General features: G+C 38.9%; 2 protein-coding genes and 1 long non-coding RNA gene across 3 annotated transcripts; all 3 read right to left on the bottom strand.

The window, feature by feature from the left end:
* Positions 1-50856: 50856 nt before the first annotated feature.
* On the bottom strand, positions 50857-255881 carry LOC143123953 (interferon-induced protein with tetratricopeptide repeats 5-like). Its single transcript, XM_076285213.1, has 5 exons — positions 255877-255881; positions 253111-253475; positions 140925-140953; positions 51329-51670; positions 50857-51030 (listed from the first exon to the last, which is right to left on the bottom strand). Exons 1-5 carry the CDS (start codon positions 255879-255881, stop codon positions 50857-50859), a joined length of 915 nt encoding a protein of 304 aa, XP_076141328.1.
* Positions 54226-56096, bottom strand: LOC143124578 (uncharacterized). Its single transcript, XR_012987050.1, has 3 exons — positions 55980-56096; positions 55691-55787; positions 54226-54309 (listed from the first exon to the last, which is right to left on the bottom strand). It is a non-coding gene; the product is annotated as an uncharacterized LOC143124578 (long non-coding RNA).
* Positions 255882-260925: 5044 nt separating the features above from the next.
* On the bottom strand, positions 260926-263169 carry LOC143123853 (antiviral innate immune response effector IFIT1-like). The gene is made up of 2 exons (XM_076285135.1): positions 263117-263169; positions 260926-262749 (listed from the first exon to the last, which is right to left on the bottom strand). Exons 1-2 carry the CDS (start codon positions 263119-263121, stop codon positions 261423-261425), a joined length of 1332 nt encoding a protein of 443 aa, XP_076141250.1. The 5' UTR covers positions 263122-263169; the 3' UTR covers positions 260926-261422.
* Between the last annotated feature and the right edge of the window lie 25189 nt (positions 263170-288358).

Here is a 288358-nt window from a genome sequence, read left to right as displayed (position 1 = left end):
GATCTAGTTGGGGTCAGTGAAGTTGAGTCAAGCTGGATGTTAATCTGTTGGGGAATAGCTGTTTTAGCTGGAAACACCAAAAACTCTGTTTTTGAGAGATTAAGCTGAAGGTGCCGATCTTTCATCCAGGCTGAAATATCCTTAAGGCATGCAGAAATCCGGTGGGAAACACTAGAGTCATCAGGTGGGAAAGACAGGTAAAGTTGAGTGTCGTCTGCATAACAGTGATAGTCAAATCCATGGGAGCGAATGGTATCACCTAAGGAAGTGGTGTAAATAGAGAAAAGCAAGGGTCCTAATACTGATCCCTGAGGCACACCTGTGGTGAGGTCATGAGACTTAGATACCTGTCCCTGCCAAGACACGTTGAAAGAACGCCCTTTAAGGTAAGATTCAAACCAGTCAAGAGCTATTCCAGAAATTCCCAGTTCAGATAGTATAGATAGGAGAATGTCATGGTTAACAGTATCAAAGGCTGCAGATAAATCTAGTAGAATTAATACTGATGACTGAGCAGAGGACTTAGCTACTCTCAATGCTTCAGTCACAGACAGAAGAGCAGTTTCAGTAGAATGACCACTCTTGAAACCAGACTGCATAGGGTCTAGTAGATTATTCTGATGAAGAAAGTCACAAACTTGCTTGAAGACCACTTTCTCCAAAACCTTTGACAAGCAAGGAAGAAGGGAGACAGGTCTGTAGTTCTTCACCTCAGTTGGATTAAGTGTACTTTTCTTTAGCAGAGGTGTAACCCTAGCCTGTTTAAAAGAATAAGGAACTATTCCAGAACTGAGTGAAGCATTAAATACATGTGTGACTGCTGGTAGAACAGCGGGTGAGATAGACTGTAGAAGAGTGGACGGGACAGGATCTAATGGGCATGTTGTTGGACGACATCGCTGAAGCAATTGAGAGACTGCCTCCTCATCAAGAGGAGAGAAAGAGTCAAATGATGCGGTCATACTAACACAAGGCAAAGCCCTCCTTATAGGAGCATCAAACTGAGCACTTATTTTAGCAACTTTTTCAGTAAAAAATGTTGCAAAGTCATCTGCTGACAGTGAAGTAGTTGATGGTGGTGGTGGAGGATTGAGAAGAGATTTGAAAGTAGAAAAAGTTTTCTACTGTCAGTGGCGCTCTCAATCTTGCTTTGATAGAATGCCTTTTTTGCAAGTGTAACAGTGGATGAAAAGGATGACAGCAAAGACTGGTAGTTACTAAGATCATTTACATCTCTGGATTTACGCCATTTCCTCTCAGCAGCTCTAAGTTCCTTTCGTACTGAGACTATACTGTTCGTCAGCCATGGATGACGAGGTTTAGAACGAGTAGGTCTTAAGGAAAGAGGACATGCTGCATTCAGACAAGATGCCAGTGTAGAGCAGAGAGTCTCTGTAGCGTCATTAACCTCCAGTGCCAAGAATGAGCTAGGAGTAGGTAAAGCAGATGTTACTAATGTTGCAAAATGGTCGCTTGAGAGGCTTCTGTATCAGATATGTTGTAGGACAGGACATGACTTACCCCAATGACCCTCAAGTAGCAAATGAAAATAAGCTAAAATTAAAATATAAATTGAAATAATATCTAAACTTCAGTATGACATTCCTTAATAATAAGTTGATAGAATAGTAGGTGACTGCTCATTTTTCTGTAGAAAGTACTTTGTCACTAACTATTATGAACAGTTGTCAGTCTTTAAAGAGGATTTACACTGTATTTTTTTTTTACTGTAAAGGCGACTGTGCTTGCCTAGTTAAAACATCTCACTGGTGCTCTTTCCTATCATTCAAATTCCAGCCATGCAAAAAATGGAGATTGCTTTATTTGCAAAAAATGTAGACAAGATATACTTTATAGTGCAACAAAAAGAAACATTCTCCAGTGCATCATTACTGCATATGATGACCAAATTTCCCTCACAGGATCAAAAGAGTATATATACTTATATACATACTTACTACTGTAGCTATTGCAGATAGTGATGGTTATTTGTGAAGTGGAAATAAGTCTATCCTCACTCAAGTGCTGTCTAGCAATGTGGAATGTCCAGTAGTGATCACTGCAAAAACTGCTCATTCAACACTGGTAATAGATACTCAAGATCCACCCATCTGACTGCAGCACATTTAAGAAGTATGCAGGAAAGTTTGTAAGAAACTTTTGTATTGTTATTTGTTATGTGGTAGCAAATTATGTTGACTATCAAAGAAATAGACCTAATATAGGAATGCACACAGATATTGCAACAGATACGCTCAGGCCAATCCAAACTTTTCTCATCTGTTGTTCCTCGTTGGTGGAACACACTACCAGTTCCTACAAGGGCAGGGTCATCCCTCTCCATTTTCAAAACACTTCTGAAGACCCAGCTCTTTAGAGAACATCTCCTTTCATAGCACCACTTACAACAAGTCTTGCTGATCCTAGCACTTACCACCCGTCTTGAACTGACACTCAACTGTTTAAAAACAGCACTCACTGATGCACTTATTCTTACTGTACTCTACCGTTTTTAAATTGTCCTAAAATTGTTGAGAGAATTGCTTTAAAACTTAGCTGTTACCATGTTGTTAGTCGCTTTGGGTAAAAATGTGTCAGCCAAATGTAATGTAATGTAATAATGGTGTAGGCCTATCTGATTAAGACCCATAGAGTGGTTGAAACATACTTATTAAATAACACTGGGAGTAAAGAAGACTATCTTCACTTTTTTCCCTTTGCAACTGTCAAAGAAATCCCATAAACACAGCAAGGCCAAGGGTATCCTACATCAGATGGCCTAAAGATTAGGTTCTTCTGCATAGCATTAAGTGATTTGCATGCAGTAATTTGAACACTGACCTTGATCTAGCCTACTTTGGCTATTTAAAGGTAATTTATTGCCAAAACATCACACAATATAAATGAGCTATAACAAACAATAAAGGACTTAATCACACACAAACTTCTATTTTACTGACTACAAAAATAACTAGATGTACCGCATAGCGGTACAAAATATGACCGCCGCTCAGTCCTGTACATCCATTCCGCGAAAATAAATCATATTAATGAATTTGTCTCCATCTTCTACTCCATCCCCCACTCTTGAAACTTTTGTGTATGCTTGTTTGGAATGTGTGTTTGCACACATTCCGCACACAAAGTAGCCTACTGGCGCTGCAAAGGTGAATAGATTTGTTTCTGGGCCAAAAAATTTGTAGCATTGTTATAAAACCTTTAAAATCTCTAAACAATCACAAGTAGGACAGTTCATCACAGTCCATCCATTGCAACTGGACTGATGAAAGGTACACCTGTAGGCTACATTGTATTTGGGAAAAGCAGAAGGTAGCAACATAATGTATTTATTTATTTATTATTAAACAAAACAATCCGTCAGTTCCATGCAGTTTTCAACAGCTATCAAGAAGAGAGGTCATGTCGTGGATTTTTGTGAATGTTTCTTCTTCTACATATGCATAAGTTTAGTCATCTAGTTCAAATGATATTCAGCTTTATTGTCAATGCACAAATTAAATACCAGTAGTCTAAAACAAAATGCCGTTTTACCCAGTGGTGCAAATGTCCAAAAGGGCCTTCATGAAATGCGTTGCGAGACTGTTCATACACATTTTAACGGGCAAAGTTGAAGAGCTACTGTCCATTATTGTTTGTGCAAATAATATGCTGATTCATGTTCCCTTGCATTTTGCAACTATGAGGTCCATGGTTAAGCTCAATCTTTTTACGCAATCTTTTGATTTTCACCCAGCCTAGTCCATGGTAGGCGCCCGATAGAAATATTGTTTAATTTTGCGATTGAGATATCCACGCACTGGCGCCCCACCCCCCCCCCCCCTGCGACGTGTTCGCCCCCCGGTTTTAGAGCTATTCTAAATGCAAAAATGCATAGAGGGAGTTATGACAAAACCGTGACTGTTAACAAACTATAAGCTATATAAGGTAGGCCCTATGCTAGGCCTATTACACAACACAAATTGTCACTAGGCTATGCTGGCGACCCAAATAAAATCTCCTTTGGGACCAATGGCTTACACCTTACAGTATCAAGCTGCCACTTCTTGGCGAAAAGTTAATAGTTTTGCATATCAGTAGTAATACATTTCACGTCTGTGTGAATCACGGAAAGGGCGAATGAAGTAGACACTTCTAAATGGAACCCAACCCACTGTACAGTAGCTCAAGGTCTGTGGCTAAAGCAGCCATAATGAAAGCGTTATCATTGTTTGGATACTTCACACACACGTGTTTTTTAATCTCATAGACTACAACTACCAAGCTGGAATCAAAGCACATCGACTCCCCTCTTACACCCTAAACACGCACTTCGAACAAACAAAAAGCGCCTCAGTCTCACGGAATAGCCATAGGCAAAACTGTATCTGACCGGTGTAACGTTGGTACTAAATCATCCATCGCAAAGAATGATTTTTGTAGCACGTGCAACAAATATATGTAGGTACAGCCCTGCCCTGAATACATCTCAACGTGCGCTCTAAAACATCTGGTTTAAATGGAGATGTAGATCATCACGGGTGCGTTAATAAATCTACATTGCGGCGAGTTGACACAAATTATTCACTTTGACGAATTTATGTAGTTTCAGTTACTTTACTTTGAGCCATGCTCTTCCTTACTTGAATCACCTTTGAAAATAGAGGATTTAAGTAGCCTATATGGGTGTTTGGGAATGAACGTTGACTCAGATGCTTTTTGAGACCTTAAGCAGAAATGTCCCAGCCCGGTGTTTAGGGTGCATCATAGACAGGTTATCTTTCAGGTAGCCTATATATTTTCCATTAAAAAAACATCACGTAGCGAACGTGTTGTGGCTAACTCACTTAGCTCCTGTTAGTAGCCTAGGTTGTGGTCATAAGCAAATGAGATGACAGTCGAAAGATACAATTAGTGCTGTTATCGATTTGCTTGGTAGCCTATAAAGGCATTTATGGTTTTCTACAAATACATCAATAATCAAATTGGCCTCCATCACTCAACCATGCTAACGGTAACATTATTTTACCTACGTTCTGCTATTGATAGGATTAATGTAGCCTACCTGCAGTAAAAAACAAGCATGTCCGATAAACATTCTCAGATTTATTTCGGCTTCAAGAGGAAATGGGAATTACATGTCATGCAGAAATCATCCTACCCTTAGACGTTCTCTGCGGTAAACTACTGTAGCCTACAGTCTTGTCCTTGTAGGAAGCGTAGTGTCTTTCCAACCCACTTTAGATTAACTTCCAACAAAATTACGTCTCACTGCAACGATGCACCATCTAGTGGACAAACGACTACTTATCGCCAATACTGGAAATGCAGCCATGATGATGATGAATATTTATTTTGGCTTTCTTTTAATCCTACTGAATTTGTAATTATGTATCGGCCGTTCTAATACCGATAGTATGTGGGTGCCTGTGTGTGTGTGTGCATGTGTATATGTGTGCACCACCATCTACAGGCCAATGAGTGTACAGTCACTAAATGTACACATAACTTAATTTTTTAGACCCCCCCCATGGATGAAATTCTACGAAACTTGGCATACCCCCAGAGAATGTCAGGTTAATCATACACATAAAATTTGGTGCAGTTCTGAACGTCTTTACTGAAGAGAGGGGCGATTAAAGCAGAATGATATTGCATTTTCATTTTTTACCGGGGGGGTGCAAATCACAAATGAGTGATTATGGGCTAGGTTGATGTGGGCCCTTGAGACCAACATACCATAACAATTTATTCATCCTCGGTGCCACGGTTCAGGTAGTTATTTAGGAAAAACTGCATTTTTTGGGTTTCGGGGGGCCCAGCGCGGAGGGGGAGTGGCCCCCGGGGACCAAACGAAAATTTTCCGTAAAAGTCTAGTGGGGCTACATACCCACCAAATTTCATGTGCCCCGGTGTTTCGGTGCCCCGGGTATCGTTGACCAAAATTTCAGGAAGTAATAAGTCAAAATAATTATGTATGAAGTTTAGAAGTTTAAAACCCAGAATTGACCAAAAGTGCACCAAATTCAACACAAATGACTCAATACACCTGGAGGAGGCCTGCATCCTTTCTTTTCCAGATATTTTAGGATTTGGATATCGTTTCAGTATATCAAGATATTTATGGCAGGTATTGTATGGAAGTCATAATTTTGGTATTGTGACAACACTATGACAGAGCCACTGTTTTCTAGATGTCGAAGATTGGAGGCTCTACCACCAACAAGTGATGCTGCTCAATGGCATATTAGAAGAGCACATTATCAAGCTCTAGTATGGAGGCAAGCACACATACCAAATCCAGTGTTACTAGAAGTAAAATGTTTTTTACTTCTCGGTGAAATTGCTCACGGTAGATGCAGTTCTGCATTAGGCTTATTCCCGCTATTTAAGTTAATATGTACTGTAGGATATATTCTGAGTTGAAGGTTATCTGTGCAATTTGTTATTGTGATGAAATGCATTAAACACCACGAGTGACTCACTATGTTAGCAATAAAAATATGGTCGTGTTTTGATTAGAATTTCCGAGTTTATTACATGTTAACTGTAATCATGTTCCCATTACATATGTTAATAAACTATATTATGGCTTCTTTAATGCTCAAACATGTAATTAGAGAACACTTTTATTTGTTTTTAGTGATTACTTTTGAAATCAACCCAATTTAAGGAAAAATAAGCAAAAATAATCGCTATTCTATGTTAAAATGCTGATTATGCGGCTTAGAACTCAGAATTGAGCTTGGTAAACAAAATATTCAGAATCAGCACCCTCAAATTAGGTAAGACGGGTGGTTTACCAACTTTTCCTCAAATTTGCCGTCAGAAGTTCTCTTCTGTGAATCTGCTCTCCCTCTAATATGACCGCCGCTTCGCCGCATGTAGATTTATTAACGCACCCGTGATGATCTACATCTCTATTTAAACCAAATGTTTTAGAGCGCACTTTGAGAGATGTATCCAGGGCAGGGCTGTACCTACACATATTTGTTGCAATTGCTAAAAAAATAATTCTGTGCGATGATATACCAACATTACACCGGTCCGATTTTGCCTATGGCTATACCGTGAAACTTTTTGTTTGTTTGAAGTGCGTGTTTAGGGTGTGACAGGGGAATCAATGTGCTTTGATTCCAGCTTGGTAGTTGTAGTCTATGCCAGTGGTTTTCAACCTTTTTTCAGTGATGTACCCCCTGTGAAATATTTTTTCAGCCAAGTACCCCCTAACCAGCGCATAAGAATTACCGCTACACTTCAACCACGACTCCATCATTTGAGTTTTTAGGATAATGAAATAGAATAGCCTACTGAAATATAAAATTCATTTTATGAACTTATATTTTCCTGAAATATTTATTAAATAATTGTTTTTAAAGTATTTTTGCATGTATTCTACTTTTTAAATATATGTATATTTTAAAATCTCACGTACCCCCTGGAGTGCTTTCACGTACCCCCAGGGGTACGCGTATCCCCATTTGAGAACCTCTGGTCTATGCGATTAAAAAGCATGTGTGTGTGAAGTATCCAAACAATGATAACACTTTCATTATGGCTGCTTTAGCCACAATATGTGGCACAGACAAACGCGACCTTCGCAGGTTGCAAATTGTCATCAACTGCCGAGAATTAGGGAGATCTCCGGGCGTTTATGGGGATGAAAATCACACTTTTCACGCACCTACTGTACAGTGGGTCCCATTTAGAAGTGGCCACTTCATTCGCGCTTTCCGTGATTCAGGCAGCTATGTGAAATGTATTACTATTCACCAACAGGTGGCCGCTTGATACTGTAAGCCATTGGTTCCCAAAGGAGATTTTATTTGGGTCGCCAGCATAGCCTAGTGACAATTTATGCTGTGTAATAGGCCTAGCTTAGGCCTATACCTTATATAGCTTAGGAAAGCTAACAGCTTTCTATTAGGATCTAGTTTGTTAACGGTCACGGTTTTGTCATAACTCCCTCTATGCATTTTTGCATTTAGAATAGCTCTGAAACTGGGGGGCGAACACGTCGCAGAGGGGACGCCAGTGTGTGGATATCTCAATTGTGTAAGCTTGAGTAATTACTACAATTCCTGAATATGTATAAAGAATTAATATCTTAAGGAATAAGTTAGAAAATATAAGGATTTTATAATGTTAGTAAATGGGGAAGTTCATGTCTGTGAGTAAATGTTTACATCACGTGAGGGAACTAGGAAGTGACAGGCTGTGTGGAAGGAGACACGTGTAAAAGACTGAGTCGGAATTAAACGGAACTGTTCTTGAGCATATCCATCTCTTTCTTGTGTCTATAAAGTGAGGAATCCACCTGTAGACGAACCCAGGAGTCAGGATTTAGTTTACATTTTGGTGGTAGCGGCGGTGCTTGTGGTGGATTTTTCTTTTTTCATGTAGCCCACTGGATTTTGTCAACCGTCAAGGGGGCTCACGTTAATTCATGCATAGGCTACCAATGTTTTTTCCCTCCCCTCGTTCCAGACGACTGGTAGGCTTGGAAGTTGACATCTTCTGTTTGCTGCCTTGCTGGAGACAACGGACACTTGGATATCTGCAGTTCACTAGCTCATTCGCTGTTTTTGGTGAGTTTTTTTTCCTGACCAGTCACTAAACATGTCTGAGGACGAAAGTAGCCCAAACGTGCTACTTGTCCACCAGCCCCTCGGAAAGGTGGCTATGGTCTGTTCTCACGCCATTGAGGACAGACTTCTGCAAGCTGTGGAACAGCTCACACTGACAGGGAGTAGCCTGAAGAGTGATGTGCAACAACTACATGAGAAGAACACTTATCTAACGTAACGCATAGATTCCTGGCATGACAAATCCTCTGTCAGTGATGGTCCACAAACCAGGGGACGTAGTCCCTCTCCTCACTTTTACCGTGTGCAGCGACATGCCACTGCCCACCACTCACCTGATCGGCATGCACGCGCCTTTGAATCTTATCCTGTGCATCGCCCCATCTCCCCTGATCAAGCCAACCTACGCGAAGATACAGCCCATCTACAGACACAGACAGGTGGCGTCGCAGTCCCAGTCCCTCTGCACGACAGTCTAGAGACATAAGCCCTCATTACAGACGCACTGTTCGTTTCCAGTCCCCTGAGCATAAGTACTTGGGATCTAGCCAGCAGGGAAACTACAATTCTATCAGAAAGACTCAGGAAGGTACAATGAAAGATAACACACGTTTTAATCCATCAAAGGATATACAAAAGGCATAAGCAACAATAAGACAGTCTTTGGCATAGGCCCCATCCTCGGTCCAGGTCACCGAGTGTGCAGACCCTTGCAGATCCTGCCGGTATGAGACGGCAGGGGCGGAGCCTACCCCCAAAGAATAAGAAATGAAAATACCCACCAGAATGCTTAGATGGTCATCCTCTCTGAAATAGAGCATAACAATATTAAACAGGGCATTTTGTATTATCCGGTTGAACTCGGGAGATGAATCAGAAAAAGCAAGACAGACAGCAGAGACACATGAAGAATATACCACTAATAAATAAACTGATGATTTGATGAGGATGATTATAATGATGGATTCAATCACCTGTGACTTAGTGCTGGGCGGTATACCGGTTCACACCGCATACCGGTGTATATTTTCGTTATGATATGAATTTTTAATATACCGCCATACCGGTGTATTTGATTACACAACGTTTGAAACGCTGCGCCGCGACACAGTGTTTCAGACGGGACTTTTCAGACGCACTCATGGTGGTACCACTGCGAGGCATAGTGAGGGTAAACAAAACACCATACTGTAACGTCGGCGCATAAAGACTGTGTTAGCGTTCTCCAGCGAAAGGCATGCTGGGACACGAGGGTGAACATTTGGGGGGTTTATGTCGTTATTCTCCTAAGTTATAAGTGTAATGTTAGCGTCTTTATTGTGACATGTTTCCCTTTTAGTTCTCCCTCGTGTGTGATCCTTTTTGTGTGGGAGGCTGCGTCCTCCCCTGTATGTGTAGTGTGTGTGCGTGCTTGACCTGCCCTGTTTGAATTGTGTTCTGTGTCTTGGTCTTGGTCTATCTGTGTCCCGGCTCTCGTTCCCAGTGAATAAACCTTTTGATTGGACAACTGTGTGGATCGCTATCAAATCGTTACATTGGTGTCAGAAGCGACTTTCGAACATGGCCTCCACTCAGCGGGAGCAGCTGGGAGCGGGAGACCTCATCACTGGGTGGAGGCCCACGCAAGAGGATGCAGAGAGAGCCCTTGTAAGGGCTACTAAAAAGCTCCGGGCCTGCTATCGCTACTGCCGACGGAGGGGAGGAGCTTTCGGTTGGAGCTGCCTGCGGCCATGGGAGAAGTTCTTGCCGGAAGAGGAGCCTGAAGAAGCGTTCGCGGAGAGGACGGCGATGGCCTGGGCGCTGACTCCACGGCGAGCCGCGACGCGTGAGCAGAGAGGGAGTGCGGCGAGGAAGAGGTTCCTAGACGATGGACGGTTGGCGGAGCCGCTGAGGGCAGCGAACTCACGACGGTGGGGCAGCTTCGACGGAAGGACTCTCTAGTGTGTGACTGTTTTGGTGTGTGCTAACTTTTGGGTGCGTGTGAGGGGCACCGTGCAGTGCTAGGCGCTAGTTCTAGTTGGCCTGTTGGCCGGCGCCTTTTAAAAAAGAAAAAAGTTTGTTGTGTGGAGTTCGATAGCACGACCATCTCGGGGGTCGTGCCTTCGCCGAGGCCGCGAAGGAGTGGAACGGGCCGGGAACAGAGCAGTACGGCTCTGCGAGATGGCAACACGAGGAGGGACGCCGAGGACGGTAGCTGCAGCGGGAGAGCTCAGCGCGGTCCGGTGGCTGTGGAGTCGGTGCCTGTCTGTCCCGGTCGGCGACTCGACGGAGCGGAGTGGCGTTGGTGCAGCTTCATCTGGCCCCCCTCGAACCCCGGTGCTTGGTACAGTGTCGACGGTTGTAAGGCCACCTAGGGCCCCGTCTGGAGAGGAGGAGTGCCGTGGTGACACGCCGCGGAAAGTGCAGCCTGAGGGCGGCTGCTGAGAGGGAGTTGGTGACGAGCGGGTCGGCCACGTGGCTGCTAGCACGCCCGAACTGGATTGCTAGCAGCGTGGCGCCCCGTTGAGTGAGCTCCTGCGGCGCGTGCACCCCACGTGAGTTGGCGGAACTGTCGCACTGAACTGAGTGGCGGGCGACGCGCGCCGACGTTAGCATGTGGCTACCTCGTGGGCATTGCCGAGGACGGCAATGGCTTGTTGGGGGAGCTGTGTAACGTCGGCGCATAAAGACTGTGTTAGCGTTCTCCAGCGAAAGGCATGCTGGGACACGAGGGTGAACATTTGGGGGGTTTATGTCGTTATTCTCCTAAGTTATAAGTGTAATGTTAGCGTCTTTATTGTGACATGTTTCCCTTTTAGTTCTCCCTCGTGTGTGATCCTTTTTGTGTGGGAGGCTGCGTCCTCCCCTGTATGTGTAGTGTGTGTGCGTGCTTGACCTGCCCTGTTTGAATTGTGTTCTGTGTCTTGGTCTTGGTCTATCTGTGTCCCGGCTCTCGTTCCCAGTGAATAAACCTTTTGATTGGACAACTGTGTGGATCGCTATCAAATCGTTACATTATACGTTTTTCCCCTGAAGTATGACCCTTAAGGCTTAATTTCACCTTAGGTAAGGGGTTTATTTAAGGGTGTTGCACAGAATACCTTAAATTGTTTCTTTAGTTAAGGAAAAACGTTAAGGGATACTGCATTGAAAGGGATTTACCAAAGATCCTTGATTACAAGCTCCGCTTTAACCCTCTCTGGATTTACCGTCACGAAAATTCTATTGAGATTGTTTAACAGCTGTAACTAGCTGGCTAGTAGGTGATGTCGTTAGTTAGCAACCCACCGAACACAGTGAAGTTTAATATTCATATCATTCATCTCACCTTAAGAATATTCGCTGAAATTATCCAGGTAGCAAGTAAAGCATGTTATAGACATGCACTGAGCAATACTAGCTGGCTAGTTAGAAATTATCCTGACTGTCATCAGTGCACCAAAAAACGAACTTTTTTGTTAATGTTTTGCCTAGCGAACCGAAGCTCATGGCAGGCTAACAAGACATCCACATCCACATGAAGTTAACGTTAGCCTACCACTAACGTCATGTAAACCACACAATAACAATAAGGCATGTTTCTGATAGGCATATTTGTCAGAGTAAGCATATTAGCAGAGAGGTTTTATTTTAAATTGTATAATTTTCAAAAAAGTATAATTATTGCAAGTTGCACTACTTGTATTGGTTTTAAACAAGATGTTTGTGAAATTTTCACAGTAAAAGTTCTATATTTTGACTGCAATTGTCTTTGCATTCTGATTAGATTTATTGAGAGGAGTTATTCTACATCATGACAGTAAAATAGACCATCCTTAGTCAGTGTACTGCAGCAATTCCTCTCTCAACTGTGAACATCTAATTATGCATGGGAAAAAAAATACCGTCATATACCGTGAAACCGTAAGAATTTTGAAAAATACCGTGATATACATTTTTGGTCATACCGCCCAGCACTACTGTGACTCAAATTCTATGATTGATTTAAAGTTATGGAAGGGAATCGAGCTTGCAGATGTTCAACCCATTGAACACGACTGCTTGAGTGACTAGTGCTTGCAGAAGCTTAGCTCAAGGGTTAACTAACAACGTGCAGGGTGAACAGATGCTCAGTCAGTGCAGGGGATAGAGCCTGCAGTTGCAGATGCTCAGGGTCAGTGCAGCAGAATAGAGCTCGCAGTTGCAGATGCTCAGGGTTAGTGCAGCGGGATAGAGCTTGCAGTTGCAAATGCTCGGGGAACAATGAGCTTGCAGTTGCAGAAGCTCAGGTTAGTGCAGAAGAAATAGCGCTTGCAGTTAAAGAAGATTATGACCACAAATGCGACCAAGCCAGTACGGGCACCAGAAACGAAGAGATGAGTAATATGATTAAATTTAGATAACCACCACCCGACATTTGCAAGAGGAAGTACATTGATTACAAAATGCTCATTACTGCTGAGTGAGTCTTTAGTAATTAAGAACTCAGTAACCATACAGTCCATAGATTCTTGTGAGCCTTGTGACTAGCAAATGGAGTAGCTAGCTCTTAATTGATAAGCAAGTTGATGTAAAATATTACAGTTTGTGAACTCCATTTGTTACGGTTCAATGGTGAACAGAAGCTGCAAGGACAAGATGTACAGCAGATGAAATTAACAGACTATTGTCCATCCGGCAGAGGTAAAGCCATGTTAAAGAAAGCTAAATAGCACAACGTATAGGCCTACTATTAGGATAGAAATGTAAACAAAGCAAGGTTTAGATTAATGAATTAATTATGTTGACTTACCCAAAATAACAGCACGGTGTAGTGTCCATGACAGATTATATCCGATTTAAGTACGACCCCTATGTGATGACTGTTTCCGTGAGCAAGCCGCATCCTGCAACGGAATGGAGCTAAAGCAGATCCAAGGGCAAGATGAAAAGAGTGAGCCATGCTTTTGCACCTTGCTCTTGGAAAGGCCCCCCAAAATAAAATGAGCAGCATAGGTAACGTTAGCTAAACGAGACAGGAAAACATGAAATAGACATTGTCCATGGGTAATAAGTTCAGAGAGAAAAGGTATAGAGAAACAGATAGAAAGCTTGAGCACTCTCTGGTGAAAAGAAGAAAATGACCAGCATGGTCTGCAGCGATTGCAGCGAAGTCGAGGAGCTTGCACAAGCTCAGAGCTTTCGTAAGCTCGGTTCTTGCACGGCAAGAATGTAATGCAATGTGGTGCAAATCCCCGTGGAAAGTGCTTAATGATCGTTCGGTTCGATAACGATTGATGATTGCGATTTGATGATTGCGATTCGAGTCGACTGCCGAGTCGAGTTGCGTATGTATATGATGAGTGAAGTGGGGTGGATAAAAAAATGGTAGGATAAAAGAAATTAACTGTTGTGACGTGAGATTACCCGAGGTTTTGCTTGCAGAAGCTAGACCAAGGGCGGTGGTGCTTAGTGACTAGAATGTATTAACACTTTATTCTGTGCCTAAAGTGCCGGCTGTGCGTAGTGACTGGAGAAGAGTGGCTCGGGTCCATCTTAATTAATATAATGCTTTAGCTGAGCCGAATAACCACCACCAGACCTTTGAAAGGTAGCTTACCTTATTTGACGCTTGCGAGAGCTATTTGCACTAGAGGTCTGCGCGGGACTGATTCTTCAGTCCCGCTCCCGCCCGCTCCCGCAATATTCTGTCCCGCTCCTGCCCGATCCCGCAGTAATGTGTCATTTTTAGTCCCGCTCCCGCCCGCATCTGTAACATGATGTCCCGCTCCCGCCCGCTAAAGCCCGCATGCAGGAGGGATAGCCTATTCAGTTTTTCTTTCTGTCTCACGAAAGGAGCACAAACACCTGAGAAAGACTCCAGATGTCAGTTTCTTGGTTCTGAATGTAGGCTAACAACTGAAGGCCTAGTCTGGTGCCCTCTTCCTCTGTCATGCTTTCGATTTTTGAGTTTTGACAATGAGCAGCAGGAACAAATTGAACCCACGTAAACGGCAATATAGGCTATAGGCCTGCTATCCGTCAGTTATGCTTAAACCCCGTTTTTTAATGCTGCCTAACAGAACATCCAGCTGAACTATAGTTATGAACAGTACTTTAATCATTTCCATATTTAATTTTACGCACATATTTAATTTGCGGGAGTGCAGTGAATCATCGGTTTGTCCCGCACCCGCGAACGCACCTCTCTCATCCCGCCCGCTCCCGCAAAGAGCTTTCAAAAGTTGTCCCGCGCCGCACTCTTTTGCGTCGGGACCCGCGGGTCCCGCGGGTCTACCACGGGAGAGCAGACCTCTAATTTGCACATCTAGAAGGGCTTGACCCTGAGGTCTTATATAGGACTCGTAAGCCGACGAAGACCATCTTCCGAGCAACTTGATGGATGCAGGTAATCCTAGAGCGGCTGCTGGCGTTGCAGCGCCGATGCGAAAGGAATGGCCAGTATATTGGGAGGTTGAGAGCCCGCAGCTACCAACCGCTGTCGACAAGTGGATTCTGAACCATTGTTTAAACATAGATAACCCAGTGGGTAGAAGAAAGAGAGGTGCATTAGGAGAAGTGTGTGGGCGAAGTTTAAGATAGTTGATCATAGAAGTATAGGGACAGAAGAGTTATTTACTTTAGAATCTCTGATAATGACAAAGACCTGAAGTGTCCATTTTAGAATGTTTCAGAATTACACTATAGAAGTGGGAGGAGAAGATGATGGCTGAGCAAGCCAGATCCTGAGAAGGGTTAAAAACCTGGCTGTCAGAACAAAATTCCCCAGAGCGCATGAACCCATAGAAAGCCATGAGGAACACATTCAAGGAGTGAATTGATAGGGAGTGAAAAGAGAGCCAGGGTAAACTAACCAGCAGCAGACCTAAGGACACAACAGGACAAGACAAAATACAATCAACAGATACATAGCTGGAGTACACTAGCACTTATGGATGGTCGCTGAGGATGGTTTAGCATATAACTAAAATAAAGACAAGAGATGGAAGAGTAATCCTCATCATGCTGACTGGGTGAAATAAGATTAAATGTGAACAAATCACTGCTACAGAGCCAGGAGTAAGTGGGTGTTTAGAATGTGTGAACCAGCATCACAGACCTTGTAAATTAAATAGTTAGAGTGAATTGGTGATGTAGCCTAGTAATTGCTGATTGATTTGATTATATGACGATTGAGAATTATGTGATTGAGATCTGAGGACATATGGATATTCGATAGTGAATAGCAAAATCTAATGATTTAACAGTGCAAGTTCACTAATGCTGCTGCTCCTACTGTGGTGGGATAAAGACATGAAGGGTTAGCGTATAGCTTAGATGAGGAGGTAAATAAGTTGACATCACATGACCTGGATGAAGTAAGATTAAATATGAACCAAAGCACTGTTCCTCGATGAACGTTTTGGCTATAGGCCTACGTGAACCAGCCCCGCATCCCTGCATGAAGTAGATAGTTACGGTGAGGGTCAGTACTCCACTGCCGACAGATGCATACCCAGGGCTGCCAACTTTTCAAAAAACCTTGGAGTGAGATTTGGTGGGGCCAACCAAAATTTTGCTGCGTACATTTTAGTTTGGCTCATTCAGCATTATACCGTACAGTAAAAAAAACGCACATCAGTGGTTCTCAGGTGTAGGGACCAGGCATGGACGGATTATGAGCTTTCGGGCCCTTGGGCCCAGATGTATTAAGGGCTCCCCACTAATTGTCGTATATGTGGAAGGGGGGTTTGGGGGTACTCCCCCAGAATTTTTTTAATTAGTTTAATGTGATTTCCTGTATTCTGGTGCATTTTGGGGATGGGCAATACTAAATTCAATCAGATTAGCCTACATCCTGATGTGTTGATATTGAAGCAATGATTCCATGCAAAGGCTTGGGCTTCAGGGCCCCCTGACACCTTGGGCCCCTGGGTCTGGGCCCGGAAGGCCCGTGCAGTAATCCATCCCTGGGACCAGGGTCCCAGAGTTATATGAACATTGGTATCAAAGGGATCTAGCCTACTACTGAGACCATGGGCGTTGGAGGCATTGTGAAAGTGGGTGGGACATTTCAGCGGGGGGTATGGGGGTCCTCCCCCAGAAATTTTTTTTTGGACTAGATGCAATTTCCTGAATTCTGGTACATTTTAACAGGTTATTTAGATACTTCTATATAACAAAATAAAGCCAGCCTACGAAATTAATAAAAAGTAAATCATGCATAATTTAAAAATAACTCAATAGGCTACTTGGCTACGCAATAAGGTTTCCATTACAGCACCGCGGACGTTCATCAATGAACGTATGAAAGCGGATGGTTTGTTTGAAATCCCGACACATGGAACGTAATAGTGATCATCAAATACCTCCCCAGATTTCAGTGCCCATCAGTCCCAACATTTAACAATATAATCAAACAGTCCAAAAGTAAATTAAATATCAAACTAAACCGAAAATGTCATGCTTTAGAAGGCCTACCAGTATGCCGCTCCAAGAAACGCATGTCTCAAAATAAAACTCGCATAAGAAATAAAGGGCTGTCTCGAATACAATCCTGCCCCTAAAGGCCTGTACTTTGTCTTAAGACCCCGGCCATAATTTGAGGATTTACAGTATCTAAGTAGACAAACTGGCTTCAGATATCCAACAGAGTGAATAGAGATTGTGCAGTCTTAGCTGTGGTTAGTGACATGATGCTGTTAATGGGGAGTTTTACATAGCCTAGCGTAAACCTATAGGTTATTATTTATTTGGCATACCTATAAGGCTTTTTACCTTATCAAAAGTGAGGGGGACGACTGATCTCTTCAACACTGCGGGGGATTTGGCGCTTGTCACTGTGTGTGTGACAGAAGCGGAATGGGAGAATGCGTGTAACAAAAAAAAAAAGTTTATGAGCGATTTACGCGAAAATGGAAGAATCCAATGAAAATGACAATGAAGCACTAAACAGATGCTGAAAACAGCACTGGTATTTCACATGGCAAAAGTGGGGGTGGGGGGTCCAAACTAACAATTTTAAAGAGTGGGTGGGTGTTTTGTAAGAATTTAAGAAATGTTTGTATATTTTGCATCAATCAGATGCACTTTCAAAATAAATTCAGAGGTCAGACTTGCTTATTTTTATGGAAATATTTGTGCTGTAGCCTAAGCTATTTTGCACTTCAGAATTATAACCATGCACACGCAGGTGGAATAGTTATGGTGATATTGCAATAAGTTCACAACCACAAAAACATATGCTACATTTCACAGTTCAGAAATGTGTGTACATTTCAGCACTCTATGAAATTATGCAGAAGTGGTCACCTGTGTTATTCAGCTAGTTTATTTAAGATAATATATTGGTCATTGTAATGGCCATAGCCTATAGCCTACATGCTATTCCTTTTTCAGGATGTACCCATATCTGCATGATGGGAATGTTTGCATATGGCTTATGCCAGGCTTTATATCAATATTTGTGTCTCGTTATTTGATTTTCTTCATATTTTTGCATTAATGTCACTAGGAAGCATGCCAATATAAATATATTCATTTATCTGTAATGGGATTGGCTGGAACCTGACAATATAAGAACCATGATAGTGGGATAATCTATGGCTGAGCAATTTACAAAAATGTATGTAGGCCTACTGACAAATAGTTAACATTAGAATACATTATAATTTCGCCCCAATGAGGCTATGTAGAAATGTGTTGCAATTTCAAAACCGGATTACTCAGGAACCACTTATTGCACAGAGGCATGCTTTATATCCTCGTATTCGGTAGGTTTGCTGTTTATTGTGAAATAGGGTTTTCCACGTGTTGTGTGAAGGGTTAGTGAAATATTAAACCGAGAGTAATGGGTAAATGCAAATATGATTAGCCTAAATTGCACGTCGGTTCAATGTTAATTCTCTCGCGAACCATTTATCACAGCAACTTGGCGCTAATATCATTGGAAAGCTTAGATTCCGCACGTTCACACGATGTGTGATATCATATGTATAGGTTTAGTTTAGTTGAACCTCATCTGCCAGGTATTTGACCTACCAGGTTGACACTTCAGCGTGAAAAATACTCAATAATACTCAAAGCATACCTGAAGCCGGGGAAATGCAGGGGGGGATGCGCCTGGGATGGCTTCTGAAGTAGCATCGCAAATGAGAGAAAATTTAGAAAATTCCACAGACAGGGGGTGCTCTTGAACCCTCTCACCGTCTCTGAAAGCATAATAGTGGCTCAACAGGTAGATCTATAGATAGGCTAAACTCATTTTTCAGGCATCTGACCGACCGGGTTGACACTTCAGCGTGAGAAATCGGGGGTTTGGCGTGTGAGCGTGTGAAACTAATCAAATGCGTGTGTCTCACGGCCAATGCGTGAGAGTTGGCACCTATGGCCAGAGGCGCAGCTTGTCAATAGGCAAACCAAGCAACTGCTTGGAGCCCCGAGCCGCTAGGGGGCCCCCGACCTGGTCTCAGTGCGTTTGCCGGTGGGTCAAGCGAGAATTTCGTCCATAGTGATTGAATGATGGATTTTGCGTGCTCCTACCCTATTGTACAAACAGTGCGTGCATATGTAGGCCCTATGCTATGGCCTTATGAACAGCGGATCTGTGTTCAAAAAAGTTCAAAGAATCCGCACATATTTAGGCAACTGTGGTAAACGTCAATCGAGGGTGCAGTGATGACGGATCATCGGATTTTGGCATTTAGCCTACTCAATGAAGTTATAGTAGGCTAATGTTAATTGGCAGAAAGATTGAACATGGTTTGCTAAATCTATACGACAGTAGGCCTAAACTTCAGCTAGCTAGCGGCAGTTACAACTAGTCAAGCAAGGAGCCGATTGACAAAGTGCGTCAAAAACACACACCCTTTCTTCTTTGTTACATTGCTCCGGAACTGTTCATTGCAGCGAGATAAATGTGCATTGCGTGACAGAGCAGAAGTGGGGCTTTCCAACAAGACTACGCACTTGTCTGTACGACCAAGTATGAAAAGAAAATCATGAAATTAAATCAAATAGCATCATATTTACAGTCTATACTTCTCTTCTACGTTCACCTGCTCACCCTACTCTCGTTTGAATTACTCGCAAACCCGTGATCGCATAGATATGGCAAGCATATCAGATGAAAGAGGAGACACAGGGCTATCCATTGGTACCATCCTCGATCCTTGGTATCGATCCTTTTGGCTTATAAAAACAGATGAAGTGACTGCAAAATAATAACGTCATGTACACAAACCAACGCTGCACACCCATTAGGCTACTCTCGTTTGAATTACTCGCGGACCCGTGATCGGATAGATATGCCACGCACGTCAGATGAAAGAGGAGACACAGAGCTATCATTTGATATCAAGTAGGCCTACATCCTTCTGGGTTATAAAACAGACGAAGTTACAGCAAAATAATAACTTCATATAGCTGGACTTACCCCACGTTTACGATTTTTTGTCTGTTTTTGTGGCAAAGCATGTTTATAATCCAACGCTTTCGTGTGTTTCTCTATGGCAAAGCATGTTCATAATCCGGTTTTGAGATCCTAGCAAATTCTTGCATGGCATCCAATTCAAGGCTCACATTGCATCCCAATTTGTTCAACAAAGAAACCCCTTTTTTGCCTCTACTTTGTTCATGGCAATGCAGTAAAAATATGTTGTAGAGAATCATTATGAGTGCATACACCATGCACTTAAAAAAATATTTTAGAGATACATGTCAAAATATAAGAATTTTTATAATACGCTTTTTGTATTTTTATTATTTAACATAATAACCTAATGGTGATATAACATAATGGTGATAACACTTGTCGGTAGGGCCCCCTTGGAATTTTTGCTTGGGGCCCCCACAGACTCTAGAATCGCCTCTGCCTATGGCATACCCTTAAATTAAAGAGAGAGGCATTTACATTAAACGAAGAGGAGCTGCTCCTGAAATTGAAAGATTATTAAGATGTTAAATAATGAAGAAATGGGAAGAATGCCATCCCTGTGCTTGCGGCTGCCGTGACGTAAATGGCGTTTTACAAACGGAAGTTCGGGAGGAGCGTGACGGAATTTGCCACGCCTCCTTCTTCAATCAGTCAGGTTATTTATTCGCAGTCTACCTGCCGAAGTTGCAGCATCGGTGTTACTCCGCTCGCAGTGACTACCGGTTTGCTCGCTTGTCTCAAGCAGAACTTGCTGCCCACTACAGACTTTCATGGTCTAGGTTGCGTGGGAAACTACTGCAGGGAGGTAGTTCTTATCTTGTTGCTTCGTATTAGAGCTGTTTGTAAAGCCCACTCGTTCCTGCTGAATGTTGAGATACATGTCACAAACATGTAGGCTAGCCTACTAGATGAAGGCACTTGTTTAGCTATTTGCCTTACTTGTTTTAGCTAACAACTTTTCGGTCACATTGGCTGTGTTAATAGTTACAGGCTCACGGAGTGCTTGTCTAGAGGCATAGGGTGAACTGAAGTCAGTGTAGGCTAAATATCCCGTGAATCACACTTGAACATTGCAAGCGGCCATGTTATATAGACGTGACATTTCTGATAAATCAGGCTTCCAGTCCTTCGTGGTTCTTTGGTAAAGTTTGCTTGGAATTGTGTTAACCAACGTGTTGTCTATCCTAAGTTGTTTGTCACTGAAATTTGCTTCAGTAGCCAATGTGCCCGTATTCCGTGATTTGCATGGGTCCCAGCTTGTAACTTCTAACACGTTACATCTCTTGCCACTTTGTTTGTTTTAGCAAGCAACTAGCTTCCCTCATTGCAGATGGCTAATGGTTAGCCTACACATGAAGTTGGTACTAGGCTACAAACTGCTGCCGTTTGCCAAGGGTAATTGTATAACGTTAGCTAAAATTACCTAGCCTACTGTTTTGATTTAGTAGGCTACTGACTAGCCTACTCCTGCTAGTCAGTGTGTGTCACCGTGGGCTATGCAGTGGGTTCTAGCTTAGCTTGTAGGCTAATTCCTGCTACATTATTTCAATAATAACTTTAAAGTCTCAATTGCTGTGACGAGTTTCTATCTCATTAAAGATCAGTAGTAGACCTACATAACAAACAGCTAACAAACTCAGCTGCGTTCTACAGCTAACACATCTACATGTTGCTGCTACCACTTTGCCTGTTTAAAGAGTCTTATCTCGGCATTTGATTTGTGATAAGAACAGTTTAACATGCATTAGTATTGAACGCATTGCGCTGCGGTGTTCATGATGCTAACCTTTAATGAACACCAAGCTGAACTGTCATTCGGCCAGATTCTGTGCCGCAACAATCTGGTATCATTCTGATCCAGACATGCACAAATATGGAGTCCCAGTGTGTGTGAGATGCGGATTTGAGGTCAGTTTTGCCGCTTTTACCCCCACCTCAATGCCGGCTTTGGCCGTAAGGCAGCTGATACACAGGAGCTGTTGCTCTGTCGCTCATTGTTAAGAGGGCAAGGAAGGAATTTTTTCTCCTTTAAAGTGTTTGGGAGTTTTTTCGCCTTCCTCTGTGTTGAGAGTGCCAGCATATTAAAGGGGTGGTTCAGGATTTTGGACATAAGACCTCATTTCCAAGTAAGCAAGTGTGATATTTATCAGTGGAGACCGTTTTCAACACGTTTCATCCAGTCCTTCTAATTGCAGAGTTCGCAGGTGCTAGGCTAGCGCAAGTCAACGGTATGTGCTAGCCTGCCACTAAAAACAGTCTTACCCACTCCACAGTACACCCAAGGCAAATAAATTGTAACGCCAGACTATCGATGTAAATGTCTGTTTTGATACTGTTATTTCTAACGTTATTCTATCCTTGCATTTCAACGATCGCATTACATTTTGAGGGACTAGTTTCTACCACGACGGAATTATACTTGCTCCGGTTAGTAGTACTGCGCCGAAAAGTAAACAGTAAAGCGCACTCCAATGGGGATACTTAGTAGTAGCCTTGGTAATATCAGTCCGCTGCTGAGATGCAAAATGACTATTACCAACTTCAGGGACCAAAGTATAACTATTGCAACGCGATGCGAGGGTAGTTGTATTTCTTACACTATTCTATCAACACAGAGATTTACATCGATTGTCTGGAATTTGCCTCGGGTGTACTTTGGAGTGGGTAAGACTGTCTTTAGTGGCAGGCTAGCACATACCGTTGACTTGCGCTAGCCTAGCACCTGCGAACTCTGCAATTACAAGGACTGGATGAAACGTGTTGAAAACGGTCTCCACTGATAAATATCACACTTGCTTACTTGGAAATGAGGTCTTATGTCCAAAATCCTGAACCACCCCTTTAAAGCCTTCCCTAGCTGACCATGGGAGCACAGGTACACCAGCGTGTAGCTTTGCTCTGTTACACTCCTAGCTGACCATGGGAGCACCTACACCAGCGTGTAGCTCTGCTGTTCCGTGGAATCCTCTCTAATAATGTGCTGCTCACCACTTTTCTTGCTGTTAGCTACAGTATTTTAATTGGTTTCCATAGCACCTCATATTGCTAAATTGGCGCTATTGCTATCCCTGGATTACTCAAACTCAATTATCACAACTCTATGTAATTATATGCACTATCCTGGGGTGTTAGGCCTGTATCATCAAGCATGTTGTAAGCAACAGCCTACAACTACTAGACTACTATCGTCTCCATTGTACTTTGTGGCTAAATGTAATTTGCTCATTTTGAATTGCTTGATAGGTGTTGGCTAAAATGTTTAAGAATGTATGTTTCAATTTCAAATCAAGGCCAACACTTTCCCGATTTTCTCCTGAAACTTGTCCTCAGTCAGAGTGTTGAGCTCAATCCTTTTTCTTTCCCTCCCGCTAGCCAATCAGCCAAGCACCTGCGCCGTAGTGTGGAGCTCCGTTCCTCCGGCGTCTCTCCCTTTGTGCAACATGCTTTGTCAACCCAGCAAGTTATGGGTGCCCGCGTGCAGCCCTCCACCTTGCCTTCCACTACTGCGGTCTCTTTTCTCTATTCCAGCTAATCAAGCCTCTTCTCTTTGCAGACCCAGGGTGCTGTGCAACCTCCTCCCCCTCCCCTGTAGCGACCGCGTCGCTACCTTTTCCCTTTCCCCATCATCTCCCACCGGCGTGAACCGCGTTCGTGCCCGTGTCTCTTCCCCAGCCAGGGACCGCGTCCCTGGTTCTCCCTCACCCCTCTTTCCCTGGATTGGTGCCACCACCCATGGGGTCACCCAGTGTTTCCCATACATTGACTTATTTGTAGCGGCCTACCACAATATCAACATTGACCACCACACAATGATTTTCCAGGTTGTATTAAATTGTGCTTAAATCTGGTTAGCATCATAACCACGCTGTGCTAATTTGATAAACTGTTCCATTCAAGTTAATTCTGCAAACCAACCACCACAATTGGAATTCAATTCTGTGGGAAACACTGGTCACCGCATCCTTCTAACAATGTTTTCCAGATCACACCCAGGTCAATCTTCTCTTTCCGCTCTTCATGTTTGCTCTTTACAAACCCTTTTGCTTCATTTTTTTTTAAGGTGCCTTAGTTGCCCTCATCTTTGGGCTGTATACACGGATCCTGCTGACTCCTGCCTGCACATTGACTCCTGCACGATCCCCCCAGAGCAATTTGGCTGAGCCATAGACTCTGCCAAGCATGGGTTTCTTAACATCCATTAATCAGTTTTAGCTTCAAGATGGCTCTTCAGGCTCTTCACTTGTACTAATCTATGTGTCAATGCCTAACCTACTCCAGCCTAGCCGCTTGCTCTCATTCTCTAAATTTCTTCTCATGCTCTTGAATGCAAACTGCCTCTATTAAAGTGTTTGCTACAGGTTCATATTTACTCTCTAGATTGGCTACCATAATGCTAGGTAGCTCAGTGTTCTCTACAAACTTAATACAGCAAAGTAGAAACCTGTAAACCCTCATTGGTTTTAAGGGCAACTCGGATATCTACCAACGCATATTGGTATTGGCACAGACCGTTTAGGTTTCATTCAGGCAAATAACGGTCTACCCGAGTAGTAGAATACTCTAGGCGCCTTAGATACCTTTCATATCACCTTATCTATAGCCTACACGGTCCTAGCCAGGGTCTCTTCAATTGGGTTGCATTTTTTGGGGTGATCACATGACATGGATCCTGCTTGATTCCTGCCAGCGCAGTATACTCCTGCAAGATCCCTGCAAAGCACTCCATGACCCTGGCTAGGGATCTTGCCAAACAGCAGAATTGTAGTTTGTAATTTGGAATGTTAACTTTATGAATCACTCACAAATCTTCGAATCACATGCCATGAGCATCAGCAACTACATCAGTCCTCTATTCCCACTGCACTGGTCCCGAGCTCTGCTACTGCAAGCTGTACTCCCCTGCACTGACCCCGAGCTCTGCAACTGCAAGCTGTACTCCCCTGCACTGACCCCGAGCTCTGCAACTGCAAGCTGTACTCCCCTGCACTGACCCCGAGCTCTGCAACTGCTAGCTCATTGCCTTGCATGTCATGTTAAGTGCATGTTATGTGTGCAAGTGCATGCCTGTTAAGATAACTCTCAAGCTTCCCATTACTTCAGGATTGGTACAGCCACCACCGCGGCTGGTGGTCTGACCAATCCGCTGAGCACTCCTTTACCCTGGTTAGGGATCTTGCCAAACAAGTTTGCTGTTTTGCGTGTCAACTCATAGATTGGTATTTGCATCATCATTAGACCTCCATCTGCCATAGATGACAGGCGCCCCTGGCTGTCTTAATTCAAGTCGTTCCTCTATCGCATCCCCATTAGATCCCCCATTTGATACAGATGACGGACGCTCCGTCACTTGCTTCTGTTTTCAAATGCAGCTCAAAGCTGTTCTAACGCAAGTCGGAATCCCAGCAGACCGTTACTCAACTTATTCTTTAGGATTGGTGCAGCCACCACTGCGGCAAATAACGGTCTGTCCGATCAAGCCCTCAAAACTCTCGGCCGGTGGTCCTCCGACGACTATCACTCATATATCAGATCAAATCTCTGATCTGAGGAAGCGCACCTCGCGCACTCCCATTGAATTTGCTCAGCGTGGTTCTTGCCATAGGGTCCTTCATCTTCAAATGCAATTTTTGGGGTGTATGGCGGAATCCTGCCCGACTCCTGCCTGCGCAGTCGACTCCGGCACGATTCCGCGAAGCCCTTCAGGACCATGGCCAGAGACCTCGCCAAACATGCTTTTCTATTATGCTTTTATGTATTATGCTTTTATGTCTTTATGCAAATTCAGGAATGTGAACTAGTGAATGGGAGATTACGAATGACGACAAGCAAAGTGCATTGTGCTTGGAAAAAGTATTAGGGTGAGTGCAGTATTGGCCTGAAGGAGAGTTTGTGCCTGCTAGAGGTGTTGCTCTTTTGGCAGAGAAGAGTTTGAGGAAAGATCTTGTTCTAGTCCCTACAGCCTGAAGACCTGCAAGGAATGGAGTGGTTAGAGAGGAGACATAGCATTTTCAAAGGACCTAGCACGCAGGCAAATAAACAGCCATGATACATTATGTTGCCATTACGTTGCCATTAGTTAAATCAACGAACACAATGTATGGGCCTACATATTATGTAGACACATAACCAATGACAGTAACAGACAATGACAGACAATAATGATCAGCCAGACATGAGATAATGAAAATTAGATTAATATGGCCTTCAGGTGCATCGGAAATATTATGGGTTAATGACATTAGTAGCCTACCGCCCTGCAGACAATACCAACAGCATCTCTGCGACTAACACTGCAGCCAAGAAGGAAGAGTAGCCTACTTTTGTCCCTGTTGGCCTTCCATACACGACAGCCTGACCAGCAAGACAATTTGCCTAGGATGTGGACCTAGCAAAGCTGTATCATGGCAACTTTGGCAAGGAAACCATCGCGAGTGTCGATAACTGGAGTAGCCTAACTGAGTTTTTTTTTTTTTTTTTTTTTTTTTTTTTTTTTTAAAGTCCCGTATACATGTATGTTAACAGCGTAGCCTGATAAGACTGACGGTTTTCGTCAGAAAGTTTAGCAACCATATTTGCGTTGATAGCGATACGACGTTAACCTCATTAAGCAACTAGGATCTAACACGAGACTAGGGTGAAAGACCTTCAAGCCGCGGAACTTGTCTCTTTCCGTTGATAAGACCGGGCGGACAACCCGAACAGTGGCAACAATTTGGCCTACCTTTTTACAAGCTACTATGCAACATTAATGGAAACCCCCGAGACTTTGGTGAGATGCATCCAACTCAGTTGAAGCAAACGTAAGGTAGGCTAAGCTACTGGTCTGTGACTGCATCACATGTTAAAGTTGTGGCGAAGTGAATGACTATACCCGTGCATGGATACGGACACTGGCGCCTTAATGCAGGGGCTTACCTGGGCTTCAGCCCAGGGGCCTCGACCAATGAGGGACCTCCTAATAATAATAATAATGATAATCAATAATATTAAACGGCCGTGTCCGTATTCGCGGCGTCAGTCATAGCCTACTCTGGAGCTAGCCTAATTGAACACATCGCACTGCTCTACAATGACATCCATGCAGAGGCCCCCTTTGTCATCTCTTCTAAAGTGTAACAAAATGTAACAAAACTTAATAAATACCAATGGGTGTGTAGAGGAGCTAGAGGAGAGGCGGAAACTGAATGACAAACTACAAACTCTGGAGATAACGTGGGTTGGATTGAAGCAACGATAAACGAATGACGTGGATTCCTGTAACTGTCCATGAAAACAGAAGGCATAGCAGGTAAATATCGTAGCAAATAGCCTGGCAAATTTCACTTGTCTCACTGGAGTGAACGCAGAACATGGGCTGTTGCGCAAAGAAATGAATTAGTGATCAGCATCTCCCTTCACCAAAAGCTAAGTTTGTGCTAACCCATTCGCACAAATAATAGCCTATGTTATGTTTTCTCCATTGTTAACGTGAGATATGTCTCCATGTAGGGTAGTATAGTGATAATGCATAAGGTAGCCAATGTTCACGTCACATGAGCCAGCTGCTTGTTCTGTAGGCTAAAAGTATTTATGTCCCTCCCAAGCTGCGTTAAAATGGTGTGTTAAGTGGACAGAATTTCAAAAAACCTCCTGGGGAACACCCCGACACGACAAACACATGCACTTTTGAAAAGCTTGAAACGTCCATATGTGTAGCCTAACGCAACTTAGCCAGCCAGTGTTAGTTCAACGCTTGTTTTCGTGCAGTAGGCTAGCCTTTTTGATAAGCGATGTCAGGGGTAGGCTGACGTGATTAAGGAGGGCTTTCTGTTCCTGTTTATGTAAAGGTTTTACATAGGCTCAATAATGATAGGCTACTTCATCATGTTATAGGCTATATTAACCAAAAACGCACGTTAAATAGGCGGGTCAGATCACGGGCCGGGGTATCATTTAATCATAATTAATTTTTGCTGTTTGGGGGGTCCTTAAAAACATAAAGCCCAGGGGCCTCAGGTGGTATTAAGGCGCCCCTGGATACGGAACATCGAAAATCGGCACCTGAAAGCAACAGGCAGGTGCAAAGTAAAGTGATTATAAAGGCTGATGCAGACTGGTGATTGATCGGAAGTGAATGAAAAACAAAAACAATACAAAATTTCTCTTTACCACAATCTCCCGCCTGACGAAGAGCCACACCGAAGTAACCGAATCTATCCCTATTTGCCTAAACAGTAATGACTTCATGAACTTTTTCAATGACAAAATTGAAACAATTAGAAATAAGATTAATATCCAGTCAGTCTCACCAAATATTTATACTCCATTGCTGAACGGTAGCGAAAACATAATTGAATCACAGATGAGACGAACAACGTTGAATTCATTTACACCTATTGACATATTAGACCTCACTTCCACAATCTCTTCATCAAAATCTACAACTAGTCTACTAGATCCTATTCCTACTCATCTTCTGAAGACTGCTCTTCCTTTCTTGGATAATGCTTTGCTCCAGATTATAAATAACTCACTGCTATCAGGCCATGTACCACAGTCGTTTAAGTTATCTGTCATTAAGCCATCCCTCAAAAAGCCTACCCTTGACCCTAACAACCTGGCCAACTATAGGCCTATATCTAATCTCCCTTTTTTGTCAAAAATACTAGAAAAAATAGTGTCGAAACAAATTGGTGCCTTCTTGCATATGAATAAAATCCAAGAATTATATCAGTCTGGTTTCAGAGCTCACCACAGTACTGAATCAGCCTTAGTTAAAGTTTTTAATGACCTCCTCATCGCTGCCGATAATGGACATATATCAATATTGGTCCTACTGGACCTCAGTGCTGCCTTTGACACCATAGACCACAACATACTACTCCACAGGCTTGAACATTCGATAGGCATTAAAGACTCAGCACTCGCTTGGTTTAGATCATACCTTTCCAACCGCAGACAATTTGTACAGGTTCACAATTAACCATCTACCCAGACTATGGTAAAATATGGGGTGCCTCAAGGCTCAGTACTAGGGCCCCTGTTATTTTCTCTCTATATGCTTCCTCTAGGCTCAGAAATTAGGAAACATGGCATTAAATTTCATTCTTATGCAGACGATACACAACTATACCTTTCCATAAAACCTGACGAATTGACTCCGTTAGCCAAACTTGACACATGTATACGAGACATAAAGACATGGATGACAAACAATTTCCTGCTTTTGAACTCCGATAAAACAGAAGTCATGGTTTTAGGTCCTAAAAAGATGAGGGATGTCCTATCCTCATCACAGGCTACATTTACTGATCTCCGACTATCCTCATCCACATGTGTTAAAAATCTAGGAGTTACAATTGACCAAGACCTATCACTAAGTAATCACATAAAACAGATTACCAAAGTTTCATTCTATCATTTAAGGAACATTTCAAAGATAAGGAAGTCTTTATCCCTACCAGACGCTGAAAAATTAATCCATGCTTTTGTCACCTCAAGGATTGATTATTGCAATGCTCTATACGCTGGCTGCAATAACACCTGTCTAAAGAGCTTACAGCTTATACAAAATGCAGCTGCTCGCACACTCACTAGAACTAAAAAATATGAACATATTTCCCCTATCCTGGCATCTCTACACTGGCTGCCTGTTAGAAGTCGCATTGACTTCAAAATATTACTTCTAACATACAAAGCCATTAATGGCCAGGCACCAGAATATATTAAAGATCTCCTAGTCCCATATAACCCACCCAGACCGCTACGATCACAGAATACTGGCCTTCTTGTAATTCCAAGAATCTCAAAAACTACAGTAGGAGGCAGAGCTTTCAGCTATCGCGCACCCCTCCTCTGGAATAATCTTCCTACCTCAATTCGACTAGCAGACACCCTCCCTATTTTTAAGTCTAGACTTAAAACATACCTCTTTACTGCCTCCCATAGTTAGGTATGGTGCGTGGAAATTCACCCACCTCAGGGTTTTTTGGAATGGACCACCCTGCTGAGTCCTCGTGTGACTGGCACCCCAGTCGCGCGTGCGATGGTGGTCACTGACCATACCTGCGCTGGTGTCGACTACCCCTCACCATGCCTTAGTTATGCTGCTATAGCATAGTGCTGTCATGGACTTTTCATGTGTCACGCCGCACAACCCCCCCCCCCCCCTCTCCTCTCCCCCCTTCTCTCTCTCTCTCTCTCTCAACTCTCCCTCTCTTGCCTATTCCCACCATGGTATACTGTAACAATATATAGTACTACTGATTACTTATTGACATTAACCATTTTGATTTTCAGTAATACTAACCCATTCTACATCTCTCTTTCTTCCCCCTTACTGTACCTCACTTGTGAGGTATATCATCACCAGTCATCAACCATCCGTGTGTTGGCCCTCCTCTCACCCATCTCACCTGAAGTCCCATCCTCGACTGCCCTATTACTGCCCCCTATCTGGACTCCTGGCCCGTACAGCCTAGCGACCCACCACCAGCCTATGACAACTCTGCCCGGATTACTGGCCCATCCGCCAACCCACCACATGCCCCTCGAAAACTCCCTTTCCCTGGACAATCCCAACGCTGGACTATTGAACTTTCTGTCACTAAATCAGGAATAACGAATTACCATAACGGATACGTAATCATCCCACCTCTTGTAACTTTCAGCTCAAGTGCTTAACACCATGTCTTATTCTCTACACACGACTATCATATGCATTTGTCATGTATACAGACCTTACTGTCATGTACTGACCCTAGGCAGATGGGTCAGGCCCTTGAGTCGTGGATCTGCTCGAGGTTTCTTCCTATATATATCTCCAATTCTAGGGAGTTTTTCCTCGCCCCTGTTACCCATGGGCCTCTCTCTTGCTTTTCTTTTCTTCCTTTCTTTCCTTCTTTCTCTGATTGCCTACATTCTGTAAAGCGCCATGATACATGTGTTATGTTTTGGCGCTCTATAAGCACAATAAATTGAAATTGAATTGAATGAATGAGTGACGTAGCATTGAGTCTTCCTGGCAGAATTTAACGCTAACGCTTCCATTTAGCTGCTGTTGAGGGGCAAACATCAGCTACCACTCCTAAGCCCCTTTCCCCTCTAGCTGTAGGTACTCCCCCATCTACAGACAATGTGTCTGCTCATATCCTTGTTATCATAGAAGGCATTGAAGTACCGGTGTTGATTGACACAGGCTCCACTATTTCTATTGTGAGTGAGGACTTTAGGAATTCCCATCCAGCGCTGACAAGACCTCTTTTGTACTTGCTCACACAGTCAATGGGCAGTGTTTGGATCTTTTGGGAACCTTAACGCTCGGAATTGGAAAGGAACCGTTGCAGCATGACTTTAATGTTGTGAGAGGAGCTTTTCATCCAGTGATACTTGGGTGGGATTTCTTACAACAACACCATGCTCTTCTTGACCTCAGTAACAACATTCTGCAGTTATGGAACATGCATCTCTCTCTTTTACCAAACTCTCATGCAGCGGCCTGCTGCAATGTTACTGTGCTAGTGCCCACTAAGCTTCCAGCTATGAGTGAAACAATAATCACAGCATGTGGTCAGGGTTCCTACATATTTTGCATTTCAAAATTCCATACTTTTTCCATACTCAAATTTCCAAACTTCTCGGTAGATTTTTCTGACCATATTCTCGACATTGCGGCCACTTCTGGTTTGGGATAACTCGGTGAAAACAAAGGTATGGACAACTGAAGTGAATTAAAAAATGACACTTAATATTCGTCCATTTAGCTGGGTCATTTTTAGTTGTCTCTTAGTTGTATCATAGTTGTATCTTGACAATGGGGACTGACAGTTAAGCTACACAACAGTAGGAATGGTTCATTATGACCTGAGTGAAGTGATTAGTACTGCAAATGCAATAGTCTGGAAACACAAATATTTCTCCATACCCTTGTTTCTTTTTTCCATACTTATCCAGACCTGGAAATTACTAAAATCAAATTCCATACTTTTCCAGGTTTTCCATACTGCGTAGGAACCCTGTGTGGTGCAGGAACAACGGCTGCTTCACCTGTGCCATCCAACTATGTGGGAGTGCTCATACCAAATCCTACCAGTGATGTTGTGGTGGCACACTCAGTCAGTGAGGTGCAGAATGGCTTAATTGTTGCTCGAGTCTTAAACACTTCTAATGATGACATTGAACTCCGACCAGGCCAGCATTTGGTTGAGTTTATTTCTGTGTCTTCCTCTGAACCCATTGTTAAGGAGGAGAGATGTTGTGCAGCCTCTCCCATAACTGACACAGTTTTACCCCCGGTTAAAATAGACGAAGCAAACTTATCCAGCTCTCAGGCACAGTCTTTGAGACTACTATTGGAGAAATACTCTACAGTATTTAGTGAAAATTCAGAAGATAGAGGCCGCACAGGAGTGATCAAGCACCACATCCGGACAGGGGATGCCACACCAATTAAGCAAAGAGCATATAGAGTAACACCAGACCAGAGGGCTGAAATACAAACTCAGGTTGACACCCTTTTAAAAGCTGATATAATTGAGGAAAGCTACAGCCCATGGGCAGCCCCAGTAGTTCTAGTGCGCAAAAAGGATGGGGCATGGCGCTTTTGTCTAGATTATAGGAAGTTGAACGCTGTCACTATTAAGGACTCACACCCTTTACCAAGGGTTGATGATGCATTGGATGCCCTGACTGGCGCTGCATGGTTCTCAACCATTGATCTCCAGCATGGCTACTGGCAGGTAGAACTTGAGGAACAGGATCGCGAGAAAACGGCCTTTACCACCGGCACTGGACTTTATCACTTCAAAGTTATGCCCATGGGACTTACTAATGCGCCAGCCACGTTCCAACGGTTAATGGAGATGGTGTTGAGGGGATTACCGTGGAAAATATGCCTGGTGTACTTAGATGATGTCCTAATTTTCAGTCGTACCTTTGGTGAACACCTTAAACATCTGGAGGAGATCTTCACTAGATTCCAAGCTAGTGGCCTCAAATTAAACCCAGCAAAGTGCGAGAGATCATGTTCAATTTTTAGGCCATTTTGTGTCCAAAAACAGTATTCAGCCAGACCCTAAAAATGTGCAGAGTGTGGTAAACTGGCCAATTCCACGTACTCCCACTGAAGTCAGAGCATTTTTGGGCCTTTGCTCTTATTATCGAAAATTCATCAGGAATTTTGGACATCATGCTCCCCTGCATGCACTCACTGAAAATAATGTACAATTCCAGTGGACATCGCAGTGTTAGGACGCATTCACTTACCTACAGCATGCCCTGTCCAACCCACCAGTAGTTGCCTTCCCTGTTTTTTCCCTACCATTCCTTCTCCATACCGATGCATCTTGCTCTGCAATTGGAGCTGTACTGACCCAAAAAGATGGCAGTCATGAGACTGAGGTAGCATTCGCTAGCCATGTCCTGACAAAAGCTGAGAGGAGGTGGTCAACATATGATCGTGAGCTCTGGGCTATTGTTTGGGCAGTAAGACATTTTAGGCATTTTTTGTACAAACAGCCTTTTTTGATTATCACTGACCATAAACCTCTTGTGGGTCTCCGCAAAATACCCATTGACAATGACAGAACAGGGAGACGTGCACGGTGGGCTCTTGAGCTTGACCCTTTTGAATGGACAGTAATACAAAGGGAGAGACACAATCATGGCAATGCAGATGCTTTGTCACATCGTCCAGATGATGGCATAACACAGCAGATGTCATCTTCAATCAGTCCTGAAAGCACACCTGAAGGATGCTGTTCCGCTATTCAGCTGAATGCTGTTAGGGGATCACCCCCCACTTATGTCAACCAGTCCATCCCCAAGCCTGATTTCAATTCACAACAGTTTACCTTATCCACTTTGATCTTGCCATTCTCCGAGGAGGACCTGAAGGGGGAACAACGGCAAGATTGTATCCTGGCTGAGGTCATTGGCTGGAAAACCGCAGGCCGCCGGCCGCCATACTGGTGTATGAAGAAGCGTTCGCCAGTAGAGAGAGCATTTTGGCAGGATTTTGACAGACTTACCTTTCACAATGATGTGCTTTGCCGTCAAATCAACAAGCCCTCCCAGTCAGTAGTATATCAGATAATTGTGCCTCAGGCATTACAAGAAAGTGTGCTCAGAATGCTTCATGGAAACCATGTGGCTGGTCATTTGTCTGCAGAAAAAGTCTTGAAGCGGGCACAACAAATATGCTACTGGCCTTTTATGGCCCGTGACATCCGTGAATGGTGTCAGAGGTGCATTCCATGTGATGCTAGACGCAGCCCATCACCTCAGCATAGGGCACCAATGAGAACAATAGTTGCTTCTGAGCCACTACAAAGAGTAGCAGCTGACATACTTGAATTGCCCATGACAAGCCGTGGTAGCAGATATGTCCTCGTGGTCCAACATTACTTCTCCAAGTATTTCAACCTCTATGCTATTCCAGATCAGCGCGCCACAACTGTGGCCGAATGTCTATTCAATAAATACATCTGTGAACATGGCATTCCTGAAAGTTTACACACTGATCAAGGGCGTCAATTTGAGTCTGATCTTGTCCACCACCTCTGCAAGCTGCTTGAGATTCAAAAAACCCGCACTAGTCCGTACCATCCTCAGTGTGATGGTATGGTGGAGAGATTTAACAGAACTCTCATCGATCAGTTAGCCAAGGCACTTCTTCAACAACCAGGTGAATGGGACGACAGCCTTAGTCAAGTGGCTCTAGCCTACAACACTAGCCCTCATTCAACAACAGGCTACACCCCATTGTTCATTATAATCGTCTCAGGCCTTATACGTCACCTATACCCAATCAGGCATGTAAGTCACTTGAACAGCATGATGTGTCCTCGCAGTCCCCGCATCCATCTTTGACTGCTTTGTCAGGGGCCCTGCCTTTCCCTCAGAGAACGTCAGCACAGACCAACAGTCCTACTCCAACTGCTGGAAATCAGGCGCCCTTAATCAGGACTCACACTCCGCCCGCCTCAATGTCCCAGCCCCAGTCATCCATGGCCCAGGTTCCAAGGGGACCTCAGACCCAGTACCGACCGATCGATCATCTGCCCCAGTTCCGGTCCTGCTGTGGCTCGTAGGCAGCGGCAGGTCAAACCACCCAGCTACTTGTTGGACTTTATACTGAAGTGAGACTGTTCCATTCTCATACCTTCACACTGGACGTAAAAAAAAAAAAATGAATTGCAATGTACAATGCAGATATGGCAACTGTTTGTTCCCCAGCCATGTGTTTGTTATGGTTATAGACCCTTTCAAGAGAGTTCCATTATCAGCATCATAGTTGGCCCCACAAGGCTTCCGTTTTAACATTCCATATGTTATCTTAATGCAGAGGAAGTAGATTGGGAACCAAATAGAACGTTCAAGCATTGTTGTTGTTTTTATTGTTGAAAGGGTCTGGTTATAGTTTCTTATGTGAAACGAGGACGTTTCTTTTGTTGGGTGGGGGAAAAAATGTAAGCTTGAGTAATTACTACAATTCCTGAATATGTATAAAGAATTAATATCTTAAGGAATAAGTTAGAAACTATAAGGATTTTATAATGTTAGTAAATGGGGAAGTTCATGTCTGTGAGTAAATGTTTACATCACGTGAGGGAACTAGGAAGTGACAGGCTGTGTGGAAGGAGACACGTGTAAAAAACTGAGTCGGAATTAAACGGAACTGTTCTTGAGCATATCCATCTCTTTCTTGTGTCTATAAAGTGAGGAATCCACCTGTAGACGAACCCAGGAGTCAGGATTTAGTTTACAATCGCAATGGACTAGGCTGGGTGAACCCAGCCTGATCAGCCGGCGATTTCTTTTTCGATTTCTTAAAATTTCTTGAGCTTGGTCTGGTGAAAGCCAGACTAACCATGGAGCTCACAGTTGCAAAATGCAAGGGAACATGAATCAGCCTATATTTGCACGAACAATAACGGACAACAGCTCTTCAACTTGGCCCGTTAAAATGTGTATGAACAGTCTATCGACGCATTTCCTGAAGGCCCTTTTGGACATGTCAGTTATTTGCACCACTGGTTAAGCCCTCCTTACACTGACAGACTTTGGAAAGATTTGCAAAGATTTGGAAACGATTTTAAGACTACAGTCTCAGACCCTCTCACATCTAAAGACCAGGCATGCAAACTCCTCACCTTTCGGCGAAATTCGCCGTTTTGAATCCAAAATGACTGACTTACGTGGTTTGTGCAGAACCGATGAGAAAATATTTGGGGGGGGAGGGGGGGTCAACGTGAGCTGAGTTTACTATTGTGCAGACGCAAACACATCTTGGTGTTGCCAGAGCGCCATTAAAATTGCAGCAACGAATGTTAGGCTGTGTGTTTACTAAACATCAGTGGAAGCTTGTTGCTGCAGAGGCAACGTGAACAGAACGCTCGCGCAGTAGTCTGAGCGAATAAGGGTTGAAGGTGGAAGTAAATACAGCAAAAGGATATTTGGTATCAATCGAACCGTAATTTCATGTAGATTAAGAATTTCAGGTGCCTACAGTGCAGATTTGTACCAGAAAAAAGATATACAGCTTTGAATGGACCATGGTATAATGATTATTGGGCCAAAATCGTATATTATCACATATAGATATTAGCTGATATCTCCCATACTGGTAAAAGGATCTTTACCAAACTTGGTGTACTTACTCACCATAAGTTCTTGATGAAATTAGTAGGTGTTTAATGTCTTGGGGTCAAAGGTCAAGGTCACGTGAGGTCATAGTTGACATGCAATGTTTGTTTTATACCTCTCAAGCAGATTGAAGGATCCTCATTAAACCCAACACAGTTAATTAAGCCTAAATTAACTAATAAGGCATTAAAGATCATGGGGTCACAGGTAGAGGTTAAAGGTCATGAGGCTATAGCTGGCTGAGGCATATAATCAACTATCTGAATTGACATTAAAAAAGATTAAGACATTTATTAAAGCAAAACAAACTTTATTTTCTGTATAAAAACAGATGTTTCAACCGCCACATCTTATTTTAGTATTGTAGTAGTAGCCTCTCTGAAACCAGGGGAAATCTAAATAATTTGCTGTTTTAAAAATGCAAACATCTGTGTGAATACCCGTTTTAAAATAACTGTTTTAGTTCAGAGTTTTAGATTAAAACCAAACCATTTCTGTCAAACATCTGATAAACATTGTCATCTACAGCTATTTCCTTCAACTTAAATTATAACGCCAGACAATTGATGTAAATGTCTATGTTGATAGAATACTGTTAGAAATAAAAAACTACCCTTGCATCGCATTGCAATAGTTATACTTTGTTCCCTGAAGTTGGTAGTAGGCATATAAGCAACGGCAGCAGCGGACTGATATTACCTAGGATTCTACTAGGTATTATGGTGGGTTTTCAGGATGTGAAGGGATGTAATCATGGGTTTCATAAAGTACTGGGGGTACCAGGATGAGAGGATCTCCTCCTTACATGGTTAACCCATTTACTCCTAAAATGCCTGCTAAAAACGCCTATAGAATCCTATGGCATTCTAGACTAAATAACCTTATTTCCTGAGGGTTTTCTGAAAACATACTAAAAATTGTCAACGTCTACCAAAATGTAATATCTAAGCCTCTGTAGCACCTAGAAACATGAAATAAAAAGCATGCTGCGCTACTCAGCATGCAGCGGGAGATTCAATGTTGCGCTATGCAGCATCAGGTGGGAGATAGAATGTTGCGTCATGCAGCATCCAGCGCGAATGGGTTAAGGGAGAGGGGGTGTTATCAAGCTGGTGAGGACTGGACAGGACAGGGATGAGGAGGCCACTGTGCCTTACGAGTTAGGGCCTGTCTAGCTAGGAAGAGAACAAGATAAGAAGGCCTTATTTCACCAAACTGGAAGGAACCAGAAAAACTTAGGGTTACACTATTTTACATATGTTACCTATGCATTACATAGGTTTGCATATAGTTTTATGCATGATGGGAAGATGGTTTCCACCAATATAAGCGACCCTGCTTGGTACTGATTGGTGAAGGGTGTTGATGGAGATGGCGTGAGAGGGTGGCACTTCTCAAGGGCTGAGGAGTATAAAATATAGTGTACAGTATAGCCATCCGTATGGGAGATCTTGTCGGGGGCCCCAGCTGATGACATCTCCTCCCTATTGCTTTGATGGTTGGTCTGGACTTTGGTTAGGCTGTACTATCATTGCAATACGGTGAATAAAGATCAACAGTCTTCGGAAAATCTTCTATCTACATTGTCTCCTTCGGACGCCTTGTTCCAGAGTGCTAAATTACTAAATAGTCAAGTGGTAATTGTTAATTGGACAATTGGATTTGGAAGTGGACATTTTTCTAGCCTGGAAAATCCAGACCCTGGTAATCTAGAAAGATTAAGGGTCTGGCCACGAACAATGTAATGGCCCAACTCGAGGGGCGGCACCAAGCGTGCATTTGAAAATCTCACTGCACGCAATTGGATAACACTAGACCAATGTTTACTCCACTCACATCCATCTGGAATCACTTCCGTTAAGAGTGATTTCCTAGGCACCAGATTTTATGGTAGAGCCAATCAGGACACAGGGCGGGAGTTTCATAGATGTGACGTAGCGTAGAAGCGACTGTGAGACTGTTCTCAGCGTCACGGGTTGGCTTCAATGTGAGTGGTTGAAGTAGCATGTTAATAGAGGACGGACAAGTGTCTTATCCAATCATATGCAAGGATTTTTGATAAGGCCCAGCCTTCTGAAACACCACTCCAATGGATCGATCCCAGATGGATTAGTGGAGCTAGGCGGAATGAAATTCATCTGGCGAGAGTCAGGTAAGTCTCATCATCCATTGTAGTGAAATGGAAAATAATGAATCAAGACAGTACTGAGCACAACTAAATACTGATATTCATCCCAGGGGAAAATATTGCTTCTTACAACAGTCTCATCTTTCAGAAACAAAATTTAGAAAATGAACTGCTATCCTAATACTTTGTGTCCCTTAATGTGCTTTGTAAGAAATTATAAGGTGGCTTGTAACAAATTCATATTTAATTATATTATTGATATCTACCGTCAAAATCTTCCAAAATATTTAGATATTATTTTTTGCCCACCCCTAACTTCAACTGAACAGATAACAACGGACATGCCACATTACTAACATCAAAACTGGAAGACAATGCTAGTCTTCAGGGTCACAGAAATTGCCAGGAGAAAGTGGACAACACCTTGTCCATGAAGGGAAAAATAGCAAGGGCCACAGTTAACAGTCATAATAACTTATGGAAAGTCACAACAGCAGAGAAAGCTATAATTTACAGCTGGAAGTAGCACTGCTTGTACCGTGGAAAGGACTGCATGGGCAATATTGAAAGAGATATTGGTCAGGTCATGACTATGCTAGTGGAAGTATTTCACTGTTATGTAACTGCTAAGCACATTTGCATACAGTAATTGCAATCAGATTCTTGATTCTTATATACAAAGGAGGGGTATTAAACTCATTGTGCTGTAGATAGGGACTCCCCATGTCAAAAACAACCAAGTCTATGTTGTGCAACATAAAAAAAGTGCACTATATTTACAGTAATTGAATTGAACATGGTATGTTGATTAGCATGTCTCCACCGTCTATAACCTTGTATGTCAGGGGATGAAACTGACCTTAACCTTTGACCCCATGGCCCTGAGTCCCTAAGTTCATCTAACTTGTATAGACAATAAATGTACTAGAGTTAATGAAGATCCATCAGTCTGCTTTGGAGATATGAACCAAATACTGCATGTGAGTTATTTGTGTGACCCCTTGTAACCTTGACCTTTGACCTCAAGACCTAAATTGTCTTGCCAGCTCTTTGACAACTTGTAGTGGGTAAGTAGACCAAGTTTGATGAATATCTTTCAATTGGCTTAATAGATATCAGCTAATATCAAGATGTACTAACATACGTTTTTGGCCCAAAAATCATTGTGCCATGCTCCATTCAAAGCCCTATATATTTTTTTCGGTACAAATCTGCGCTGTAGGCACCACAAATTCTTAATCTACAGAAAATTACGATTCAAATGATACCAAATATGCTTTTGCTGTATTTACTTCCACCTTTGACCCTTTTCTAGGCTAATTCGCTCAGACTACAGGTATAGCCTCCTTTGTGAGCGCAGATAGGCCTAGATGCGTCTGAAATGTCAGCTGGAATGTGAGCACGGCGAGAAGAGATGCCTAGAGATGTCACAGGTGCGCTAGTTGAAACTTTCAACTTCTGTTAGCAAAAGACGTTGAGATTAGTATAGCAACGTAGCATTGGCGGTTTTGTTTTAATGTTGTTAAAGTTAGCGATATGAGACAGAAATATAGACACAACGAGTTAATTTGATGAATAGGTTTGCTGTACTTGGTCTAGATCGGCAAAAGGTGAAGCAAATACACAGACCTTATCAGTATAGCAAATGCTAATGTGAATGACCTAAAGAGTTAAATGTCTCCTAAACTGGGCTGTGCAAAACGTTTAACTCTTTAATTATTCACATTTAACTCTTTAATTATTCACATTAGCCTTTGCTATACTGATCTTTGCTATACTGATCTTGCTCAGAGACAAAATCAGTGTTGATTGACATGTCTTTAAGAAACGTTCAGTGACCTGATCTGAAGTACCCTGTGCCTATAGGGTAGGCTACAGTTTAACATGTAGTGTGAACACTATTCACACAACACAACTGTATTGGTTGGTTAAACAAACTAACTAGCACAATGCCACAATCTGTAATTAACCTACAGTAGGCTGCAGGATAACACTTGTTATGAAACAGTGTGCCCTCCACAACACACCCACCCCCCTCTCCCCCAACATTATAAATCAATTGCACCATATTGCTGTGTAGCATAGTAATGTTATACACCATTTGAAAGCTTGGACACTTGGGAATCCATATATGACAACCTTTTTCATGTACAATCTGTATAGTGCTTTACATTGTCAGATTAATCTTACTATGTCTCAATTAAATTGTATCAAATTGCCCTCCTCCCCCTCCGGTGCTTCCCTACCTTCTAGCTGCAGTGTGTATCCTTATCAATAAGATAGATGCAGCAAATTGGGTATTGAAATAGTCACAGGAATCCATATTTTTATCCATTGTTTTATCCAATATTTGTTGTGCAGATGTATAATCCATCTTATCCACACCAATTGAACCAACAAAGAAAATGCAAAGACATTTCTGTAATTATTCTATAGTGTAGTCATTCCATCAGAACCTCTGACAAACAATCCAAATAGTCCAGAAACCACACAGTAAGACTTTTATTGTCAGTATGCATTTTGGGTAACCAAAAGTCCTATGGGAAGTTTCCATTGGGCATTTTACAAAAATGTGAAATGTCATTTTTCATTTTATTTTGATCTACTTTTGCACACGGCTTCACAATACCTGGTCTAAACACAAAAATGCCCATTCCATAGGAAGTTAAAACATTTCAAATCGATTTTACAAATTAGTCTAGTCTACCCTATTTTATATAATATAGTCTGAAATAGTGTGTGTCTCAAGCAAGTTTCACCTGGTTTGGTTCAACAAATATTCAAACTTATCATCTTTATTCTAATACTATGCCTACTATGTCTTCATGTCCAATGGGCCTGAAATCTTCAGAAATGTTTGAACTTCAGGCACAGAGAAAAAAGAAAGAAAGAAAACTCATGTAGATTGCTTAGGAGGAGAGGAGGGCCATGCTGAAGCATGCTGCCTAACAGTGCAATGGGCCCCTCACACTTAAGGAGAAATAGGAGAAGAAGACACTTTTTTATATTCACTTATTTTTATCATACATATGATATTTTTGGCCACAACAAGTTTTTTTTTAGTGATTTTATAGTTTGTTTTCTTTGTAAATCTCTGGTTTTGGGCCATTTCATACTCCGTGGAAGCTATGTACTATTGTCACTTCGCGTGTCCTTCTCACCTTTTTCACCCCTGACCAGTTTGCATGCCTGAAAGACAAGTAATAGAGTTTTAAGTCACAGACTATAATTTTGCAATGACTAGGGATCTTGCAGGGTCACTATTTACAAGACTGCAACTAGATTCCTTTAAATTATGACTCATTGTGCAATAGATATCAACAGGAACTGAAATGATAGCCTACTAAACTAAAGTCATATTTTCGTGTTTTTGCAGCATTGTTTCATGCGTGACATCCCTAACCGATATAGAGTTGTTCTGTCGCGTGAAAGAGCCGACTAAAGATGTATAAGAAACAAAATAACAAATGATCATATTCATGGGTTTCATCAGGTCCCTTGCTACATCTGTCGCCTACTTTGTCCCTTCCTGTTTCGTGTTGGAGAGAATTGGTTTTATATTGTTCACGTCACTATTTGCATGAGCCACGACTAGAAAGACTTGCGATAATATCAAACATGTTTGATATTGTCGTAACGGCAAAACAAGAAAAAGACTGACTCCGACTGACTTTAAACCGCTAAGATTGGCACCTTACGCTTAACAATCTAGTTGACGGGAGCGCGCCGCAATTCCAGTGCAACTCCCATGACTTCTGTCCGACTTTGGAAATTTAGTTGCCGACTGTGAAAATAGACCAAAATCGCACAATGTAAGGCCGCCAGATGTAAAACTGCATTTCGTTTTAGACTACTGGTATTTAATTTGTGCATTGACAATAAAGTTGAATTTCATATGAACTAAAGATGACTAAAATCTTGCATATGCAGAAGAAGAAACATTCACAAAAATCCATGGCATGACCTCTCTTCTTGTTAGCTGTTGAGAACTGCATGGAACTGACAGGGATTGTTTTGTTTAATAAATAAATAAATAAATAAACACACACACACACACACACACACACACACACACACATACATACATAATGCTGCTATCTTCTGCTTTTCCCAAATACAATGTAGCCTACAGGTGTACATGACCTTTCATCAGTCCAGTTGCAATGGATGAACTGTGATGAACTGCCCTACTTGTGATTGTTTAGAGATTTTAAAGGTTTTATAACAACACATTTTTTGGCTAGTACACATCTATTCACCTTTGCAGCACCAGGCTATTTTCTGTGTGGCCCGCACACACACACATGGCAAACAAGCATACACAAAAGTTTCAAGAGTGGGGGATGGAGTAGAAGATGGAGACAAATTGATTAAAATTAGTAGTGGTAAAACTAGACGTACCGCAGAGCGGTACAAAATATGACCGCCGCCCAGTCCAGCACATTTTTTCCACAAAAAGAAATAACGCTGAAAGGCCTATATGATTCTAACTGTCTCACTAAATTGCATTATCCACACTCAATTCTCACTGGTATCTGCTAGACAACAAGTACCAAAACATGATTAGTTCATAGATTTCACATGTAAAATTCATTTTATACAATCCCACCTCCATCTTGCCTGTTCATAATTCTGAGAAATTCTTGATTGTTTGTGTTATGTTTATGTTATGTGTGTGGGTGTGTGTGTGTGTGCTTGTGTGTGTGCCTGCGTATGTGCCTGTGCATGCAAGCATACATATGTCTACTGTGTGAGTATGTGTCATACGTATGATTACTGTGAATGTATTGTGTGTGTGTGTGTATCTGTTTGTGCACATGTGTGCACATGAAATGGGTTAACATGACCCCTGGAGGCAAACATACGGAAAAAAATGGTCATCCTAGGCCCTACAGTTCTCAAGATATTCACAGAGAACTGTGTCTGCCCTACCTTCCTTTCGGGGGGTCCAGTCCAGCGGGGGGGCTACAGATCAAAACGAAAAATGACGGTTCCATGCTATCCATGTGGGGGTACATGCCAACTAAGTTTTGTGTACCCCGGTCTTTCAGTGTCCCGGGAATCCTTGTTGGTGTACGTCACTAAATGTACACATAAATTATTTTATTGTAAGGCCCCCCATGAACGAAAGTACACAAAACTTGGCATGCATTCGGAGGGTGTCATAATGATCCTACACTTTTAATTTCGTGCAGTTTTGACCTTGTCAGCCAGAGATATTGTGATGAAAACACCTAATTTTTTGCTTTTTAATTTTTAACTAGGTGGCGCTATACATGAAATAAGTGGTAATGGGATGGGTTGACATGCCCCCTTCAGACCAACATACATAAAAAAGGTGGACCTCCTAGGCCCTACGGTTCTCGAGATATTCACAGAAAACTGTCTCCGGCCACCTACAGGCCAGTTGGTGTATAGTAACATAAATTAATTTATTGTGTGGCCCCCCATAAACGGAATTCCACGAAACTTCGCGTGCATACAGAGGGTGTCATAATGATCCTACACTTCCAATTTCGTGCAGTTTTGACTATGTTAGGTCACAGATACCTTCGATTACAACACCTCATTTTTACTTTTTTGTGTTTAACTAGGTGGCGCTATACATGAAATGAGTGGTTATGGAATGGGTTGACATGGCCCCTTGAGATCAACATACAAAAAAAAAATGGTCCTCCTAAACCCTACGGTTTTCGAGATATTCACAGAAAACTGTGTCTGCCCTACCCTCCTTTCGGGGGGTCCAGTCCAGCGGGGGGGCTACAGATCAAAACGAAAAACGATGGTTCCATGCTATCCATGTGGGGTTACATGCCCACAAAGTTTCGTGTGCCCCGGTCTTTCAGTGTCCCGGGAATCATTGACAGAAATTTGGGCATGCGAAAAAAAAAAAGAAAAAAAAAATCTGACTAAACCTATATGACGCTTCGCTGCGCAGCGGTCATAATAAGAGGTGGGTAGACTATGAATTCTATGATCACTGTTACGACCCGGCTCTAAGCCGCAACATAAAGAGGGAGTCGGGACAACAGAGATAACTTTAATCAATAAAGTATTTATTTAAAAGTAACCAAACGCAATAAATAAGCATTACCAAAAGATGTCTAGGGGAAAGTAAAAGCATGTATGCAAGTGTGTTCATGTGGGTGTGTGTATGCCAAAGTCAGTATGATGTTCCAAGATAGAAAGAAAGTGCTAGTGGGAGAGAGATAACCCAGAGGTGCCTGCAACAGAATGTGCCTAACAGAAAAGTGCCCCCGAATCAAGAGAGAGAACAACCCCTTAAATACCCACACACCTTCACCAGGTGTGTATGATTAGCTAATTTGGGCAAGCTAGGGCTGCATTGCCCATGCAATGGCCATTTCAGGCCTGAAGGGGCACAGGGGGTCGTAACACCTCCCTCCCTAAAGAAGATTTCTTCCAGGAAATCTGAAAACAAAAACAAATCCTACCTCCTGTGATCCCAATATCAACATCTCCATATCCTGGGCCCTAGGACATGAGACAGAAAAGATCAAGTACTGTAGAACACACATAGGCAAAATCACCCACATCGCTAGGAGATCAGATTTACAGATTTACAAAACCATTCAATTACATATAATATGAATAAAACCAAACACATCTCACTAGCCTGGGTGCCATTCCGAACTTAGCCACAACGTTCTGACTAGAATTGAGTATGACTACGTCAGGCTAACATCTCACATGACTTAAAATACAATCCCACAAGGGATAACTGACATCATTGTGAAAAGTATAGTCTATACCTGACCTGCGTCAAACGCAGCAACCCATGGGCCACCAGACTACACTACAGTAACTTGGAAGACTAACAACCTGACAAGTGGGCGGCACCAACCCAATTGCCAATTAGACGCTGCAAGGGGACTGTGAGGCAAAATGCAGGCAAACCTGCATCAATAACTGCATGGAGCTTTAACCTCCTGAAGCACCCCTCGGCAGCTGAAAAACAAAGGCATTTTAGAATTCCCATAAAATCTGCACAAATGTGAATTCTCTGAACAACACTGTATCAACCTGAGCCTTGGTCTCTACCCTTAAAAGTTTCAGTAGCACAAGCAACTCTTCTGAGCACATGATCGGGGCCACGTTAACCCAATCAGGATCCAATGCTCTCGTTGAGCAGGTGCATCATTAACACCTTGTTACAGGCACTCAAATCTTCACAGCAACAACCTTAATCTCACCCACAGTGAATGTTTTATTAACTAAAGCAAGTTTACTGACAAGACCAAATATAAGCATATCAAAACACATGACACAGACAGTAAACAATAAACAGTAAGAGACTACATACAAGCAAACCAATAATAGCAAAACATGAGCAGAATACCACATTCCCTCATAAAGTGCTTGTTCCAGCACAAATATGCACAATTTTTCCAGTTGATCCAGTTGGGTCCAGTTGATTATAAACCGTGCGAAATACACTAGAGAAGTAGTTCACTCAGTATTCCCAGACAAACTCCACGCATGTTTTTTTATTTTTTGTGGGGGGTGGGGGGGGGGGGGGGGGTTGGTTCCAGTTGAAGTGTTGTTTCCGGTGGAGTGTCAGCTGTGTTGTAATTGCATCTTCTGTTATATTCTGCTCCTTACATGTTCACTCCAACAATGAAAATATTGTTTTCCCATTAATAACAATTTTAACACATGCTTACGATCCTTTTACATCGTACCGTGGTGATTCACTACATGCAACAAGCAACCGGGTGCGTTTAGACACTAATTACATTAACAATAGTGGCAGGTTCAAACACACCTTGCTCCACTGGAAACAAAGGAGCTACCTGAAGAGCCTTTTGTGCATAAGGCCTATTATCTTAGTGTAATTCCTGAACCCTCCCTTTTCGATAGACACCACCAGTGGCACATCTGGACAAAGATGGTAAGTCTGTTAAAGTTAGTCATTTCCCAAGGGTATTGATATTGATGTTGAATTGTATATTTGGGGGGGGGGGGGGGGGGTTATCGTTCACTGGACCATTCATACATCTATACATCTCTCCTCGTATGCCATGCAATTGTTTGGTGGATTCAGTCTTGATTCTTTCCTTTTTTTAATTGAATCCCAATTTGCAGAGGTCTCTGGTGCTTCTGGCTGATGCTCTTTGTGGTTTGCTACTTTGTTATGACTGTCCTGAATGGTGGCGTATGATATTATACAATATTTTCTATTGGCACAAATATAAGGGGTAAAAGTAAAAAGTCGCCTCGAAAATAAATAGTAAAGTAAAAATATCTGAGAAATCTACTTGAGTACAATAACAAAGTATTTGTACTTGTGTTTTGTGACATTTGACTGGTCTTGTTTGGCAACCTTTGACTGGTCTTGTTTGGCAGGTAAAACAAGTCATGTGTACATCTCTGGCATATCTTTCTGTTTCTACAGAAACAAAACTAGAAGAGCTGAAGAAACAGAAAAAAATATTTCCCTTGAAATAAAGAGAGATCTCAACAGTAACATAATGAGGCAAGGGCTAATGACTACAATTAAGTATTTTTATGACTACAATTAGCATCAGTGCCCTCTGACTCTGATTGCACTGTACATGTTACAAGTCCTGCTAAGAGGAGATGGGGTCCAGTTGATTATAAACCGTCCGAAACACACTAGAGAAGTAGTTCACTCAGTATTCCCAGACAAACTCCACGCATGTTTTTTTTTTTTTTGGGGGGGGGGGGTTGGTTCCAGTTGAAGTGTTGTTTCCGGTGGAGTGTCAGCTGTGTTGTAATTGCATCTTCTGTTATATTCTGCTCCTTACATGTTCACTCCAACAATGAAAATATTGTTTTCCCATTAATAACAATTTTAACACATGCTTACGATCCTTTTACATCGTACCGTGGTGATTCACTACATGCAACAAGCAACCGGGTGCGTTTAGACACTAATTACATTAACAATAGTAGCAGGTTCAAACACACCTTGCTCCACTGGAAACAAAGGAGCTACCTGAAGAGCCTTTTGTGCATAAGGCCTATTATCTTAGTGTAATCCCTGAACCCTCCCTTTTCGATAGACACCACCAGTGGCACATCTGGACAAAGATGGTAAGTCTGTTAAAGTTAGTCATTTCCCAAGGGTATTGATATTGATGTTGAATTGTATATTTGGGGGGGGGGGGGGGGGGTTATCGTTCACTGGACCATTCATACATCTATACATCTCTCCTCGTATGCCATGCAATTGTTTGGTGGATTCAGTCTTGATTCTTTCCTTTTTTTAATTGAATCCCAATTTGCAGAGGTCTCTGGTGCTTCTGGCTGATGCTCTTTGTGGTTTGCTACTTTGTTATGACTGTCCTGAATGGTGGCGTATGATATTATACAATATTTTCTATTGGCACAAATATAAGGGGTAAAAGTAAAAAGTCGCCTCGAAAATAAATAGTAAAGTAAAAATATCTGAGAAATCTACTTGAGTACAATAACAAAGTATTTGTACTTGTGTTTTGTGACATTTGACTGGTCTTGTTTGGCAACCTTTGACTGGTCTTGTTTGGCAGGTAAAACAAGTCATGTGTACATCTCTGGCATGTCTTTCTGTTTCTACAGAAACAAAACTAGAAGAGCTGAAGAAACAGAAAAAAAAAATATTTCCCTTGAAATAAAGAGAGATCTCAACAGTAACATGATGAGGCAAGGGCTAATGACTACAATTAAGTACTTTTATGACTACAATTAGCATCAGTGCCCTCTGACTCTGATCACTGTACATGTTACAAGTCCTGCTAAGAGGAGATGGGGTCCAGTTGATTATAAACCGTGCGAAACACACTAGAGAAGTAGTTCACTCAGTATTCCCAGACAAACTCCACACATGTTTTTTGTTTTTTTTTGTGGGGGGGGGGGGGGTTGGTTCCAGTTGAAGTGTTGTTTCCGGTGGAGTGTCAGCTGTGTTGTAATTGCATCTTCTGTTATATTCTGCTCCTTACATGTTCACTCCAACAATGAAAATATTGTTTTCCCATTAATAACAATTTTAACACATGCTTACGATCCTTTTACATCGTACCGTGGTGATTCACTCCATGCAACAAGCAACCGGGTGCGTTTAGACACTAATTACATTAACAATAGTAGCAGGTTCAAACACACCTTGCTCCACTGGAAACAAAGGAGCTACCTGAAGAGCCTTTTGTGCATAAGGCCTATTATCTTAGTGTAATCCCTGAACCCTCCCTTTTCGATAGACACCACCAGTGGCACATCTGGACAAAGATGGTAAGTCTGTTAAAGTTAGTCATTTCCCAATTTGCAGAGGTCTCTGGTGCTTCTGGCTGATGCTCTTTGTGGTTTGCTACTTTGTTATGACTGTCCTGAATGGTGGCGTATGATATTATACAATATTTTCTATTGGCACAAATATAAGGGGTAAAAGTAAAAAGTCGCCTCGAAAATAAATAGTAAAGTAAAAATATCTGAGAAATCTACTTGAGTACAATAACAAAGTATTTGTACTTGTGTTTTGTGACATTTGACTGGTCTTGTTTGGCAACCTTTGACTGGTCTTGTTTGGCAGGTAAAACAAGTCATGTGTACATCTCTGGCATATCTTTCTGTTTCTACAGAAACAAAACTAGAAGAGCTGAAGAAACAGAAAAAAATATACAATATTTTCTATTGACACAGGCTGACAAATGATAATATGGGAAACACAAGTGCTTAATAAAACCAGCTGTTTTGTGACCTTTGACTGGTCTTATCAAACAAGTCGTCTGATACATCTCTGGCATGTCTTTCTGTTTCTACAGAAACTGAACTCGAAAAGCTGTAGAAACTGGGTGGGTGTTCCAGTTTCCAGTTTTCAATTTTTTTAGGCCTACTCATGGAATGGGCAGCTGGAGGTTGTGAGAAAATGATTGCTGAATCAATCATAACAATAAATGTTATGGGCTTGCAATCGAGTACAATCACTGACTGCACCTTTAATATGTTTTCTACCATGATGTCGGTGGTTGAAATTGGGCTTGGTAACTAGTTTAGGAGTTGGTTCTCAGCACCATTGGGCTTGGTAACTAGTTTAGGAGTTGGTTCTAAGCACCATTTCCACTTTGGTCTGTCAATTATGTAAGGGATAATGTACTGTCCGCCGGTAATTATCGGAAAATAAGTCCCCACAGGGCGAACAGAACCCCAACAGGCAGTGGAAGAAGATGCTGTGTGAAATTGTACCAAGTGTTATATTTGTTATCACCATGTCTTTGCCTTTTGATTTTGAATTAAAGAAGTCTTGAGCGCCTACATCCACAAGTTCATGTTCCTGGTTTCCTTGTGTGACAGGAATGGGTTAATGGAGAATATGCATACCTTAATATAAGGTTTACCTATTGATATTAATAACAATTTGAATGCCATGTTTGCATGTGGTAAAATAATGTTCTTGTTCAGACATGATTTTCTTTTCTTTTGACTTTATTTGTCTTTCATAAATAACACAAGAATAAATATTGTTATTATAATGTAGTAAGCAAAATAATACTGGAATTTGACAGTTATAATAAAGCAGTGTGGTGAAAAGTTTTCCATGCATTAAATAAAAACTATTTTTATAAAATATATCACCAGAGAGCCAGCACTGTGAGAAAGACAGGGTTTGTGGAAACAAAGTAGGCTACACATTTGGGTTTGATGGCCCACTGGCCCATACAGTAGATGTAGCCGGCCACTGGCATTTGTCCCTGTATTCCTGATGGCCAATATACCACTGCTGGGTGGAGAGGAGCAGAGTGCCCTGTCAGATATCATCAGCTCACTCTTACAGTACGGCCAATAGATTTACAGACACAACACAGCATACAGACAGCAGCACTGACTGGATTGATATTACAGTGAGCAGTATGACTCCAACACAAGATCAATGTTACAGTGATTATTACAGCAGGTCCAGGATGCCCTGCCACAGTTTACACACTAAATTCTGAATCCAATTATTTTCCTGTGTGAATTTCTAATTTTTGTGCATATTTTCCATTAAGTGGGTGTGTAAAGAATGACTTTATTTTCAGTCAGGTTTACATCCTTTATTCACTCATTTCAGGAAGTATCTAAATATTACATCATTACAACTATCGATACGAAAAGATCAACAGCAATCAGTTCAGTTCAATGTATGACAGAAAGTCTCAGATTTCACTGCATCTTTGATGGGTGCCACGATTAACAATTGTCCTGAGAATTTTAACACTCTTCTCTCTTTCCCGAGATTGTTTAGGGATTTCTGCAGCCTTTTTGTGGTAAACAATGGATTCAGAGGAGGAGGATCTTTTTAACCAGTTAAGATGGCATCCATAGCCTACCTATTGTATAACAACTGTCGAGCTCCAGGCTCCAGATCTTCTGTGTTATTGAGAAGATCCATGTAGATTTGATCTGCTTTCCCCACATTCCCTGATTTGGCATATATTCCTGCAAGATCCATTTTCCCTCTAAGATAATATGGGAGCCTGGTGACCTCTTCATATATATCGATGCCTCTTTTCATCAGCTCACTTAGATCGGAGCTGTTTTGCATTTCAAAAATCTTCCATTTATAACAAAGAGCCAGCTGTTTTTTGGCTTCTCTTTCAAAGGGATGTTTCCGCACTATCTCCTCACCAACTTGTAAGGCTGAATCCAGAGAATCGTGGGAACGTAAGAAGTGAAGAATGTCTCCAGGCCATCAAGATCTGTGTTCAGCTGCTGAGCTAGTTCATGAACCTCTCTCACAGTCTCTGTCTTTCTGCCAACATCCGCCAATGCATTCCAGTAGATAGCTAACATATGTAGGTTATCTGGATCTTTAGCCTTTGCAATATTAATTTGCTCAATGATTTCTCCTCTCAACTCTTTATTCCCTTCATGAAAATAAACTTTACACTTAGCCAGTGCGAGGCCTACGTGCCACTCTTTCCTATATGGGTCTCCTTTCAGAGCCATTTCAAAGTTAGCTACAGCTTTCTTCTGCAAATCATACTCAAACTTCACCTGAGTCCAGCCCAGTGGCGGTTTTAGGTACGGGCGAACCGGGCGGTCGCCCGGGGCGGCATCTTGTAGGGGGCGGCACGAGCGCTTAAAAAAAAAAAAAAAAGAATAATAATAACTAGAAAAGCATTTCCTGAAGGAAATACAGTGCATGAAATTGCAAAAAATATGATGTAAAATATCATACAGAGTAAAAACAAACTATACTGGTTGCTAAGTAGATGAGGTTTAATATAGTTGGAATGACTGAACAGTTAAATAGGTGGATAGTTTAAATGGTTAAATTATTTAGGTAGATAGTTGACGATAACTGACAGTTGGAATGGCTCTAATGTTTGCTAGTAGTTATGTTAACTATGTTATCAAAGATAATAATGTTAACCAAGTTACTATGCTAACTAGCATGCTAACAATGTTAAAATGCTAATTATGTTAACCATGTGACTTAGCTAACCTAGCTAATCATTTTTAGTAGTTATGCTAACTATGCTAACTAACATGTTAACTATGCTAACCATGTTACTTAGCTAACTTAGCTAATCATTTTTAACAGTTTTGCTAAAAATGCTAACTAGCATGCTAACATGTTAGCATGCTAACTATGCTAACCATGTTACTTAGCTAACTTAGCTAATCAATTTGAGCAGTTTTGCTAAAAATGCTAACTAGCATGTTAACTATGCTAACCATACTAACTAGCTACAGTGGGTAAGAGTCATAGTTGATGACAAGTAACAGTTACAATGGCTGAACAGTTAAAAAGTTCAGTAGTTTAAAGGGTTAAATTGTTTAACAGTGAAATATTGTAGGGAGGACTTTTATTTTGAAAGAGTTTTTGGCAGAGGAAGCAGTTGGACAGGATGTGTAGTCTTAATAGGGCCAGTTTGTATGCTTAAAGCCTGAGACTGGCAGTTGAGATCCAGGTGGCCCGAACACCTGCCATAGGATTCTAATTGCTTAACGGCTCTATTGTGATGTCATCAGCCCATGTTAAGTCTATGGGGACATTTTGAACAGTTTTTAATTAATAGTTTAAAAAGTATAAAAGTTACAAAGATGAAAAATACAAAGCCCACATGTCCTAAGTAAGACCTACGCAACGCAGTTTGAATGAAGTTTCTACGTTAAACGGTTGAAGCTGCATTAACTGCGTTAGAAGAAGAAGAATAACTAGAAAAGCATTTCCTGAAGGAAATATAGTGCATGAAAATGCAAAAATATGATGAGTTCATATGGTTAAATTATTTGCTTGGTAAATAAGGTTTACTATAGTTGGAATGACTGAACAGTTAAATAGGTTGATAATTGAAATGGTTAAATTATTTAGGCAGATAGTTGACGATAACTAACAGTTGGAATAGCTCCAATGTTTGCTAGCAGTTATGCTAACTATGTTAACAAAGATAATAATGCTAACCAAGTAACCATGCTAACTAGCATGCTAACAATGTTAAAATGTTAACTATGCTAACCATATGACTTAGCTAACCTAGCTAATTATTGTTATTAGTTATGATAACTATGCTAATTAACATGCTAACATGCTAATTATGTTAACCATATGACTCAGCTAACTTCGCTAAACATTTTTAATAGTTATGTTAACTATGCTAACTAGCATGCTAACATGCTAACTATGCTAACCATGTGACTTAGCTAACTTAGCTAATTATTTTTAGCAATTTTGATAATAATGTTAACCAAGTTACTATGCTAACTAGCATGCTAACAATGTTAAAATGCTAATTATGTTAACCATGTGACTTAGCTAACCTAGCTAATCATTTTTAGTAGTTATGCTAACTATGCTAACTAACATGCTAACTATGCTAACTTAGCTAATCATTTTCAGCAGTTTTGCTAAAAATGCTAACTAGCATGCTAACATGTTAGCATGCTAACTATGCTAACCATGTGACTTAGCTAACTTAGCTAATCATTTTTAACAGTTTTGCTAAAAATGCTAACTAGCATGTTAACATGCTAACTATGCTAACCATGTGACTTAGCTAACTTACCCAGCTAACACAGTTACGTCGCCGTTACGTGGCGGTTATGTAACTTTATTACCAAACATACGTTGCCGCCACGTAAGTTCTAACGTTGCCGACACGTGCGGGTGAAAGACGCGATTACGTTGCCGCAACATATCTTGGCAACGTTTCTCGCACGTAACCTCCACGTAACCGCCACGTCGCGGCAACCAAAAGACATACTGGCGACATTGTAGCAACCTTCCTGAGAAAGGTTGCCATAATGTCGCCAGCACGTTAGGGCGGATCTGCATGTGCAGTCCTCATTTGCCCATAGAATCCACAAAATCTCGTCACATTCATATACCTGCATTCTGGCTGGTGGCTGTTGCTAATGTTGACCCCAAGCCTATTCAAGACAGCTGCACTAACAAGTATCAATTCATGACTGCCACGCACAAAATCTAGTTGAGATAGCCTAGACAAGCCACATTCATATTTTACCTGCATTTTGACTGGCTGTTGCTAATGTTGAGCCTATTCAAAAGAAAAGACAACTGTACACTAACAAATTATATTTTATTTAAAATAATGTGGAAATTCAATTTTGCGATGGTCTTCCACCTGCTGTTCCATCCGACCCTGTGAAGAACAAATAAAAGAGAACAGGTGAGTGCATTTATATTAATTTTACATTCAGTCAACAGTCATTTTACATTTAGGCAAAACTTAAATAGGATATGCTAATAGCTGGTTACGCTAGACTTTTTTGCTGCTGCTGGGTCATTCCTTCGCCCCTTGCACTTGTAGCCTAGATCAAGTGTGAGGATGCCGGCGCCGACGGTAGGCTACCAAGTCGCGGGAATAACGGAGCAGTGCACTGGAGATGCGGATGGTGTTTCTGTATTAATATTATTATTATAACTGTGCGTTCAGATAGCCTACCCGGCCGTAAGTATTGATACTGCTCCTTTGTTAAGTTTAGTTCATACTGTTATCAGTCTGTGCTCGTTAGAAGCATTGAGGATTGTAAATGCGTTGATATAACGCGAGTGTGAGAGTGAAATGGTCGCGGTATGATCCGGTATATGGTATGCACATTTAATGTACGACGTCTGACAGTTACTTTATAAACATGGAGATAATCTTGTGTTGATTCACCAGCATATTGCAGCTAAACTGTAGGCCTACAGTTTACATTGCTGCTATAGCTGTAATGTTAGTGAACCATGATTTCATGCGTTTTTGGCTATAAGCTTAATTGTTTTGGAGTTTTGTAGCTTGTTGCACTAAGATGTCTCGCCTAGAATTGGGCTATGTCTACACAAAACCATCGGGTGTATTTCCTCTTACCGCTTTTAACGATTGGCCTACCGGTAAGGAAAAAACAGCTAAAAGTACTGTAGTGCATATGCCAGACCAGTCGATGGCGCCGCGGGCCGTGCAGAGGCTTCACATTTAGGCCTAATTCGCGTAGAAGACAAAACATTGTTGAAACAGTTTGTTGTCGCATGAAATAAGGAGACTACATGCAATTCGGTTTTCAATTCAGCTGTTAAAGTACTAAAGTTAATTTTCAAGGTATGTGACTTATGTGGAATTTCAAATGCTTAGGCCTACGTATTGCATTAGGTCTGAGCACTATTGGAGAAAACATTAGCATGCGTCAGTCAGTCATAGGTTGTAGTAAGCTTAGCTAATGTTTAACTAAGTTAAGCTAATGGTGTGCTTCAGTAACTTGGCCACAAAAGGCTGATACATTGTGCACATAAATCATGACAGGGGAAAGTAATAACCGGTTTAAAAAAAACAAAACAGCGTTGTGTAGATGGTGTCGAGCCGCCAAGGTTATTGCTTGAAGATGAAGACGAGTAACCACGTTTGTGAACAAGCTTAAAAAGTAGGGCATGGATCTGCATATCATTTTGAGGTGGTGTACAAAAATATGATAATTGTTCCCTAATAGTCGGCATATTCGTATAATTGATTTAGAGGGATATTTGCCTCTCTCGTTTCAACTCACCTTAAACTTTTGGTGTGGGCTGCAGGGGCATGTTTTAAGACCTCAGCTATCAGGAGCTCCACCTCTTCCAGCTCTGGCTTCCATTTCATGATCGCTTCTGTAATAAGATTGAATTTGTGATCAAATTTCAGGCAAACGCTTACAGATATTAGACACTTTATTTTTCTGAAAGCATACGAGTCCATGAACCACAGGACAGGCCCAAAAATGGGCGTGTTACCAACACTCAGGGAGAGATGAAGTGCACAGCTAACTGTCTGTATCATAGAAAGAAAACTGATAAACTCACCTGCACAACAGGCCATAAAAGTAAATAAAACACTCAGTAAATAACGTTAGTACATGCCATTTCCCTCGCCACTGACTGTATCGCCATGGCAACACCAAACGGTCTCACAAAACGCTAAGTTAATATAACGTTATTTAACCGTAAAATAATCCACGAAATGTCAAAAGATAGGGAATAATCTTAAACACATTTCCCTTTCTAACATAAACACATCAGAAAACAATAAAAACACTTACAGAACTGAGCTGTATTTGGGTAATGGTGATGGTTTTATACAGTTAGCAGCTAGCATGTTCTGTAATATCTTCATTGAACTCAGTATTACAGATAGCCTACACTTTAGGAAATAAAGTGAAACTCACCAAAACAGTCTTCAATACTATTGAAAGCACCACGAAATTGTCGCTTAGATGTGATAGAACAGACTCGGTTTGGTGATAGAAAAGACGTGAAAGGTGTTTAATAGTTCGGTGCTGTATGTTGTCCCATGATGAATGATTTTGCGTCTTTTCATTTTTTTCCGTTAGGTGAACTTGCTCGCGTCTAACTCATACTAGCTCGTGGCTAGGAAGGCGTCTTAAAGGGGCAGTAACATTAATTTAAAAGTGGTGATCAAATAAAGTTGAAGGCTTTTGGTAACAAGTGTATTTATTAAGAAATGTCGTATATATTTATTACTATATATTAATTTGTATGTTAATTTAGTCTGTTTATTATTCTATTTTGAACCATTCAGTTGTGACCAAGCATGGAGATTACTTGGTCACACTTATCTGTGAGCTACAGGCATAAAAACAAGACCAATTTGTCAAACCCAGCTAGTTAGACACAATTGTTCTTTTATAGCTGCCCTCGCACACTTTTTCATTTCGCTGGATATTTTATTCAACTGTTTCTCAGCATAATGTATGTATGTGAACAGAAAGTAAGACACTTACCTTTTTTTTTCCTTTTCCAGGAACCGAACTGAAGATGCTGGGATCCACCATTTTAAAGACGACTTGAGGCAAAAGGACATCTTGACAACCCTCAGCTGCAACAGCAGAACCAGCCCCTCTGCGGCTTAAGGACAACGTCAGCTTGATAGAAAACTGGGGGGCAGTTACCTTTGGGGTCTAGTGTTTCCCTGTCCCTTATATGCCTTGTGAATCACTGTTTTAAATCGGAGATGCTGACCACAGTCTTTGTTTGTTGTTTCCGATAGTATTTTGAAATAGCCTCTTATATAGTTCTGTTAATTGGGCAAAATGTCCTGCGTGAGAGTGTTCCTAGTCTACCTGTTCAAGTGGAAGCATTTGATGGGTTTACTTTCTTTCTATGTAGTGCTACTCTGTGTGCTACTTTGTGTGTTTTGTTGGAAGGTCTGTGGAAAATTGTGTTTATAAGGCTTAGCTTGACCTAGGACCTTGGACCATGGCGAGTTTTAGGGTGTGCAAGTGAGTTTATGCTGTGTAGCCATCTTTTTTTGGTGGTCTTGGTCCTTTGTAAAATAGAAACGTTTTTTTTATTTTGCCCTCTGTGTGGGGTTGTTGAGGTGCCAGTAGCTGTCCTCTGAAATGGAAAACAAAAACAAACAAAAAACCCTCACAACAGCATTGGTGTTTTGCAGAACTTGCATAGAATTTGTGACATGATTGACATAAAGGTTTTTAGCATGTATTCAACATTAGTCGGAGTACTAAAATTCAAGATCAATGACTGTTTTGAGGTGACTGAAACAAAGTACAATCAAGATTCCTGTTAGGGAAAAATAATCTTCATGGCCATTCTTCATGACATTGCAGTATGTTGTCATTTGTGCCCTCATCAGAGTATTATCATTGCAATTTTTCATACAGATACAATATTTTTTACTGTAATTTCTCTGTGTTTGATTACAAAATGAGTATTGTGGAGTTTTGGGGAGAAAAGACTGTTATTGTGGCCAGTAATTGGATAACAAGAGGGAGATCTAGACAGCATTAACATTAGGATTGGATTCTGATTAGCAGTCACTGTTTTAGCTACTCTCCACCTCAGCCGCTCCAAGGCCTTCATGCTCTGTACTGGTTGACTAATGCCTACCCTGCAATGTGGTTTGTTAGTACATCACTTCAATCTTTGAAACGCATGAATTTGACTTCAAATGTTGTTTTAATAGAAATAATTGTCGTGATTTATTTATGTGGTCCTTGTATATGCATTTAAAATAAATGCTTCATCAATTCAGTATTTGAATATATGTCATTGCTATTTTTTCAACTGGGTCAGAGTTTGTGGAACTGAGAATTGTTATGTAGTTCTGGATTAATCCTAGTTGAGCACAAATAGTTTCTGTGGGAATTGAGTCATCCCTAGGTAGTGAATAAACAATACAAACCAGTGGTTAATTTTTCCAGCTCGAAAATAGTTTGACTTAGATGAAAAAATCTGTTATTTTATAGCATGTTAGCCTATGGGTTTTGCTTTGCTGTCTGAAGGTGAGCCCTTTATTGTCACTATAAAATGGAAATACAAATTCTAAACTAGAAATTGTCATACATATCCAGCATAGCATTCAAACCTAATCTTTGTGCTGGACATGGAAACAACCTTTAATACTCGTATGGTGTAATTCTGAACTTTGACGTATCACGGTAAGTAAATGACCACAACACTATGTCGCCGCAACATTACTTGCGTTACCAAGTGGCAAAGTTAGCAAAATTACCAAGCCACTACGTTGCGGCAACGTAATTTGTTTACTTAATGGCAACTTCCTGTAGGCAACGTTGTGGCAACGTAATTTGTTTACTTAATGGCAACTTCCTGTAGGCAACGTTGTGGCAACGTCACTTACACTACCAAGAGGCAACGTTATCAAAATTACCAAGCCACTACGTTGTGGCAACGTCATTTGTTTACTTAATGGCAACTTCCTGTAGGCAACGTTGTGGCAACGTAATTTGTTTACTTAATGGCAACTTCCTGTAGGCAACGTTGTGGCAACGTCACTTACACTACCAAGAGGCAACGTTATCAAAATTACCAAGCCACTACGTTGTGGCAACGTCATTTGTTTACTTAATGGCAACTTCCTGTAGGCAACGTTGTGGCAACGTCACTTACACTACCAAGAGGCAACGTTATCAAAATTACCAAGCCACTACGTCGTGGCAACGTAATTTGTTTACTTAATGGCAACTTCCTGCAGGCAACGTTGTGGCAATGTTGCCACAACGTTGCCAGAAAGTAATGTCGCCATGACCAAATGGCAACTTATAGGCAACGTTGCCATTTGGTTGTGTGTTAGCTGGGTAGCTAATCATTTTTAGTAGTTTTGCTAAAAATGCTAACTAGCATGCTAACATGCTAGTATGCTAATATGTTAGCATGCTAACTATGCTAACCATGCTAACTAGCTACAGTGGGTAGGAGTCATAGTTGATGACAAGTAACAGTTACAATGGCTGAACAGTTAAAAAGTTCAGTAGTTTAAAGGGTTAAATTGTTTAACAGTGAAATATTGTAGTAAGGACTTTTATTTTGAAACAGTTTTTGGCAGAGGAAGCAGTTGAACAGGATGTGTAGTCTTAATAGGGCCAGTTTGTATGCTTAAAGCCTGAGACTGGCAGTTGATGCAGGTGGCCCGAACACCTGCCATAGGATTCTAATTGCTTAACGGCCGTATTGTGATGTCATAATCATAATGTTAAGTCAATGGGGAAATTTTGATTCGTTTTTAATTAATAGTTTAAAAAGTATAAAAGTTACAAAGATGAAAAATACATTGCCCGGGTGTCCTAAGTAAGATCTACGCGACAAAGTTTGAATGAAGTTTCCACGTTAAACGGTTGAAGCTGCATTAAGTGCGTTAGAAGAAGAAGAAGAAGAAGAACTAGAAAAGCATTTCCTAAAGGAAATACAGTGCATGAAAATGCAAAAATATGATGAGTTCATATGGTTAAATTATTTGCTTGGTAGATAAGGTTTAATATAGTTGGAATGACTGAACAGTTAAATAGGTTGATAATTGAAATGGTTAAATTATTTAGGCAGATAGTTGACGATAACTAACAGTTGGAATGGCTCCAATGTTTGCTAGTAGTTATGCTAACTATGTTAACAAAGATTATAATGCTAACCAAGTTACTATGCTAACTAGCATGCTAACAATGTTAAAATGTTAACTATGCTAACCATATAACTTAGTTAACCTAGCTAATCATTTTTATTAGTTATGCTAAATATGATAACTAGCATGCTAACATGCTAATTATGTTAACCATGTGACTTAGCTAACTTCGCTAATCATTTTTAGCAGTTTTGCTAAAAATGCTAACTAGCATGCTAGCATGCTAACTATGCTAACCATGTCACTTAGCTAACTTAGCTAATCATTTTTAGTAGTTTTGCTAAAAATGCTAACTAGCATGTTAACATGCTAGCATGCTAACTATGCTAACCATGTGACTTAGCTAACTTAGCTAATCGTTTTTAGCAGTTTTGCTAAAAATGCTAACTAGCATGCTAGCATGCTAACTATGTTAACCATGTGACTTAGCTAACTTAGCTAATCATTTTTAGCAGTTTTGCTAAAAATGCTAACTAGCATGCTAACATGTTAGCATGCTAACCATGCTAACTAGCTACAGTGGGTAGGAGTCATAGTTGATGACAAGTAACAGTTACAATGGCTGAACAGTTAAAAAGTTCAGTAGTTTAAAGGGTTAAATTGTTTAACAGTGAAATATTGTTGTGAGGACTTTTATTTTGAAACGGTTTTTGGCAGAGGAAGCAGTTGAACAGGATGTGTAGTCTTAATAGGGCCAGTTTGTATGCTTAAAGCCTGAGAATGGCAGTTGAAACAGGTGGCCAGAACACCTGCCACAGGATTCTAATTGCTGTGATGTCATAGAGGGCAATGTTAAGTCAATGGGGAAATTTTGAGTAGGAATGACTGAACTAGGTAGATGAGGTTTAATATAGTTGGAATGACTGAACGGTTAAATAGGTGGATAGTGTAAAAGGTTAAATTATTTGCTAGGTAGATGAGGTTTAATATAGTTGGAATGACTGAACTAGGTAGATGAGGTTTAATATAGTTGGACTGACTGAACAGTCAAATAGGTGGATAGTGTAAAAGGTTAGCCTGAGAAACTGATAGGGTGCAGGTGACCTGGCCACCTGGCCTAGGATTCTAATTGCTTAACGGCAGTCTTAATAGAGCCATATTGTATGCTTAAAGCCTGAGACAGAGTATATAGTTTAAAAGTTAAATGTAGATAGTGTAATGGATGTTGATAGACAGAAAGTTGAATGGATGTTGATAGGCAGATTGTTTAATGGATGTTGATGGATAGTTCAATGGGTGGATGAGTGAATGGTTTGAAGAGGATGAATGGATAGAAAGTTGGAGGAAATGTGTCTTATATCCTTGTAGAATGGAGAGACAGAGAGAGTTGGTCTAGTTCAGTAGAAAGCAGTTGATACAGGTGCAATCAGTTGAACTGATTCTTTGATGGGGCCTAGATGAGCAGCTGGAAGATGATACCAGGTGCAAATCAAGTTAATTAGTCCATTGTGATGTCATCAGCCCATGTTAAGTCTATGGGGAAATTTTGAGCAGTTTTTAATTAATAGTTTAAAAAGTATAAAAGTTACAAAGATGAAAAATACAAAGCCCACATGTCATAAGTGAGACCTACGCAACGCAGTTTGAATGAAGTTTCTACGTTAAACGGTTGAAGCTGCATTAACTGCGTTAGAAGAAGAAGAATAACTAGAAAAGCATTTCCTGAAGGAAATACAGTGCATGAAAATGCAAAAAATATGATGTAAAATATCATACAGAGTAAAAACAAACTATATTGGTTGCTAGGTAGATGAGGTTTAATATAGTTGGAGTGACTGAACAGTTAAATAGGTGGATAGTTTATATGGTTAAATGATTTGCTTGGTAGATAAGGTTTAATATAGTTGGAATGATTGAACGGTTAAATAGGTGGATAATACTTAACTTAGTTAACTTAGCTAATGTTTTCATTTTTAGTAGTTATGCTAACTACATGCTAACTATGTTAACCATGTTACTTAGCTAATCATTTTTACTTAACTTAGTTAACTTACTTAACTTAGCTAATCATTTTTAATAGTTTTACTAAAAATGCTAACTAGCATGCTAACATGTTAGCATGCTAACTATGCTAACCATGTGACTTAGCTAACTTAGCTAATCATTTTTAGCAGTTTTGCTAAAAATGCTAACTAGCATGCTAGCATGCTAACTATGCTAACCATGTGACTTAGTGAACTTAGCTGATCATTTTTAGCAGTTTTGCTAAAAATGCTAACTAGCATGCTAACATGTTAGCATGCTAACTATGCTAACCATGTGACTTAGCTAACTTAGCTAATCATTTTTAGCAGTTTGGCTAAAAATGCTAATTAGTATGCTAACTAGCATGCTAACTTGCTAGCATGCTAACTATGCTAACCATGTGACTTAGCTAACTTAGCTAATCATTTTTAGCAGTTTTGCTAAAAATGCTAACTAGCATGCTAACATGCTAGCATGCTAACTATGCTAACCAAGTTACTTAGCTAACTTAGCTAACTAGCTACAGTGGGTAGGAGTCATAGTTGATGACAAGTAACAGTTACAATGGCTGAACAGTTAAAAAGTTCAGTAGTTTAAAGGGTTAAATTGTTTAACAGTGAAATATTGTAGTGAGGACTTTTATTTTGAAACAGTTTTTGGCAGAGGAAGCAGTTGAACAGGATGTGTAGTCTTAATAGGGCCAGTTTGTATGCTTAAAGCCTGAGACTGGCAGTTGATGCAGCTGGCCCGAACACCTGCCATAGGATTCTAATTGCTTAACGGCCGTATTGTGATGTCATAATCATAATGTTAAGTCAATGGGGAAATTTTGATAGTTTTTAATTAATAGTTTAAAAAGTATAAAAGTTACAAAGTTGAAAAATACATAGCACCCATGTCCTAAGTAAGACCTACGTAACATAGTTTGAATGAAGTTTCTACGTTAAACGGTTGAAGCTGCATTAAACGCGTTAGAAGAAGAATAAGAACTAGAAAAGCATTTCCTGAAGGAAATACAGTGCATGAAAATGCAAAAATATGAGTTCATATGGTTAAATTATTTGCTTGGTAGATAAGGTTTAATATAGTTGGAATGACTGAACAGTTAAATAGGTTGATAATTGAAATGGTTAAATTATTTAGGCAGATAGTTGACGATAACTAACAGTTGGAATGGCTCCAATTTTTGCTAGCAGTTATGCTAATGTTAACAAAGATAATAATGTTAACCAAGTTACTATGCTAACTAGCATGCTAACAATGTTAAAATGTTAACTATGCTAACCATATGACTTAGCTAACTTCACTAATCATTTTTAGCAGTTATGCTAACATGCTAGCATGCTAACTATGCTAACTATGTGACTTAGCTAACTTAGCTAATCATTTTTAGCAGTTATGTAAAAAATGCTAGCTAGCATGCTAACTATGCTAACCATATTACTTAGCTAACATAGCTAATCATTTTTAGCAGTTTTGCTAAAAATGCTAACTAGCATGCTAACATGTTAGCATGCTAACTATGCTAACCATGTGACTTAGCTAACTTAGCTAATCATTTTTAGCAGTTTTGTTAAAAATGCTAACTAGCATGCTAACATGCTAACTATGCTAACCATGTGACTTAGCTAACTTAGCTAATCGTTTTTAGCAGTTTTGCTAAAAATGCTAACTAGCATGCTAACATGCTAGCATGCTAACTATGCTAACCAAGTTACTTAGCTAACTTAGCTAACTAGCTACAGTGGGTAGGAGTCATAGTTGATGACAAGTAACAGTTACAATGGCTGAACAGTTAAAAAGTTCAGTAGTTTAAAGGGTTAAATTGTTTAACAGTGAAATATTGTAGTGAGGACTTTTATTTTGAAACAGTTTTTGGCAGAGGAAGCAGTTGAACAGGATGTGTAGTCTTAATAGGGCCAGTTTGTATGCTTAAAGCCTGAGACTGGCAGTTGATGCAGCTGGCCCGAACACCTGCCATAGGATTCTAATTGCTTAACGGCCGTATTGTGATGTCATAATCATAATGTTAAGTCAATGGGGAAATTTTGATAGTTTTTAATTAATAGTTTAAAAAGTATAAAAGTTACAAAGTTGAAAAATACATAGCACCCATGTCCTAAGTAAGACCTACGTAACATAGTTTGAATGAAGTTTCTACGTTAAACGGTTGAAGCTGCATTAAACGCGTTAGAAGAAGAATAAGAACTAGAAAAGCATTTCCTGAAGGAAATACAGTGCATGAAAATGCAAAAATATGAGTTCATATGGTTAAATTATTTGCTTGGTAGATAAGGTTTAATATAGTTGGAATGACTGAACAGTTAAATAGGTTGATAATTGAAATGGTTAAATTATTTAGGCAGATAGTTGACGATAACTAACAGTTGGAATGGCTCCAATTTTTGCTAGCAGTTATGCTAATGTTAACAAAGATAATAATGTTAACCAAGTTACTATGCTAACTAGCATGCTAACAATGTTAAAATGTTAACTATGCTAACCATATGACTTAGCTAACTTCACTAATCATTTTTAGCAGTTATGCTAACATGCTAGCATGCTAACTATGCTAACTATGTGACTTAGCTAACTTAGCTAATCATTTTTAGCAGTTATGTAAAAAATGCTAGCTAGCATGCTAACTATGCTAACCATATTACTTAGCTAACATAGCTAATCATTTTTAGCAGTTTTGCTAAAAATGCTAACTAGCATGCTAACATGTTAGCATGCTAACTATGCTAACCATGTGACTTAGCTAACTTAGCTAATCATTTTTAGCAGTTTTGTTAAAAATGCTAACTAGCATGCTAACATGCTAACTATGCTAACCATGTGACTTAGCTAACTTAGCTAATCGTTTTTAGCAGTTTTGCTAAAAATGCTAACTAGCATGCTAACATGCTAGCATGCTAACTATGCTAACCAAGTTACTTAGCTAACTTAGCTAACTAGCTACAGTGGGTAGGAGTCATAGTTGATGACAAGTAACAGTTACAATGGCTGAACAGTTAAAAAGTTCAGTAGTTTAAAGGGTTAAATTGTTTAACAGTGAAATATTGTAGTGAGGACTTTTATTTTGAAACAGTTTTTGGCAGAGGAAGCAGTTGAACAGGATGTGTAGTCTTAATAGGGCCAGTTTGTATGCTTAAAGCCTGAGACTGGCAGTTGATGCAGCTGGCCCGAACACCTGCCATAGGATTCTAATTGCTTAACGGCCGTATTGTGATGTCATAATCATAATGTTAAGTCAATGGGGAAATTTTGATAGTTTTTAATTAATAGTTTAAAAAGTATAAAAGTTACAAAGTTGAAAAATACATAGCACCCATGTCCTAAGTAAGACCTACGTAACATAGTTTGAATGAAGTTTCTACGTTAAACGGTTGAAGCTGCATTAAACGCGTTAGAAGAAGAATAAGAACTAGAAAAGCATTTCCTGAAGGAAATACAGTGCATGAAAATGCAAAAATATGAGTTCATATGGTTAAATTATTTGCTTGGTAGATAAGGTTTAATATAGTTGGAATGACTGAACAGTTAAATAGGTTGATAATTGAAATGGTTAAATTATTTAGGCAGATAGTTGACGATAACTAACAGTTGGAATGGCTCCAATTTTTGCTAGCAGTTATGCTAATGTTAACAAAGATAATAATGTTAACCAAGTTACTATGCTAACTAGCATGCTAACAATGTTAAAATGTTAACTATGCTAACCATATGACTTAGCTAACTTCACTAATCATTTTTAGCAGTTATGCTAACATGCTAGCATGCTAACTATGCTAACTATGTGACTTAGCTAACTTAGCTAATCATTTTTAGCAGTTATGTAAAAAATGCTAGCTAGCATGCTAACTATGCTAACCATATTACTTAGCTAACATAGCTAATCATTTTTAGCAGTTTTGCTAAAAATGCTAACTAGCATGCTAACATGTTAGCATGCTAACTATGCTAACCATGTGACTTAGCTAACTTAGCTAATCATTTTTAGCAGTTTTGTTAAAAATGCTAACTAGCATGCTAACATGCTAACTATGCTAACCATGTGACTTAGCTAACTTAGCTAATCGTTTTTAGCAGTTTTGCTAAAAATGCTAACTAGCATGCTAACATGCTAGCATGCTAACTATGCTAACCAAGTTACTTAGCTAACTTAGCTAACTAGCTACAGTGGGTAGGAGTCATAGTTGATGACAAGTAACAGTTACAATGGCTGAACAGTTAAAAAGTTCAGTAGTTTAAAGGGTTAAATTGTTTAACAGTGAAATATTGTAGTGAGGACTTTTATTTTGAAACAGTTTTTGGCAGAGGAAGCAGTTGAACAGGATGTGTAGTCTTAATAGGGCCAGTTTGTATGCTTAAAGCCTGAGAATGGCAGTTGGGCCAGCTGGCCTGAACACCTGCCATAAGATTCTAATTGCTGTGATGTCATAAAGGGCAATGTTAAGTCAATGGGAAAATTTTGATAGTTTTTAATTAATAGTTTAAAAAGTATAAAAGTTACAAAGTTGAAAAATACAAAGCCCACATGTCCTAATTAAGACCTACGCGTCAATGTTTGAATGAAGTTTCTACGTTAAACGGTTGAAGCTGCATTAACTGCGTTAGAAGAAGAGGAATAATAAGAACTAGAAAAGCATTTCCTGAAGGAAATACAGTGCATGAAAATGCAAAAAATATGATGTAAAATATCATACAGAGTAAAAACAAACTATATTGGTTGCTAGGTAGATGAGGTTTAATATAGTTGGAGTGACTGAACAGTTAAATAGGTGGATAGTTTATATGGTTAAATGATTTGCTTGGAAGATAAGGTTTAATATAGTTGGAATGATTGAACGGTTAAATAGGTGGACAATACTTAACTTAGTTAACTTAGCTAATGCATTTTTAGTAGTTAGCAATGCTAACATGCTAACTATGTTAACCATGTGACTTAGCTAATCTAGCTTATCATTTTTAGCAGTTTTGCTAACTATGCTAACTAGCATGCTAACATGTTAACATGCTAACTATGCTAACCATGTGACTTAGCTAACTTAGCTAATCATTTTTAGCAGTTTTGCTAAAAATGCTAACTAGCATGCTAACATTTTAGCATGCTAACTATGCTAACCATGTGACTTAGCTAACTTAGCTAATCATTTTTAGCAGTTTTATAAAAAATGCTAACTAGCATGCTAACATGCTAGCATGCTAACTATGCTAACCATGTGACTTAGCTAACTTAGCTAATCATTTTTAGCAGTTTTGCTAAAAATGCTAACTAGCATGCTAGCATGCTAACTATGCTAACCATGTGACTTAGCTAACTTAGCTAATCATTTTTAGCAGTTTTGCTAAAAATGCTAACTAGCATGCTAACATGCTAGCATGCTAACTATGCTAACCAAGTTACTTATCTAACTTAGCTAACTAGCTACAGTGGGTAGGAGTCATAGTTGATGACAAGTAACAGTTACAATGGCTGAACAGTTAAAAAGTTCAGTAGTTTAAAGGGTTAAATTGTTGAACAGTGAAATATTATAGTGAGGACTTTTATTTTGAAACAGTTTTTGGCAGAGGAAGCAGTTGAACAGGATGTGTAGTCTTAATAGGGCCAGTTTGTATGCTTAAAGCCTGAGAATGGCAGTTGGGCCAGCTGGCCTGGCCACCTGCCACAAGATTCTAATTGCGATGATGTCATAAAGGGCAATGTTAAGTCAATGGGGATTTTTTAAAAGTTAATAATTAATAGTTTAAAAAGTATAAAAGTTACAAAGTTGAAAAATACATAGCCCCTATGACACAAGTAAGACCTACGTAACAAAGTTTGAATGAAGTTTCTACGTTAAACGGTTGAAGCTGCATTAACTGCGTTAGAAGAAGAGGAATAATAAGAACTAGAAAAGCATTTCCTGAAGGAAATACAGTGCATGAAAATGCAAAAAATATGATGTAAAATATCATACAGAGTAAAAACAAACTATATTGGTTGCTAGGTAGATGAGGTTTAATATAGTTGGAGTGACTGAACAGTTAAATATGTGGATAGTTTATATGGTTAAATGATTTGCTTGGTAGATAAGGTTTAATATAGTTGGAATGATTGAACGGTTAAATAGGTGGATAATACTTAACTTAGTTAACTTAGCTAATGTTTTCATTTTTAGTAGTTATGCTAACTAGCACTATGTTAACCATGTGACTTAGCTAACCTAGCTAATCATTTTTAGCAGTTTTGTTAACTATGCTAACTAGCATGCTAACATGCTAGCATGCTAAGTATGCTAACCATGTGACTTAGCTAACCTAGCTAATCATTTTTAACAGTTTTGCTAAAAATGCTAACTAGCATGCTAACATGCTAGCATGCTAACTATGTTAACCATGTGACTTAGCTAACTTAGCTAATCGTTTTTAGCAGTTTTGCAAAAAATGCTAACTAGCATGCTAACATGTTAGCATGCTAACTATGCTAACCATGTGACTTAGCTAACTTAGCTAATCATTTTTAGCAGTTTTGCAAAAAATGCTAACTAGCATGCTAACATGCTAGCATGCTAACTATGTTAACCATGCTAACTAGCGACAGTGGGTAGGAGTCATAGTTGATGACAAGTAACAGTTACAATGGCTGAACAGTTAAAAAGTTCAGTAGTTTAAAGGGTTAAATTGTTTAACAGTGAAATATTGTAGTGAGGACTTTTATTTTGAAACAGTTTTTGGCAGAGGAAGCAGTTGAACAGGATGTGTAGTCTTAATAGGGCCAGTTTGTATGCTTAAAGCCTGAGACTGGCAGTTGATGCTGGTGGCCTGGCCACCTGGCCTAGGATTCTAATTGCTTAACGGCAGTCTTAATAGAGCCATATTTATTGTATGCTTAAAGCCTCAGACAGAGTATATAGTTTAAAAGTTAAATGTAGATGGTGTAATGGATGTTGATAGACAGAAAGTTGAATGGATGTTGATAGGCAGATTGTTTAATGGATGTTGATGGATAGTTTAATGGGTGGATGAGTGAATGGTTTGAAGAGGATGAATGGATAGAAAGTTGGATGAAATGTGTCTTATATCCTTGTAGAATGGAGAGACAAAGAGAGTTTGTCTAGTTCAGTAGAAAGCAGTTGATACAGGTGCAATCAGTTGAACTGATTCTTTGATGGGGCCTAGATGAGCAGCTGGAAGATGATACCAGGTGCAAATCAAGTTAATTAGTCCATTGTGATGTCATCAGCCCATGTTAAGTCTATGGGGAAATTTTGAGTAGTTTTTAATTAATAGTTTAAAAAGTATAAAAGTTACAAAGATGAAAAATACAAAGCCCACATGTCATAAGTAAGACCTACGCAACGCAGTTTGAATGAAGTTTCTACGTTAAACGGTTGAAGCTGCATTAACTGCGTTAGAAGAAGAAGAATAATAAGAAGAAGAAGAAGAAGCCTAGGAAGAACAGTAGAGTGCATTTTCATGCACTCTAATAAGAAGCCTAGGAAGAACAGTACAGTGCATTTTCATGCACTGTAATAACTAGAAAAGCATTTCCTGAAGGAAATACAGTGCATGAAAATGCAAAAATATGATGAGTTCATATGGTTAAATTATTTGCTTGGTAGATAAGGTTTAATATAGTTGGAATGACTGAACAGTTAAATAGGTTGATAATTGAAATGGTTAAATTATTTAGGCAGATAGTTGACGATAACTAACAGTTGGAATGGCTCCAATTTTTGCTAGCAGTTATGCTATCTATGTTAACAAAGATAATAATGTTAACCAAGTTACTATGCTAACTAACATGCTAACAATGTTAAAATGTTAACTATGCTAACCATATGACTTAGCTAACTTCGCTAATCATTTTTAGTAGTTATGCTAACATGTTAGCATGCTAACTATGCTAACCACATGACTTAGCTAACTTAGCTAATCATTTTTAGCAGTTTTACTAAAAATGCTAACTAGCATGCTAACATGCTAGCATGCTAACTATGCTAACCATATGACTTAGCTAACTTAGCTAATCATTTTTTGCAGTTTTACTAAAAATGCTAACTAGCATGCTAACATGCTAGCATGCTAACTATGCTAACCATGTGACTTAGCTAACTTAGCTAATCATTTTTAGCAGTTTTGCAAAAAATGCTAACTAGCATGCTAACATGCTAACTATGCTAACCATGTGACTTAGCTAACTTAGCTAATCATTTTTAACAGTTTTGCAAAAAATGCTAACTAGCATGCTAACTAGCATGCTAACATGCTAGCATGCTAACTATGCTAACCAAGTTACTTAGCTAACTTAGCTAACTAGCTACAGTGGGTAGGAGTCATAGTTGATGACAAGTAACAGTTACAATGGCTGAACAGTTAAAAAGTTCAGCAGTTTAAAGGGTTAAATTGTTTAACAGTGAAATATTGTAGTGAGGACTTTTATTTTGAAACAGTTTTTGGCAGAGGAAGCAGTTGAATAGGGTGTGTAGTCTTAATAGGGCCAGTTTGTATGCTTAAAGCCTGAGAATGGCAGTTGGGCCAGCTGGCCTGGCCACCTGCCACAAGATTCTAATTGCGATGATGTCATAAAGGGCAATGTTAAGTCAATGGGGATTTTTTAAAAGTTAATAATTAATAGTTTAAAAAGTATAAAAGTTACAAAGTTGAAAAATACATAGCCCCTATGACACAAGTAAGACCTACGTAATAAAGTTTGAATGAAGTTTCTACGTTAAACGGTTGAAGCTGCATTAAACGCGTTAGAAGAAGAAGTATAATAAGAACTAGAAAAGCATTTCCTGAAGGAAATATAGTGCATGAAAATGCAAAAAATATGATGTAAAATATCATACAGAGTAAAAACAAACTATATTGGTTGCTAGGTAGATGAGGTTTAATATAGTTGGAGTGACTGAACAGTTAAATAGGTGGATAGTTTATATGGTTAAATGATTTGCTTGGTACATAAGGTTTAATATAGTTGGAATGATAGAACGGTTAAATAGGTGGATAATACTTAACTTAGTTAACTTAGCTAATGTTTTCAGCAATGCTAATGTTTGTTAGCAATGCTAACATGCTAACTATGTAAACCATGTGACTTAGCTAACTTAGCTAATCATTTTTAACAGTTTTGCTAAAAATGTTAACTAGCATGCTAACTAGCATGCTAACATGCTAACTATGCTAACTATGTGACTTAGCTAACTTAGCTAATCATTTTTGTAGTTTTGCAAAAAATGCTAACTAGCATGCTAACATGCTAGCATGCTAACTATGCTAACCATGTGACTTAGCTAACTTAGCTAATCATTTTTAGCAGTTTTATAAAAAATGCTAACTAGCATGCTAACATGTTAGCATGCTAACTATGCTAACCATGTGACTTAGCTAACCTAGCTAATCATTTTTAGCAATTTTGCAAAAAATGCTAACTAGCATGCTAACATGTTAGCATGCTAACTATGCTAACCATGTGACTTAGCTAACTTAGCTAATCATTTTTAGCAGTTTTATAAAAAATGCTAACTAGCATGCTAACATGTTAGCATGCTAACTATGCTAACCATGTGACTTAGCTAACTTAGCTAATCATTTTTAGCAGTTTTACAAAAAATGCTAACTAGCATGCTAACATGCTAGCATGCTAACTATGCTAACCATGTGACTTAGCTAACTTAGCTAATCATTTTTAGCAGTTTTGCTAAAAATGCTAACTAGCATGCTAACATGCTAGCATGCTAACATGCTAACTATGCTAACCATGCTAACTAGCTACAGTGGGTAGGAGTCATAGTTGATGACAAGTAACAGTTACAATGGCTGAACAGTTAAAAAGTTCAGTAGTTTTAAGGGTTAAATTGTTTAACAGTGAAATATTGTAGTGAGGACTTTTATTTTGAAACAGTTTTTGGCAGAGGAAGCAGTTGAACAGGATGTGTAGTCTTAATAGGGCCAGTTTGTATGCTTAAAGCCTGAAACTGGCAGTTGATCCAGGTGGCCCGAACACCTGCCATAGGATTCTAATTGCTTAACGGCTGTATTGTGATGTCATAATCATAATGTTAAGTCAATGGGGAAATTTTGATTAGTTTTTAATTAATAGTTTAAAAAGTATAAAAGTTACAAAGATGAAAAATACATAGCACCCATGTCATAAGTAAGACCTACGCAACGCAGTTTGAATGAAGTTTCTACGTTAAACGGTTGAAGCTGTATTAAGCGCGTTAGAAGAAGAAGAAGAAGAAGAATAAGAAGCCTAGGAAGAACAGTACAGTGCATTTTCATGCACTGTAATAAAATGCCTAGGAAGAACAGTACAGTGCATTTTCATGCACTGTAACTAGAAAAGCATTTCCTGAAGGAAATATAGTGCATGAAAATGCAAAAATATGATGCGTTCATATGGTTAAATTATTTGCTTGGTAGATAAGGTTTAATATAGTTAGAATGACTGAACAGTTAAATAGGTTGATAATTGAAATGGTTAAATTATTTAGGCAGATAGTTGACGATAACTAACAGTTGGAATGGCTCTAATGTTTGCTAGTAGTTATGCTAACTATGTTAATAAAGATAATAATGTTAACCAAGTTACTATGCTAACTAGCATGTTAACAATGTTAAAATGTTAACTATGCTAACCATATGACTTAGCTAACCTAGCTAATCATTTTTATTAGTTATGATAACTATGCTAATTAACATGCTAACTATGCTAACCATGTGACTTAGCTAACTTAGCTAATCATTTTTTGTAGTTTTACTAAAAATGCTAACTAGCATGCTAACTATGCTAACCATGTGACTTAGCTAACTTAGCTAATCATTTTTAGCAGTTTTGCAAAAAATGCTAACTAGCATGTTAACATGCTAGCATGCTAACTATGCTAACCATGTTACTTAGCTAACTTAGCTAATCATTTTTAGCAGTTTTGTAAAAAATGCTAACTAGCATGTTAACTATGCTAACCATATTACTTAGCTAACTTAGCTAATCATTTTTAGCAGTTTTGTAAAAAATGCTAACTAGCATGTTAACATGTTAGCATGCTAACTATGCTAACCATGTGACTTAGCTAATCATTTTTAGCAGTTTTGCTAAAAATGCTAACTAGCATGCTAACATGTTAGCATGCTAGCATGCTAGTATGCTAAACTATGCTAACCATGCTAACTAGCTACAGTGGGTAGGAGTCATAGTTGATGACAAGTAACAGTTACATTGGCTAAACGGTTAAAAAGTTAAGTAGTTTAAAGTAGTGTTTCCCAAACTTTTTTTCTGGCGACCCACTTTTTAAAAATGACAGACCATCGCGACCCATTTCACTTCAAATCTACCCTGCAACCACCAATATTGTTTTTTTTCCACAGTTTCTCCAACTTTTCTATGCCTCCCCCAACCAAACATTGCTATAGGATCCCTGCTTTGAACACGGTTGTGTTGCATTTTGAGCACCGATCAGCGTGAAAAGTTGGAAATGACTACTGAAAAGATACGTTTTAATGCACATCCGAGAGTAGGGGAAATTTTCGCATGTTGTGCAGTCGTCATTCGTCAGCATAGTAAGCTGTTCCTGTATTTCTAAAAAAAAAATGTTGTAGGCTACGTTGCGTTGTAGACAAATGGGTCCATACACTGTGGACGTCAATTCCAATGTAAACAGCAAATAACTCAAGTCGTTATATTGTATTGTTGTATTATATTATATTGTATAGTCGTTATATCAGAACAAGAGGCGTTTGCGCAATAGCCGGAAGAATGCGCCTTGGAGTTAGCGAGGTAGAAAACGAGAGGAATATTGTTTAAAATGCCCATTTAAATTGTAGACTATAATGCACTGTTGTGCATTTTAAATCAGAAATAAGAATGTGAGGAGGTTGCTATTAACTTTAAAGATTGCATCTGCAATCGAAACTGTATGCAAATTGAATGGCCTTATGTCCGGTCTATGGATGTCTGCTTTAGTTGACAGCGCGGTCACTAGATTTGAATAGGTAAAGTTGAGGAGCTGATCTATTAATGTTCGTGCAAATAGGCGGATTCGTGTCCCTTGCAGTTTGCAACTTCGAGGTACATGGCAGGCGCCCCACAGAACGGTTTCATTTTGAGAGGTAGATATCCATGCTGGCATCCCCTCTGCGATGCGTTCGTCCCCCAGTTTCATGCGCCAGTTTCATGAGCTTTTATGACAAAACCGTGACTGTGGTAGTTAACAATCTACATCCTAATAGAAAACTGTTAGCTTTCTTGGTATCAAATGACAAATGGTATCAGTTAGGCCTATAACACAACATAAATTGTGCTGGCGACCCAAATAAAATCTCCTGCGACCCACCCTTTGGGAAACACTGGTTTAAAGGGTTAAATTGTTTAACAGTGAAATATTGTAGTGAGGACTTTTATTTTGAAACAGTTTTTGGCAGAGGAAGCAGTTGAATAGGGTGTGTAGTCTTAATAGGGCCAGTTTGTATGCTTAAAGCCTGAGAATGGCAGTTGATGCAGCTGGCCCGAACACCTGCCATAGGATTCTAATTGCTGTGATGTCATAAAGGGCCAATGTTAAGTCAATGGGGAAAATTTGACTAGTTTTTAATTAATAGTTTAAAAAGTATAAAAGTTACAAAGTTAAAAAATACATAGCACTCTTATCCTAAGTAAGACCTACGTAACAAAGTTTGAATGAAGTTTCTACGTTAAACGGTTGAAGCTGCGTTAAACGCGTTAGAAGAAGAACTAGAAAAGCATTTCCTGAAGGAAATACAGTGCATGAAAACGCAAAAATATGATGAGTTCATATGGTTAAATTATTTGCTTGGTAGATAAGGTTTACTATAGTTGGAATGACTGAACAGTTAAATAGGTTGATAATTGAAATGGTTAAATTATTTAGGCAGATAGTTGACGATAACTAACAGTTGGAATGGCTCCAATGTTTGCTAGTAGTTATGCTAACTATGTTAACAAAGATAATAATGTTAACCAAGTAACCATGCTAACTAGCATGCTAACAATGTTAAAATGTTAACTATGCTAACCATATGACTTAGCTAACCTAGCTAATCATTGTTATTAGTTATGATAACTATGTTAATTAGCATGCTAACATGCTAATTATATTAACCATGTGACTTAGCTAACTTCACTAAACATTTTTAACAGTTATGCTAACTAGCATGCTAACATGCTAACTATGCTAACCATGTGACTTAGCTAACTTAGCTAATTATTTTTAGCAGTTTTGCAAAAAATGCTAACTAGCATGCTAAAATGTTAGCATGCTAACTATGCTAACCATGTGACTTAGCTAACTTAGCTAATCATTTCTAGCAGTTTTGCAAAACATGCTAACTAACATGCTAACATGTTAGCATGCTAATTATGTTAACCATGTGACTTAGCTAACTTAGCTAATCATTTTTAGCAGTTTTGCAAAAAATGCTAACTAGCATGCTAACATGTTAGCATGCTAACTATGCTAACCATGTGACTTAGCTAACTTAGCTAATCATTTTTAGCAGTTTTACTAAAAATGCTAACTAGCATGCTAACTAGCATGCTAACATGCTAACTATGCTAACCATGTTACTTAGCTAACTTAGCTAACTAGCTACAGTGGGTAGGAGTCATAGTTGATGACAAGTAACAGTTACAATGGCTGAACAGTTAAAAAGTTCAGTAGTTTAAAGGGTTAAATTGTTTAACAGTGAAATATTGTAGTGAGGACTTTTATTTTGAAACAGTTTTTGGCAGAGGAAGCAGTTGAACAGGATGTGTAGTCTTAATAGGGCCAGTTTGTATGCTTTAAAGCCTGAGACTGGCAGTTGATGCAGGTGGCCCGAACACCTGCCATAGGATTCTAATTGCTTAACGGCTCTATTGTGATGTCATCAGCCCATGTTAAGTCTATGGGGAAATTTTGATTAGTTTTTAATTAATAGTTTAAAAAGTATAAAAGTTACAAAGATGAAAAATACATAGCACCCATGTCCTAAGTAAGACCTACGTAACATAGTTTGAATGAAGTTTCTACGTTAAACGGTTGAAGCTGCATTAAGTGCGTTAGAAGAAGAATAATAACTAGAAAAGCATTTCCTGAAGGAAATACAGTGCATGAAAATGCAAAAAATATGATGTAAAATATCATACAGAGTAAAAACAAACTATATTGGTTGCTAGGTAGATGAGGTTTAATATAGTTGGACTGACTGAACAGTTAAATAGGTGGATAGTTTATATGGTTAAATGATTTGCTTGGTAGATAAGGTTTAATATAGTTGGAATGATTGAACGGTTAAATAGGTGGATAATACTTAACTTAGTTAACTTAGCTAATGTTTTCATTTTTAGTAGTTATGCAATGCTAACATGCTAACTATATTAACCACGTGACTTAGCTAACCTAGCTAATAATTTTTAGCAGTTTTGCTAACTATGCTAACTAGCATGTTAATATGCTAGCATGCTAACTATGCTAACCATGTTACTTAGCTAACTTAGCTAATCATTTTTAGCAGTTCTGCTAAAATTGTTAACTAGCATGCTAACATGTTAGCATGCTAATTATGTTAACCATGTGACTTAGCTAACTTAGCTAATCGTTTTTAGTAGTTTTGCTAAAAATGCTAACTAGCATGCTAACATGCTAGCATGCTAACTATGCTAACCATGTGACTTAGCTAACTTAGCTAATCATTTTTAGCAGTTTTGCTAAAAATGCTAACTAGCATGCTAACATGTTAGCATGCTAACTATGCTAGCATGCTAACTATGCTAACCATGAGACTTAGCTAACTTAGCAAATCATTTTTAGCAGTTTTGTAAAAAATGCTAACTAGCATGCTAACATGTTAGCATGCTAACTATGCTAACCATGTGACTTAGCTAACTTAGCTAATCATTTTTAGCAGTTTTGTTAAAAATGCTAATTAGCATGCTAACATGCTAGCATGCTAACTATGCTAACAATATGACTTAGCTAACTTAGCTAATCATTTTTAGCAGTTTTGCAAAAAATGCTAACTAGCATGCTAACATGCTAACTATGCTAACCATGTGACTTAGCTAACTTAGCTAATCGTTTTTAGCAGTTTTGCAAAAAATGCTAACTAGCATGCTAACATGCTAGCATGCTAACTATGCTAAACAAGTTACTTAGCTAACTTAGCTAACTAGCTACAGTGAGTATGAGTCATAGTTGATGACAAGTAACAGTTACAATGGCTGAACAGTTAAAAAGTTCAGTAGTTTAAAGGGTTAAATTGTTTAACAGTGAAATATTGTAGTGAGGACTTTTATTTTGAAACAGTTTTTGGCAGAGGAAGCAGTTGAACAGGATGTGTAGTCTTAATAGGGCCAGTTTGTATGCTTAAAGCCTGAGACTGGCAGTTGATGCAGCTGGCCCGAACACCTGCCATAGGATTCTAATTGCTTAACGGCTCTATTGTGATGTCATCAGCCCATGTTAAGTCTATGGGGAAATTTTGAACAGTTTTTAATTAATAGTTTAAAAAGTATAAAAGTTACAAAGCTGAAAAATACAAAGCACCCATGTCCTAAGTAAGACCTACGTAACATAGTTTGAATGAAGTTTCTACGTTAAGCGGTTGAAGCTGCATTAATTGCGTTAGAAGAAGAATAAGAAGCCTAGGAAGAACAGTACAGTGCATTTTCATGCACTGTAATAAAATGCCTTGGAATAACAGTACAGTGCATTTTCATGCACTGTAATAAGAAGCCTAGGAAGAACAGTACAGTACATTTTCATGCACTGTAATAAGAAGAAGCCTAGGAAGAACAGTACAGTGCATTTTCATGCACTGTAACTAGAAAAGCATTTCCTGAAGGAAATACAGTGCATGAAAATGCAAAAAATATGATGTAAAATATCATACAGAGTAAAAACAAACTATATTGGTTGCTAGGTAGATGAGGTTTAATATAGTTGGAGTGACTGAACAGTTAAATAGGTGGATAGTTTATATGGTTAAATGATTTGCTTGGTACATAAGGTTTAATATAGTTGGAATGATAGAACGGTTAACCCTTAGAACCCTAAGCTGTTTTTAGGGCATTTTCACTACCTTTATTCATAAGGATTTATTCTGGTCATTGTAAGTGCCACACACATATATTATATATTGTTTTTTTCAGGAGAGTTTAGGCTATTCAGATCTGCCATCATTTCATGTATTAATACTAGCATTGATTTTATTTTGATTTTTAAAGAATTAAAATATAAAAAGTGTATTATAAAAATTCTTATATTTCGACATGTATCCCACCACTGCAAGCTCACAGCTCTACATGCATTTCATGTGTGTGTAGGGCAGACTGTCCTGAATCGGGCAATATAATTGCCATGTTGGAGGGATACTCTGGGGCTGAGTAATTTACAGAAATATTTGCTGTGTGATTTACGGAAATAAATGCCATTTTTTATTTAGTGATGAAAAATGACCTTTCTGCGCTCCATATCTGTGACACGAACTGATCTGACCTGACTTGACCCGAGGTTGCGTGTTAGCCTGCGTGCCTGTGTGTATGCAGTCATAATAATTCTCAACTCTTTACTGCATTGCCATGAACAAAGTAAAGGCAAAAAAGGTGTTTATTTGTTGAACAAATTGGGATGCAATGTGAGCCTTGAATTGGATGCAATGCAGGAATTTGCTAGGATCTCAAAACCGGAATATGAACATGCTTTGCCATAGAGAAACACATGATAGCATTGGATTATAAACATGCTTTGCCACAAGAACAGACACAAACATGGGGTAAGTCCAGCTATATGAAGTTATTATTTTGCTGTCACTTCATCTGTTTTATAACCCAGAAGGATGTACTTGGTATCAAATGATAGCTCTGAGTCTCCTCTTTCATCTGACATGCGTGGCATATCTATGCGATCACGGGTCTGCGAGTAATTCAAACGAGAGTAATGAGTGTGCAGCGTTGGTTTGTGTACATGACGTTATTATTTTGCAGTCACTTCGTCTGGTTTTATAAGCCAGAAGGATCGATAAACATGGTACCAATGGATAGCCCTGTGCCCCCTTTTTCATCTGATATGCTTGCCATATCGATGCGATCACGGGTTCGCGAGTAATTCAAACTAGAGTAATGTGTGTGCAGGTGAATGCAGAGAAGTATAGACTGTAAATATGATGCAATTTGATTTAATTTCATGATTTTTTTAAATTTTCATACTTGATCGTACGGACAAGTGTGTAGTCTCGTTGGAAAGCCCCACTTCTGCTCTGTCGTGCAATAAAGGTTTCATCTCGCTGCGATGAACCGTTCCGGAGCAATGTAACAGAGAAGAAAGGGTGTGTTTTTTGACGCACTTTGCGTCAATCGGGTTCTAAGGGTTAATCCAACACTGGATCCTATCACTCTGCGGCGCAATGCTAAGATAGCTGATGTGTTCCCGTGTCTGGCAATGGAGGACTTGAACATTGCACAAGGACTGTGTCAAACCCAGGATGTTGCCACTAACCCAGTATTGTCCAGTAGTGTGCACACTGATCTAGTTCAGGCAATGAAGGATGCTGGTTTGACTGATATTGACTTAGAGGGCTGTGAAGTTTCCCCTGCTGACAAAGCCAAGCTAGCCACCCTGCTCTTGGAGTACAGTGACATCTTCTCAAAGAACTCGCTTGACTGTGGGATGGTTAAAGACTTTGTTCACAAGATCCACCTTTCAGATGACCGTCCTTTCCGGCTTCCCTATCGGAGAGTCCCACCAGCACACTACCACAAACTGAGGCAGGTGCTGAACGAGATGGAGGAGCGGGAGATCATCAAGAAGTCTGTGAGTGACTATGCCTCCCCTTTAGTCATGGTCTGGAAGAAAAATGGGGACCTACGTATCTGCACAGACTTCAGGTGGTTGAACGCTAGGACCATCAAAGATGCCCACCCTCTGCCCCATCAGTCTGACTGCCTAGCTGCGCTTGGGGGCAATGCTGTTTTCAGCACTATGGACTTGACGTCTGGATTTTACAATGTCCCCCTATGTGAAGCTGATAGGAAATTCACAGCTTTTACCACTCCGCTAGGGTTGTACGAATATAACCGTTTGCCACAAGGCCTATGCAACAGTCCTGGATCCTTTATGAGGATGATGCTCAGCATCTTTGGTGACTTGAATTTTTCCACACTTTTATGTTACCTTGATGATTTGCTATCTTTTGCTCCATCTGTCAGTGAGGGATTAGAGCGTCTGAGAACTGTATTCGACCGGCTGAGAGCCAACAACCTCAAGCTTTCTCAAAAGAAGTGCCACTTCCTGAGACAGTCAGTTAAGTTTTTGGGCCACATAGTGGACAGTAATGGGGTTTCAGTAGATCAGGATAAAGTTGCGGTGATTTCATCCTTTGAGAAGACTGACCTGATGGAGTCAGATGGCTGCACCCCGTCCCAGAAAAGGATACGGTCGTTCTTGGGCATGGTCCTATACTACCAGCATTTCATTCCAAACTGTTCCTCCATTGCAAAGCCTCTGTTTTGTTTGACTGCAGGCTCTAAGCGTAGAGGCAGAACAGCGAAAGGTGGGAGAGGTGGCACTTTTCGCCAGTTGACTCCGCAAGACTGGACGGCAGGTTGTGATAGGGGTTTTGCAGAGCTGAAGGCTGCTTTGGTCAACTGTGTGGTCCTTGCCCATCCAGACTTTAATAAGCCTTTCATTCTCTCCACTGATGCGTCTCTTGATGGCCTGGGAGCTGTTCTCTCACAAGTCCAGGATGGTGATGACAGAGCGAGGCCAGTGGCGTTTGCAAGTAAGTCACTCAGCCGAAGCCAAGCCAACTACCCAGCACACAGACTAGAGTTTTTGGCGCTTAAGTGGGCGGTGTGTGATAAGTTCAGCCATTGGCTGAAGGGCAGCCAGTTCACGGTGTGGACTGATAACAATCCACTCACATACATCATGACAAAGCCCAAGCTGGACGCCTGTGAACAGCGCTGGGTTGCCAAGTTGGCTCCATATAACTTCAAGATCAAGCATATTCCGGGAAAGTTGAACATTGTTGCCGATGCTCTGAGCAGAGACCCCTTTGTCAAGCCTTTGAGCCAGCGGCTGCTTTCAGAACCATACAGAGACCTGCTTGGGTGTGTGAAGGATGTTGGAGATGTTCTCGTCCAGGATGTTTTCCGCTTCATCAGCCAGCCACAAGCACTTACCTGTATGAATGGGTCTTCAGCCAGCTCCCATGCATCTCTCTCGGAAGATGAGGTTTCAACGCTGCTTGACAGCCACAGTGACTGGGAGTCTGCCTCACAGCTCAGAGCGATGTCAGTAGTGGAACACCTGTCTGATGTGGTTCCTGTTGGCCAGCCTGCTTTGCCTGCTATGTCTTTGCAGGACCTGCAGTCCCACCAGCGTCGAGACACTTCCATCGCAGCCGTTATACCTTATGTGGAAAGGAAACGAAGACCATCTTTCCGTGAGCGTTGCCGTGAAAGCCAGACTACTCTACAGCTGCTGAGGCACTGGGACAAACTGGTCCTCCAGAATAGTGTCCTGTATAGAGTCTGTAAGGACCCTCTGACAAACCACAAAAGATTTCAGTATGTCTTACCTGCAGCGCTGAAGTCTGAAGCTCTGACGGGGGTCCATGACCTCGCTGGCCATCAGGGTCAGGCGCGCACACTCCACCTGGCCCGCCAAAGGTTCTTCTGGCATGACATGGAGAGGGAGGTCCGTGACTATGTTAAGAAGTGTGGGAGGTGTGTGTTGAGTAAGACACCTGAGCCAGCTGCCAGAGCTCCATTGGAGAGCATAAAGACCACTGCTCCACTGGAACTTGTCTGCATTGACTTCTGGTCTGCAGAGGATCACAACAACAAGTCTGTGGATGTTCTTGTAATTACAGACCATTTCACAAAGCTCGCCCAAGCGTTTCCCTGTCGAGACCAGACAGCAAGAAAAGTGGCAAAGACACTGTGGGACAAGTTTTTTTGTGTCTACGGTTTCCCTGAGCGTATCCATTCTGATCAGGGAACAAGCTTTGAAAGCGAGCTGATTGCGGAGCTTCTTCGCCTTGCTGGTGTTTCAAAGTCTCACACCACTCCCTATCATCCTATGGGGAATGGTGGGACTGAAAGGTTCAACAGGACTCTGGGTGGCATGCTCCGCTCCTTGCCTCCTAGACAGAAGCACAAGTGGCATCAGATGGTCCAGACGATGACGTTTGTTTACAACTGCACGGCTCATGAGACTACTGGTTTTCCTCCTTTTTATCTCATGTTTGGCCGTGTTCCAAGGCTGCCGGTGGACTTGATGTTCCGTAGTGTTTTGTTGGACAACACAGTGTGTGACTATGACTCCTTTGTGGACTCTCTACTAAAAGATCTCAAGTCTGCCATGTCAGTTGCCCAGAAACACACAGAGTCAGAACAGAAACACCAGTCAAGTCAGTACAACAAGAAGGCCAAAGGTCAGCCATTGTCGATAGGAGACCGAGTGCTGGTGGCGAACAAGGGCTGCCGCGGAAAGCGTAAGCTAGCAGACAGGTGGGGAGACACCATGTACACAGTCATTGCTGCCAAGCCAGTGCTCCACGTTTACAGGATTCGTGATGACCTTGGAAATGAGAAAGTGGTGCATCGTAACCTGCTGCTGGAGGTCAATTTTCTCCCTCTGAGTGAGAGGCTAGATGGAAGCTCCACGGAAGGTGGCGAGGCGGATGCTGATTCTGTTGAGAATGAGCCTCACTCTGTGCCTGCAGTTCTCAGTGATACAGTGTCTGTCCATGCCTTCGATGAAGCTATCTCTTCTCTGGATGCAGATAGTGGAGCCCGTACTTCATCGTGGGTCTCACAGCATCACTCAGATGTCACTGCAGGGTCTACAGAAGACCTGACTGATGATCCTGGCTTGGTCCAGTCTCCCTCTGACTCCCCTCCTGAGCATGGTCTGACTGATGCTTCTAGTCACATTCACATTAGTTCATCTACACAGCCACACATTCCTATTTCACACACCACACATGCACCACACTCACCTCACACTTCTAGATTTGGTCGGGTTATAAGACCTGTGTGTAGGTTGATTGAATCTATGGTTCAGCTTCAATCTGTTCTTAGCGATGTTGTCCCTGAGAGACATGTCATCCATGTTTGAGTATTGTTTTCTAACCCTGTTTATTGACCTGGTTTAATGGGTTGTTATGGGTTTCACTAGAGTGTGCTTTACTTTTGTCCTCCGTTATGGTATAGTCTGTAGGCCTTAGTCTAAGGGGTGTAAACGGCATCCCTGTTTCCTATACAGAATTCTGAGACTTGATCAACCTCTGTATTCTTTTAGCCTGATGGGGTAGGCAGCTTTTTATGCTGGGAGGTTTTAATTCTAATGGCCTGTATACCTGATGTTTGCAGATCTTTGTGCAATTCTGAAGGGGTGAGACATTTGTTTTTATCAGGTACAGTTGTCTATTTTTGTGATTCATACTTTTGTTCATGTCTTGTGTAAATACTGTTAACTAGTCTGCAGTAGCCTGTTCTCGTGCTGGAGCTCTCTATGGCAAATGTGTGTGACTGTGAGACATTTGTTTTTATCAGAATAAACGGCTGTGGTAGCCAGAGAGAGCATAGTTAGCATGCTAGCATGTTAGCATGCTAGTTAGCATGCTAGTTAGCATTTTCAGCAAAACTACTAAAAATTATTAGCTAAGTTAGCTAAGTAACATGGTTAACATAGTTAGCATGTTAGCATTGCTAACATGCTAGTTAGCATAACTACTAAAAATGAAAACATTAGCTAAGTTAACTAAGTTAAGTATTATCCACCTATTTAACCCTTAGAACCCGATTGACGCAAAGTGCGTCAAAAAACACACCCTTTCTTCTCTGTTACATTGCTCCAGAACGGTTCATCGCAGCGAGATGAAACCTTTATTGCACGACAGAGCAGAAGTGGGGCTTTCCAACGAGACTACACACTTGTCTGTACGATCAAGTATGAAAATTAAAAAAAATCATGAAATTAAATCAAATTGCATCATATTTACAGTCTATACTTCTCTGCATTCACCTGCACACACATTACTCTAGTTTGAATTACTCGCGAACCCGTGATCGCATCGATATGGCAAGCATATCAGATGAAAGAGGGGGCACAGGGCTATCCATTGGTACCATGTTTATCGATCCTTCTGGCTTATAAAACCAGACGAAATGACTGCAAAATAATAACGTCATGTACACAAACCAACGCTGCACACTCAATACTCTCGTTTGAATTACTCGCGGACCCGTGATCACATAGATATGCCACGCATGTCAGATGAAAGAGGAGACTCAGAGCTATCATTTGATACCAAGTACATCCTTCTGGGTTATAAAACAGACAAAGTGACAGCAAAATAATAACTTCATATAGCTGGACTTACCCCATGTTTGTGTCTGTTCTTGTGGCAAAGCATGTTTATAATCCAATGCTATCATGTGTTTCTCTATGGCAAAGCATGTTCATATTCCGGTTTTGAGATCCTAGCAAATTCCTGCATGGCATCCAATTCAAGGCTGACATTGCATCCCAATTTATTCAACAAATAAACACCTTTTTTGCCTTTACTTTGTTCATGGCAATGCAGTAAAGAGTTGAGAATTATTATGACTGCATACACACAGGCACGCAGGCTTACACGCAACCTCGGGTCAAGTCAGGTCAGATCAGTTCGTGTCACAGATATGGAGCGCAGAAAGGTCATTTTTCATCACTAAATAAAAAATGACATTTATTTCCGTAAATCACACAGCAAATATTTCTGTAAATTGCTCAGCCCCAGAGTATCCCTCCAACATGGCAATTATATTGCCCGATTCAGGACAGTCTGCCCTACACACACATGAAATGCATGTAGAGCTGTGAGCTTGCAGTGGTGGGATACATGTCGAAATATAAGAATTTTTATAATACACTTTTTATATTTTAATTCTTTTAAAAATCAAAATAAAATCAATGCTAGTATTAATACATGAAATGATGGCAGATCTGAATAGCCTAAACTCTCCTGAAAAAAACAATATATAATATATGTGTGTGGCACTTACAATGACCAGAATAAATCCTTATGAATAAAGGTAGTGAAAATGCCCTAAAAACAGCTTAGGGTTCTAAGGGTTAACCGTTCTATCATTCCAACTATATTAAACCTTATGTACCAAGCAAATCATTTAACCATATAAACTATCCACCTATTTAACTGTTCAGTCACTCCAACTATATTAAACCTCATCTACCTAGCAACCAATATAGTTTGTTTTTACTCTGTATGATATTTTACATCATATTTTTTGCATTTTCATGCACTGTATTTCCTTCAGGAAATGCTTTTCTAGTTACAGTGCATGAAAATGCACTGTACTGTTCTTCCTAGGCTTCTTCTTATTACAGTGCATGAAAATGTACTGTACTGTTCTTCCTAGGCTTCTTATTACAGTGCATGAAAATGCACTGTACTGTTATTCCAAGGCATTTTATTACAGTGCATGAAAATGCACTGTACTGTTCTTCCTAGGCTTCTTATTCTTCTTCTAACGCAATTAATGCAGCTTCAACCACTCTCTCCCTCTCCCTTACTCTCTCTGTCCCATTCTCTCTCTGTCCCTCTCTCTCTTTTTCAATTTTCAATTCAATTTTCAATTCAATGAGCTTTATTGGCATGACTGTAAGTGTTACAATGTTGCCAAAGCAAGAGTTACATCAAACAAATTAGCAATTAATAATAATAATAATAATAATAATAACAATGACTATGGAGAATAATAAAAATAATAGAACATTAGAGCACACACACTCACACACCCACACCGCACACTCCACCCCCTCCCCCAAACACACACACACTAGCACACAATGGAGAAAAAAAAAAAAAGAAGATAAATATATATTAGCTTGCCTAGTGGCTGTCTCGTTCTTTATAGCATTCTGTGACATATTGTGCCGCTAGTGGTAATAAGGTTGGGTACTATCCTAATAAGTATTTGATTTGAGTGTCATTTTGTAAATTTCTAAAATTTGGGATTATTTTTTCAAATTTTGTAAAATATATTGATCTGATGTTTTCAAATTTTTTACAATGTAAAAGGAAATGTTTTTCATTTTCGATTTCTTGTGTGCAGCATGTGCATACCCTCTCCTCTTTTGGTTGCCATGTTTGTTTGTGGCGGCCTCTCTCTATGGCCAATGTGTGGTCACTGAGTCTGTACCTAGTGACTAATTTTCGGATCTGGGGGTCTTTTATGATGCATAAATATTCAGCCATTTTATAATCTCTTTCTAGTGATTGATACACTTCCATTTTACTTTGAGTTTTAATTGAATTTTCCCAATAATGTATGTAATTTTCTTTTTGTTGTGTCATGATTTTCTTGGGGTGTATTACATTGGTGTTAGAATTTAAATTCAAGACTAATTGGCTGAGGGCACTCTGCAATATTTTTCTCTTGTCACCAAAGGGCTTGGTACTTATAGAATTTTGGGTCACTAGACTTCAGATGGTTATAAAATTTAACTGCTCTTTTTTGAATTTTTAATAGTAATGGGAATTGACCTAATTCTGCTCTTGCTCCATTATTTGGTGTTGATCTGTGTAATTTTAGTATGCTTTTACAAATTTGTGTATGAAGTGATTCTATGATTTCTTTTTCCCAATTCTGAAAATCTTGATTTCTTAATGGTCCCCATATCTCACTCCCATATAGCGTGATTGGTTCGATTATATTATTTATTATTTTTAGCCAGATTGGAATTGGTATTTCATATTTTATTGTTCTTTTGATTGTGTAGAAAACTTTCATTGCTTTATCTTTTAATTCTTTTATAGCTGGATTGAAATTTCCTGTTGACGTGATTTTTAGAATAATAATATGAATTTGTGTGTTGAATTATGATATTGTTAAGTTTAAATGTTGATTTTGTTCCCTGCCCCCTGGATCTGTTTTGGAATGTCATGATTTTTGTTTTTGCTATATTTATTTTTAATGCCCATGTCTGGCAGAATGTATTTACTAGGTTTAGTAATTGTTGTAACCCCTCTTCAGTTTTTGACATAATTACCAGATCATCTGCAAATAATAGACATTTTACCTCTGATTCTTTAAGTTTGAACCCTGGGGCAGATGAATTATTAAGTTATTTTGCCAATTCATTTATATAAATATTAAAGAGTGTGGGACTTAATGGACAACCTTGTCTAACACCTCTTTGCTGATGAAAGAAGTCTGTTCGTGAGTTACCGATTTTTACTGCGCATTTGTTATGTTTATACATGGATTTTATAGTGTCAAATGTTTTCCCTCCGATTCCATTTTGAAGTAGCTGTAGAAAAAGGCCTTCATGCCATACCGAATCAAATGCCTTTTCAAAATCTATAAAACATGAATACATTTTTGATTTGTTTTGGTGTGCGTGCTGCTGGACAATTGTTTGAAGAGTGAACAGGTGATCTGATGTTCTTTGTTTTGGTATAAATCCAATTTGGCTGTTTTCTAAGGTGTTGTGATGTTTTATAAAGTTTTGGATTCTTTTGTTTAGGATTGAGCAGAATCATTTCCCAAGATTACTATTAACACATATGCCTCTATAATTGTTGGGATCAAATTTATTTCCACATATTTATTTTCACTGCTTTTTCTCTCTCTAGTTCATTTCAGACTGATCTGAGGAGACGGCTGGAGAGTCTTTAGTGTCATTTCACCTGGAACCTCAGTCGCAACATTAGCATTCTACACCGGCAGCAGGAGCATTTGGAGGACCGCAGTCGACATGGCTGTGCTGGGGAGGGTCACCTGTACAGCCTGCTGGGTTACGTCATCTACCACATCAAAGACTCTGCAGAGGAGGCACTGATACACCTGCGACAGGCTGAGGTGGCTCTCAAACAGCAAGAACCAGAGGGCAGAGGACCCCATCTGCTGGTCAACCAGGCTAACCTGGCCTGGGTGCACTTCCATTTGGGGGAGTTGCCAGAGTGCCAGGCTTATCTGGAGGAAGTGGTCCGGCTCCAGGAGGATTTCCCTGCACCTCCCGGGTGTGAACTGCATCCAGAGGTTTATGGGGAGAAAGGCTGGACCAGTGGCGGTTCTAGACTCAATTACTCCCCGGACGAGATCCCCCCAGAGATATATGTAAACACACTTGTCACGCTACATTTATATGTGTATGTATGTAATGTGTGTGTATGTATGTATGTATGTATGTATGTATGTATGTATATATATATATATACAGAGAGGGCAATACAGAAGTTTTTGCTGTATGTAAACACACTTGTCATGCTACATTTATATGTGTATGTATGTAATGTGTGTGTGTGTGTGTGTATGTATATATATTTATTTTAATGTGTCACAGTATACCTACCTAATTAGGTATGGTGGTATAACCTGTGTAACAACATATACTATCAGGTACTATCATTGTACTTGCATTATGTATTTGTGGGTACCTACATATAAGCTTAGTTGTTACATTGTAATACTGAGTGCTTTTACAAAACTTTGCCAATTGGCCTACATTTTCATCAGAGGCAAAGAGCTGACCTGAGACCTGCTGGATGGGGTAAATCTGGTCATGATAGATTTGATATACAAGCCATTCTTAGCTCCAGTCAAGGCCTCATTGTCTTCAGTGTACATGTTTTTTTGCTCTTGGGTGCTTCTTGTTGGTGCCCCCCCCCCAATCCCAATCCTCCCCCACCTTTCTTATGCAGCCCTTGCCACTTAATCTACTAAACCCCTCTTCTACTGCACTTCCCCCCCCGCCCCCGCATAAATGCACAAATAGGCTGACACCAGACATAATTTCACTGCATTTCTTACTTCCAGTAACTATATGCATGTGACAATAAACTTCCTTGTATCCTTGTAACAGCTGTGCTGCTACAACCTTGTTACTCTTTGATACAGTGGAATAAACCTATTAAGTGTACCAGTTAATTACTTACATGTACATATGACATGTATGTTGTGTCTTCGATGTCTTGGAACAGGTCTACTAATTCACTACATCAACTGTGTTGGTACACACTTATTGCTCTTTGATACAGTGGCATAAGTACTAAGTACTTGGGCAATTCCATGGAAAATTAAGTTTTTTCTAACATCCATAACGCCAATAAAATGTGATGGTATGGTATGATGTGAATGATTACATGAAATTTGAGCATTTGCTATTTCTGGCTGAAGAATGCACATGAGAAAAATGCACAAAAAATGAATAGTAACATTCACATCATACAAATGCCAAGGCATTTCACTGGCGTTATGGATGTGACAAAAAGTCAATTTTCCGTGGAATTGCCCACTTACAATTACATATTACATTACATGTTGTGTCATTGGTGTCTTGGAACATGTCTGCCATTACCCTACATACATGTATCAACTGTGTTATTTATTACTCTTTTGATACAGTGGAATGAACCCATTCAAATAAAGTGTACCAGTTAAGTACTTGTACATATACATGTACATATTATATACATCCTGTCAATGATGTCATGCATCCTGTAATTGATGTGTTGAAACGTGCTTGCTGTTACACCACACAGTACAATTAGTAGACCTGTTCCAAGACATCGAAGACACAACATACATGTCATATGTGCATGTAAGTAATTAACTGGTACACTTAATAGGTTTATTCCACTGTATCAAAGAGTAACAAGGTTGTAGCAGCACAGCTGTTACATGTACACTGAAGACAATGAGGCCTTGACTGGAGCTAAGAATGGTTTGTTTATCAAATCTATCATGACCAGATTTACCCCATCCAGCAGGTCTCAGGTCAGCTCTTTGCCTCTGATGAAAATGTAGGCAAATTGGCAAAGTTTGGTAAAAGCAGCTCAGTATTACAATGTAACAACTATAGCCTATGTAGGTACCCACAAATACATAATGCAAGTACAATGATAGTACAGTACCTGATACATGTTATTACACAGGTTGTACCACTGTACCTTAATTAGGTACATGTAGGTACACTGTAACAGCGACACATTAAAATAAAGTGTTGCCGATGAATTTCCCCAGTAGTGGACAATAAAGACTTCTATTCTAGCCTACGCGTCACATGTAGCCTACTAGAAGTGATGTTTCAGCTAGAAGTGATGGTTCATAAATTAACCCTCCAACTTTGCTGATGCACAGAACAGGTGTGCTGAGCTTTGTTTTTGGCTCTTCAAAGTGTTGTAAGTAAGGTGGTGTAAGTAGCCTACAGTATAGGCAGGTGGTGAGACAGGTCAAGAAATATGGTGCAGTGAAACAGTACTATACAGTTGATTTTCAGAAGGTGGTTTAGAGTAGTATAAATGAAATATAAATATGTGCACTGTATTACCTTATAAGAGCAGAATAAATATGGCTATGAATAACAATGTCAGTTGATATTATTTTAAATGTTGGTGACACTACATTAATAAGGAGAATAGCAATAATAAACAATAATGTGAATGCAATATCAATGGGCAATAAATGGAAATCAACAAATACTATAACACACAAACAATGACTCAGAACAGCCTAAGTGCATGGTGAACAAATATGTCTTTACACCCCTGTAGACAGGTGCATGCAAAAACACAGAAAGCAGACAAGGATTTTGTTTTTATAACACATGTAATAAGCAATGAACATTTGAAGATGTATTGTTTTGTTCTTCTAACATCAATAGTAGTTGTGCAGAGGTTGTAACATAATGATAAATACATGCTGCCTGTCACATTATGAATATACCCTGTTTTGTCTTGCACATCAGAAGCAGCAGCACTATGCTATTACATCATCCACCGTAGGGACTAATATGAGGGAGACTGAGCTGCCAATCTCTCTTAACAGGTCCTGCATCATATCTACAAATATCTGTTCTGCTCTGCACAAACATAAGCAGGGTCTGATTTAGCGTGGCAGAGTGCTGATTGACAATAACATGGTTCCCTGCAGTGTTTGGTTGATTCGCATTGATGTTTGTGGGTTCTGTTTGACTGTACATTTTATGTGTGGCATCTCATTCCTCAGTTGTTTAACATGTTTTCTGACGGCCACTGATTGCATTAGCAGCTGAAAGACCAACTTGTAACAAGGTCCCAATTGTGGATACACCCATTAACAGTCCTTGCGACCAATGACATCCGGATCAACTACAAACTTTTGATTGATTTTCAACAATGAACAGTTAGTTCAGTGTAGCCTAATATGTCCTGCTCTCTCCCCCATCTTAATAAGTCAACATTATATGATATGACCCTATTTTTACATTATAGCCTACATATGTTATAGCCTAACCCTTATCTATAGGTGACTGATGAGATTCATGTTAGCATATATTTATTGGCGACACAATTAATATTGGAGCTATTTCACTGTCGCAGACCCAGACGTGCTTGGTAGCCTAGGCTACGTAGTCATAGGCCAACATGAGACTTAAGCCCTCGTGTCATCATGACTTAGGTTAGCCTATGTTCTTACTGTTGTTATTATCTGTAGGACATATTGTCTGTGGAACACAATTGTAGGCTAGGCCTTTATTTGATTTTCAGTAAGCTTATATATCAATGATAAAGCTTCTTTACTTTCTTGGTGTAATTATTTAGTTTTTTTTTTTATCTATGTAGGCTATTTCTTTAATGTTACATTATTATTTTATTAATACATGGAATAAATCACCCCAAACACACGCGACTGTAGCCTATGGGCTTCTCCTGTAGCCTACCAGGCTTGCGCAGCGTGGCTAACAACGCCCCTAAAACAAGTGTAACCGTCGGCTCCTCGAGGCTTATTACTTAAACGAAGTTACAGCAGCTATTAGGCCCGAGGTGCAGTGAAATGGCGTCATCTGGTGGTCATACAATTCATCCGCTATTAGACCCGAAGTGCAGGAGAAGTGGATATTCAACCACGCCATCCTTCAGGTCGCAGCGACACGTAGGTGTACTTTATGTGCTGTGTCATGCTGCCATCTAGTGGTTGTGGAATATTTAACACCCATTATAGTTCTGGGAATAGATGTGCCCTCGAATAAATGTGGTACTTTGTTACAAATTATTTTGGTAATCCATCTGATAAATTGTGTTTTTCTTTTTATACTTCGTACCTTTATAAATTAAAGTGTATCATTAAGGTACCTTTTTCAATGTCATTACTCTGACATTCGACATTAGTCGACCATACATTTGGGCAATGGGCACATTGTTAGGGGTTGACACTTTGCATAAGATTTCTCCACATTACTTGATCCAAATTCTGTGATTTTTGTTGTATAAGTGTTGTACAATTATGTAGTTTCGTATCAAAGTGGAATGGTGGTTTTCATAAGTCAGCGGCGTTAGTTTGAGCACATAATTGACGTTTTGTTTACATGTGTTCAATGGAAGTCAATGGGAGCCGGAAATTCATAAATAGCGGCGTCCAAAGAATCTTTTGCCGGTGTTACCGGATATACGGTTTCTGAGATTCTGAGTTTCCAGGGCGGAGTTTAGCGTGAATATTTATGAACGGGGGATGTCGTGCGCGAGTGCCTAGACGCCCATTGCTGAAGCGTGAATGAAATGGAACTGAAAATGTTGTCAAAGAAAGTAGAAGACCACGGCGTTTTAACACGTTTTTGGATGTTGTCATGTGTTATTAATGTAAAGTATGACTATGTCGTGTTCGAGTTTAGGTGCAATTTGGCGTCAATGTTGTTATCTTGTGTCGCAGCCAGTCAAACAAAACTTTGTGTCAGATTCAGTGGGTCGCTTACCATTAAGAATATTGGCGATTTATACACAGTAGGCCTTGGTGGTAGTCCTAGACCGCCGTCATGCTATCCGGCAAAAGATTCTTTGGACGCCGCCATTGGCCGAATACCGGCGCCCATTGACTTACATTGAACACATGTAAACAAAACGTCATTTATGTGCTCAAACTAACGCCGCTGACTTATGACAAAAAACATTCCACTTTGATACGAAACTACATTTTTGTACAACATTTATCCAGCAAAAATTACAGAATTTGGATTAAGTAATGTGGAGAAATATCGATATTAAGAAAATTGCCGCTGCGTGACGCCGAGTTAATGGCATTTCCCCTTGTCCATGAGTCACGTATAACAGGTCACGTCGGTGGCCGTTATCCCTCATATGTCAGAGTAATGACATTCAAAAACGTACCTTTATATTACATTACAATTTATAAAGGAACGAAATGTCAAAAGAATTAAGCAATGTGTTGGATGACACGATATATAATGAGGCCTTGACTGGAGCTAAGAATGGTTTGTATATCAAATCTATCATGACCAGATTTACCCCATCCAGCAGGTCTCAGGTCAGCTCTTTGCCTCTGATGAAAATGTAGGCAAATTGGCAAAGTTTGGTAAAAGCACTCAGTATTACAATGTAACAACTATAGCCTATGTAGGTACCCCCACAAATACATAATGCAAGTACAATGATAGTACAGTACCTGATAGTACATGTTATTACACAGGTTGTACCACTGTACCTAATTAGGTACATGTAGGTACACTGTAACAGCGACACATTAAAATAAAGTGTTGCCGATGAATTTCCCCAGTAGTGGACAATAAAGACTTCTATTCTAGCCTACACGTCACATGTAGCCTACTAGAAGTGACGTTTCAGCTAGAAGTGATGGTTCATAAATTAACCCTCCAACTTTGCTGATGCACAGAACAGGTGTGCTGAGCTTTGTTATTGGCTCATCAAAGTGTTGTAAGTAAGGTGGTGTAAGTAGCCTACAGTATAGGCAGGTGGTGAGACAGGTCAAGAAATATGGTGCAGTGAAACAGTACTATACAGTTGATTTTCAGAAGGTGGTTTAGAGTAGTATAAATGAAATATAAATATGTGCACTGTATTACCTTATAAGAGCAGAATAAATATGGCTATGAATAACAATGTCAGTTGATATTATTTTAAATGTTGGTGACACTACATTAATAAGGAGAATAGCAATAATAAACAATAATGTGAATGCAATATCAATGGGCAAAAAATGGAAATCAACAAATACTATAACGTACAAACAATGACTCAGAACAGCCTAAGTGCATGGTGAACAAATATGTCTTTACACCCCTGTAGACAGGTGCATGCAAAAACACAGAAAGCAGACAAGGATTTTGTTTTTATAACACATGTAATAAGCAATGAACATTTGAAGATGTATTGTTTTGTTCTTCTAACATCAATAGTAGTTGTGCAGAGGTTGTAACATAATGATAAATACATGCTGCCTGTCACATTATGAATATATACCCTGTCTTGTCTTGCACATCAGAAGCAGCAGCACTATGCTATTACATCGTTCACCGTAGGGACTAATATGAGGGAGACTGAGCTGCCAATCTCTCTTAACAGGTCCTGCATCATATCTACAAATATCTGTTCTGCTCTGCACAAACATAAGCAGGGTCTGATTTAGCGTGGCAGAGTGCTGATTGACAATAACATGGTTCCCTGCAGTGTTTGGTTGATTCCCATTGATGTTTGTGGGTTCTGTTTGACTGTACATTTTATGTGTGGAATCTCATTCCTCAGTTGTCTAACATGTTTTCTGATGGCCACTGATTGCATAGCAGCTGAAAGACCAACTTGTAACAAGGTCCCAATTGTGGATACACCCATTAACAGTCCTTGCGACCAATGACATCCGGATCAACTACAAACTTTTGATTGATTTTCAACAATGAACAGTTAGTTCAGTGTAATATGTCCAGCTCTCTCCCCCATCTTAATAAGTCAACATTATATGATATGACCCTATTTTTACATTATAGCCTACATATGTTATAGCCTAACCCTTATCTATAGGTGACGGATGAGATTCATGTTAGCATATATTTATTGGCGACACAATTAATATTGGAGCTATTTCACTGTCGCAGACACAGACGTGCTTGGTAGCCTAGGCTACGTAGTCATAGGCCAACATGAGACTTAAGCCCTCGTGTCGTCATGACTTAGGTTAGCCTATGTTCTTACTGTTGTTATTATCTGTAGGACATATTGTCTGTGGAACACAATTGTAGGCTAGGCCTATATTTGATTTTCAGTAAGCTTATATATCAATGATAAAGCTTCTTTACTTTTTTGGTGTAATTATTATTTTTATTTTTTTTATCTATGTAGGCTATTTCTTTAATGTTACATTATTATTTTGTTAATACATGGAATAAATCACCACAAACACACGCGACTGTAGCCTATGGGCTTCTCCTGTAGCCTACCAGGCTGGCGCAGCGTGCCTAACAACGCCCCTAAAACAAGTGTAACCGTCGGCTCCTCGAGGCTTATTACTTAAACGAAGTTACAGCAGCTATTAGGCCCGAGGTGCAGTGAAATGGCGTCATCTGGTGGTCATACAATTCACCCGCTATTAGACCGGTGCAGGAGAAGTGGATATTCAACCACGCCATCCTTCAGGTCGCAGCGACACGTAGGTGTACTTTATGTGCTGTGTCATGCTGCCATCTAGTGGTTGTGGAATATTTAACACCCATTATAGTTCGGGGAATAGATGTGCCCTCGAATAAATGTTCTACTTTGTTACAAATTATATGGGTAATCCATCTGATAAATTGTGTTTTTCTTTTTATACTTCGTACCTTTATGAATTGAAGTGTATCATTAGGGTACCTTTTTCAATGTCATCACTCTGACATTCGACATTAGTCGACCATACATTTGGGCAATGGGCACATTGTTAGGGATTGACACTTTGCATAAGATTTCTCCACATTACTTGATCCAAATTCTGTGATTTTTGTTGTATAAATGTTGTACAATTATGTAGTTTCGTATCAAAGTGGAATGGTGGTTTTCATAAGTCAGCGGCGTTAGTTTGAGCACATAATTGACGTTTTGTTTACATGTGTTCAATGTAAGTCAATGGGAGCCGGAAATCCATAAATAGCGGCGTCCAAAGAATCTTTTGCCGGATAGCATGACGGCGGTTAGTCCTAGCCTTGCTAGGCTATTATGTTTTTATCGTTTTGATTGTAGCCTAGCCTCTGTGCATCTGTAGTGACATGTTAGCCCAGGCAGCAACATCAGATTGACCCACTGTATAGCCTACAATACAAATGTCTGTGCAATAAATAGCCCATGTTACACGCCTGTGTATGTCCTAACTCTGAACAAATTGTCATTGTCATTGCCCTCATGCACATGTGATATGTTATTCTGAGACATAATCTATAGGAATTGCTACACATAACTAAACACAAAAAGTTGTGAACACAATTTATTGTATTAGTTATTTACAGCCAGGGCAAATAAACTGTCCTTCAGTGTCAGGCCAGTTTACACGTTCAGTGGTAGGCCTACCAGCCCTGGCAGCAATCACATTTTATCTTCAAGACAAAAAACATTGGCTTGACATCAGTATTAACTCAAAGTTGAAAAAAATGTTGTGCATTTGAGTATTGTGTGCAAGGATAAAACTATACAAAATAAAGTTTGGGTAATCAGCCTTCAAAGGGCAGAAATGGGGTGCCCTGTCTATCTATTGTACAGCAGTTAATTCTTTTCAATTTTAATTTTACATTGTAAGAGGGAGTCTGGCCAAGTTAGCCTAATATTCTTAGGGAATAGAACATAACAGCAGATTTGGTCGAAAATGTAAATTCATAGGCATGCATATAGAACAGCATGATATGAGCCTGTCTGGCATCAAATACACGAGTGGAGTGGTGTGTTTTGGTGAGTGCTGGTGAACATATTTTCATCACAGCAGGTGTAACAGGTTAGACATTATACTTACTGTATGAATCACATAATTGCACAATAGATCTAGGTTATCTAGTTACAGTTTAAATCTATTCAATTTATTACACAGTGGTATTGAGGGTCTCTAGTAGCCCCTCCTCTCCCCCTTGGTCTTGACCCCCCTGTCTCCCCCCTTCCTCTTTCCTGTCTAATATCTTTATGGAGAGAGGTAGGTTGACTGATTGCAGCCTCATAAGCAATCTTATAAATATTTCTATTAAATATTGTCATCCATAAGATTGCTTCACTTTATATTGTTTGTATTCAGTTAATGTATATTATTTGTGAGTTATTTTTGTGAATTTACTTTTTAAATGCATTGTTTACATGTATACCTCCGTCTAGCCACATGCCAAAAATAGCCCTACAGTGATGTACAGTAGTTTAGCTAGGTAGTTGGGATAGCACATTAGCACCTGCAATATAGTTATACGTGTGAACTTTTTCAGGAGCTATTGGCGAACTCACCCTGTACTGTATGCTTTGCTGTGCGTGTGTGCAGGTATGTTTTGTTATTATTCTTCACTTTACATGCATTTTTGTTTTTGCCCTGTCTAATATCTTTATGGAGAGAGGAGCTATTGGCGAACTCACCCTGTACTGTATGCTTTGCTGTGCGTGTGTGCAGAATAAAACTCCAGCAGTATCCCGTGCTCGTTTTGGGTCATCTTTATTAATAATCAACACAACGCAGAAGTCTACCCAGTTACAATGGTGCCGTGACCCTTGGTTCATCTGATCTGCGCTCGCTAGATCACCGTGGGCTGCTGCTGTTGAAGTTACTACTACCGCCGTTAGCGACAGCCGCTTGCTACCTTCTGCATGGAAGCCTCCTCCGACGCGACTCCTGTTCAGTGACGTGTGTAGCCGAATTTATACGCTGGTCTGCGTAAGTCATTGACGTAAGATTAGATTAGTATTGTGCTTTCTAGACATTGCTCAGCCTGCACTAGTATTTTCTTTTTGAGAAATTACTTATATTTTACTATTGAAATTAACTAACTGATTTTATTTTGCCTGGTTTTCTACTGCATTTTCATTTGAAATAATAGGCCAATGCTTCTCAGTTAGTGATATTACATCACAAGTTACATGTGGTTTTGAAATTATTCAGCAGTATTTGGTATTATTTGATATATTGGTATAGTCACTACTGTTGAAATGTCATTTTCAAAATTGAATGGTGTTTACGTATCTAATGGGCTTGGGAGGGGTTACTCTATGGAATCAGATGGAGAGGCCAGTTATCAGAGAGTAGGCCAGTCAGTTCTGAATCCAGTAGCATGTTCCACCCCCATTACCCGCGTCATTAGAAGCTCACCGGAACGGGTGGTAAATGCAGTTGGCTATCCTACCAATAGACATGCAGAGCAAGCACATGACATTAATAATACAATGCATCACTCTACACCTAACACTCATTCAGACCCAGCACATACTCCACAAACCTGTTCAGGGGGCTGCCTGGATGCTTCAAGGCTGAACGTGGTTGTCCAATCAGATATTAAACCACCCCCATTCTTCAGAGGTGACCGTACTGACACATGCACTGTCCATGAATGGGAAGATTTGATGCAGGCTTACATTCGCCGACGCAAATATGGTACTGCTGAAATGTATGATGTGATAGCAAGCAGACTGATGGGAAAAGCCAGGGACATTGTGAAGGTTTCACTACGTAGCAACCCAGAAATTAACCCCTGTAGTCATCCTGCAGCTGTTTTTGATATACTGAAGCAGAACTTTAGTGAACTCCCATACTCTGGCATGCCCATGGCGGATTTTTATAGCACACTTCCAAAAAAAGGTGAGAGTGCACTAGACTACTGGGTGCGTCTGAACAAGGCTATAGATGTTGCCGATGAATGTCTCCGCAGGCGGGGTAGATGTGTTGAGGACGTGAGTGCTGAAGTTGTGATGATGTTTGTCACTCACTGCCCAGACCCTCACCTGGCTATGTCTTTCAAATATAAACCAGCTGGGAGATGGACAGCCCCTGAAGTGCAGGAGCGCTTAGATGATCATCAGCGAGATCTGAGACGCGGAGCTTCAATGAGTCAGCACTCTCCTCCTGTTCACAGTCCGGGCCCTGTGGCAGTCACTCAGTCCACTGCACAGTTCAACCGCTCATTCAGCAGCACGCAGGTAGAGATGAGCCATCCTGTACAGTCACCCGCAACTGTGCCGTTGACTGCAGTCCGTTCAGAGGAAGAGCCAGGTATGCGTGAGGTGGTAAGCATGCTGAATAAAGTCATCACACTGTGCTCTGCTCCCCAGTCACTCTCACGTCATGTTCAGCCTCAACAGCGCCAACGGTCCCCTCAGCCTTTAATGTCTTCTGCATGCAGAGTATGCAGCAGCACTGACCATTCCACCTTTAGCCATTGCAGGCTACTGAAACTCTGTCGTCACTGCTTTCAACCTGGCCATTTCAAACATGATTGCCCGAGTGCCTCTCATCCAGCGGCAGCATCTGCACAGGCCAGCCGCACTCCGTTAAACTAGATGCCCCACGCTGTGAGAGGGCAAGCGTGGGTGGTGGTACAGAAGCCCTCATGAGAGAACCAGATCGGCTTTCCATCTACAGTAACAACAGTCGACTTTTGCAAGCGGGACAGGTGCAGATTCTCATTGGCTCGCAGAGACTTGAAGGGTCAAGTGAGCTGTTTTATGCACCTGTGTTGGTGAGTGGCAAGGTCACTTTGAGAGGAATGTTAGATTCTGGCTCCATGTCTTGTACACTTAGTGAAGAGGCAGAGAAGAGACTTCAGGCTGCTGGTGTGCTGCCCAATGCTCAGTTAATCCCTGGGAATGTGGTGATTGTGGGTTGTGGTGGCTTAAAAACGTATCCGAAGTGCTTCTATGACCTTGAAATTGAAGTGTATGAGACTAAGTTTATTGTACCCACTCTAGTTGTTGCTGGCCAGAGAGATGATTTCATAATTGGTACTAATGTGATCAAGTCTGTTTTACAAAACATGAGACATAAGAAAGAGTACTGGGAGCTAATTTCCTCCAAAAGCAGTGACCCTGAATGTGAGCGCTTCCTGGAGCTACTGAGCTGTGTGTCACGGTGGGAGGGCCCAGGTGAGCAAGACAAAGTTGGAACAGTGAAGCTGGTGCATAGTGTTACACTTCTCCCAAAGCAAGAACACCTGGTGTGGGGTAGGCTACCCAGTGATGTCCATGTGTGCCCTGGTAGCACCATTATTGTTGAGCCTACTTCTGCCCGCTCAGCTCCAAAGCACATTCTTGTGGGAAAGCTTGTTACAGCTATGTGGGGAGATCGCTGGGTCCCAATGAAGGTTCTTAACCCTTAGAACCCTAAGCTGTTTTTAGGGCATTTTCACTACCTTTATTCATAAGGATTTATTCTGGTCATTGTAAGTGCCACACACATATATTATATATTGTTTTTTTCAGGAGAGTTTAGGCTATTCAGATCTGCCATCATTTCATGTATTAATACTAGCATTGATTTTATTTTGATTTTTAAAGAATTAAAATATAAAAAGTGTATTATAAAAATTCTTATATTTCGACATGTATCTCACCACTGCAAGCTCACAGCTCTACATGCATTTCATGTGTGTGTAGGGCAGACTGTCCTGAATCGGGCAATATAATTGCCATGTTGGAGGGATACTCTGGGGCTGAGCAATTTACAGAAATATTTGCTGTGTGATTTACGGAAATAAATGTCATTTTTTATTTAGTGATGAAAAATGACCTTTCTGCGCTCCATATCTGTGACACGAACTGATCTGACCTGACTTGACCCGAGGTTGCGTGTAAGCCTGCGTGCCTGTGTGTATGCAGTCATAATAATTCTCAACTCTTTACTGCATTGCCATGAACAAAGTAAAGGCAAAAAAGGTGTTTATTTGTTGAATAAATTGGGATGCAATGTCAGCCTTGAATTGGATGCCATGCAGGAATTTGCTAGGATCTCAAAACCGGAATATGAACATGCTTTGCCATAGAGAAACACATGATAGCATTGGATTATAAACATGCTTTGCCACAAGAACAGACACAAACATGGGGTAAGTCCAGCTATATGAAGTTATTATTTTGCTGTCACTTTGTCTGTTTTATAACCCAGAAGGATGTACTTGGTATCAAATGATAGCTCTGAGTCTCCTCTTTCATCTGACATGCGTGGCATATCTATGTGATCACGGGTCCGCGAGTAATTCAAACGAGAGTATTGAGTGTGCAGCGTTGGTTTGTGTACATGACGTTATTATTTTGCAGTCATTTCGTCTGGTTTTATAAGCCAGAAGGATCGATAAACATGGTACCAATGGATAGCCCTGTGCCCCCTCTTTCATCTGATATGCTTGCCATATCGATGCGATCACGGGTTCGCGAGTAATTCAAACTAGAGTAATGTGTGTGCAGGTGAATGCAGAGAAGTATAGACTGTAAATATGATGCAATTTGATTTAATTTCATGATTTTTTTTAATTTTCATACTTGATCGTACAGACAAGTGTGTAGTCTCGTTGGAAAGCCCCACTTCTGCTCTGTCGTGCAATAAAGGTTTCATCTCGCTGCGATGAACCGTTCTGGAGCAATGTAACAGAGAAGAAAGGGTGTGTTTTTTGACGCACTTTGCGTCAATCGGGTTCTAAGGGTTAAATAGGTGGATAATACTTAACTTAGTTAACTTAGCTAATGTTTTCATTTTTAGTAGTTATGCTAACTAGCATGTTAGCAATGCTAACATGCTAACTATGTTAACCATGTTACTTAGCTAACTTAGCTAATAATTTTTAGTAGTTTTGCTGAAAATGCTAACTAGCATGCTAACTAGCATGCTAACATGCTAGCATGCTAACTATGCTAACCATGTGACTTAGCTAACTTAGCTAATCATTTTTAGTAGTTTTGCAAAAAATGCTAACTAGCATGCTAACATGCTAGCATGCTAACTATGCTAACCATGTGACTTAGCTAACTTAGCTAATCATTTTTAGCAGTTTTATAAAAAATGCTAACTAGCATGCTAACATGTTAGCATGCTAACTATGCTAACCATGTGACTTAGCTAACTTAGCTAATCATTTTTAGCAGTTTTGCAAAAAATGCTAACTAGCATGCTAACATGCTAGCATGCTAACTATGTTAGCCATGTGACTTAGCTAACTTAGCTAATCATTTTTAGCAGTTTTACTAAAAATGCTAACTAGCATGCTAACATGCTAGCATGCTAACATGCTAGCATGCTAACCATGCTAACTAGCTACAGTGGGTAGGAGTCATAGTTGATGACAAGTAACAGTTACAATGGCTGAACAGTTAAAAAGTTCAGTAGTTTAAAGGGTTAAATTGTTTAACAGTGAAATATTGTAGTGAGGACTTTTATTTTGAAACAGTTTTTGGCAGAGGAAGCAGTTGAACAGGATGTGTAGTCTTAATAGGGCCAGTTTGTATGCTTAAAGCCTGAGACTGGCAGTTGAAACAGGTGGCCCGAACACCTGCCATAGGATTCTAATTGCTTAACGGCCGTATTGTGATGTCATAATCATAATGTTAAGTCAATGGGGAAATTTTGATTAGTTTTTAATTAATAGTTTAAAAAGTATAAAGGTTACAAAGTTGAAAAATACAAAGCTCACATGTCCTAAGTAAGACCTACGTAACATAGTTTGAATGAAGTTTCTACGTTAAACGGTTGAAGCTGCATTAAGTGCGTTAGAAGAAGAATAATAATAACTAGAAAAGCATTTCCTGAAGGAAATACAGTGCATGAAAATGCAAAAATATGATGAGTTCATATGGTTAAATTATTTGCTTGGTAGATAAGGTTTAACATAGTTGGAATGACTGAACAGTTAAATAGGTTGATAATTGAAATGGTTAAATTATTTAGGCAGATAGTTGACGATAACTAACAGTTGGAATGGCTCCAATGTTTGCTAGTAGTTATGCTAACTATGTTAATTAAGATAATAATGTTAACCAAGTTACTATGCTAACTAGCATGCTAACAATGTTAAAATGTTAACTATGCTAACCATATGACTTAGCTAACCTAGCTAATCATTTTTATTAGTTATGATAACTATGCTAATTAGCATGTTAACATGCTAACTATGCTAACCATGTGACTTAGCTAATCATTTTTAGCAGTTTTGTAAAAAATGCTAACTAGCATGCTAACATGTTAGCATGCTAACTATGCTAACCATGTGACTTAGCTAAATTAGCTAATCATTTTTAGCAGTTTTGCAAAAAAATGCTAACTAGCATGCTAACATGCTAGCATGCTAACTATGCTAACCATGTGACTTAGCTAACTTAGCTAATCATTTTTAGCAGTTTTGCAAAAAATGCTAACTAGCATGCTAACTAGCATGCTAACATGCTAACTATGCTAACCAAGTTACTTAGCTAACTTAGCTAACTAGCTACAGTGGGTAGGAGTCATAGTTGATGACAAGTAACAGTTACAATGGCTGAACAGTTAAAAAGTTCAGTAGTTTAAAGGGTTAAATTGTTTAACAGTGAAATATTGTAGTGAGGACTTTTATTTTGAAACAGTTTTTGGCAGAGGAAGCAGTTGAACAGGATGTGTAGTCTTCATAGGGCCAGTTTGTATGCTTAAAGCCTGAGACTGGCAGTTGATGCAGGTGGCCCGAACACCTGCCATAGGATTCAAATGGTTAAATGATTTGCTAGGTAGATGAGGTTTAATATAGTTGGAATGACTGAACTAGGTAGATGAGGTTTAATATAGGAATGACTGAACTAGGTAGATGAGGTTTAATATAGTTGGAATGACTGAACGGTTAAATAGGTGGATAGTGTAAAATGTTAAATTATTAGCTAGGTAGATGAGGTTTAATATAGTTGGAATGACTGAACTAGGTAGATGAGGTTTAATATAGTTGGACTGACTGAACAGTCAAATAGGTGGATAGTGTAAAAGGTTAGCCTGAGAAACTGATAGGGTGCAGGTGGCCTGGCCACCTGGCCTAGGATTCTAATTGCTTAACGGCAGTCTTAATAGAGCCATATTGTATGCTTAAAGCCTGAGACAGAGTATATAGTTTAAAAGTTAAATGTAGATAGTGTAATGGATGTTGATAGACAGAAAGTTGAATGGATGTTGATAGGCAGATTGTTTAATGGATGTTGATGGATAGTTTAATGGGTGGATGAGTGAATGGTTTGAAGAGGATGAATGGATAGAAAGTTGGAGGAAATGTGTCTTATATCCTTGTAGAATGGAGAGACAGAGAGAGTTGGTCTAGTTCAGTAGAAAGCAGTTGATACAGGTGCAATCAGTTGAACAGATTCTTTGATGGGGCCTAGATGAGCAGCTGGAAGATGATACCAGGTGCAAATCAAGTTAATTAGTCCATTGTGATGTCATCAGCCCATGTTAAGTCTATGGGGAAATTTTGAGTAGTTTTTAATTAATAGTTTAAAAAGTATAAAAGTTACAAAGATGAAAAATACAAAGCCCACATGTCATAAGTAAGACCTACGCAACGCAGTTTGAATGAAGTTTCTACGTTAAACGGTTGAAGCTGCATTAACTGCGTTAGAAGAAGAAGAATAATAACTAGAAAAGCATTTCCTGAAGGAAATACAGTGCATGAAAATGCAAAAAATATGATGTAAAATATCATACAGAGTAAAAACAAACTATATTGGTTGCTAGGTAGATGAGGTTTAATATAGTTGGAGTGACTGAACAGTTAAATAGGTGGATAGTTTATATGGTTAAATGATTTGCTTGGTAGATAAGGTTTAATATAGTTGGAATGATTGAACGGTTAAATAGGTGGATAATACTTAACTTAGTTAACTTAGCTAATGTTTTCATTTTTAGTAGTTATGCTAACTAGCATGTTAGCAATGCTAACATACTAACTATGTTAACCATGTTACTTAGCTAATCATTTTTACTTAACTTAGTTAACTTACTTAACTTAGCTAATCATTTTTAATAGTTTTGCTAAAAATGCTAACTAGCATGCTAACTATGCTAACCATGTGACTTAGCTAACTTAGCTAATCATTTTTAGCAGTTTTGCTAAAAATGCTAATTAGCATGCTAACTAGCATGCTAACATGCTAGCATGCTAACTATGCTAACCATGTGACTTAGCTAACTTAGCTAATCATTTTTAGCAGTTTTGCTAAAAATGCTAACTAGCATGCTAACATGCTAACATGCTAGCATGCTAACTATGCTAACCATGTGACTTAGCTAACTTAGCTAATCATTTTTAGCAGTTTTGTTAAAAATGCTAACTAGCATGCTAACATGCTAGCATGCTTACTATGCTAACCATGTGACTTAGCTAACTTAGCTAATCGTTTTTAGCAGTTTTGCTAAAAATGCTAACTAGCATGCTAACTAGCATGCTAACATGCTAGCATGCTAACTATGCTAAACAAGTTACTTAGCTAACTTAGCTAACTAGCTACAGTGAGTAGGAGTCATAGTTGATGACAAGTAACAGTTACAATGGCTGAACAGTTAAAAAGTTCAGTAGTTTAAAGGGTTAAATTGTTTAACAGTGAAATATTGTAGTGAGGACTTTTATTATGAAACAGTTTTTGGCAGAGGAAGCAGTTGAACAGGATGTGTAGTCTTAATAGGGCCAGTTTGTATGCTTAAAGCCTGAGAATGGCAGTTGGACCAGGTGGCCCGAACACCTGCCATAGGATTCTAATTGCTGTGATGTCATAAAGGGCAATGTTAAGTCAATGGGGAAATTTTGATAGTTTTTAATTAATAGTTTAAAAAGTATAAAAGTTACAAAAATGAAAAATACATAGCACCCATGTCATAAGTAAGACCTACGTAACATAGTTTGAATGAAGTTTCTACGTTAAACGGTTGAAGCTGCATTAAACGCGTTAGAAGAAGAATAAGAATAAGAAGAAGCCTAGGAAGAACAGTACAGTGCATTTTCATGCACTGTAACTAGAAAAGCATTTCCTGAAGGAAATACAGTGCATGAAAATGCAAAAATATGATGTAAAATATCATACAGAGTAAAAACAAACTATATTGGTTGCTAGGTAGATGAGGTTTAATATAGTTGGAGTGACTGAACAGTTAAATAGGTGGATAGTTTATATGGTTAAATGATTTGCTTGGTAGATAAGGTTTAATATAGTTGGAATGATTGAACGGTTAAATAGGTGGATAATACTTAACTTAGTTAACTTAGCTAATGTTTTCATTTTTAGTAGTTATGCTAACTAGCATGTTAGCAATGCTAACATGCTAACTATATTAACCATGTTACTTAGCTAATCATTTTTACTTAACTTAGTTAACTTACTTAACTTAGCTAATCATTTTTAATAGTTTTGCTAAAAATGCTAACTAGCATGCTAACGTGTTAGCATGCTAACTATGCTAACCATGTGACTTAGCTAACTTAGCTAATCATTTTTAGCAGTTTTGCTAAAATGCTAACTAACATGCTAACATGCTAGCATGCTAACTATGCTAACCATGTGACTTAGTGAACTTAGCTGATCATTTTTATCAGTTTTGCTAAAAATGTTAACTAGCATGCTAACATATTAGCATGCTAACTATGCTAACCATGTGACTTAGCTAACTTAGCTAATCATTTTTAGCAGTTTTGCTAAAAATGCTAATTAGCATGCTAACTAGCATGCTAACATGCTAACTATGCTAACTATGCTAACCATGTGACTTAGCTAACTTAGCTAATCATTTTTAACAGTTTTGCTAAAAATGCTAACTAGCATGCTAACATGCTAGCATGCTAACTATGCTAACCAAGTTACTTAGCTAACTTAGCTAACTAGCTACAGAGGGTAGGAGTCATAGTTGATGACAAGTAACAGTCACAATGGCTGAACAGTTAAAAAGTTCAGTAGTTTAAAGGGTTAAATGGTTTAACAGTGAAATATTGTAGTGAGGACTTTTATTTTGAAACAGTTTTCGGCAGAGGAAGCAGTTGAACAGGATGTGTAGTCTTAATAGGGCCAGTTTGTATGCTTAAAGCCTGAGACTGGCAGTTGATGCTGGTGGCCTGGCCACCTGGCCTAGGATTCTAATTGCTTAACGGCAGTCTTAATAGAGCCATATTTATTGTATGCTTAAAGCCTCAGACAGAGTATATAGTTTAAAAGTTAAATGTAGATAGTGTAATGGATGTTGATAGACAGAAAGTTGAATGGATGTTGATAGGCAGATTGTTTAATGGATGTTGATGGATAGTTTAATGGGTGGATGAGTGAATGGTTTGAAGAGGATGAATGGATAGAAAGTTGGATGAAATGTGTTTTATATCCTTGTAGAATGTAGAGACACAGAGAGAGTTGGTCTAGTTCAGTAGAAAGCAGTTGATACAGGTGCAATCAGTTGAACTGATTCTTTGATGGGGCCTAGATGAGCAGCTGGAAGAAGATACAGGTGCAAATCAAGTTAATTAGTCCATTGTGATGTCATCAGCCCATGTTAAGTCTATGGGGATTTTATAAAAGTTAATAATTAATAGTTTAAAAAGTATAAAAGTTACAAAGATGAAAAATACAAAGCCTACATGTCCTAAGTAAGACCTACGTAACATAGTTTGAATGAAGTTTCTACGTTAAATGGTTGAAGCTGCATTAGCTACGTTAGAAGAAGAATAATAAGAATAAGAAGACTTGGAAGAACAATATAGTGCATTTTCATGCACTATAATAAGAAGAAGAAGAAGAAGCCTAGGAAGAACAGTAGAGTGCATTTTCATGCACTCTAACTAGAAAAGCATTTCCTGAAGGAAATACAGTGCATGAAAATGCAAAAAATATATACTATATAAACTATATTGGTTGCTAGGTAGATGAGGTTTAATATAGTTGGAATGACTGAACAGTTAAATAGGTGGATAGTTTATACAGTTAAATGATTTGCTTGGTAGATAAGGTTTAATATAGTTGGAATGATTGAACGGTTAAATAGGTGGATAATACTTAACTTAGTTAACTTAGCTAATGTTTTCATTTTTAGTAGTTATGCTAACTAGCATGTTAGCAATGCTAGCATGCTAACTATGCTAACCATGTGACTTAGCTAACTTAGCTAATCATTTTTAGCAGTTTTGTAAAAAATGCTAACTAGCATGCTAACATGCTAGCATGCTAACTATGCTAACCATGTGACTTAGCTAACTGAGCTAATCATTTTTAGCAGTTTTGTAAAAAATGCTAACTAGCATGCTAACATGTTAGCATGCTAACTATGCTAACCATGTGACTTAGCTAACTTAGCTAATCATTTTTAGCAGTTTTGCTAAAAATGCTAACTAGCATGCTAACATGCTAGCATGCTAACTATGCTAACCATGTGACTTAGCTAACTTAGCTAATCATTTTAGCAGTTTTGCTAAAAATGCTAACTAGCATGCTAACATGCTAGCATGCTAACTATGCTAACCAAGTTACTTAGCTAACTTAGCTAACTAGCTACAGTGGGTAGGAGTCATAGTTGATGACAAGTAACAGTTACAATGGCTGAACAGTTAAAAAGTTCAGTAGTTTAAAGGGTTAAATTGTTTAACAGTGAAATATTGTAGTGAGGACTTTTATTTTGAAACAGTTTTTGGCAGAGGAAGCAGTTGAACAGGATGTGTAGTCTTAATAGGGCCAGTTTGTATGCTTAAAGCCTGAGACTGGCAGTTGATGCAGGTGGCCCGAACATCTGCCATAGGATTCTAATTGTTTAACGGCCGTATTGTGATGTCATAATCATAATGTTAAGTCTATGGGGAAATTTTGATAGTTTTTAATTAATAGTTTAAAAAGTATAAAAGTTACAAAGATGAAAAATACATAGCACTCTTATCCTAAGTAAGACCTACGTAACAAAGTTTGAATGAAGTTTCTACGTTAAACGGTTGAAGCTGCATTAAATGCGTTAGAAGAAGAAGAATAAGAAGAAGCCTAGGAAGAACAGTACAGTGCATTTTCATGCACTGTAATTACACAAGATAGTTCAAGTTGAAGTAGTTTATTGTCATGTACTCATAAAAGGAATTATAAGTAATGCAATAATTGTGCTCAAGAACCAGCTGAACTTTAATATAAAGAATAAATTAAAAATAGTAATTAAAAAAGTATATTGTGTGTGTATGGGGGGGGGGGGTATTGTGTATGTGTGTGTGGGGCGGGGGTTGGGGGGGTGATGAAATGGTGTGTGAGTGGGTGTGTGTGTTGGAGGGGGGGGGGGTGTAATGGTGTGTGAGTGTGTGTGTGTGTGTGGAGGGGGGTATGCTGTGTGTTTGGGTAGGGCAGCGTTTCTCAAACTGTGGGTCGCGACCCACTACTGGGTCGCGGAGACATGCCAGGTGGGGCGCGAGCTGACGTGAAAAACAGGAGTTTTTTAATTTATTTTTTTATCTGTAGCCTGGGCCCAGGTAGCACCCGATGCGCAATGGACACACTGTGTTATTCACAGGGAAGCGCTCGTGTCAAGGCAGCTTAGTTAGTCCCGACCTACATAAGATTTTGAACGTTGTTGTGAGAGTGGTGAATTTCATCAAAACCCGGCCCTTAAAAGCGTGTCTATTCTCTGCATTCTACCTCACCTAGCAAATAAGATTACTGCATTTACCAAAAAAACTTGAGTATGGGACAGGCGCCTCGATCGCGACAGTATTATGCCGAAATCGCTGAAACGTCTGATTGGGAGGCACTCTTGTGATCCCATGTATTAAACAGTAGGCCTACATCACATCCCTGCAAAGTTTATTTCAAAAATATTTCCCAACCAGCAGTGCTCAGTATGACTGGATTATGGATCCATTTAATGCAGCATGTTGGTATTTCATAGATGTACAATGCTGTAAAATGGCCTATGCTTCCTAATATGTTGCTGGAAAACAGAAATATGTGTGTTATGTATTTATTTATTACTATATCTGCAGCACCAGCTGATTTAAACTCTGTTGAAGAGGATATATTTAGAACTTGTCATTATTTCAGTAAATTTGACAATTTTAAGGCTACCACTTTCTTAGAGCGAAGTCACCAGTCACGAGTTGGGTCGCAATAGTCTGTCGTTTTTAAAAAGTGTGTCCCCAGAAAAAAAGCTTGAGAAACACTGGGGTAGGGGGGGATGATGAAATGGTGTGTGTGTATGGGGGGGGGGATGATGAAATGGTGTGTGTGTATGGGGGGGGCGATGATGAAATGGTGTGTGTGTTTGGGGGGGGGATGATGAAATGGTGTGTGTGTATGGGGGGGGGTGATATGGTGTGTGTGTTTGGGGGGGGGGATGATGAAATGGTGTGTGTGTTTGGGGGGGGGTGTAATGGTGTGTGATAAATGAAAGATAGCATGAGGGAATGGAAATAAAAAAGAAATTCAAAACAAATACTTGTCTCAACAGATTCCAATTGAGAGGAGAAGGAATGAGAGGGGGCACTGTGAACATTATGTTAGAGGGACCCACATGAGTATAGATCATCTGAAGAGATTCCACCGTAACCAGTACACTAAAAATGTGGCTGAACCCACTCAAGAAATGTGGGGTATGTGCACAGTCCCACATTACCCTCGACCTGTAGAGTTCCACGTGTCCAGGATAGCTCACGTGACCACTGAACCAGGGGCCTCATTTATAAAGCGTTCTTACGCACAGATTTGATCTTAGACCGTGCGTACGCTCAAATCCATGCCAACGCTCAGATTTATAAAAACCGTCTTTGACGTGGAAAAGTGCTTATCTCCACGTCAGGTTCAAACTTGACGTACGACCATTTCCTTGTGGTAATGCCGGGGTACTGCAAGTAATCTGAGGTCCAAGTGCGATGCATTTTCAAAATTCCAAGACCAACGATCTCATGTCTTTCTTTGCCATATGCATGATCAATATCAGAAGATTTCTAAAGACGTTTTTGGACGCAGCTTAATGTTTCATGGTTTGGCATAAAACTGCTATTTCACAATATCTAAAAAAAACACCAAGACCTACGATAGAATAATTGAAACATTCTTACAGGTGATCTATATTTAGTGTTCTCACCAATCTAATATTGACCATCAAATGTCCAATTGCCCTCGTTTAGGAGAGGAAGGCATTCAAAAAGGCATTCGAACAGTTTGATAATGTTGGAGGTTATTGTGCAGTATTGGGAATATAGGATAGTATTTGATCATACAGTTTTGAATGTTAAAAGTGAATAAACTTTTTTGAGAGGTGGATAAACTCTAATAAGAGGTGGGTAGGCCTAAACTCTATTTCTGAAATTTCAGAGGTGGATAAACTGCGTTTACTCACGTTTAGCCTTCACTACATCCTAATTTGCGCTCATAGGCCTATTCCCAGCTTCGTAACAGAAAGGTAATATTTGACTGTAAGCTATACAATGTAGGCTATAGATATTTTATATCATATATAGCCTACACAACCAAGGGACGGAAGTTATCCTCTGAAAGCAGGGCATCTTCATATGTAGTGTTGCGTCGGAGTTGCGTAAAGAGGTGCAGAGCGCGCACCTGTTTGTTTTTTTGACTGGCAGTGCCCAAGATCAGATGACAATACGTGAGTTGAATAATGTAGGCTAAAATATAAAGGTAGCCCTTTACAACAATAAAGGACAATGTTTAAGCCATTGGACATTATTGAAAGAAAACGATAGCAGATATGCAGAATGAATGAATAATGACCGGCGAACTAGGCTACTATTTCAGCAAAACATAGCCTATCCTAAAAGAAACGTTAAGCCTACATGACATATCACGCTTATAATTTATACTCTGTTTTGTAGGCTAAATCAGAGTAGGCCTAAACATACTAAATGCTGATTATTCACATTACTGCAAGCAAAAGGAATGAAAGTGAGCAGAGGGCAATGGACATGGATGCGATCTCTTTCCAGAAAGCTTTGCTGGAAAAAACATAATTAGTTAAGATATTCGAACTGACGCATATTGGCTAGTTAACATCAGATGGCATAGGCTAGGCCTATACATTCTACCTTACCTCCCTGCTCCATTATAATGAAGACTCCTAATATAGACTTTTGTCCCATTCAATACCCCTCAAAGATTACAAGTGGTACCCAAAGAAAAGAATATGAACAAAAGTTTCTTCAAGAGAATCCGGAATCTCTATTTTCAGACCTATATAAAAATGGTGACATTTGTAATTTGATTTTCTATACCAAATCTCCCAGTACATGGTATGACACCATGATAGATTATTACCCTTCTGCAAAGCGAGGTGGAATATGCAATGGCTGGCAACTTAAAATAAGAGACCCACAGGAACAGGACAATTTTATGACAACCATTAACATATATAAGAGTGGCTCGGTCACAATACAGGGGAATCTCAGAGACTTTATTGAAACATTCCCCACCCTTAAAATCCAGGCCACAAAGAAAGATTCAATCCCAGAAGAAATTGACTTGGACGACCTTACAGGAAATAATACAGTGCCAGACGAAAACTACCCTAGACCAGCAGGTGATGTTACAATTGACTCCTTACAACAATCTGTACACATAATGAAAGAACTTTTTTCTAAGGTAGAGATTGAGGTAGTTCAACTAAGAGAAATGATCACAAAACAAGAAGCAGATGACACCTATTCAAGAGAAATTGCCACCTTAAAAGGACTGATCAAGGATCTGCAACAAGAAAGGGACTTCTCCAGAAAAGAATTAGCCACACAGAGAGACCTGCTGAAACACCTAGAGGAGGAAAGGAACAGCTACAAGAAAGAGGTAGCTGTAGTCAGGGAGGAGCTGACAGAGACCAACATGATCTTACAGAATCTACAAGAACAGCTATCCTCACTCAAAGATCTACATAACCAAAGCGCTGAGCCTGTCTCTCAAATCAATCAAATCCCCTCAGTGCCATCAAACCTTCTCTCACCACCACATACTGGAGGTACGCCAGAACAACACACAAGGGGACATGTGGCTGAAACAGACAAAGACTCTGAAATAGAAGATAATAGGAAAGCAAACATTGTGTTATTAATGGACTCAAATGGTAAATTCATCAATGAGAACAAGCTTTTTCCAAGACACAAAGTATCCAAGCTCTGGTGCCCTACAACACAAAAGGCATTAGAACTTCTCACAACATCCAGTCTGGGCTCACCAAGCCATATCATCATCCACACAGGAACCAACGAACTGAGGACACAACAGGAGAGAGTAGCTGACTCCTTGAATACAGTCATTGAAAAGGCATGTAGCACTTTCCCCAACAGCAAGATCGTCATCTCATCTATTCTGCCTCGCACAGACACATATCATTCAGAGGGTTAATTCGGCTATCTCCATGGCCAGTACTTTACACCCTAATGTTCATCTGGCACACCACCCTAATATTGAAATAGACTGCCTGTTCGACCATGTACACCTTCTCAAAGAGACTATTCCTATGTTTGCAAGAAATCTAAAAAATGCTGCTTTCAATCGGAATCGATGACAGAAGGACAACACAGACATCAAGCCAGCACTTTACTCAAAGGAGAAACCATCAAACAACTCCACAGAGATCTTCAAACATCCCATTAGATCCTCCTCACCAAGAACATCCAGGATGTCATGGAGTCCAGGCTTGCTCATCACCCACAACTATCTCATCTGCAGCCCCACATCAGGTGCCTTATGAACAACTGACTATGGCTGGACATTCTTCATCAAAATTGGAACCATCAACTTATGCCCAGGCCTAGAACCTCTGCTGATGAATCAAATAGTCTCAATGGCATACATAGTATGCTAAAAACTTTGTGTAATCATCTACTTAACCACAACAGGTGGTAAGATATTTCTCTTTATCTATAGCAGGGGTTCTCAAAGTTTTTATTGGTGAGGGCCAATTCAGGAACCCTACATTGAACTGAGGGCCGCCAAAGGGTCGGGGGAGAAAAAAAAAAAAACCTGGAAAAAAAATCCCATTTGTAATCATTTTAATGACCAGGTTGCATCTCTACAACATCAATTCATCTCTACACATTTTAATTTATAACTGAGGCTAAACCTGGCAAAACTTGTGAAAATCTTAAGAAAAATTGCAATGCACACACAATCCATGGGGTTCTCTACCCTCAACAGACAAATTTGGGATATAACAGTTCTGGTTACAGTCCATTTCAAGTACAAACTTGTACAAACAAACAGTCAGTGTGCCTTGCTTCTTATCAGCATAGGCCTTATTCAGGACCAATTCCAGCTACCAAAGCACCACAGGAAAACCTGACGGCCACGAAACACCACTAAACGGAGATTCATTCTTTTCAAAGCACACAGTACAGTTGTACACACTGTAAAAAATAACATTACATCTTACTGCAGTAACACAAGTATACTTTACTTACTATAGGCTGACCTAGTGTTCTTACTAGAGTAACATTAGTAATGTGCCGAACTTGCATCAATGGGGTCTAAAACTTGAGATACACGAGTAAGCTTCACAACTCAGACCTGAGTAAACTGGACTCACGCAGTGCACACGCGCACAGTCAGCAGAGGGAGCATTCTGGATTCCACAGCCAACGGTCGGCAGTGTTACGGTGTGGCTGACTTTTGGGATGGGAGTGTAACGCAGCTTCACCAGTGACTTGCTCTGTCCGGTAAGTTTACAGTATGTATTAATGTGTCAAATGTTTACAGTATAGGTTGAACTAACAGCATTTGTGCAAAACTGTACATTCGGTTTCATTAACAGCTGGGGTAATGTTAAGTTCAACTTGCTAAGTGGCCAATATATGCGCTAGCTGCTAACAGTTTGCCGCTAACTGATAGCAGCTATGCGAGTTAACATTGCCTCAGACCATGCAGAGCAGAAAACAAATATTCTAGGTATTCAAGCCCTTTTATATTTTTTGTTATCGAAGTTATGAGGAAGTGGTGGCGCCTGGGGTCTAGAACTAGGCTGTATACATTTGCCAATAGCAGTTGTCTTCATGAGCTCTTAATGAAGTTTAGCTGCTAGTTCTAACGTTTCTCATGAGAAACGCTTGCTAGCATGCTAAGTTGATTCAAAACGTGTAAAGATTAAACTGTGTATGGTTTACGTCGATAATACTACTGTATTGATAAAACAATTAGGATAATTGGATTCATAACCTTACTGACTGAGAAAGCCATGGTCTTTTATCTAGCTAAAATCTTTCGTTGTGATTTAGCAAGAGGACTTAGGTTGCAGTGTGTGGAATTTAAACAAATGTGCCGTTATTGAGGTGCAAAATGGCGTCATGTAATTCCAACGTATGATTGACATTTTAAATTCTATTGTGATAAATGTACTAGGCCTGAAGCAATAGAGACAATTCAGTTGCCAAATCATAATATTTTTAGCTTAACAGTATTAATTAGGTCTCTGGAGAAATAATTTAAATGAACATTTAATGTGATAAACTTAATCAGCTGTTTTAGTTAAACATGGCCAATAGATGCATATTGATAATAATTTTGCCCTCTTTTTCTTTTTGCAGTTGGAAAACTGAAAATGCAGAGCAATGAACTGGACATGTAAGTTGTGCTTGTTTGGATGTGAAGTCAGAGGTCAGTTGCTCAAACACTACAGATTGAAACATGGAGGTTACACCAGAATACGACCGAAAAAAATTGCAGAGGGTGGTGAAAACTGGCCAACGCATCACCGGTTCCTCACTCCCCTCCATCAAGGCCATCCAGGGCAAGTGATGCTTGCGTAAGGCGCGCAGCATCATCAAAGACTGTTCTCACCTCAACCACAGACTGTTCACCCCACTCCCCTCTGGGAGGCGTTACAGGTCTCTCTGCACCCGAACCAGCAGGTTCAGAGGAAGCTTCTTCCCTGCGGCTGTCACCCTACTGAACTCTAGCTCTGCATCCCGGTGACAACCAACCAACTAAGCCCCCGCCCGATGCCTCCTTGCCTGTGCCTGTTGAGGGGTCCACCATGACCATGGAAACCTTGACGGGGGACACCCACCCCCGCGGACAATTGCACTATTCTATCCCACCCATAGTGTTCTATTTATTTACAAATGTACATACTGTAATTACACTTATACATGGCATTTTCTACTGCTCTTCATACTATTCATCCTGCAGATACACATATTTTTACTACTGTTATAATGTTACTGTTTCTGCACTACAGTACTGTTACCACACAGCACATAGTTGTATACTGTACATATATGTCTATATGGTTCATACCGAATATCCATATTTATTCTGCTAATACACTGCACATATTTATACCTAATTTATATTACTCTAAACCACCTTGTGTAAACCAACTGTATACTACTGTTTACACAGCATATTTCTTATCCTGTCTATGCACCACCTGTCTTTGTATATCACATTGCATTTTTCTGCTTTGTTTGCACTTCTAGTTAGACGCAAACTGCATTTTGTTGTCTTTGTACTTGTACTCTGCAAAATGACAATAAAGTTATCTAATCTAATAGTGCCAACTATTTGTGTACATTCTGCAAGTAAACTTTACTATCCAACATAAAGTACCCTTTACAACTCAAAGTAAGGGTAACTCATTTAACAGTAGTAAATACAACTTTGTTTTTAAGTACGCTTTACTCGAGGGCATGAAGTAAACTTTACTAGTTGGAAGTAAGTAACCAGAACTTTAAAGTCTTAAGTAAGGATAACTTCTTCTAAGTAAGCATTACTTGTAGACATCAAGTAAACATAACTTGGAAGAGAAAAGTTTTGTTTACTTAACTTATTTAAGGCAACGAGTTTCCACCCTTTTTTCAAGTAACCATTACTTATTATTTTTTACAGTGCAGTTTTAACAGTTTTACAGATGTTATCAGATGTTATCGCGGGCCGCCATTGGCCCCCGGGCCGCACTTTGAGAACCTATGATCTATAGTATTTCACAAATTATTTTTGTTTTCTCACTTCTTCTTTACGTTACTTTCTCACAGATACAAACATATTTTCTTTTCATCTTCCATAGTCACACACAAACACACACTCACGCACACAAACTCTCACACACGCACACATGAACAATACTCTTTCACACTTCCACCTCTCCATACATGCATATTCATAATTGACACCCACACCATCAACATACTCACTAGCTAACAAACTCAAACAGAAGCACACACACACACACACACTTTCTCTTTCTACTCCAAAAATCTATCAATATAATCTCAATTCAGTGGTGTTTATTTACCACTAGTATTATTATGTATGCTGCTGTGCAGGGACCTTGAGCCTACTCTAGTATCTTAGTGCTCTGTTGGGGATGTGGGAGTATGGGTGCAGTGGTCCACTGTGGCGGGTACCGGCGCGCTTGCTGCTATGGTATGTAGGATGAAGGGGGCCTGTCTGGTTCTGGCAGGTTTGGGAGTCGATGTTTGGTATGACCGATATTACTCTTCCCCACAGTGATGGATGGTATATCCCAACCATTCACTTGAACTGGATGCATGTGGTTGAAAGATACCATTTTGCATTATCAGCGAGACAAGACTCCAGACACTGCCAGTGGAATCAAGGTATACCTTGACAGATATGACACAGTGGAACACTGTTGGTCTTCGAGTGGTCTCCCCTACACAATGTTCTCAACTTTGTTGGGACAGTTGGGAGTGTGAAAACAATGGCTTCCAATGCCCAAGGAAGTGCTTTGGAGCTAGTCTCAGAAAGTCCGGGTTGAGAGGGGGTGTTGAGAGGGGGTGTTGGTCGTGCTGAGGGTTGACTTTGGGACTTGTGGGGTCTAGGCGGGTTCTCTTTGTGTTCTGTGCTGTGGCTGGTTGGTGCTGCATGGTGCCTGTCGGGGTGGATAGCTGTGGCTGTTGCCTCATTTTCCTAGCTGAGTGCAAAGGTTTGGGGTGTGGTGAGGGGTGTATTGCACAGTAGTGTACAGAACTATATATAAAATAATAATAATAATAATAATAATAACAAAAAAAAAATCATCAATACACACACCTCCCCATATACACACTGCCCACATAAACACACACCTCCCTCATATACACTTATACTCACTCAACTATACACACACACACACAATTGTCTCTATATAATTATTTTCCTCATTTCTTTCTTCTTCCCCTTCCTTTTTATGTACAAAATATTTATTCATTGTAGTCGAATTTATGATTATTTGGGGAGAAAGACAAAAAAAAAAAAAAAAAAAAACCATATAATTCTTGTATGCTTTCTCCAATGTTTATAGGCTATGTAACCAATGTTTGGGATTTATTTAGATACCAAATGTCTTTTCGTATATGCACTTGGAACATTCAGGGTTTAAACTCTGCTTTATTTGGTCTTAAAAGCCAAAATCCAGAATTTATAAAAGCAATTAAAGATATAGATATTATAATACTGCAAGAAACCTGGCACAGAGGGGGTGAAATCACTGGCTGTCCACCAGGTTACAGAGAAATAATAGTTCCATCAATAAAATTAAAATCATCTAAACAGGGCAGGGATTCAGGAGGTCTTTTAATATGGAGCAGAGCCGAAATTAACTGTGAGTTAATTAGAAAGGGGAAATATAATGTATGGCTAAAAATTGGAAAAAATATCACAACCACCCCAAAAGACTTGTTTCTATGTACTATTTATATTCCCCCATCAGATTCACCGTATTATGACGAAAACACATATACAGAACTAGGAAATGAGATTGGCTACTATCAATCGATTGGACATGTAATGATATGTGGTGATCTAAATGCCAGAACCGGCGAAGGCCTAGATACAGTTAATACATTAGGCGACAAATTCATAATTGGACAAAATATACATTTTCCTACTCATCTAACCAGAAACAACTATGACAAAACAATAAATACACATGGTAGAGCTTTGTTAGAGCTTTGTCAGTGCCAGGGTCTGTACATTGTCAATGGGAGGCTAAGAGGAGACTCACTAGGACAATACACTTACAGTTCAGTCCTTGGATGCAGTACAGTCGATTACTTTATAACAGACCTTCATGAAGATCATTTAAGGGCTTTCACAGTAAATCCTTTGGCACCTTTTTCTGACCATTCACAGATAACTCTCTATCTAAACAGAACTAATGGAAAGCCCAACTTTTCTCAATCATCTATAATGCATAGGATGAGTAAGACCTACAGATGGCGTAAAAATAGCAAAGATCAATATGTTAAAACAATCAGAAAAGATGACACAAAGGCAATGATAAATATGTTTCTGAACAACCCCTATTCAATGAACAAAGAAGGAGTAAACAGTGCGGTTAATGATTTAAATAAAATATTTGACCATATAGCCAAATCATCTGGGTTGTTATCTCACAGAGGTAAAACAAAAACTATAAACAAGAAACCAACTTGGTATGATACAGAATGTAAGACATTGCGGAAAGAATTAAGGAAATTATCAAACCAAAAACACAGACAGCCCAACAATGAGGCCATTCGTTTACAACATGCTGAGTCGTTGAGAAAGTACAAACATAAACTTAAGACTAACAAATCTAGTTTCCTGTCAAAACAAATTGATAAACTAGAGGAATCAATTGACTCCAATAATTTCTGGGATCACTGGAAAACATTAAAAAACAGAAACTCAGAGGAGTTAGCGATCCAAAAGGGAGATATATGGACAGATCATTTCAAATCCCTATATGAAAACAACCCATTAAATAATCATCAAAAACAAATACTTCAAAAATTGGACAAATTGGAACAAATTATAAAACCTTATCAGAATCCCTTAGATATGCCAATTACTGAAAAAGAATTGGAGGAAAAAATAAGAACTCTACATCCCAAAAAAGCCTGTGGGTTTGACAACATATGGAATGAAATGATCATTAACACAGACCCCACCTTCCAAAGAGCCATTCTTAAACTCTTTAATTTAATTCTTAATGTAGGGCATTTTCCTGAATTATGGAGCAAGGGTCTCATTTCTCCTATATTTAAGAGTGGTGATAGGTTAGATCCGAGTAACTACAGGGGTATATGCATCTGCAGCAACATGGGCAAATTACTCTGTTCCATAATAAATTCTAGACTGACAGATTTTATCAATCAACACAACATACTAAACAAAGCACAAATTGGTTTCCTCCCAAATCATAGGACCTCAGATCACATTTTTACACTACACACTATAATTGATAAACACGTTAAACAAGACAAATCCAAATTATTCACTTGCTTTGTTGATTTCGAGAAAGCCTTTGATTCTGTATGGCACAAAGGTCTACTCTACAAATTATTAGAATATGGGGTTGGCGGGCAAACATATGATATAATAAAATCAATGTATTCCTCAAGTAAATGTGCTGTTAAAATTGGAAATATGCAAACAGATTTTTTCCCCCACACCGTGGTGTCCGTCAAGGCTGTGCAATGAGCCCAATGTTATTTAATTTATATATAAATGAATTGGCTACTAAAATCCAACAATCTACTGATCCTGGCATAACATTATTAGACACTGAGGTAAAATGTCTTCTTTATGCAGATGACTTAGTTCTCATAGCCCCAGACGAAGTAAGCCTGCAAAATAGCCTGAATATTCTGGAGAGATTTGCAGAAAATTGGTCACTAAAGGTGAACTTAAAAAAGACAAAAGTTGTAGTTTTCCAAAGAAAAAACAAAAATAACAAAATTATGAAATTTTCAATTGGCAAAGAACTAATCGAACAAACACAAGATTACACTTATTTAGGGATCTCCATCAACTCAACAGGAAAATTTTATTTGGCAGTAAAAACCCTGAAAGAAAAAGCACAACGATGTTTATATGCTATCAAAAAGTCAATTCAAGCCAATATCCCCATAAGAATATGGTTAAAAATGTTCAAGCAAGTCATTGAACCTATTGCCCTCTATGAGTGCGAAATATGGGGACCACTTTCAAAGTATGAATTTGCGGATTGGGAGAAACACCCAATTGAAGCCCTGCACACGGATTTCTGCAAAAACATTCTTAAAGCCCACAGAAATACTCCGCATAATGGCTGCAGGGCTGAACTGGGCCAGTTCCCATTAATTATCAAAATCAAAAAAAGAATTCTAAAATTTTGGAAGCACATACAATTTAGCGACCCCAATTCAATACATTATTAGTTTAGTTTAGTTTAGTTAGTTTATTTATTTAGCACACATTAACATTAAATGGTGCAAGGAGGGAGCGAAGCCCAATGGGCTTGTACAGAGCTCCACCCCTTTCAATAATCACACTTAAACATGTGCGGCTGACAAATAAACCATGACAAGATAAAGTACAAATATAATCAATGACAATAAGGGAAAAGAAAAAAAAACAGGAGACAAAATACAAAAATCATCCAAAATGGATGGAAGAAGATGTGGCAGATCTATGGATTTGAAGGATGCATTAGAGATGTTAGATAGTATAATGACAAGAATTGAAGCAGGCAGGAATTAAGTAGATGATTCATGACAGGAGAAGATGTTTTTTAAGCTGTTTTTTAAAGAGAGAGTGGGAAGCTATGGCTCTTAATGGGGGAGGTAATCCATTCCATAGTATGGGGCCTCTGTATGGCATATTAAATTGGTGATGAGAGGAGCGACTGAAGGGTACAAATAAATTATTATTGTGGCTGTGTCTAGTGCGATGAGAATGTATGTCTAATGACCGGGTAAAGAAAGATTGGAGGGAGGCTGGAAGATCTTGAGTACTGTAAATGAACTTGTGGATGAACAAACAAATCTGGTAAGTATTCAGTTTGTGAATAGGTAGAATAGAGAAGTTAATAAAAAGTGGTGCTGATGGAGCATATCTGTTTGAATGTGAAATAAATCTTAGGAACCTTTTTTGAATAATGCATAATTTCTTGAGATGGTTTGGATATGAAGCTGCCCAGACCATGTTACAGTAGTTTAAATATGGCAACAAAAAGCTGTAGTAAAGAGTTAAGTGAGCAGAGGGATGAATAAGAGGACAGACTTTTCTTAATATACCCATCATCTTTGTGGACCTTTTGCAGACGAGGTCTATATGGTTTGTCCAGTTAAGTCTTTCATCTACTAGTACTCCCAAGAATTGTGTTGCTTTTACTTGCATATTTTAGCTAACTCTTTGGGGTACGACTTATTTGTACTGCAAAAGATCACAAAGTTACATTTCTTCACATTTAACGTTAACTTATTAAGTTGAAACCATTTAGAAATAACAGATAATTCATAATTTACACTGTCAATCAAATACTTAAAATCATTATGAGTTGCTATAAGATTAGTATCATCAGCAAATAATACAGGAAGAAGGTGTTCACAGGTCATGGGTAGGTCATTTATATAGATCAAAAATAATAACGGGCCCAGAATAGATCCCTGTGGCACCCCATGAATAATTCTGGACTTGGTAGAATTATACCCATTCACTGATACATATTGTTCTCTATTTTTTAAGTAATTTGAGAACCAGCTCAGGGCAATATCCTTAATGCCATATCTATTTAATTTGTCAATCAAAACACTGTGATTGACAGTGTCAAATGCTTTGCTTAAGTCGAGGAAGATCCCAATGGCATACTTCCTGTTATCCATGGCAGATGAGATGATATTGGTAAGCTGGAGTAATGCATGTTCTGTCGAGTGTTTCTTACGAAATCCATACTGGTGCTCATATGGAATGTTGTTCTCATTTAAGTGCTTGGATAGCCTTGTGTAAACTAATTTCTCTAATAACTTAGAAATGCAAGGCAGGATGGATATAGGTTGATAATTTCCAAAGTCGTCCGCCACACCTGTCTTAAAGATGGGAACGACTTTGGCGATTTTTAAATCATGGGGAATAACCCCAGAGTTAAGTGAAAGAGTAAGAATATGGGTTATGGGCTTAACTAAATAATCAGCAGTTTCTTTAATCAAAAGGCTCTTAATACCATCATGCCCCGGCGCAGAATTGTTTAGTCCCCTGATGGTATCAAGAACTTCCTTTACAGTTGGATGACTAAAGTTATTAAGAGAAGGATATTGCCCCCTTATGAAGTGACAAGGGTTCTCATCAATATGCAATATACTGGAAGCCAGATCAGAGCTAATATTAACGAAAAAATTGTTAAAACCATCAGCAATTTCGTTGAGGTTTGAGAAAAGCCTCTCTTTCCCACGAATCTCTGCAGGTACAGATGCTGCTGATTTTTTCCTATTCAATATATTATTAATGAGGTTCCACGTAGTTTTGATATCATTTGAGGCATGTGAGAATTTCTCTGCATAGTACTTTTTTTTCTCTTTCCTTAGATCAGCTGTAAATTTGTTTTTGTATTTCTTATAGGTTTCTATGTTAGAAGGGGTTGAGTTAACAATAGCTTTCTTATAGAGTTTATTTTTTTTACGAGAGCGTTTCTTAAGATCATCAGTTATCCAAGGTTTCCCTTTAGAGAATTTCATTTTAGATTTAAGGCTGATCAAAGGAAAGGATGCTTCTAAAGCAGTATTAATGTGTACTAAAAATAAACAATAAGCTGCACTAACATCATCAAGCCCAAGGACCTCATCCCAGGAGACGTGGCTGATAGCTGTTTTAAATACTTCAAGATTGTTTCTGGAAAACTTGCGGAATTTAACTGGATTAGATACAGAATTAATGGCTTTGGAGTAAGAATCAATAGCATGGACAATTTGAAACACTGGGAGATGATCGGAGATATCACACATTAATAGACCAGAGGTGATTTGGAAATTCAAAGAATTAAATAGGATGTTATCAATTAGAGAGAGTGATGATCTAGTAATACGAGAGGGCTTAGTAATTAAAGGGAAGAAACTGACGGAGTAAAGTGTGTTAAGAAAGTCTCTTGAGGGAATCTGATCGTCCTTGAGCAAGTTGATGTTGAAGTCGCCCAGTAGTGCGCACAGTTTGTGTTCCTTGTTTATAGTTTCTAAAGTAGAGTACAGTGCATCATTAAATGTATTTATATCGGAGTCGGGTGGTCTATAGATACATCCGACTATAATGTTTTTACTGCCCAGAGGAATATCAATAAATACAGATTCTGCAAGTGTCGTGTTGAAATCAGAACTTAAATCTTTCCTCGTAATAAAGTTGTAGGCATTGGAGACGTACAATGAAACTCCTCCGCCTAATCTGTTAACTCTGCAAGAGTGAGCAGCATTATAATTCGTTAAATGATAATTTAAATATAAATTTAAATAATTTAAAATAAAGCCCTAAAAAGCACTGAATTAAATATAGAGAAGAGCCCCCTAAATCAATTCATTATAAAGCACAGCAATCTCACTCCAATTAATTTGACAATGTCCAAAACTAAAAAAGATTCTATTCAATTAGCAAATAAAATCCATCCAAATTGTATCATAGAAAAAGAAAAAGAAAAATATATATCATATTGGACCGAAATCACGAAAACCCAACACAAACTTGAATTTTGCAATTAATCACAAATATGAATTGGCCCCATATCTAAAAACTCTCAAAGACACAAAATTGTCCAAAATATTGACTATGTACAGACTCAGCGAGCACAATCTGAACATTGAAACAGACCTGGTTATCAAGAGAGGCCAGGCTATGCCACTACTGCCAGGAAAGTAAAATAGAAACAGAGCTACATTTTCTAACAGAATGTCAATTTTACAAAGACCTCAGAGAAACCTTCCTTACAAAAGCAAGTAACATACGCCCTGAAATTTTAAATGAAAATAATGAGGGTAAGCTAAAATATATCCTGGGCGAAATTCCAGAAATCGCACTGGTAGCTGGAAGATATGTACGAGCCTGTCACGAAAGACGAAATGCAACCGTAAGCCAGTGATTACACCCCACTGTTGTTTATCTCTTTTTTTCCCAACCAATCTAACTATTCTATTAACCTACTTTTTCTTCCCTCTATTATTTACATTATCATCTTATTATTGTTTTTTTATTAGTATAATTATCATTATTGTCTCCTGTTTTGATTATTCCATGTGTTTTTTTTTATTTTTTTATTTATGCTTTGGCAATATTGTAACTTGAACAGTCATGCCAATAAAGCACATTGAATTGAATTAAATTGAGAGAGAGAGAGCAGCTTTATCAGGTAGTAAAGAGAGAGAGAGAGAGAGAGAGAGCAGCTTTATCAGGTAGTAAAGAGAGAGAGAGAGAGAGAGAGAACAGCTTTATCAGGTAGTAAAGAGAGAGAGAGAGAGAGAGAGAGAGCAGCTTTATCAGGTAGTAAAGAGATAGAGAGAGAGAGAGCAGCTTTATCAGGTATAGTAAAGAGAGAGAGAGAGAGAGCAGCTTTATCAGGTATAGTAAAGAGAGAGAGAGAGAGAGAGCAGCTTTATCAGGTATAGTAAAGAGAGAGAGATCTCACCATATGAGGGTTTTATGGCATTCTATGGGATGAGTCACTCTATCTCATAACCACCAACGTCATCAAAATCTGCATATTTTAAACCCACCAACATAGTAACTTTCCACCAATGTAATAATTTCCCACCAACGTAATAACCCAATAATTATTACATTTGCAGGAAGTTGTGTGTATATGTATTATGTTAGTGGGTGTTACAAGCGGAACCTTATGGAACCTGTTCTGCAGGTGTGTTTGCATATTAAGCACCTGTTTGAGGGCTTTATGAATGGGATGAGTCACTCTAACAAATGATACCACAGCCAGGTAAACTTCTGCCATGTTATTACCTTATTACCTGGCAACTGATCCCCATACAGGCGGAACAACCTGTGTGTGTGTATTTAAGTGTGCCACACACACACTGACCCCTGGTCACACTCCACTGTAAAGACAGAGAGATCTCACGCCATACACACTCTGCTTTGAAGACCGAGAGATTTCAACAGCTGTGTGGGTAGAATCCTAAAGATGGCAGCTCAATCAGCAATCCAGGTAGGAAATCTCATTGTATTACAGAGCAACAGCATGAAGTTAATCTTTATTACATATTATTACACGGTAGAGATGCGCGGTTCGCGGTTACAGCCGCGGACTCCGCGGTTAAACCGCTGATCGGGCGGATGACGTGAAGAAATATAATATTTTAATTAAATTCGGGCGGGTGGCGGTTGAACCAATCAAATGAAAAAAATATAGCCTATACATTGTTTAATTGTGTTACCTACATCCGAAAAAAAAACGAGCACACTTTGAAATAGTCAAATTTTCATCAGGCAGTTTGGCCTAGTTGCTTCTATGCATGCTGCTTTGTTTTTATCAGAGACGGTGTTGCGGAATTGGTGTATTCCGATGTTTCACTGAGCAACCCCTCACGCACGCACACACACACACACACTAAAGGTAACAAAGTTTAAATTAAGTAGCCTATCGTAGCCTACCAGCATGTTTTTCTCTCCAGTGTGCAATAAGAAAGTAGAATAGGCTACAGTGCAAGTTGACCGATGATTCATCTCCCATGTCGCGTCTCGTTGCAGAGCCTTGGTAGGCCACTAAGCAAATCTGCAACCTATGAGCCCAGCTGCCAGTATTGGAGGAGGCCTAAACATCTCGTAGATGAGACTGACTGGGTTATTTTGTTTCGATATTATATATAAAACACATAGTCATTTTAGCCTACCATTCAGGGAATAGGCATTTAAAAGGGAGACAGATTCTGGTGTGATATGACTCAGAACTGACATCGGGCAATGGCAGTAGGCTACGAGATGTTCAGAACGTAAGAGCTAAAACTTCTACAAGCTCAGTAACATCCACAGCGGAAAAAAGAAGGTAATAAAAATAGTCGGAAAACTTAGATGTGTAGGCTAAGGCAAGCAAGCAAGTTGTTACTAAAAATGTAAACATGCACGTTGCACTGCTGTGCGGTGGGTTACAGTGCGTAAAGTAGCCTATAATGTGAATGACTTGTTATTTTATTAATAAGGATTTCTTTCTTTTTGCAAAAAATAAAGTACAATAGGCATTAATTAGTAGGCTAAATAGCAACATGTTGACATGATGTGCTAAATTGCGTTTTTTATTACAATTGTAGGCTACAGGCTGCGTTTTATTTGGAGACTTTTGCGAGACAGAGACTGAGTTTGCTGCTGATATTCTGGGGATAGGCTACAACATAGCCAATGTAGGACTTTAGCCTTTTAATATATTTGCTGCATTGGATCAGTCTTTCTAGAACAGGCAAGAGCTTTCTAGCCTCACGTCAGCAGCACCGCATCACCCATATACATTAAAACAACCAGCGGATGGCGGGCGGGTGCGGATTTGAAAATTGGTCAAAAAACGTTGGTGCGGATGGATGGCGGATGGATGATAAGTTTTGCTATGCGGTTACGGTTGAAATAATAGCCCATCCGCGCATCTCTATTACACGGCTCTTCATAGTGCTGCAGAATGCTCCATTCACTTGAATGGGCCTTCCCAACGTTCGACGGTCTGCTAATTCTGAATAACAGACCGTTGCTAAGTATAGACCTGTTTCAGGTCCCTAACAACCGTCGTTAAGGACGAACTCGGAGGACAAGCAAACCCAGAGCCGTATAGCAATACATTGAGAGAAAGACGCAAGGAGGTTGAAAATTGTTAACTTTTGGCAGAGAAAAGCAGACGGAAATTCCTCTGTGTGGTACAGGAGACATTTCATTTTTTGTGATGTGTCCGTTCAAAGCTAAAAAATGTTAAAACGCCAATAAAGTAGGCAGGCCTAGGTGCTAGACATTTGGATACGAAGCATGCATTATGAAGCTACTAAGTTATGCCACAAATGTTATCTTCATGCTCAAGAGGAAAAACTCAAGTCATGTAGGCTAAATAACATAGGGTAGTGACGTTAACAAAGTTTTTTTTTTTTTTTATCATATTCCTCAGCATATCATTTTAATGAGAGACTTATGATCCATGAGAACGGAGGCTAACGTTAGCCTACATTTCACGCAAATGACAAGGGTGCATCAAATTTGAATGGGAAATTTTAATTTCAAAATATCAATTTGGCTGGCATTGCATTTTGTTCCAATTAACATAAAAATAACTTTTGCACAGTTTCGAGTAATTTCATTGAGATTTAGGGGTGCCACCTAACACATGAACTTTGCCGAAATTTCGAAAAATGTGCAATTTTTAGTCTAATTGTCAAAAGTTGACCTGGAAATGTTGAGTACAGTGAACTTTTATACATTAACAAGTTCTATAGGGTTATCAAAGTAAAAGTTGTTTGTTTGCCTTTTGGGCAACTTGGGCATTTCTCAGAATTCAACTTTTAAGATTCTCCATTTACGGTCCTATATACAAAATGAATGGAGGTCAATGGGACATGTTCACGTGGCCTTACCCTGAATTCAGTGCAACAGTGATGGATGTCGGACATACATATAACATTTAATTGACTTTATTGTTAAACACAAAGGGCGATACTGACAAACTTAAAAGAACAAACCCTCTCTAGTGGCTAACTCACTGACTAACAGGGCCTAATGGTAAGAGCTGACACTAACTAAACTCCGAACTTAACTGCTCAGTCTGTGCCAGAGTCTGCTCCACTGAGCAACATCACCAGGGAGAAAGAGAGAGGGAATGGAACCTGAACTCTGAACCTAGACAGTGTGTCTCCCCCCAGATATGTCTCCCCCACCCGCCACCCAAGAGTAACCGTCCTATTCAGGGATTAGCTTGGGTTTGCAGCGGCAAAGGTTTGGCTGTTGGTTGCGGTTCAACTCACACACACACACACACATACAGACACAGACAGACACACACACACACACAGAGACATACACACAAAGACACACACACACACACACACACACACACACTCACACACAGACACACATACACACAGACACACACAGAGAGAGAGACATACACACAAAGACACAGACACACACACAAACACACACACACACAGACACACACACACACACAGACACACACACACACACAAACACACACACACACACACACACACATGTTCTCCACAGCCAAAGAGGTAAATAGAGAGAGAGAGAATAAGGGATACAAAGGAGAGAAGTAAGACACACCCAGAGAAAGTGAATGAAAAAAAGAGAGACAGGGCCAGATGTATGTTTTTGTGCCCACATCAGGCATATTTCATTCGCAAAGTGCACGTAAAAGCATGGCGAGGTATGTACAAACAGGCCGCACTGAACACACAAGCGTATACTGCCTGTCGTGGGAGCTGCAAATGGCTATTTGCGCTTTTCCGTGTCATGCATATGCATTCATAGGAGGGTCAGGGGAAAGTGGGAGTATCGGTCAAACACAGGAGACGAAAAGTGCTAATAGCATTGATTAGGTATTCCGCCATATGTATGAAAACAGCGCATGTCTGTTTTGCGGTGAAAAACTTGCGCCTGTTAAAAGCAGGTGTAATCAAAATCGCGGTTGAATGCGTCAATTAGAGAAACTTTTAGAGACAGCTGAATAAGTATTCAGAGCATCAGTTTTCTTCATTGTGCAATAAATAGTTCAAGTATTTTTAAGTAGATTAGTAGAACTACTAGGCCTACTCTGTATGTCGCTGCTCGTTGACATCTTATTATCATGTATGATCGCTAAAGTTTGTTTCTTTTTAATGTCGCAATTGGTTAACTATTCAACTGCGCTTGTGGTTCAGCTGTGGGCAATTAGCTTTGCAGAGGGGGCGGGGAAACAACTACAGATATGATAGTAATATGTAATAACATATCCAACACAGATCAAGATCACCTCAAACAGAAAGATCACCTCAGTTTTCTTGAGCTGTAGTATTGTTTACCTCAGATCTCCATGGCGACCATTGAGCACTGTTAACCACTTTATCCAACAAAAACAGATGTGCGGTGGCACCCCTAAATCATAATGTACTGGAAAAATATTTTGCATGTGTCGTTTCTACATACAGCGGGGAAAATAAGTATTGAACACGTCAACATTTTTTTCAGTAAGTATACTTCCAATGAGGCTACTTGCATGAAATTTTCATCAGACATTACTATTAACTCAGATAAGCCACCCATATAAAAAAATCCAAACATTAAAGTCCATAGGTAGAGTTATGTGTAATAAAGTGGAATGACACAGGAAAAAAGTATTGAACACGCCTGCTGAAATTTCTTGTGGAAAAGCCTTTATTCGTAATGACAGCTTCAAGGCATTTCCTGTATGACGAAACTAACCAGTTACAGTATTCTGGTGTGATTTTGGCCCATTCTTTTCAACAGATAGTCCTTTAATATTGAAGATTCCAGGGGTCCCTCTTGTGAATCCTGATCTTTAGTTAACTTCCAAAACTGTTCAATTGGATTGAAGTCAGGGCCTTGATTTCCTTTCTCTGAAACCAATTGAGAGTTTCCTTTGCTGAATGGTTTGGATCGATCATTGTCCTGCTGGAAGGTCTAGCCATGTCTCATCCTCATCATCCTGGTGGATGGTCAAGATTCTCCCAGACCAAAATGACTCAATTCATCAGTCCTTCAACTGTATGAAGTCTGCTAGTACCATGAGATGAAAAACAGCCCATACCATGATGCCACCACCTCCAAACCTCACTGTTGGTAGGGTATTTTTAGGGTGATGCACAGTGCCATTTCTCCTCCAAATATGGTGTGTATTATGACATCCAAAAAGTTCAATTTTGCTCTCGCCTGACCAGAATACATTCTCTCAGTATTTCATAGGATTGTCCAAATGTTGTGTAGCAAACTTTCAACGAGCTTTGACATGTTTTTCTTCAGCAATAGAGTCATGCGGGATGAGCGTGCATAGAGGCCATGGCGGTGGAGTGCATTACCTATGATTTTCTCTATAACAACTGTACCAAGTCTTTCTGGAGCTTTCTCCGAGTGGTCCTTGGCTCTTGGGCTACTCTTCTGACTATCCTTCTGACTTCCTGGTCAGAAATCTTGCAAGGAGATCCTGTGCATGGCCAGTGATGATGCAGTGATGTTCCTTTCACTTGCAGATAATGGCTCTAATACTGCTTGCTGGATGCTTCGGAGGTTTTGATGTGCATCTGTAACCAGTTCCATTGATATGTTTTGCAACAATAAGGTTGCAAAGGTCTTGGGAGAGCTCTTTGCTTTTACCCATTATGAAATGTTTCTTGTTTGACACCTTGGTTACAAAAAACCTTTTTATAGCCCACCAGTGTGTACTAACCCAGCTTATATCAATTTGCACAGATAGGAGGGATAATTTCTCTAACTACTTATAGATTCCAGTTTGTTCCTTGCCATTTCTTGCCTTTGAGTACTGCTTTTTCTTAGCGTGTTCAATACTTTTTCCCTGTGCCATTCCACTTTTTTAATCATAACTCTACTTTTAGACATTAATGTTTGGGGTTATATATATGTGTGGTTTACCTAAGTTAATACTAATGTCCAGTGAAAATTTCATGCGAATAGCCTCACTGGAAGTATACTTACTGAAAAAAATATTGACGTGTTCAATACTTATTTTCCCCGCTGTATATTGGAACACTTTTAGCACCCAGCCATATCAAAATTCAAGAATTGTGTTTTTTGATGCACCCTAATATGCAGGGTAGCCTAAAGTTAAAGTTGACACTCCATTTGAGTTGTTTGTTTTAGAAAAGAAGATGGGCTTCTGCAGTCGAAGCCCTAACGTTAACATTAGCTTAAGCCTAACCTAACTTTACAGTGACTGGCCACATGTTTAGCCTACCTTCCGTAAAATCCGTTGCTTTTTCATAGGTAAATCCGCTACACCTCTAGATGAAAAGAATCCAGACTCGGCTACACCGAAATATTTCGGCAATATGTTTTTATTCTTCATCTTATATCAAGTTCAGCCAGCTTGTTTTCTATGCGCTGTCAGTGTAAACAACTAGTGCTTGTCCTCCGAGTTCGTTCTTGACTACGGTTGTTAGGGACCTGAAACCGGTCTATTACAGACCGCTGTCAAGGAAAATGGGCTTTGTGCTTCTAAGTCAATTATTTCATATCACTACGCAAGGATTGGAACTTCATTCAAAAGTGAAAGCAGACAGTTGATCAGCTGTGTTCTAAAGAATGTTTGATTCAAGTTCAGCGTGTGTTGTTGCGAACTATTTGTTTCTCAGCAAAAGCCATGATGAAACGGTAACAAATAGGCTATAGCCTAGGCTATGTAAGCTAAAGAGTCATATCGTGGGGAGTTTATTGTGTCGTTTTGGTAAGTAGCCGTGTAATAAGCGGGATAATGTATAGAACGCCGGTCATTGTCGGGAGATAGGTCCCTTCAGGGCGGAACAAGACCCCTCCGCTGCGCGTCGGGGTCCGGTTCGCCCTGTCGGGACCTATCTCCCGACAATGACCGGCGTTCTATACATTATCCCTTACATGAAGAAGAATAATGAATTACACAAGATAGTTCTTAATTAGAGATGTCCGATATTGGCTTTTTTGCCGATATCCGATATGCCGATATTGTCCAACTCTCAAATTTCGATTCCGATATCAGCCGATACCGATGTCGATATGTGGGTTATTTTTCCTCAAAACTAATTTAGGTAACATCACATATCTCCTGTTGTGGAATTAACACAACATGCTTAATGTTATTGTGATGCCCCACTGGATGCATTTTTGAATGCAACAAGGCTTTCCAAATGTTAACATTGTCTGTGCAAAATAAGAAAAATACTTCAACTTAATTTAGGGAAAAAGTGCCATGTTTATTTTTTATTTTTTTAATTGTCTCAAACAACAGTTTGGATTACACTCTCCCTGAGATAATCTTGACAATGCCCACAACAAATAGGGCAAATTTGACTTCTTCACAAATGATAAAACATTGTACCTGAACAACTATGTGCAACATAGCAGAATGTAAAGCCAACTAAAATTACAGGCATAGTGTATGACAGGCTACCCTTTTTCTGTGTGAAATGAGCCTGCATTTGTAGGATGCTTCATGAACTGTTTCTTTAACTAAAACTCAATCACCTTAATTGAATGAATGCACAAATATGAGTCAATTACAATGTGGCAAGCAACTATACTGCACAATTTTGAAAACATTTGTTTGAGCTACAAAAAATACTTCAGGCTTGAGGTGAAGTACATAACGGGCCATACCCACAATCAGGCTTGGAATTTCACCATTTTAGGGGCAAGGCCACTTGGCCTTCAGTTGGGCATATTTGGTGGGGGGCACAAAGGCCACATGTCAGGGCACCAAGGCCAAAGTTAACTATACAGTAGTAGGCTATAAAAATGATCAAAGTTGTATTCACTGACCTGCATCACTGTATACAAAAACATAAAACATGACATATTACATATAACTGTAAATCATCTGATCATCTAATATTTTCAGATATCTAGGCTATATTTAACATTTATTTTATATTTGGCCTGTTATGAAATCATGTATTGAACAATTTAAGCACAGCTCAGCTTTAAGAAACTCAAATAGCCTAGATGCATGCTTAGCATTTTGTGATCATTAAGGCTACTTTCACAAACTCTTACAGTCAGCTGTCCTCTGATTTACCGATATCTAGGCGACATTTGCAATATTTGTTTTGTATTTGGCCCGTTATGAAATAATGTGGAACCATTTAAACACACTGTAAAACTTAAATCCCAAGTTTGGAGACATCCATGTATGTTGAAATTTACTGCAAATTCAAAACGGGATTAGTCTGGAACGGCTAACTGTACAGGGGACTGATTTACACCTTTCTGTTCGGTAAGGTCTGCTGTTTATTCTGATATATGGTTTGTCATATGTTAAACGAAGGGTTCTGAAGTATTCCACCGAGATGAATGGGTAGGGAGATGGACGCAAAACCTTCAGTAGAATATATGATTGAATGATATTATTTACTTTTCTCGCGAACCGTTCACCACAGCAATTAGCGGCTAACATCGTTTAAAAGCTGAGAAAAAGCTCTTTCATGTGATACTTGTGATGTCTGTGTGATGAGTAGGCTACTTCGCGAGTAGTTCAACTGAGAAGCATGGGTTAATTTGGACGCACTTTCTTGCGCTGTCACTTTCTCCACTGCGTAATTTGGCCATAGGCTAAATATATATCGCTATTAGTAGGACGCAAAGCAGAATATTTAAAGAAGGGGGCACCAAGGCCACCGTGGCCTGTAAACCTCTGATTTTCAAAGGGGCGTCACGGCCAACTCAAGGGGCTACGACGGCCATGGCCAATTCCATACCACAGACATAATGTTGAAACAGAGCCAGCAAGTTTGTTACTGCAGCCATCCACGCTTGTTTGTATGCTTCAAGACGCAGCTTGATGAGGTCATCATCTGTGCGCCGGTAAACGCTTCAGGAGCGCATAGGCACTATAGACCTCTGAAGTTCGCCTACAAAAAAGATCCAAAACGGCCATCTTTGCCCATATAAGGAGATCCGGTTGTTAATTGAAGCTAACTACCTATGGCAAATTGCATTGCAAGTTAGCTCTGGAGTAGCAAAAATCTAAGTGTGCCGCCTTCACTTACCGGAGATCACAGTATCCACTCGAAGGCAGAGGACAAAAGTGTGTTCAGGAAAACGTCTGCATTTCAGACTTTTTCATCCCCACGAGACTTTAACAGGTGCGATTATTCAAAATCCCCATGTTATTTTCCCATAGGAAAAATCGCCAGATACCGGATGTCAAAGATGGCAGCTTTTTTGTAGGCGAACTTCAGAGGTCTATTTGGGTGTAACGCAAGCATTATTTTATCGGTTTTAAGGCAAAAAAAATCCGATAACGATATTAACAGATATTACATTTTTATGCTAATATCGGGCCGATAATATCGGTGGGCCGATATTATCGGACATCTCTATTCTTAATCTTTATTACATAATGAAGAAGAATAATGAATTACACAAGATAGTTCTTAATCTTTATTACATAATGAAGAAGAATAATGAATTACACAAGATAGTTCAAGTTCAAGTAGTTTATTGTCATGTACTCATAAAAGTAATGCAATTATTGTGCTCAAGAACCAGCTGAACTTTAATATAAAGAATAAATTAAAAATAGTAATTAAAAAAGTATATTGTGTGTGTGTATGGGGGGGGTATGGTGTATGTGTGTGTGGGGCGGGGGTTGGGGGTGGGGGGGTGATGAAATGGTGTGTGAGTGGGTGTGTGTGTTGGGGGGGGGGTGTAATGGTGTGTGAGTGTGTGTGTGGAGGGGGGTATGCTGTGTGTTTGGGGGGGGGGGATGATGAAATGGTGTGTGTGTATGGGGGGGGGGGGGTGATATGGTGTGTGTGTTTGGGGGGGGGGGGATGATGAAATGGTGTGTGTGTTTGGGGGGGGGGGTGTAATGGTGTGTGATAAATGAAAGATAGCATGAGGGAATGGAAATAAAAAAGAAATTCTTGTCTCAACAGAGTCCAATCGAGACACGATGGAATGAGAGGGGGCACTGTGAACATTATGTTAGAGGGACCCACATGAGTATAGATCATCTGAAGAGGTTCCACCCTAACCATTACACTAAAAATGTGGCTGAACCCACTCAAGAAATGTGGGGTATGGGCACAGTCCCACATTACCCTCGACCTGTAGAGTTCCACGTGTCCAGGATAGCTCACGTGACCACTGAACCAGGTCTGGATGGCATTCTGGACAGTGGTGAGTTTAGGGGAGGGGAGAGGAGTGGCTTCCTGTGGTGGGGGCTTGTGATTGGTCCAGAGGAGATCTCTGCAGCGGAGCAGAGGTACCTGGAGAAACTCTTCCCTGATCAGAGTCCAGAAGAGAGAGAGAGACAGGAGCCTTTCCTGGACAAATTCACCACCTCTCCTCCGCTCAAAGATAAGTCTCGCTATGGAAACTTCCGGTTCACTTTCTCACTGGCTGATGTTCTGCAGACGTACAGCACACAGTTCTGTGGAGGACAGGAGCCCGTCCTTAGGGTTCATGAGACTATAATCTACAAGCAGGAGGTCATGTACACCGTGCTGATTCATAGCCCTGATGTTCATGATTATGATGATTACCCCGAGCTGGGGGATAATGATGAGGGGGTGTGTGCTTACAGGGATGGTGAGATCATCTGGCGTGCTCAAGCCATCTCTGAAACACACTGGTACAGGCTGATTGAGAACAGAGTGGAGAAACAAGTTAATGTAGTTAAAGTAGGAGATCGCCAGATGGAATTCTATGTGTGGGACCATGTGACTCTTGCTTTTTATATGCCCGAGGGAAATCATCTGAGATTTTCACTGGAGAACCTCAAAGAGGCTCTCACTACATGTGATAATGGAGATATAGAACTGAATCCCCTAATTGGGAAAGAGTCTGCAGACAAGATACTGTCAGAGAAGCTATAATCTAAGCTTTTGCTAAGATTTTGTTTTGATCTATACATGCAGGGATCACCAAGGCTATCAATCACTCTTTATTATCTGTCCTTGCTTAGCCTCATGGTTATTACACAGTAAATGATTTACATGCTTAAAGCTGCAATATGCGCTCTTACAATATAAACGTATAAATGTCATGGGAAATATGGGAATTTAGAAATCTGTAGGTAATACAAACATGACCGCAAAGCTCTGCGGAGGGTGGTCAGGTCAGCACAGCGCATTAGAAGGACTGAGCTACTGTACCAACTATCCAGACAGGACATCTACAGCCAGCACCGCAGGAGGAGCGCAGATCAGATCCACCCCAACCACACACTGCTCACCCTCTTGCCGTCACTATGGGAGCATTCAGACCCGTAGCAGCAGATTCAGAGACAGCTTCTATCCACAAGCCATCAGGGTACTGAACTCATGAACTTCAAAAAGCTCCTGAAGACCCAGCTCTTTAGAGAATATCTCCTCTCATAGCACCACTTACAACAAGTCTTGCTGATCCTAGCACTTACCAGCCGTCTTGAACTGACACTCTACTGTTTAAAAACAGCACTCACTGATGCACTTATTCTTACTAATAAAGTATCTATCTATCTACTGTACTCTACCGTTTTTAAATTGTCCTAAAATTGTTAGGAGAATTGCTTTAAAACTTAACTGTTACCATGTTGTTAGTCGCTTTGGTTAAAAATGCGTCAGCCAAATGTAATGTAATGTCATGACACTTTGTATTTGATTAGTTAAGAGTCCTTGTTATTATCACTATTAAACTTATTCTGTACATTTGTGCTGGGTCTTATAGTTTCAGAATGTATCAGCATCCTTGATGTTGCATCTTGAGATCAAATACATACCAATAAACATGAAACTTGAAAGATGTGTATCTGAGTAACCTGTCCCTTTGAAGTGCATGATTATAGTAAATGTCACTCACAATTACGTATTGACTGGACTCAACCCAGAAACAGGGGACACTCTATAGAGCTGCACTCTGTCACAATCTGGCTCAAGACCATGGCAAATATGGAGACAACTCGAGGGGTTAGCGTAAATAAGACAATAATTTATTTACAAAAAAGATATTTACAAAAAAGAAAGTAACAACACAAAAGCAGAAGACGCCTCAGCCATCACTTGGGCCTGCTGCAGTCAAGCCACCCAGACAGCTCTCACTGGCGAAGTGAGCAGGGAAGAGGGAAGACACTCCCACAGGCTAGCCTATAAAGGTACACCCGGGCCCAGTTGTAACAATCAGGAAGCCTGTAAGACACAAGACAAGAGAGGGACACCTAGTGCCCCGGTGGATCCCTGCAGTAAAGCAGGGCAATGGCCATGGCACAGGCACCCATGGTAGAGGGGCCGTGACAACTCTGTGATGCCCTTCCCTGCAGTAGGCTCTGGAGCAGAGATAATTATGAAGTCATGTGCTGGCCTATCAAGCTCCAGCAATATGAAACTCCACCCAATGTGCTATCATACCTGTCTGTCCTCCTGAAGTAATAACCCATAAAGTCATCAACTCTTTATCTGAATACAACAGCATTTCATTGGATCTATTCACTCATTAGTTATCAAGTAATGATAGCTTGATATTGAGTGCTGATACTAAGCATGTTTGGCTTGATAGCTTGATAGACAAATGCCTGTGGAGTGTTGTAACGTACAAGTAACTTTTTGGTTGTGAAAGAGCAAGCAGAGCAGCGGGTACTTCACCAGACACTTGTGGTTAGGATCTAATGGCAAGCCCGTTTCAATCAGGTGCTTTATGGAATAGGAGCGTCATTTGGGCTATCGTCTGGATAATTAATAAAGCAGTTTAATTTATTGTGTGAATAGGCTTTGTCCCCTCTGATGGGGTATTTAGTATCTAATCATTGATGGAGACCCTGCAGAATGTGATGTGTGTTTGAGACAGAGAGAGGAAGAGAGGGAAGAACATGGATATTTAAATCAGAACACTGCTAACTAAATCAGAACACTGCTAACTCAGAACACTGCTATCTCAGAACACTGCTAACTCAGAACACTCAAGGGTCATGAATATTGTTCTCGTTAATATGAATGACTACGTTCACACATAAACTATAACGATAACGACATGAAGAACGATATAGTTGGGTATCACTTTCAGAGCGATTCTGAGAATGATAAAAAGCTAAAAGCCAATCAGAACCCATCAAATTTTAGCCGTCACATTCATTAACACAAGGAGAGACTTTGTTTATTGTTGTTCAGTGTCGACGCTTTTATCGTTATGGTTATCCCTAAAATTAGAACACTGCTAACACTGCTAACTCAGAACACTGCTATCTCAGAACACTGTTAACTCAGAACACTGCTAACTCAGAACACTGCTAAAAATAGCTCTGGGTCATTCCGTGTCAAATCACCCAGTGGCTGGCAGGTCACCCTCCCAAAAAATCTGAAAAAAATCACAGGTGTTTGTAGACCAAACCTATGCATAAATCTTAAATAGTATATCTGTATCACTAATGGTTCCAAAACTACAGCCCTTTGAAGTTTCAAGTCATTTTAAGCATTGTGGTGAACAATCCTTTTTGTTCAACCTCCAACATTATTGGCTCTTTTGGTATTTCACACACATTAGTGAAACTATGTGAATAGAAGTACATTTTCCTGTTGAATTAAAAAATCCAATCGGATCAGACGTATCTTGTATACTTTCCCCTCTGCAAAGCTCTGAAAATGGCTATAAATTCATAATGTACAACTCCTCTCATTCAGGTCTTGCTTTAAAGCAGAGATTTCACAGAAGTCATCTATTTTTCAACTTGCCAAAATGCTGGTGGTAGATTATGACAGTGTAACATCCACATTCGGGTAAGTGTGTACTGCTCTCATGTTGTTTCTGACATTGCCTGTGACTGTGGCAACAGATGAGCGATCTTTTTCCAAACTCAAACTTATTAAGGAGCAGCATGGGGCAGGAGAGGCTCAGTGGGTTAGCTATCCTGTCCATTGAAAATACGAGAGCAAGAGCATTAAATATTGGGAACATCGTTAACGATTCAATGAAAGGCTCGTAAGATGGCCTAATTCACGCATATTGGGGATTGTATGCATATGAATGATTTTATTTGGTTTCTGCACGGTTAAATAAGTTAGGCTACATTAAGTTTTGTTTCTGTGCAGTGCGAGTTTTTAAGCAAGCAATGCTTGCAGTTTCAGCAGAGGGTTGAAGAAGCGCATTGAGTGTTCCCATAATTCCATGCGAGTTGATGTTAATGCAGTAATATTAGATTACCATGGCCTGCAGGCTGTTAATAAAATAATTTTTAATGTTTTCACATGTAATGCATCCTATGTAGTTGTGTGTTTTTATTTGCCTCAGGCCCTTTGTATAAACAATTGAAGTCACCCTTAATATGTATTGCATGTATCAGAGCTAATTCATCCTGGGCTAAATTATGCCGACATGGGCCCGTTCAGTGCTCTCGCACCTGGGCCTACCATTGGATTACCATGGTGATTTGATATGAGATGATTGCACTCGTAACTTCGTCATATGCACTGAGCGATGCACTCTCTGATGCAGGAGACCGGGGTTCAATTCCTGCTCACTGCAACAATTTTGAAGGTGTATTTCTCATAGCTAAATCAAGCTAGATTGAGAGATATAGTATAGAGAGATAGAAGGTTGGGCTTGTGGAACTATAGGCTACATGGTCCTCGCTTTAGATTGGGGGGCTGCAAAATGTACTACAAATAGGTAAGAAAGGTCTTATAAGCGTATTAGTTATCCACCTTTTTGTCTTATACACCATTAACAAGCATTAACAAGCTGCTTGTTAACACTTACAACTGTTAACAAATATGCTTGTAAGTAACCTAAAAGGCTGCTTATTAACACTTACAAGCTGCATGTTAACAGTTAGTTAATGTTATTAAAGGATAACAACAGTTAACTAACTGTTAGTAATGAATTGTTAACTGCTTATTATGCACTGTTAATACCTAATAAGCACATGTTATTCTAAAGCGTTACCAACATTTTCCTTATTGTTAAATATCATGATGGGAGAGTATTATTAAAAATGTTACAAGTATGCAAATTCATATGTTTACGGGAAATTAGGTTTTACTGGGTTGTTTTGTTGTAAAGACATGCAAGGCATTCTGGGCCATGTAATAGACAAACAGTGGTCGGCAGCGTTAACTTGATTTCCATACGTATTAATATGAATAGGTGTTTCTGTAAACCTAGGGACAATAAACAGCCATCTCTGTTACAAAAACGACCAGGTAATCGCTCACTGAAGAGGAAACTATGATAAAAACATTGTTTTCCTCAAAGCATGGATTTGACAACAGTAGGAAGCCGGACATGTCACGTTAATGTTAAATACATACGCTAGGTGGCAACGTTGTATTACATTTCACATACATACGGTGACATCATTAAAATTATGTGAGCTTCACAAGGAAGGAAGGTGCAAATATTATGTAATTTATCATGGGAAATTATTGGAAATGTTATTTCTTGTTTTTTCTATTTGCAAACCACACACATCCATTCGTAATCACAAGTAGGCCTACACATTTAATACTGAAAGACTCTCATTGGGTGAGGGTGCAGCCTACAGTAGTCCAGTTTCAGAGTGACGAGTTCGTGGCCAAACAAGTGCCCAAAATATCGGTTTCCATGTGTAGAACTGTGCTGGATGGTGTGCGTCCTTTATGAAAGTAAGTGTTTTATAGAGTTACAGACATGAGTCATGTTGTAGTGGTCAACATAAATGTGCCCCTTCTGTTATTAGAATGCTAAGCGGAGAAGCATGCTAAGCAGAGATTAAGTATCATTAATTTCTTGTGTGGCTAGCTATAGGGAGGAGATGTATGTTGCTAATTGGGATGTTTAGCGTAATGTCATGGTCATTTAATATGAGATGCTTGCACTCGTAACTTCGTCACTTGCAACTTTAGGACTGCTATTTTTTTTACTAACAGTAATTCACGAAGCACGTTAGCCCTAAAAGTAGCACCTAAGTCTGTGACAGCTTAAAAGAAGTGGCGAGGACTCCTAACGCGATGTTTTGAAATGCGTCTACTATTGTCTACAGGAGCTTCCAATCGCGAAGGAACTTGCATTGTAGGCATAACTAAGGGATGCAATAACACCACCAACAACCAAAACTAGCCTACTCATTGTCAACATGTACATTAAATGTAACGTTTCATGTGAATCAAATTAAAATGTTTTCTTTGCAAACGTAGCTATGGTGACAGATTCATTTAATAATGCTGCTGTGTGAATCACGGTAAGCACGAATGAAGTGGCCACTTCTTAATGGGACTCACTGTATGGAAGTAGGCTAAATAAAATAGAGATTTTTCAAATAAGGTTAGGATATGCCCGCTTGACAACGGCAGAGATAACTGGCCTTTGGCCATAGCAACCATGCATTTAGAACGACTGGCCTTCATAGCAACCAAGGATCTTAGCTGTGATTCATGTAGCTACAGTATGCATACAATGTGATGCAAAGTATAGAAAGGTGATGAAATATACAGAGACAGGTCAAGAAATATAGTGCAATATAGACAGTAGTATACAGTTGATTTACAGAAGGTGGTTTAGAGTAATATAAATTAAATATAAGTATGTGCAGTGTATTAGCATATTATCTCATACAATAAGTAGAATAATGTATGTAGTAGTAACATTATAATAGTAGAAATAATAATATAGATATATGCAGTGTATAAGTAAGTATAAGTATATATACTTTTTTGATCCCGTGAGGGAAATTTGGTCTCTGCATTTAACCCAATCGTGAATTAGTGAAACACAAACAGCACACAGTGAACACACAGTGAGGTGAAGCACACACTAATCCCGGCGCAGTGAGCTGCCTGCTACAGTGGTGGCGCTCGGGGAGCAGTGAGGGGTTAGGTGCCTTGCTCAAGGGCACTTCAGCCGCGGCCCACTGGTCGGGGCTCGAACCGGCAACCCTCCGGTTACAAGTCCAGAGTGCTAACCAGTGGGCCACGGCTGCCCCCTATTCTGTATTAGCAGAATATAATAAAACAGAATAAATATGGATATTCAATATGACAAATATATAACAGATATGTACATAACATACAGCTATGTGCAGTGTGGAAACAGTGTCATTGTAGTGCAGAAACAACATTATAAGAGTAGTAAGAATAAGTTTATGTGCAGGATGAATAGTATAAAGATCAGTAGAATAACTGTATAAATGTAATTACAGTAGGCCTATGTACATTTGTAAATAAATAGATAACTATGGGTGAGAGGGATAAATTAATTTTATTTAATCGTAAAAGTAAATTGCATTCAATTAAATTGCAATTAAAAATCTTTCCAGTAGGCTTTAATGTCACGCAAAAAGTACAACCAAAGCTGAGCTTGATCAACTACAACGTCTAAAGAACCAGAACTTGAGTGTAGTTTTTTGCTGGGTCCCAGGCCATGTTGGTCTGAGGGGAAATGAGAAAGCGGACAGTGCTGCTAAGCAAGCCCTCAATGAAGAAGTCACAGAATGTCAAATCCCTGCCCCAGACCTTAAACCTATACTGAACTCTTACATCTCAGATAAGTGGCAATCTGAATGGGATTAATGTACCAACAACAAGCAAGGAATGTGATCCACTGGGTTGTTATGGGCCACACAAAATACGGTGTTGCTAAAATTACTCCTATTGTGGCTATTAGAGACATGCGTTCATGAGTATCCAGCTACATTCAATGAGTTAAGTAAAATACATTCACACACAAAAAAAAACCCATCACTAATGTTGTGGACATTCCTTTATTCTGAGATACATCAATAGGCTCTCAAAACAATCCCAAACAGACATAAGGTCTTTATAGAGCAAATCCATATAGATTATTTGTCAAATAAACCAGTAAAACAGAATTAGGGGATGGAATATATAACATTCACACTCAAAGCTCATATTTCTAAAATAAATCAGTGAAAAAGTATCCTGACAAACAAGCAGCATTTTAATGCCTTAGTCATATTTCATAATTTCAAATTTTTCTCTAGGTTACCTGATAGCCCAGTTTGAGAGGTCCAAGACGCGTGACATTATTTATTTTTGCAGCCAATCACTGCTGTTGTTTTATTTTATTGATTTGATTTTAGTCATAGAAGCTAAATTCGAAGGCAGGCCACAGGTAAAAACCAACGAACCGCATTCACCCCGCAAGGCAATAGTTGAATAGAGTTTTGAGGTATTGCCACTGCTCCAACACTGAAAGGCACTGTTAGAATGCTTGGATCAAGCCAGGTTCAGCATAGCGTATGTCACTGTCTGCTCACGTTGGTGACCGGACCAGGGCAAGCACACTTTCGCAGTTCCCGCCGGAAATGCAGTCTAGTTCTAGCTGTTGGTCATTTCCCACGGCCATGGAAAGAAAATCAAATCGTACCAATCTACAAAAACAGAGATAAACTAGATCCAAACAACTACAGAGGCATTGCTGTAAGCAGCAACATAGGAAAGCTTTTCTGTAGCATCATAAATAACAGAATGGTAGAATTCTTACAGGAAAATAGGGTTCTAAGTAACTCCCAGATCGGGTTCATGCCAAAACACAGAACAACTGACCACATATATACATTACAGACATTAATTGAAAAATATGTACAGAACACCAACAGAGGAAAACTTTTTGGATGCTTTGTAGACTTCAAGAAGGCCTTCGATTCAGTCTGGCATGATGGACTCTTACTTAAACTGATAGAAAATGGGATAGGGGGAAGAATCTATGACCTTATAAAAGATATATACAAAAACAACAGATATTGTGTCAAAATCGATGATAAAAGAACATCATACTTTAAACAAGCCAAAGGTGTTCGGCAAGGTTGTAGTCTTAGTCCTATACTCTTCAATCTATACATCAATGATCTAACATCAGACATAGCAAAATCCAAACTATCAGGAGTCACAATTGGGGGTAGAGACATTAAATGTCTCCTGTTTGCAGATGACCTCCTACTTCTGTCCCCAACTGAGGAGGGGTTAAAAGAGAGTCTGTCAATCCTGGAAAATTACTCTGAAATTTGGAACCTCCCCATAAATAAAGAAAAAACGAAAATAATGATATTTCAAAAAAAGACACGTTCAACAGACAATAAATATAATTTCACCCTTGGTGAAAGCAGACTTTCCCAAGTGACAAGCTATAACTATTTGGGCCTAAATATTTCCTCCACGGGCAATTTTAATCTGGCTATTAAAGACCTGGTTGACAAAGCACGGAGAACATATTATTGCATAAGAAAATCACTATACCAATACAACACCCCTATCAAATTGTGGCAAAAGATTTTTGATTCGGTTATCAAGCCCATTATCTTATATGGCAGTGAAATTTGGGGCATAAAACATCAAGATAATTATGAGCTATAGGACAAAAGCCCAACAGAAACACTACACCTGGAATTCTGTAAGAACATCTTGGGGGTACACAGGAATGCAACAAATATTGCATGCAGAGCAGAACTTGGAAGATATCCACTATTAGTTGATATTCAAAAAAGAGCATGCACATTTTATCACCATGTACTGTCCTCAAAACCAGAGGAATATAATCACAGTGCCCTTCTACAGAGGAGAACCCACCCAGAGAGAGATCCTTTTGATTATCTTATTTCAAAACACAATTTGAATTGGAATACACCTGACATGTCTCAGGCAAAGTTAAAACATATCGAAAAATTAACAAAAGAAGAATATTACAAATATTGGCTAAACAATATTGAACAATCCAACAAATTGAAATGTTTCCAAAAAATCAAAACCAATTATGAATTTGCATCTTATCTAAAAGAAATTACCGAGTAACATCCTATAGATTAAGTGAACACTCTCACACAAACCTGGCTTCCTAGGGAGGAAAGGTTGTGTCTGCAGTGCAGTGAGGGAGTAGTAGAAGATGAAAAACACTTCCTCACTGAATGCAGTAAATTCAACACAGTCAGGAACCAATATTTCCTTCAATTCAGCCAAATTATACCTCAGTTTGAACTATTAGAAAATGAAGACAAGCTCCCATACTTGTTGGGAGAGCATACAAGTTGTGTAAAACTCGCTGCGCAGTACCTGTTAACATGTCATAAATCGAGGAAGTGAGTGACCCATAATATTATTGTGACATGCTTTGCTTTATATCAATAACCAATACCCATGATAGCACATTGATAAATATACAGTATATAGTAATACTGTATCATTATACATTTAATTTATTATTCTCTCTTTTTAATTATTATAGTGGATGGAATCCACTATCTTGAAATCTCCTGGCTTCTTCTTATTATTATTAGAGTGCATGAAAATGCACTCTACTGTTCTTCCTAGGCTTCTTCTTCTTCTTCTTCTTCTTATTACAGTGCATGAAAATGCACTGTACTGTTCTTCCTAGGCTTCTTCTTATTAGAGTGCATGAAAATGCACTCTATTGTTATCCGATTTATTATAGTGCATGAAAATGCACTATATTGTTCTTCCAAGTCTTCTTATTACAGTGCATGAAAATGCACTGTACTGTTCTTCCTAGGCTTCTTCTTCTTCTTCTTCTTCTTCTTCTTCTTCTTATTATAGTGCATGAAAATGCACTATACTGTTCTTCCAAGTCTTCTTATTCTTACGATTATTAGAGTGCATGAAAATGCACTCTACTGTTATCCGAATTCTTCTTATTATAGTGCATGAAAATGCACTATATTGTTCTTCCAAGTCTTCTTATTAGAGTGCATGAAAATGCACTCTACTGTTCTTCCTAGGCTTCTTCTTCTTCTTCTTCTTCTTCTTCTTATTAGAGTGCATGAAAATGCACTCTACTGTTCTTCCTAGGCTTCTTCTTCTTCTTCTTCTTCTTCTTCTTCTTATTACAGTGCATGAAAATGCACTGTACTGTTCTTCCTAGGCTTCTTCTTCTTCTTCTTCTTCTTCTTCTTATTAGAGTGCATGAAAATGCACTCTACTGTTCTTCCTAGGCTTCTTCTTCTTCTTCTTCTTCTTCTTCTTATTACAGTGCATGAAAATGCACTGTACTGTTATTCCAAGGCATTTTATTATTACAGTGCATGAAAATGCACTGTACTGTTATTCCAAGGCATTTTATTATTACAGTGCATGAAAATGCACTGTACTGTTATTCCAAGGCATTTTATTATTACAGTGCATGAAAATGCACTGTACTGTTATTCCAAGGCATTTTATTACAGTGCATGAAAATGCACTGTACTGTTATTCCAAGGCATTTTATTATTATTACAGTGCATGAAAATGCACTGTACTGTTCTTCCTAGGCTTCTTATTACAGTGCATGAAAATGCACTGTACTGTTATTCCAAGGCATTTTATTATTATTATTACAGTGCATGAAAATGCACTGTACTGTTATTCCAAGGCATTTTATTATTACAGTGCATGAAAATGCACTGTACTGTTATTCCAAGGCATTTTATTATTATTCTTCTTCTAACGCACTTAATGCAGCTTCAACCGTTTAACGTAGAAACTTCATTCAAACTATGTTACGTAGGTCTTACTTAGGACATGGGTGCTATGTATTTTTCATCTTTGTAACTTTTATACTTTTTAAACTATTAATTAAAAACTAATCAAAATTTCCCCATAGACTTAACATGGGCTGATGACATCACAATAGAGCCGTTAAGCAATTAGAATCCTATGGCAGGTGTTCGGGCCACCTGCATCAACTGCCAGTCTCAGGCTTTAAAGCATACAAACTGGCCCTATTAAGACTACACATCCTGTTCAACTGCTTCCTCTGCCAAAAACTGTTTCAAAATAAAAGTCCTCACTACAATATTTCACTGTTAAACAATTTAACCCTTTAAACTACTGAACTTTTTAACTGTTCAGCCATTGTAACTGTTACTTGTCATCAACTATGACTCCTACCCACTGTAGCTAGTTAGCTAAGTTAGCTAAGTAACATGGTTAGCATAGTTAGCATGCTAGCATGTTAGCATGCTAGTTAGCATGCTAGTTAGCATTTTTAGCAAAACTGCTAAAAATGATTAGCTAAGTTAGCTAAGTCACATGGTTAGCATAGTTAGCATGCTAACATGTTAGCATGCTAGTTAGCATTTTTTACAAAACTGGTAAAAATGATTAGCTAAGTTAGCTAAGTCACATGGTTAGCATAGTTAGCATGCTAACATGTTAGCATGCTAGTTAGCATGTTTTCCAAAACTGCTAGAAATGATTAGCTAAGTTAGCTAAGTCACATGGTTAGCATAGTTAGCATGCTAACATTTTAGCATGCTAGTTAGCATTTTTTGCAAAACTGCTAAAAATAATTAGCTAAGTTAGCTAAGTCACATGGTTAGCATAGTTAGCATGTTAGCATGCTAATTAGCATAACTTAAAAATGTTTAGTGAAGTTAGCTAAGTCACATGGTTAATATAATTAGCATGTTAGCATGCTAATTAACATAGTTATCATAACTAATAACAATGATTAGCTAGGTTAGCTAAGTTATATGGTTAGCATAGTTAACATTTTAACATTGTTAGCATGCTAGTTAGCATGGTTACTTGGTTAACATTATTATCTTTGTTAACATAGTTAGCATAACTACTAGCAAACATTGGAGCCATTCCAACTGTTAGTTATCGTCAACTATCTGCCTAAATAATTTAACCATTTCAATTATCAACCTATTTAACTGTTCAGTCATTCTAACTATATTAAACCTTATCTACCAAGCAAATAATTTAACCATATGAACGCATCATATTTTTGCATTTTCATGCACTGTATTTCCTTCAGGAAATGCTTTTCTAGTTATTATTATTATTCTTCTTCTAACGCACTTAATGCAGCTTCAACCGTTTAACGTAGAAACTTCATTCAAACTATGTTACGTAGGTCTTACTTAGGACATGTGAGCTTTGTATTTTTCAACTTTGTAACTTTTATACTTTTTAAACTATTAATTAAAAACTAATCAAAATTTCCCCATTGACTTAACATTATGATTATGACATCACAATACGGCCGTTAAGCAATTAGAATCCTATGGCAGGTGTTCGGGCCACCTGTTTCAACTGCCAGTCTCAGGCTTTAAGCATACAAACTGGCCCTATTAAGACTACACATCCTGTTCAACTGCTTCCTCTGCCAAAAACTGTTTCAAAATAAAAGTCCTCACTACAATATTTCACTGTTAAACAATTTAACCCTTTAAACTACTGAACTTTTTAACTGTTCAGCCATTGTAACTGTTACTTGTCATCAACTATGACTCCTACCCACTGTAGCTAGTTAGCATGGTTAGCATAGTTAGCATGTTAGCATGCTAGCATGTTAGCATGCTAGTTAGCATTTTTTGCAAAACTGCTAAAAATGATTAGCTAAGTTAGCTAAGTCACATGGTTAGCATAGTTAGCATGCTAACATGTTAGCATGCTAGTTAGCATTTTTTACAAAACTGCTAAAAATGATTAGCTAAGTTAGCTAAGTCACATGGTTAGCATAGTTAGCATGTTAGCATGTTAGCATGCTAGTTAGCATTTTTTGCAAAATTGCTAAAAATGATTAGCTAGGTTAGCTAAGTCACATGGTTAGCATAGTTAGCATGCTAACATGTTAGCATGCTAGTTAGCATTTTTTACAAAACTGCTAAAAATGATTAGCTAAGTTAGCTAAGTCACATGGTTAGCATAGTTAGCATGCTAGCATGTTAGCATGCTAGTTAGCATTTTTTACAAAACTGCTAAAAATGATTAGCTAAGTCACATGGTTAGCATAGTTAGCATGTTAGCATTTTAATTAGCATAGTTATCATAACTAATAAAAATGATTAGCTAGGTTAGCTAAGTCATATGGTTAGCATAGTTAACATTTTAACATTGTTAGCATGCTAGTTAGCATAGTAACTTGGTTAACATTATTATCTTTATTAACATAGTTAGCATAACTACTAGCAAACATTGGAGCCATTCCAACTGTTAGTTATCGTCAACTATCTGCCTAAATAATTTAACCATTTCAATTATCAACCTATTTAACTGTTCAATCATTCCAACTATATTAAACCTTATCTACCAAGCAAATCATTTAACCATATAAACTATCCACCTATTTAACTGTTCAGTCACTCCAACTATATTAAACCTCATCTACCTAGCAACCAATAGATTGTTTTTACTCTGTATGATATTTTACATCATATTTTTTGCATTTTCATGCACTGTATTTCCTTCAGGAAATGCTTTTCTAGTTACAGTGCATGAAAATGCACTGTACTGTTATTCCAAGGCATTTTATTATTATTATTATTATTCTTCTTCTAACGCACTTAATGCAGCTTCAACCGTTTAACGTAGAAACTTCATTCAAACTATGTTACGTAGGTCTTACTTAGGACATGTGAGCTTTGTATTTTTCAACTTTGTAACTTTTATACTTTTTAAACTATTAATTAAAAACTAATCAAAATTTCCCCATTGACTTAACATTATGATTATGACATCACAATACGGCCGTTAAGCAATTAGAATCCTATGGCAGGTGTTCGGGCCACCTGTTTCAACTGCCAGTCTCAGGCTTTAAGCATACAAACTGGCCCTATTAAGACTACACATCCTGTTCAACTGCTTCCTCTGCCAAAAACTGTTTCAAAATAAAAGTCCTCACTACAATATTTCACTGTTAAACAATTTAACCCTTTAAACTACTGAACTTTTTAACTGTTCAGCCATTGTAACTGTTACTTGTCATCAACTATGACTCCTACCCACTGTAGCTAGTTAGCATGGTTAGCATAGTTAGCATGTTAGCATGCTAGCATGTTAGCATGCTAGTTAGCATTTTTTGCAAAACTGCTAAAAATGATTAGCTAAGTTAGCTAAGTCACATGGTTAGCATAGTTAGCATGCTAGCATGTTAGCATGCTAGTTAGCATTTTTTACAAAATTGCTAAAAATGATTAGCTAAGTTAGCTAAGTCACATGGTTAGCATAGTTAGCATGCTAGCATGTTAACATGCTAGTTAGCATTTTTTACAAAACTGCTAAAAATGATTAGCTAAGTAAGCTAAGTCACATGGTTAGCATAGTTAGCATGCTAGCATGTTAGCATGCTAGTTAGCATTTTTTTCAAAACTGCTAAAAATGATTAGATAAGTTAGCTAAGTCACATGGTTAGCATAGTTAACATGCTAGCATGTTAGCATGCTAGTTAGCATTTTTTGCAAAACTGTTAAAAATGATTAGCTAAGTTAGCTAAGTCACATAGTTAGCATGCTAGCATGTTAGCATGCTAGTTAGCATTTTTTGCAAAACTACTAAAAATGATTAGCTAGGTAAGCTAAGTCTCATGGTTAACATTGTTAGCATTTTAACATTATTAGCATGCTATTTTTGCATTTTCATGCACTGTATTTCCTTCAGGAAATGCTTTTCTAGTTATTATTATTCTTCTTCTAACGCACTTAATGCAGCTTCAACCGTTTAACGTAGAAACTTCATTCAAACTATGTTACGTAGGTCTTACTTAGGACATGTGAGCTTTGTATTTTTCAACTTTGTAACTTTTATACTTTTTAAACTATTAATTAAAAACTAATCAAAATTTCCCCATTGACTTAACATTATGATTATGATATCACAATACGGCCGTTAAGCAATTAGAATCCTATGGCAGGTGTTCGGGCCACCTGTTTCAACTGCCAGTCTCAGGCTTTAAGCATACAAACTGGCCCTATTAAGACTACACATCCTGTTCAACTGCTTCCTCTGCCAAAAACTGTTTCAAAATAAAAGTCCTCACTACAATATTTCACTGTTAAACAATTTAACCCTTTAAACTACTGAACTTTTTAACTGTTCAGCCATTGTAACTGTTACTTGTCATCAACTATGACTCCTACCCACTGTAGCTAGTTAGCATGGTTAGCATAGTTAGCATGTTAGCATGCTAGCATGTTAGCATGCTAGTTAGCATTTTTTGCAAAACTGCTAAAAATGATTAGCTAAGTAAGCTAAGTCACATGGTTAGCATAGTTAGCATGCTAGCATGTTAGCATGCTAGTTAGCATTTTTTACAAAACTGCTAAAAATGATTAGCTAAGTAAGCTAAGTCACATGGTTAGCATAGTTAGCATGCTAGCATGTTAGCATGCTAGTTAGCATTTTTTGCAAAACTGCTAAAAATGATTAGCTAAGTAAGCTAAGTCACATGGTTAGCATAGTTAGCATGCTAGCATGTTAGCATGCTAGTTAGCATTTTTTGCAAAACTGCTAAAAATGATTAGCTAAGTAAGCTAAGTCACATGGTTAGCATAGTTAACATGCTAGCATGTTAGCATGCTAGTTAGCATTTTTTGCAAAACTGTTAAAAATGATTAGCTAAGTTAGCTAAGTCACATGGTTAGCATAGTTAGCATGCTAGCATGTTAGCATGCTAGTTAGCATTTTTTGCAAAACTACTAAAAATGATTAGCTAGGTAAGCTAAGTCTCATGGTTAACATTGTTAGCATTTTAACATTATTAGCATGCTATTTTTGCATTTTCATGCACTGTATTTCCTTCAGGAAATGCTTTTCTAGTTACAGTGCATGAAAATGCACTGTACTGTTCTTCCTAGGCATTTTATTCTTATTATACTTCTTCTTCTAACGCGTTTAATGCAGCTTCAACCGTTTAACGTAGAAACTTCATTCAAACTTTGTTACGTAGGTCTTACTTGTGTCATAGGGGCTATGTATTTTTCAACTTTGTAACTTTTATACTTTTTAAACTATTAATTATTAACTTTTAAAAAATCCCCATTGACTTAACATTGCCCTTTATGACATCATCGCAATTAGAATCTTGTGGCAGGTGGCCAGGCCAGCTGGCCCAACTGCCATTCTCAGGCTTTAAGCATACAAACTGGCCCTATTAAGACTACACACCCTATTCAACTGCTTCCTCTGCCAAAAACTGTTTCAAAATAAAAGTCCTCACTACAATATTTCACTGTTAAACAATTTAACCCTTTAAACTGCTGAACTTTTTAACTGTTCAGCCATTGTAACTGTTACTTGTCATCAACTATGACTCCTACCCACTGTAGCTAGTTAGCTAAGTTAGCTAAGTAACTTGGTTAGCATAGTTAGCATGCTAGCATGTTAGCATGCTAGTTAGCATGCTAGTTAGCATTTTTTGCAAAACTGTTAAAAATGATTAGCTAAGTTAGCTAAGTCACATGGTTAGCATAGTTAGCATGCTAGCATGTTAGCATGCTAGTTAGCATTTTTTGCAAAACTGCTAAAAATGATTAGCTAAGTTAGCTAAGTCACATGGTTAGCATAGTTAGCATGCTAGCATGTTAGCATGCTAGTTAGCATTTTTAGTAAAACTGCAAAAAATGATTAGCTAAGCTAAGTCATATGGTTAGCATAGTTAGCATGCTAGCATGTTAGCATGCTAGTTAGCATTTTTAGTAAAACTGCTAAAAATGATTAGCTAAGTTAGCTAAGTCATGTGGTTAGCATAGTTAGCATGCTAACATGTTAGCATGCTAGTTAGCATTTTTTACAAAACTGCTAAAAATGATCAGCTAAGTTAGCTAAGTCACATGGTTAGCATAGTTAGCATGCTAACATGTTAGCATAACTACTAAAAATGATTAGCGAAGTTAGCTAAGTCATATGGTTAGCATAGTTAACATTTTAACATTGTTAGCATGTTAGTTAGCATAGTAACTTGGTTAACATTATTATCTTTGTTAACATAGATAGCATAACTGCTAGCAAAAATTGGAGCCATTCCAACTGTTAGTTATCGTCAACTATCTGCCTAAATAAGTTAACCATTTCAATTATCAACCTATTTAACTGTTCAGTCATTCCAACTATATTAAACCTTATCTACCAAGCAAATAATTTAACCATATGAACTCATCATATTTTTGCATTTTCATGCACTGTATTTCCTTCAGGAAATGCTTTTCTAGTTACAGTGCATGAAAATGCACTGTACTGTTATTCCAAGGCTTTTTCTTCTTATTCTTCTGATTATTCTTCTTCTTCTAACGCAGTTAATGCAGCTTCAACCGTTTAACGTAGAAACTTCATTCAAACATTGCCGCGTAGGTCTTAATTAGGACATGTGGGCTTTGTATTTTTCATCTTTGTAACTTTTATACTTTTTAAACTATTAATTAAAAACTATCAAAATTTCCCCATTGACTTAACATTAGATTATGACATCACAATACGGCCGTTAAGCAATTAGAATCCTATGGCAGGTGTTCGGGCCACCTGCATCAACTGCCATTCTCAGGCTTTAAGCATACAAACTGGCCCTATTAAGACTACACATCCTGTTCAACTGCTTCCTCTGCCGAAAACTGTTTCAAAATAAAAGTCCTCACTACAATATTTCACTGTTAAACAATTTAACCCTTTAAACTACTGAACTTTTTAACTGTTCAGCCATTGTAACTGTTACTTGTCATCAACTATGACTCTTACCCACTGTAGCTAGTTAGCATGGTTAGCATAGTTAGCATGTTAGCATGCTAACATGCTAGTTACCATTTTTAGCAAAACTGCTAAAAATGATTAGCTAAGTTAGCTAAGTCACATGGTTAGCATAGTTAGCATGCTAACATGTTAGCATGCTAGTTAACATTTTTTACAAAACTGCTAAAAATGATTAGCTAAGTTAGCTAAGTAACATGGTTAGCATAGTTAGCATGCTAACATGTTAGCATGCTAGTTAGCATTTTTTATAAAACTGCTAAAAATGATTAGCAATGTTAGCTAAGTCACATGGTTAACATAATTAGCATGTTAGCATGCTAATTAGCATAGTTATCATAACTAATATAAATTATTAGCTAGGTTAGCTAAGTCATATGGTTAGCATAGTTAACATTTTAATATTGTTAGCATGCTAGTTAGCGTAGTTACTTGGTTAGCATTATTATCTTTAACATAGTTAGCATAACTACTAGCAAACATTGGAGCCATTCCAACTGTTAGTTATCATCAACTATGCCTAAATAATTTAACCATTTCAATTATCAACCTATTTAACTGTTCAGTCATTCCAACTATAGTAAACCTTATCTACCAAGCAAATAATTTAACCATATGAACTCATCATATTTTTGCATTTTCATGCACTGTATTTCCTTCAGGAAATGCTTTTCTAGTATTATTATTCTTCTTCTAACGCTTTTTGTGCGTTTAATACAGCTTCAACCGTTTAACTTAGAAACTTCATTTAAACTGCGTTGCGTAGGTCTTACTTATGTGACTTCAGCTATGTATTTTTCAACTTTGTAACTTTTATACTTTTTAAACTATTAATTAAAAACTACTCAAATTTCCCCATTGACTTAACATTAGATTATGACATCACAATACGGCCGTTAAGCAATTAGAATCCTATGGCAGGTGTTCGGGCCACCTGCATCAACTGCCAGTCTCAGGCTTTAAGCATACAAACTGGCCCTATTAAGACTACATATCCTGTTCAACTGCTTCCTCTGCCAAAAACTGTTTCAAAATAAAAGTCCTCACTACAATATTTCACTGTTAAACAATTTAACCCTTTAAACTACTGAACTTTTTAACTGTTCAGCCATTATAACTGTTACTTGTCATCAACTATGACTCCTACCCACTGTAGCTAGTTAGCTAAGTTAGCTAAGTAACTTGGTTAGCATAGTTAGCATGCTAGCATGTTATCATGCTAGTTAGCATGCTAGTTAGCATTTTTAGCAAAACTGCTAAAAATGATTAGCTAAGTTAGCTAAGTCCCATGGGTAGCATAGTTAGCATGCTAGCATGTTAGCATGCTAGTTAGCATGCTAGTTAGCATTTTTAACAAAACTGTTAAAAATGATTAGCTAAGTTAGCTAAGTCCCATGGTTAGCATAGTTAGCATGCTAGTTAGCATTTTTTGCAAAACTGCTAAAAATGATTAGCTAAGTTAGCTAAGTAACGTGGTTAATATAGTTAGCATGCTAACGTGTTAGCATGCTAGTTAGCATTTTTAGCAAAACTGCTAAAAATGATTAGCTAAGTTAGCTAAGTAACGTGGTTTATATAGTTAGCATGCTAGCGTGTTAGCATGCTAGTTAGCATTTTTAGCAAAACTGCTAAAATGATTAGCTAAGTTAGCTAAGTAACATGGTTAATATAGTTAGCATGCTAACATGCTAGTTAACATTTTTAGCAAAACGGCTAAAAATGATTAGCTAAGTTAGCTAAGTCACGTGGTTAGCATAGTTAGCATGCTAATTAGTATAGTTAGCATAACTGCTAAAAATGATTAGCTAGGTTAGCTAAGTCACATGGTTAACATTGTTAGCATTTTAGCATTGTTAGCATGCTATTTTTGCATCTTCATGCACTGTATTTCCTTCAGGAAATGCTTTTCTAATATGTTATTATTATTCCGCTGACGTCACATGGTTAGCATGTTAGCATTTTTCCAAAACTGCTAGAAAACATGAGCTAAGTTGGTCAGAATAATTAGCTTTGTTAGCATAACTGCTAGTAAACATTAGGGTCATTCAAACTGTTAGTTATCGTCAACTCTCTACCTATATAGAGCCCTTAAACTATTTGTCTATCAACACGCATTAAACTATCTATATATAACTTTTAAACTTTCAACTTTAATTAAACTATCTGTCTATTAAACTATCTGTCTATTAACAACTGTTAAACTATCTACATTCAACTTTTAAACTGTCTACCTATATAGAGCCCTTAAACTATTTGTCTATCAACACGCATTAAACTATTAGTCTGTCAACAACTTTTAAACTATCTATATATAACTTTTAAACTTTCAACATTCATTAAACTATCTGTCTATTAAACTATCTGTCTATTAAACTATCTGTCTATTAACAACTGTTAAACTATCTACATTCAACTTTTAAACTGTCTACGTCTAAACTATCAACTTTTTATTAAGCTATGCTATATCTGTCCTAGCTTAATTTTCATGCACTCGTAATTCCCTGGAATTACATTCTCTAGTTATTCTTCTTCTTCTAACACAGTTAATGCAGCTTCAACCGTTTAACGTAGAAACTTCATTTAAACTATGTTGCGTAGGTCTTACTTAGGACATGTGGGCTATGTATTTTTCAGCTTTGTAACTTTTATACTTTTTAAACTATTAATTAAAAACTACTCAAAATTTCCCCATAGACTTAACATGGGCTGATGACATCACAATGGACTAATTAACTTGATTTGCACCTGGTATCATCTTCCAGCTGCTCATCTAGGCCCCATCAAAGAATCAGTTCAACTGATTGCACCTGTATCAACTGCTTTCTACTGAACTAGACCAACTCTCTCTGTCTCTCCATTGTACAAGGATATAAGACACATTTCCTCCAACTTTCTATCCATTCATCCTCTTCAAACCATTCACTCATCCACCCATTAAACTATCCATCAACATCCATTAAACAATCTGCCTATCAACATCCATTCAACTTTCTGTCTATCAACATCCATTACACTATCTACATTTAACTTTTAAACTATATACTCTGTCTCAGGCTTTAAGCATACAATATGGCTCTATTAAGACTGCCGTTAAGCAATTAGAATCCTATGGCAGGTGTTCGGGCCAGCTGCATCAACTGCCAGTCTCAGGCTTTAAGCATACAAACTGGCCCTATTAAGACTACACATCCTGTCCAACTGCTTCCTCTGCCAAAAACTGTTTCAAAATAAAAGTCCTCACTACAATATTTCACTGTTAAACAATTTAACCCTTTAAACTACTGAACTTTTTAACTGTTCAGCCATTGTAACTGTTACTTGTCATCAACTATGACTCCTACCCACTGTAGCTAGTTAGCTAAGTTAGCTAAGTAACATGGTTAGCATAGTTAGCATGCTAGCATGTTAGCATGTTAGTTAGCATTTTTAGCAAAACTGCTAAAAATGATTAGCTAAGTTAGCTAAGTCACATGGTTAGCATAGTTAGCATGCTAGCATGTTAGCATGCTAGTTAGCATTTTTTACAAAACTGCTAAACATGATTAGCTAAGTTAGCTAAGTCACATGGTTAGCATAGTTAGCATGTTAGCATTGCTAACTACTAAAAATGCATTAGCTAAGTTATCTAAGTTAAGTATTGTCCACCTATTTAACCGTTCAATCATTCCAACTATATTAAACCTTATCTTCCAAGCAAATCATTTAACCATATAAACTATCCACCTATTTAACTGTTCAGTCACTCCAACTATATTAAACCTCATCTACCTAGCAACCAATATAGTTTGTTTTTACTCTGTATGATATTTTACATCATATTTTTTGCATTTTCATGCACTGTATTTCCTTCAGGAAATGCTTTTCTAGTTATTATTATTCTTCTTCTAACGCACTTAATGCAGCTTCAACCGTTTAACGTAGAAACTTCATTCAAACTATGTTACGTAGGTCTTAATTAGGACATGTGAGCTTTGTATTTTTCAACTTTGTAACTTTTATACTTTTTAAACTATTAATTAAAAACTAATCAAAATTTCCCCATTGACTTAACATTATGATTATGACATCACAATACGGCCGTTAAGCAATTAGAATCCTATGGCAGGTGTTCGGGCCACCTGTTTCAACTGCCAGTCTCAGGCTTTAAGCATACAAACTGGCCCTATTAAGACTACACATCCTGTTCAACTGCTTCCTCTGCCAAAAACTGTTTCAAAATAAAAGTCCTCACTACAATATTTCACTGTTAAACAATTTAACCCTTTAAACTACTGAACTTTTTAACTGTTCAGCCATTGTAACTGTTACTTGTCATCAACTATGACTCCTACCCACTGTAGCTAGTTAGCATGGTTAGCATAGTTAGCATGTTAGCATGCTAGCATGTTAGCATGCTAGTTAGCATTTTTTGCAAAACTGCTAAAAATGATTAGCTAAGTTAGCTAAGTCACATGGTTAGCATAGTTAGCATGCTAACATGTTAGCATGCTAGTTAGCATTTTTTACAAAACTGCTAAAAATGATTAGCTAAGTTAGCTAAGTCACATGGTTAGCATAGTTAGCATGTTAGCATGTTAGCATGCTAGTTAGCATTTTTTGCAAAATTGCTAAAAATGATTAGCTAGGTTAGCTAAGTCACATGGTTAGCATAGTTAGCATGCTAACATGTTAGCATGCTAGTTAGCATTTTTTGCAAAATTGCTAAAAATGATTAGCTAGGTTAGCTAAGTCACATGGTTAGCATAGTTAGCATGCTAACATGTTAGCATGCTAGTTAGCATTTTTTACAAAACTGCTAAAAATGATTAGCTAAGTTAGCTAAGTCACATGGTTAGCATAGTTAGCATGTTAGCATGTTAGCATGCTAGTTAGCATTTTTTGCAAAATTGCTAAAAATGATTAGCTAGGTTAGCTAAGTCACATGGTTAGCATAGTTAGCATGCTAACATGTTAGCATGCTAGTTAGCATTTTTTACAAAACTGCTAAAAATGATTAGCTAAGTTAGCTAAGTCACATGGTTAGCATAGTTAGCATGCTAACATGTTAGCATGCTAGTTAGCATTTTTTGCAAAACTGCTAAAAATGATTAGCTAAGTTAGCTAAGTCACATGGTTAGCATAGTTAGCATGCTAGCATGTTAGCATGCTAGTTAGCTTTTTTTACAAAACTGCTAAAAATGATTAGCTAAGTTAGCTAAGTCACATGGTTAGCATAGTTAGCATGCTAGCATAGTTAGCATGCTAACATGTTAGCATGCTAGTTAGCATAGTTAGCAAAACTGCTAAAAATGATTAGCTAGATTAGCTAAGTCACATGGTTAACATAGTTAGCATGTTAGCATTGCTAACTACTAAAAATGCATTAGCTAAGTTAACTAAGTTAAGTATTGTCCACCTATTTAACCGTTCAATCATTCCAACTTTATTAAACCTTATCTTCCAAGCAAATCATTTAACCATATAAACTATCCACCTATTTAACTGTTCAGTCACTCCAACTATATTAAACCTCATCTACCTAGCAACCAATATAGTTTGTTTTTACTCTGTATGATATTTTACATCATATTTTTTGCATTTTCATGCACTGTATTTCCTTCAGGAAATGCTTTTCTAGTTATTACAGTGCATGAAAATGCACTGTACTGTTCTTCCTAGGCTTCTTCTTATTCTTCTTCTTCTTCTAACGCATTTAATGCAGCTTCAACCATTTAACGTAGAAACTTCATTCAAACTTTGTTACGTAGGTCTTACTTGGGATAAGAGTGCTATGTATTTTTCATCTTTGTAACTTTTATACTTTTTAAACTATTAATTAAAAACTATCAAAATTTCCCCATTGACTTAACATTGCCCTTTATGACATCACAGCAATTAGAATCCTGTGGCAGGTGTTCGGGCCACCTGGATCAACTGCCACTTTCAGGCTTTAAGCATACAAACTGGCCCTATTAAGACTACACATCCTGTTCAACTGCTTCCTCTGCCAAAAACTGTTTCAAAATAAAAGTCCTCACTACAATATTTCACTGTTAAACAATTTAACCCTTTAAACTACTGAACTTTTTAACTGTTCAGCCATTGTAACTGTTACTTGTCATCAACTATGACTCCTACCCACTGTAGCTAGTTAGCATGGTTAACATAGTTAGCATGTTAGCATGCTAGTTAGCATTTTTTACAAAACTGCTAAAAATGATTAACTAAGTTAGCTAAGTCACATGGTTAGCATAGTTAGCATGCTAACATGTTAGCATGCTAGTTAGCATTTTTTGCAAAACTACTAAAAATGATTAGCTAAGTTAGCTAAGTCACATGGTTAGCATAGTTAGCATGCTAACATGTTAGCATGCTAGTTAGCATTTTTTGCAAAACTGCTAAAAATGATTAGCTAAGTTAGCTAAGTCACATGGTTAGCATAGTTAGAATGCTAGCATGTTAGCATGCTAGTTAGCATTTTTTGCAAAACTGCTAAAAATGATTAGCTAAGTTAGCTAAGTCACATGGTTAGCATAGTTAGCATGCTAGCATGTTAGCATGCTAGTTAGCATTTTTTGCAAAACTGCTAAAAATGATTAGCTAAGTTAGCTAAGTCACATGGTTAGCATAGTTAGCATGCTAACATGTTAGCATGCTAGTTAGCATTTTTTGCAAAACTACTAAAAATGATTAGCTAAGTTAGCTAAGTCACATGGTTAGCATAGTTAGAATGCTAGCATGTTAGCATGCTAGTTAGCATTTTTTGCAAAACTGCTAAAAATGATTAGCTAAGTTAGCTAAGTCACATGGTTAGCATAGTTAGAATGCTAGCATGTTAGCATGCTAGTTAGCATTTTTTGCAAAACTGCTAAAAATGATTAGCTAAGTTAGCTAAGTCTCATGGTTAGCATAGTTAGCATGCTAGCATGTTAGCATGCTAGTTAGCATTTTTTGCAAAACTGCTAAAAATGATTAGCTAAGTTAGCTAAGTCACATGGTTAGCATAGTTAGCATGCTAGCATGTTAGCATGCTAGTTAGCATTTTGATTAAAACTGCAAAAAATTATTAACTAAGTTAGCTAAGTCACATGGTTAGCATAGTTAGCATGTTAATTAGCATAGTTATCATTACTAATAAAAATGATTAGCTAGGTTAGCTAAGTCATATGGTTAGCATAGTTAACATTTTAACATTGTTAGCATGCTAGTTAGCATAGTAACTTGGTTAATATTATTATCTTTATTAACATAGTTAGCATAACTACTAGCAAACATTGGAGCCATTCCAACTGTTAGTTATCGTCAACTATCTGCCTAAATAATTTAACCATTTCAATTATCAACCTATTTAACTGTTCAGTCATTCTAACTATATTAAACCTTATCTACCAAGCAAATAATTTAACCATATGAACGCATCATATTTTTGCATTTTCATGCACTGTATTTCCTTCAGGAAATGCTTTTCTAGTTATTATTATTCTTCTTCTAACGCACTTAATGCAGCTTCAACCGTTTAACGTAGAAACTTCATTCAAACTATGTTACGTAGGTCTTAATTAGGACATGTGAGCTTTGTATTTTTCAACTTTGTAACTTTTATACTTTTTAAACTATTAATTAAAAACTAATCAAAATTTCCCCATTGACTTAACATTATGATTATGACATCACAATACGGCCGTTAAGCAATTAGAATCCTATGGCAGGTGTTCGGGCCACCTGTTTCAACTGCCAGTCTCAGGCTTTAAGCATACAAACTGGCCCTATTAAGACTACACATCCTGTTCAACTGCTTCCTCTGCCAAAAACTGTTTCAAAATAAAAGTCCTCACTACAATATTTCACTGTTAAACAATTTAACCCTTTAAACTACTGAACTTTTTAACTGTTCAGCCATTGTAACTGTTACTTGTCATCAACTATGACTCCTACCCACTGTAGCTAGTTAGCATGGTTAGCATAGTTAGCATGCTAACATGTTAGCATGCTAGTTAGCATTTTTTACAAAACTGCTAAAAATGATTAGCTAAGTTAGCTAAGTCACATGGTTAGCATAGTTAGCATGCTAACATGTTAGCATGCTAGTTAGCATTTTTTACAAAACTGCTAAAAATGATTAGCTAAGTTAGCTAAGTCACATGGTTAGCATAGTTAGCATGCTAACATGTTAGCATGCTAGTTAGCATTTTTTACAAAACTGCTAAAAATGATTAGCTAAGTTAGCTAAGTCACATGGTTAGCATAGTTAGCATGCTAGCATGTTAGCATGCTAGTTAGCATTTTTTGCAAAACTGCTAAAAATGATTAGCTAAGTTAGCTAAGTCACATGGTTAGCATAGTTAGCATGCTAGCATGTTACCATGCTAGTTAGCATTTTTGCAAAACTGCTAAAAATGATTAGCTAAGTTAGCTAAGTCACATGGTTAGCATAGTTAGCATGCTAGCATGTTACCATGCTAGTTAGCATTTTTGCAAAACTGCTAAAAATGATTAGCTAAGTTAGCTAAGTAACATGGTTACCATAGTTAACATGCTAGTTAGCATAACTGCTAAATATGAAAACATTAGCTAAGTTAACTAAGTTAAGTAACTTGGTTAACATTATTATCTTTGTTAACATAGTTAGCATAACTACTAGCAAACATTAGAGCCATTCCAACTGTCAGTTATCGTCAACTATCTACCTAAATAATTTAACCATTTAAACTATCCACCTATTGAACTGTTCAGTCATTCCAACTATATTAAACCTCATCTACTTAGCAACCAATATAGTTTGTTTTTACTCTGTATGATATTTTACATCATATTTTTTGCATTTTCATGCACTGTATTTCCTTCAGGAAATGCTTTTCTAGTTCTTATTATTCCTCTTCTTCTAACGCAGTTAATGCAGCTTCAACCGCTTAACGTAGAAACTTCATTCAAACATTGACGCGTAGGTCTTAATTAGGACATGTGGGCTTTGTATTTTTCAACTTTGTAACTTTTATACTTTTTAAACTATTAATTAAAAACTATCAAAATTTTCCCATTGACTTAACATTGCCCTTTATGACATCACAGCAATTAGAATCTTATGGCAGGTGTTCAGGCCAGCTGGCCCAACTGCCATTCTCAGGCTTTAAGCATACAAACTGGCCCTATTAAGACTACACATCCTGTTCAACTGCTTCCTCTGCCAAAAACTGTTTCAAAATAAAAGTCCTCACTACAATACTTCACTGTTAAACAATTTAACCCTTTAAACTACTGAACTTTTTAACTGTTCAGCCATTGTAACTGTTACTTGTCATCAACTATGACTCCTACCCACTGTAGCTAGTTAGCTAAGTTAGCTAAGTAACTTGGTTAGCATAGTTAGCATGCTAGCATGTTAGCATGCTAGTTAGCATTTTTAGCAAAACTGCTAAAAACGATTAGCTAAGTTAGCTAAGTCACATGGTTAGCATAGTTAGCATGTTAGCATGCTAGTTAGCATTTTTTACAAAACTGCTAAAAATGATTAGCTCAGTTAGCTAAGTCACATGGTTAGCATAGTTAGCATGCTAGCATGTTAGCATGCTAGTTAGCATTTTTTACAAAACTGCTAAAAATGATTAGCTAAGTTAGCTAAGTCACATGGTTAGCATATTTAGCATGCTAGCATGTTAGCATGCTAGTTAGCATTTTTTGCAAAACTGCTAAAAATGATTAGCTAAGTTAGCTAAGTCACATGGTTAGCATAGTTAGCATGTTAGCATGCTAGTTAGCATTTTTTGCAAAACTATTAAAAATGATTAGCTAAGTTAGCTAAATAAAATGGTTAGCATGCTAGCATGTTAGTATGCTAGTTAGCAAAACTGCTAAAAATGAAAACATTAGCTAAGTTAACTAAGTTAAGTATTATCCACCTATTTAACCGTTCAATCATTCCAACTATATTAAACCTTATCTACCAAGCAAATCATTTAACCATATAAACTATCCACCTATTTAACTGTTCAGTCACTCCAACTATATTAAACCTCATCTACCTAGCAACCAATATAGTTTGTTTTTAAGCTGTATGATATTTTACATCATATTTTTTGCATTTTCATGCACTGTATTTCCTTCAGGAAATGCTTTTCTAGTTCTTATTCTTCTTCTTCTTCTAACGCGCTTAATACAGCTTCAACCGTTTAACGTAGAAACTTCATTCAAACTGTGTTGCGTAGGTCTTACTTATGACATGGGTGCTATGTATTTTTCATCTTTGTAACTTTTATACTTTTTAAACTATTAATTAAAAACTAATCAAAATTTCCCCATTGACTTAACATTATGATTATGACATCACAATACAGCCGTTAAGCAATTAGAATCCTATGGCAGGTGTTCGGGCCACCTGGATCAACTGCCAGTTTCAGGCTTTAAGCATACAAACTGGCCCTATTAAGACTACACATCCTGTTCAACTGCTTCCTCTGCCAAAAACTGTTTCAAAATAAAAGTCCTCACTACAATATTTCACTGTTAAACAATTTAACCCTTTAAACTACTGAACTTTTTAACTGTTCAGCCATTGTAACTGTTACTTGTCATCAACTATGACTCCTACCCACTGTAGCTAGTTAGCATGGTTAGCATAGTTAGCATGTTAGCATGCTAGTTAGCATTTTTAGCAAAACTGCTAAAAATGATTAGCTAAGTTAGCTAAGTCACATGGTTAGCATAGTTAGCATGCTAACATGTTAGCATGCTAGTTAGCATTTTTTATAAAACTGCTAAAAATGATTAGCTAAGTTAGCTAAGTCACATGGTTAGCATAGTTAGCATGCTAACATGTTAGCATGCTAGTTAGCATTTTTAGCAAAACTACTAAAAATGATTAGCTAAGTTAGCTAAGTCACATGGTTAGCATAATTGGCATGTTAGCATGCTAATTAGCATAGTTATCATAACTAATAAAAATTATTAGCTAGGTTAGCTAAGTCATATGGTTAACATAGTTAACATTTTAATATTGTTAGCATGCTAATTAGCATAGTTACTTGGTTAACATTATTATCTTTAACATAGTTAGCATAACTACTAGCAAAAATTGGAGCCATTCCAACTGTTAGTTATCGTCAACTATCTGCCTAAATAATTTAACCATTTCAATTATCAACCTATTTAACTGTTCAGTCATTCCAACTATAGTAAACCTTATCTACCAAGCAAATAATTTAACCATATGAACTCATCATATTTTTGCATTTTCATGCACTATATTTCCTTCAGGAAATGCTTTTCTAGTTATTCTTCTTCTTCTAACGCAGTTAATGCAGCTTCAACCGTTTAACGTAGAAACTTCATTCAAACTGCGTTGCGTAGGTCTTACTTATGACATGTGGGCTTTTTATTTTTCATCTTTGTAACTTTTATACTTTTTAAACTATTAATTAAAAACTGCTCAAAATTTCCCCATAGACTTAACATGGGCTGATGACATCACAATGGACTAATTAACTTGATTTGCACCTGGTATCATCTTCCAGCTGCTCATCTAGGCCCCATCAAAGAATCAGTTCAACTGATTACACCTGTATCAACTGCTTTCTACTGAACTAGACCAACTCTCTCTGTCTCTCCATTCTACAAGGATATAAGACACATTTCCTCCAACTTTCTATCCATTCATCCTCTTCAAACCATTCACCCATTAAACTATCCATCAACATCCATTAAACAATCTGCCTATCAACATCCAGTCTATCAACATCCATTACACTATCTACATTTAACTTTTAAACTATATACTCTGTCTCAGGCTTTAAGCATACAATATGGCTCTATTAAGACTGCCGTTAAGCAATTAGAATCCTAGGCCAGGTGGCCAGGCCACCTGCACCCTATCAGTTTCTCAGGCTAACCTTTTACACTATCCACCTATTTGACTGTTCAGTCAGTCCAACTATATTAAACCTCATCTACCTAGTTCAGTCATTCCAACTATATTAAACCTCATCTACCTAGCAAATAATTTAACCTTTTACACTATCCACCTATTTAACCGTTCAGTCATTCCAACTATATTAAACCTCATCTACCTAGTTCAGTCATTCCTATATTAAACCTCATCTACCTAGTTCAGTCATTCCAACTATATTAAACCTCATCTACCTAGCAAATAATTTAACCATTTGAATCCTATGGCAGGTGTTCGGGCCAGCTGCATCAACTGCCAGTCTCAGGCTTTAAGCATACAAACTGGCCCTATTAAGACTACACATCCTGTCCAACTGCTTCCTCTGCCAAAAACTGTTTCAAAATAAAAGTCCTCACTACAATATTTCACTGTTAAACAATTTAACCCTTTAAACTACTGAACTTTTTAACTGTTCAGCCATTGTAACTGTTACTTGTCATCAACTATGACTCCTACCCACTGTAGCTAGTTAGCATGGTTAGCATAGTTAGCATGCTAGCATGTTAGCATGCTAGTTAACATTTTTAGCAAAACTGCTAAAAATGATTAGCTAAGTTAGCTAAGTCACATGGTTAGCATAGTTAGCATGCTAATGTGTTAGCATGCTAGTTAGCATTTTTTATAAAAGTGCTAAAAATGATTAGCTAAGTTAGCTAAGACACATGGTTAGCATGCTAGCATGTTAGCATGCTAGTTAGCATTTTTTACAAAACTGCTAAAAATGATTAGCTAAGTTAGCTAAGTCACATGGTTAGCATGCTAACATGTTAGCATGCTAGTTAGCAATTTTTTATGAAACTGCTAAAAATGATTAGCTAAGTTAGCTAAGTCACATGGTTAGCATAGTTAGCATGCTAGTTAGCATTTTTTCCAAAACTGCTAAAAATGATTAGCTAAGTTAGCTAAGTCACATGGTTAGCATAGTTAGCATGCTAGCATGTTAGCATGAAAGTTAGCAATTTTTTATAAAACTGCTAAACATTATTAGCTAGGTTAACTAAGTCATATGGTTAGCATAGTTAACATTTTAATATTGTTAGCATGCTAATTAGCATAGTTACTTGGTTAACATTATTATCTTTAACATAGTTAGCATAACTACTAGCAAACATTGGAGCCATTCCAACTGTTAGTTATCGTGAACTATCTGCCGAAATAATTTAACCATTTCAATTATCAACCTATTTAACTGTTCAGTCATTCCAACTATAGTAAACCTTATCTACCAAGCAAATAATTTAACCATATGAACTCATCATATTTTTGCATTTTCATGCACTGTATTTCCTTCAGGAAATGCTTTTCTAGTTCTTATTATTCTTCTTCTAACGTAGCTAATGCAGCTTCAACCATTTAACGTAGAAACTTCATTCAAACTATGTTACGTAGGTCTTACTTAGGACATGTAGGCTTTGTATTTTTCATCTTTGTAACTTTTATACTTTTTAAACTATTAATTATTAACTTTTATAAAATCCCCATAGACTTAACATGGGCTGATGACATCACAATGGACTAATTAACTTGATTTGCACCTGTATCAACTGCTTTCTACTGAACTAGACCAACTCTCTCTGTGTCTCTACATTCTACAAGGATATAAGACACATTTCATCCAACTTTCTATCCATTCATCCTCTTCAAACCATTCACTCATCCACCCATTAAACTATCCATCAACATCCATTAAACAATCTGCCTATCAACATCCATTCAACTTTCAGTCTATCAACATCCATTACACTATCTACATTTAACTTTTAAACTATATACTCTGTCTCAGGTTTTAAGCACACAATATGGCTCTATTAAGACTGCCGTTAAGCAATTAGAATCCTAGGCCAGGTGGCCAGGCCACCTGCACCCTATCAGTTTCTCAGGCTAACCTTTTAAACTATCCAGCTATTTGACTGTTCAGTCAGTCCAACTATATTAAACCTCATCTACCTAGTTCAGTCATTCCAACTATATTAAACCTCATCTACCTAGCAAATAATTTAACCTTTTACACTATCCACCTATTTAACCGTTCAGTCATTCCAACTATATTAAACCTCATCTACCTAGTTCAGTCATTCCAACTATATTAAACCTCATCTACCTAGCAAATAATTTAACCATTTGAATCCTATGGCAGGTGTCCGGGCCACCTGCATCAACTGCCAGTCTCAGGCTTTAAGCATACAAACTGGCCCTATTAAAGACTACACATCCTGTTCAACTGCTTCCTCTGCCAAAAACTGTTTCAAAATAAAAGTCCTCACTACAATATTTCACTGTTAAACAATTTAACCCTTTAAACTACTGAACTTTTTAACTGTTCAGCCATTGTAACTGTTACTTGTCATCAACTATGACTCCTACCCACTGTAGCTAGTTAGCATGGTTAGGATAGTTAGCATGCTAGCATGTTAGCATGCTAGCATGTTAGCATGCTAGTTAGCATTTTTAGCAAAACTGCTAAAAATGATTAGCTAAGTTAGCTAAGTCACATGGTTAGCATAATTAGCATGTTAGCATGCTAGTTAGCATTTTAGTAAAACTGCTAAAAATGATTAGCTAAGTTAGCTAAGTCACATGGTTAGCATAGTTAGCATGTTAGCATGCTAGTTAGCATTTTTTGCAAAACTGCTAAAAATGATTAGCTAAGTTAGCTAAGTCACATGGTTAGCATGCTAGCATGTTAACATGCTAATTAGCATTTTTAGCAAAACTGCTAAAAACGATTAGCTAAGTTAGCTAAGTCACGTGGTTAGCATAGTTAGCATGCTAGCATGTTAGCATGCTAGTTAGCATTTTTAGCAAAACTATTAAAAATGATTAGCTAAGTTAGCTAAGTAAAATGGTTAGCATGCTAGCATGTTAGTATGCTAGTTAGCAAAACTGCTAAAAATGAAAACATTAGCTAAGTTAACTAAGTTAAGTATTATCCACCTATTTAACCGTTCAATCATTCCAACTATATTAAACCTTATCTACCAAGCAAATCATTTAACCATATAAACTATCCACCTATTTAACTGTTCAGTCACTCCAACTATATTAAACCTCATCTACCTAGCAACCAATATAGTTTGTTTTTAAGCTGTATGATATTTTACATCATATTTTTTGCATTTTCATGCACTGTATTTCCTTCAGGAAATGCTTTTCTAGTTCTTATTCTTCTTCTTCTTCTAACGCGCTTAATACAGCTTCAACCGTTTAACGTAGAAACTTCATTCAAACTGCGTTGCGTAGGTCTTACTTATGACATGGGTGCTATGTATTTTTCATCTTTGTAACTTTTATACTTTTTAAACTATTAATTAAAAACTAATCAAAATTTCCCCATTGACTTAACATTATGATTATGACATCACAATACAGCCGTTAAGCAATTAGAATCCTATGGCAGGTGTTCGGGCCACCTGGATCAACTGCCAGTTTCAGGCTTTAAGCATACAAACTGGCCCTATTAAGACTACACATCCTGTTCAACTGCTTCCTCTGCCAAAAACTGTTTCAAAATAAAAGTCCTCACTACAATATTTCACTGTTAAACAATTTAACCCTTTAAACTACTGAACTTTTTAACTGTTCAGCCATTGTAACTGTTACTTGTCATCAACTATGACTCCTACCCACTGTAGCTAGTTAGCATGGTTAGCATAGTTAGCATGTTAGCATGCTAGTTAGCATTTTTAGCAAAACTGCTAAAAATGATTAGCTAAGTTAGCTAAGTCACATGGTTAGCATAGTTAGCATGCTAACATGTTAGCATGCTAGTTAGCATTTTTTATAAAACTGCTAAAAATGATTAGCTAAGTTAGCTAAGTCACATGGTTAGCATAGTTAGCATGCTAACATGTTAGCATGCTAGTTAGCATTTTTAGCAAAACTACTAAAAATGATTAGCTAAGTTAGCTAAGTCACATGGTTAGCATAATTGGCATGTTAGCATGCTAATTAGCATAGTTATCATAACTAATAAAAATTATTAGCTAGGTTAGCTAAGTCATATGGTTAACATAGTTAACATTTTAATATTGTTAGCATGCTAGTTAGCATAGTTACTTGGTTAACATTATTATCTTTAACATAGTTAGCATAACTACTAGAAAAAATTGGAGCCATTCCAACTGTTAGTTATCGTCAACTATCTGCCTAAATAATTTAACCATTTCAATTATCAACCTATTTAACTGTTCAGTCATTCCAACTATAGTAAACCTTATCTACCAAGTAAATAATTTAACCATATGAACTCATCATATTTTTGCATTTTCATGCACTATATTTCCTTCAGGAAATGCTTTTCTAGTTATTCTTCTTCTTCTAACGCAGTTAATGCAGCTTCAACCGTTTAACGTAGAAACTTCATTCAAACTGCGTTGCGTAGGTCTTACTTATGACATGTGGGCTTTTTATTTTTCATCTTTGTAACTTTTATACTTTTTAAACTATTAATTAAAAACTGCTCAAAATTTCCCCATAGACTTAACATGGGCTGATGACATCACAATGGACTAATTAACTTGATTTGCACCTGGTATCATCTTCCAGCTGCTCATCTAGGCCCCATCAAAGAATCAGTTCAACTGATTACACCTGTATCAACTGCTTTCTACTGAACTAGACCAACTCTCTCTGTCTCTCCATTCTACAAGGATATAAGACACATTTCCTCCAACTTTCTATCCATTCATCCTCTTCAAACCATTCACCCATTAAACTATCCATCAACATCCATTAAACAATCTGCCTATCAACATCCAGTCTATCAACATCCATTACACTATCTACATTTAACTTTTAAACTATATACTCTGTCTCAGGCTTTAAGCATACAATATGGCTCTATTAAGACTGCCGTTAAGCAATTAGAATCCTAGGCCAGGTGGCCAGGCCACCTGCACCCTATCAGTTTCTCAGGCTAACCTTTTACACTATCCACCTATTTGACTGTTCAGTCAGTCCAACTATATTAAACCTCATCTACCTAGTTCAGTCATTCCAACTATATTAAACCTCATCTACCTAGCAAATAATTTAACCTTTTACACTATCCACCTATTTAACCGTTCAGTCATTCCAACTATATTAAACCTCATCTACCTAGTTCAGTCATTCCTATATTAAACCTCATCTACCTAGTTCAGTCATTCCAACTATATTAAACCTCATCTACCTAGCAAATAATTTAACCATTTGAATCCTATGGCAGGTGTTCGGGCCAGCTGCATCAACTGCCAGTCTCAGGCTTTAAGCATACAAACTGGCCCTATTAAGACTACACATCCTGTCCAACTGCTTCCTCTGCCAAAAACTGTTTCAAAATAAAAGTCCTCACTACAATATTTCACTGTTAAACAATTTAACCCTTTAAACTACTGAACTTTTTAACTGTTCAGCCATTGTAACTGTTACTTGTCATCAACTATGACTCCTACCCACTGTAGCTAGTTAGCATGGTTAGCATAGTTAGCATGCTAGCATGTTAGCATGCTAGTTAGCATTTTTAGCAAAACTGCTAAAAATGATTAGCTAAGTTAGCTAAGTCACATGGTTAGCATAGTTAGCATGCTAATGTGTTAGCATGCTAGTTAGCATTTTTTATAAAAGTGCTAAAAATGATTAGCTAAGTTAGCTAAGACACATGGTTAGCATGCTAGCATGTTAGCATGCTAGTTAGCATTTTTTACAAAACTGCTAAAAATGATTAGCTAAGTTAGCTAAGTCACATGGTTAGCATGCTAACATGTTAGCATGCTAGTTAGCAATTTTTTATGAAACTGCTAAAAATGATTAGCTAAGTTAGCTAAGTCACATGGTTAGCATAGTTAGCATGCTAGTTAGCATTTTTTCCAAAACTGCTAAAAATGATTAGCTAAGTTAGCTAAGTCACATGGTTAGCATAGTTAGCATGCTAGCATGTTAGCATGCTAGTTAGCAATTTTTTATAAAACTGCTAAACATTATTAGCTAGGTTAACTAAGTCATATGGTTAGCATAGTTAACATTTTAATATTGTTAGCATGCTAATTAGCATAGTTACTTGGTTAACATTATTATCTTTAACATAGTTAGCATAACTACTAGCAAACATTGGAGCCATTCCAACTGTTAGTTATCGTGAACTATCTGCCGAAATAATTTAACCATTTCAATTATCAACCTATTTAACTGTTCAGTCATTCCAACTATAGTAAACCTTATCTACCAAGCAAATAATTTAACCATATGAACTCATCATATTTTTGCATTTTCATGCACTGTATTTCCTTCAGGAAATGCTTTTCTAGTTCTTATTATTCTTCTTCTAACGTAGCTAATGCAGCTTCAACCATTTAACGTAGAAACTTCATTCAAACTATGTTACGTAGGTCTTACTTAGGACATGTAGGCTTTGTATTTTTCATCTTTGTAACTTTTATACTTTTTAAACTATTAATTATTAACTTTTATAAAATCCCCATAGACTTAACATGGGCTGATGACATCACAATGGACTAATTAACTTGATTTGCACCTGTATCAACTGCTTTCTACTGAACTAGACCAACTCTCTCTGTGTCTCTACATTCTACAAGGATATAAGACACATTTCATCCAACTTTCTATCCATTCATCCTCTTCAAACCATTCACTCATCCACCCATTAAACTATCCATCAACATCCATTAAACAATCTGCCTATCAACATCCATTCAACTTTCAGTCTATCAACATCCATTACACTATCTACATTTAACTTTTAAACTATATACTCTGTCTCAGGTTTTAAGCACACAATATGGCTCTATTAAGACTGCCGTTAAGCAATTAGAATCCTAGGCCAGGTGGCCAGGCCACCTGCACCCTATCAGTTTCTCAGGCTAACCTTTTAAACTATCCAGCTATTTGACTGTTCAGTCAGTCCAACTATATTAAACCTCATCTACCTAGTTCAGTCATTCCAACTATATTAAACCTCATCTACCTAGCAAATAATTTAACCTTTTACACTATCCACCTATTTAACCGTTCAGTCATTCCAACTATATTAAACCTCATCTACCTAGTTCAGTCATTCCAACTATATTAAACCTCATCTACCTAGCAAATAATTTAACCATTTGAATCCTATGGCAGGTGTTCGGGCCACCTGCATCAACTGCCAGTCTCAGGCTTTAAGCATACAAACTGGCCCTATTAAAGACTACACATCCTGTTCAACTGCTTCCTCTGCCAAAAACTGTTTCAAAATAAAAGTCCTCACTACAATATTTCACTGTTAAACAATTTAACCCTTTAAACTACTGAACTTTTTAACTGTTCAGCCATTGTAACTGTTACTTGTCATCAACTATGACTCCTACCCACTGTAGCTAGTTAGCATGGTTAGGATAGTTAGCATGCTAGCATGTTAGCATGCTAGCATGTTAGCATGCTAGTTAGCATTTTTAGCAAAACTGCTAAAAATGATTAGCTAAGTTAGCTAAGTCACATGGTTAGCATAATTAGCATGTTAGCATGCTAGTTAGCATTTTAGTAAAACTGCTAAAAATGATTAGCTAAGTTAGCTAAGTCACATGGTTAGCATAGTTAGCATGCTAACATGTTAGCATGCTAGTTAGCATTTTTAGCAAAACTGCTAAAAATGATTAGCTAAGTTAGCTAAGTCACATGGTTAACATAGTTAGCATGCTAACATTTTAACATGCTAGTTAGCATAGTTAGCATAACTGTTAAAAATGTTTAGCGAAGTTAGCTAAGTCACATGGTTAACATAATTAGCATGTTAGCATGTTAATTAGCATAGTTATCATAACTAATAACAATGATTAGCTAGGTTAGCTAAGTCATATGATTAGCATTGTTAACATTTTAACATTGTTAGCATGCTAGTTAGCAAGGTTACTTGGTTAGCATTATTATCTTTGTTAACATAACTGCTAGCAAACATTGGAGCCATTCCAACTATTAGTTATCGTCAACTATCTGCCTAAATAATTTAACAATTTCAATGATCAACCTATTTAAATGTTCAGTCATTCCAACTATAGTAAACCTTATCTACCAAGCAAATAATTTAACCATAATAACTCATCATATTTTTGCATTTTCATGCACTGTATTTCCTTCAGGAAATGCTTTTCTAGTTATTATTATTAAAGCCTTTTTTTCTTTTTACCTTTTCAAGAATTAATGCGACTCTAACCGCTTAACGTACAGACATGTTGAAATAACCGTTTTGTAGGTCTGGAGTTGGACAACAGAGTAACTTTTTCAGATTTTCTTAAAAGTTTATACTTTTTGAGAAATAGGGGATTAAAAATGACAAAAAGCTAATTTTTCCCCCATAGACTTGTATGGCTGTGATGTCATAATGGCCTAAAGCCATGCCTAAAGCCAGCTGCGCTTGTTAAGCTCCCAGAGAATTTCCCGGGCTAATTAGAACACTGGCACAGGTGTCACCTGTGAATTCAACGGTCTCAGCTTCTAATGCATACAATCTGGGGCTCCCTAAAACTACACATCCCGTAATTAACTTGTGCGCATGCGCAGTAGCGTTCTCCTTGCCTCTGATTCCTACCGATTCTACAGGCACTGCTGCTGTCAAGCATCCTCTTGAAGAAAGTTTACGTTCTTGTTGTCTGGTTCGTCCAACAAACGACGACGAAACGGACGTTTTCCTACCACACCCAATGTAAGTTAAATATTTGTGTTTTGTATTTGAATGGAGTGTGTGAAGTCTGTTTAAAACGACTCGGCTAATCAAGTAAGCAAGCTGGCGTTAGCTTCAAACTTGTAGCTTAGCAACATAGTAAGTTCATGTTTCTAGGTTCGCGGTTGTGTGCAGTGGAGGCGGTAGCAGCTAGCTAAGCACTCAAATTGCCAGCTGACGAGGGAAATGGCAAACAATCACTGGCTGAAACTTGGCCTTCGTTTTGAACTACGTTTGTATGAGTGGCTCAATGAGTTAAATCTCCAGTTACAAGGCTAAGACAAGCACCTACCTCACCTAGCAGATCTAAGATTACTGCATTCAGGTATGGGACAGGCGCCTCGATAGCGACAGTATTATGCCTTTGAGAATTTGAGTGAAATCGCTGAAACGTCTGATTTAGAGCGATGAGGGACAGGTGGGGTTTAAAAATGCCCCCTTGATCTAAGTGGGGAATGAAAGAAAAAGTTTGAGAACCACTGGCGTAAAATAACTTGATTGTAGGCTTAGCTGTTAGTTTGTTGCTCAGTTGAACATATTTATCTAACAGCTGTCCCCCCCCCCTTCTATTTCTGTTAGGTGCCGCTTCACTCTGCCACTGAAGGATCAGGCTGACTGCAACTGCTATGGATGGCAGGAAAACACAGTACACACGAATTTCTAGATGAAGAGTGAATAAATGCACTTGCTTAACTGATAACAAGTTGTCAATGGTTATTTATGCAAGCTTGTGTAGCCTAAACAAGACATACCTAGGCCTAGCCAAATTTATCCTGGCTGTAGATAAAGCAGGATATGAATTTCCCATTTTTGCCAGATTAGGCTAATAGTGGTTTACTAAGGTTTAATATCAATTGAAATACCACTGAAATCACGTTGATCTTTAGTTTGGTTGTAATTTCAAAATTGTTTCAATATTCATTTTAGTGGAAATACCATTGAAATCCCATTGATCTGTAGTTAGAATTTCAACGTTGCTTTAATATTAATGAACGGTGCAAAAGTGATATAGACTAAATGTGGCAGTGCGACGTTGATTCATTTATTTTAACGTTGACAAAGTAATTGTTAGCTGGCTGCAGAATGAGCAGTCATCAACACCAACTGAAAGCCCCGTTTTGCAGGTACAGTAATCTTGCATTGCATACTCTGAATTACATTTTTCAAAGGCCAGCTTTCATGCTTGTGTCACAACTTCAGAACGGCTTGACGCACATGCTTCAAATTTGGTGTGAACATTTGTATGGATTGTATGGAATGATTAAGTCAAATGTCAAGGCCAAACCCACCTTGAGTGTGATATCTCAAGAATGCCTGACGCACAAGGTTTTTTGGTACAAGGGTTTGTATGAACTCAAAGATTAAGTGATTCAATGTTTTTTTTTTTCAGGAATCTCCCCACCAACATTAACCCAGCAGCTTTCCATCCACTATTGTAATTCCTCTGGCATTACATTCTAGTTATCATTTTGTTATTATTATTATTATTATTATATTATTATTATTATTATTATTATTATTATTATTATTATTATTTTATTTGTATTTTTTATTTTTAAACAGATATTGTATCGGTGTTGTTTTGTTATATGTTTGCTTTGGCAACACTGCTTCATTGAGTAATGCCAATAAAGCTCCATTGAAACTGAAATTGAAATTGAAATTGAGAGAGAGAGAGAGAGAGGAGCTTTATCAGGTATAGTAAAGAGAGAGAGAGAGCAGCTTTATCAGGTATAGCAAAGAGAGAGAGAGAGAGAGAGAGCAGCTTTATCAGGTAGTAAAGAGAGAGAGAGAGAGAGAGACAGAGACAGAGAGCCATGTCTGATAAGAGCTCCTAAGATTATTGGTTTATGTTGCCTATAAATGTTGGAGAAAAGTTAAAGAATTCTAGAGAAAAATCTAATAACGTATGTGAAACACCTGTAAGTGGAATTACAGCCAAAAAACAAGGAAACAAGAAGATTTGATCATAGAAAATTGGATGAAGACATTCAAGGTGAACATTCAAGTGGACATACAAGGCAGGAAAGCACTGAGGGGTAACTGCAAACTCATAAAACAACAAAAGATCAAAGGAATAAGGACAAACAACAGTTCATTCATCACAGAACAGAAGTGAGTACAAGCCATAGGGTAATAGCATATTTTGTGGACAAAGAAGAATAATTATTTGGATTTTACATAGTATTGGGCCTCAAACTAAGCTAAGAAGCTAACGCTAACTTCAACTGTCTGCATCAACAGTTGCAACAGTAGCAACATTCCAACATTCCATTGTAACATTTCAAATCCCATTGTTAAGATGATTCAGTCAGAGGAACATTCTACCTTACCTCCCTGCTCCATTATAATGAAGATTCCTAATACAGACTTTTGTCCCATTCAATACCCCTCAAAGATTACAAGTGGTACCCAAAGAAAAGAATATGAACAAAAGTTTCTTCAAGAGAATCCGGAATCTCTATTTTCAGACCTATATAAAAATGGTGACATTTGTAATTTGATTTTCTATACCAAATCTCCCAGTACATGGTATGACACCATGATAGATTATTACCCTTCTGCAAAGCGAGGTGGAATATGCAATGGCTGGCAACTTAAAATAAGAGACCCACAGGAACAGGACAATTTTATGACAACCATTAACATATATAAGAGTGGCTCGGTCACAATACAGGGGAATCTCAGAGACTTTATTGAAACATTCCCCACCCTTAAAATTCAGGCCACAAAGAAAGATTCAATCCCAGAAGAAATTGACTTGGACGACCTTACAGGAAATAATACAGTGCCAGACGAAAACTACCCTAGACCAGCAGGTGATGTTACAATTGACTCCTTACAACAATCTGTACACATAATGTTAGATATAGACATAAACACTAGTTATTAGCCGTAGTGGGTAGTGGTAGTTGATATTGTTTTCATTACGGCTGTCTGTTTAATTGCGCTTAGACTGGCCTTGGTGTCGTGAGTTTTTAGAGGGGGTGGTGTTTTTAAGTGTAGCTGGACTAAGTAGATTCTTAACGTTAGCTTTACTGAACTCAACTCGTTTTTTTCTGGAGCTGCGTCCGCTTGCTGTAAGTTTTAATTGTATGGGAGTCTCGTGTTGTTAAGGGATTTGTTTATGTAGTTGTCATAGTTACAAGTTGGTAAACTAGTTATTAGCCGTAGTGGGTAGTGGTAGTTGATATTGCTTTCATTACGGCTGTCTGTTTAATTGCGCTTAGACTGGCCTTGGTGTCGTGAGTTTTTAGAGGGGGTGGTGTTTTTAAGTGTAGCTGGACTAAGTAGATTCTTAACGTTAGCTTTACTGAACTCAACTCGTTTTTTTCTGGAGCTGCGTCCGCTTGCTGTAAGTTTTAATTGTATGGGAGTCTCGTGTTGTTAAGGGATTTGTTTATGTAGTTGTCATAGTTACAAGTTGGTAAACTAGTTATTAGCCGTAGTGGGTAGTGGTAGTTGATATTGTTTTCATTACGGCTGTCTGTTTAATTGCGCTTAGACTGGCCTTGGTGTCGTGAGTTTTTAGAGGGGGTGGTGTTTTGAAGTGTAGCTGGACTAAGTAGATTCTTAACGTTAGCTTTACTGAACTCAACTCGTTTTTTTCTGGAGCTGCGTCCGCTTGCTGTAAGTTTTAATTGTATGGGAGTCTCGTGTTGTTAAGGGATTTGTTTATGTAGTTGTCATAGTTACAAGTTGGTAAACTAGTTATTAGCCGTAGTGGGTAGTGGTAGTTGATATTGTTTTCATTACGGCTGTCTGTTTAATTGCGCTTAGACTGGCCTTGGTGTCGTGAGTTTTTAGAGGGGGTGGTGTTTTGAAGTGTAGCTGGACTAAGTAGATTCTTAACGTTAGCTTTACTGAACTCAACTCGTTTTTTTCTGGAGCTGCGTCCGCTTGCTGTAAGTTTTAATTGTATGGGAGTCTCGTGTTGTTAAGGGATTTGTTTATGTAGTTGTCATAGTTACAAGTTGGTAAACTAGTTATTAGCCGTAGTGGGTAGTGGTAGTTGATATTGTTTTCATTACGGCTGTCTGTTTAATTGCGCTTAGACTGGCCTTGGTGTCGTGAGTTTTTAGAGGGGGTGGTTTTCCGCGTGATCAATTAGGACAAGCATTTAAAGTGGTTATTGTGCTGGAGCGTCAGCGGAGGCGTCAGCGCTCGTGTGCAGCCGTCCTCGTGTGAAGACTTACTCGTGTGAAGACGAATCGAGTCTACCTGCGACGAGTCCACCGAGCAAGGACACAAGCAAGGCACCTCTCAGATAAGTTTCACTCTTGTCTCACCTTGTCTTGTTAGCTGACAATCCTTCTAATAATGTGCCTTCAACATATCCCTGTATCCGGTCAGGTTAATAAGCGCACTGGTGTTGATAGGCAACAATCAGTTCAGCAGGCTTGTCCTACTTTTTCTGTAGGGTTGTGGAATTGCCAATCTGCAGTGAATAAAGCGGACTTCATTCCTGCTCTGGCCTCACAGTTATCGCTTCAATTGCTTGCGCTTACAGAGACGTGGATTAGGCCGGAGAATACTGCCACGCCTGCAGCGTTGTCGACCAGTTATGCTTTTTCGCATACCAGTCGTTCGTCTGGTAGAGGAGGCGGGACAGGCTTTCTCGTCTCTGATGATTGGAGGTTTACACAGTTGCTGCCTGCTCAGGTCCACAACTCGTTTGAATATCATGCCATCATGATAACTGAACCATACAAATTATACTTGGTGGTTATTTATCGCCCTCCAGGACAACTTGGGAACTTTGTGAACGAGTTGGACATTCTACTGTCTGCTATTCCAATGGATGCATGCCCATTACTAATCCTTGGCGATTTTAATATTCATTTGGATAACTCGTCTTCAATTGACTTCCTGTCCTTACTCTCCTCATTTAATATCACACGTGTCCACAGTCCTCCTACTCACAAGGCTGGTAAAGATCTTGATTTAATTCTGGTACGTAACTGTAATACAGACAACGTTTTGGTTAATCCATTACATGTATCGGATCATCACTTTATCAGATTCTCTGTGCGTCTCCTGGATAACCCAGCAGCTCCTCCTCCGAAAATTTCGTTCCGGCGTAATCTCAGAAGCCTCTCAAGCGACCATTTTGCAACATTAGTAACATCTGCTTTACCTACTCCTAGCTCATTCTTTGCACTTGAGGTTAATGACGCTACAGAGACTCTCTGCTCTACACTGGCATCTTGTCTGAATGCAGCATGTCCTCTTTCCTCAAGACCAACTCGTTCTAAACCTCGCCATCCATGGCTGACGAACAGTATAGTCTCAGTACGAAAGGAACTTAGAGCTGCTGAGAGGAAATGGCGTAAATCCAGAGATGGAAATGATCTTAGTAACTACCCGTCTTTGCTGTCATCCTTTTCATCCACTGTTACACTTGCAAAAAAGGCATTCTATCAAAGCAAGATTGAGAGCGCCACTGACAGTAGAACACTTTTTTCTACTTTCAAATCTCTTCTCAATCCTCCACCACCACCATCAACTACTTCACTGTCAGCAAATGACTTTGCAACATTTTTCACTGAAAAAGTTGCTAAAATAAGTGCTCAGTTTGATGCTCCTATAAGGAGGGCTTTGCCTTGTGTTAGTATGACCGCATCATTTGACTCTTTCTCTCCTCTTGATGAGGAAGCAGTCTCTCAATTGCTTCAGCGATGTCGTCCAACAACATGCCCATTAGATCCTGTCCCGTCCACTCTTCTACAGTCTATCTCACCCGCTGTTCTACCAGCAGTCACACATGTATTTAATGCTTCACTCAGTTCTGGAATAGTTCCTTATTCTTTTAAACAGGCTAGGGTTACACCTCTGCTAAAGAAAAGTACACTTAATCCAACTGAGGTGAAGAACTACAGACCTGTCTCCCTTCTTCCTTTCTTGTCAAAGGTTTTGGAGAAAGTGGTCTTCAAGCAAGTTTGTGACTTTCTTCATCAGAATAATCTACTTGACCCTATGCAGTCTGGTTTCAAGAGTGGTCATTCTACTGAAACTGCTCTTCTGTCTGTGACTGAAGCATTGAGAGTAGCTAAGTCCTCTGCTCAGTCATCAGTATTAATTCTACTAGATTTATCTGCAGCCTTTGATACTGTTAACCATGACATTCTCCTATCCATACTATCTGAACTGGGAATTTCTGGAAAAGCTCTTGACTGGTTTGAATCTTACCTTAAAGGGCGTTCTTTCAACGTGTCTTGGCAGGGACAGGTATCTAAGTCTCATGACCTCACCACAGGTGTGCCTCAGGGATCAGTATTAGGACCCTTGCTTTTCTCTATTTACACCACTTCCTTAGGTGATACCATTCGCTCCCATGGATTTGACTATCACTGTTATGCAGACGACACTCAACTTTACCTGTCTTTCCCACCTGATGACTCTAGTGTTTCCCACCGGATTTCTGCATGCCTTAAGGATATTTCAGCCTGGATGAAAGATCGGCACCTTCAGCTTAATCTCTCAAAAACAGAGTTTTTGGTGTTTCCAGCTAAAACAGCTATTCCCCAACAGATTAACATCCAGCTTGACTCAACTTCACTGACCCCAACTAGATCGGCACGAAACTTGGGCGTTGTAATTGATGACCGACTTAACTTCTCTGAGCATATAGCTTCTATTGCAAAATCATGTCGGTTTATGCTTTACAACATTAGGAAGATCAGACCTTATCTGACACAAGATTCCACACAACTTCTTGTTCAGACCATGGTCATCTCTAAGCTGGACTATTGTAATTCACTATTAGCTGGCTTACCCGCTTGTGTAACAAGATCATTACAGCTGATTCAAAATGCTGGAGCACGCCTGGTCTTCAATCAGCCAAAGAGGACACATGTAACTCCTCTCCTAGTTACTCTCCATTGGCTCCCTATAGTAGCCAGAATTAAATTTAAATCTCTCACTTTGGCCTATAGGACACTAACTAGATCTGCTCCTAGTTATTTTAATTCAATAATCAAGCCTTACATCCCCAACCGCCCACTGCGGTCTTCTGGTGAGCGTATGTTGTGTCGACCAGTCATGAAAACTGGGTCTAATTCCAGACTCTTTTCTTCAGTGGTTCCATGTTGGTGGAATGAACTGCCCAGTGCTCTCCGTTCCTGTGGTAGTTTTGGGTCGTTTAAGAGGGGTCTAAAGACATTCCTATTCAACATATACTTAGTTGTTTAAGCGCTTATGTGTTATGGTTTATATAATGTTGTTTTATTTTAATTGGGCTGTTAATTAATTTGACACTATTGTTTATTATTGATATTCTCCTTAATGTAGTCTTAGCATGTCATTGTTTTATATTATTGATTGAATTGACATTATTGTTTTTATTATTGCCTTTCCCCTTTTTTACATTGCTTTTTTATTAGGCTATTGATTGAATTGATATTATTGTGTACTACAACTATTCTCCTTACTATATTTGACCTACATTTTAATCTGTTCCCTGTTCAATCTTAAATATTATTATGTTGTTTTGTATTTATGTGTCGCTTTGGACAAAGGCGTCTGCTAAATCCATAACCATAACCATAACCATAATGAAAGAACTTTTTTCTAAGGTAGAGATTGAGGTAGTTCAACTAAGAGAAATGATCACAAAACAAGAAGCAGATGACACCTATTCAAGAGAAATTGCCACCTTAAAAGGACTGATCAAGGATCTGCAACAAGAAAGGGACTTCTCCAGAAAAGAATTAGCCACACAGAGAGACCTGCTGAAACACCTAGAGGAGGAAAGGAACAGCTACAAGAAAGAGGTAGCTGTAGTCAGGGAGGAGCTGACAGAGACCAACATGATCTTACAGAATCTACAAGAACAGCTATCCTCACTCAAAGATCTACATAACCAAAGCGCTGAGCCTGTCTCTCAAATCAATCAAATCCCCTCAGTGCCATCAAACCTTCTCTCACCACCACATACTGGAGGTACGCCAGAACAACACACAAGGGGACATGTGGCTGAAACAGACAAAGACTCTGAAATAGAAGATAATAGGAAAGCAAACATTGTGTTATTAATGGACTCAAATGGTAAATTCATCAATGAGAACAAGCTTTTTCCAAGACACAAAGTATCCAAGCTCTGGTGCCCTACAACACAAAAGGCATTAGAACTTCTCACAACATCCAGTCTGGGCTCACCAAGCCATATCATCATCCACACAGGAACCAACGAACTGAGGACACAACAGGAGAGAGTAGCTGACTCCTTGAATACAGTCATTGAAAAGGCATGTAGCACTTTCCCCAACAGCAAGATCGTCATCTCATCTATTCTGCCTCGCACAGACTTTCACCCCCATATCATTCAGAGGGTTAATTCGGCTATCTCCATGGCCAGTACTTTACACCCTAATGTTCATCTGGCACACCACCCTAATATTGAAATAGACTGCCTGTTCGACCATGTACACCTTCTCAAAGAGACTATTCCTATGTTTGCAAGAAATCTAAAAAATGCTGCTTTCAATCGGAATCGATGACAGAAGGACAACACAGACATCAAGCCAGCACTTTACTCAAAGGAGAAACCATCAAACAACTCCACAGAGATCTTCAAACATCCCATTAGATCCTCCTCACCAAGAACATCCAGGATGTCATGGAGTCCAGGCTTGCTCATCACCCACAACTATCTCATCTGCAGCCCCACATCAGGTGCCTTATGAACCACTGACTATGGCTGGACATTCTTCATCAAAATTGGAACCATCAACTGATGCCCAGGCCTAGAACCTCTGCTGATGAATCAAATAGTCTCAATGGCATACATAGTATGCTAAAAACTTTGTGTAATCATCTACTTAACCACAACAGGTGGTAAGATATTTCTCTTTATCTATAGCAGGGGTTCTCAAAGTTTTTATTGGTGAGGGCCAATTCAGGAACCCTACATTGAACTGAGGGCCGCCAAAGGGTCGGGGGAGAAAAAAAAAAAAAAACCTGGAAAAAAAATCCCATTTGTAATCATTTTAATGACCAGGTTGCATCTCTACAACATCAATTCATCTCTACACATTTTAATTTATAACTGAGGCTAAACCTGGCAAAACTTGTGAAAATCTTAAGAAAAATTGCAATGCACACACAATCCATGGGGTTCTCTACCCTCAACAGACAAATTTGGGATATAACAGTTCTGGTTACAGTCCATTTCAAGTACAAACTTGTACAAACAAACAGTCAGTGTGCCTTGCTTCTTATCAGCATAGGCCTTATTCAGGACCAATTCCAGCTACCAAAGCACCACAGGAAAACCTGACGGCCACGAAACACCACTAAACGGAGATTCATTCTTTTCAAAGCACACAGTACAGTTGTACAGTTTTAACAGTTTTACAGATGTTATCGCGGGCCGCCATTGGCCCCCGGGCCGCACTTTGAGAACCTATGATCTATAGTATTTCACAAATTATTTTTGTTTTCTCACTTCTTCTTTACGTTACTTTCTCACAGATACAAACATATTTTCTTTTCATCTTCCATAGTCACACACAAACACACACTCACGCACACAAACTCTCACACACGCACACATGAACAATACTCTTTCACACTTCCACCTCTCCATACATGCATATTCATAATTGACACCCACACCATCAACATACTCACTAGCTAACAAACTCAAACAGAAGCACACACACACACACACACTTTCTCTTTCTACTCCAAAAATCTATCAATATAATCTCAATTCAGTGGTGTTTATTTACCACTAGTATTATTATGTATGCTGCTGTGCAGGGACCTTGAGCCTACTCTAGTATCTTAGTGCTCTGTTGGGGATGTGGGAGTATGGGTGCAGTGGTCCACTGTGGCGGGTACCGGCGCGCTTGCTGCTATGGTATGTAGGATGAAGGGGGCCTGTCTGGTTCTGGCAGGTTTGGGAGTCGATGTTTGGTATGACCGATATTACTCTTCCCCACAGTGATGGATGGTATATCCCAACCATTCACTTGAACTGGATGCATGTGGTTGAAAGATACCATTTTGCATTATCAGCGAGACAAGACTCCAGACACTGCCAGTGGAATCAAGGTATACCTTGACAGATATGACACAGTGGAACACTGTTGGTCTTCGAGTGGTCTCCCCTACACAATGTTCTCAACTTTGTTGGGACAGTTGGGAGTGTGAAAACAATGGCTTCCAATGCCCAAGGAAGTGCTTTGGAGCTAGTCTCAGAAAGTCCGGGTTGAGAGGGGGTGTTGAGAGGGGGTGTTGGTCGTGCTGAGGGTTGACTTTGGGACTTGTGGGGTCTAGGCGGGTTCTCTTTGTGTTCTGTGCTGTGGCTGGTTGGTGCTGCATGCCTGTCGGGGTGGATAGCTGTGGCTGTTGCCTCATTTTCCTAGCTGAGTGCAAAGGTTTGGGGTGTGGTGAGGGGTGTATTGCACAGTAGTGTACAGAACTATATATAAAATAATAATAATAATAATAATAATAAAAAAAAAAAAAAATCATCAATACACACACCCATATACACACTGCCCACATAAACACACACCTCCCTCATATACACTTATACTCACTCAACTATACACACACACACACAATTGTCTCTATATAATTATTTTCCTCATTTCTTTCTTCTTCCCCTTCCTTTTTATGTACAAAATATTTATTCATTGTAGTCGAATTTATGATTATTTGGGGAGAAAGACAAAAAAAAACAAAAAAAAAAAACATATAATTCTTGTATGCTTTCTCCAATGTTTATAGGCTATGTAACCAATGTTTGGGATTTATTTAGATACCAAATGTCTTTTCGTATATGCACTTGGAACATTCAGGGTTTAAACTCTGCTTTATTTGGTCTTAAAAGCCAAAATCCAGAATTTATAAAAGCAATTAAAGATATAGATATTATAATACTGCAAGAAACCTGGCACAGAGGGGGTGAAATCACTGGCTGTCCACCAGGTTACAGAGAAATAATAGTTCCATCAATAAAATTAAAATCATCTAAACAGGGCAGGGATTCAGGAGGTCTTTTAATATGGAGCAGAGCCGAAATTAACTATGAGTTAATTAGAAAGGGGAAATATAATGTATGGCTAAAAATTGGAAAAAATATCATAACCACCCCAAAAGACTTGTTTCTATGTACTATTTATATTCCCCCATCAGATTCACCGTATTATGACGAAAACACATATACAGAACTAGGAAATGAGATTGGCTACTATCAATCGATTGGACATGTAATGATATGTGGTGATCTAAATGCCAGAACCGGCGAAGGCCTAGATACAGTTAATACATTAGGCGACAAATTCATAATTGGACAAAATATACATTTTCCTACTCATCTAACCAGAAACAACTATGACAAAACAATAAATACACATGGTAGAGCTTTGTTAGAGCTTTGTCAGTGCCAGGGTCTGTACATTGTCAATGGGAGGCTAAGAGGAGACTCACTAGGACAATACACTTACAGTTCAGTCCTTGGATGCAGTACAGTTGATTACTTTATAACAGACCTTCATGAAGATCATTTAAGGGCTTTCACAGTAAATCCTTTGGCACCTTTTTCTGACCATTCACAGATAACTCTCTATCTAAACAGAACTAATGGAAAGCCCAACTTTTCTCAATCATCTATAATGCATAGGATGAGTAAGACCTACAGATGGCGTAAAAATAGCAAAGATCAATATGTTAAAACAATCAGACAAGATGACACAAAGGCAATGATAAATATGTTTCTGAACAACCCCTATTCAATGAACAAAGAAGGAGTAAACAGTGCGGTTAATGATTTAAATAAAATATTTGACCATATAGCCAAATCATCTGGGTTGTTATCTCACAGAGGTAAAACAAAAACTATAAACAAGAAACCAACTTGGTATGATACAGAATGTAAGACATTGCGGAAAGAATTAAGGAAATTATCAAACCAAAAACACAGACAGCCCAACAATGAGGCCATTCGTTTACAACATGCTGAGTCGTTGAGAAAGTACAAACATAAACCTAAGACTAACAAATCTAGTTTTCTGTCAAAACAAATTGATAAACTAGAGGAATCAATTGACTCCAATAATTTCTGGGATCACTGGAAAACATTAAAAAACAGAAACTCAGAGGAGTTAGCGATCCAAAAGGGAGATATATGGACAGATCATTTCAAATCCCTATATGAAAACAACCCATTAAATAATCATCAAAAACAAATACTTCAAAAATTGGACAAATTGGAACAAATTATAAAACCATATCAGAATCCCTTAGATATGCCAATTACTGAGAAAGAATTGGAGGAAAAAATAAGAACTCTACATCCCAAAAAAGCCTGTGGGTTTGACAACATATTGAATGAAATGATCATTAACACAGACCCCACCTTCCAAAGAGCCATTCTTAAACTCTTTAATTTAATTCTTAATGTAGGGCATTTTCCTGAATTATGGAGCAAGGGTCTCATTTCTCCTATATTTAAGAGTGGTGATAGGTTAGATCCGAGTAACTACAGGGGTATATGCATCTGCAGCAACATGGGCAAATTACTCTGTTCCATAATAAATTCTAGACTGACAGATTTTATCAATCAACACAACATACTAAACAAAGCACAAATTGGTTTCCTCCCAAATCATAGGACCTCAGATCACATTTTTACACTACACACTATAATTGATAAACACGTTAAACAAGACAAATCCAAATTATTCACTTGCTTTGTTGATTTCAAGAAAGCCTTTGATTCTGTATGGCACAAAGGTCTACTCTACAAATTATTAGAATATGGGGTTGGCGGGCAAACATATGATATAATAAAATCAATGTATTCCTCAAGTAAATGTGCTGTTAAAATTGGAAATATGCAAACAGATTTTTTTCCCCCAACACCGTGGTGTCCGTCAAGGCTGTGCAATGAGCCCAATGTTATTTAATTTATATATAAATGAATTGGCTACTAAAATCCAACAATCTACTGATCTTGGCATAACATTATTAGACACTGAGGTAAAATGTCTTCTTTATGCAGATGACTTAGTTCTCATAGCCCCAGACGAAGTAAGCCTGCAAAATAGCCTGAAAGTAGTATCTAAGCTGTACCTTATGTCAAAAAAATGATTAATGACCCACCTGTCAAAATTTGATTGATTGATGACACATGCCATAAATTGATTGATGACCAATGTGTCAAAATTGGATTGATGACCGATGTGTCAAAATTGGATTGATGACCCATGTGTCAAAATTGGATTGATGATCCATATGTCAAACCCTGGACGTAGTGTTGCTGATTTATGGTGTGCATGTCAAAGTTGATTAATCGTCCGACCATGTTGCAACTAAGTGTCATTCGTATATCAAATGGTTTTGGTTTTGGTTACCTTTCTCTCACCAGTCAGTGACACCTGGATGTGTCAAACCCTGGACGTTGTCCCCCTTCTTATCATTGTGCATTCCACAAACCTGAGGGGGTGTGTGTTTCTGTGTCTTGTCAGGGATAGAGTAGAGCTATGAAAGGGTCAAATAAGGCACAGCACAAACTGAGTGGAAGGAACTAGTCTAAATATAACATGAATCTACCCTTAATCAAATTACTATTACTATGTCATGTTCTACATGGTCCATAGGTTTTTATTTAGTTTTTGAGGGGGTATCAGATTTTTTCTTTGTGTTTTTATTAGGGCCCGAGCACCGAAGGGCGCAAGGCCCTATTGTTTTTGTAAGGATTATTATTATTATTATTATTATTAGGGCCCGAGCACCGAAGGGCGCAAGGCCCTATTGTTTTTGTAAGGATTATTATTATTATTATTATTATTATTATTGTTATTCCACTTTTTTGCTTTCCTGTTTTTGAGGTGGTTAACATGGTCGAAACCTCTTGAAATTTGGCACACACGTCAGGTGTCATGCATCGCAGTTAGGTACAAGAGCTTGACCCCGGGCGTGGCCCAGGGACTCGCTAGCGCCCCCTTAGGTGACTGATCCCGTGGTTGGCAAATATTTTGAGGTGGTTAACATAATCGAAAACGCATGAAATTTAGCACACACATCAAGTGGTACAGTGAATAGACAGGGATAAAAGCTTGGCACCGGGCGTTGCCCAGGAACTCCATAGCGCCCCCTTACGTCACAGTGACTTGTGGTTGGCATATAGTTTTAGATACACACACCAAATTCGGTGGGTGTATGTAACTCCCAAAAACAAACAACTTTTGTATTAACATGCCATTAGCCACGCCCACCGGAAGTGAGGTAATTGAGATTTTGTGCGTTGTGGACATGATCAATTTTAACGTACTCCTCCTAGACGGTTGATCCAATTCACGTCAAAGTTGGTATACATGATGCCGAGATGTTCCTGATTATAACTTGTGAAGTTTTTTTTCGATATGTTGTAATTTGACGAAATGGCAAAATTATTCATTTTAACACCCTTCCACATAAACAATAAATGTGTCATAATTCACCATGCATGGCTTGAAATGTTTTAAATTTCACAGGTTATTGAAGACCATGTTAATGATAATATTCACATGCCCATAATGCATGTTTGGCATAGCGCCACCAACTGGCAACAGAAAGAATGACAATTATACTGATGTCACATGATCAATTTGAACATACTCCTCCTAGACGGTTTGCCAGATTCATTTGAAATTTGGCAAACATTATGCCAAGATGTCGCTGATGTTAAATTGTGAATGGATTTTTGAATGTTGTAATATATTTGATATGATTTTACTATCTCACCACATAAACAGGAAATGTGTCATAAATCACAGTGCATTGAATGAATGGTCTGAAACTTCTCAGGTTAATAGATATCATGATTATGATGATATCCAGACACCCAATGGGCCTGTCTGGCATAGCGCCACCACCTGGCCAAGCAGGAAATGTGCCAGAAATGGACAATGCCTTAAGTGATTGATCTGAAAATTTATAAAATATTGGATATCATTATTGTGATGAGATTCACATGTGTAATTCACAGGCCTAGCATAGCGCCACCATCTGGCCAAGCAGGACATGTGCCAGAAATGCTCTATACTTTGAATAAATGCTCTGAAACTTCTCAGGTTAATAGATATTATGATTATGATGATATCCAGACACTCAATGGGCCTGCCTGGCATAGCGCCACCACCTGGTCAAGCAGGAAATGTGCCAGAAATGGACAATGCCTTAAGTGATTGATCTGAAAGTGTACAAACATTTTGGATATCATTATTGTGATGATATTCACATGTGTAATTTCAATGCCTAACATAGCGCCACCATCTGGCCAACCAAAAAGTATATCAGAAATGTTCTTTGCTTAAAATGAATGGTCTGAAATTTCTCAGGTTAATATATATTATGATTATGATGACACCCAATGGGCCTGCCTTGCATTACGCCCCCACCTGGCCAAGCGAGTAAATGTGGCAGAAAATAAAATACAAAAACAAATAGCACACGCATCACATATGTACATTTCACACACGCACCACGTCGGTGCTTTGTTGGATTCCGACATGTCACGGGTTGCGGCCCGCAGGTGCTCGGGCCCGCCATTGCCGCTTGCGGCTATATTTATTATTAGGGCCCGAGCACCGAAGGGCGCAAGGCCCTATTGTTTTTGTAAGGATTATTATTATTATTATTATTATTATTGTTATTCCACTTTTTTGCTTTCCTTTTTTTGAGGTGGTTAACATGGTCGAAAATTCTTGAAATTTGGCACACACGTCAGGCGTCACGCAACGCAGTTAGGTACAAGAGCTTGACCTCGGGTGTGGCCCAGAGACTCGCTAGCGCCCCCTTAGGTGACTGATCCCGTGGTTGGCATATATTTTGAGGTGGTTAACATGGTCGAAAACGCATGAAATTTGGCACACACATCAAGTGGTACAGTGAATAGACAGGGATAAAAGCTAGGCACCGGGCATTGCCCAGGAACTCCATAGCGCCCCCTTATGTCACAGTGACTTGTGGTTGGCATATAGTTTTAGATACACACACCAAATTTGGTGGGTGTATGCAACTCCCAAAACCAAACGACTTTTGTATTAACATGCCATTAGCCACGCCCACAGGAAGTGAGGTAACTGAGAATTTGTGCGATGTGGACATGATCAATTTTAACGTACTCCTCCTAGACGGTTGATCCGATTCATGTCAAAGTTGGTATACATGACGCCGAGATGTTCCTGATTCTAAATTGTGAAGCCTTTTTTTGATATGTTGTAATTTGACGAAATGGCGAAATTATTAATTTTAATACCCTTCCACATAAACAATAAATGTGTTATAATTCACCATGCATGGCTTGAAATGTTTTAAATTTCACAGGCCATTGAAGACCATGTTGATGATAATATTCACATGCCCATAATGCATGTTTGGCATAGCGCCACCAACTGGCAACAGAAAGAATGACAATTATACTGATGTCACATGATCAATTTGAACATACTCCTCCTAGACGGTTTGTCAGATTCATTTGAAATTTGGCAAACATTATGCCAAGATGTTGCTGATGTTAAATTGTGAATGGATTTTTGAATGTTGTAATATATTTGATATGATTTTAATATCTCACCACATAAACAGGAAATGTGTCATAAATCACAGTGCATTGAATGAATGGTCTGAAACTTCTCAGGTTAATAGATATCATGATTATGATGATATCCAGACACCCAATGGGCCTGCCTGGCATAGCGCCACCACCTGGCCAAGCAGGAAATGTGCCAGAAATGGACAATGCCTTAAGTGATTGATCTGAAACTTTATAAAATATTGGATATCATTATTGTGATGATATTCACATGCGTAAATTCACAGGCCTAGCATAGCGCCACCTTCTGGCCAAGCAGGAAATGTGCCAGAAATGCTCTATGCTTTGAATAAATGGTCTAAAACTTTTCAGGTTAATAGATATTAAGATTATGATGATATCCAGACACCCAATGGGCCTGCCTGGCATAGCGCCACCACCTGGTCAAGCAGTAAATGTGTCAGAAATGGACAATGCCTTAAGTGATTGATCTGAAAGTTTACAAACATTTTGGATATCATTATTGTGATGATATTCACATGTGTAATTTTCATGCCTAACATAGCGCCACCATCTGGCCAACCAAAAAGTGTATCAGAAATGTTCTTTGTTTAAAATGAATGGTCTGAAATTTCTCAGGTTAATATATATTATGATTATGATGACACCCAATGGGCCTGCCTTGCATTACGCCCCCACCTGGCCAAGCGAGTAAATGTGGCAGAAAATAAAATACAAAAACAACTAGCACAAGCATTAAATATGTACATTTCACAAACGCACCACGTCGGTGCTTTGTTGGATTTCGACATGTCACGGGTTGCGGCCCGCAGGTGCTCGGGCCCGCCATTGCCGCTTGCGGCTATATTTATTATTATTATATTAACTTTGTCTCAGAGCGTTTTCCTTTTTTGAGGTGGTTAACATGGTCGAAAACGCTTGAAATTTGGCACACATATCAGGTGTCACGCAAAGCAGTTAGGTACAAGAGCTTGGCCCTGGGCGTGGCCCAGGGACTCAGTAGCGCCCCCTTAGGTGATTGAGGCAGTGGTTGGCACATACTTTCAGCTAGACGCATCAAATTCGGTAGGTATGTGTATCTCCCCAAGATGAACAACTTTCGTATGTACAATGCATTAGCCACGCCCAACAGGAAGTGAGGTATTTGGGATTTTGTGCGGACTAAAATGTGATGAATTGTGATGCCAGAAGACGTTCTTCCCATCGGTGAAAACGCATGAAATTTGGCACACACGTCAAGAGGTACCATGAATACACAGGGGAAAAGCCTTGGCACTGGGCTTGGCCCAGGAACTCCATAGCGCCCCCTTATGTCACTGTGACTTGTGGTTGGAATATAGTTTTAGATACACACACCAAATTTGGTGGGTGTGTGTAACTCCCAAAAACAATCAACTTTTGTATTAACATGCCATTAGCCACGCCCACAGGAAGTGAGGTAATTGGGATTTTGTGCATTGTGGACATGATCAATTTTAACGTACTCCTCCTAGACGATTGATCCGATTCATGTGAAAGTTGGTATACATGATGCCAATATGCTTCTGATTCTAAATTGTGAAGCTTTTTTTGATATGTTGTAATTTGACGAAATGGCGAAACTATGAATTTTAATACCCTTCCACGTTAACAATAAATGTGTCTTAATTCACCATGCATGGCTTGAAATGTTTTAAATTTCACAGGTCTTTGAATACCATGGTAGTGATGATATTCACATGCCCATAATGTATATTTGGCATAGCGCCACCACCTGGCAACAGAAAGAATGGCAATTACATTGATGTTACATGATCAATTTTAACATACTCCTCCTAGACGGTTTGTCGGATTCATGTGAAATTTGGCTAACATTATGCCAAGATGTTGCTGATGTTAAATTGCGAAGGGATTTTTGATATGTTGTAATATGTCATGATTTTAATATCTCACCATATAAACTGGAAATGTGTCATATAATCACAGTGCATTGAATGAATGGTCTGAAACTTTTCAGGTTAATAGATATTATGATTATGATGACATCCAGACACCCAATGGGCCTGCCTGACATAGCGCCACCACCTGGCCAAGTAGGAAATGTGCCAGAAATGGACAATGCCTTAAGTGATTGATCTGAAACTTTATAAAATATTGGATATCATTATTGTGATGATATTCACACATATAATTCACATGCCTAGCATAGCGCCACCATCTGGCCAAACAGGAAATATGCCAGAAATGCTCTATGCTTTGAATGAATGGTCTGAAACTTCTCAGGTTAATAGATATTATAATTATGATGATATCCAGACACCCTATGGGCCTGCCTGGCATAGCGCCACCACCTGGCCAAGCAGGAAAATGTGCCAGAAATTGGTAATGCCTTTATTGGTTGATCTGAAACTTTACAAAATATTGGATATCATTATTGTGATGATATTCACATGTGTAATTCACATGCCTAATATAGCACCACCATCTGGCCAAAAAGTTTATCAAAAATGTTCTTTGCTTAAAATGAATAATCTGAAATTTCTCAGGTTAATATATATTATGATTATGATGACACACAATAGGCCTGCCTTGCATATTGCCCCACCTGGCCAAGCAAGTAAATGTGCCAGAAAATAACATGCAAAAACAAATAACACACACATCAAATATGTACATTTTACAAATGCACCACGTCGGTGCTTTGTTGGATTCTGAAATGTCATGGGTTGCGGCCCGCAGGTGCTCGGGCCCGCCATTGCCGCTTGCGGCTATATTTAGGGCCCGAGCACCGAAGGGCGCAAGGCCCTATTGTTTTTGTAAGGATTATTATTATTATTATTATTATTATTGTTATTCCACTTTTTTGCTTTCCTGTTTTTGAGGTGGTTAACATGGTCGAAAATTCTTGAAATTTGGCACACACGTCAGGCGTCACGCAACGCAGTTAGGTACAAGAGCTTGACCTCGGGTGTGGCCCAGAGACTCGCTAGCGCCCCCTTAGGTGACTGATCCCGTGGTTGGCATATATTTTGAGGTGGTTAACATGGTCGAAAACGCATGAAATTTGGCACACACATCAAGTGGTACAGTGAATAGACAGGGATAAAAGCTAGGCACCGGGCATTGCCCGGGAACTCCATAGCGCCCCCTTATGTCACAGTGACTTGTGGTTGGCATATAGTTTTAGATACACACACCAAATTTGGTGGGTGTATGCAACTCCCAAAACCAAACGACTTTTGTATTAACATGCCATTAGCCACGCCCACAGGAAGTGAGGTAACTGAGAATTTGTGCGATGTGGACATGATCAATTTTAACGTACTCCTCCTAGACGGTTGATCCGATTCATGTCAAAGTTGGTATACATGACGCCGAGATGTTCCTGATTCTAAATTGTGAAGCCTTTTTTTGATATGTTGTAATTTGACGAAATGGCGAAATTATTAATTTTAATACCCTTCCACATAAACAATAAATGTGTTATAATTCACCATGCATGGCTTGAAATGTTTTAAATTTCACAGGTCATTGAAGACCATGTTGATGATAATATTCACATGCCCATAATGCATGTTTGGCATAGCGCCACCAACTGGCAACAGAAAGAATGACAATTATACTGATGTCACATGATCAATTTGAACATACTCCTCCTAGACGGTTTGTCAGATTCATTTGAAATTTGGCAAACATTATGCCAAGATGTCGCTGATGTTAAATTGTGAATGGATTTTTGAATGTTGTAATATATTTGATATGATTTTAATATCTCACCACATAAACAGGAAATGTGTCATAAATCACAGTGCATTGAATGAATGGTCTGAAACTTCTCAGGTTAATAGATATCATGATTATGATGATATCCAGACACCCAATGGGCCTGCCTGGCATAGCGCCACCACCTGGCCAAGCAGGAAATGTGCCAGAAATGGACAATGCCTTAAGTGATTGATCTGAAACTTTATAAAATATTGGATATCATTATTGTGATGATATTCACATGCGTAAATTCACAGGCCTAGCATAGCGCCACCTTCTGGCCAAGCAGGAAATGTGCCAGAAATGCTCTATGCTTTGAATAAATGGTCTAAAACTTTTCAGGTTAATAGATATTAAGATTATGATGATATCCAGACACCCAATGGGCCTGCCTGGCATAGCGCCACCACCTGGTCAAGCAGTAAATGTGTCAGAAATGGACAATGCCTTAAGTGATTGATCTGAAAGTTTACAAACATTTTGGATATCATTATTGTGATGATATTCACATGTGTAATTTTCATGCCTAACATAGCGCCACCATCTGGCCAACCAAAAAGTGTATCAGAAATGTTCTTTGTTTAAAATGAATGGTCTGAAATTTCTCAGGTTAATATATATTATGATTATGATGACACCCAATGGGCCTGCCTTGCATTACGCCCCCACCTGGCCAAGCGAGTAAATGTGGCAGAAAATAAAATACAAAAACAACTAGCACAAGCATTAAATATGTACATTTCGCAAACGCACCACGTCGGTGCTTTGTTGGATTACGACATGTCACGGGTTGCGGCCCGCAGGTGCTCGGGCCCGCCATTGCCGCTTGCGGCTATATTTATTATTATTATTTCAGTTAACCAAAATATCCTCCACAGCCTTTTTTGTTAATTATAACACCATTTTTTCAGTGGGTTGTGTGACCAAGACTGAGATGCACTGGTCACCATCTCCATTGTCTTTGGGGTTCTGACTATATGAATTGAAGACGATGTGAGAGCAAGCCCTGCAGTTAGTGCTGTTTCAAGGCCATGTAGTCCTAATGAATACCAGCATAGCTGCACCTGTTCACACACATGTTCACCATCTCCATTGTCTTTGGGGTTCTGACTATATGAATTGAAGACGATGTAGTGAGAGCAAGCCCTGCAGTTAGTGCTGTTTCAAGGCCATGTAGTCCTAATGAATACCAGCATAGCTGCACCTGTTCACACACATGTTCACCATCTCCATTGTCTTTGGGGTTCTGACTATATGAATTGAAGACGATGTAGTGAGAGCAAGCCCTGCAGTTAGTGCTGTTTTAAGCCCATGTAGTCCTAATGAATACCAGCATAGCTGCACCTGTTCACACACATGTTCACCATCTCCATTGTCTTAGGCTTCTGACTATTTGTAAATGATTTGAAGAGCTTGCAGGCAGAGCAAGCCACACAATAAGCACTGTTTCTGGAGCCATGGCCCAGGTAGAATTCATCTTGAGGTCATGATAATTCAATGAAATGGTCAAATGTGGCATTTTTTTAATTCATTCAAACCCATTTTTAAATGAACTCTCTTTAAACAAATCACAGAACAGGGTGTGTACAAAAGCACAGCACAAACTGAGTGGAAGGAACTAGTCTAAATATAATATGATTCAAGCATTTATCAAAATACTATTACTATGTAATGCATGGTCCATAGGTTTTTTATTTAGTTTTTTAGGGGAAATCAAATATTGCTTTGTGTGTTTTTTATTTTGGGAGTTGTGTCATGGTGGGGGGTTGTCATGGAAATGTCATGCGTGAGCAATTATGAGCGGTGTTGTTAGGGAGTATAAAAGCGGTGTAAAAGTATGGGTAAAGATAGCAAAGTAAGCATGGCTAGTCTGACAACTCCTGAAAATGCTGGGTCTAGTAGCGAGCGGCTAAGTGGGGGCCCCCTAAGAGAAAAAGCTCTGAAAGCTATAGGCTTTCTCGCATACAGGAACCAGACCCTGTACAACTATGCCTATGCCTATCTGTTGTTGAACTTGCTATCAATTGAGTGTGTCTGTTTTTGGAATTGGTCTGAGGGGGGTTTTGTATTATTCATGTGCTCAACACAGGTGTGTGACTCCTGTGTGTCGGCGTGAGGGTCTGTGTCATGGGTGGGTGTTGTCATGGGATTGTCATGCCTAGACAATTATCAAAGTTTGGGTTTTACTTTATTGGGTTTTTCTTTGAGTCGAAGCGGATCAAAAATGTTTGGATTAAAAAAAAAAAAAGATTGTTTGCTGCAACCAGAGAATTTGTTACAACATGAGTTTAAAAAAAAAAAAAGTCAGAAAAGACACAGAAACAAGACAGTGATAAGAATAAAAATGTATCAGACAGCAGTGGAGGGAGAGAGGGTAGGAGCAGGATCAAAGGCCAGAGTGTGTGTGTGTGTGGGTGGGTGTGTGTCTGTGTGGATACACTGAATTTGACAGATTTGTAGGTTTCAGTGTAATTTTTTGTAAGTTTTATGATAATTTTGAATGATCTTTTACCGTTTTATCATTAATAAATGAAGAGAGGGAGGGGTATACCAAATGAGAAAGTCAATTATATCAACAAAAGAGGCACCAAAGGCAAGTAAATTGAGGGTATGCCTGTACTGGGTCAGATTATATAATTGTTATATGCAGATTTTTTCATAGTCAGATTGTGTCTCTGATAGGATATCATGAGATAAACTAATAGGAACATTTTATAATAACCAGTCTCTTGCTATTTGGCTGAAAAGTATTGAAAAGCCTTGAAAAGTATTTACTACGGCAAGGTAAAATATACGTTTTTCCGAGACAAAATAGACAAAGACAAAATTGTCTTAGCCTTGACAAACCACATGAATAGGTCAGGCCTCCTCATTCACTTATTCACTTCCATTATATTGTATGTCACAGAACAAAACAGGGTTCTTCTCAAAGCATAACATAAGACACAATATTGCATCAAATTCTACTGACAGCATAACTGTCTTTATAAAAACCCATGTATTCTGGCAAAAGACTCATGGGAACACCATGAAACGGTGACACCAAAACTTGCCATAAGATCATTTGCATGCCTGGTTCAGTACTTAGCTGCACTTACACATGATTCTGTCAGAAAATTCATTGAGGAGGTAAAATATATCAGTTCAACATAATTCCATGGATCACTAACTGCGACAAACCCTGTTTTTCCTTTTTTCACAGTAGTAAAAAACAATTAGGTAAATGGAATGCTCAATTGAACTGACTAGACTAGCTGAAGGCCATACGTTGGTGTTTCATTTAAAACTAGACTGTTTTATGTAATGTTACAATAATATGACTTTTCCTTTTTACAATGATTACACTTTTTCAAAAGGCTACAAACATTGATTTACAAAACACTAAACATCTCCCTACTTCTGTGATGTAGAAATCACATATTTTCCAAAATACTTCCAAAATACTACCACCAGAACCCCCAATTGATCAAACACAATGATAAGGTGTAAAGACACCTAGCTGCATAACTGTCAACTCAACAAGGCCTAAACACAGGGCAACAGTCGAGCCCTAGTCAGCAACAGAAAATGAAGGCAATATAGCACTGAGGAAGAGATAACTGTAGGCACATGTGAAGAAAGACAAGGACCATATGTATTTATCAGATGAGATTTGAGCAACATTGCTTGTGAAGATTGGGTCGAGCCACGTAACATATGTCAGCTTTTTTGGTTTGTTTGTTTGACCTTTGTGTGTTTTTGTTTGACCCAACTACCAAACACTGCTCTTTTACTCTTAGTATTTCCAGAATTTCTGAATTTCCAGATCAAATTTGGAACTGGATAGATGTATTTGGTGTAAAAAAAAAAAAGTCTGCAATGTACAGGTATGGTCTTATGCGGTATGTTTGGGCAGTATATTCTCTATGTATACGTACTCTAAATTATCCTCTAATCCTTCGCAAAAATATTAGGTTACTATAGCATACCAGTTAGAATACTATTAGGCTACTATAGCATACTGCAGCGGCCTGTAAGGCCAGGGGTGTAAAACGCAGGACGCAAATGCAGACGCCGAGATGGGAAATGGATATAAGGTTACAATGTTAAGGTTAGTCAGGTTTATTAATAATAAAAGAACAAGAAGAATGTTGTGTGAAGCTATACACTTTGGATTTTGCCGGGGTAGCATTTTCAGATGACATGCCACACATCTAATTTTGTGCTGAAGATTGGAAAATGTTTAGGGACATTTGGAGCGATATTGAGCTACCTATGGACACCACCTACACAGCGGCATGGAATAGCGCGTTCTATACCCAGCGCTACCATATTTATGCTCCCTGTCCAAAGGGCTTCATTCATCTGTCTAGTGATGTTTACAGAAAACCATCATATGATTATGAAGAAAATGAATTGGCAGATACACCTAAAGTGAGGTATCTATGGAAAGACCTGCATGTTCTAAGTAATGTTTTCAAAAAGGTTGATAGATTGTTCAAATGGAGTGCTGATTTGGAAAATGGCCAAATGGAGTGCTGATCTGGATCTGGCCAAACAATGTGAATTGTCACCTCTGGAACCAACGCCCCTAGTTCATGAAACTTAAAAAAAGAGGTGTTCATCTTTTTTTTTGCTGTAATAACCACACCCTTCTTCTTGTTCTTTTATTTTTAATAGTATTTTCATGTCATTTTATTGCCTGTTTTCTCTGAATGCTTGTTTTAATGGATCGAGTGTTTTATTGATGTAAGTTGACCTTAAGTGTTGAGAAAGTAGCCCGTAAATAAACTCCATTATTATATTATATTAGTTTTCCATTTATAAGAAACAACTTAGAGACAGACCTTCATTTATCCCATTTGAGATGCAGGTGTTTAAGTAAAAAAATGCCTAGTATATGCTTATGTTACAACACCCGCCCCAAAATTTTTTATCGTCCAATGAAACACAACGGGTAGAATTACACATCTAGGTAAGACACAGTCCCCAAAAGTCCCTAAAACAAATTTGGTTTATTGATATTGGAATATTGTTTGTATGAACTTACATTTTCAGAAAACTTGTGTTACGAAACAAAATTGTCTCAACATAAGTAATCAACTAAAGAAGTTGCCACCTAAAGATGCTGAGGCCTGTAGAGGTCTATGTTAGGCCTAACATGCTATTTAGAATACTATTTCGGGATAACTAAACTATGTTGTTTCACCTATTATTATGACCTTCTTGACTACTGTACCTGTTCATGTTCTCACCTGAGATCCTGACTTTTCAAGAATTAAATGAAAATGCGGAGAGGGTGTTTGTATAGTGGGACTTTGATACATGCGTTCAATTTTTAAACTATCTACATACTTTACCATTTGTTGATGTGTTTGTGTGGGTAAATATAAAAATTTTCAAAAACATTATTCTGTATCTGTCCCTACCTAAATAAACTTTAATAATAATTGTTATTAAAGTATGAGCTTAATGCACACAGTTGTGATTAGGGTACCAATTGTATCCATTTTTCATAAAAACATTCCAAGAATTCCTGATTATCCAACCATGTTATATGTGCAAGTTCCACTGACATACAATGCCCCACTAAATCAGCCATTTTGACGGATGAGAGTCTATTATCTCCCTAAATCTATGACATATAACATTAATGACTAAGGATGAACAATGATCAACTTTTCTCCAAAAATGAGTCGATGTAAACTAATCAATAAACTGAGAAGAGGTGTCTCACAAAATTGTGTCTCAGCTTTTTTGGCCTATTAAGGGACCTCTAAATGCCCTCTAAAAGGGGTTGGTAACACTCCATAATAAGGTGCCATAATAAATAGCAAACTAGTAATTACCTAACCCTTTTTTTAATATTTGTTAATTGTTACTAAAATATCTATTTGGCACAAGTTAATAGTTTTTTCATCATTAATTAAATATTAGTTGTTTGCATAAAATCTGGCTGTTATGTTTTAACAAATCTATTAACTAATATAATATTAATATTTGTTAATAGTTAACTTAATGTCTTTTTGGCACTAATTAAGTTATTTCTTACATCATTTAAATGTTAAATGTTTATTTACAAACTATATGTTAATAGAAAAGTTAATTACATATTATTATTTATCTATTTGTTATGTACTGTGCTTCTGCCTATCCCATTATGAACCACTCCTCATGGATCGATCCTTACAATAAAATGTGTTGCTTAATTAATATATTAGGAATATATAGCTATCAGTGTGGGGCCCCTTATAATAAAGTTGGTTAATCTTTATTAATATATTAGTAATATACACAGACGGATTATAATATTATATCTACACAGATTAGTAATATAGACAGACAGACAAAGCTGTCTGAAATCCTAGTACATCCGCACAGGTGAGGTCTAGATTTGGTCGCATTCTCAAGCCAGTTGACAGACTGATTCAAACTATGTCAAGACAAGATATTGTTCACACACATCCGTCTATGCAAGCTATCTGCAGGTCAGTGTTTCGGGTTTTTCATGATTAGACAGTTAGAGTTGAGGTCATACACACGTTTTGTAACATGGTTATGTGGTCCAAGCTTTTCTGATTAGCTTTATGGAGAATGTATGGAATTTATGGTTTTATGGTCTTGTGGGGTGTATAAGGCACCCTGCCAGTGGTTGGTTGTGTGAGAGTTTGCACACCTTTTCTTCCACTTCATCCTTATAGGATACCTTTGTGGTTGGCTATCCTGTAATTGGTGACCCTCTGTCTAGTGTTTGAAAGTAGTGTACTTTTTGCCTTTGGAAGTACTATTTGGTTGCTGCTTTTGGTTGGTGAAATTCAGGGGAGGTAGGTGTAACAGAGTTAGAAATGTAGTTTAGTGTTTGTATGTGATTTTCGCCATAATAAGCAGCTTTATTGAGATTGGTGTTTTGGAGCCCCCTTTGGAGAAACGGTATACTGCAGCTCTGCTGCGTTTTGTCCTTGTATTGTTGCCGTACCCGATCAGAAGCGTTATGCTTTGCATTGGGTAGCACTCCCCACTTTGTTTTAATTTTGTAACTGTAAAATGTTGTTTAAGTTGAAAACTTCGATATATCACCTGTATTATATTACTTTACATGTATTGCTAGGATTTGGGTGCAATTCTAGCAACTTAGAGAAAGTTTATTAATGTTTTCATTATGACCACGAGTTCATACACATGGAGTCTTATGTGACTAGCTGTAAACTCCGCTAGCAACTTTCCATGCATTTAGTGTAGTGCAGTTTAGTGTGCATGGAAAGTGCAATTCAGTCTAGCAGTTTAGTGAGTCTCAGAATATTAATTAACTGTCATTATGTGCACCTGAACATTCCATGTCGCATGTCTTCCTTGCTAGTAGGGCTGACAGTGATGGTATAGGAATGATGCATGTAATATAGCCCATTCAACTACTTTTTATTTTGCTTGTGCAGATGCTGTTTCATGTATGCCAGTGCCTGAAGGCATGTTTTGTTTGAACTTTTCCTAAAAGACTAAATGTGATGAGCCAATTTTGGTCTCAGTCCCTTCACCGTCTGACTATATATTACTAATATATTAATAAAGATTAACCAACTTTATTATAAGGGGCCCCACACTGATAGCTATATATTCCTAATATATTAATTAAGCAACACATTTTATTGTAAGGATCGATCCATGAGGAGTGGTTCATAATGGGATAGGCAGAAGCACAGTACATAACAAATAGATAAATAATAATATGTAATTAACTTTTCTATTAACATATAGTTTGTAAATAAACATTTAACATTTAAATGATGTAAGAAATAACTTAATTAGTGCCAAAAAGACATTAAGTTAACTATTAACAAATATTAATACAATATTAGTTAATAGATTTGTTAAAACATAACAGCCAGATTTTATGCAAACAACTAATATTTAATTAATGATGAAAAAACTATTAACTTGTGCCAAATAGATATTTTAGTAACAATTAACAAATATTAACAAAGGGTTAGGTAATTACTAGTTTGCTATTTATTATGGCACCTTATTATGGAGTGTTACCAACCCCTTTTAGAGGGCATTTAGAGGTCCCTTAATAGGCCAAAAAAGCTGAGACACAATTTTGTGAGACACCTCTTCTCAGTTTATTGATTAGTTTACATCGACTCATTTTTGGAGAAAAGTTGATCATTGTTCATCCTTAGTCATTAATGTTATATGTCATAGATTTAGGGAGATAATAGACTCTCATCCGTCAAAATGGCTGATTTAGTGGGGGATTGTATGTCAGTGGAACTTGCACATATAACATGGTTGGATAATCAGGGATTCTTGGAATGTTTTTATGAAAAATGGATACAATTGGTACCCTAATCACAACTGTGTGCATTAAGCTCATACTTTAATAACAATTATTATTAAAGTTTATTTAGGTAGGGACAGATACAGAATAATGTTTTTGAAAATTTTTATATTTACCCACACAAACACATCAACAAATGGTAAAGTATGTAGATAGTTTAAAAATTGAACGCATGTATCAAAGTCCCACTATACAAACACCCTCTCCGCATTTTCATTTAATTCTTGAAAAGTCAGGATCTCAGGTGAGAACATGAACAGGTACAGTAGTCAAGAAGGTCATAATAATAGGTGAAACAACATAGTTTAGTTATCCCGAAATAGTATTCTAAATAGCATGTTAGGCCTAACATAGACCTCTACAGGCCTCAGCATCTTTAGGTGGCAACTTCTTTAGTTGATTACTTATGTTGAGACAATTTTGTTTCGTAACACAAGTTTTCTGAAAATGTAAGTTCATACAAACAATATTCCAATATCAATAAACCAAATTTGTTTTAGGGACTTTTGGGGACTGTGTCTTACCTAGATGTGTAATTCTACCCGTTGTGTTTCATTGGACGATAAAAAATTTTGGGGCGGGTGTTGTAACATAAGCATATACTAGGCATTTTTTTACTTAAACACCTGCATCTCAAATGGGATAAATGAAGGTCTGTCTCTAAGTTGTTTCTTATAAATGGAAAACTAATATAATATAATAATGGAGTTTATTTACGGGCTACTTTCTCAACACTTAAGGTCAACTTACATCAATAAAACACTCGATCCATTAAAACAAGCATTCAGAGAAAACAGGCAATAAAATGACATGAAAATACTATTAAAAATAAAAGAACAAGAAGAAGGGTGTGGTTATTACAGCAAAAAAAAAGATGAACACCTCTTTTTTTAAGTTTCATGAACTAGGGGCGTTGGTTCCAGAGGTGACAATTCACATTGTTTGGCCAGATCCAGATCAGCACTCCATTTGGCCATTTTCCAAATCAGCACTCCATTTGAACAATCTATCAACCTTTTTGAAAACATTACTTAGAACATGCAGGTCTTTCCATAGATACCTCACTTTAGGTGTATCTGCCAATTTATTTTCTTCATAATCATATGATGGTTTTCTGTAAACATCACTAGACAGATGAATGAAGCCCTTTGGACAGGGAGCATAAATATGGTAGCGCTGGGTATAGAATGCGCTATTCCATGCCGCTGTGTCTCAATATCGCTCCAAATGTCCCTAAACATTTTCCAATCTTCAGCACAAAATTAGATGTGTGGCATGTCATCTGAAAATGCTACCCCGGCAAAATCCAAAGTGTATAGCTTCACACAGCATTCTTCTTGTTCTTTTATTATTAATAAACCTGACTAACCTTAACATTGTAACCTTATATCCATTTCCCATCTCGGCGTCTGCATTTGCGTCCTGCGTTTTACACCCCTGGCCTTACAGGCCGCTGCAGTATGCTATAGTAGCCTAATAGTATTCTAACTGGTATGCTATAGTAACCTAATATTTTTGCGAAGGATTAGAGGATAATTTAGAGTACGTATACATAGAGAATATACTGCCCAAACATACCGCATAAGACCATACCTGTACATTGCAGACTTTTTTTTTTTACACCAAATACATCTATCCAGTTCCAAATTTGATCTGGAAATTCAGAAATTCTGGAAATACTAAGAGTAAAAGAGCAGTGTTTGGTAGTTGGGTCAAACAAAAACACACAAAGGTCAAACAAACAAACCAAAAAAGCTGACATATGTTACGTGGCTCGACCCAATCTTCACAAGCAATGTTGCTCAAATCTCATCTGATAAATACATATGGTCCTTGTCTTTCTTCACATGTGCCTACAGTTATCTCTTCCTCAGTGCTATATTGCCTTCATTTTCTGTTGCTGACTAGGGCTCGACTGTTGCCCTGTGTTTAGGCCTTGTTGAGTTGACAGTTATGCAGCTAGGTGTCTTTACACCTTATCATTGTGTTTGATCAATTGGGGGTTCTGGTGGTAGTATTTTGGAAGTATTTTGGAAAATATGTGATTTCTACATCACAGAAGTAGGGAGATGTTTAGTGTTTTGTAAATCAATGTTTGTAGCCTTTTGAAAAAGTGTAATCATTGTAAAAAGGAAAAGTCATATTATTGTAACATTACATAAAACAGTCTAGTTTTAAATGAAACACCAACGTATGGCCTTCAGCTAGTCTAGTCAGTTCAATTGAGCATTCCATTTACCTAATTGTTTTTTACTACTGTGAAAAAAGGAAAAACAGGGTTTGTCGCAGTTAGTGATCCATGGAATTATGTTGAACTGATATATTTTACCTCCTCAATGAATTTTCTGACAGAATCATGTGTAAGTGCAGCTAAGTACTGAACCAGGCATGCAAATGATCTTATGGCAAGTTTTGGTGTCACCGTTTCATGGTGTTCCCATGAGTCTTTTGCCAGAATACATGGGTTTTTATAAAGACAGTTATGCTGTCAGTAGAATTTGATGCAATATTGTGTCTTATGTTATGCTTTGAGAAGAACCCTGTTTTGTTCTGTGACATACAATATAATGGAAGTGAATAAGTGAATGAGGAGGCCTGACCTATTCATGTGGTTTGTCAAGGCTAAGACAATTTTGTCTTTGTCTATTTTGTCTCGGAAAAACGTATATTTTACCTTGCCGTAGTAAATACTTTTCAAGGCTTTTCAATACTTTTCAGCCAAATAGCAAGAGACTGGTTATTATAAAATGTTCCTATTAGTTTATCTCATGATATCCTATCAGAGACACAATCTGACTATGAAAAAATCTGCATATAACAATTATATAATCTGACCCAGTACAGGCATACCCTCAATTTACTTGCCTTTGGTGCCTCTTTTGTTGATATAATTGACTTTCTCATTTGGTATACCCCTCCCTCTCTTCATTTATTAATGATAAAACGGTAAAAGATCATTCAAAATTATCATAAAACTTACAAAAAATTACACTGAAACCTACAAATCTGTCAAATTCAGTGTATCCACACAGACACACACCCACCCACACACACACACACTCTGGCCTTTGATCCTGCTCCTACCCTCTCTCCCTCCACTGCTGTCTGATACATTTTTATTCTTATCACTGTCTTGTTTCTGTGTCTTTTCTGACTTTTTTTTTTTTTTAAACTCATGTTGTAACAAATTCTCTGGTTGCAGCAAACAATCTTTTTTTTTTTTTAATCCAAACATTTTTGATCCGCTTCGACTCAAAGAAAAACCCAATAAAGTAAAACCCAAACTTTGATAATTGTCTAGGCATGACAATCCCATGACAACACCCACCCATGACACAGACCCTCACGCCGACACACAGGAGTCACACACCTGTGTTGAGCACATGAATAATACAAAACCCCCCTCAGACCAATTCCAAAAACAGACACACTCAATTGATAGCAAGTTCAACAACAGATAGGCATAGGCATAGTTGTACAGGGTCTGGTTCCTGTATGCGAGAAAGCCTATAGCTTTCAGAGCTTTTTCTCTTAGGGGGCCCCCACTTAGCCGCTCGCTACTAGACCCAGCATTTTCAGTTGTCAGACTAGCCATGCTTACTTTGCTATCTTTACCCATACTTTTACACCGCTTTTATACTCCCTAACAACACCGCTCATAATTGCTCACGCATGACATTTCCATGACAACCCCCTACAATGACACAACTCCCAAAATAAAAAACACACAAAGCAATATTTGATTTCCCCTAAAAAACTAAATAAAAAACCTATGGACCATGCATTACATAGTAATAGTATTTTGATAAATGCTTGAATCATATTATATTTAGACTAGTTCCTTCCACTCAGTTTGTGCTGTGCTTTTGTACACACCCTGTTCTGTGATTTGTTTAAAGAGAGTTCATTTAAAAATGGGTTTGAATGAATTAAAAAAATGCCACATTTGACCATTTCATTGAATTATCATGACCTCAAGATGAATTCTACCTGGGCCATGGCTCCAGAAACAGTGCTTATTGTGTGGCTTGCTCTGCCTGCAAGCTCTTCAAATCATTTACAAATAGTCAGAAGCCTAAGACAATGGAGATGGTGAACATGTGTGTGAACAGGTGCAGCTATGCTGGTATTCATTAGGACTACATGGGCTTAAAACAGCACTAACTGCAGGGCTTGCTCTCACTACATCGTCTTCAATTCATATAGTCAGAACCCCAAAGACAATGGAGATGGTGAACATGTGTGTGAACAGGTGCAGCTATGCTGGTATTCATTAGGACTACATGGCCTTGAAACAGCACTAACTGCAGGGCTTGCTCTCACTACATCGTCTTCAATTCATATAGTCAGAACCCCAAAGACAATGGAGATGGTGAACATGTGTGTGAACAGGTGCAGCTATGCTGGTATTCATTAGGACTACATGGCCTTGAAACAGCACTAACTGCAGGGCTTGCTCTCACTACATCGTCTTCAATTCATATAGTCAGAACCCCAAAGACAATGGAGATGGTGACCAGTGCATCTCAGTCTTGGTCACACAACCCACTGAAAAAATGGTGTTATAATTAACAAAAAAGGCTGTGGAGGATATTTTGGTTAACTGAAATAATAATAATAATAAAAACACAAAGAAAAAATCTGATACCCCCTCAAAAACTAAATAAAAACCTATGGACCATGTAGAACATGACATAGTAATAGTAATTTGATTAAGGGTAGATTCATGTTATATTTAGACTAGTTCCTTCCACTCAGTTTGTGCTGTGCTTTTTGTACAAATTTCTTCTGTTCTGTGATTTCTTTAAAGAGAGTTAATTTAAAAAATGGTTTGAATGAATAAAATATACCCTTATTTGACCCTTTCATAGCTCTACTCTATCCCTGACAAGACACAGAAACACACACCCCCTCAGGTTTGTGGAATGCACAATGATAAGAAGGGGGACAACGTCCAGGGTTTGACACATCCAGGTGTCACTGACTGGTGAGAGAAAGGTAACCAAAACCAAAACCATTTGATATACGAATGACACTTAGTTGCAACATGGCCGGACGATTAATCAACTTTGACATGCACACCATAAATCAGCAACACTACGTCCAGGGTTTGACATATGGATCATCAATCCAATTTTGACACATGGGTCATCAATCCAATTTTGACACATCGGTCATCAATCCAATTTTGACACATTGGTCATCAATCAATTTATGGCATGTGTCATCAATCAATCAAATTTTGACAGGTCATTAATCATTTTTTTGACATAAGGTACAGCTTAGATACTACTCCTGAATATTCTGGAGAGATTTGCAGAAAATTGGTCACTAAAGGTGAACTTAAAAAAGACAAAAGTTGTAGTTTTCCAAAGAAAAAACAAAAATAACAAAATTATGAAATTTTCAATTGGCAAAGAACTAATCGAACAAACACAAGATTACACTTATTTAGGGATCTCCATCAACTCAACAGGAAAATTTGATTTGGCAGTAAAAACCCTGAAAGAAAAAGCACAACGATGTTTATATGCTATCAAAAAGTCAATTCAAGCCAATATCCCCATAAGAATATGGTTAAAAATGTTCAAGCAAGTCATTGAACCTATTGCCCTCTATGAGTGCGAAATATGGGGACCACTTTCAAAGTATGAATTTGCGGATTGGGAGAAACACCCAATTGAAGCCCTGCACACGGATTTCTGCAAAAACATTCTTAAAGCCCACAGAAATACTCCGCATAATGGCTGCAGGGCTGAACTGGGCCAGTTCCCATTAATTATCAAAATCAAAAAAAGAATTCTAAAATTTTGGAAGCACATACAATTTAGCGACCCCAATTCAATACATTATTAGTTTAGTTTAGTTTAGTTAGTTTATTTATTTAGCACACATTAACATTAAATGGTGCAAGGAGGGAGCGAAGCCCAATGGGCTTGTACAGAGCTCCACCCCTTTCAATAATCACACTTAAACATGTGCGGCTGACAAATAAACCATGACAAGATAAAGTACAAATATAATCAATGACAATAAGGGAAAAGAAAAAAAAACAGGAGACAAAATACAAAAATCATCCAAAATGGATGGAAGAAGATGTGGCAGATCTATGGATTTGAAGGATGCATTAGAGATGTTAGATAGTATAATGACAAGAATTGAAGCAGGCAGGAATTAAGTAGATGATTCATGACAGGAGAAGATGTTTTTTAAGCTGTTTTTTAAAGAGAGAGTGGGAAGCTATGGCTCTTAATGGGGGAGGTAATCCATTCCATAGTATGGGGCCTCTGTATGGCATATTAAATTGGTGATGAGAGGAGCGACTGAAGGGTACAAATAAATTATTATTGTGGCTGTGTCTAGTGCGATGAGAATGTATGTCTAATGACCGGGTAAAGAAAGATTGGAGGGAGGCTGGAAGATCTTGAGTACTGTAAATGAACTTGTGGATGAACAAACAAATCTGGTAAGTATTCAGTTTGTGAATAGGTAGAATAGAGAAGTTAATAAAAAGTGGTGCTGATGGAGCATATCTGTTTGAATGTGAAATAAATCTTAGGAACCTTTTTTGAATAATGCATAATTTCTTGAGATGGTTTGGATATGAAGCTGCCCAGACCATGTTACAGTAGTTTAAATATGGCAACAAAAAGCTGTAGTAAAGAGTTAAGTGAGCAGAGGGATGAATAAGAGGACAGACTTTTCTTAATATACCCATCATCTTTGTGGACCTTTTGCAGACGAGGTCTATATGGTTTGTCCAGTTAAGTATTTCATCTACTAGTACTCCCAAGAATTTTGTTGCTTTTACTTGCATATTTTAGCTAACTCTTTGGGGTACGACTTATTTGTACTGCAAAAGATCACAAAGTTACATTTCTTCACATTTAACGTTAACTTATTAAGTTGAAACCATTTAGAAATAACAGATAATTCATCATTTACACCGTCAATCAAATACTTAAAATCATTATGAGTTGCTATAAGATTAGTATCATCAGCAAATAATACAGGAAGAAGGTGTTCACAGGTCATGGGTAGGTCATTTATATAGATCAAAAATAATAACGGGCCCAGAATAGATCCCTGTGGCACCCCATGAATAATTCTGGACTTGGTAGAATTATACCCATTCACTGATACATATTGTTCTCTATTTTTTAAGTAATTTGAGAACCAGCTCAGGGCAATATCCTTAATGCCATATCTATTTAATTTGTCAATCAAAACACTGTGATTGACAGTGTCAAATGCTTTGCTTAAGTCGAGGAAGATCCCAATGGCATACTTCCTGTTATCCATGGCAGATGAGATGATATTGGTAAGCTGGAGTAATGCATGTTCTGTCGAGTGTTTCTTACGAAATCCATACTGGTGCTCATATGGAATGTTGTTCTCATTTAAGTGCTTGGATAGCCTTGTGTAAACTAATTTCTCTAATAACTTAGAAATGCAAGGCAGGATGGATATAGGTTGATAATTTCCAAAGTCGTCCGCCACACCTGTCTTAAAGATGGGAACGACTTTGGCGATTTTTAAATCATGGGGAATAACCCCAGAGTTAAGTGAAAGAGTAAGAATATGGGTTATGGGCTTAACTAAATAATCAGCAGTTTCTTTAATCAAAAGGCTCTTAATACCATCATGCCCCGGCGCAGAATTGTTTAGTCCCCTGATGGTATCAAGAACTTCCTTTACAGTTGGATGACTAAAGTTATTAAGAGAAGGATATTGCCCCCTTATGAAGTGACAAGGGTTCTCATCAATATGCAATATACTGGAAGCCAGATCAGAGCTAATATTAACGAAAAAATTGTTAAAACCATCAGCAATTTCGTTGAGGTTTGAGAAAAGCCTCTCTTTCCCACGAATCTCTGCAGGTACAGATGCTGCTGATTTTTTCCTATTCAATATATTATTAATGAGGTTCCACGTAGTTTTGATATCATTTGAGGCATGTGAGAATTTCTCTGCATAGTACTTTTTTTTCTCTTTCCTTAGATCAGCTGTAAATTTGTTTTTGTATTTCTTATAGGTTTCTATGTTAGAAGGGGTTGAGTTAACAATAGCTTTCTTATAGAGTTTTTTTTTTTTACGAGAGCGTTTCTTAAGATCATCAGTTATCCAAGGTTTCCCTTTAGAGAATTTCATTTTAGATTTAAGGCTGATCAAAGGAAAGGATGCTTCTAAAGCAGTATTAATGTGTACTAAAAATAAACAATAAGCTGCACTAACATCATCAAGCCCAAGGACCTCATCCCAGGAGACGTGGCTGATAGCTGTTTTAAATACTTCAAGATTGTTTCTGGAAAACTTGCGGAATTTAACTGGATTAGATACAGAATTAATGGCTTTGGAGTAAGAATCAATAGCATGGACAATTTGAAACACTGGGAGATGATCGGAGATATCACACATTAATAGACCAGAGGTGATTTGGAAATTCAAAGAATTAAATAGGATGTTATCAATTAGAGAGAGTGATGATCTAGTAATACGAGAGGGCTTAGTAATTAAAGGGAAGAAACTGACGGAGTAAAGTGTGTTAAGAAAGTCTCTTGAGGGAATCTGATCGTCCTTGAGCAAGTTGATGTTGAAGTCGCCCAGTAGTGCGCACAGTTTGTGTTCCTTGTTTATAGTTTCTAAAGTAGAGTACAGTGCATCATTAAATGTATTTATATCGGAGTCGGGTGGTCTATAGATACATCCGACTATAATGTTTTTACTGCCCAGAGGAATATCAATAAATACAGATTCTGCAAGTGTCGTGTTGAAATCAGAACTTAAATATTTCCTCGTAATAAAGTTATAGGCATTGGAGACGTACAATGAAACTCCTCCGCCTAATCTGTTAACTCTGCAAGAGTGAGCAGCATTATAATTCGTTAAATGATAATTTAAATATAAATTTAAATAATTTAAAATAAAGCCCTAAAAAGCACTGAATTAAATATAGAGAAGAGCCCCCTAAATCAATTCATTATAAAGCACAGCAATCTCACTCCAATTAATTTGACAATGTCCAAAACTAAAAAAGATTCTATTCAATTAGCAAATAAAATCCATCCAAATTGTATCATAGAAAAAGAAAAAGAAAAATATATATCATATTGGACCGAAATCACGAAAACCCAACACAAACTTGAATGTTATCTTGCAATTAATCACAAATATGAATTGGCCCCATATCTAAAAACTCTCAAAGACACAAAATTGTCCAAAATATTGACTATGTACAGACTCAGCGAGCACAATCTGAACATTGAAACAGACCTGGTTATCAAGAGAGGCCAGGCTATGCCACTACTGCCAGGAAAGTAAAATAGAAACAGAGCTACATTTTCTAACAGAATGTCAATTTTACAAAGACCTCAGAGAAACCTTCCTTACAAAAGCAAGTAACATACGCCCTGAAATTTTAAATGAAAATAATGAGGGTAAGCTAAAATATATCCTGGGCGAAATTCCAGAAATCGCACTGGTAGCTGGAAGATATGTACGAGCCTGTCACGAAAGACGAAATGCAACCGTAAGCCAGTGATTACACCCCACTGTTGTTTATCTCTTTTTTTCCCAACCAATCTAACTATTCTATTAACCTACTTTTTCTTCCCTCTATTATTTACATTATCATCTTATTATTGTTTTTTTATTAGTATAATTATCATTATTGTCTCCTGTTTTGATTATTCCATGTGTTTTTTTATTTTTTATTTATGCTTTGGCAATATTGTAACTTGAACAGTCATGCCAATAAAGCACATTGAATTGAATTGAATTGAGAGAGAGAGAGCAGCTTTATCAGGTAGTAAAGAGAGAGAGAGAGAGAGAGAGAGAGAGAGAGAGAGCAGCTTTATCAGGTAGTAAAGAGAGAGAGAGAGAGAGAGAGAGAACAGCTTTATCAGGTAGTAAAGAGAGAGAGAGAGAGAGAGAGAGAGAGCAGCTTTATCAAGTAGTAAAGAGATAGAGAGAGAGAGAGCAGCTTTATCAGGTATAGTAAAGAGAGAGAGAGAGAGAGAGCAGCTTTATCAGGTATAGTAAAGAGAGAGAGAGAGAGAGAGAGAGAGCAGCTTTATCAGGTATAGTAAAGAGAGAGAGATCTCACCATATGAGGGCTTTATGGCATTCTATGGGATGAGTCACTCTATCTCATAACCACCAACGTCATCAAAATCTGCATATTTTAAACCCACCAACATAGTAACTTTCCACCAATGTAATAATTTCCCACCAACGTAATAACCCAATAATTATTACATTTGCAGGAAGTTGTGTGTATATGTATTATGTTAGTGGGTGTTACAAGCGGAACCTTATGGAACCTGTTCTGCAGGTGTGTTTGCATATTAAGCACCTGTTTGAGGGCTTTATGAATGGGATGAGTCACTCTAACGCATGATACCACAGCCAGGTAAACTTCTGCCATGTTATTACCTTATTACCTGGCAACTGATCCCCATACAGGCGGAACAACCTGTGTGTGTGTATTTAAGTGTGCCACACACACACTGACCCCTGGTCACACTCCACTGTAAAGACAGAGAGATCTCACGCCATACACACTCTGCTTTGAAGACCGAGAGATTTCAACAGCTGTGTGGGTAGAATCCTAAAGATGGCAGCTCAACCAGCAATCCAGGTAGGAAATCTCATTGTATTACAGAGCAACAGCATGAAGTTAATCTTTATTACATATTATTACATGCGCGGTTCGCGGTTACAGCCGCGGACTCCGCGGTTAAACCGCTGATCGGGCGGATGACGTGAAGAAATATAATATTTTAATTAAATTCGGGCGGGTGGCGGTTGAACCAATCAAATGAAAAAAATATAGCCTATACATTGTTAAATTGTGTTACCTTCATCCGAAAAAAAAACGAGCACACTTTGAAATAGTCAAATTTTCATCAGGCAGTTTGGCCTAGTTGCTTCTATGCATGCTGCTTTGTTTTTATCAGAGAAGGTGTTGCGGAATTGGTGTAGGCCTATTCCGATGTTTCACTGAGCAACCCCTCACGCACGCACACACACACACACACTAAAGGTAACAAAGTTTAAATTAAGTAGCCTATCGTAGCCTACCAGCATGTTTTTCTCTCCAGTGTGCAATAAGAAAGTAGAATAGGCTACAGTGCAAGTTGACCGATGATTCATCTCCCATGTCGCGTCTCATTGCAGAGCCTTGGTAAGCAAATCTGCAACCTATGAGCCCAGCTGCCAGTATTGGAGGAGGCCTAAACATCTCGTAGATGAGACTGACTGGGTTATTTTGTTTCGATATTATATATAAAACACATAGTCATTTTAGCCTACCATTCAGGGAATAGGCATTTAAAAGGGAGACAGATTCTGGTGTGATATGACTCAGAACTGACATCGGGCAATGGCAGTAGGCTACGAGATGTTCAGAACGTAAGAGCTAAAACTTCTACAAGCTCAGTAACATCCACAGCGGAAAAAAGAAGGTACACTCTAAAAAATACTGGGTTATTTTCTCAACCCAAACGTTGGGTTGAGGCTGTCAGGGCATTTTGTGGGGTTGTTTTTACTCATGTTGGGTTATTTTCTGTAACCCAGCTTGTTGGGTTGATAGTTTAGGACAGCGCCCCTCCTCTCTCCCACCTGACGTGGAGTACACTACCCAGCACCTGGGTGACTTTAACACAGCTGCATAGTTATTTGAGAGTTCGAAAAAACATCGTTATTCTTCCAACCGTCCAGTCCACCAGCTGTCAGCATGCAATGGAAATTAGGCGATTTCGTAAGGTATGTATCTTTAACTTTTTTAAAAATGTTTTATCCAGACTGATTTTAAAAGTCCACCCAGAGATGTAGAAGCTACCCTTCATGATATGAATGGATATTCTGCCTGCCAATTTCGTTCAGCCTCAAACAGGTTAACAATTGTGTCATTCATACTAACTAACGTTAGCTAACATTAACTTACAATTACTGTTCATGTTAAATATACACAAAGACAGACTCATAAAAACATAGTTCTTTGTTCACTGGGTATGAACTGCTGACAGAAACAAAACGAACTTTAACAACGAACTAAAATGAGCATACCAAGCTGGTTGACATTAGCAGACCATATAGCTAGCATCAATGCTAATTAAATATGCTTCCTGGTGGTTGTAGCCTAGACTATGGTTGCAGCTAACGTTTGTCAGCTAATATTAGCCAACACAGTTGAAGTAATGTTAGTCTCTTCACAAGCCACACATACGGTAATAATAATGGCAAACAACATCTTATTAATTCATTCAGGGTAGCTTCATATTATAGCCATGTAACTTAACGTTACTGGGTGTTTTTGGTTGTAGCAGAGAAGACGGGCTCTGGTTGTAGTAGCACTATCAGACAGTCATTTAGATAATGTTACCCGGTAATGTTAGCATCTAGAACTAGAAGCTACAAGTTATTATAACTGCATAGGTGGTCATGGTTTCCGAGTGTGTTGCGCTAATATTTTGTCTCCTGGTGGATTTTTAATGTTTGTCAACATCATTCAATGATAATGGTTCATTAAAATCTTGAGATAAAGTTCTGTAAATAACAATAATGCACTCTTTTTTTTCTTTGATTCACAGGGGTGATCTCCAAAACGGACGGTGGAATCTGCCTGCCTTCATGGAAGTATCACAAGCTTTTTCTAGCTATCTGTTCGAAAAATAAACTGCCAAATAAATAAATGTCGAACTGTTTTATTTCATTGCATGGCTATTGTTGCCCATTGGATGGATTTTAAAACATTATATTGTAACATTAATGATTTGCAAACATTTATTTGAATTATTATTAATTAATAGTGATTGGATTAAGGAGAAAAATAAGATACTTAGAATAACCCATAAATTAGGTCAGCATAACCCAGAGATGACAGTGAAAATAATATAAATCCTGGGTTGTATAAGATAGCCTACCCAACAATTATGTAGGTTTAACCTAACAGTTTTGTTATGATAACCCAATGTTTGGGTTAGACTATCAACCCAACTCATTGGGTTGACTGAACAACCCAATTTTCGGGGCTAATATAACTCAGTGCTGGGCTCGACCACTATTTACCCAGTGGATGGGTTGAAATTGGGTTGTTTTTAACCCAATGTTTTTTAGAGTGTACACTCTAAAAAATACTGGGTTATTTTCTCAACCCAAACGTTGGGTTGAGGCTGTCAGGGCATTTTGTGGGGTTGTTTTTACTCATGTTGGGTTATTTTCTGTAACCCAGCTTGTTGGGTTGATAGTTTAGGACAGGGCCCCTCCTCTCTCCCACCTGACGTGGAGTACAATACCCAGCACCTGGGTGACTTTAACACAGCTGCATAGTTATTTGAGAGTTCGAAAAAACATCGTTATTCTTTCAACCGTCCAGTCCACCAGCTGTCAGCATGCAATGGAAATCAGGCGATTTCGTAAGGTATGTATCTTTAACTTTTTTTAAAATGTTTTATCCAGACTGATTTTAAAAGTCCACCCAGAGATGTAGAAGCTACCCTTCATGATATGAATGGATATTCTGCCTGCCAATTTCGTTCAGCCTCAAAACAGGTTAACAATTGTGTCATTAATGCTAACTAACGTTAGCTAACATTAACTTACAATTACTGTTCATGTTAAATATACACAAAGACAGACTCATGAAAACATAGTTCTTTGTTCACTGGGTATGAACTGCTGACAGAAACAAAACGAACTTTTACAACGAACTAAAATGAGCATACCAAGCTGGTTGACATTAGCAGACCATATAGCTAGCATCAATGCTAATTAAATATGCTTTGTGGTGGTTGTAGCCTAGCTGCTAGACTATGGTTGCAGCTAACGTTTGTCAGCTAATATTAGCCAACACAGTTGAAGTAATGTTAGTCTCTTCACAAGCCACACATACGGTAATAATAATGGCAAACAACATCTTATTAATTCATTCAGGGTAGCTTCATATTATAGCCATGTAACTTAACGTTACTGGGTGTTTTTGGTTGTAGCAGAGAAGACGGGCTCTGGTTGTAGTAGCACTATCAGACAGTCATTTAGATAACGTTACCCGGTAACGTTAGCATCTAGAACTAGAAGCTACAAGTTATTATAACTGCATAGGTGGTCATGGTTTCCGAGTGTGTTGCGCTAATATTTTGTCTCCTGGTGGATTTTTAATTTTTGTCAACATCATTTAATGATAATGGTTCATGAAAATCTTGAGATAAAGTTCTGTAAATAACAGTGATTAATGCACTCTTTTTTTTCTTTGATTCACAGGGGTGATCCCCAAAACGGACGGTGGAATCTGCCTGCCTTCATGGAAGTATCACAAGCTTTTTCTAGCTATCTGTTCAAAAAATAAACTGCCAAATAAATAAATGTTGAACTGTTTTATTTCATTGCATGGCTATTGTTGCCCATTGGATGGATTTTAAAACATTATATTGTAACATTAATGATTTGCAAACATTTATTTGAATTATTATCAATTAATAGTGATTGGATTAAGGAGAAAAATAAGATACTTAGAATAACCCATAAATTAGGTCAGCATAACCCAGAGATGACAGTAAAAATAATATAAATCCTGGGTTGTATAAGATAGCCTACCCAACAATTATGTAGGTTTAACCTAACAGTTTTGTTACGATAACCCAATGTTTGGGTTAGACTATCAACCCAACTCATTGGGTTGACCGAACAACCCAATTTTCGGGGCTAATATAACTCAGTGCTGGGCTCGACCACTATTTACCCAGTGGATGGGTTGAAATTGGGTTGTTTTTAACCCAATGTTTTTTAGAGTGTAATAAAAATAGTCGGAAAACTTAGATGTGTAGGCTAAGGCAAGCAAGCAAGTTGTTACTAAAAATGTAAACATGCACGTTGCACTGCTGTGCGGTGGGTTACAGTGCGTAAAGTAGCCTATAATGTGAATGACTTGTTATTTTATTAATAAGGATTTCTTTCTTTTTGCAAAAAATAAAGTACAATAGGCATTAATTAGTAGGCTAAATAGCAACATGTTGACATGATGTGCTAAATTGCGTTTTTTATTACAATTGTAGGCTACAGGCTGCGTTTTATTTGGAGACTTTTGCGAGACAGAGACTGAGTTTGCTGCTGATATTCTGGGGATAGGCTACAACATAGCCAATGTAGGACTTTAGCCTTTTAATATATTTGCTGCATTGGATCAGTCTTTCTAGAACAGGCAAGAGCTTTCTAGCCTCACGTCAGCAGCACCGCATCACCCATATACATTAAAACAACCAGCGGATGGCGGGCGGGTGCGGATTTGAAAATTGGTCAAAAAACGTTGGTGCGGATGGATGGCGGATGGATGATAAGTTTTGCTATGCGGTTACGGTTGAAATAATAGCCCATCCGCGCATCTCTATTACACGGCTCTTCATAGTGCTGCAGAATGCTCCATTCACTTGAATGGGCCTTCCCAACGTTCGACGGTCTGCTAATTCTGAATAACAGACCGTTGCTAAGTATAGACCTGTTTCAGGTCCCTAACAACCGTCGTTAAGGACGAACTCGGAGGACAAGCAAACCCAGAGCCGTATAGCAATACATTGAGAGAAAGACGCAAGGAGGTTGAAAATTGTTAACTTTTGGCAGAGAAAAGCAGACGGAAATTCCTCTGTGTGGTACAGGAGACATTTCATTTTTTGTGATGTGTCCGTTCAAAGCTAAAAAATGTTAAAACGCCAATAAAGTAGGCAGGCCTAGGTGCTAGACATTTGGATACGAAGCATGCATTATGAAGCTACTAAGTTATGCCACAAATGTTATCTTCATGCTCAAGAGGAAAAACTCAAGTCATGTAGGCTAAATAACATAGGGTAGTGACTTTAACAAAGTTTTTTTTTTTTTTATCATATTCCTCAGCATATCATTTTAATGAGAGACTTATGATCCATGAGAACGGAGGCTAACGTTAGCCTACATTTCACGCAAATGACAAGGGTGCATCAAATTTGAATGGGAAATTTTAATTTCAAAATATCAATTTGGTTGGCATTGCATTTTGTTCCAATTAACATAAAAATAACTTTTGCACAGTTTCGAGTAATTCCATTGAGATTTAGGGGTGCCACCTAACACATGAACTTTGCCGAAATTTCGAAAAATGTGCAATTTTTAGTCTAATTGTCAAAAGTTGACCTGGAAATGTTGAGTACAGTGAACTTTTATACATTAACAAGTTCTATAGGGTTATCAAAGTAAAAGTTGTTTGTTTGCCTTTTGGGCAACTTGGGCATTTCTCAGAATTCAACTTTTAAGATTCTCCATTTACTGTCCTATAGACAAAATGAATGGAGGTCAATGGGACATGTTCACGTGGCCTTACCCTGAATTCAGTGCAACAGTGATGGATGTCGGACATACATATAACATTTAATTGACTTTATTGTTAAACACAAAGGGCGATACTGACAAACTTAAAAGAACAAACCCTCTCTAGTGGCTAACTCACTGACTAACAGGGCCTAATGGTAAGAGCTGACACTAACTAAACTCCGAACTTAACTGCTCAGTCTGTGCCAGAGTCTGCTCCACTGAGCAACATCACCAGGGAGAAAGAGAGAGGGAATGGAACCTGAACTCTGAACCTAGACAGTGTGTCTCCCCCCAGATATGTCTCCCCCACCCGCCACCCAAGAGTAACCGTCCTATTCAGGGATTAGCTTGGGTTTGCAGCGGCAAAGGTTTGGCTGTTGGTTGCGGTTCAACTCACACACACACACACACATACAGACACAGACAGACACACACACGCTGCGCGTCGGGGTCCGGTTCGCCCTGTCGGGACCTATCTCCCGACAATGACCGGCGTTCTATACATTATCCCTTACATGAAGAAGAATAATGAATTACACAAGATAGTTCTTAATTAGGGATGTCCGATATTGGCTTTTTTGCCGATATCCGATATGCCAATATTGTCCAACTCTCAAATTTCGATTCCGATATCAGCCGATACCGATGTCGATATGTGGGTTATTTTTCCTCAAAACTAATTTAGGTAACATCACATATCTCCTGTTGTGGAATTAACACAACATGCTTAATGTTATTGTGATGCCCCACTGGATGCATTCTTGAATGCAACAAGGCTTTCCAAATGTTAACATTGTCTGTGCAAAATAAGAAAAATACTTCAACTTAATTTAGGGAAAAAGTGCCATGTTTATTTTTTATTTTTTTAATTGTCTCAAACAACAGTTTGGATTACACTCTCCCTGAGATAATCTTGACAATGCCCACAACAAATAGGGCAAATTTGACTTCTTCACAAATGATAAAACATTGTACCTGAACAACTATGTGCAACATAGCAGAATGTAAAGCCAACTAAAATTACAGGCATAGTGTATGACAGGCTACCCTTTTTCTGTGTGAAATGAGCCTGCATTTGTAGGATGCTTCATGAACTGTTTCTTTAACTAAAACTCAATCACCTTAATTGAATGAATGCACAAATATGAGTCAATTACAATGTGGCAAGCAACTATACTGCACAATTTTGAAAACATTTGTTTGAGCTACAAAAAATACTTCAGGCTTGAGGTGAAGTACATAACGGGCCATACCCACAATCAGGCTTGGAATTTCACCATTTTAGGGGCAAGGCCACTTGGCCTTCAGTTGGGCATATTTGGTGGGGGGCACAAAGGCCACATGTCAGGGCACCAAGGCCAAAGTTAACTATACAGTAGTAGGCTATAAAAATGATCAAAGTTGTATTCACTGACCTGCATCACTGTATACAAAAACATAAAACATGACATATTACATATAACTGTAAATCATCTGATCATCTAATATTTTCAGATATCTAGGCTATATTTAACATTTATTTTATATTTGGCCTGTTATGAAATCATGTATTGAACAATTTAAGCACAGCTCAGCTTTAAGAAACTCAAATAGCCTAGATGCATGCTTAGCATTTTGTGATCATTAAGGCTACTTTCACAAACTCTTACAGTCAGCTGTCCTCTGATTTACCGATATCTAGGCGACATTTGCAATATTTGTTTTGTATTTGGCCCGTTATGAAATAATGTGGAACCATTTAAACACAGTGTAAAACTTAAATCCCAAGTTTGGAGACATCCATGTATGTTGAAATTTACTGCAAATTCAAAACGGGATTAGTCTGGAACGGCTAACTGTACAGGGGACTGATTTACACCTTTCTGTTCGGTAAGGTCTGCTGTTTATTCTGATATATGGTTTGTCATATGTTAAATGAAGGGTTCTGAAGTATTCCACCGAGATGAATGGGTAGGGAGATGGACGCAAAACCTTCAGTAGAATATATGATTGAATGATATTATTTACTTTTCTCGCGAACCGTTCACCACAGCAATTAGCGGCTAACATCGTTTAAAAGCTGAGAAAAAGCTCTTTCATGTGATACTTGTGATGTCTGTGTGATGAGTAGGCTACTTTGCGAGTAGTTCAACTGAGAAGCATGGGTTAATTTGGACGCACTTTCTTGCGCTGTCACTTTCTCCACTGCGTAATTTGGCCATAGGCTAAATATATATCGCTATTAATAGGACGCAAAGCAGAATATTTAAAGAAGGGGCACCAAGGCCACCGTGGCCTGTAAACCTCTGATTTTCAAAGGGGCGTCACGGCCAACTCAAGGGGCTACGACGGCCATGGCCAATTCCATACCACAGACATAATGTTGAAACAGAGCCAGCAAGTTTGTTACTGCAGCCATCCACGCTTGTTTGTATGCTTCAAGACGCAGCTTGATGAGGTCATCATCTGTGCGCCGGTAAACGCTTCAGGAGCGCATAGGCACTATTTGGGTGTAACGCAAGCATTATTTTATCGGTTTTAAGGCAAAAAAAAATCCGATAACGATATTAACAGATATTACATTTTTATGCTAATATCGGGCCGATAATATCGGTGGGCCGATATTATCGGACATCTCTATTCTTAATCTTTATTACATAATGAAGAAGAATAATGAACTAGAAAAGCATTTCCTGAAGGAAATATAGTGCATGAAAATGCAAAAATATGATGAGTTCATATGGTTAAATTATTTGCTTGGTAGATAAGGTTTACTATAGTTGGAATGACTGAACAGTTAAATAGGTTGATAATTGAAATGGTTAAATTATTTAGGCAGATAGTTAACTAACAGTTGGAATAGCTCGAATGTTTGCTAGCAGTTATGCTAACTATGTTAACAAAGATAATAATGCTAACCATATGACTTAGCTAACCTAGCTAATCATTGTTATTGGTTATGATAATTATGCTAATTAGCATGCTAACATGCTAATTATGTTAACCATGTGACTTAGCTAACTTCGCTAAACATTTTTAATAGTTATGCTAACTATGCTAACTAGCATGTTAACTATGCTAACTAGCTAACCTAGCTAATTATTTTTTATAGTTTTGCTAAAAATGCTAATTAGCATGCTAACATGTTAGCATGCTAACTATGCTAACCACGTTACTTAGCTAACTTAGCTAATCATTTTTAGCAGTTTTGCTAAAAATGCTAACTAACATGCTAGCATGCTAACTATGCTAACCATGTGAGTTAGCTAACTTAGCTAATCATTTTTAGTAGTTTTGCTAAAAATGCTAACTAGCATGCTAACTAGCATGCTAACATGCTAGCATGCTAACATGCTAGCATGCTAACCAAGTTACTTAGCTAACTTAGCTAACTAGCTACAGTGGATAGGAGTCATAGTTGATGGCAAGTAACAGTTACAATGGCTGAACAGTTAAAAAGTTCAGTAGTTTAAAGGGTTAAATTGTTTAACAGTGAAATATTGTAGTGAGGACTTTTATTTTGAAACAGTTTTCGGCAGAGGAAGCAGTTGAACAGGATGTGTAGTCTTAATAGGGCCAGTTTGTATGCTTAAAGCCTGAGAATGGCAGTTGATGCAGGTGGCCCGAACACCTGCCATAGGATTCTAATTGCTTAACGGCCGTATTGTGATGTCATAATCTAATGTTAAGTCAATGGGGAAATTTTGATAGTTTTTAATTAATAGTTTAAAAAGTATAAAAGTTACAAAGATGAAAAATACAAAGCCCACATGTCCTAATTAAGACCTACGCGGCAATGTTTGAATGAAGTTTCTACGTTAAACGGTTGAAGCTGCATTAACTGCGTTAGAAGAAGAAGAATAATCAGAAGAATAAGAAGAACTAGAAAAGCATTTCCTTAAGGAAATACAGTGCATGAAAATGCAAAAAATATGATGTAAAATATCATACAGAGTAAAAACAAACTATATTGGTTGCTAAGTAGATGAGGTTTAATATAGTTGGAATGACTGAACAGTTAAATAGGTGGATAGTTTAAATGGTTAAATTATTAAAGTAGATAGTTGACGATAACTGACAGTTGGAATGGCTCTAATGTTTGCTAGTAGTTATGCTAACTATGTTAACAAAGATAATAATATTAACCAAGTTACTATGCTAACTAGCATGTTAGCAATGTTAAAATGCTAATTATGTTAGCCATGTTACTTAGCTAACTTAGCTAATCATTTTTAACAGTTTTGCTAAAAATGCTAATTAGCATGTTAACATGCTAGCATGCCAACCATGTTACTTAGCTAACTTAGCTAATCATTTTTAACAGTTTTGCTAAAAATGCTAATTAGCATGTTAACATGCTAGCATGCTAACTATGCTAACCATGTTACTTAGCTAACGTAGCTAATCATTTTTAGTAGTTTTGCTAAAAATGCTAACTAGCATGCTAACATGCTAGCATGCTAACTATGCTAACCATGTGACTTAGCTAACTTAACTAATCGTTTTTAGCAGTTTTGCTAAACATGCTAACTAGCATGTTAACATGCTAGCATGCTAACAATGCTAACCATGTGACTTAGCTAACTTAGCTGATCGTTTTTAGCAGTTTTGCTAAAAATGCTAACTAGCATGCTAACATGCTAGCATGCTAACTATGCTAACCATGTGACTTAGCTAACTTAGCTAATCATTTTTAGCAGTTTTGCTAAAAATGCTAACTAGCATGCTAACTAGCATGCTAACATGCTAGCATGGTAACTATGCTAACCAAGTTACTTAGCTAACTTAGCTAACTAGCTACAGTGGGTAGGAGTCATAGTTGATGACAAGTAACAGTTACAATGGCTGAACAGTTGAAAAGTTCAGTAGTTTAAAGGGTTAAATTGTTTAACAGTGAAATATTGTAGTGAGGACTTTTATTTTAAAACAGGTTTTGGCAGAGGAAGCAGTTGAACAGGATGTGTAGTCTTAATAGGGCCAGTTTGTATGCTTAAAGCCTGAGACTGGCAGTTGATGCAGCTGGCCCGAACACCTGCCATAGGATTCTAATTGCTTAACGGCAGTCTTAATAGAGCCATATTGTATGCTTAAAGCATGAGACAGAGTATATAGTTTAAAAGTTAAATGTAGATAGTGTAATGGATGTTGATAGACAGAAAGTTGAATGGATGTTGATAGGCAGATTGTTTAATGGATGTTGATGGATAGTTTAATGGGTGGATGAGTGAATGGTTTGAAGAGGATGAATGGATAGAAAGTTGGAGGAAATGTGTCTTATATCCTTGTAGAATGGAGAGACAGAGTTGGTCTAGTTCAGTAGAAAGCAGTTGATACAGGTGCAATCAGTTGAACTGATTCTTTGATGGGGCCTAGATGAGCAGCTGGAAGATGATACCAGGTGCAAATCAAGTTAATTAGTCCATTGTGATGTCATCAGCCCATGTTAAGTCTATGGGGAAATTTTGAGTAGTTTTTAATTAATAGTTTAAAAAGTATAAAAGTTACAAAGATGAAAAATACATAGCCCACATGTCCTAAGTAAGACCTACGCAACGCAGTTTGAATGAAGTTTCTACGTTAAACGGTTGAAGCTGCATTAACTGCGTTAGAAGAAGAAAAATAACTAGAAAATGCAATTCCAGGGAATTACCATTGCATGTAAATGCAAAAAAGCTGCTGTGTATAACATTATATTACTTACAGTATGATTATTCAGATTACACAGTCTTACAGTATTCTTGAAAACCACTTACTTGGTTAGATGTTAGCTTAGAGTATATGACAGTCAGTAAAAATAAATTGTCAATTCAATATTGATCAACATTCTTTGTTTTAATACAGCAGAATGATACTCAGAATACACTAATGAACATTTACCAATGTAAGCTTGAAGTAAAAATCACAGTTGTGTACAGAACTTGATAATACCAATCATATTATCCTAAGACAGATCTATTTATCAGTGGTAACTGAACTGGCAGCAACAGCTAGAGGCCTCAGTTAATGGTATTAGGTCAAATTTGATGGTGATATAGACTGAAGAATAAGATGCAGCTCTTCAGATGATCAGTTTTAGACAGAACTTAGGTTAGAATCTTAATTTTTACACAGCTAACAACAGAGGTCTAACAGCACAGCTAAGTTTCACAGATGTCACAGCAAATCAGCAAATTGTATGATTCAAATGTGTGCATGCTTCATATAGTTGTCGGCATAGTCCAGAATGTCTCAGTGTAGTTTCTCAGATCTACGTCTCAGTATAGTTCAAGGGTATGTGCAGATATGTTGAGATATGGTCACATATTTTTAGGAATGAATGTAAGTGTTAATGTCAGCGATGTATGGTTGGCAGGATGTGCACACAGACAGGCACACACGAAATGTAATACACGGTCATCACCACACTGGTCTGGTCTGGAACCTAAAAGACAAAAGCAAACAAGTTATACCAAAAACAAGGAATGTGTACAATTGTTCAATACAACTTAGATATTTAAGTGAGATTGTTGCACCATAAATTTGTAATGGTAGTTAAATATACTATCCTATAGTATTGCAAACAAAGCAACATTTTGTGTTTTATTCATTTCAGTTTAATAGTTGATAGCCAAACAGTTTCAAGTAAACAGCTTAGAACACTTTGTAGGCAAAGGGTGTGTTGTTGCTGTTGATAATCATAAACTGATGCTTAAGGATGGACCATTCTGATATTATGTATCTTGATAACCAACTACAATAGTTTATACAGCTTGCTAGGTCTGTCATCCACATTTTTTCTACAGATTACGATGTAGACCTACTCTAGGATGTAGGCTACTACAACTGGGAAGCTTGATTCGTGTGCCAGGCTACACTTTACTTTTTCGGCCAGAATAATGCAGAAATTAGTAACGTTAGAGTCTAGGCCAAGTAAACATACTCTGTAGCCTATGTTGACGACACAAACGTTATAGCCTACCTCAACTTATGTACGTGTGTATTAACAATACTTTGGTCATATAGTCCGTTTCCAAACAGTATGGCTTTTATCAGGTCCCTTTCCACAGGTGTATTTAATCAAGAGCCAGATAGTATCTGTACAATATGATTAGGCTAGACTACTGTATCTGGTTAACGTTAACGTTGGTTATGAGCAAATGTAACTTTAACGTCAGTGATTAGCTGGGAGCAATGTTAGGTTTGATTGTCGTTAGCTAACGTTATCGAAACCTACGACTAACCGGTCACTTTAAAGTTGACGACATACAGTAGCTGCTAGGCCTATTAACGCTGATAAGGTGGGTGCTAACAGAGCTCATCTACGGATTCTCTGGTGCTAACGTTAACTATTCCCCTAGCCTAACGTTATAACGTTAGTTTGGTTATTTGTCACCTATCATTTCATACAACATAATGTTTGAAGACATAAATGATTCAAATGCCAAAAATCGGACCACTTACCGTGTCTGTTAGAGAAGGACAGTCAGTTACGAGCAAGTAGCCTAAAGTGGGATCACGGCAGGCGATAAGACGAACGTTCAGAAGACTCACAGCTCCAGTGGTAGAAAGATTGCATGGTTGATTACGTTCAGCTGCAAGTCACGTCATAATGCTAAAAGTTGCCGCCAAAGCGGTCAATGTTAACTCAATGGGAATTTGTTCCTCTTTTATCGTAAATATCTCAAAAAGTATAAAGTTCACAAATGTAAAAAATACATTGTACAATTGTCCGTTACAAGACCTTTGTAGGAGTGTTTGAATGACGTCAAACGGTTCAGTGGTTTTAGTGTCATTAAACGTCAAACTTGGTCGGAAGAAGAATAATAAAAGACGATAATAAGAAGAACAGTGATAATAGTCCATTGCATTTACATGCAATGCAATAAGAAGAAGAAGAAGAAGAAGAAGCCTAGGAAGAACAGTACAGTGCATTTTCATGCACTGTAACTAGAAAAGCATTTCCTGAAGGAAATACAGTGCATGAAAATGCAAAAAATATGATGTAAAATATCATACAGAGTAAAAACAAACTATATTGGTTGCTAGGTAGATGAGGTTTAATATAGTTGGATTGACTGAACAGTTAAATAGGTGGATAGTTTATATGGTTAAATGATTTGCTTGGTAGATAAGGTTTAATATAGTTGGAATGATTAAACGGTTAAATAGGTGGATAATACTTAACTTTAGTAGTTATGCTAACTAGCATGTTAGCAATGCTAACATGCTAACTATGTTAACCATGTTACTTAGCTAACTTAGCTAATCATTTTTAGCAGTTTTGCTAAAAATGCTAACTAGCATGTTAACATGCTAGCATGCTAACTATGTTAACCATGTGACTTAGCTAACTTAGCTAATCATTTTTAGCAGTTTTACTAAAAATGCTAACTAGCATGTAAGCATGCTAACTATGCTAACCATGTGACTTAGCTAACTTAGCTAATCGTTTTTAGCAGTTTTGCTAAAAATGGTAACTAGCATGCTAACATGCTAACTATGCTAACCATGTGACTTAGCTAACTTAGCTATCATTTTTAGCAGTTTTCCTAAAAATGCTAACTAGCATGCTAACATGCTAGCATGCTAACCATGGGACTTAGCTAACTTAGCTAATCGTTTTTAGCAGTTTTGCTAAAAATGCTAACTAGCATGTTAGCATGCTAACTATGCTAACCATGTGACTTAGCTAACTTAGCTAATCATTTTTAGCAGTTTTGCTACAAATGCTAACTAGCATGCTAACTATGCTAACCATGTGACTTAGCTAACTTAGCTAATCATTTTTAGCAGTTTTGCTAAAAATGCTAACTAACACGCTAACATGCTAGCATGCTAACTATGCTAAACAAGTTACTTAGCTAACTTAGCTAACTAGCTACAGTGAGTAGGAGTCATAGTTGATTACAAGTAACAGTTACAATGGCTGAACAGTTAAAAAGTTCAGTAGTTTAAAGGGTTAAATTGTTTAACAGTGAAATATTGTAGTGAGGACTTTTATTTTGAAACAGTTTTTGGCAGAGGAAGCAGTTGAACAGGATGTGTAGTCTTAATAGGGCCAGTTTGTATGCTTAAAGCCTGAGAATGGCAGTTGGTCCAGGTGGCCCGAACACCTGCCATAGGATTCTAATTGCTGTGATGTCATAAAGGGCAATGTTAAGTCAATGGGGAAATTTTGATAGTTTTTAATTAATAGTTTAAAAAGTATAAAAGTTACAAAAATGAAAAATACATAGCACCCATGTCATAAGTAAGACCTACGTAACATAGTTTGAATGAAGTTTCTACGTTAAACGGTTGAAGCTGCATTAAACGCGTTAGAAGAAGAATAAGAACTAGAAAAGCATTTCCTGAAGGAAATACAGTGCATGAAAATGCAAAAAATATGATGTAAAATATCATACAGAGTAAAAACAAACTATATTGGTTGCTAGGTAGATGAGGTTTAATATAGTTGGAGTGACTGAGCAATTAAATAGGTGGATAGTTTATATGGTTAAATGATTTGCTTGGTAGATAAGGTTTAATATAGTTGGAATGATTGAACGGTTAAATAGGTGGATAATACTTAACTTAGTTAACTTAGCTAATGTTTTCATTTTTAATAGGTATGCTAACTAACTATGTTAACCATGTTACTTAGCTAACTTAGCTAATCTTTTTAGCAGTTTTGCTAAAAATGCTAACTAGCATATTAACATGCTAACTATGCTAACCATGTGACTTAGCTAATGTAGCTAATCATTTTTAGCAGTTTTGCTAACTATGCTAACTAGCATGTTAACATGCTAGCATGCTAACTATGCTAACCATGTGACTTAGCTAACTTAGCTAATAATTTTTAGCAGTTTTGCAAAAAATGCTAACTAGCATGCTAACATGCTAACTATGCTAACCATGTGACTTAGCTAACTTAGCTAATCATTTTTAGCAGATTTATAAAAAATGCTAACTAGCATGCTAACATGTTAGCATGCTAACTATGCTAACCATGTGACTTAGCTAACTTAGCTAATCATTTTTAGCAGTTTTGCAAAAAATGCTAACTAGCATGCTAACATGCTAGCATGCTAACTATGCTAACCATGTGACTTAGCTAACTTAGCTAATCATTTTTAGCAGTTTTGCAAAAAATGCTAACTAGCATGCTAACATGCTAGCATGCTAACTATGCTAACCATGTTACTTAGCTAACTTAGCTAATCATTTTTAACAGTTTTGCTAAAAATGCTAACTACCATGCTAACTATGTTAACCATGCTAACTAGCTACAGTGGGTAGGAGTCATAGTTGATGACAAGTAACAGTTACAATGGCTGAACAGTTAAAAAGTTCAGTCGTTTAAAGGGTTAAATTGTTTAACAGTGAAATATTGTAGTGAGGACTTTTATTTTGAAACAGTTTTTGGTAGAGGAAGCAGTTGAACAGGATGTGTAGTCTTAATAGGGCCAGTTTGTATGCTTAAAGCCTGAGACTGGCAGTTGATGCAGGTGGCCTGGCCACCTGGCCTAGGATTCTAATTGCTTAACGGCAGTCTTAATAGAGCCATATTGTATGCTTAAAGCCTGAGACAGAGTATATAGTTTAAAAGTTAAATGTAGATAGTGTAATGGATGTTGATAGACAGAAAGTTGAATGGATGTTGATAGGCAGATTGTTTAATGGATGTTGATGGATAGTTTAATGGGTGGATGAGTGAATGGTTTGAAGAGCAGTATAGTGCATTTTCATGCACTATAATAAGAATCCTAGGAAGAACAGTATAGTGCATTTTCATGCACTATAATAAGAAGAAGAAGCCTAGGAAGAACAGTACAGTGCATTTTCATGCACTGTAATAAACGTCGCAAAACGATTTTCTATTATCCATCACTTGTGTGAGGAATTAGGGAATTGGCGCCCCTGTTGCTCAGAAGGTAGGCCTACTGCACTGCACTGTGCAGAGGAAGGTTGTGGCTAGATGGGATACAGCTAACAACGGAAGTCACGTAACAGATAGTGAAATCTCCAGTGAAATCTCCATAGAAATAAACGGTATCAGGACAGGAAGTAACCTAACCCTAATCCTAACCCTAACCCTTAGCTGTATCCCTTCTAGACACCACCGCAGAGGAAGGGGCGAAGGGAGGGGTTTGCGGGGGACAGTTCACCTCTGGGTCTCCTTAATGAAACGGGAAAGGGGGGATGAATGGGGATCCACTGTATAGTAGCCTACAACAGTCTATTAGTGGGCTAAAATCAGTCACACCTTGACTTTCTTCCAAACAACGCACATCTCATAATGTTATGAATGCAGACCTATGATTCCTGCACATTTAATTAACTGTGTGAAATGGCTAATAAAAATAGGTGACAAAACGATTAAGAGGTCACCCAGGTGAATTGGTTTGGTCTTGACTGTGGTCGCGAGTGGATCATGGGAAATATGTGGATTGTTGTCGACTGTCGAGTGCCAAACACGATGGACAGAAAGCGGCCAAAGCCATCAGGTGCCCAGTTCCGAAAAAAAAAGAAAAGTAGAAGAGGAGAAACGAGCAAAGGATAAAGGTATGTAATGTCCTAATAATAACAGTATCAAGTCATGAGTGAAGGGCTAACGTCAATGTTAATTGATAGGGCCTAGCCTAACCGCCGCCGTCATGCTATCCGGTGTTACCAGACATACGGTTTCTGAGATTCTGAGTTTCCATGGGTGGAGTCGGGTGGAGTGTAGCGTGAATATTTATAAACGGAGGTTGTCGTGCGCGCGCGCCTAGAGAGCATTCATGAAGCGTGACTCAAATGGAACTGAAAATGTTGGTAAAGAAGCTAGAAGACTACAGCAATTTTAACACGTTTTTGAATGTTGATATGGGTTATTGTGGAAAACCGTGATAATTTCGACTACCACTGGTGGTGGTCGAGTAAGTGTACGATTATGGAATTTGGCGTATGTTTTGATCTTGTGTAGCCTAGACAGGCTAGCGTAGCCTACGTACAGCCTATCAAATTGTCATTACTTTCATTTAGCCCTGTTTAAGTGGGCTATTTAGCACTTAAAGTTGTAATGTCAGTGGGACATCATGGTAGATGTCTTTAAAGTGTCAGTAGCCTACATCATCTGTTTTTTTGTGTCATGTCCAATGAGTTTCGAGGTTTGGTCATGCATGCTTACATACACAAACATGTTAGCCTAGTTTGACAAATTTACTTGTGCTGCATTACAATGCCCAGCTACCTCTGTTGCCAAAACAGATCATTAAGGCATGCTTTATTGGACATTCTGATATCTTGGAGTCTCTGAAATAATAAAACTTGTTTTATACAATCATGTTGTTATTGCAACATTAGGGAAGCAGGGCATCAATATGGGCCATGCACTTATAGTATATTGGTTATGTTTATCCATAAAGGTCATAACTACATTAAGTCAATATGCTTTATTACCTTACAAACACTGTCTAACTTTACATGGATGATGCCTACAGTACTTACAGAAGTCCTTCAGATACACAAGATGAATGGGTTAATGTTATTAATGTGGGGTATGGTCATATAGAATCTTTATATTTAAAAGGTAATGGTTACAAATGCAATTAAGTAGTACTTTACAAGAACCTATCTGCTCAATGAGGATGATGGGGGGGGGGGGGGGACTATAACGTAAAGTTCATCAGATTGAGGTGAATGACTACATATGGGCTGATTATAACAGGTAGTAAACTGGCCCCTCAAACCCCAAATGAGTCATGTAATGCATAAAGGACCCCTGAAGAGTTTTCACCTTAAAATAACGTTTCCAAAATCATTTTGAAAGCCCATAAACTCTTAATAGAGTTAATGGCATTTTGAACAGGTCTTATTGCCTTTGAAAGTTTACTATTCAGGTAGGAACAGAAAAACAGACAACATAATTATGTTGCTTTCTTATTGTAGTGTATCATATTATCAAGATGACAAGTTACTTAGTTGCCTGTGTAACTGGGTAGACTTCTGCGTTGTGTTGATTATTAATAAAGATGACCCAAAACGAGCACGGGATACTGCTGGAGTTTTATTCTGCACACACGCACAGCAAAGCATACAGTACAGGGTGAGTTCGCCAATAGCTCCTCTCTCCATAAAGATATTAGACAGGGCAAAAACAAAAATGCATGTAAAGTGAAGAATAATAACAAAACATACCTGCACACACGCACAGCAAAGCATACAGTACAGGGTGAGTTCGCCAATAGCTCCTGAAAAAGTTCACACGTATAACTATATTGCAGGTGCTAATGTGCTATCCCAACTACCTAGCTAAACTACTGTACATCACTGTAGGGCTATTTTTGGCATGTGGCTAGACGGAGGTATACATGTAAACAATGCATTTAAAAAGTAAATTCACAAAAATAACTCACAAATAATATACATTAACTGAATACAAACAATATAAAGTGAAGCAATCTTATGGATGACAATATTTAATAGAAATATTTATAAGATTGCTTATGAGGCTGCAATCAGTCAACCTACCTCTCTCCATAAAGATATTAGACAGGAAAGAGGAAGGGGGGAGACAGGGGGGTCAAGACCAAGGGGGAGAGGAGGGGCTACTAGAGACCCTCAATACCACTGTGTAATAAATTGAATAGATTTAAACTGTAACTAGATAACCTAGATCTATTGTGCAATTATGTGATTCATACAGTAAGTATAATGTCTAACCTGTTACACTCACCCCTTCAGAATTGCACAAAGATCTGCAAACATCAGGTATACAGGCCATTAGAATTAAAACCTCCCAGCATAAAAAGCTGCCTACCCCATCAGGCTAAAAGAATACAGAGGTTGATCAAGTCTCAGAATTCTGTATAGGAAACAGGGATGCCGTTTACACCCCTTAGACTAAGGCCTACAGACTATACCATAACGGAGGACAAAAGTAAAGCACACTCTAGTGAAACCCATAACAACCCATTAAACCAGGTCAATAAACAGGGTTAGAAAACAATACTCAAACATGGATGACATGTCTCTCAGGGACAACATCGCTAAGAACAGATTGAAGCTGAACCATAGATTCAATCAACCTACACACAGGTCTTATAACCCGACCAAATCTAGAAGTGTGAGGTGAGTGTGGTGCATGTGTGGTGTGTGAAATAGGAATGTGTGGCTGTGTAGATGAACTAATGTGAATGTGACTAGAAGCATCAGTCAGACCATGCTCAGGAGGGGAGTCAGAGGGAGACTGGACCAAGCCAGGATCATCAGTCAGGTCTTCTGTAGACCCTGCAGTGACATCTGAGTGATGCTGTGAGACCCACGATGAAGTACGGGCTCCACTATCTGCATCCAGAGAAGAGATAGCTTCATCGAAGGCATGGACAGACACTGTATCACTGAGAACTGCAGGCACAGAGTGAGGCTCATTCTCAACAGAATCAGCATCCGCCTCGCCACCTTCCGTGGAGCTTCCATCTAGCCTCTCACTCAGAGGGAGAAAATTGACCTCCAGCAGCAGGTTACGATGCACCACTTTCTCATTTCCAAGGTCATCACGAATCCTGTAAACGTGGAGCACTGGCTTGGCAGCAATGACTGTGTACATGGTGTCTCCCCACCTGTCTGCTAGCTTACGCTTTCCGCGGCAGCCCTTGTTCGCCACCAGCACTCGGTCTCCTATCGACAATGGCTGACCTTTGGCCTTCTTGTTGTACTGACTTGACTGGTGTTTCTGTTCTGACTCTGTGTGTTTCTGGGCAACTGACATGGCAGACTTGAGATCTTTTAGTAGAGAGTCCACAAAGGAGTCATAGTCACACACTGTGTTGTCCAACAAAACACTACGGAACATCAAGTCCACCGGCAGCCTTGGAACACGGCCAAACATGAGATAAAAAGGAGGAAAACCAGTAGTCTCATGAGCCGTGCAGTTGTAAACAAACGTCATCGTCTGGACCATCTGATGCCACTTGTGCTTCTGTCTAGGAGGCAAGGAGCGGAGCATGCCACCCAGAGTCCTGTTGAACCTTTCAGTCCCACCATTCCCCATAGGATGATAGGGAGTGGTGTGAGACTTTGAAACACCAGCAAGGCGAAGAAGCTCCGCAATCAGCTCGCTTTCAAAGCTTGTTCCCTGATCAGAATGGATACGCTCAGGGAAACCGTAGACACAAAAAAACTTGTCCCACAGTGTCTTTGCCACTTTTCTTGCTGTCTGGTCTCGACAGGGAAACGCTTGGGCGAGCTTTGTGAAATGGTCTGTAATTACAAGAACATCCACAGACTTGTTGTTGTGATCCTCTGCAGACCAGAAGTCAATGCAGACAAGTTCCAGTGGAGCAGTGGTCTTTATGCTCTCCAATGGAGCTCTGGCAGCTGGCTCAGGTGTCTTACTCAACACACACCTCCCACACTTCTTAACATAGTCACGGACCTCCCTCTCCATGTCATGCCAGAAGAACCTTTGGCGGGCCAGGTGGAGTGTGCGCGCCTGACCCTGATGGCCAGCGAGGTCATGGACCCCCGTCAGAGCTTCAGACTTCAGCGCTGCAGGTAAGACATACTGAAATCTTTTGTGGTTTGTCAGAGGGTCCTTACAGACTCTATACAGGACACTATTCTGGAGGACCAGTTTGTCCCAGTGCCTCAGCAGCTGTAGAGTAGTCTGGCTTTCACGGCAACGCTCACGGAAAGATGGTCTTCGTTTCCTTTCCACATAAGGTATAACGGCTGCGATGGAAGTGTCTCGACGCTGGTGGGACTGCAGGTCCTGCAAAGACATAGCAGGCAAAGCAGGCTGGCCAACAGGAACCACATCAGACAGGTGTTCCACTACTGACATCGCTCTGAGCTGTGAGGCAGACTCCCAGTCACTGTGGCTGTCAAGCAGCGTTGAAACCTCATCTTCCGAGAGAGATGCATGGGAGCTGGCTGAAGACCCATTCATACAGGTAAGTGCTTGTGGCTGGCTGATGAAGCGGAAAACATCCTGGACGAGAACATCTCCAACATCCTTCACACACCCAAGCAGGTCTCTGTATGGTTCTGAAAGCAGCCGCTGGCTCAAAGGCTTGACAAAGGGGTCTCTGCTCAGAGCATCGGCAACAATGTTCAACTTTCCCGGAATATGCTTGATCTTGAAGTTATATGGAGCCAACTTGGCAACCCAGCGCTGTTCACAGGCGTCCAGCTTGGGCTTTGTCATGATGTATGTGAGTGGATTGTTATCAGTCCACACCGTGAACTGGCTGCCCTTCAGCCAATGGCTGAACTTATCACACACCGCCCACTTAAGCGCCAAAAACTCTAGTCTGTGTGCTGGGTAGTTGGCTTGGCTTCGGCTGAGTGACTTACTTGCAAACGCCACTGGCCTCGCTCTGTCATCACCATCCTGGACTTGTGAGAGAACAGCTCCCAGGCCATCAAGAGACGCATCAGTGGAGAGAATGAAAGGCTTATTAAAGTCTGGATGGGCAAGGACCACACAGTTGACCAAAGCAGCCTTCAGCTCTGCAAAACCCCTATCACAACCTGCCGTCCAGTCTTGCGGAGTCAACTGGCGAAAAGTGCCACCTCTCCCACCTTTCGCTGTTCTGCCTCTACGCTTAGAGCCTGCAGTCAAACAAAACAGAGGCTTTGCAATGGAGGAACAGTTTGGAATGAAATGCTGGTAGTATAGGACCATGCCCAAGAACGACCGTATCCTTTTCTGGGACGGGGTGCAGCCATCTGACTCCATCAGGTCAGTCTTCTCAAAGGATGAAATCACCGCAACTTTATCCTGATCTACTGAAACCCCATTACTGTCCACTATGTGGCCCAAAAACTTAACTGACTGTCTCAGGAAGTGGCACTTCTTTTGAGAAAGCTTGAGGTTGTTGGCTCTCAGCCGGTCGAATACAGTTCTCAGACGCTCTAATCCCTCACTGACAGATGGAGCAAAAGATAGCAAATCATCAAGGTAACATAAAAGTGTGGAAAAATTCAAGTCACCAAAGATGCTGAGCATCATCCTCATAAAGGATCCAGGACTGTTGCATAGGCCTTGTGGCAAACGGTTATATTCGTACAACCCTAGCGGAGTGGTAAAAGCTGTGAATTTCCTATCAGCTTCACATAGGGGGACATTGTAAAATCCAGACGTCAAGTCCATAGTGCTGAAAACAGCATTGCCCCCAAGCGCAGCTAGGCAGTCAGACTGATGGGGCAGAGGGTGGGCATCTTTGATGGTCCTAGCGTTCAACCACCTGAAGTCTGTGCAGATACGTAGGTCCCCATTTTTCTTCCAGACCATGACTAAAGGGGAGGCATAGTCACTCACAGACTTCTTGATGATCTCCCGCTCCTCCATCTCGTTCAGCACCTGCCTCAGTTTGTGGTAGTGTGCTGGTGGGACTCTCCGATAGGGAAGCCGGAAAGGACGGTCATCTGAAAGGTGGATCTTGTGAACAAAGTCTTTAACCATCCCACAGTCAAGCGAGTTCTTTGAGAAGATGTCACTGTACTCCAAGAGCAGGGTGGCTAGCTTGGCTTTGTCAGCAGGGGAAACTTCACAGCCCTCTAAGTCAATATCAGTCAAACCAGCATCCTTCATTGCCTGAACTAGATCAGTGTGCACACTACTGGACAATACTGGGTTAGTGGCAACATCCTGGGTTTGACACAGTCCTTGTGCAATGTTCAAGTCCTCCATTGCCAGACACGGGAACACATCAGCTATCTTAGCATTGCGCCGCAGAGTGATAGGATCCAGTGTTGGATTAACCCTTAGAACCCGATTGACGCAAAGTGCGTCAAAAAACACACCCTTTCTTCTCTGTTACATTGCTCCGGAACGGTTCATCGCAGCGAGATGAAACCTTTATTGCACGACAGAGCAGAAGTGGGGCTTTCCAACGAGACTACACACTTGTCCGTACGATCAAGTATGAAAATTTAAAAAAATCATGAAATTAAATCAAATTGCATCATATTTACAGTCTATACTTCTCTGCATTCACCTGCACACACATTACTCTAGTTTGAATTACTCGCGAACCCGTGATCGCATCGATATGGCAAGCATATCAGATGAAAAAGGGGGCACAGGGCTATCCATTGGTACCATGTTTATCGATCCTTCTGGCTTATAAAACCAGACGAAGTGACTGCAAAATAATAACGTCATGTACACAAACCAACGCTGCACACTCATTACTCTCGTTTGAATTACTCGCAGACCCGTGATCGCATAGATATGCCACGCATGTCAGATGAAAGAGGAGACTCAGAGCTATCATTTGATACCAAGTACATCCTTCTGGGTTATAAAACAGATGAAGTGACAGCAAAATAATAACTTCATATAGCTGGACTTACCCCATGTTTGTGTCTGTTCTTGTGGCAAAGCATGTTTATAATCCAATGCTATCATGTGTTTCTCTATGGCAAAGCATGTTCATATTCCGGTTTTGAGATCCTAGCAAATTCCTGCATTGCATCCAATTCAAGGCTCACATTGCATCCCAATTTGTTCAACAAATAAACACCTTTTTTGCCTTTACTTTGTTCATGGCAATGCAGTAAAGAGTTGAGAATTATTATGACTGCATACACACAGGCACGCAGGCTAACACGCAACCTCGGGTCAAGTCAGGTCAGATCAGTTCGTGTCACAGATATGGAGCGCAGAAAGGTCATTTTTCATCACTAAATAAAAAATGGCATTTATTTCCGTAAATCACACAGCAAATATTTCTGTAAATTGCTCAGCCCCAGAGTATCCCTCCAACATGGCAATTATATTGCCCGATTCAGGACAGTCTGCCCTACACACACATGAAATGCATGTAGAGCTGTGAGCTTGCAGTGGTGAGATACATGTCGAAATATAAGAATTTTTATAATACACTTTTTATATTTTAATTCTTTAAAAATCAAAATAAAATCAATGCTAGTATTAATACATGAAATGATGGCAGATCTGAATAGCCTAAACTCTCCTGAAAAAAACAATATATAATATATGTGTGTGGCACTTACAATGACCAGAATAAATCCTTATGAATAAAGGTAGTGAAAATGCCCTAAAAACAGCTTAGGGTTCTAAGGGTTAAGAACCTTCATTGGGACCCAGCGATCTCCCCACATAGCTGTAACAAGCTTTCCCACAAGAATGTGCTTTGGAGCTGAGCGGGCAGAAGTAGGCTCAACAATAATGGTGCTACCAGGGCACACATGGACATCACTGGGTAGCCTACCCCACACCAGGTGTTCTTGCTTTGGGAGAAGTGTAACACTATGCACCAGCTTCACTGTTCCAACTTTGTCTTGCTCACCTGGGCCCTCCCACCGTGACACACAGCTCAGTAGCTCCAGGAAGCGCTCACATTCAGGGTCACTGCTTTTGGAGGAAATTAGCTCCCAGTACTCTTTCTTATGTCTCATGTTTTGTAAAACAGACTTGATCACATTAGTACCAATTATGAAATCATCTCTCTGGCCAGCAACAACTAGAGTGGGTACAATAAACTTAGTCTCATACACTTCAATTTCAAGGTCATAGAAGCACTTCGGATACGTTTTTAAGCCACCACAACCCACAATCACCACATTCCCAGGGATTAACTGAGCATTGGGCAGCACACCAGCAGCCTGAAGTCTCTTCTCTGCCTCTTCACTAAGTGTACAAGACATGGAGCCAGAATCTAACATTCCTCTCAAAGTGACCTTGCCACTCACCAACACAGGTGCATAAAACAGCTCACTTGACCCTTCAAGTCTCTGCGAGCCAATGAGAATCTGCACCTGTCCCGCTTGCAAAAGTCGACTGTTGTTACTGTAGATGGAAAGCCGATCTGGTTCTCTCATGAGGGCTTCTGTACCACCACCCACGCTTGCCCTCTCACAGCGTGGGGCATCTAGTTTAACGGAGTGCGGCTGGCCTGTGCAGATGCTGCCGCTGGATGAGAGGCACTCGGGCAATCATGTTTGAAATGGCCAGGTTGAAAGCAGTGACGACAGAGTTTCAGTAGCCTGCAATGGCTAAAGGTGGAATGGTCAGTGCTGCTGCATACTCTGCATGCAGAAGACATTAAAGGCTGAGGGGACCGTTGGCGCTGTTGAGGCTGAACATGACGTGAGAGTGACTGGGGAGCAGAGCACAGTGTGATGACTTTATTCAGCATGCTTACCACCTCACGCATACCTGGCTCTTCCTCTGAACGGACTGCAGTCAACGGCACAGTTGCGGGTGACTGTACAGGATGGCTCATCTCTACCTGCGTGCTGCTGAATGAGCGGTTGAACTGTGCAGTGGACTGAGTGACTGCCACAGGGCCCGGACTGTGAACAGGAGGAGAGTGCTGACTCATTGAAGCTCCGCGTCTCAGATCTCGCTGATGATCATCTAAGCGCTCCTGCACTTCAGGGGCTGTCCATCTCCCAGCTGGTTTATATTTGAAAGACATAGCCAGGTGAGGGTCTGGGCAGTGAGTGACAAACATCATCACAACTTCAGCACTCACGTCCTCAACACATCTACCCCGCCTGCGGAGACATTCATCGGCAACATCTATAGCCTTGTTCAGACGCACCCAGTAGTCTAGTGCACTCTCACCTTTTTTTGGAAGTGTGCTATAAAAATCCGCCATGGGCATGCCAGAGTATGGGAGTTCACTAAAGTTCTGCTTCAGTATATCAAAAACAGCTGCAGGATGACTACAGGGGTTAATTTCTGGGTTGCTACGTAGTGAAACCTTCACAATGTCCCTGGCTTTTCCCATCAGTCTGCTTGCTATCACATCATACATTTCAGCAGTACCATATTTGCGTCGGCGAATGTAAGCCTGCATCAAATCTTCCCATTCATGGACAGTGCATGTGTCAGTACGGTCACCTCTGAAGAATGGGGGTGGTTTAATATCTGATTGGACAACCACGTTCAGCCTTGAAGCATCCAGGCAGCCCCCTGAACAGGTTTGTGGAGTATGTGCTGGGTCTGAATGAGTGTTAGGTGTAGAGTGATGCATTGTATTATTAATGTCATGTGCTTGCTCTGCATGTCTATTGGTAGGATAGCCAACTGCATTTACCACCCGTTCCGGTGAGCTTCTAATGACGCGGGTAATGGGGGTGGAACATGCTACTGGATTCAGAACTGACTGGCCTACTCTCTGATAACTGGCCTCTCCATCTGATTCCATAGAGTAACCCCTCCCAAGCCCATTAGATACGTAAACACCATTCAATTTTGAAAATGACATTTCAACAGTAGTGACTATACCAATATATCAAATAATACCAAATACTGCTGAATAATTTCAAAACCACATGTAACTTGTGATGTAATATCACTAACTGAGAAGCATTGGCCTATTATTTCAAATGAAAATGCAGTAGAAAACCAGGCAAAATAAAATCAGTTAGTTAATTTCAATAGTAAAATATAAGTAATTTCTCAAAAAGAAAATACTAGTGCAGGCTGAGCAATGTCTAGAAAGCACAATACTAATCTAATCTTACGTCAATGACTTACGCAGACCAGCGTATAAATTCGGCTACACACGTCACTGAACAGGAGTCGCGTCGGAGGAGGCTTCCATGCAGAAGGTAGCTAGCGGCTGTCGCTAACGGCGGTAGTAGTAACTTCAACAGCAGCAGCCCACGGTGATCTAGCGAGCGCAGATCAGATGAACCAAGGGTCACGGCACCATTGTAACTGGGTAGACTTCTGCGTTGTGTTGATTATTACAGTGCATGAAAATGCACTGTACTGTTCTTCCTAGGCTTCTTCTTATTACAGTGCATGAAAATGCACTGTACTGTTATTCCAAGGCATTTTATTATTATTATTATTATTCTTCTTCTAACGCACTTAATGCAGCTTCAACCGTTTAACGTAGAAACTTCATTCAAACTATGTTACGTAGGTCTTACTTAGGACATGTGAGCTTTGTATTTTTCAACTTTGTAACTTTTATACTTTTTAAACTATTAATTAAAAACTAATCAAAATTTCCCCATTGACTTAACATTATGATTATGACATCACAATACGGCCGTTAAGCAATTAGAATCCTATGGCAGGTGTTCGGGCCAGCTGCATCAACTGCCAGTCTCAGGCTTTAAGCATACAAACTGGCCCTATTAAGACTACACATCCTGTCCAACTGCTTCCTCTGCCAAAAACCGTTTCAAAATAAAAGTCCTCACTACAATATTTCACTGTTAAACAATTTAACCCTTTAAACTACTGAACTTTTTAACTGTTCAGCCATTGTAACTGTTACTTGTCATCAACTATGACTCCTACCCACTGTAGCTAGTTAGCTAAGTTAGCTAAGTAACTTGGTTAGCATAGTTAGCATGCTAACATGTTAGCATGCTAGTTAGCATTTTTTACAAAACTGCTAAAAATGATTAGCTAAGTTAGCTAAGTCACATGGTTAGCATAGTTAGCATGCTAACATGTTAGCATGCTAGTTAGCATTTTTTACAAAACTGCTAAAAATGATTAGCTAAGTTAGCTAAGTCACATGGTTAGCATAGTTAGCATGCTAACATGTTAGCATGCTAGTTAGCATTTTTTACAAAACTGTTAAAAATGATTAGCTAAGTTAGCTAAGTCACATGGTTAGCATAGTTAGCATGCTAACATGTTAGCATGCTAGTTAGCATTTTTTACAAAACTGCTAAAAATGATTAGCTAAGTTAGCTAAGTCACATGGTTAGCATAGTTGGCATGCTAGCATGTTAGCATGCTAGTTAGCATTTTTTATAAAACTGCTAAAAATGATTAGCTAAGTTAGCTAAGTCACATGGTTAGCATAGTTAGCATGCTAACATGTTAGCATGCTAGTTAGCATAGTTAGCAAAACTGCTAAAAATGATTAGCTAGATTAGCTAAGTCACATGGTTAACATAGTTAGCATGTTAGCATTGCTAACTACTAAAAATGCATTAGCTAAGTTAACTAAGTTAAGTATTGTCCACCTATTTAACCGTTCAATCATTCCAACTATATTAAACCTTATCTTCCAAGCAAATCATTTAACCATATAAACTATCCACCTATTTAACTGTTCAGTCACTCCAACTATATTAAACCTCATCTACCTAGCAACCAATATAGTTTGTTTTTACTCTGTATGATATTTTACATCATATTTTTTGCATTTTCATGCACTGTATTTCCTTCAGGAAATGCTTTTCTAGTTCTTCTTCTTCTTCTAACGCATTTAATGCAGCTTCAACCGTTTAACGTAGAAACTTCATTCAAACTTTGTTACGTAGGTCTTACTTGGGATAAGAGTGCTATGTATTTTTCATCTTTGTAACTTTTATACTTTTTAAACTATTAATTAAAAACTATCAAAATTTCCCCATTGACTTAACATTGCCCTTTATGACATCACAGCAATTAGAATCCTGTGGCAGGTGTTCGGGCCACCTGGATCAACTGCCACTTTCAGGCTTTAAGCATACAAACTGGCCCTATTAAGACTACACATCCTGTTCAACTGCTTCCTCTGCCAAAAATTGTTTCAAAATAAAAGTCCTCACTACAATATTTTACTGTTAAACAATTTAAGCCTTTAAACTACTGAACTTTTTAACTGTTCAGCCATTGTAACTGTTACTTGTCATCAACTATGACTCCTACCCACTGTAGCTAGTTAGCATGGTTAGCATAGTTAGCATGCTAGTATGTTAGCATACTAGCATGTTAGCATGCTAGTTAGCATTTTTAGCAAAACTGCTAAAAATGATTAGCTAAGTTAGCTAAGTCACATGGTTCACATAGTTAGCATGCTAGCATGTTAGCATGCTAGTTAGCATTTTTTGCAAAACTGCTAAAAATGATTAGCTAAGTTAGCTAAGTCACATGGTTAGCATAGTTAGCATGCTAGCATGTTAACATGCTAGTTAGCATTTTTAGTAAAACTGCAGGAAATGATTAGCTAAGTTAGCTAAGTAAAATGGTTAGCATAGTTAATATGCTAGCATGTTAGCATGCTAGTTAGCATTTTTTGCAAAACTGCTAAAAATGATTAGCTAAGTTAGCTAAGTCACATGGTTAGCATAGTTAGCATGCTAACATGTTAGCATGCTAGTTAGCATTTTTTTCAAAACTACTAAAAACGATTACCTAAGTTAGCTAAGTCACATGGTTAGCATAATTAGCATGCTAGCATGTTAGCATGCTAGTTAGCATTTAAGCAAAACTGCTAAAAATTATTAGCTAAGTTAGCTAAGTCACATGGTTAGCATAGTTAGCATGCTAGCATGTTAACATGCTAGTTAGCATTTTTAGTAAAACTGCAGGAAATGATTAGCTAAGTTAGCTAAGTAAAATGGTTAGCATAGTTAATATGCTAGCATGTTAGCATGCTAGTTAGCATAGTTAGCAAAACTGCTAAAAGTGATTAGCTAGGTTAGCTAAGTCACGTGGTTAACATAGTTAGCATTGCTAACATGCTAGTTAGCATAACTACTAAAAATGAAAACATTAGCTAAGTTAACTAAGTTAAGTATTATCCACCTATTTAACCGTTCAATCATTCCAACTATATTAAACCTTATCTACCAAGCAAATCATTTAACCATATAAACTATCCACCTATTTAACTGTTCAGTCACTCCAACTATATTAAACCTCATTTACCTAGCAACCAATATAGTTTGTTTTTACTCTGTATGATATTTTACATCATATTTTTTGCATTTTCATGCACTGTATTTCCTTCAGGAAATGCTTTTCTAGTTAATAAAGATGACCCAAAACGAGCACGGGATACTGCTGGAGTTTTATTCTGCACACACGCACAGCAAAGCTTACAGTACAGGGTGAGTTCGCCAATAGCTCCTCTCTCCATAAAGATATTAGACAGGGCAAAAACAAAAATGCATGTAAAGTGAAGAATAATAACAAAACATACCTGCACACACGCACAGCAAAGCATACAGTACAGGGTGAGTTCGCCAATAGCTCCTGAAAAAGTTCACACGTATAACTATATTGCAGGTGCTAATGTGCTATCCCAACTACCTAGCTAAACTACTGTACATCACTGTAGGGCTATTTTTGGCATGTGGCTAGACGGAGGTATACATGTAAACAATGCATTTAAAAAGTAAATTCACAAAAATAACTCACAAATAATATACATTAACTGAATACAAACAATATAAAGTGAAGCAATCTTATGGATGACAATATTTAATAGAAATATTTATAAGATTGCTTATGAGGCTGCAATCAGTCAACCTACCTCTCTCCATAAAGATATTAGACAGGAAAGAGGAAGGGGGGAGACAGGGGGGTCAAGACCAAGGGGGAGAGGAGGGGCTACTAGAGACCCTCAATACCACTGTGTAATAAATTGAATAGATTTAAACTGTAACTAGATAACCTAGATCTATTGTGCAATTATGTGATTCATACAGTAAGTATAATGTCTAACCTGTTACACCTGCTGTGATGAAAATATGTTCACCAGCACTCACCAAAACACACCACTCCACTCGTGTATTTGATGCCAGACAGGCTCATATCATGCTGTTCTATATGCATGCCTATGAATTTACATTTTCGACCAAATCTGCTGTTATGTTCTATTCCCTAAGAATATTAGGCTAACTTGGCCAGACTCCCTCTTACAATGTAAAATTAAAATTGAAAAGAATTAACTGCTGTACAATAGATAGACAGGGCACCCCATTTCTGCCCTTTGAAGGCTGATTACCCAAACTTTATTTTGTATAGTTTTATCCTTGCACACAATACTCAAATGCACAACATTTTTTTCAACTTTGAGTTAATACTGATGTCAAGCCAATGTTTTTTGTCTTGAAGATAAAATGTGATTGCTGCCAGGGCTGGTAGGCCTACCACTGAACGTGTAAACTGGCCTGACACTGAAGGACAGTTTATTTGCCCTGGCTGTAAATAACTAATACAATAAATTGTGTTCACAACTTTTTGTGTTTAGTTATGTGTAGCAATTCCTATAGATTATGTCTCAGAATAACATATCACATGTGCATGAGGGCAATGACAATGACAATTTGTTCAGAGTTAGGACATACACAGGCGTGTAACATGGGCTATTTATTGCACAGACATTTGTATTGTAGGCTATACAGTGGGTCAATCTGATGTTGCTGCCTGGGCTAACATGTCACTACAGATGCACAGAGGCTAGGCTACAATCAAAACGATAAAAACATAATAGCCTAGCAAGGCTAGGACTAACCGCCGTCATGCTATCCGGCAAAAGATTCTTTGGACGCCGCTATTTATGGATTTCCGGCTCCCATTGACTTACATTGAACACATGTAAACAAAACGTCAATTATGTGCTCAAACTAACGCCGCTGACTTATGAAAACCACCATTCCACTTTGATACGAAACTACATAATTGTACAACATTTATACAACAAAAATCACAGAATTTGGATCAAGTAATGTGGAGAAATCTTATGCAAAGTGTCAATCCCTAACAATGTGCCCATTGCCCAAATGTATGGTCGACTAATGTCGAATGTCAGAGTGATGACATTGAAAAAGGTACCCTAATGATACACTTCAATTCATAAAGGTACGAAGTATAAAAAGAAAAACACAATTTATCAGATGGATTACCCATATAATTTGTAACAAAGTAGAACATTTATTCGAGGGCACATCTATTCCCCGAACTATAATGGGTGTTAAATATTCCACAACCACTAGATGGCAGCATGACACAGCACATAAAGTACACCTACGTGTCGCTGCGACCTGAAGGATGGCGTGGTTGAATATCCACTTCTCCTGCACCGGTCTAATAGCGGGTGAATTGTATGACCACCAGATGACGCCATTTCACTGCACCTCGGGCCTAATAGCTGCTGTAACTTCGTTTAAGTAATAAGCCTCGAGGAGCCGACGGTTACACTTGTTTTAGGGGCGTTGTTAGGCACGCTGCGCCAGCCTGGTAGGCTACAGGAGAAGCCCATAGGCTACAGTCGCGTGTGTTTGTGGTGATTTATTCCATGTATTAACAAAATAATAATGTAACATTAAAGAAATAGCCTACATAGATAAAAAAAATAAAAATAATAATTACACCAAAAAAGTAAAGAAGCTTTATCATTGATATATAAGCTTACTGAAAATCAAATATAGGCCTAGCCTACAATTGTGTTCCACAGACAATATGTCCTACAGATAATAACAACAGTAAGAACATAGGCTAACCTAAGTCATGACGACACGAGGGCTTAAGTCTCATGTTGGCCTATGACTACGTAGCCTAGGCTACCAAGCACGTCTGTGTCTGCGACAGTGAAATAGCTCCAATATTAATTGTGTCGCCAATAAATATATGCTAACATGAATCTCATCCGTCACCTATAGATAAGGGTTAGGCTATAACATATGTAGGCTATAATGTAAAAATAGGGTCATATCATATAATGTTGACTTATTAAGATGGGGGAGAGAGCTGGACATATTACACTGAACTAACTGTTCATTGTTGAAAATCAATCAAAAGTTTGTAGTTGATCCGGATGTCATTGGTCGCAAGGACTGTTAATGGGTGTATCCACAATTGGGACCTTGTTACAAGTTGGTCTTTCAGCTGCTATGCAATCAGTGGCCATCAGAAAACATGTTAGACAACTGAGGAATGAGATTCCACACATAAAATGTACAGTCAAACAGAACCCACAAACATCAATGGGAATCAACCAAACACTGCAGGGAACCATGTTATTGTCAATCAGCACTCTGCCACGCTAAATCAGACCCTGCTTATGTTTGTGCAGAGCAGAACAGATATTTGTAGATATGATGCAGGACCTGTTAAGAGAGATTGGCAGCTCAGTCTCCCTCATATTAGTCCCTACGGTGAACGATGTAATAGCATAGTGCTGCTGCTTCTGATGTGCAAGACAAGACAGGGTATATATTCATAATGTGACAGGCAGCATGTATTTATCATTATGTTACAACCTCTGCACAACTACTATTGATGTTAGAAGAACAAAACAATACATCTTCAAATGTTCATTGCTTATTACATGTGTTATAAAAACAAAATCCTTGTCTGCTTTCTGTGTTTTTGCATGCACCTGTCTACAGGGGTGTAAAGACATATTTGTTCACCATGCACTTAGGCTGTTCTGAGTCATTGTTTGTACGTTATAGTATTTGTTGATTTCCATTTTTTGCCCATTGATATTGCATTCACATTATTGTTTATTATTGCTATTCTCCTTATTAATGTAGTGTCACCAACATTTAAAATAATATCAACTGACATTGTTATTCATAGCCATATTTATTCTGCTCTTATAAGGTAATACAGTGCACATATTTATATTTCATTTATACTACTCTAAACCACCTTCTGAAAATCAACTGTATAGTACTGTTTCACTGCACCATATTTCTTGACCTGTCTCACCACCTGCCTATACTGTAGGCTACTTACACCACCTTACTTACAACACTTTGATGAGCCAATAACAAAGCTCAGCACACCTGTTCTGTGCATCAGCAAAGTTGGAGGGTTAATTTATGAACCATCACTTCTAGCTGAAACGTCACTTCTAGTAGGCTACATGTGACGTGTAGGCTAGAATAGAAGTCTTTATTGTCCACTACTGGGGAAATTCATCGGCAACACTTTATTTTAATGTGTCGCTGTTACAGTGTACCTACATGTACCTAATTAGGTACAGTGGTACAACCTGTGTAATAACATGTACTATCAGGTACTGTACTATCATTGTACTTGCATTATGTATTTGTGGGGGTACCTACATAGGCTATAGTTGTTACATTGTAATACTGAGTGCTTTTACCAAACTTTGCCAATTTGCCTACATTTTCATCAGAGGCAAAGAGCTGACCTGAGACCTGCTGGATGGGGTAAATCTGGTCATGATAGATTTGATATACAAACCATTCTTAGCTCCAGTCAAGGCCTCATTATATATCGTGTCATCCAACACATTGCTTAATTCTTTTGACATTTCGTTCCTTTATAAATTGTAATGTAATATAAAGGTACGTTTTTGAATGTCATTACTCTGACATATGAGGGATAACGGCCACCGACGTGACCTGTTATACGTGACTCATGGACAAGGGGAAATGCCATTAACTCGGCGTCACGCAGCGGCAATTTTCTTAATATCGATATTTCTCCACATTACTTAATCCAAATTCTGTAATTTTTGCTGGATAAATGTTGTACAAAAATGTAGTTTCGTATCAAAGTGGAATGTTTTTTGTCATAAGTCAGCGGCGTTAGTTTGAGCACATAAATGACGTTTTGTTTACATGTGTTCAATGTAAGTCAATGGGCGCCGGTATTCGGCCAATGGCGGCGTCCAAAGAATCTTTTGCCGGATAGCATGACGGCGGTCTAGGACTACCACCAAGGCCTACTGTGTATAAATCGCCAATATTCTTAATGGTAAGCGACCCACTGAATCTGACACAAAGTTTTGTTTGACTGGCTGCGACACAAGATAACAACATTGACGCCAAATTGCACCTAAACTCGAACACGACATAGTCATACTTTACATTAATAACACATGACAACATCCAAAAACGTGTTAAAACGCCGTGGTCTTCTACTTTCTTTGACAACATTTTCAGTTCCATTTCATTCACGCTTCAGCAATGGGCGTCTAGGCACTCGCGCACGACATCCCCCGTTCATAAATATTCACGCTAAACTCCGCCCTGGAAACTCAGAATCTCAGAAACCGTATATCCGGTAACACCGGCAAAAGATTCTTTGGACGCCGCTATTTATGAATTTCCGGCTCCCATTGACTTCCATTGAACACATGTAAACAAAACGTCAATTATGTGCTCAAACTAACGCCGCTGACTTATGAAAACCACCATTCCACTTTGATACGAAACTACATAATTGTACAACACTTATACAACAAAAATCACAGAATTTGGATCAAGTAATGTGGAGAAATCTTATGCAAAGTGTCAACCCCTAACAATGTGCCCATTGCCCAAATGTATGGTCGACTAATGTCGAATGTCAGAGTAATGACATTGAAAAAGGTACCTTAATGATACACTTTAATTTATAAAGGTACGAAGTATAAAAAGAAAAACACAATTTATCAGATGGATTACCAAAATAATTTGTAACAAAGTACCACATTTATTCGAGGGCACATCTATTCCCAGAACTATAATGGGTGTTAAATATTCCACAACCACTAGATGGCAGCATGACACAGCACATAAAGTACACCTACGTGTCGCTGCGACCTGAAGGATGGCGTGGTTGAATATCCACTTCTCCTGCACTTCGGGTCTAATAGCGGATGAATTGTATGACCACCAGATGACGCCATTTCACTGCACCTCGGGCCTAATAGCTGCTGTAACTTCGTTTAAGTAATAAGCCTCGAGGAGCCGACGGTTACACTTGTTTTAGGGGCGTTGTTAGCCACGCTGCGCAAGCCTGGTAGGCTACAGGAGAAGCCCATAGGCTACAGTCGCGTGTGTTTGGGGTGATTTATTCCATGTATTAATAAAATAATAATGTAACATTAAAGAAATAGCCTACATAGATAAAAAAAAAAACTAAATAATTACACCAAGAAAGTAAAGAAGCTTTATCATTGATATATAAGCTTACTGAAAATCAAATAAAGGCCTAGCCTACAATTGTGTTCCACAGACAATATGTCCTACAGATAATAACAACAGTAAGAACATAGGCTAACCTAAGTCATGATGACACGAGGGCTTAAGTCTCATGTTGGCCTATGACTACGTAGCCTAGGCTACCAAGCACGTCTGGGTCTGCGACAGTGAAATAGCTCCAATATTAATTGTGTCGCCAATAAATATATGCTAACATGAATCTCATCAGTCACCTATAGATAAGGGTTAGGCTATAACATATGTAGGCTATAATGTAAAAATAGGGTCATATCATATAATGTTGACTTATTAAGATGGGGGAGAGAGCAGGACATATTAGGCTACACTGAACTAACTGTTCATTGTTGAAAATCAATCAAAAGTTTGTAGTTGATCCGGATGTCATTGGTCGCAAGGACTGTTAATGGGTGTATCCACAATTGGGACCTTGTTACAAGTTGGTCTTTCAGCTGCTAATGCAATCAGTGGCCGTCAGAAAACATGTTAAACAACTGAGGAATGAGATGCCACACATAAAATGTACAGTCAAACAGAACCCACAAACATCAATGCGAATCAACCAAACACTGCAGGGAACCATGTTATTGTCAATCAGCACTCTGCCACGCTAAATCAGACCCTGCTTATGTTTGTGCAGAGCAGAACAGATATTTGTAGATATGATGCAGGACCTGTTAAGAGAGATTGGCAGCTCAGTCTCCCTCATATTAGTCCCTACGGTGGATGATGTAATAGCATAGTGCTGCTGCTTCTGATGTGCAAGACAAAACAGGGTATATTCATAATGTGACAGGCAGCATGTATTTATCATTATGTTACAACCTCTGCACAACTACTATTGATGTTAGAAGAACAAAACAATACATCTTCAAATGTTCATTGCTTATTACATGTGTTATAAAAACAAAATCCTTGTCTGCTTTCTGTGTTTTTGCATGCACCTGTCTACAGGGGTGTAAAGACATATTTGTTCACCATGCACTTAGGCTGTTCTGAGTCATTGTTTGTGTGTTATAGTATTTGTTGATTTCCATTTATTGCCCATTGATATTGCATTCACATTATTGTTTATTATTGCTATTCTCCTTATTAATGTAGTGTCACCAACATTTAAAATAATATCAACTGACATTGTTATTCATAGCCATATTTATTCTGCTCTTATAAGGTAATACAGTGCACATATTTATATTTCATTTATACTACTCTAAACCACCTTCTGAAAATCAACTGTATAGTACTGTTTCACTGCACCATATTTCTTGACCTGTCTCACCACCTGCCTATACTGTAGGCTACTTACACCACCTTACTTACAACACTTTGAAGAGCCAAAAACAAAGCTCAGCACACCTGTTCTGTGCATCAGCAAAGTTGGAGGGTTAATTTATGAACCATCACTTCTAGCTGAAACATCACTTCTAGTAGGCTACATGTGACGCGTAGGCTAGAATAGAAGTCTTTATTGTCCACTACTGGGGAAATTCATCGGCAACACTTTATTTTAATGTGTCGCTGTTACAGTGTACCTACATGTACCTAATTAGGTACAGTGGTACAACCTGTGTAATAACATGTATCAGGTACTGTACTATCATTGTACTTGCATTATGTATTTGTGGGTACCTACATAGGCTATAGTTGTTACATTGTAATACTGAGCTGCTTTTACCAAACTTTGCCAATTTGCCTACATTTTCATCAGAGGCAAAGAGCTGACCTGAGACCTGCTGGATGGGGTAAATCTGGTCATGATAGATTTGATAAACAAACCATTCTTAGCTCCAGTCAAGGCCTCATTGTCTTCAGTGTACATGTAACAGCTGTGCTGCTACAACCTTGTTACTCTTTGATACAGTGGAATAAACCTATTAAGTGTACCAGTTAATTACTTACATGCACATATGACATGTATGTTGTGTCTTCGATGTCTTGGAACAGGTCTACTAATTGTACTGTGTGGTGTAACAGCAAGCACGTTTCAACACATCAATTACAGGATGCATGACATCATTGACAGGATGTATATAATATGTACATGTATATGTACAAGTACTTAACTGGTACACTTTATTTGAATGGGTTCATTCCACTGTATCAAAAGAGTAATAAATAACACAGTTGATACATGTATGTAGGGTAATGGCAGACATGTTCCAAGACACCAATGACACAACATGTAATGTAATATGTAATTGTAAGTGGGCAATTCCACGGAAAATTGACTTTTTGTCACATCCATAACGCCAGTGAAATGCCTTGGCATTTGTATGATGTGAATGTTACTATTCATTTTTTGTGCATTTTTCTCATGTGCATTCTTCAGCCAGAAATAGCAAATGCTCAAATTTCATGTAATCATTCACATCATACCATACCATCACATTTTATTGGCGTTATGGATGTTAGAAAAAACTTAATTTTCCATGGAATTGCCCAAGTACTTAGTACTTATGCCACTGTATCAAAGAGCAATAAGTGTGTACCAACACAGTTGATGTAGTGAATTAGTAGACCTGTTCCAAGACATCGAAGACACAACATACATGTCATATGTACATGTAAGTAATTAACTGGTACACTTAATAGGTTTATTCCACTGTATCAAAGAGTAACAAGGTTGTAGCAGCACAGCTGTTACAAGGATACAAGGAAGTTTATTGTCACATGCATATAGTTACTGGAAGTAAGAAATGCAGTGAAATTATGTCTGGTGTCAGCCTATTTGTGCATTTATGCGGGGGCGGGGGGGGAAGTGCAGTAGAAGAGGGGTTTAGTAGATTAAGTGGCAAGGGCTGCATAAGAAAGGTGGGGGAGGATTGGGATTGGGGGGGGGGCACCAACAAGAAGCACCCAAGAGCAAAAAAACATGTACACTGAAGACAATGAGGCCTTGACTGGAGCTAAGAATGGCTTGTATATCAAATCTATCATGACCAGATTTACCCCATCCAGCAGGTCTCAGGTCAGCTCTTTGCCTCTGATGAAAATGTAGGCCAATTGGCAAAGTTTTGTAAAAGCACTCAGTATTACAATGTAACAACTAAGCTTATATGTAGGTACCCACAAATACATAATGCAAGTACAATGATAGTACCTGATAGTATATGTTGTTACACAGGTTATACCACCATACCTAATTAGGTAGGTATACTGTGACACATTAAAATAAATATATATACATACACACACACACACACACATTACATACATACACATATAAATGTAGCATGACAAGTGTGTTTACATACAGCAAAAACTTCTGTATTGCCCTCTCTGTATATATATATATATACATACATACATACATACATACATACATACATACACACACATTACATACATACACATATAAATGTAGCGTGACAAGTGTGTTTACATATATCTCTGGGGGGATCTCGTCCGGGGAGTAATTGAGTCTAGAACCGCCACTGGTCCAGCCTTTCTCCCCATAAACCTCTGGATGCAGTTCACACCCGGGAGGTGCAGGGAAATCCTCCTGGAGCCGGACCACTTCCTCCAGATAAGCCTGGCACTCTGGCAACTCCCCCAAATGGAAGTGCACCCAGGCCAGGTTAGCCTGGTTGACCAGCAGATGGGGTCCTCTGCCCTCTGGTTCTTGCTGTTTGAGAGCCACCTCAGCCTGTCGCAGGTGTATCAGTGCCTCCTCTGCAGAGTCTTTGATGTGGTAGATGACGTAACCCAGCAGGCTGTACAGGTGACCCTCCCCAGCACAGCCATGTCGACTGCGGTCCTCCAAATGCTCCTGCTGCCGGTGTAGAATGCTAATGTTGCGACTGAGGTTCCAGGTGAAATGACACTAAAGACTCTCCAGCCGTCTCCTCAGATCAGTCTGAAATGAACTAGAGAGAGAAAAAGCAGTGAAAATAAATATGTGGAAATAAATTTGATCCCAACAATTATAGAGGCATATGTGTTAATAGTAATCTTGGGAAATGATTCTGCTCAATCCTAAACAAAAGAATCCAAAACTTTATAAAACATCACAACACCTTAGAAAACAGCCAAATTGGATTTATACCAAAACAAAGAACATCAGATCACCTGTTCACTCTTCAAACAATTGTCCAGCAGCACGCACACCAAAACAAATCAAAAATGTATTCATGTTTTATAGATTTTGAAAAGGCATTTGATTCGGTATGGCATGAAGGCCTTTTTCTACAGCTACTTCAAAATGGAATCGGAGGGAAAACATTTGACACTATAAAATCCATGTATAAACATAACAAATGCGCAGTAAAAATCGGTAACTCACGAACAGACTTCTTTCATCAGCAAAGAGGTGTTAGACAAGGTTGTCCATTAAGTCCCACACTCTTTAATATTTATATAAATGAATTGGCAAAATAACTTAATAATTCATCTGCCCCAGGGTTCAAACTTAAAGAATCAGAGGTAAAATGTCTATTATTTGCAGATGATCTGGTAATTATGTCAAAAACTGAAGAGGGGTTACAACAATTACTAAACCTAGTAAATACATTCTGCCAGACATGGGCATTAAAAATAAATATAGCAAAAACAAAAATCATGACATTCCAAAACAGATCCAGGGGGCAGGGAACAAAATCAACATTTAAACTTAACAATATCATAATTCAACACACAAATTCATATTATTATTCTAAAAATCACGTCAACAGGAAATTTCAATCCAGCTATAAAAGAATTAAAAGATAAAGCAATGAAAGTTTTCTACACAATCAAAAGAACAATAAAATATGAAATACCAATTCCAATCTGGCTAAAAATAATAAATAATATAATCGAACCAATCACGCTATATGGGAGTGAGATATGGGGACCATTAAGAAATCAAGATTTTCAGAATTGGGAAAAAGAAATCATAGAATCACTTCATACACAAATTTGTAAAAGCATACTAAAATTACACAGATCAACACCAAATAATGGAGCAAGAGCAGAATTAGGTCAATTCCCATTACTATTAAAAATTCAAAAAAGAGCAGTTAAATTTTATAACCATCTGAAGTCTAGTGACCCAAAATTCTATAAGTACCAAGCCCTTTGGTGACAAGAGAAAAATATTGCAGAGTGCCCTCAGCCAATTAGTCTTGAATTTAAATTCTAACACCAATGTAATACACCCCAAGAAAATCATGACACAACAAAAAGAAAATTACATACATTATTGGGAAAATTCAATTAAAACTCAAAGTAAAATGGAAGTGTATCAATCACTAGAAAGAGATTATAAAATGGCTGAATATTTATGCATCATAAAAGACCCCCAGATCCGAAAATTAGTCACTAGGTACAGACTCAGTGACCACACATTGGCCATAGAGAGAGGCCGCCACAAACAAACATGGCAACCAAAAGAGGAGAGGGTATGCACATGCTGCACACAAGAAATCGAAAATGAAAAACATTTCCTTTTACATTGTAAAAAATTTGAAAACATCAGATCAATATATTTTACAAAATTTGAAAAAATAATCCCAAATTTTAGAAATTTACAAAATGACACTCAAATCAAATACTTATTAGGATAGTACCCAACCTTATTACCACTAGCGGCACAATATGTCACAGAATGCCATAAAGAACGAGACAGCCACTAGGCAAGCTAATATATATTTATCTTCTTTTTTTTTTTTTTTCTCCATTGTGTGCTAGTGTGTGTGTGTTTGGGGGAGGGGGTGGAGTGTGCGGTGTGGGTGTGTGAGTGTGTGTGCTCTAATGTTCTATTATTTTTATTATTCTCCATAGTCATTGTTATTATTATTATTATTATTATTAATTGCTAATTTGTTTGATGTAACTCTTGCTTTGGCAACATTGTAACACTTACAGTCATGCCAATAAAGCTCATTGAATTGAAAATTGAATTGAAAATTGAAAAAGAGAGAGAGGGACAGAGAGAGAATGGGACAGAGAGAGTAAGGGAGAGGGAGAGAGTGATAGATAGAGACAGGGCCGGGGGACAGAGAGAATAAGGGAGGTAGACAGATAGAGAGACAGAATGACAAGCAGAGAGACAGATTAGCATTTAATACATTTTTACAAAGAAGACATCTGCATGTGCTGAAAACCAGAGTACTTCTCTCTTACTGATGTTACTGATCAGCCGTATCACAGAGCTTATTCCAGCAGGAGAGGACACATGAGAAAACAACATGTAATGATGATATAGTTTTATTTCATACTTACTCCATGATGGTACGCAATAGTGTGGTAGTGAATTGGAAGATGATACTGTATGATGTGATCTCCAAGTAGCTTCTCTTGAGAGCTCAGAGCCTTCAACCTCCAATATACCTCCAATATAACCAATATATACAGGGCTAGAGAGGCCCTATAAAGTAATTCAAGCTGACACTTTTTTACATAGTGGAAGGCAATACATGAGCAGGATATTAAGTTGCGTTTCAGTGAAACTGAAAAGTATATCAAAGTAGGTTATGCCAGAATAGTATTACACGATGTTCTTTCACATATATGATAAAGATGTAGGCCCTTGTGAAAAAAGACTTTACTATGGTTAGGCTATGTTTTTTTCTTATTTTTTTCCAATAAACAGAAATATTTCAAGATCACAACATACAACATGCAGTAAATCAAAATAGACAATCAATTCAGTATTTTCGTGTGACCTCCTTAGACAGCATCAGGTATACTTTGTTGTTAAGGTACTTGACTGGTTGTTTCTGCCATATTGGGGTTCTTGCGATTCAGTCTGTCTTGATTCTTTCAGGGTTTTTTTCCATTTAAAGGGAAACTTGGCAGGATTTCCCCCTCTGCTGGAGAAATTGTGCATTATGCTATTTCAAACTGTGGAAAAAGGTAATGATAAAGCACATGGATTTGTTTACAAGCGAGCAAAACGGTTAGCATAAGTTTGGCAGACAATGTGGATGTTACAAGGTAAGAAACACGATTTCAAACTAGTTTATTGTTTCTCACTTATCTTTTCGGGACGGTAGTCTCAATGTTGCAAGGTTGGTTTTCCGCCTGGGGACGCTAGGGGCAGCGGGAAAAGTCACCATTTTCACCGGAACAGGTCATTTAACCATTCAAATGATTTCTAAACGGGTTTATTACGTTGAAATAGTTGCCATAGACCCCTTTAATCCCAATTTGCATGGGTCTATGGCATTTCTGGCTCATGGTCTTTGGTAGTCTGTTACTTTGTTAGACTGTCCGGAATGGTGATGATGATTATGATATTATGGTATTATAAGCCTACAAATGATAATATAACATACACTACCGTTCAAAAGTTTGGGGTCAATTACTTTCCCACTCTATTATAGACAGAATACCAGCTGAGATCAGTTGCATTGTTTTTTTTAATCAGGGCAGCAGTTTTCCAATTACATTATGTGCTTACATAATTGCAAAAGGGTTCTCTAATGTTTTCTCAGTTAGCCTTTTAAAATGATATCAGATTAGTAAACAGAATGTGCCTTTGGAACATTGGATGAATGTTTGCTGATAATGGGCATCTGTATACTACATTTCTAAGTGACGTTAACACCAGGGATGGATTAAACAAATATGGGCCCCTGTGCACAATATCAAAAAAGGCCCCCCCTCCCCCTGACCGCGACGTTTATTTTTCACTAAACGGACTGGACAACAGTTGTCATATTTCTGACGGACCGGTAGCAGGGACGTTGATAGTATTTTGTGAGAGGTGGTGCTGATCATATTACGGGGGGTTCGGGGGTGTCTCCCCGGGAAAATTTAAACATTCTGGCTGTTAAATATACCCTTTTAACGCAGTTTGGAAGGGGCATACAAACTTGAACAGAGCAAGCAGGGCCCGTTTTCTGTCTGACTCAGGTGACGTGAACATTGGCTACCTGCATGATAAGGTTTTCACTTCACTGCTGCTTGACACTACATGCATGGAGACATATTTCACATTAACAGTGGAGATGTTAGCAAAACTATAGCGTTTGGTAAATGGAGATGCAGATCATCTCCCTAATTAATTTCTTAGCGCAACAGCCCACATTATGCGCTCACTCCAGCGCAGCGAGACAAGTGAAATAAGTGTAGGCCTATCTGTCATCGGCATCGCCATAGGCTATTTGCTACGATATAAGCTACTGTTAGGCCTACAACAAATCGCGATTTATTAGGCTATCCAATCGCTATGCTGTTTTCATGAACATTGCAGGAATCCACTTCATTCACCTACCCACGAGTAGTTCAGTGTCAGTTTCACTTTCGCAAACACGCATACACATTGAATGAGCACTTATAGCCTACCACTTCCACCTAATGTTATGCCTCTATATTTTATGAATTAAGAAGTATTTATTGATCAGGAAAACATTTAGTTTATTTTTCTTTCGGTCCGCGGTTCCATAATACCATTCAGTTGTGCCGCAAATTAACAGACAGAAGCACCGGGCATAATCTAGCCTAAATTCATGGCAATTTTTTTTTTTTTTAATCCGAGGGCCCCCATTGGCTGAGGGCCCCTGTGCACGTGCACACTTGGCACAAGCCATGATCCGTCCCTGGTTAACACCAACTGTTTTGTGACCTTTACGGGGGTTCTTGTCTGACTAATAATACAAGTCATGTGCTACAGTACATCTCTGGCATGTCTTTCTGTTTCTACAGAAATGGAACTAGAAGAGCTGGGTGTATAGCTGCAATTAGGTAGATTTATGAGTTACTATCAGTGCCCTCTGACAGAACTGTACACCTTACTCTTCTTCAAAACATGCTTTGATTATAAACTGTGCCATCTATGTTTAGATGACTTATCTTTATATGTCTCCACCATGATGTCAGTGGCTAACTGGGAGGGAGATACTGTATGGTGTAATGATAATGTCATCATGATTGTTTTGTTTTCAAGTGAAGCCGAGTGTTCATATTTGGCAATCACAGGTTGCATTGTGGTCTATCATTTATAGCTCAATACATATTTCCAATGCAAATATAAGGGTGAACCAGAGTACCAGGTGGGACTGTGTGTGGGTGGCCGGAAAGACTCCTGAAGCCAAGAATTAAGCCAGGCTAGTTTTGCCTGGTTCACCAGCAGGTGGCACTTGTGCTCTTTTTGCTGCTCTTCCATAACCTCTGCTTCTCTCCAGCACTCAGGCCCTCAAGCACACAGTGATGAGGGCAGCAGTTTCTGTCTGTGGTGGTTAAACCTGGTGTCTTCCCTATTATGACAACTATCCATCTATCTATCACATTAAATGATAAGTATTAAATGTCCTTGTGAGCATCTCTAGCATGTCAGGATGTCCTCATAAATAACCTTTCAATAGAGTTCACAAAACAGTGATAAACAATAATAAACACCCCTTGATAAAACATAAATATCCATCTGTTTTGATAAGTGAAAATGGAACATGCACACAACAGCCCGATAGGATCGGTGGCAAATTCACTTTGAAAAGAAAGAAAAAAAACACAGGTGTGTGAAGAGATAAAACAGCCTATAAAGAGACAGCTAATAGAACTACGGTAGCAAACTGAAAGAATTCATCAGTGGTTTTACACTTCTTGAAACACATTACACAATATATTGTAATTAATTTCTGGTTTGTTGTTTAACCCACTTAAAAATATCAGAAAGTGATTAGTCTTTATGAGTATAGATTTGAAATATTTTTAGGAAACAATGTGATGATCCCTTCAGAAATAATTCTCCAATATGACTGCAGCCATCACAGAGCAGGTTGAGTAAAAAGGCACAGATTTCATCATGTCTTTCATGCCATTTGACCATTTTTGCAAGGTATAGAATGCACATATCTGTTGTCAGAGACAACTGGGATCCGCACTGCATCTTTGTACATGTCTATCACATCAGAGGAAGGAACGTCTGAACTTGAAAAGACAGTGAAGTTTTGGAGTATACAAGTTGCTTCTCTGCATCATTGAAGTGTTCTTGACCTAAAAGGTTTTGTAAATCTTATCTATGTAGTCCTCGGCTTCTTTTTTAAATTGAGATACCAGGCGTCTTTTTCTGCACCTTAAAGCTGTTTTTAAAGTTGAGAAATTTTCAACTTCTAGCGGAAAAAAGCCCTATGTCACACTGTTTTTTGACAGCTGACCAATCAGAAGCAGTTACTCTGCATATAACACTACTGTTTTACTACTGTCCACAGCCTAATGTTCTACTACTGTTTTACTGCTACACTGTTTTTCATGCTATATTAGCACACATGACCAATGGCTTCTGCTACAATACTGAATGGCTGTAACCCTATTACCTCAACCTATTCTTGCATTGATATAGTTTTTATATTACCTTGTCTACATTTTACATTACTCTCTTATTTGTCCATATTTATTTATGCTGGTTTCTAGACCTTATTCTTGCACTGTTGTACTGTTGGACTACTTATTGCACCTTCACCATGACTCACTCGCTTAGAGCACCTTACCATGCACATAGAATTCCATGCCCAGCCCCGTCACTGCAAGCGCCTCGTGCTTGATCATCCTTAAGCACACTGTGGATTTTTTTATTTAATTTATATAGTATATTTAGTATTTAGTTTTTTAGTTTTCTTATCTTCTACTGTCTCTATTGTACAGTGGAGTTTTGTTATATGTATATACTTATATTTACCCTTTCTTCTGTAAGTGCATGTTGTGTGTGATGTCTGTATGCTACTGAGACCTTGAATTTCCCCTTGGGGATCAATAGAGTATCTACAGACTCTATCTGTCTATCTATCTATCTATCTATCTATATCACAAAAAGACGCTTCCGGCTACTTTTTGGAACAAAAATGATGGATTTTTAAAAAAAAAAATGAAAAAGCGGTCTGCACAACTTCTCTTGTCAGAAAAAGAAGCTAAGTCTGAACCCGTTCTGAACGTACCCAAACCTGTCTGGCAGTGTGCTGAACATTCTAACAAATATTATGTCATGGCAGATATAAGGCTGACTCTTTCAATATGTTGTTTAAAAGTACTTTTTCTACTGACTTTTTGTGGATACAAACATCAGTTAGTATCCATTTCTCTATGAAAATGTACTTTGGTAATAGACACTGCATCTACTTTAATTCGAAATAGTGGCATTCATTCATTTCATTTCATTTTCATTTATTTAGTTTGTACCTCAGGTTGATGTTTTGTTTTTTATATTTTTGAATTTTTATTATTTTCTTTCCCAAACAATTCAATAGTTAAAGCAGGGGAAAGGGAATGGTTCCAGTTCAAATAAATCTGGATACCTGAATATTGAATCACTTCTCACACCTTAAGCTCAACCATTTTACAAACATATTTTATTCAGACCCATCTGAAAAGAGTGCAAATATGTCAAACACTGAATCTCCAGCATGTCAAAATATCCTCATTCATTAACCAGTAGAGATCTCAAATAGTGATAAACAGAAGTAAACCCTCACAGTAATCAAAAATAAATCTCCATAGTCAGTGTAAATGGAACTTGCACACAAAATCTTAATGGGATGGGAAGCAAGTTTACTTTTTGGAGAAAAAACAGTTGAACTAATGTGTGAAGAGATAAAACAGTATGAAGAGACAACTAACTGAACTATGACAACAAACAGAAGGAATATATCAAAGGAAGTTTCTTCCACATAAAACACATTACAGAATGTAATTAATTTCTATTTTATTTTTTTTAATCCCATTTTACATATCAGACAGTGATTAGTTCTACACTCTATACAGGTAGCTTTGAAAGATATTTTGAACTATTTTAAACTATTCTTGAAAACATGTGCTACACCATGTGATAATCACTTCTTCAGAAATAATTTACGCCCATTATGCCTGCAGCTAACACAGAGCAGGTCAAGCAGAAAGGCCCAGATTTCATCACCTCTGTTATCCCTTCCATATCTGACAAGTGACACAAGGTTTTTAATACACCTATCTCTGTTGTCAGAGACTACAGGAACTTGCACAGCTTTTATGTACATGTCTACTGCCTCAGAGATACGATCGCACTTGTAAAGACAGTGACCATACTCCGTGTACAGGAGTTGCTTATCTGCATCACAGAGGTGTTCTTGACCTAAAAGGTTTTCATAAATGTTATTTGCAGCATCAAAATTGTCTACTTTCTCATACATTGTTGCAAGACTGCGACGCCCCTTGACAAAATGCTGAGTGTTCACCTCCTCATAAAGGGCAATAGCCCTTGTGGCCATAGCGGTTCGCTCCTCAGTTTTCTTCTTCAAGAAAATGACCTTCCAATACAAGCTGATAGCGAGGTTCTTCTTTGCTCGGGTTGAACGTGGAAATAAATCCAACATAGTCTTTGCAACATCTATGGCTTTGTCATATTCATTTAAGCGATACATAAGATGCAGGACATTGTTGAGACCATCAAGACGTCCAGAGGCAATGAGTTCTTCTGCCAATTTGTTTGCCTCTTCCTGAGCATTTTCTTTGTCCCCACTGTTGAGAAGTAAATTAATAAGCAATGCTGCAACACATATCTCCTTTTCATTCATTAGTTTTGCAACTCTAAGCTTTTCTACAATTTCCCTTTTCAACTCTGGGGTGACTTCTGATTCTGTGTAACCCCTTCCCATGGCAAGAGCAAGGCCTTTGTGGAAGTGTCTTTTCTGGGGTGCATATTTCAAGCCCATTTTGAAGCACTCTATTGCTTGTTGTTTGTGTCTTGTCTCAAACATTAACAGTGCCCAGCCTTTCTGACCACTTAACTCTGGGTGCATTTGGGAACCAGATGGGGCAGGTAAAGTCTCCTGAAGTCGAGTCACTTTATCCAGATAATCTTGGCTCTCTGTCAGCTCACCCCTAAAGTAATGCACCCAGGCGAGGTTTGCCTGGTTGACCAGCAGGAGGCAGTCTTTCTCTTCATCTCCCTCTTTGATCATTTTCTCTGCTTCCTTCAGGTGGGTCAAGGCTTCGTCACTGGAGCCCTGAGCATGAAGGACGTACCCAAGGAGGTTGTGCAACTGGCACATCCAGGTGCATCCAGTGTTAAGGCGATCCTGGAGATCTTGGTGGAGGTTCTCAAGTTTAGATGGGCTACAGTCTAACTGCCATTTGAAATGGCACTCCATGTTTTCCAAATGACGTCGCAGATCAATGTCACTGAAGGAAGAAGAAGTTCCTTTCTGAATAAGTGAGACTATGAATGTTTCGAGTAAAACTAGCTAATTATCTACCTAAAAGGCATGTAAAAAACATTAAACAAAACTAATGAAGGTGATTTCATATTATGAAAGCATTTCTTACATTTTCAAGGTATTAACTGCATAAAGTTTTGCCTATTGGCTGCTATGATAGATGTGTTTATTTATCCTTCCAATGATTATATGTGCTATTAAAATATATTGTAAGATTATACCACAAGTGCATATAAACGATCTGTGAATGCATTCTAGCTCACTCCTGCATTCAGATGATTGAAGTTAAGTCATGTGACAAGGTATCATTCAACAAAGATCATAGAACTTACTCCATGTTGATAAAGGTCGGAGAGCTTGTGTTTCCTGTGGTGGCTCTACCTGGTGTCTCTTCAGAACTGTACCAGGTATGTAGAATATCTGACCTTTATAATGTAAGGTGTTGTCATTGTAACAGCCACACCCATTAAAGGAAATTAGAACATATTTAAGTGAAACAAAACTGTGCGCACACTAAGCTTTTGTTTTTTGTGGCAGACACTTTTGTCCAAAGCTGACATGAATGTACACTATGCAGCCTGACAAATATTTTTGTTTCTTTGCAAGCAACTATCCACCTCACAACTCAGAATAGAAACTAAACAACAACCACCTGTATCCCTGTTACAGGCAACTAGTTACTCCCCTATCTGGAATTAGATAGAGAGTATAGAGAGTACATACAACTCCGTTGCCTCAGTCTATGTGTAATGTGTATGGGGTGGATTTATTTCAATTAATTTATTGAAGACACATAATGGCAGCCCTTTATATCTCTAATGACTTATTTTAGGTGGTTGTCATGTTTAGTTTCTATTTTGAATCGTGAGGTGGATAGTTGCATGGCAAGAAATAAACATATTTTTAGATTTTGCGGTTTGCTTGCCATAGCTTTGTGTTTGAGTGGTTTTGTTTTAATAGGAAGAGCCCACAGGTAGGGCCACTTTGGGATGAGAATGTCAATATAACTCTTCAAGGTAAAGACAATCAACCATAGCCTGGTAAACCAAACTCATTCATGAAGTGAATAGAGTCTGGTCACTCATAATCAGTGTTGGGAGGGTTACTTTCAAAACGTATTCCGTTACAGAATACAGAATACATGCCCAAAAATGTAATTTGTAACGTATTCCGTTACGTTACTCAATCTGAGTAACGTATTCTGAATACTTAGATTACTTCTACATTGAATTGCATTTTATAAGTGTAGGAATGCGGCCATCAAATCCTACTAAACAGGCCTATTCTGGTGTGTTCTTCTGTTCCAAAGAGCTGAAGTGTTAGGCCCACATAGGAGAATGTAAAGTCAACTAAGCTACCTGATACAACTTTAAAATAGCAAGGTGACCACTAAAACTACAGCAGGCTAATTAAAACAAACAAAATAAATAGGCTACTTTAAGGGCGTAGCCAGAAATTATAATTAAGGAGTGCCTGTGAGATTTTTCAGAGGCATCAACCCAGTACAAGTGAGGGGCTCATATTACAGGTGGAACGCAAATGACCTGTAGCCTACATGTAAATACGCTAGGCTACTGTATATCAGGGCTCTCAAAATGGACGTGATCGCGTAATGACAATGAAAAACCGCACGATAAAATATGCTACTCGCAAGAATAATTCTTCAGAGGCTGCACCATATAATTAATTTTAAAACGTAAATGTAGATCTAATTAGAAAAAAAAATCCATAAAGCTATTTTTAAGTTAGAATAAAAAACTTAGAATGCAGTGCCTATTTTAGAGATTGGTTTTATTGTAGGTCTAAATCAACACGTGAACTAGGCTTTGTTTATTGATTAGCAAACTGTTTAACCGATTGGCTGAAGTAGCCTGAGCTAATAATACTTGGGAAAATATCCTTTGAACAGACATCAGGAACCACAATCGGTGAGGAACAGGAGTTACCTCCACTTACTTTAGGCCTACTCCTATTTGCTGTGCAGTCATTTCAGGGTCTCTCATGACGTGTCCATGCGCTGGGGTTTTAAGGCTAGTGCAAGACGGCGGGGCTTGGATTTAAACATGGAAACAATTTCATAATTGCTTTCAGGAGCTTCTGGGAAATGGAGTTGCCTTAATTTATTTAGAGAGTGAATAAACTTATAAAACAGAGAAGTATCGTCATGTAATCCATTGATTTCAACAATGTAACTGTATTCTAAATACCAACTATTTAACTTGTAACTGTATCGGAATACAGTTACTCATAATTTGTATTCTGAATACGTAACGCCGGTACATGTATTCCGTTACTCCCCAACACTGCTCATAATTGCAAAACCTTTCCAACAATTGCCGGCGTTAACGGGCGTAGACATAGCATTGACTTTGAAATCATTGGTCTAGCCTAAGCAATCACATTGATCAGGGATTCCTGATGTTACTTCCTAATTTGCCTAAACTTTACAAACTGTAAAAGTAAAAGGATTTGGCCCGCGGGCCGGGAGTTTGAGACCCCTGATCTACATTCTTATGCATGCTTCCTGCCAGGACTTTTACGGGCTTTTCCCAAATCACGGAAGAAACGTCGACGCAGTGGTATAGTAGCAGATAATCAGACAAGTCTTATTTAAATAAACTCCTGGTGCACTTACAAACTTTCTAATTGTTATTGGACTAAAGGTCATAGTTGTACTACTGCAGAAGTTTCGTAGTGGGGTAATTTACGAGATAAAAGTTGGTTCCATCACGACTGCAGAACGTCATTAGTTTCTGACAGCGCTACTCGACCAGGGTTCGACCAAGGGAAAAAAGGTTCTGGGAGGGTGTTTGGCTCGGGGGCATGGTGCAAAGGACCCTAGGGTGAAATTACTCCGAACCATCGCTTTAAACTTTGTCTGGGATTGCACTTCTACAGCCAGGTTGTTGATATAAATAAAAAATAATAAGACACTTATGTGTAAAGTTTTTTTTCCCCTCTATTGTGTTTGTAGCCTAGCTTATGTTGGTTATTATTTGAGCTGTTGGGAAAACGTTACAAACTTGTAGCCTGGGTGAACCTAAACAAACCTGTTAGCAAATGTGTAGCAAACTGATTTTTTTTAGGATAATTAGGCTACCAATCACAAATAAAGCCGGCTGATATCTGATAAACGGGTCCGTACCACACACAATAAGCGGACCCGTATTGCATATGATAAGCAGATCTGAAACACGTCAGTAACACAGCGTTTCATACGGAACTGGGCCAGACCAATTTTGGACCGATGTGCGTTTGGACGCCGGATCAGGTCCATTATGCAGATCCGTGCCGGATGTTGTGGTAGGTGTGGCCCAGTTCTGTCCCAGTGTATTTTAGATATCTGGGGGAAGATCTTTGCAAATCAGTTTTTTTTTATCCCAAACATTTAGCCTATTAAAACTATATAGTAAAAAACAATGTATACAATTTGGCCCCTTTACCAAATAGTATACAGTATGCACACTACAGTGTAGTGTGATCAGAATTAGGAATAATTCAAGAATGTACATTTGGTCATTTAGCTGATGCTTATCCAAAGTGACTGACAGAGCTTTCAATTAACCACATTATAATTCATAGGCCAAAATCATAATTGTGTATCTGTGCCGAGGTTCTTAATTCAAATCCAGTGCAGAACTGAAGAATCATAAGGCTATGTATCTTGAGGTTCCAAATGTGAGAACCTTGATGTGCCTAAATAACTCCAACCTCAAGTATGTAGCTAATAAGGAAATAGAATTGTTATTTAGACAAGGTGAACTTCTCCCCACTGTGGAATGCAGAAAGGAATGCTACAAGGAAGGGAATTCAAGCACACTGAACACCTTACCATCTATTGATGTCATTGTGGTTCATTGAGAATGTGTGTGTAAATGTATGTCTGTGTGTGTGTGTTTGTGAAGGTGATTGTCTCTGTGTGTGTGTATGTGTGTGTGTGTTTGAGTAGGCTATGTGTGTACAGTACACATACAGTACAGTACAATTTGGTGTCCTTTGACCTCTAGGGGGCACTGCATTCAGCAAACATGCCTTTTGTCTTTTTGGATGTTGTGTTACAGTAAATACTTGAAATATTCAGTCTGCAGCATCAGTGTTGTGCAGTGCTTGGTAAGTTTATAGTAGGCCTATTTGTGTACATTCTCCCTATATATCTCAAACTAATCATGAAGAATGTTGTGGGTTTGTCACTATTGTTTTTTGTTGTCTAAATTATTCCTTACATAACAATGTCTAGCCACAAATCTAGCACATGCTATTTCCTAACATTTGTTTTTTTTACAAATGTGTTTTTTTATTTATCACAGCAGTGTGAAACTGGCTGCAAAAGAAACTTTTGACTCGTATGCTCGATTTTCAAAAATGAGGTACTGTACCTTGGATCCTCCCCTGTCTGTTACCGTTGGTGATATTGAGCCAGTACATGCATTTCTATGAGAAAAACCATTTAGTCGGGTCAATTTGTGGCGGCCACCTTGAAATATGGCCACCATCTTGGATTTTCCAGTGTTTTAGTATGCCCTAGAGAACAACTGTGCCAAATTTGGTGCTTGTATCTATTTGCACGATTCCACTGAAAAACTGCCGGCCTTCTATAGATGCTTGGTTTTGAATTGAGCACTATAACAAGTTGGATAGCTGAATAGGCATATGAATATAGCATTTCATTCCTTTTGAGTTTAGTTCCATTTGCCCTGCACCTCACCGGTGGGGATGTGCACACTTCTACAACTACTCATAGCTGAATAGGCCCTTTTCTCTTTAGTCAAGAGGAGTCCATGATTTCCAAAAAGAATGGCAAATGTTGATTGATCTCACCACAGGACCTTTTTCCACTTTACCTCAGTCCATTTTAAACCAGCTCAGGGCCAGATAAGACGGTGGTATTTCTGTATCACTTTTAAATACAATTTCAGTCTCTAAAGGTATAGTTTTGTAGCCTGGCGAGCCAGACCCACATTATAATGTAGGGTCTGGGCACTCACCGTTCGCAGTGCTCAGTCCGAGGGTCGGGATAATCAGTTGTCTTTCAAATTCCCTCTGCACGCAATAGGACGCAATAGGATATTTGTTTTCAAGTAGCAGGGAATTCAAGCCAAACCGTTGCAACTCTGCCATCAATCATTATGTTAAGCCCAACAAACGACTCTATACACGATTTCAATGCCAGATTTAGTTTCGATTTCTAGAGCTCACAAGTCAACGGAGAGTTACTAGACTAGCCCTGGCAGCAAATTAATTTGCTGCCGCTAGGGGTGCGTCTAGATTTCTAGGCTAATAGTTTTGTGCACCTATTAGGGAACCTTTAGGGAACGTTTCCTAATGGATAAAAAATGTATCCTTCATATGAGGGAACGTTCCCTAAAGGGTCCCTAATAGTTGCACAAAACTATATAAACTATAAACGTTCTGGGAACGTTCCTTAATGGATAAAAAATGTATCTTTCATGTGCCTATCAGGAAATGTTCCCTAAAGGTATAGCTTTGTGCAAAAAAAAGTATCCTTAATCCAGAAGAATTAAGGTTGAATTTTTGTATAATCAGTGGAGTAGATCTGTCATCGTGTGGAGCTGATTTTGCCTAACATGCCTGTGTGTGTGTGTGTTGGAGAGAGAGAGAGGGAGAGAGAGAGACGTCGTTGGGGTTGCCCTAACATGGCTAAACTTTTCGCCCCCAAAGATAGGCTAGCATTAGCTCTCCGTCTGGTTCGACCACGAATTCAATAACCGGGGCTGTGCTGATTTGCAAAGTGTCTTACATGTTGAGGTTGCAACACTTCATTATTATGACCACCGGTCATATAGGTTTAGTTGAGGTTTTTCTTCCATTTTTTTCCCCCGCATGTGTAATTTTCCATCAAGGATTCCCGGGACACTGAAAGACCAGGGTGCACGAAACTTGGTGGGCATGTAGCCCCACAAGGATAGCATGGAACCATTGTCATTGTTTTGATCTGTCGCCCCTCCGCCGGACTGGAGCCCCCCAAAGGAGGGTAGGGTCGACACAGTTTTCTGTGAATATCTTGAGAATTGTAGGTATCTCTGACCTGACATGGTCAAAACTGCACGAAATTGGAAGTGTAGGATCATTATGACACCCTCTGAAAAGTTTCTTGGACTTCCGTTCATGGGGGGCCATACAATTAATTAATTTATGTGTACATTTAGTGACTGTACACTAGACCCTGAAGCCGCCGCCATGCGTTCCCAGCAGTGTTGCCACACTTACCTTGAAAAAGTAATCTGATTACTGATTACTGATTACTCCTTTAAAAAGTAACTTAGTTACTTTACTGATTACTTGATTTTAAAAGTAACTAAGTTAGATTACAAGTTACTTTATTAGTTACTTTCAGCAGCTGCTGACAACACCCCCAACGCCTCAACATAAAAATGATAACCGGTTTTGTCAATACTCACTATATTGGAAGTGCATTTTAATAGCAATGTATAGCAGACTTCCCAACCTAACCTACTTAGATACTGAAATTCAGATGTTTGTTCAATAATGTCTAAGTACACCAAATAAGGAAGGCCTATTGATAGAAATTGTTATAGTAAAATATGTAGATTTTTTTTTCATTTAGCCTTGGCAACTAGCCATCTTGTAGCCTATAGGCCTGAGTAATATGCAAATGAAATTACACTTGTTATACTCACCTCAACAAGTCTTTTGCAATCATTTAACCTGCCGTGAGCAATGCTAAAGTCGCTGTTACAAACAGTGCAGTGTGCAAGATTATCATTATGTTTTAATCTTTTGAGACAATTGGGTACACTTTTGTGTAGTCTGATGTGAAATGGATCTTAAATCTTCCTTTTTGAGGGGGACTGACGCTGCCATGACGCTTCTGTTTCTAGATACACTGACTGAACTGATTAATTATGTTTGGGAGAAAAGAGATATAAGCACTTACACTGAAAACTGATTGGTTGATTTAGCAAAACAGACCAGGATGCTCTCTGTCTTGGATGCGCTTCAGGCACAAACGCACCACTCCTCTCTCTCCCTCTCCGTTGTGTGCGCATTAAGCTATGCACACGCGATTTGAAGCAAAGATTCTAGAATCTTTGATTTGAAGTCCGGTCTGGCTTGCGTGCTCTTGTTCGCTCTAGGTTCCGGGAGATTTTATGTAATTTGCGGGCGTCAGGAAGCCGCTATTAATATGTGGGAGACTCCCAAAACTTCGGGAGACTTGGGATGTCTAGTTAGACAGCACTTTGTCGCCAGCAAAGAATGTACAATGTACCTTAATGTTGTCATGTTTAGCTGACACAAACTCAAAGTAATGACTGATGAAATGTCGCATTAGTTTCTCTCTCTCTCTCTTCCTCCGCCAGTGTGCGTGTGTCTGTCACTCCCCGATGTGAGTCGCTACCGGATGTGAGTCGCGCATGCGTCACTTTGCTACTTTGCGACTACCTGTGCTGTTAGCCACAGAATAATGACATTAGCCTACACAGCAGTAATGTTTAGCGTAAGGCGTCACATTTTCACGGCATGATCTCTAATGTCAGTTCTAGATTAGAGGCTGAAGTAGCCTGCTAGCGAGAGACTTCTGTAATATCAATAAAAATTGACCTAGGCCTACATAACAAAGTTTGTTCACTGCTGGCAAGTAAGTAAGCAATCAAGCACAACAAAGGCTGTCACTTGAATGGCGTTTGCTAACGTTAGCAATCAAACAATCTTAGATAGCTAAAACGTTTTTGAAACAGAAAAGTGAATTATTTTATGGATTTCAGTCGGATCCCTTGGCGTTATGTCGTAAAACCTATCAATCTGAGCATGCGCGACTCACATCGGGTAGCGACTCACATCGGGGAGTGACGGTGTCTGCTGTCTGCCGGACCCTGTTACCTGACGTCAGTCACAGTGTGACCGCGCCCCCTCACGAATCTGCCTGCGTTTGCTGCTAGTTGCCAAGTCCGCTTATAATACACGACTTGGGCTTGTTTTTTACAGAAAGTCGCTTGGAAAAATGTGGAGTAGCGGGTTGCGTTTTTTTGGCCTTGTTTTTGAAAACGTGGTTGCTTAAAATTAAAAATAATACGCGACTCCGTTTTTTTACATTTCAATTGACTGGAACATTTACAGGCATAGTTTGCTTGTGATGTTTTCGAAGCTGTTTGCTTGGTCCTCTCCCTGACTTCTAGATTGCCCATACAACGCGCAAACTGATGGGTCGGGCGACACATGTTTCGTCTGAGCCTGTATGAGCGAATCCAGTGAGACAATGCAGCCTGCTGCGCCGACTATATCCCTCATTCAGCTAAGATTTCGCCTATATGGCCTATGCTATCAGGGTAGACTGTGATGTGTGTGATAATCAGAGGCGATTTTCGAGACGTTTCATCATCGTGTTGTGCTTCACTGCCTATGATGTCCTTAAACTCTGCAATAACTTTGCTTAATCGACTCCAATTTAGTTTGTATGAAATTTCTATCATACACATCATGAGCGCAGAGTTAATAGAAAATCTGTTTCTGGATGTTTTATTATTTATTTGTAAAACACTTCATATAGTGTAGGTTAAATTAACAGCTATTCCGATTTGCGCATAGGCCTATCCTAATCAATCGCCCATATTGCCTACCATAGCCTAAAATTTTCATTTGAACAACCTGTTGTACTGTCTAACCCATTTATTTCCATGAATGGTCGTTTGCCTACATCGTGACATTAAGTGACAGTAAGGCGAATTCAAAGAATTAACGAGCTGTCTTGAAATGACATTCTGAAATGCCGTGCATGGTCAGGCCAAACCTTTGCGCACATCAACCATGCTAAACGAGCGCCAGCGCTTATGGAACTTTTCTAGCATGATATTTGAGGGTGTCATTTGCAGACTCTTACTTTGCTCAAATGAAGTCACAATAATCAATTTAAGGGGAGGTCTAAGTCAGAACAAGGGTCAGGTCAATGTGAGAAAAAAGGCGAGACTTTGAAAATGCGACTCAAAGCTGAATGAGAATTTCCGTAGGCCTACTGTATATGATTCCCGTGTAACAGTTTGCACATCTAAAACTATTATTCTTTTTCCAGACAATCGCTACAGCTGTTCGAGGTCTACACACCGAAATCTTTTCGAACTTCTGCGACGTTTTGCATTGCTTCACGCTGTTCCCTTGTTGGTTTGGAATCTCTGATTTGGTCACCTGTTTGATCAATGAGTTCGGAACCTATGGCTGTTTTCATCATCAGGTGTGAACGGAATTATTTTCACAAATGCAGGAGTACAAAAATACCTGTCTTCAATGTAGGTTATACCCTGAACACTCAGCAGATCCTATGGCCATACAAATCCTCAAATTATGGCCGAGATTATATTCTCTATTTATAGCCGGGCCTCTGATAATAGCCAGGGGCATCTTGATTCGAACAAATAAAGACCGGTCCCACACACACACACACACACACACACACACACACACACACGTGTGCGAATGTGTAGCCTATGTTGTTACATTAGCAATGAGTTTAATATAGCCTAATTTTTGCAGGGCAAATGTTTTAATACAAAGTAAAATAAATGATAGTTTTGGCTTTGGAAAGTATTGTTTCACTCATTATACAAATAGGCGCTGTTAAGGCTGTGACAGGTTAAAGCGGCATTGGGCTTCTTTTGGGCTTCTTTTTGAGGTGAGAGTTGCTTATTTGTCTCGCGAGAGTTGGCAACACTGTTGCTGCTGCGTCCTAGCTGGCTCCTTCTCCCTCCTCTGTGTGGATCTATGGACTGTTGGATTCCTTCTCAATTAACTGAGTCATTTTTTTAGAAGAAACTCAAGTGACTGTATTTAAAATGAATCAAATGAATTGAAATGAATAAAATGAATGACTCAATTTCCTCTGACTCTGGTGTGTTGTGTGGTTACAGTAACTCCCCAGAGGAAAAAGTTATTTACACATTGGTTACAAATGCACAAATTAAGTACCAGTAGTCTGAAACGAAATGCAGTTTTACATCTAACCAGTGGTGCAAATAACTGACCTGTCCAAATGGGCCTTCATGAAATGCATCGCTAGCCTGTTCATACACATTTTAACGGGCCAAGTTGAAGAGCTGTTGTCCATTATTGTTCGTGCAAATATAGGCTGATTCATGTTCCCTTGCATTGTGTAACTGAGGTCCATGGCTAGTCTGGCTTTCACCAGACCAAGCAGAAATCAAAAAATAAATCGCCAGCAGATCAGGCTGGGTTCACCCAGCCTAGTCCATGGTGGGCGCCCGATATTGTTTAATTTTCCGATTGAGATATCCACGCTCTGGCTATTCTAAATGCAGAAATGTATCGGAGTTATGACAAAACCGTGACTTAACAAACTAGATCCTAATAGAAAGCTGTTAGCTTCCCTAAGCTACAGGTATAAGGTAGGCCTATTTACAACATAAATTGTCAATAGGCTATGCTGGCGACACAAATAAAATATCCTTTGGAAACCAATGGCTTACGCCTTACAGTATCAAGCTGCCACATTGTGGCGAAAAGTTGTAATAAAATTCACGCAGCTCCGTGAATCACAGAAAGCGCGAATGAAGTAGCCACTTCTAAATGGGACCCACTACACAGTAGCTTAAGGTCTGTTGCTAGCAGCCATAATGAAAGCCATGATGAAGGTGTCATTGTTTGGATACTTCACACACACGTGCTTTTTAATCTCACAGACTACAACTACCAAGCCTGAATCAAAGCACATCGATTCCCCTCTCACACCCTGCACGCACTTAAAACAAATAAACAGGCATCTCAGTCTCACGCATGTATAGCCATAGGCAAAACTGTATCGGACTGGTTTAACGTTGGTAAATCATCCATTGCACAGAATGATTTTTGTAGCACGTGCAACAAATAATATGATTAAGTGTACAGCCCTGCCTTGGATACATCTCTCAAAGTGCGCTCTAAAATATTTGGTTTAGATGTAGATCACGGGTAGCCATTCATTTTGAAAATAGAGTATTGAAGTAGCCTAGTGGGTGTTTGGGAATGAATGTTAGCTCAGATGCTTTTTTAGACTTTTTGTGGTCTTAATGCAACACTTTACAAAGCACTGACAGTGCCACCAATGACTGTGACCAAATCAACAGCAGAAAAAAACCTATTTAGCAAGCAGAAATGTCCCAGCCCGGTGTTTGCATCATAGACAGGTTATCTTTCAGGTATATTTTCCATTAGAAAACCATCGCGTTAGGGAACGTTGTGGCTAACTTACTTAGCTTGTTAGTAGGCCAGAATGAGATGACAGTCGAAAGATACAATTACAGTGCTGCTATCAATTTGCTTGGTATAACCACATTTATAAAACCAAGCATGTCCGATAAACATTCTCAGATTTATTTCAGCTTCAAGAAGAAATGGGAATTACATTTCATGTGAAAATCGTCCTATGCTTATTAGACGTTCTCTGTGGTAAACTACAGTCCTTGTAGGAAGCGCCCATTGTTTTTCCAACCCACTTTAGATTAACTTCCAACAAAATTACATCTCACTGCAACGATGCGCCATCTAGTGGACAAACGACTACGTATCGCCAATACTGGAAATGCAGCCATGATGATGATTATTTGGTTTTCCTTTAATCCTACTGAATTTGTAATTACAGTGGGTCCCTGTTAAGTTTGGACGGGTTCCTTCAGGAATCACGATCCCCATTTTCTCGGCAGAAATGGCACAAACTGCAGTTGACACAAACAACCACAAGGTGTCACTTTGGTGCCACTACTATTTTTGATGCGACTTGACTTACTGCTTCCATGATGCAGTTTCCAAGTCAGTAGAACAATCAGAGAAAGCTGAGCCATTACCAAACATATATGATAATACAATAGCGTGAGTTTATATATCTTATACCCTATTTGTCACGGTTACTTATAGATTTGATAGTGAAACGATAAGCGCATAAGAGCATAAGAGACTTTCAGCGGGGGCACGGGAACTTAAATTGATCACGGTAGTTTAAACTTACACTTGACAAAACATTGTAATATGAAAATGTAGATGCAATTGTTGTAAAATGGTGCAGCTCCTTTAAGAAAGCACCGTGTGCAGGGATGGAGAGAGAGAAAGCGAGAGGGGATAGGCCTATATGTGTTAGAAATTAGCGTGTGGAAAAAGTATGTGCTGTTGAGACTGGAGCGAGTCATATTCAAAATAATGCAAAAAAAAGCAATTATCCTCATTCATTGCAACCAAAGCATGCCTGCTTGCCGACGTTCAAACGAAAAATATATCAAAGCACCTTTTGCGTTTGAATGTAGCACGAAAAAATGTTTAAACAGCTGGACAAATGGTTTAGCTAATTGATTATATAACCTGTACACCAGCAATTGTTGAACATTTACCTGTACAAGTACATTGACAGTAGCCCAGCCTAACAGCATGTTGTAGGCCTACTGTAGAAATTTCACTTAAATTGCAACCGCCTGCTTGCCAACGTTCAAACGACAACGAAAAAGATAATAAAACAACAAGAGGGTTGAGTCTGAATTACACTGAGTTTTTAGACACTGAGTTTTTGTAGTTAAGAACTATTTTCGTATAAAAAAATGGTCATTCTTCAATCTCCTTCACTGACGCCTATGGAAAAGGCTTATAACGTCCCAAAACAACGATCAATGATCATCAAATTTCTCTCTCACATTGCTCCTCATAACCATCTATAAAAAAGTGTTTTTTCTTTTCTTTTTGAGCACATCCGAATCCCAGGACATAACGCACTGGACCTTATAATAGACCTTATAAGGGGCGGCCACTGCACTTAAAACTTAAAAAGATGAAGCTTTCCGAACTTTGAAATTGCGATCAGTGACTGGCATCGGGTGAACGAAGCTTTTCGAAGTTGAACAGGCTATTAAAAACTATTTGCGCACCTCCATGTCACAGGAGAGACTGGGCTCTCCCTTCTATGAAAAAGACGTTAGGCTACCTGCAAACTGGCCTATGATTTCATTGCTGAGTTTGCGGCAAAGCAAGAAAATGTTTTTTTTCCTGAGTCAGGATATGGCGAGTCAGTGTCATTTATTTGTCCAATGTTAGCCTATAGATACAGACCAGTACATCTTATCAATAGTTTGATTGTCGTGTGTGTTTCTGCTCATTGACAAATACCGTTCAGCACAATGATTCATGCCCAATTAATTCCCCCTGTTAAAGTGTTCGCCTTTGTTACACTATTTGGTTTCGTGATGTAGCCTAGCCTATGATAAACACCATATGGCCAAATATGTGACTAAGCTAATGTTATAGGCTATACAATTGAATTTCCCCTCTTAAAGGCAAGCTGGTGTAGCTTATTAGACTAGGCTAAAATACACCGACGGTAGCCTTGGCTATGTGTAAAGTAAGCTATCGCATGATTTTTATGCACGTAAGTGAAAAGGGCCTTGCATCTGTCAAGTTCGCACAGGGCCTCGCATCCCCTTGCGACGGCCCTGCAGCTCCTCCTAAGACAGCGAGGAAAAAGTTAAAATACGCGATAAACCCAGGAAAAGTTGACAGGTTTGTTTCGGTCCCGGTGATTATTTGTGAAATTGTGCAAACGACAGCCTTTTCAAGGCATTTCAAGGAAGGAGTCGTAGCATGCAAGCTCCCAAATTGACCCAGTAGCCTAAGGCATCAATAAATTGTTGGGACTGGGGAGGGTCATGCGTTTTTTCTCAATCACTTTGGAGGGTCATAGAAAACATTCTTGCTGGCGAGGGAGGGTCACGTCTTTTTTGACTAACGCTCCCAAAACTCCTGTACAGGACATTGACAGTAGCCCAGCCTAACAAGCAAATGTTGCAAAATACATCAAAAGACGCAATTAATCAGAAATAAATAATGTAATCTGCATCGCTTTATTTAACAAACTGCAAGCAACAAGAGTATTGAGTTCGCTGTAAGGCCAAACCCAAGAGCAAAGTCTATCTGTTAAGGCAGTCGATAGGCTATAATAACAAGCTGTGTGCCTGGAAAGACGATAGATGACGGCTCTGGTCATCCCATACCCTCCCCCCACTTCCTGTAGCCTACCATTATGAAGGCCTGTAGCCTAAAACGACTCGTTGCCTTTTTGTGACATTAAGCTTTTTCACGTTAAGACCCCCTCCCCCATCCCCTTCTTTCACAAGCAGTGGGGGAGCGCGGGGCACAAAGTAACACTTTTTGGTAGACAGAGGGTTCTCCGCACTGTCGTTTGGCCACAATCCGTTGCAACCAGGCCAAGATATTTTAGAGAGAAGGAGAGACGCTGGTGCAGCTCAGATGTCTTCTTAATTTTCTTTATTCTTTAGTAAAAGGTGCAGAACATTATTCAACTTTGACTAACATTTCGATGTGTCGATGTTTTTGACTAACGAACATCGAAACGTTAGTCAAAGTTTAATAATGTTCTGCACCTTTTACTAAAGAATAAAGAAAATTAAGAAGACATCTGAGCTGCACCGGCGTCTCTCCTCTAACACTTTTTGGCTTTGGCTAAATATTTCTAAAATCATTTGAGTTTCACTAGTCACATGTTTTAACAAGCAACACTTGTTATTGAACTAATAACAGATGTGTGTCGAAAATTGACTTTATTTTCCATACGGAGAAATAACATATGCAGAGTCTAACCAAGGTCAATCTTGCCAAAAAAGCCCTCAAACCTAAAAAAAAACACATGAGGCAAAAGTGCAAAACATCACAAAACTAACTAAACTAGCACGCATATTTTTGTATTGCAACCATTGTAGCCTACAGTTGTAACAGCGCGTAACCGTCGTTTTACTCCCCGGATGCGCTCATTATAAAGAACGTTTAACGTGTCCCAAAAACAGCTATCAATTAATCACCAAACGTCTTATAAACAAGTATTGCCAGGAGCAACACCTTGCAAAAAATGATAACAATAGGCCTAGGCCTTTATATGGCTCTGCTCCTGCCTAGATTCGAACTCAGAACTGCCTGAAAGTTGCAGACCTGTTCTGGAAATACGTGCATTAACCCACTGGTCAGACAACGCTATCTGCTTCGAGTAGGCCTATTGGGTAGGACTGTAGCCTACACTGGTTGCTGTGGCACAGTCTTGAGTGACCGAATTCGTTTTTCTTTGTCATATGAATGCTGTCATTTTGTTAACATTACTGTTAAGGAGATGCTGTAGGCAAAGTCTATATTTCAACCTCGTTAGTGTAGTAAAAAAAATCAGAACTATTCACAAGGTTTCTGGGCAGCATATTTATGTTCTGTTAGCAAGCGACAAAGTAGCCTACTGCCAGCTGACGAAGCTCTCATTTTAAAACATTACTGACAGACAGACACTGTACAATCAAGAAATCTTGCCACTGAATCCAAAACTATGTTTAACATTATGTACAAGGCTTAGGCTACAGTGGACTAGCATGTTGCAGGGGCTGCTAAAAACACAGAGAAACGCACTGAAAACTCGGCCAATCACAGCCCTTGCTGTCGAATTCGTCTGGTTCGACCGTGGAACTCCACAGCGGACTATGCTGCCCCCAAGCGGCTGCAGTTGTACTTACATTTCACCATTCACCATGATCGCGAATGAAGTGTCAATTTTTAACGGGAACCCACTGTATGTATCGGCCGTTCTAATTGCCGATACCGATAGTATGTGCGTGCCTGTGACGTTCCAATGAGTGTGCAGTCACTAAATGTACACATAACTTAATTTTTTTTAGACCCCCCCCATAGATGAAATTCTATGAAACTTGGCATACCCCCAGATAATGCCAGGTTAATCATACACATACAATTAGGTGCAGTTCTGAACATCTTAACTGAAGATAGGGGCGATTAAAGCACAATGATATTGCATTTTCATTTTATACCAGGGGGGGGGGGGGGTGCAAATCACAAATCACAAATGAGTGATTATGGGCCAGGTTGATGTGGGCCCTTGAGACCAACATACCATAAAAAATTCTTCATCCTCAGTGCCACGGTTCAGGTAGTTATTTAGAAAAAAACTGCATTTTTTTGGGTTTCGGGGGGCCCAGCGCCGGGGGGGAGTGGCCCCCGGGGACCAAAGTAAATTTTTCCGTAAAAGTCTACTGGGGCTACATACCCACCAAATTTCATGTGCCCCGGTGTTTCGGGTATCGTTGACCAAAAATTCAGGAAGTAGATGACGAAAAAAAACGTTGACAATCCCTATATGACCGCTTCGCTAGCTTCGCTAGCTTCGCATTTTAACACATGAACTGGTTTCTATGGACTCGCCTTTAGGCTTCCTCAGTCATTGTAAAGCTGCTGAAGCTGACATTATCCAACACTCCATTTCTCAGACGAGCGTCAATTTGGGAGCTTGCATGCTCTTTCTTCTCAAATGACTTGAAAAGGCTGTTTGCACAATTTCACAAATAATCACAGGGACCGAAACATACCTAACATGCCAACTTTTTCCGGGCTGGATGTGTGGATGAATGAAGCACAAGTAGGCTATGCTTTACTATGTTATGCACACTGTTTAAAGTTAGGCTACACGGTAAACTAAATGTAAACCAAAGGTAAATTTAGCCTTTTTAGAGCTGTATAAAGTTGATCAAATGATGAATATAGGCTGTCAGGCGTGAATAAAGTAGGCTACTTTGTTGCTCCAACCCCAAATGGGGACGACTGTGACATTTTCCCATATTTTGGGTGAGAAACCCGGGAAATCTCCCTTATTTTCAGTGTTCAATGTTGACAGCTATGGAACGAAAGAGAACGTTTTATGGCGACAGAAAATCAACAATCAAACAAGCCACTTTGATTTTTTGCTGTTTTCATGAATACAGTTGACTTCTAGACAAAAAAGTTGGGTGACCCTCCCCTCATCAAAGAATAAAAAGACATGACTCTCCCTTATTCTCCTCCGGTGGCCCCTTCAATAAATAACGAACAGTCCCCTAGCTTAATTTTCTTTACATCCAGGACTTACATTGGGTCTCCAATTTAGGACATCGTATAGTCTAATGCTAACACATCCCTTTAGCCCTCTGACCTGGTGAAATATTAACCTAAGTCTGTCACATGGCCAACTATAAATATGCAATCTTCCTGTTCCCAGCATTAGCATAACACTTTGTGATTTTTAGCTTGTCACCTGTGACGATATAAGTTTAACTTCTCTTTCACATCAGTAGGTTAAGTCCTATCTGGGTGCATTTTGAGATGGCTGATGAAATTTGATGTTGTTGAACCGGCAACATTATCCTGGTGTCATACACATTGCATTATTTTCACTGTCCACAAAGTTTTTGTAACCAAAAGTAGCCTAGTGACAAAAAACGGACAACTCCGGGAGGACTTAGTGTTGCCATGGTCAAGGCATTTTTGAACTGTGAGTGCACGTACATAGCGCATGTACGTTGCACATTATGGCAAAGGGGACAGCTCGCCATACGTTTCCCCAACGTATGTATCAATAAAATTAAATAGAAATACATGAATACATTTACATTTAAAAAAGCAATAATTGCATGAAATACAGGTTGTTCACGACTCGTGAGTCTCGAAGCTCGAGTCCGAGTCAAGTCTGAAGTCTTTGAGATGGAGTCGCAAGTCAAGTCTGAAGTCACTGTTTGTGCGACTTAAGTGCGACTCGAGCCACTAGTGTGTGTCTTGTGCGCACTAGTTAACTAGTGAGCTGCTTCACTGCCACACATGCAAACTAGTGAGACTTCAATTGTTCCACTAATTAACTAGTGGACAAAAACGGTCAGCTTGTTTCTCTTTTTAGGTGTAACTAGTTAACTAGTGAACAAAATATACATGCCACTAGTTAACTACTAAGGCCTACAACACCCTCACTAGTAAACTAGAGGGTATTTTTGCCTTTACATGTTAACAAGTGACCATTTTGGCATCTCACTAGTTAACTAGTGGGGCTGAAATAGCCTTCACTAGTTAACTAGTGGGCGTTTTGGAGCACACTATACTAGTGACACTTTTTGCACCTCACTAGTTAACTAGTCAAATGGAAATTGCCATCACTAGTTTACTAGTGGGTATTTTGGTGCACACTAGTAAACTAGTGACACTTTTTAGACCTCACTAGTTAACTAGTGGGCATTTGTGTCTTCACTAGTTAACTAGTGAGCAGTTCTGCCTTCACTAGTTTACATGTAAGTGTCACATTGAAGCCACTAGTTTACTAGGTAAAGTTCCTTTGGCCAGCATGTTAACTTGTGTGCCACATGCAAATGTTGTGGGTGGGATTTTGTGAAATTCTGCACTGTGATTGGTTGTCATGTTCTATTTGGACATAGGGAGCCAATAGAAAGCCTCAATTTCCAGAGTTCTCCACCTCCTAATTTTAATTCTGCGCCACTAGCTGACTAGTGTGAATTTAGGCTTCAACTAGTTTACTATACATTTATGACCTCACTAGTTAACTAGTTTGGACAAAGGATGCATAAACTAGTTAACTAGTGAGCCTGCTGCCATCACCTAGCTAGCTAGTAAGCCATTTATGGTTCACTAGTTAACTAGTGACATTGACCTACTCCAACTAGTTAACTAGTGAGGAGTTTTGCCTTCACTAGTAAACATGTGCACATTTTTGGCTGTCACTAGTTAACTAATGAGACCCAAAAGCCTTCAACTAGCTGACTGGTATGCATTTTGGCCTTTACTAGTTAACTAGTGGACATTTCTGGCTCTCACTAGTTAACTAGTGAAGCTAATATGTGTTCACTAGTTAACTAGTGGGCATTTATGCTGTCACTAGTTAACTAGTGTGCACAAACATGGCTCACTAGTTAACTAGTTGACAAAAATGGCTTGCATGTTGGCCTGATATCAAGATATCAGAATAAATGCCCAAGCGGCTGGCCAAATTACATTGAAGTTAACAAGTGGGAATTTGACATTCAGTAGTCAGCTAGTAAACATTTTTGTACCTTACTAGTTGACTAGTAAAATATAGAAGTCTTTAAACTAGTTAACTAGTGCACATTTCAGTGTCCACTAGTTAACTAGTGAACATGCTGAGCATTACTAGTTAACTAGTAAGATATGAAACATATGAACTAGTTAACTAGAGAGAATTTGGGCCTTACTAGTTAACTAGTGAGCATTTTGGCTGTCACTAGTTAACTAGTTCACACAGAAATGGCTCACTAGTTAACTAGTGGACAGAAATGGCTTGCATGTACATGACAATTATGCCTGATATCAAGATATCTGAATAAATGCTCAATCGGCTTGCCATACATATTACCACCTGGCACTCCAGTCTTTTTCTAGTGGGCGGAGGTAGTGTAGTGGTTAAGGAGCTGGGTTAGTGTGCTCTAGCCTGAAAGTTGTCGGTTCAATTCCCAGGTTCCACTGTTATGCCCTTGAGCAAAGCACTTAACCCTAAGTTGCTCCAGGGACAATGTGAGCCCTTGTAATATAGCTGACATACAGTATGTAAGTGATTTTGGTCAAGAAGTGTCTGCTAAATGCAATGTACATGTACACTCTTTTGCAAGAACCATTTTCTTGGTCGCCACAAAATCCAGGATACATGGGTGTCCACCAAGTAGGGGAGACCGGGGACAGTTGCAACAGGGGATGGTTGCAACATGTCAATTTTCTCCAATCAGAAACAAGGTAGAGTGATGACACTCACACTGCATATGCTCAGTTGGATGCCCCCCCTAGCAGAGAAAAAGCAAGGAGATTCCTGAACTGCTCCAGGATTTATTGTAAAAAAACTGTTTTTTAGGTATAAAAGTATTTATTTTCTTGAGCTTTGTTTCTGTTAAACTGCTGTCACTGTTTTTGTGATTCAGCTCAAACTTATATGATTTAAATGAGTGATATGTTAACTTTAAGCTACTATGGTTAGCATGTGTCAAGGTCACCTTGTTTAGCTAGCACATGAGGTTTTATCATGGCTGACAGGAAAGGGGACAGTTGCAACAACTGTTGCAACTGTCCCCATACAGTCCCGTACAGACCTCTCAAGTCTCACGCATTGAGCGTGAGACACACGCATTTCAATGACTTCACACGCTCACACGCCACACATGGCATTTCTCACTCCGAGAAATGATTAACTTGCCCGCACAGAGATGTCTAAGGGTTATATTTTACAAACGTGTCACACAGCGTTGCTGTCTGTGCGCTCATTCAGCTCAAAGAGCTGCTGCTCAGTTACTAACCTATCGGCTAATCAGAAAATAGGATTTCTCAACCAATCAGGAAATAGTTTTGTTTTTATGTGGGTCCGCAACGTGGAGACTGCTAGTCCGCAGAGTCGTGGAGTGAAATTAGGCCCGGTGCTTCGTATGATAATTTGCTGCGCAGTTGATCAAGATAACGCGGACCGACAAAAAAAGAAAACAAGCGTTTCTCCTATCGATGTCATTAAACATGGAGCCATAGCCTACAATAAAGTGGTGGTATGAGCGTTCATTCAATGCAGGAGTCTGCGCGAGAGAAACTGAAACTAATCGATAACGTTGGTAGCCTATCAAAGCTCCGCTTCAACCTGTTGAATGCTATTTAATTGTTTAACGACACTTAATAGAACAACGTTGATTTTTGGAACTTCCATAGAAACAGAGCAGAGACTGTATAATACACTGTATAGCACTGAGTATTGTATAGTCAAATTTGAATATAACGTGGCCAAAAGCTATTGTAGCCTTCTTTCTATCTGTTAAAGATCAACAGATCAGTGATTTACGCCTATCTGCTCGCCAAAAAAGCTGGTATTGTGTTTCCTGAATCCTTACATTCAGGTATTCAAATTAAACTTCATTAAAAAACATGTATTTTTTTCTCCATTTCATACCAATGTATGATGCTTGCATGAGGGAAACATCCCAAAACAATAGCACCCATATACTTGTTGCTGTTTTGAGAAGTATTCTTCTTATGCAAGCATCATGCAACCATGCAAAAGCAATGAAACTAATAATTATGACCGCCGCGCAGCGAAGCGGCGGTCATATAGGTTTAGTCAGATTTTTTTTCTTTTTCGCATGTCCAAATTTCCGTCAATGAGTCCCGGGACACTGAAAGACCAGGGTAGACGAAACTTGGTGGGCATGTAACCCCATATGGATAGCATGGAACCATCGTTTTTCGTTTTGATCTGTAGCCCCCCCCCCGCTGGACTGCACCCCCCGAAAGGAGGGTAGGGCAGACACAGTTTTCTGTGAATATCTCGAGAACCGTAAGGTTTAGGAGGACCATTTTTTTTTGTAAGTTGATCTCAAGTGGCCATGTCAACCCATTCCATAACCACTCATTTCATGTATAGCGCCACCTAGTTAAACACAAAAAAGTAAAAATGAGGTGTTGTAATCGCAGGTATCTGTGACCTAACATAGTCAAAACTGCATGAAATTGGAAGTGTAGGATCGATCATTATGACACCCTCTGAATGCACGCCAAGTTTCGTGGAATTCCGTTCATGGGGGGCCACACAATAAATTAATTTATGTTACTATACACCAACTGGCCTGTAGGTGGCCGGAGACAGTTTTCTGTGAATATCTCGAGAACCGTAGGGCCTAGGAGGTCCACCTTTTTTTTGTATGTTGATCTCAAGGGGCCATGTCAACCCATCCAATTACCACTTATTTCATGTATAGCGCCACCTAGTTAAAAATTAAAAAGCAAAAAATTAGGTGTTTTCATCACAATATCTCTGGCTGACATGGTCAAAACTGCACGAAATTGAAATTGTAGGATCATTATGACACCCTCCGAATGCATGCCAAGTTTTGTGTACTTTCGTTCATGGGGGGCCTTACAATAAAACAATTTATGTGTACATTTAGTGACGTACACCAACAAGGATTCCCGGGACACTGAAAGACCGGGGTACACAAAACTTGGTGGGCATGTACCCCAACATGGATAGCATGGAACTGTCATTTTTCGTTTTGATCTGTAGCCCCCCCGCTGGACTGGACCCCCCGAAAGGAGGGTAGGCCAGACACAGTTCTCTGTGAATATCTTGAGAACTGTAGGGCCTAGGATGACCATTTTTTCCGTATATTTGCCTCCAGGGGTCATGTTAACCCAGTTCATGTGCACACATGTGCACAAACAGATACACACACACACACACATTCACAGTAATCATACGTATGACCAGGGCCGGCCCGAGGCATAAGCGAACTAAGCGGCTGCTTGGGGCCTCCAGGCCACCAGGGGGCCCCCAATCGAGTTTTTTTTTTTTTTTTTTTTTACATAATAAATAACGTAAACAAGTGACATCAATGAATGAATAAATGAAACAATTATCATTCAAATCAAGAAAATGATGATTTCATGATCAATATGCCTGCCTACTGCTACTGTGTCTGCCAGCCTTTGAGTCACGCGCATAAAGTAGACACCTCGGGTGCATATAGTGCTACAATTCTATGAAGGTATATTGGGTGCAAAAGTGGCGAGCACATTTAACTGCAGATTTTGCATGTGCACACTAAAGTCGTAAATGTGTAACAGTAAAGTTGAAGTTGTACATATTTTTTTATATCTTGTTAACACAAAATAGGTGCTACGGGTTCACAAATCCTTTTTACAGGTACACAAATCCTTTTTACAGGTACACAAATCCTATCCTGTGAGTCACAACTTTCAAGAGTCACGCACTCGACACTTTTGCTCCAATCGTTGCAGCGCAGTAGGTGCGAAACACATTTGCACATCCGTGTTTCATAATCTGAGAACATGCACAACATTCGTGCATTTGTAAACCCAAATGTGAACTAATGCATCCGAAGTTGTGCATCTGTGAAATAATTTCTCATTAATAAAATTCTACAGATCGCTTTGATTTTCTTGCACGACTACAAGTCAATTGATACAAGTGATCGAATCTGCTTCTACGAGTGACGATACTTTTGCTCCTGGCTAGGTGATATAATAGGAGCAAAACGATTTGTATGTGTGCACGTCGAGCGAATCGATCGAGAAAACAAGGCGGCCGGATCTGGATCGCGCTCAGACTACCATTGCCTGCTCATAAGGTAAGTAACATGATAATAATATGAAGAAAGTTATCTTGTTTGTTGGTTTACATTATCATGACAGCTATGTTTAGCTTAGTTTACCTGCTTGCTAAATCCTCCAGTGCCAGATCAAGCTAGCTATCGCTAGATAAATAACTAGTTTGGAAGTACAGAAATATAACACTGCCCGTCCAAAATCGTTAGGACACACAATCTGACACAATCGTTCTGCAATTTTCGAACAGCTGACTTATATCTTGCACGAAGACTATTGGATAGGGCAAGGCAAGTTAGCAATTGTTTGCTGTGCAGACATTATGAATAATAAGGTCGTAGAACTTAACACCGCACATCGCAAAAATTTTTTCCTCGCTTTGTGCAAAGAAAAACTATAAATCGTGTGTCCTTCATTGATAAGGAAACATGCTGAGGTTACTTACTTTATGAGCAGGCAATGGTAGTCTGAGCGTGATCCAGGATCCAGATCCGGCCGCCTTGTTTTCTCGATCGATTGCTCGACGTGCACACATACAAATCTTTTTGCACCTATTATATCACCTAGCTAGGAGCAAAAGTCACTCGTCACTCGTAGAAGCAGATTCGAGCACTTGTATCAATTGACTTGTAGTCGTGCAAGAAAATCAAAGCGATCTGTAGAATTTTATTAATGAGAAATTATTTCACAAATGCACAACTTCGGATGCATTAGTTCACATTTGGGTTTACAAATGCACGAAAACAGAACGAAGAAAATGACAGAGGAGGAGAAAAACGAGCAAGATACAGGTATGTTTTGCATGATTATTTACAGTATGTTTTGTGCTTGAGGTAGCTAGCTAGCTGTCATGATCTAATATAAGCCATCACCAGAGCTAAATCTCCGCCATCAACAGAGAAATGTCTCCCATTAATATATATTTATCTAGATGTATTTCAGATGTCAAGGATATTGGGATTGTTTTGGATGTTCAATCAAGCATGTACCCTTGCTCTAGGTGGGCTTATTATGTCGTAAATTAAAGTTAGCTAGCTGACTGAAGTGGACATTAGCACTACAGTAGCTACATGAAAACGTAGCTGAAGGCAAATTTACCACAGAGGGATTGTTTCTGATTTCGTACCTGAAAGTGTTGATAGTTTATTACTGCTCTATAATATGTGACATAGTGGTAAGTCTGATAGCAACAACAGACTAAGCCCAGGCTCCCAGTCCCAACCCAACCCACTGACTAGCGCGACTCTGGGCATCGGTAACGTTCCAGCTTCATAGGCAAAGATGGAACAGCAGTGCGCTCTGCTCTAAGATCTTTGGAGAGAGATGGTAGTGTTTGAGAAAATATACCATGTTGGGTGGGGAGACTTCTGTGATGAAAATAAACTTACATTTGATTAAGATAGTGGCAAGTGATGTGGCGGTGCTACCCTAATATTTAGGCTGCAGTAGATCACCATGTTAAGCGTTCACCATACTGCAATTAAGTATACTCTTTTGATTATGCCTCATTTGCCAATAGAATATGAATTGTTACATGTGGAATTGCTTGTTATTTGAGTGTAAGTAATGATAGCAAAATAAACTCATTCTGCTCGATCATTTTTTTTCAGAGACACTGTTCAAAGTCAAAGTCAAAGTCAGCTTTATTGTCAATTTCTTCACATGTTCCAGACATACAAAGAGATCGAAATTACGTTTCTCACTATCCCACGGTGGAGACAAGACATATTTTACCAATTTTAAGTCCACAGACAAACATAACATTCAAGTAAACAAAAAAGTAAGTAAATAAGTAAATAAGAGGGCACATATAATGAAAAAATAAGAGCAGCAAAATTTGGTTGAAATTGTGCATAGACAGTCAATAAAATAAAATACTAGTGCAAAGTCAGGCCAATAAGAGGCTGAGGTAGTTCTGTTTGACCTAAGTAAGAAATAAAGTGGCATAGTGGTGCAAGTTATGTAAGAGCAGCAGAAGTGTTGTGTTTTCAGGACAACAACAACAAGTTGCAAAGTGTACAAGTGTGCAAGTGGAGTGGTGCAGGCGGCCATTGTGGGTCCAATGTCCAGGATGTTATGTAGCTGAGGGTGGAGGGGGGAGAGGAGGGAGAGAGTTCAGCATCCTAACAGCTTGGTGTATGAAGCTGTTGGTGAGTCTGGTAGTGCGGGAGCGCAGGCTTCTGTACCTCTTCCCAGAGGGCAGTAGATCAAACAGATTGTGAGCGGGGTGACTTGCATCACTCACAATTTTGGTCGCCTTGCGGGTGAGGTGGGTGGTGTAAATGTCCTTCAGGGAGGGGAGTGAAGCACCAATAATCCTTCCAGCTGTGTTCACTATGCGCTGCAGGGCTTTCCTGTTGTATTCAGTGCAGCTTCCGCCCCACACAGCGATACAGCTGGAGAGGATGCTCTCAATGGTGCCTCGGTAGAATGTGGTCATGATGGCTGGTGGAGCACTTGCTCGCCTGAGTTTCCGCAGGAAGTACAGGCGGCGCTGAGCTCTCTTCGCCAGTGATGCTGTGTTGGTGGTCCAGGAGAGGTCTTCACTGATGTGCACCCCCAGGAATTTGGTGCTGCTCGCTCTCTCCACCACAGCACCGTCGATGGTCAGTGGCAGGTGTTGGGTGTGACCTCTCCGGAAGTCAACA

Source organism: Alosa pseudoharengus, unplaced genomic scaffold, assembly GCF_046254945.1.
Source record: "Alosa pseudoharengus isolate Yale_2024_CS ecotype anadromous, Long Island Sound unplaced genomic scaffold, YU_APseudo_1.1 YU_APseudo_1.1_scf_15, whole genome shotgun sequence".
In the NCBI taxonomy this organism is placed as follows: Eukaryota; Metazoa; Chordata; class Actinopteri; order Clupeiformes; family Clupeidae; genus Alosa; species Alosa pseudoharengus.
Note: the sequence above shows the minus strand (reverse complement) of the source record. Positions and strands in the feature narration are given on the sequence as shown.

Bases quoted from the DNA above. Each gene is read 5' to 3' on its own strand.
- LOC143123953 (XM_076285213.1), bottom strand. The intron at 140,954-253,110 runs GTGGCGGTTCTA...AAAAAATAGCAG, and splicing joins TGGGGAGAAAGGCTGGACCA to TCCTAAAGTTGCAAGTGACG. The intron at 51,031-51,328 runs GTGAGGAGATAG...GTTATACAATAG, and splicing joins GGATTCAGCCTTACAAGTTG to GTAGGCTATGGATGCCATCT.